This window comes from Amblyomma americanum, chromosome 5, assembly GCF_052857255.1.
Source record: "Amblyomma americanum isolate KBUSLIRL-KWMA chromosome 5, ASM5285725v1, whole genome shotgun sequence".
In the NCBI taxonomy this organism is placed as follows: Eukaryota; Metazoa; Arthropoda; class Arachnida; order Ixodida; family Ixodidae; genus Amblyomma; species Amblyomma americanum.
The window spans coordinates 65,898,948-66,146,346 of record NC_135501.1 but is presented as its reverse complement, the minus strand read 5'-3'; the positions used below and the strand labels follow the sequence as shown (position 1 = coordinate 66,146,346).

At 48.0% G+C, this 247,399-nt stretch overlaps 7 protein-coding genes and 3 pseudogenes across 8 annotated transcripts; 3 read left to right on the top strand and 7 right to left on the bottom strand.

The window, feature by feature from the left end:
* Positions 1–17,046: 17,046 nt before the first annotated feature.
* On the bottom strand, positions 17,047–45,910 carry LOC144133941 (phospholipid-transporting ATPase ABCA3-like; the record flags this gene model as incomplete). The annotated part of the gene is made up of 7 exons (XM_077666989.1): positions 45,713–45,910; positions 44,544–44,687; positions 38,035–38,152; positions 32,268–32,422; positions 28,299–28,454; positions 18,768–18,978; positions 17,047–17,144 (listed from the first exon to the last, which is right to left on the bottom strand). Coding segments are annotated over exons 1-7 (1,080 nt in total), but the record flags the coding sequence as incomplete, so codon positions are not given.
* Positions 45,911–47,535: 1,625 nt separating this feature from the next.
* On the bottom strand, positions 47,536–90,391 carry LOC144133940 (uncharacterized). Its single transcript, XM_077666988.1, has 7 exons — positions 90,320–90,391; positions 76,173–76,532; positions 71,158–71,373; positions 68,803–69,056; positions 52,158–52,398; positions 49,904–50,098; positions 47,536–47,603 (listed from the first exon to the last, which is right to left on the bottom strand). The coding sequence occupies exons 2-7, from the start codon at positions 76,462–76,464 to the stop codon at positions 47,536–47,538; spliced, it is 1,266 nt and encodes a 421-aa protein (XP_077523114.1). The 5' UTR covers positions 76,465–76,532; positions 90,320–90,391.
* Positions 90,392–105,214: 14,823 nt separating this feature from the next.
* On the top strand, positions 105,215–212,424 carry LOC144132510 (uncharacterized). 2 transcript variants are annotated; one of them, XM_077664971.1, is made up of 4 exons: positions 105,215–105,465; positions 108,611–109,414; positions 111,941–111,994; positions 212,219–212,424. In XM_077664971.1, exon 2 carries the CDS (start codon positions 109,070–109,072, stop codon positions 109,298–109,300), a length of 231 nt encoding a protein of 76 aa, XP_077521097.1. In that variant the 5' UTR covers positions 105,215–105,465; positions 108,611–109,069; the 3' UTR covers positions 109,301–109,414; positions 111,941–111,994; positions 212,219–212,424. The 2 variants fall into 2 exon arrangements, with proteins under 2 accessions (XP_077521097.1, XP_077521096.1); XM_077664970.1 differs by having other exon boundaries at positions 105,221–105,465.
* LOC144133939 (uncharacterized) lies at positions 114,043–114,846 on the bottom strand (annotated as a pseudogene).
* LOC144132505 (uncharacterized) lies at positions 123,721–125,719 on the bottom strand (annotated as a pseudogene).
* Positions 135,935–136,952, bottom strand: LOC144132507 (uncharacterized; annotated as a pseudogene).
* LOC144132501 (zinc finger protein 862-like) lies at positions 137,570–139,614 on the bottom strand. The gene has a single exon (XM_077664965.1). It carries the CDS (start codon positions 139,406–139,408, stop codon positions 137,705–137,707), a length of 1,704 nt encoding a protein of 567 aa, XP_077521091.1. The 5' UTR covers positions 139,409–139,614; the 3' UTR covers positions 137,570–137,704.
* LOC144132502 (uncharacterized) lies at positions 174,757–178,473 on the bottom strand. Its single transcript, XM_077664966.1, has 3 exons — positions 177,060–178,473; positions 175,734–175,994; positions 174,757–174,949 (listed from the first exon to the last, which is right to left on the bottom strand). Exons 1-3 carry the CDS (start codon positions 178,369–178,371, stop codon positions 174,879–174,881), a joined length of 1,644 nt encoding a protein of 547 aa, XP_077521092.1. The 5' UTR covers positions 178,372–178,473; the 3' UTR covers positions 174,757–174,878.
* LOC144132509 (uncharacterized) lies at positions 184,418–189,613 on the top strand. The gene is made up of 3 exons (XM_077664969.1): positions 184,418–187,836; positions 187,913–188,198; positions 188,601–189,613. Exons 1-3 carry the CDS (start codon positions 187,707–187,709, stop codon positions 188,629–188,631), a joined length of 447 nt encoding a protein of 148 aa, XP_077521095.1. The 5' UTR covers positions 184,418–187,706; the 3' UTR covers positions 188,632–189,613.
* Positions 212,425–217,993: 5,569 nt separating the features above from the next.
* Positions 217,994–218,773, top strand: LOC144133938 (uncharacterized). The gene is made up of 2 exons (XM_077666987.1): positions 217,994–218,139; positions 218,563–218,773. The coding sequence occupies exons 1-2, from the start codon at positions 217,994–217,996 to the stop codon at positions 218,771–218,773; spliced, it is 357 nt and encodes a 118-aa protein (XP_077523113.1).
* Positions 218,774–247,399: the final 28,626 nt, after the last annotated feature.

The following is a 247,399-nucleotide window of genomic DNA, read 5'->3' as shown; positions in this document are numbered from 1 at the left end:
ACCTCTACCATTTTGTCGTCCTCTTAGCCCGGCCATCTAACTGCGCGTCGGTTCTACACAATTCATCGGCGCTGGAAAGAAATCTCGCTGATGCTTGTGAGCCTTGCGACAGCCCAACGGAAAAGGAGACCCAGCGGACGTACCAGGCAATGGCCAGCCTCCCCTTGAAGTCCTTAGACACGCCCAGCTGAATGACCCCCTCCGCCTGGTCTCGCCCGGCCTTCTTGCCGACGAGCAGAAAGGAGGAGCCCACCGCGTAGCTCAGGTACTCCGGCGTGCTGCGACCACCCACCTCCAGCAGGTAGTCCGTGATGTCACGAACACGGTGCACCTGGAAACAGCACCCCCATGTTGGCTCTAAGTAAAGCGACAAGACCTCTCTGCGTCGCATACTGAGAAATGCTTAGCTCCAAGCTTCGCCCAATTAAGGCTCAAATGCTTACCTGCAAAGTCAAGCATGCTTGACAAGGCCGCATGGTCATCATCGCGTAACGAGAAAAATATAAGTAGTAAAACAGGCACTATACACAAGAACACTATGTCGCAACTGAATATACCTTTGCTAATAATATCTGGTCTATTGCTGCGGGCTGAGTTATGGATGCTCCTGAAGACATGCCAGGAGCGCTCGCGCGACTGAGGTGAGCAGTGCTCATGTCAGCCGTTTAGGCGGCTCTTCGGGGTTGCTGTACAACCGTGGCCTCCTCAGGACGGAGTGAGACCAGGGAGTTTTGGAGCGATAGCTACATTACGCTAGCACTTCAAGCCTTTAGTGTGGCACCCCTTGAACTGCGTGGCCGCTCTTGAGCTCCGTGGCGGCGCCGTGATGGACACTTGGGGCAGAGCAGCTGCCGACGGCGCGTTGCGCCTCCAAAACCGAGTGGGGGGGGAGTGGACAGGGGGAGAGGGGGGAAATAGTGAATACATGTCCAGGGACGAAGATGAAGGAACGCCCAGCGAAACGGAGCGGCGAAAGACTGATTTTGCAATTCGACTGAAAGAGTTCCACTCGGCCACATGTAGCTATCGCGTCACTTCAGGATTAACCAGAGCTAAACCACAGCCATTTTTGTTTGTTTCTTGCGACTCAGAGAAGTACCGTTGGCTCAAGCAGTACAAATGTTACATCAGACCTCTACTGGAACCCTACCAACTCAATACCTGGTGCTTATGCTTATGCTGCGTATAAGAAAATACTTACTGAACTGTGTTGGAACGGGGAATACCCCCTTCAGTGACGTCGTGTGGCTTTGGAGGCCACGCGTTCTTCCTTCGAGGCGGCAAGCAGCTCACATCGGTAACGATAAGAACGAATGATGGTTCATGAGGTTCATCTTCCAGAAACGACTCCTGCTAGAGGCAAGGCACATTGGAGGCCTTCGGATAATTTCGACCACCTGGGGTTCTTTAACGTGCGCTCTCATCGCGCAGTACACGGACCTCTAGCGTTTCGCCTCCTTCGAAATGCGACCGCTGCGGCCGGAATCGAACCCTCGTCTGTCATTCATCTTTAAGCAGCGCGAAACACAGGACAAGAGGAAGAAACACGAGACGACACGAGCGCTATTTCGTGTTTCTTCCTCTTGTCCTGTGTTTCGCGCTGCTTAAAGATGAATACATTCCAACTCGCCCAGTTTTCTGTTCTCGTTAACCTCGTCTGTCTGGTCAGCAGCTCAGCACCACAACCACTGAGCTACAGCGGCGGCCCAAGAACTAACGAGCAACAACCCAGCCCGCTTTTTAGGGGAACCACGATTCAGTGCAAAAAAAAAGACAGTGCAAACGTAATAACCCTAGACAAGAGTAGGCAGGACTAGTGACCTCGCAATTATTTCGTCCTGCGTTGCTCCCTTCAGTACGAACAAATGAAAACACGAGCAGCTCTTTATCTTGGCTTGATGGCGTTGTTAGAGAACACTGCCGTGGGCAGCTTCGATGGCAAAAGAATCGCACTCCCCATCAAAGGACCCCCTCCCCCCAATGGCTATGGCCGGTTCTCATGAGCCTGCTAGCGTGACAATGCAGGGAGTGGAAAATAAAAGGGAATAGTCCCCTCCCTCCACGGCCGGGAATATTCCCCTACCTGCCTTATCAGGCTAGCAGAATCAAGAGAATTAGCGGACGCCATTGGTTGGAAGAAGGTCCTTTCATGTAAAAAAGCAGCTTCGTTCTTGAGTTGTACCTGGCTATAGCTAGGTGGTAGCGCTTAAAATGTATGTGCAGGAATCGGTTTTGCAGGGGCCTTCTATAACAGCGCTTTCCCTGCGTTTCTTCTGCTTTCCGTCTATGCCTTTCGCGCTGTTTACACTTAACAAATTTATCAGCAACTTGTCCGTTTGGCCATGCAAAGATGGACTTCGGGTAATAGAGATACTGTTGGATATGCGGACGTGCCCCGGTCGAACAATACTTTTTTGTGCTTTATAGTGTTCCAACAGATGCTGTACGCACGAAGGTAAATAAGCGGCAATGAAGTGTTCCAATGAAGTACGACACCTGATGGTTTTACACTGCTACCACATTAGACAAAGTGAAGTGAAACTGGTAGACATCGGTTCGAGTATCTCGCATTTGTCTGCCACCTCCTTACACCTATTAGTCAATCACTACAAATGATATGGTGATGTAAACGAGATAATTCTTGGAAAAGTAGTGGCAGTGCATCGGTTTTTACGGGCGGCAGCTCTCACTATAGCAACCAGCGCTCCTCAGATAAAGTACATCGAAGTTTTGCCATCCTAATATGGGCTATCTCCGGGTAGTCCTGTGTTTCCGTTCATAAATACTGTCAAAAATAAAATATGAATGATTGCTGTTTTCAAGGGACGAAAGTGACTTTTCACCTAACGACCTATAGTAAGCATAATATGGGCACCCGCTCATAGTGGACTCACAGGGAACGAGATCGCCAACGAGGTCGCCCGAGGACTCACACACCGGGCCCTAGCGCAGGCAGACTATTCCCTGTCCAAAAAGCGAGACTTAACCACATATAGTGAAATTATAGAACACTACAGAATGGGGAGGAGAACTCTGCCTCCCTCCCATACATCTCTCACAAGGAAGGAAGAAGTAATTTGGCGAAAACTCCAGACGGGTACCTTCCCAAACCCTTATATCCTACACAAATGGCATCCTGAGGTGCACTCTCCGAAATGCAAAAACTGTGAAGGCATAGCGAGCCTAAATCAGATGCTGTGGGCTTGCCCAGCGCTAAATGGTCTACATGGAAACAGAGAGTCATGGGAATTCTCCCTCCATAGCCAGGAAGAACAAGTCCAAAAACAAGTCATTGGTCAAGCCCAGGCCGCCGCCGGAAGTCAACTGATTCCGGCTGACGTCTAGGGGGGAGGCAGACGGTGAAAGGGGGAGCTGCGTCTCACCCGATCACCCATACTCGCTGACGGGGGCAAATAAAGTGCTTTCTCTCTCTCTCCTCAAATTGGTTTTCCAAACAAAGCAACAACTTAATTCATAGCGAACAAAACATTTTGTTGAGTCACCAGGTAGCGAATGGTTGATAACGCCATATCTATAAAAAATGAAGTATACCGAAGCAAATATGCCAACCAACCATGACTGCGACCACATGATTTGTGGATATATACAGTGGGCGCAGTAGGGCAAAAACCTTTTGTGCGCCGCTAACGGCCGTAAGAGTAGCGAAGCCTGAGCGAGGACGTACGGGGACGTTCTTCTCCTCGATGTGCTGGCGGTAGTACTGCGACAGCAGCACCGAATCCTCGTCGGCCGACAGCAGGGCGTTGGTGCTGAAGTTGTACATGATCTGGATGTCGTACACGTACACGTCGGCCACGCTCTTTTCCTGGGCCACCCTGCGCAGTAGGCAAGTTTCAGGCGGTCCACTTTCCACGTCCATAAAGGGCGTCTGAGCATTGAAGAATTGGTTTGCTTTGGTTTGTTTTATGGGGGTTTAACGTCCCAAAGCGACTCAGTTTGAGGGACGTCGTAGTGAAGGGTTCAGAAATTTTGACCGGCTGGTGTTCTTTAACGTGCGCTGACATCGCGCAGTACACGGGCCTCTACAATTTTGCCTCCATCGAAATTCGACCGCCGCGGCGGGGATCGAACTTGCGCATTTCGGGTCGGCAACCGAGCGCCATAACCACTGAGCAACGGCGGCGGCTGCATTGAGCAATTGCGATAGCGGAAAATGCGACAGCGGAGGTGCTAGCAACCGTGAATGTTGACCGATACACTGACAGCAGTAGAAACTATTACCCGGTTGAAAAGTTCGTGGTATATAGAAGGATATGGAACAGTCGTTGTCCACTACATACCTAACCACTCTGGACAAGAACATTTTTGAAAGAAAAAGAGTTTATGAATGCAATTTTTTTTCATATACTGCAAGATATCTCTATAACAATCAATATATCCGCAGATATCCCTTCGACAGGCTAGCATTTCTTTTCGATTAACGTTTTTGCGGTCGCCAAGAGCATTCCTCATCGGTTTTCTATGGCAGTCTTAACTGCTGTATGCATGCGATTGGAAACGTTTAAGAGAAAGATACCTCTACACCTGGGAAGAATGGACCGTTGCCTTCAATATTTCCATAACAGTTCTTCACAATCTTCCAATATTCCAAATTTTTGCCCTAGAATCTTGGACATAATATTTCAGGAAATGGTAAAAAATTGTTACTGTATTTCTGTTGGTAATTACCAACTCCACACACAATCACCCATTTGCAGAACACATGAGCATATTGCCGCGAATCTTTACGCTGTTCGTTCCTTCTTGAAATCTGCCGCCACGCCACTTTATCGCTTTGTTGGCGACACAAGACGCGACTAGATTTACCTCGATTGATCACCGCCAGACAGAGCTGATTCTACGTTGTTCCGGAATGTTCTAGTAACTTTGCACGCTTTATCTCGAAAGTTCGCTATCAGGATAAAATTGAGCACGGCCAACAGCGGCGGTCATTCTGTTCGACGACCGCCGAGCACGCTTGTTTCTATGCCGCCGCCGAGTGATTCAGACCACTGTGGGCGCAAGGCAGCCCAATAAACAGTTTTTTTTTAAAAGAACTTTTGTCCGTATTCATTCCTCCTGACTGCCGTCAGCGCTACGTGACAATATAATAAGGAGGTAATTTTTCATTGCCATCTACAAAAGCGTAGCATACGGTTACAAAGGAAAGCTGTACAGCTTACCTCTGTAGCAGTATGGCTGAGCCGGGGTGCTTACTGCAAATCTTCTCCACCTTGGAGGATTCCCATAAACAGTGGACACACAACCTTATTTATACGTCGTGATTAAACACTGCGCACAACAAAATCAGATACATACGGTGGAAAAGAACAACAACACAGAAGCGCAGACTGGCAACTAAGTTAAGCTGTAGTCTGCGCATGTGTGCGCCGTCTTGTCTTCCTCCGTGGGTGCCTGGTTTTGTTGCGGGAGGCGTCTCATAATTTATATACACTAACTCAGGCGACCAACCACACTTTTTATGTCCTGACAGTATTGACAGCTCTCAAAAACAAGGAGGGGCCTCATTCACACAAATAAGGCGGGTGTAAAAATGACAGTCTCGGTGGAAAGTAATGGCACAACCACACTTTCCCTTGGCTTACACTATCGACTCGTGCTTCCAGCGGAGGCAATAAACAGTGCTTCAAATGAGCAATCGGCACCGTAATGACTGTGGTGTACCCTATACGCGGTCATATGCAGCGTAAACTGTCAAAGGTTACGAAAGAGTGCGTGTTTCTTATCGTAGGACAACCTGTGCCTACATCTCCTGGATTATGGCAGTCTTGATGACATAGGTAGCTTAAGAGGGTTCTCGCACAGCTTTTCTGCCTCTACCGCTCAATCACGTTTCACGTGGCACTAGCGTTAATACAGGACGTATTACGTCCTCCGCTATGGACGAGTGTGGCGCCGATGAATACTCTCAAGGTTCGGCAACTCGCAAGCATAAATACTCCCTAAAGCATAAGGTTGGACCGCCGTCGCAGTAGGTCAGTTGGTAGAGCACCGGGCACGAAATTTAATTTGCTTTATAATCAATTATCAAATAATTAACCTATAAACCTCCCATTGATGAACTCCACAAATTAAGGGGAAAAATTGACAGTGGCTTTGCTCTGGTTGAACCTGGAGTGACACGATAGCTACAGCTGGCTGCGTCGAACTTGCTCACTTGAATTGCAAAGTCAGTCTTTTGCCCTTCTGTTTCGCTGGGCGTTCCTTCATCTTCGTCCCACTTCACACGGCGCATGCGCACAGCTGTTCCAGCTCGGTTTCGCCGGTGCGCCGCGCCGCCGGCAGCAGCAGCTGCTCCGCACCACGCGGCTGGTCACGTGACCAACCAGGTGACGAACCACGTGATCAGCCACGGCGCCGCGCCACCGGCAGCTGCTCCGCACCACGTGACCAACCACTTGACAGCGTGGCGGCGCAGCCACAGGGTCACGGCGCTGCCACAGGGTGGCGGCGCCGCTACCGCCACGGCGCCGCCACGCTGAAGGCTCGAAATGCTACCGCAAGGTAGCTATCGCTGCAAAAGAAACATCCCCTATTATCCTTGCTTTCGGTGAATGTTGGCTTCCGTCATGTCATAACGAGCTCCTCTTTCCTCTTCCCTCATCTGTGCCTTCAGCTGTTATTGCAGCGATAGCTGTATTGCGGTAGCATTTCGAGCATTCAGCGTGGCGGCGCTGGCACCCTGTGGCTGCGCCGTCACGCTGTCACGTGGTTGGTCACGTGGGGGGAAGCTGCTGCCGGCGTGGCTCACGATCACGTGGTTCGTCCCGTGGTTGGTCATGTGACCAAGTTCCACTCGGCCAGCTGTAGCTATCGCGTCACTCCAGGTTTAACCAAAGCTAAACCACCGCCAATTTTTGCACTTGGAGGTCAAACCGTGGCGTTGAAAAGAGAGGAATAGATTCTGGACTAATAATAGAGTAGTTATTGGTGTATTTTCGACCAGCTTACTCCTCTTGACCTGCCTGCGCCACTGAGGTTTAGGAAGCGAGCACTTTAATATACACCACTTATGGGGTAGAGCTGAACTTGACGTGAAATCACTGGCTTGAAAATTTAGGCGGATTAGAATTTTACAGCTGCCGCTCAAAATTTCCATCTGACCTTTTCACACCAATTGTTGTATGGCCTAGGCGATTGGGCACGTGTGTCGGCCGTCTGAACACGAAATCGAATACGGATACGGATACTTAATACAAGCTACGACCGGACTCTGCATTGTAGTGAGACTATACACTCCCAGAAAAATGTCCTAGTGTTTTGCGAGCGGAATTTTAACTCTCGACCGCGCGAAGCCAGCCCTCTGTTCAACTGATGACTGACCACTCGGCCATGGAAGCGATCCTGCGGGTGGCGCGTCTGGCTGTGCACAATATATCGATTTTCCTAAATAAAAGCTTTTTTTTTGCATCATAACGAGCCAAATTTCGTACAAAATTATCAGCTTTTGAATGTTTGCCTATTCTAGATAAATAAAAAATGACTGATGCCAGCCAATTTTGACTCCTACCATAATATTTATGCCTGTTACCCTTTGGCTGCAATAGTCCCAGATCATTATTGGCGCCGCATACGGCAATAAGATTAGCGAAGTCTCAGCGAGGACCAGTCGCCGACAGGGACGCTCTTCTACTCTAAATGGTGGCGGTAGTACGGTCCACGTCCACACACATGAACCGTGGCCGGTCGCTTGACGGCCGCAGTGCTGCAAATAGCTGATGGGGTTGGATATTTCGAGAGGTAGGAAATCTGTGCAGAGTAGGAAATTCGATGGTGGCTAGACGCCGGAGTAGAGAAGCGCTCGACTGCACAGCAACGACTGCATTGTGGGAAAACGTAGCTTTCGCGCCAGAAAGAAAATAGAGAAGGTCAGCGAAGTTCAATTACATCGCATTCTGTTGTATGTTTTCACTCCAAGCGCTTCTTTGGTGGTGCATTCTCATCCTCTGTGCTGCCGTTTCAATCACGGATTAAAAAAAATAAAGATCAGTTGAAACTTCAAGCTGTATTGTCCAATTCACTATTGTGTTCCTTTTTCTCTGTTTATTATACTTTTGCAACCGTTCGCCATCACGAGCAGTTCAGACACTTTTCGAAAGCTAGAAAAGAGAGCTGGATGAAGGCCTCCATACACACACCTGACGAAAACGTGTTCAAATATCGAGGCCGACGGAATGTATAGCTCATCCTTAAATGTCCAACGAACCCACTCTGAGCAGACGGTCTTCAAATGTCATCGCTTTGACTGTGTAGGCTATCCTACATATTGCGCACAGGGTCGCCTCCTTTGCTTACTCTCAAGAAAGCCGACACGAAAGCTAACCTATCCGTAAGCTCTACACGAGCACATGTCCTTCGCAAAACAATAACTAAAACTCTCCTCATCCCACTAATGCTCTCCAACTTCAGAGAGCGTGACAGAGCTCACTATGCCAACTCTCCGGAGATCGGTGCAGATACGGAACACTCTCTTGACTCGTGTAAATCAGCCATTATCTCTCCTTATTTCCCTAAACCTCCCCCATGGTCCTGAAGTGCTTGGCTTCACTCGGGACCGGCAAATGGTCAAAGGGCCTAAACGGAGTAAGCGCTCTTCTTCACTGGACCTTAACGGTAGCCATGGAGGAAGGAAAACTCAGGAGAGGCCCTCGCTACAGTGTACTAGAATATACTTTGGGTAGTGGAAAGAGCGCGCGGCGCGGCCTACGAGGGAGCTGTTGCCATTTCTGTTAACCGCCGCGCGTGGCGCTGGCGTCTAGAAACCGAGGAGTTCGGCACCGCAGTAGCACGTGTAGGTGGCTGTCAATTAGGTTGTGCACGTGCGCTGTTTTTGCTTTTTTTTACATCGTTTGCGACATCTTATACGTTCCTGCTTTGCGTCGCACGCTCAAACAGTGGTTCGCATGCAGTCATGGAGAAGAAAACCAAAAGAGCGGAGACGCACTGCTACGCGCCAGGCTGTAAAACCGGGTACCCTGGATTCCGTGAGTTGAACGGACGGACGTTGTCGTTGTTTAAAGCCCCGAAAGACGAAGCCCTACGAAAACAGTGGGAGAGGAATTTGCACCGTAGCGACAAGCCGCTCTCGGAAACGTCGGCGGTGTGCGAAAGGCATTTCGAAGCGCCGTTCATGGTGCGGGATTATGTGCACAAAATCGACGGGAAAGAGGTGAGGATCCCTCGTGGCAAACCTGCGCTGACCGCTGATGCCGTACCAACCTTGCTGCCTGACTTGCCGGCCTACCTTTCAAAGCAAGTTCAACAAAAACGGCCAGAGAGAAAGCGTCCAGCTGCCTGTGCTGGGGCACCAGCCAAGAAAGTCCGCTTGTCGCGGCGTGACTTTCACGATTCCTGTCAACACGCCTCAAATGTGCCAAACGACAGCGTGAGTCCGAATGTGAACGAGCCTAGTGAGCCTACTTCATTTCAGAAAATCGCTGACAAACTCAGCCTTCCGAGCACATGGACAAGACTTAATGTGCCCGATTTTGATGCAGTTGTGTGCGCTACGACTACCGTGACCAGAGATCCATTTCTTGTCGCGCACGAGAAGCTGCTGGTGTTTACTGCAGACAACGAGAAACGGGTCTTCGCTCGCCCTTATTTTCATGGCAAAGAAGCGAAAGAAGTTGAAATCAAATCCATGGTAGAAGCTCGAGAACTTCTTCACCAAACAGCCATTGCCATTGTTTGCAAAGGAACGATGGACCGACAGCAGTACACCAATGACTACGCTGAACACCTTACAGACCGGCTGAAGGCTTCTGTGCTGCTCGTACAAGATAGTGTGTTCAGCAAGTCCTGTACAGGGGCTGTTACTGACAAAGGTAAGCAGCTAGATTTAGTTATCGAGATAATATAGGTTGCAGTGAAAGTACTCTTAATCAGCAAGGAAGATCGTTGTAAAAATAATGTATGTAATCGAAGTGAAGCGAAGCTTAATTTACCCCGAAATTATACATTTTTGCTGTTTGAGTAATAATGATCTTATTTTTGCTTTTAAGGTTTCTTTTAGCTAATGAACCTGTTAGTTACACCACCAAAGGCCTGTATTACCACTTATTTACGAAAAATAGATTGTTGCAAAGAGCATATTGTGCTAAGATTTTGCATGTAGCATCTTTCACATCATATGCTTTTAAATTACAGGTACTGCCTGTCTGGCATGTCGCTACCTCAGGAAAGGGCTCCAGGCAAGAAGATCTCGAGTAAAAATGCGGAAATCAGTGAAAAGAAACCTTCGAAATTTGCTCAAGTTTTCCCGGCAAAAGACAAAGCGCCTTCTGTCACGTCTGTGCACGCTGCGGCAGCATATTCTCAGAATGCAGGACCAGAACACTCGCATTACTGAAGAAGTTTTCAAAGCAAAAATAGAAAGTCTGCCACCTAAGCAAAAGCAAGCAGCCCATCACGTTTTGCAGCAGCCAAGCGTAAAAGCATGAAAGGTATGGTTTACTCAAACGAGTGGATGCTGGAATGCATCATTATGAAAATGAAGGGACCAAAGCTGTATGAACATATGCGCAAGCAGCAGATCCTTGTTCTACCATCAAAAGTCACCCTACGCAATTACACTAGGGAATACAGGTCAGGATTTGGATTCAGCAGGAAGGTTTTCTGCGTGCTAAAGGAGAAGACGAGCTCAATGGATGTCTTCAAGAAACACGGAGGACTGTTGGTCGACGAAATGAAACTTTCAGAGAACCTTTCTGTGATCCCTGGTGGCCATATTGATGGGTTCGTTGATTTGGGCGCTTTTACCCCAGACACTGACAAACACGAAGTGTGTGACCACGGGATGGTAATTGTCTTTGTGCCTTGTGTTGGCAGTTGGACACAAATTATTGCTGTGTTTGCTACACACAGCAATGTGAAAGGAAACCTGCTAGCAAAAATCATGACAGAGGCTGTAATCCTTGCTGAGCAAGCAGGCCTATTTGTTGATTTTATTAACAGCGATGGCGCTGCATGGAATAGGAGGATGTGGGCGCTCATGGGTGTCCGGGCAACTCCAACGTTCACTAGGAACAAGGTGCAGCATCCAGTGGATCCCAGCCGCTCCCTCCATTTTGTATCCGACTTCCCTCATCTGGTAAAATGCCTTAGGAATGGACTCCTGAAGTCGAGCTTCAACACCCCAGCAGGCGAGGTAATAGCAGCTTTCCATTTTGTTTTTTTCCTAAGGGCTCGGAGCAAGCAGCATTGAGCCATATGTGTAGTCATGTACAAACTGTTTCTTATGAAAAAAAATATATCTTTTATGTGTATTACAGGTGTCGCTTCGGCCTGTGCGAGAAGCCCTGAAGCTCGATGGGACTAATGTTACTCTTCAAGCTATGCCCGGGATCAGAAGTTTCCACGTCAACCCGAATAATTTTGAAAAAATGAGGGTCAGTTATGCATTTCAGCTGTTTGGTGATACTGTCCTCAATGGCCTCCGCCTATACAAGACCGAGCTTGAAGCAAGCGGGGGGAGCCTAGAGCCAGTGCTCACATTTTTTGGGTAAGTCCTTTTCTCAATGAACTTGTTTTCTAAGAATGCAAGCCATTTTTGGTCGACAGCAATGAAAAACAATACAGTGCTGTTTACTGTGAGAAGAAATTATTATCTAATGTTTTATCATACATTTGTACTGCAGAATGATTCGCGACTTGATAGAAATCATGACGTCCCGGTTCCCTGCCAAAGCCCTGCGGCCAGGATCTGTTGCTGAGGGCCAGTTGCTGTCTTTCCTGGCCTACCTCACAGAGTGGGAACTTCATGCTGGGGTACAAGGGGGCTTCCTGTCCGCATCTACAGCAGTGGGGCTTCGAGTCACTGTGTCTAGTGTTTTATCCATACTTGATTTTTGTCAAAACATGTCGGCTACAAGTATATAATGACATCAAAACTGAGTCAAGACCCTGTTGAAAACTTCTTTGGGATCGTAAGGCAATCATCCGGGTGCAACAGACATCCCACACCGCAACAGTTCCTAATAACTGTTAGCTGCCTCAGCTTCTACAGGCTAGCCAAATCTGTGTCAAATGGGAATGCGGAGAAAGGTGTACTGATGTCCCTCCTAAAGCCAGATGAAGTAGACCCTAGTAAGCCGAGCAAGCAGGACCTCATTGAAAGTTTGCTTCACGATGGCAACCTAACTGGTGCAGAGCAACACATAAAAGACCTCTGTAATGTTGTTCCAGATCATGGCCCATGCGTTGTTGCAAAGAGTGATGCAAGGCTAGTTTTTACATCTGTGGATATGTAGCAAGGAAGCTTGTTCGCAAAACAAACTGTGAAGAATGCCACACATTGCTCCTTACAAGCAAGGAGAGTGTAGAGTTGCTGGGCGCTGCTGACTACACGAGGTTGAAGGACAAAGGTGGTCTCCTGTACCCTCATGGCCGCCTGTTCCGGTTAATCTGTAAACTAGAAGACCTCTTTACTAGCTGCTTCAGTTTACATGAGCTTCATCATGACAGTGTCATGGACATTGTTAATTTGATAAAGCAAAAGCAGCAAGAGAGGGTTGGATGTGTTAATCATTCCGAGTCGCTGACAGTGCAAATGGTTGCCTTCTATGTGACCACACGCCTACACTTCTTTGTAAGGGCTCTTAATCGCGCCAGGTGCCAGAAACGTGAAACCGCTAACTACCTGAAGCTAAGTCGGTGCACATGAGCGTGTTTTCTTGTTTTTCAGGGAGCGTTATTTCGTTACTTTGCGCTTTCGTGTACACCTACTGCAATTGTACTGTATTGTGATTACATCTACTGCAGTTGTTTTGAACCTACGATTTTAAATAAACATTTAGTGTGTAAAAGTGTTTTTTCTTCAATTCTGACTTTATCTGCTGCAGTGCTAAATTGAAATATAGCTTCGTCCAGAGTGTTTGAAGAATAAGACAAAATCACAACAACAGAGCCTGTAGAATTCGGCGACCCCAGGCACTGGATACTGCAAAACGAAAAACGCGCAGAACACCTAGCATTGACCTTAAATCAGTAACATATAATAGCGGCAGTGAACATTGGCGCAATTCCGATGTTTCACTGCATTACTGGCGATGCTGTCTGCAACTGTCGCAAAGAGAACTGGAGTGTGAAGCGCTCAGAACGTGCTGTTTGTCTCTCGCAGGAGCTGCTCGTACTAACCCGCAAGTAAAATGACGCACACGTCACCGTTCGGAGCAAATTCTGACTGGTTACTGCAGTAAACACGAAGCTTCACGTATTTCGTGTCTTGCGCCGCCTGCTCAGCTGAGGTAATCTGACGAAAACTTAGCCCTGCTGAAGTCAAATTACTTCGATTAATTCGCTCATAAGCAAATAAGAACATTTGCATCAGGAGTAGTAGTATACATGTGGCAATAAAAAAAGAAAACTTCCGTGCTTGCTGCTGCCTGGCTACTGTCGGCCTCAGAATGCTGCTCGGTTAGGCGCCGCTAGCGCCACCTGGTAGAGTTAACATGAAGTGCCCCACGCGCTGACTGCCGCTCTTTCCACTACCCAAGTATTCTAGTACACTGTACCCTCGCTATCCGAGCTGCACGCCAGAAAGTTTTCCGGAAGTAACGCGCTCTCAGCAAGTCACGCGCTGAGTGTCTCTTGCCGTCGGTACAGCCATAGGTAACGCTGGGCGCAGTGCAGTCGTCTGCTAGCATTGTCTGCTGCGCAAGCGCAAGCGCGCTGAGACTGCGGTCAAGTGCGGGAGACGCAGCGGGGAGCTGGTTTAAAAAAATATGGCGTAACCGCCTCCTGAGGTGTTTCCTTCCACCATGGCTGTGGCCCAAGTTTTTTGTAGTGAGAGCTACACTGGGCTACCGGTCGAGCATTTCGCAGTGGCTGGGAAAGGTCAGTTGTGCGCATGCGCCGTTACCATGGCAACCGTAGAGGAGCAGCAGGCGCGGCGTGCGCTTCGCTTTCACTGCAGCCGCGCGCCCGCTCCACCGTCGGAGCCGCGCGCTTCGTCGCCGCCTCGCCGCACGCCGCTCTATCACGGGAACCGCCCGTCGCATGCGCAGTATTGCGTATAACAGGCGGAGATGTAATGGGCGGCTGTATCACAACGTTTGACATGAATGCAGAGACGGAGAATCCAGCCGCTGCTAAACGGCGGTATAGAGAAGAGAAGACTAACTCTTCCGATCCTGAGGTTGTCGCCTGGCACTTGGCTACTCAACAAAGAGAGAACGAGCGCAAGAAGGCGAAGAGGGCAGCGGAGACGCCCGAATAGAGAGAGGAACGGCTTGCCAAACGGAGATGCTGGACTGCCGAGCGTAATACACGGCGCATAGCCGCCGAGATGGAGTCTATATGTATCCCATTGCTAAACGTACAGCGACCACAACAAGCTCAGCCATGGAAACGTGCCTCTCGCTACGTATATCCTGGCATAGCCGAGCTAAGCCACTGCCATTTTTTCCTCCTCTCCTCCTCTTCTTACTGCAACAGCAGACAGCCCTCGCAGCGGGAGCGCATGGAGCTCAGGGTTTAGTAGAGGCGACGGAGTAAACGAACATTGTAGACTAGACCTCCGAAAAGCGCACAACGACTGGAGGAATCATTCAAACTTGGGCGCCCATATACCATATCTCGTCGCTGAGTGGGGGGAAAATATGGCGTTCCCCGCAACCGCCACTTACTTGCGGGCCTCTCGAGCTCCCTGCAGGGCTAGGAGGAACGCTGGCGCGATTATTCCAAGCAGGGGCAGGTACCACTGGCGACGCGTGTAATGGTAGCGCTTGCGCACCAGCGCCCGCACCGTCTGCAGCGTCGACTTGCGCCACACGCAGCCCTCGCACTGGGAGCGCAGGAAGTCGATGTTCACGGGGTCCGGGGTGCCCCCAGCCGCGACGCCACCCGTAGACTCTGCTTCCATCAGCTCGTCCGAGATTCTGCGACCAGAGAGGACAAAAGGCCAAATTCGGGTTCACCGAGCCAGCCGACAGTGGAGCAGTATTTGGCTAATTCATGTCGAGCGGTGCCTACGTTTCCGACTGATAAGCACAAGGTGGTCACGTGCGTACGAAAATTTGCGCGAACCACAGTTTTGGAGCGAAAAGCTACACTTCTGTCATGCAAAGCTGAAGGTCAAATGGCGCTTGGATTTGACCTCTGACGGAGGTTCAGCGCAGGTGTGGCTGTGACGTCATACCACGCGACTTGTCGCAGATGTTATCGGTCGTTCCGCTATTTAGATTGCCAAGTTGGCGTTGTTTATCAGATCCCCCTGACATGTGGCAAAACCTACATAGGACAGACGGGCCGATGTTTGAACGTGCGAATCCGAGAACACGAAAGATCAACTAAAAACCAGGAGCAACGTCATTTGCCCACGCATTGCTTAGAACATAAATGCAGGCCCCTGCTCCACCAAGTTAAGATCCTGCGCAAGTGCAGTAATGAAAAAGCACGTGAACTTCTTGAGTCATATTATATAAAAAAGAAGGGACAAGCATGCATCAGTGACACATCAGTCATACTTTACAATAGGGAGGCACGTTTTCTTTATAGTATGTTTAGGTGAGCCACACCTCGGGTTTTTTTTCTGATTTTGGGTTGTTCTTTTGTTACGCTGCTGATACCCTGATGCGCTGGTATAGTATGATATATAAGTGTTTTTTCTGGAATAAACCTCAGTTGTTAGTTTGCGCCTGTCCTGTCTTCTTACATGTGATTGTCTAGAAAGCGCAACCAATGTTTCCTATTGTTGACGGGGGGAGGCGTCACATAGAACCACCTTGTTTGGTGGCGTCCCTTCCGGTATGATGACCTCACTTCCTTCCAGCCAGTAGGCATTCTCTGGTTGGGTGACGCCACCACCGGACTGGTGATATAACATCCCTCCAGCAAATGCGATTTCTCCGCTCCATTTACGTCATTGATTACGTCACTTCCCGCCAGCCATTCAAGATTTTTTCGGACAACGCCGGACGGTCGCGCGGGCTTTCTGTTACAGTGTTATCGCATAAAACTCACGGACAGGAGGCGGAGACGAATGCAGCACAAACGCTGTTGGATTGAGAAAATTAGAAGACAACACGGACGAGTGCTGACTGGGAACCATTTTTTTAATCGAGAAAAACACGTTTTATGCACCAGAATCAATGGACAGTATGGAGCCTACAGCACTTGCGCACAACACTTTCAAGGGACACATCTAACTTCTCATCTGCCACAAGGTGAGCCCCTGTCAGAAACTGAACCATTCTCCCATCCCCCTTTTTTTTACCCACGTACTAATCATGAATTATCAAGCGAAACCTTTTTATCAACGAGCAGTAATGCTAGTTTACACGCTGTAGCTGCTTCTTTCGGACATATGTTTCCATAATTCCTCTTGTTGTTTTTCTCCATAAAAATTTAACTTCCAGTCTGCGCTCTTTATCGTGTTATACTTTTCTCGTCAGCCTTAAAGGGTTAGTTCCCATACATACAAGAGGACACTCTCTACCTTCAGTGTGAAAGCACTGCGGCTGTGGAACGGTAGGATGATGGTTCGAATCCCATCGTGCACAAAGATTTTTTTATCGAGTTGAAGAGCCTAACGGATGGACGAACGGACGCGAGCATGAGCCATTAAAGGCTTTCGCCTTAATAAACTGCACTTGAATATGGGACGGCGCCAGAGACAAGTCCAAGGGGCTGCTTCCGAGTAGTACTGAGCTACTTATAGCGATGGCGCCATATGCGTCAGCCATCATCCCCAGGCGGTGTCTTCATGGGAAGAAACAGGAGGAACGATATGGACGAGCCCCGCGAGAGCCATCTTGGTCGATGGACGTTGCACGTGCTCGCGTTGCTGTGTGTGTCTGGACCGGCACCGTGACCGATACTCGATGACAGAGTGACTCATAACAAGTGCGATACAATACAATGGACGGACCTGAGGTACACGTCCTCCATGGTGGTCACGGACACGGTCATCCGGGTGATGCCGAGCTTGACGCGGAAACGCTCGAGCACCTTGAACATGTCCACGAAGCCCTCGGACGAGGTGACGCCCAGGGACAGGCGCAGCGCCTCGGGCGTCTCCAACACCAGCTGCACGGTAGGCACGTACGTACGCACCACCATCACGATGCCCTGCACGTCGCAGCGCTTCAAGCGCTTGCTGATCTCCAGGTGGTAGCCCGTTCCTGCGGGGGGGAGGAAAAGAAGACTGCGCCATCGCACCACGTCCCGCGGGTGACATCCCGAGAACTGACGGCGTGAAAAGCGGAGGAGGTCTCAAAGGAAAAACAGAGCTAATGAATAGTTTATTGGACTAAATGAAAACTTAAAATTGTATGCATAAGACTCCCTTGTCAAGTAAAGTGGAAAGCCCTCATAAAAACACAAAGGAAATGAAAGTTATTCGCTACAGATTAAAGGCACCACGCTGCCTCTATCATAATGCGGCCGCCGTGGTGGCTCAGTGGTTATGGCGCTTGGCTGCTGACTTAAAAGACGGGGGTTCGATTCCAGCCGTGGCGGTAGAGTTTCGATAGAGACGAAAATATAGAGGCCCATATCAGTGCACATTAAAGAACCTCAGGGGGTCGAGATTTCCGGAGACCTTCACTACAGCGTCCCTCATAGCCTGAGCCGCTTTGGGACGTCAAACACTTAAAACTAAACCAGTATTTCACAATGTTGTTCTATGTTAAGCTTCTTTCTACACATACTGCTTTTCTGGGTATCTTGCCGGGTATCTTGTGTTAGTGAAACATTGGGTGGACGTAACTTCCTCCTTAACGGTACGACGTGATAGCTTTAATGACTCCCTCCAGTGTCCTCAGATCCTCTTTGCATTGTATTCCACAGACACGGACACTGCTTGACAAGACAGACAAGGTAGTAGTAGTAAGTGTTTAATCAAAAATATAATAAAAAGGAAGTTGAAAGATTTTTGTTCACCCCGGCATCTGCCATCACTGTATCGGCGGCACCTGAGCTTGGGCAGCGGAAATAAAGGATAGAAGGCAGTATGAAGAAGGGAAATGAAAGAGGTGAGGGGACAGCAAGAAAGGAACAGACAAGGTCTCCCTTCAACCAATTCGAACAAACGTGTCTCGGTCGCCTAGGGTTAGCGCGTCTGATACAGGATCCAAGGGGCACGGGATCGATTCCCATCTCAACCCGTTGTTATTCCAGTCCGATTACTTTAATTCACACTCTTAAACGTTATAATTGCGTTTGAGTGATGTTGCCATCTTATAATTCCAACTTATGTGATGCTTGAATTGCATTTCGATACTGCGACTCCAAGTGCGACGTCACTAGCTTTTCGACCAACCCGCATTTTCTCGCGCGCCTCCGTGTTTTCCGCTCAACAGGAGCCTTAACGTTATTGTGTTCATACTGTCCATCTTTCCTTTCCTGGTTATCGTAATCAGGTCAGCGTAAACGACATTGACACTTCCATCTACGATTGAAGTTGTGAGCAGGAAATGGTTCTCGACGAATCGCAAGTAGCAATGCAGCCGTCACAAACTAATACCTTGCTCGATTTCAGTACAATCGACGGCGTCTGACTCGAAAGCAAGGTGCTAGCCTTGAGTGTAAATCAGACGCAGTTACATTGCCATAAGACACCGTCAGTTGCGCTGGTGCTGAGAGCACACCAAGGAAATTGTGCAGCGTTACTGGGCGCCGAGTTTTCATACTCGCCCCCTCGCTCTAATCTCGCCCACAAGCGGAATAACGTAAATCTATTGTTTCAACTTGGCGCTATGCCCTCTTCTTCACATTCTACCCTCAATGGCCGGCAGCTGCCGTACCGAATCGGTGCTTGAGGAACTGGGAGGAGCCGCAGCAGCGGATGGCGCCGTCGGCGAGGATGGCGATGCGGTCCCCGACCACGTCGGCCTCCTCCATGTCGTGCGTCGTGAGCAGCATGGTGCACGAGCGGCGCATCTTCTGCAGCAGATCCCACACCTCGTGCCTGCTCATGGGGTCCATGCCCGCCGTTGGTTCGTCCAGGATCAGCACCTGCACCCCAGTTGGTCGTCGCTCTGGGACCAGTTCGCTGTCACGGCTCCTGGTGCTCAGCCCTTGACGCACAGGTAACATGTACTACCTGATTGGATGGCTACCTGACGCTGCCTTGCACTTCGCTGAGATCTATTTTCAATGTCGAAATCTCACCGGTACCACAGGTCGACACTCTCCATCTTAGCATTATGTGCCAGTTGCGCCGTTGCTTGGCAGCTCTAGGACAATACCCCTTGGGAAGCGTTTTAGTGGTATCGAGAGCAAATGGGATACGGTTCTTAGACCTAAGCAAGCTGGATTTCGACCCATTGGCAATTTAGGCGTGAAACGTGTCCGCGAGCAAATATTCCCGCATTCGCACAATATCACTATGTTGCGTGAATTTTGCCAGGTCATGGAACAAGTTTAGCCTCGATTGTTTCATTTAGTACTCAAGCTAATTCTTAACGTCAGGCATCTATGGTGTAAGCTTTGCTTATGCGTAAGCAGCTGTCCAACATGAAGCTTTTGAGCTCAGATCTTATTTTGCTCCAGGCGCATTCTCGACGCGCTGCTGAAGGACACTGGCCTCAGAGTGGTGCCAATGTTATTAACCAATGTTCCTGCCTCCTTGTGCTCGTAACAAAGAAAGTTTTGATGTTTGCTTGAACAGAAGGCTGATTTCGGAGAGGCACGTTACTGTGGCTGTTGTCCGCGATGGAGTCGTTTGAGCATCGGTTTTATGTACTTTATTTATAGGTACTACACCACCGTCACCAAACAAAAACAGAAATTTGCTTTACAAAACTTGAAACTAGCTATCTCCTCTCTGGGCTCTCGATTTTTTTGCGTTTTAAGATGCACTACCTACAAATATTTCAATTGCTTTTCACGCCAGCTTTTCGTCGCTTGTGTAGTAGGAATCTGTTCTGCGAGGGTGGCGAGCCTTCAACTGTACCTCTGTGCAACCCACAACTACCGCCAACAGCCGCTTGACTTGAGTCGCGAAAAAACAGAGACCACATTTTCAGCTGCTGATAGACTGATGCCAGAGAGCGTCTCCTTGCTTAGAAGCGTCTAACACGGCTGGTGCGCCTTCAAAGAGAGCGTGGATGCGTGTGCTACGAGATATGCTAGGATAGCGGCGCATTGAAAACGCAGCTTGTTTTTACCATGGCGTGTTCTCAGCCCTCCGTTCTCAGGGCTGTCTGCTACAACTCTGCGGTCGGCATTGAATCCTGGATAGCGGGAGCCTTATAGCTGTCAATTACACGTCTCTTAAGCGCCATGTAGCGATGACGACACGCGGAATATCAGAAGCCTAGACACGAGTTTCTAGTTAAAAAATAAATTCACCCAAACTTCTGCTGACAAAACAAAAGGGTTCGAAGGTAGGGATAGCGGCAAAAGCACCTGGAAGTCGTTTGTATCGAAGTTCTCGTCGATCACGCCTGGCTGCACTTAAACATGGCCCACAGCCCTCTACAAAACAGATGTGCATTGTTGAGAAGACACGAGCTAATTGCAGAATCGCATGGTAGCCTGACACATTGTTGAAGCACAATATATGACTGCTATCACCATGAAGCGAACGTAAATTGTTCAGAGTGGTCTCTATGGTCGTCGACGCCAGTCCATGACTTCAGCACGTGTTTGTTTTTTTCCGCCTACAGTACCGCTTCTTAGCACTGCAAAATTTAGAAGATCCTAAAGCATACAAAACCAATAGAATACAAAATATTAGCTCGTGCTAGAAACGCAGGTAGATATATATAGAGCATTGAAGCAACGTAAACACGGGATCAGCTTGTGGCAATTTCACCTGTCAAATCAGCACCTCGGGTTCTGAGCCAGCCGCGTTAGGAGAGTACGGGTTGATGATGATCGCTGGGGATTTTTTAACGTGAATCAGTTATCTCAATTCAGGGCGGTTTATCCTTCCGCCACTGTCGAAACGCGGCTGTCGCAGTAGGAAACCGAATCCGCAACGCGATGTTTACCCTCGCCGCTATATCAGCGGCCCGTAAGAGCGAATCTGTAAAGCATAGCGTTAGCGTTCAACTGTTCAATCTCAGTAAACCTGCCTTGCGTTTTTCTCTAAATCACACGAGTTCGCTCTAACCAGAATATTGTCTTTACTTATTTATATGCCAAGTGAAATGGCTAATTCTAGGATATACCATGAGGGGTGGTTCGAGAGCCATAATGTAGAACCGAAATTCAAGCCTCCAGTATCGGGTTAAAACTTTTGGGTGCGGTTTCGGTTCGTCTGCAGAGTTCCGGTTTCAAACGGTTAAAATGGCTTCGCGCGGTTTCGCTATATAAAGCAACGCAAATTTTCTGTCTTAATGTATTTGTTTTCTTCTTGAGGTTGCCAATAACGAAAATACAGAAATTCTTTTCACAACATGATGCAGAGCGGGCCCATTTCACGGCACACCGAGCGACAGAGGGACATTCGAAAAAGTTTGCAGTGATCACAGCGGGCACCACAACAAAGTGAAATTTCTATTGCTGACTCACAGTTTTGGCATTTCAAATTGTAATAATCGCGATGCGATGTAATATTTCCTCCCTCATGCAACATCACTAGCTGAAAAACGACTTCCCAAAACATTCGTATTCAGGATGACAACTTTATGAGGCAATTAAGGAGGATATGAAATACATGTTGAATCACTAAAATAGTTCAGTGCATATAGGCTGGGTCCAAAGCGCTACCGTCATTTCCCATACAAACCTGCTTCCGAGTCCTAGTAGGCAGCCTTCGTGACTGTCCAAATCTTAACTGCAGAGTCCTTTTCGTACATCGTACCGTAGGGAACTGTACAAAGCACTGAATGTTTTTTTTTTCTCAATTTTGATACATTTTTTAGCGGAAAACGAGGTACACTTTTTCTTGAGCGGAAGGGTATGTACCTGCGCTTATGTGCAAGCGCTTTTCACTAATGTGTATTTCTAAGTAATGACAGGCTAATACACAGCACGCGACCGGAGCAAGTGCTATAATTAAACCGTAAAAATGGTAGTTATAGGGTGTTGCACATCTCATCTAAAACGACTATATATTTCAGATAAATGGCATATCGAACTCTGGGAACAATATTCTGCAATCCCAGGGCTATGAAAGTTCACCTCCATATTCAGAGCGCTCCATCGAATTGATTGAAAGAAAACTAAAGGCTGCTGAACTGTATGAGCGTAGTCCTTTTGGGTCATGGTGCGAGAGTAACAGCTATCACACGCAGCAGAACTGTCAATATATAATGTTGAAGTGTGCTATGTATATAAAATATGCATTACAATGCGATTACAATGCAATTACAATGCAATTTGCTGATGTATGTATAATAGGCATTTCAGCTGACGATACTCAAATGTATACTCAAATCCATCAGATAGCGCATCGCTCAAATCAACTAATGGCGCAGTTTCTGCGAGGCCAAAGCCTGTTTCCTTGTGATCAATAATAAACAAACCATGAATAGATATTAAATTAATGACAGTTTCTGTAAGGCCCAAGACCGCTTCCTTGCGCTGAACAATAAATAAGCCAATAATAGCAATATACACGATCAGAAAGTTGCCCGGACGTCAGTGATACCAAAGAAAAAAAAATTTTCGAGGTTGGCCGAGCGGGCAGATTAACTAAATGAGCTCGACAAGTTCGTTCTCATAACGGAGTCACGCCTGCCACGAAAGAGCAATAATTAGACGCCATACCAAGCCACCTGTTTAAGCTAGAGAAAAGTCTTGCAAGCCCACGCCCGCTCTCTCTCCATGCTCCACATCCCCGGCCGGATTCCGTTGTGCTGAGCTGGCCTTTTTTTATTTTCACAGTTTTACAGGTGGACCGGTTAACCAGCTTCAGCAGCCATCATGCCTGGACAAGAATCACCCAAACGTCATTCCCACTTCACACCATCCTCCCCCTCACCGGGCCTTCCTCCTCGGAGGGATGACCCTATTTAAACCCCACTAATTAGGAATGCTTTTTCCAGAAGACAAGTCCACTTGTTGAAGCGTTGGCAAGCCCCCTGAGGGTTTCCCTCTCTTGTTCACTTTATGATTATCAAGAATCATCTGACCAACCACCCTATACCATAGGCGCCATTTCGATAGGCCTTGTTTTGCACTAGCCTCAGCTTGGCTTATGGCTGTGTTGATGATGGAGACCACGACTGAGGATGTGACAGATGGCATCCAATGGTGGCCAGCAATAGCTGATGCAAAGCACGGCGAGTGCAAGCTTGGAGCTCATTCGTGTCTCCATATTCCACGTGTTTAGTTTCGTCGGAAACAATTTAGTGCAATATGGGCTACCACAGAATGGCGTTTGTTTCACCTGCGCAAAATGACGTTTTCATGAGAGCAACCCCTCGGTCACGTGTTTTTCACAACGTTCATGCTCCCCTGAGGCAACTAGCGTTGTAGTTGATGCAGATTTGTTGCGCACTTGCGCGTAACGTGCACACACAAAACTACATGCCTGCACCTCAGCCTTGACGATCTACTGCGTCGTCGGCTCAGCGTATCAATAGTCCCGGTATGCATCTGCTGACTTGACATAGAGTCGCGGTTGCCAGCATAAAATTTAAGTGTGGCAAACACCAATTTCCCCAACATCAAACTGTAAAGCCCACTTCCCCATACAGCTTCCACACTAGTTCACATACCCAGGTGTATGGCATACAGGGGCAGGTTCTGTCCAGCTGAATAACGAGGCACTGGAATTCGCTAATCAACCTTTGTAGCCCATTAACTTGGTGCTGGCTTTGCTTTAGCGGCTGCCACTTACGCTGCCACTGAACTCAGTGACTCGGAAGGATACAAAAAGATATCTTCACATCGCCTTCCTGCAAGAACGCTGAAGAATCCGCACCTGCAACAACAATATGACAAACGCGATCGTGATGTCGCCGCCAGATAACATTGCTGTAGCCATGCTGAACCTTCAACTTGAACGAAAATGATGGTTACTCTGTACAAAAATGATGAGCCATTTTCTGGTTGTCCACTCCTCCGCTCTCGCGGTGGCCGCTGGAGTTTCGCTCTGCTACCTGCCAACACGCCACCTGACCCGCCACCTATCAGGTGGCGTGCTACGCCGACTACTCCCACGACGACGACGCGGAACGTAAGAACAGGCGTCACAGAGCTGCACTTTAAGCTTACTCGATATGCACACGCTCGCAAAATTTACGTAGTGATGTCCATGGACGCAAAGATGCCCTTGTTGGAGCATAATATAACAGCCTCAGCAGTTATATTTGCCACATCTTCAGGTGCTGACACATTCACGAGAACAACAACTTTGCATCTGACGCACGGATTCCTTTGCAACTTATCGCACGCCTACCATGCTCAATTCCTTGGAAGAAGGAACAATTCTCCCATGTTTTTTTCGAAATCAAGTTTTAAAAAACCCTTTGAGAACCTTGTTCACGCTTAGCAAAAACCGTTCTTATGCCTTGCCCTTGTTTAGTACGCCATCCGAATAGCAAATCACTCCGCGTATTGCAAACTGAAGGCTATATATAATAAACAATCTTCCAGACATATTAATCATCAGTAACTTCCGAAAATGTTCATCAGCTTGCAGTTAAATTCTCTTGTGATTAATATTTGAGTAACATTCACCCCGTCATGAATTGAGCAGAGCTCAATTACCCGCGCAACAGAAAGGGTTTGCAGTCATAAAACTTGTTCACTTTGTGAGTGTCAAGAAACCGTCGGCCTGCCCTCTCTCTGCCAAGGGTTTACAGCACTTTTGTATTAACCACAACCCAATGTGTCATCTTTCTTTGGAACAGCACAGTAGCACAGCTCGCTGTTTGTCGAGTGTACAATGAAACGCAGTGCCTCTAGCCCTGACAGCTCCCCTTCTAGAGCGCGGATGAGCCCGTAAGGCACTCCTAGGTTTGAGGAACTTGGGCTGATTTGCTTTTTAAAATCAGCTTTGCCTCTCCCCTTGAAATCTGCCCCAGTTAATACTTTAACACCTACTTGCACCTCTCCTAAATTTTTTTCAACTTGCCAGCAAGTTCTTGCTTTCCGAGGCTGTTGATTACAGCAACTGTCTTCCGGTCCACTCTTTTAACAACCCACGAGAAACCGATGGAAGGCTTGGTCCTTATAGTGGCCCACTTAAGCGTCGATCAATCTACATGCGTAAAGTTTCCATCAGTGCAAGTCAGAAAACGCAAGGTAATCTGACGTTAAGGCACAGTCAAAAGCTTTCCGTGAAACTGTTACTTTGAAGACACAGACACAACCATCACTGCGTCCGCCTCAATGGCCAAAGGATATCGTGACCTCCACCGTATGACCCGACATGTTCATTGCTCCATAGTCTTGACCTCAACGGCATCCGTCTAGAAGGTGAGTGAATTGAACTTCCTTCTGGTTGGTCGCGATGTTACTTCGCACGAGACGACAAACCTTGCCATTATCTCGCTTTTCGCTCGCTGGAAACGAACCGCTTCGCTTTGGGCACAAGCCTTTGCTCGCTGCTCATTGGGTCCACAGAGGAAGTACTCCGCTGCAGGCGGCTTATGCTTCGAGTTTTGTGTATGCAACTTCTGAACGTTTGCATCTTGAATGACAGAGCAAATGTGGATCTAGAAAGCATTCCTGATGGTAGCGTGAAAAGTTTTTAATGTAAGACTGGCCTTCGGCTTTAGAATCTTCAGAGGCTGGCGCTCAACGAAGACGACGACGAGAAGCGCCGAATGCTCCGAAGCTCGTGCGCCGAACGCTCGGTCCCTCGTGCGTGCTCTGGACTGAACGCTGCCGCTGGTCTGTGCCTGGACTGTATCGCTGGTTGTTCGTGACGCTGTGCTTTGCAAGACGTTCCTTATTACATTAAGAAATTCAACGAATTTTTTTTTTTTTGCAGACAGATGAACAAGTGTCTCAAATAGGATGTGTGTGTTCTGTTTTCTTGGGAAAAACAGTTTTCATAACCAATATTGCATTCTTTATACCCGGAGTTGACTGCCATGACCTCTCGCTTTCACGTCTGAGGTAGTGGATTAGATGCCATTTACGCACTGCGTAGCACAGCTTCCGATGGCCACCCGCGCGATGAGAGCATGCATCTTGTCCGAAAATGCAGACACGTTGTGCCAAAATTGGGCCTGAAACTGGTTCAGAACAGTTTCTGAACTATTCCTCCCATTCGTTCCGATTAGGATTCACACAATGACGCGAAAAGTATTCGTACAGCTCCGTTCTAGTTCCACGCGAAATATCGCCCTTGGTTCCGGTTTTGTTTGTTTCGGGTTCTCGTCATTGCACAAGTGCCCTTGAAAGGCACAGGGCATCCACTGTCAGCGCTCTCTTTGCAGTCGCAGTCGCAGTAGCTCCTCTGTATTGATTTAATTAGTAAGTAGCGTCCTACCGATGAAATGGATCTGATGTGGAAAGGGAATACAAGTGAAATGAGGCGCCTGCGTTCGTGTAGAGGTCAAGAAAGAGTCGCACAGGTTCCGCATTTAAAATCTTCCGCATGCTTTAATTTAAAGCGCATGAACGGCGTTCTAGCTAGTAAGTAGGCGTCCTTCACCTGTGCCCTGGGGCTCGAAAGAACCGCTTAGCACGCATGAACTAGGCTTATGTTCTATGTAAAAGGGCTTACTCCGACTGCTTGCACCCGCTCCACTGACAACAGCGCACTCTGAATCGTACATTTCTACGGATGTAGACGTTATATGCGGCTCTGCACATTCAAGGCTGCATCAGAGATGTTTCGCCAGCATAAAAATCAACAAAATGTCATTCACGGAGGCCCTGCGCTAAGCAGTCATTTAACCGTCTCTGTTACGAGGCCACAGTAGGTCGACAGAAGAAAATCCTTACGTGAGAAGGAGGTAAAAAATAAACATGCCCAGTATCAAAGCCTTCCACAGTACAGAAACAGCCATAAATTCCCGAAAATAAAATCACAACGCAGTGAAGGAAACTTAAGACATACATCACACTTCGAGTGCTTCAAGACCGTCAACAAACAACCGAAATAGCTTGTATCTCCTAGAGCTAATGATTACGGTCTGCAATGTCTCACATCACGTTGTGTTCCTAGCGACCATGCGTTGTAGCAGGTAAAAGTGTTTACGGGGTGGCCTCTTCATATATGGATCGGGACATGGATGTAAAAAGTCAAACATTACCAGTTGCACCTTCGCGGTGACCGTATGTTTTCCTCGGCTTCCTGTTTTTGCGTTCCTAGTTGCGCTGAACTCTGTTCGGCTATGAACCAAGTATTAACTGAACCCAATTATTATAACAGAACTATACTTCCGATCAGAATTAAATGCTCGAGGCAGCGTCTGTCGTGTCAGGTACGCCATCCAGGTCGTGACCGCCGGGGTTGAGCACGTGAAGGTTTATAACGTTTCGATGACATTCAGTAGATGAAAAAGTGTAAATGAAATTTTAATCACATGCGAAAGTAAGGGCTACAAGATGAAGACGAGAACACAGATGACCAAAATCTCACAGTTCAATCAAATATCGACATTTAGAAGAAAACACAAGAGAGAAAGTGCAGAATGAAACGAAACTGTCACAAAAAAAAAAAACACGATCGCAAAAAAAAGCGCTCGTACATAAACACAACGTTGTATGGCGCGCTCCTTCAATACTTTAACGGCAGTAAATGTGAGACAAATGATAATGAAATTTTCTTGCTGTTTGTATCCGTATACCCTCCCACCTAACGCAATCAAGGGCGCTGAGGATGAAGAGAGTAACGAACAAGTGCATTTAAAGTCTCCTAAACGCGTAGTATAAATTTACATATCAAACATTGAAAATACCGGATACTAAATATCTGACATCATGTTTGCGGCATCCATCGCGTTGTAATCGTCAGGATTCTATGGCGTAACGCAAGTGAGCCAGCCACCACACTACCTATGTATATTTTCAACAGAGAGCACTACGATAGGACACTAACATAACATTGGGTACTACCTATGTTGGGTCTTTTTAAGAGATGTGAACCCGCTATTACTGATTAGTCACTCTAATCATGACACTACCAGGAATGGAACATAATATGGAACATAATATGGAACATAACGTATAGAACATAATTGTTATGTGCTGCTCTAACGCTCTGCATTTCAAGTGACGATCTTACGACTCGCGGTGTATTAGTAATGTCTCATTGGTTTAGCGCGCAGAATCATTCGAATCAAACCCGAACAAGCGCGGACATCGCGGGAATTGGGCTGTTCTCGGTGGTATCATATTCCGTGTTATCGTCCCTGACAACCGCCGCCGTGGCTGCAGGCGTGGCGCCAGTAGCTCAGCTTAACAATGGGCGGCGGCACCTTTGGGTCGGCAATGATGGCGATGGCGAGCGCCAACTTCCTCCTGAGCGTCCCCGTGAGGAGCCGCGGGAAACTGTGCAGGTGCGAGCCCAGGTGGAGAGCTTTGAGTAGGAGCTCGATCTGCTCGGCGATGGCGTCCGGAGCAATGCGCTGCACCTGTGAAGACCACCCAGTCTGCTCAGCAAAGTAGAAGGAAGAAAGCGTCCTCGCCGCCAAATGTACAATCAGGTGGCCCTAAGAATGAAAAAAAATTGGTCATATTACTGGGAGTGTGATCACATGTTGCAGTGAATCTCGCATTTTATCACACGAAACCCTCTAACCTCTACTTACCCGCCTGTATTTTCTGACCGCCAGTAGCACTGTTTCTAGGGTTGTTAATTTTAAATGAACTCTTGACTTCCTGACTTCCACACCGTGACCTACTTTATAAGTTCGGTAACTAAGACATGCAATACGCGTCGTTAGGGATTATTGTTTGAAGAAGCACTAATATTGTTTGAAGAAACACGCCACGATAATAGGTAAGACTGCCCGCGGGATAAATATCGCGTGGGTCCTCCCATGTCACCGCCTCCTCCGAACTCTGCAGCCGCTAGATGACACTACATGTAGAAAATATGTTGTCACTAGACGTCTGCGCATTCTACTGTGAGTGAATGTCGTGAAATGGACGCCCACCTCACACAGCGTGAAAACATGAAATTCTGTGTGAAGCTTGGCAAGACAGTCACACATACGTATGAGCTCCTTCATGACGCTTACGGCGACGAGACATTACCGAGGGCGCGAGTTTTAGAGTGGCACATGAGGTTCCTTTCGGGAAGAACGTCGATGGAAGACGACACAAGGCATGGGCACCCTTCAACCTCACGGAATGAAAACAACGTGGTTCGGATAAGGGAAATCGTACAGCAAGACCGCACCATTACAGTCCGCATGCTATCCGATGCTCTCGCCATTATTAAGACAACATGACACCAAATTTTGCATGAGAACCTGGGGAAACGAAAGCTGAATGCCAGACTTGTGCCGCACTCCCTCACACGGGACCAGATGCACACGTGGGCATCAGTGAGCGCTGATTCACTCTCCGAGGCAGAGAAGGATGCTTCATTCGACGGCAGCATCATTGCTAAAGACGAAAAACGGTGTTTTCAATACGATCCTCAAACAAAGAGGCCGAGTGCCGAATGGTGCTCCACAATTTCTCCGGCTTCGAGAAAGGTGCGGCGACAGAAGACCAAAACGAAGACGATGCTGATAGTTTTTATTTCGATGCCAGAGGTGTCATACACCACGAGTTCGTCCCACAAGGGCAGACAATGAATCAGGAGTTTTATATCCGCGTGCTCCAACACATGCGTAATGCACTGTGATGCCGTCGCCCTAAATTATGGGAATCTGGATAGTGGAGCCTTCTCCACGATAACGCAAGGCCGCACACTGCTCTCAGCGTGACACAATTTCTCGCCAAGCACAGCATTACTGTACTTCCCCATCCGCCATTCTCGCCTGACCTCTCCCCATAAGGTTTTTTGCTATTTACTAGTGTGAAGAGAGCCCTAAAAGGTTACTGGATGAGGAGCGTGGAGACCATTCCAGACGCCACGAGAAAGGAGCTGACAGCCCTGCCAAAAAAAGCGCTTTCCAACTGTTTCCAAGACCTCAAGAAGCGTTGGAAGCTGTGTATAGACTGCAAGGGAGACTATTTCGAAGGGGTGCTGCACAAATGATTTCAATGTTAAACGCATTGTTTTTAATAGACTCAGTCTCGGAATTTTACGGATAAAGGGTGTAGTTATTTTGTACGACAATGGCACGCCAGACGCGTTTTTTTTTCCTACGCGAAATAAAATGCAATCTTGCCTTATAGGTGCAACGCATTTTGAGGTAAGATTGCTGCACCAGTTCGTTAGAAGGCTTCGAAGTTCTTATATGTATTGTACGACTCATCTACAAGAGATCAAGACAAGGAGCCGCAGTGACATGATTACTCGGTAAGAGATGGTTGCACAGGGAAATGCAGGTAATTCCAAGAGAAATACAACCAGAAATTCTGGACAAGCGTATTCTTCAACGCGAAGTTCTTTATGAGCGCACTTTTTTCATATATCGTAAGATTCTACTATAACAATCAATATATCAGCAGGTCTCCCCTCGGCAGGCTTGCATTTTTTTTGCTACTTGCGTGTTTGCCATCGCCACAAGCTTTCCCCATTGGATTTATATGGCAACCGTCTGCTATACGTGAGCGATGGACAAACCATATGATTTTGCTAAGCACCGCAAGAATTGACCGTTACCTTGTATATTTACTTAAAGGTGTCTTAAAATATTCCACAGTTGTATCCAAATAAAATTCATGTCAACGAATCTTGGACTTGAACGCAGCAGGGGATGGCATGGTATCAGGTTAGTAGAGAACTTTATATAATTTTAGGGTATAGAGTCTGAGATTGTCCTCTATTGCATGAGGGCACCTGACGCACATTTGAGAGTGGAGGCATTGCTCCTGAATTCAGCGAAACTGAATTTCTGATTAGAATTCTGATATGATTAACTGCTCACTTTGACTCATCGCGTTCATTTTTTTAAGCGGTAGCTCTACTCAATGCAAAACTCGAGTTTCAGTCCATGTGTCTGTATGAGCTTGAAATGCCCTTCGCACTTAAGAATTTCATAACAGCCATAGGTGAGGTGCCGAAGTGCATTTTGAGTATGGTCAATGTGATGTTTCCAAAATGTTGCCCACCCCACACCCCAATTTAGCCAGGACCCACCACACCCCCGAAACTTGACCTTCATAGATTTGGTTCAAAACCGACGTCCAGGTTAATTTTAATGTGCTCGATAGAAATGCAGCCTCAAATTGTGACTCGAACCACTCCCAAAATTTGGCGCACCCTTGAAATTTAACCTCCATTTTGTTGGACCAGTATCGATGCCCAAGCTCATCTGAATGCACTTGATACGATAGTAGTATCGAAATTTGACCCGGGCCACTCCCAAATTTGACCCACCCCCCAAAAATTGGTCTTTATCAGTGGGGACAAAAATCGTTGTCCAGGCTAGTTTTAATGTGCTCGATACGGCGGTAGTCTTGAAATTTGACCTAATCCGACTCAAAACACACACATAGCATCCGCAAGCAACAAGCCAAAAGGTAAGAAATAACCAAATCGTAGTAGATGCAGGTACAGCTAACGCTCGACCGTTCGGTGTTAACACTTAAACCGCTGCTACCTTTTTTAAAATATTTTTTCCTTCATTCCAACTAATTTGGCTTGCCATTAAGCTTTTCAACTCTTCTTTTTGTACGGTTTACTGTCCACCTAAGCTTTTTTGGTCGTTAGTATTTCACATGAGTTCGTAACAAAACTAGAAAGAGTTATAAGATTTGATTTGATTTTGGGGGCTTTAGCGTGCCAAAGCGACTCAGGCTGTGAGGGACGCCGTAGTGAAGGGCTTCAGAAATTTCGACCACCTGGGGTTCTTTCACGTGCACTAACATCGCACAGTACACGGGCCTCTAGGCCTCCATCGAAATTCGACCGCCGAGGCCGGGAACAACCCGCATGTTTCGGCTCCTCAGCCGAGTGCCATAACCACTGAGAAACGGCGGCGGCTTATAAGAGTTAAGCCCGTTATACATAGTGGCACGGGCAGGGTATAACGGGCTTAACTCTTATAACTCTTTCTAGTTTTGTTATGAACTCACGTGAAATATCAACGGCCCAAAAAGTTAGGTGGGCAGTAAATTCTACAAAAAGAAGACGATCTGGAAAGCTTCAGAATCGCTAGACCCACTTCCGATACTTGCATCAAAATATTGATTCCCCTTATGCAATTAAGCCACACGTAAGCCATTCCCTGTCGTAAGTCCATTTCTCTTCAGCCAACGTGACTACTTGCTGAAAGCAGCTTCCACGGAAAAGTTTCAGCTTCAGACGATTCGCCACTACTCACAATAGCGAAGAAATACAGGTGCTCGTAGACGGTCAGGTCTTCGTAGAGAATGTTGTTCTGCGGGCAGAGACGCACGTTCTCCAGGGCATCGTCGTGGTTCCTGATGAGGTCGAATCCTTGTATGATGGCCGTGCCGTAAGTGGGGCGCACGAAGCCTGCGTGTTCATTTCGGAGCCATGAAAGCACAGAACTATCCTCAGCAGAAGTGAACGAAGCTTAAAGGGACCTTGAAACCATTTTGATAGCCATATTCTAGTGCAACAGTTCTGTGCAGCTGCTCTTCTTGAGTATTCGAGTCAAATTTTGAAGCTCAGCGCGTAGCCTGTAGTTTAAAAATAACATTTAGAAACTGCTGCTCGCGACCGATTATAGGACGAAATTTCACTGTGCGTTCTTAGCCACCAATCCCCATCTGGCGTAGAGTGGGGAATCTGGGTGCCCCTTCTTATTGGGCGTGCCAAGGTGACGTGGGCGGGATGCGGCTCGACGGGGCGCAATCCCGTCCTGTTTTCTTTAGTTTTTGCCCCGGCGCGTCCGAATTTATGACGAAGGGGAGAGAGGAGCAGCATCGGTTTTAATCGCGGATATCTTTGGTGTATATGAAGTTAGCTTAAACATTGCTGCAGTACAGTTATGAGTGATGATATACCGATCGCTCGTGCGATTGCTCTGATTTCAGTAACTATCGTTTCACGGTCCCATTACCTTTAATAATGTACATGTGTGCCTCGAAAGGTGCCACTGGTGGAGGGCGCGAGATTACGTTTCACGAGTTGGGGTATTTTAAAACATTGCGAAACCTGTTCAAGGGCCTACTCGCATTTCGCACGCACCGCAATACGCGTGGTATAGCGTGGTAACGTCCTCCTCTTGAGCCGGCTACTACGGCAGGCAGATTCTTACCAATATGCGTGGATCATCACATAGGGTTGCAGTAATAGAAAACAGCTTTTTGAGCCATTGTTCTACAACATCGCCTGCTTTTAGGCAAACCTGGATTCCGTGGTCAAACATGTCACCGACTCCACAGCGCCTACTTCCTAGCTCACATGACAAAGCTAGTGCTTAGCGGGATGCCTGTTCGTCAAACGAATCAGTGCGATCATGATGATAATGATGAAGACAATGATCGTTTTACGCTTTTTAGAGGACAGTTACCGTTGTTCAGAGCTACACGAAAGTTCTTGGAAACATAGCGCAAAAAAAAACAAGGATGGCAACAGACAGGACTGGCTCTAATCCCGTCAATTGCGTTGTTCTAGTCTTTTTTGTGCTATGTTTCCAAGCATCTCAAACAAACTAGCTCAACCCAAGCTTTTTCTCTTGTGTACGACACCAAAAAAAGAAATTGCGGAATGATTAGGCACCTGATACGGCAGATCTGAGAAAAGAGCTTGATTTACCCTCGACTATTACTTGATGCTTGCACTAAAATAAATCCTTTTGTTCTAAGCCGAGGCTTCACACAGGTGAGGGTTACCCCACTAAGCTAAGGCAGTGAGGTGGGGAGGTGGCTGCTGTTTCTGGAGGGCGGCCATGGCTTTCTCACTGCGTTTTTCAATTTGATTTCTTCGCCGCTTTGTCGTTCTACCGCTAAGTGGACTTCTAGTGGGCGGTGGTCTTGTGATGGGCGAAGGTCGGTGGGTTAGTGGTGAGGGTGCTTCCGGAGGGTGAAGATGTGCGGGGCTGCGGTAAGACGGTGGATAGAGAGTGGTGGTTGTGGTTGAGCGGGCAACCCCTAGTTTGAGAGGTGCCGTTAAAGGTGGCCGGTGCATCTGATGGACGGAAGCTTCACTCTCGAGGCTATAGACAGACAGACGCCGCCTTTTTCTCACTGTGACACACGTACTACTTCCATGGTAATATAACAGCACAGAACCCACATGCACATAAGCAATCATCGCTCCACCATCTTCTGACACAGTTGTCGGCCGGTTTTCGTAGCAGCGATGGCGTTTGCGAATGGAATGAATAACGAAAAGGAAGCCGAGTGCCGTCCGTAAAGTGCTGTTTTTTGCAAGGTGTGTGGCAGGCCTGCTTCCTCAAGTACCGAGTACTCGATAGCTTCATGTGCAGTCCCACATGCCCTGCACTCCGCAGCTTCTGCGCTAAGCATGCTGTGGAGGCGGCGATGATAGGTCACAGTCCCTAGAGCTCTCGTACCCGCGGTGGGTTCGGCAGCGCACTACGTATGGCATGCCTTCACTGAGACATTTTCCTACAGATCGTGTTCTTGGCTCTTTTCTGTCTAAAACTTCCGGACGTTCTTCGACGTCAGGATTGTACCCTCCTTGCCGTGACAATGCCCGGCTTCTGTAGGAATACAGCGTACCTACCTCCATGGAGAAATCGCGGCGTCAGTTCGCCGCGCCATGCAAACCAGCGCTGCCCCCCCCCCCCCCCCCCCCGATGATCCTCTCCTCATAATGCATTCACTCGGTGAGGTGAGAGCGAAGGAGGATTGTCGTAGAAAAATTTGTGAGGGCGAGGGTGAGGGGTGGCAGATGTGATCAGGTGAAGGTGGGAAAGATGCACGGGTTGAGAGTGAGGGTGCGCCTCATAGTTCGCCCTTGCCCTGGCATTTCCTCATGTTTCCCGTCGGGCGCGCAGCCAAATCCAGAACATGCGTGGATGCGGGGACAACGACTCAAGGAAAACAACTAAACAAGAACTATAGTCTGAACGCGGGCTGCACGATCTACATGGCCCATTCACTCCACGCTGCGTACTATGACTAAACACGAAACGGAGGAGGGGATCAAAACCACAACGGAATTAACAGACGAAGAGGAAAAGCTTCAACGAGCGACGGAGGAAAGCACCTAGTTACCAAGCAGGCGGCACATCTTTGCCCGACAGGAAGCCAGCTCCAACGGAGGAGCCACGTAAGTAGCGCTGAGCGCTCTGATGCCCATAGTATATCACCGCTGAAAAGCTTCTCGACTATAGGCACAAAGTGCGGGAATTTGTATGGATCCGACGAACACAGCGCTTCTACGAAGAGGTGATTTTGGTGGACCAACCAACTAGGATCCGTTGTCGCGCATGAAAAGCAACGAGAACGAGGCAACTGACATGCGGGAAAAAAAAGACGCAGAGAAGAAGACGCATTCCAAACGAGGGCAGCTGGTAAAAATAAAGAGCACGGCAGAATGTGGTCGACGGAACCGGCCCGCCCATTTTGAGCATGTGCGCGAGCTGGCTGACGGTGTGCATATGGACTATTGACGAGTAGCGTCTAAGAAAGTCTGCTAATTTGTTCACAGAAGTCTGAAGTTATTGTAATTTTATTAGCCGTCAGCCTATTACATACAGTGCACTCAACAAAAAGTACGAAGATCGATACGCAGTTTCCGAACTCTTTGGTGTTCCCTTTGTACGGATTAACATGATACTCCTCACTGTCTTTCAGCAGAACTGTTGTGACCTGATCCTCACCAGCCGCTTTTCCACGTCTGCATTGATTTTAAGGCTTCCTTTACTTCATCTTTCGTTAGCGTCGGGTTGTCCAGTTCCTCCACATCCCGGCCACAGTCAATAGCGTCCTGATTATTTCGGCTACTGTGTAGGTCTGTGTACGGCTACTTTAACTATCTTATCCATAATTGGTAATGGCATTGCCCTCCTTGTTGATTTCTGTCTATGCCTAGTTTCCTCTTGACCGCTTTTAGGCTACGCTTAATCTTTCGAGCATGCTGGATTGTATTCATAATATACTTCCTTATGTCGGTTACATTACGCTTATTTAATAGCTTTGACACACCTGACAGTTATATCTACGAGGCTACAAGTGTTCATATTTCAGCATTCTTTAACCAGATCTTTCGTCTCCTGGCAGGGCTTTTTAGTATCCTGCCTAGCTAGCTACCCGACCTCCTATCTCAATGGCACACTAAGCAGTGATAATTGTGAGATTACGTTAATCGCTGCAACATTAAGGTGGTCGTACTCCGTTGAAGCGGAATATCTCTGCTGCAGCTTGATCCTAAATGGTTCGTGTGTGCGGTTTAACATCCCAAAGCGACTCAGGCTATGAGAGACGCCGTAGCGGAGGGCTCCGGAAAATTTCTACAACCTGGGGTTCTTTAAAGTGCGCTAACAACGCACAGTACACGGACCTCTAGAATTTTTCCGCCATCGAAATTCGACCGCCGCAGCCGGGATCGAACCCGCGTCTTTCGGGTCAGCAGCCGAGCGCCACAACCGGTGAGCCGCCGCTTGATCCCTTGAGCGGCTTGGCCCTAAATTACTGTATTTTCCCTCTTACGGCTAGCTCGATGTGCTTCTTCCATACTTATTCCATACCGGAAGGCGAGACGAGCACGCTAACCACTCCGCCACGCCAGCTCGATGGTTCGGAATGAACAAAGGCGCGTCTAGTGAATACGATGTTGTATTAGAAAAGTGTTTTAGAGACGTGTATTGTGGTGTATATTAGTAACTGGGAGCATGGAAATTACAGAAGTCGCAGTTAAGCGAGTAGCAAATTACGTTTCCGCTACTTTTACTCTTCGCTTGGCGCGCACGTAGCGCCATCAGGCGGCGCCCACTAAAACCCCTCTTTTATCCCCCTCCTCCTCGAAACTTACGCACCTGCCCCAACAAATTGCGCGCTAGGGCATCGCGTCTTGCTCGTCTCGTTCGGGCGCAGTGGGGCCGTGCGGGGACGCGGGAATCACGCTGTGATCGCCGAACAACGCAGCGAACATCCAAGGCGCGTGCACCACGAAGCTTGCGGTTTGCTGTCCGTTCATTCGGCGCGGAAGCTATGCTGGCGTTCGTGGCATCGGGTTTGTCGAGAACGATGTGCCGACGAACTACGACTGCCACTTAAGTCCCGCGCGTTTCGGCGGTATGAGGACTCCCAGGTATCTATGAATGTAGAGAATGCCCTTCTCCATATATGCGAATTAACCTATTACGCTATCGCGTCCTACCCTCAAGGCGGAGCTTGAGTGTCCCCTCCAAATTTTCTAAGCTCGACAGCGCGTTCTGCTTTCCTCGCTCTTTTGTGTTTTGTTTGTTTTCGATTTATTGATTGTTTTATTGAAAATATGTTATCTTGAAGTGGAAGGAACAAGGCTACTGAGGGGGGAATGGGCATAGCCGTTAGTCACATGTCGACGTCCGAGTCAATGTCTGTGGTACCGGATGATGTTAGCCTGTTATGTTCTATACAGCCTGTTATGTTCTATATATAAAAGCATGTTATGTTCTATACGGCAGCCCCTGCGGTTTTTGAGTTCATTTAGCGTCGTTCGGCTCTAACTTCAAGATGGCGGATAAAATCGCGACCAAGACCGTGAAATTTCAATGTACAAAACATTCAGACTCTTCCTTGTGCTTTGGGACGTTATAGTGCGCATTCACTTCAGCGTGGCTCATCCCCGCGCACAGCTTCCAGGCAAACAATTGCCTGCTACCTATGAGGTAATGGCGCGTTAGGCATTTAGAGTATTGCAAAATATAATAAGACATCATCTTTATCACTCGCGCAGTAGCACCAACCGTAGTGCAGAAAACTGGCATTGATCTCCAATGAACTTCGTCCGCCAATGGGCTTTTTCTCCGCAAGTTCATGCCACCCTGTATCTGCAGATTTAATTGTCTCGTATACCCTTCAAAGATTATAACAGTAGTTATAGCTTAATGCGGCATTCCGAAATGCCGCGGTATGAAATTTGTGCAGCAGCTTTTGACGCAGACTGAGATTGCGCTGCCTGAGTCGTAACACAGGGGACATCATTTCAGAAAAGTGGGTGCTCACCGGAGAGCAATCCGGAGACGGTAGATTTGCCGGCACCATTGTGTCCCAACAAAACCATGATCTGGCCGTAGTAGAGCCGCAGATTGAGGTGGTCTACGGCAAATTTTTTGCGGTACATCTGTGAGAGGCACAATCACATATTCGGTCAATTTCGCTCTTTTTTTGGTAACATTCAGGTCCATAGGACATTAATTACATAAGCGCAACACAAAGCATCACCACAACTGTCAGCATGATGTCGGAGAGTAATTAAAAAATTAAATACCTCACGAATTCACAGGCAATACGTAACTTGAGACGTGTAAGTAATGAAGGTGGCGGTACACATGTGCCTGCACACTCAGCAGGACGTTTAAGGTTTAAAGCAAGAAATTACGAGGTCAATTAATATGTGCTTTGAATAAGAAAGCATAGTTTTTTTACTTCCGTTTTTATTTTTAGCCGCCGCGGTGGCTCAGTGGTCATGATGCTCGGCTGCTGACCCTAAAGACGCGGGTGCGATCCCAGCCGCGGCGGCCGAAATTCGATCGTGGCGAAAATCTAGAGCCCCGTATACTCTGCAATGTCAGTGCACGTTAAAGAACCCCACGTGGTCGAAATTTCTGGAGCCCTTCACTACGGCGTCCCTCACAGCTGAGTTGCTTTGGGACGTTAAACTGCCATAAACCCATATACCCTTTCTGTTTTAACGCGACAGCGTTAAGGAACTCCTGTCGAAGAAAAGCCGGTGTCGTCTGCGTCTTTGGCCGTGAGCGAAAAATGGCGCGTCTCGGTGGACGCCTGAACCGCGCCGTAAGGGAAGGGATTTTCCTTCAACGGCGCAGTACGGATGTCCAGCGAGAACTGCGAGACAGGCGTCATTTCCTTTCCTTAAAACCATTTTTCATTTCAATTTCCTTTCCTTGCGGCCCGGTTCGTGTGTCCAGCGTGATATGCGAGACTTTCCTTTCCTTAAAAAAATTTATTTCCATTTTCCTTGCCTTACGACGCGGTTTGGTGGTCCACAGAGATATGTTTCCTTTCCTCAAACTGTCCGGGCAAAGGGCCGCACCGAAGGACGACGGCGTTCCGTGGATTCCTTGGCAATGCTGCAACATGCTGTCGCGTCCTGCTCTTAAGTGCGAAGCTTAAGCGTCCTCCAATTTTTTATTCATTTCTTGATGCTTTATCATTTCTAATGACCCACCTACTCATTAGCACACAGTCGTAAGGCAACGCATACACTACGTTCATCTTTGTTCGCCAGAAGCAACATGGTTTTGCGGCCTATGGGCTGCGTGCTCGCCTCGCAAGTTCTGCATACAATTCCACGCACCTTCGTAGAAAATTTTATTTTTCTTTGCCAAGGTGACGTCATCTGGCTCACGTTACGACATTTACTGTTTAACCGAGACCTGGTTAAAAGCTACGTCCAAAGTGAGGAATATTTACGACTGAGTTTAATGTTAAATAAATTAAATGGGACGGTATGCGTTCGATCCATCTCTTACAGGTGGCGCTGCGGCAATGCGCCATGGCGGACGAAGGGGCGATAGAGCTGTTGCTAAAGCATGCGTCTTTAAGAGAAAGCGTCTCCATCACGCTCTGGCAGCTTTCGCGGCCGTAGCAGCAGCAGTAAAGGCACTGCCACGGATTACAAAGTACTTACGTTTGAGTTTCGCAGGACTACTGGCTCGAAATAATTTGTTCATCGGTTCATGCAACAAATAAATTATTTGTTTATTTGAAATACCTTACAGGCGTGTAGGACATTGTATATGTGGGGCGTCAAATTTCAAGCAGTGCATTTGGAACAGAATCATCAGAAAACAGTGAAAGAAGTTCAATGCACATATAAAATACCCGAACACATGAAAAGAAAGCACAGAGTAGACCTAGCCAACTACGGGGAAATAAGAATAAACGCAATACAGATTAAAGTGTAACAACAACAAGAAAAATAAAATGCACGCAACTTGTGTTATTAATAATCAGTGCGTAACCAAACAAGTCGTGATGTATGGTGATGTATGTTCACGGTATGGTGAGCAAAATACTGCAATCAGATATGAAACAAACTAAAAGTAAAACGCAAGTACATGAACTGCATCAAAACGGCGGTTAAGCAAGAAAAAAGATATTAAAAAGATAGGGCTGAACGCATGTTAAATTTATTGTTTGTGGCGGTTCAACTTCCCAAAGCGACTTAAGCTATGAGAGACGCCCTAGTGAAGGGCCCTGGATATTTCGATCACCTGGGGTTCTTTAACGTGCACTGGCATCGCACAGTACACGATGCCTCTAGAATTTCGCCTCCATCGAAATTCGACCACCGCGGCCGGGATCGAAACCGTGTTTTCTGGTCAGCAGCCGAGCGCCATAACCACTAAGCCACAGCGGCGGCGCATGGCAACTGATGGCTTAGTGAAATGTGCGGTGAGTTGGTAATGGAATTCATGTGGATGAGACAGATAAGCGATGTTATCTGGTAAATCATTCCGCGATCTGATCGCTCGAAGAAGTGCCGATGAATTAGAAGTAGATCCATGTGAAGCTGAGGTGATTGTGCAATCTTTCAGATGTGCCAGATGGTTCATCGATGTCACGGCGTGTGGCTAAAGCGTATAGTGAAAGATCTGCTTTATTTATTTATTTATTTATTTATTTATTCAATACTGCCAGCCTTGGTACACTCCGGCAGGACGGGCAATACAGCGAGATACAAGGCATGGTAACATTTAGCACACAAATTAAAAGATAAACAAACCAAAGACAACACATGCATGATTCGAAAAAAATAGGCAAATTGAACACATTTTTTTTTCGCCTGAACTGCACATGCAACATTCAAAAGTCTTTATAAAAAATTTGGCAATGTTCTCAGTGCTTATTAGCCCACTCAAAGGAAGCTGGTTCCACTCAGTTATTGTTCGGGGAAAATAAGAATATTTGTACAAGTCTGTTCTGGCAAGATGAGGTGTTAAGGACTGGGCGTGATGTCTCGTTAATCACGTCACTAGTAGTTTTAAGTAAGGGTCCGGGCTCATTGATAACTTGTTATTTTTCAACAAAAAGAGATTTTCAACAAAAAGAGATATTTTAGTCGCAAAAGCTTTCTTCGAGTTTCCAGTGTCTATATGCCATTAACATTCATTAAAATTGTAGGGGAATCGATAGTGCGGAATTTAGAAAAAATAAAACGAACTGCTTTCCGCTGAATCATTTGTAATGCATGGATATTAGTTTTAGTGAAAGGATCCGACACTGTACATGCATATTCTAATTATGGTCTAATGATTGATGTATAAGCTAAAAGCTTAGTTGCGGAAGGGGCTCGTTTTAATTTATATGTAAGAAAACACAGTTTACGGCGCTTGAATGGTAGTTATGGTTTCTTGAAATGAATCGTGCAGTCCTCTTTTGGATGGATTCTAACATGGCGGCCGTGTTGTTATGATACAGACACCATATCAGGGAAGCAAATGCTGGCATGTATGCGCCACAGGAACTTGAGAGGTTGAATATGCATCACAATAGGCCCAGTCAAGTGTTGAAAGCACCGGAAGCCCAGACTTGGTGATTTTCTGTTTTGTAGCCTGTTCCTGTGTGGAAATGAGCTTTGTTTGGTGCTTGCTGGCGTTGCACAAAGCATAGTTGTGTGCAGCATACATTGGGCGCGTGTGCGGAGTAAAAGAAGCGGCAGTATACGTTACTGGTTGAAGAATTGGTCGAGCTTCATGGCAAAGCAAAAATTAGCGATCGCAATGCGTTTCCGTCCAGTGGTAGATATAAAAGGCACCGCGATCGAAGTGAGCCGTTGCTAGTTCCGTAGTAGTATTGGTAGTTATTCAGACACATTGCGCAACACAAACAAGAAAAAGAAATGCAAATGTGAAATTGTCGCGTTCACATCACGTTTTCGCAATCGAGGCGGGATTGAACAAAGAGGATTTTGTTCGCAATGCGAGTGGACTGAAGCTACATAAGAGCTGTACCAAACACTGCCACAAGACACAGTTTTAGTGGAACACGCAAAACTAAAGGAAGAGATTGCGTTTTTTTTCTGAAGTTGTTGGCAGTAGGATATTACCAATATACGTGTATCTTCCACATGAGCATACTTTTAAGCAGTACAGATTACCTTCGTGCAGTTTAGGCCGCCTAATATTTAACCCCTATCAATGCTATTCGCTATGACAGATCAATTGAACATGCAGAGTGCTGCGGCAGCTCGGCAGATAAATGAAGCTACACGCCTCACCAATCTCGGCTGCCGCGAGCCATCATAGCTGGAACAACCGAAATTTTTCCGCGTACGTCGATAAGTACGATCAGTCAGGAGGGCTGACATGGAATGTGGTTAGGATAATGAATTTTTATAGCGCAAGGGCAGCCTTGTCCAAAGAGCGCCATGGCACAAGGTATTTTTCTTTGCTCAAGGGTGGGTCCGACACCAATTTTCCGCGCACATCACGCCAGAAAAGCCTAGCACTAGGGCCGGGACAATCATGTACCGAGTGTATCGCCAGTGGGTACCCGGTGGCCCTGGGAATCGAACCCTGCACCTCTCGTATCGGATGCTCAAACCATTAGGCTACCGCTGCGGTCGACCTAGAATGTCAAGCGGAGTGTGCGTTTGGGTATGAATTTTGTTCCTGAAGGGAAAAACCTGCTAGTTGGGAAATTACCGCTGCTTCATCCATTTCAGTACTTACGAACTGTCTTCAACACGATTATGACAGGATCAGCTTCAAAAAATACGACAAACTCCATGTGGGTGATTTTAATATGTCCGGATTCGACTGGTGTTCCGGAAACTGCTACTCAAGCGTTGCAGCAGTGCCCAAAAACTAGAGATTTGCTCGAATTGGCTAACTTCGCAAAGCTGGAACAAAATAACTACCTATTGAATCCCAAAGGAAGCCCACTAGATTTAGCGTTGACCAACGTCGTGAAAGACGTTATTTCCGAGCCAGTGTTTTGACTTATCGCCGTTGATATCTGGCATCGCCCTTTCGAGGCTCTTCTGAATACTGGTCAGCTGTCATGCCCTATGATAAGAGCAAAAGCCACTATTTAAATCTTCACCGCTGTCTTGATGAGGTTGACTGCGCTAGCTTAGCGGTTTCTGAAGCTGCAGAAATCGTAACAAACGCTATGAAAACTGGAATGCTAAACTTTTGTACCAAAAAAGATGCTCAAACCGACTACCTATCCGCTCTCGTTCTCGAACGAACTTATGAAACACCTGTGTCGAAAGCTGCGTTATTACAGTCGATTTCGAACGATGCTACTGTAATTACGATAACAAAAACACACTGCATGTCAGAAGGAATGCAAGCGCCGCTACCACCGCGACCACACTGCTTACATACAGTCTATAGAAGAAAAGCTTTGGCATTCCCCTGAGGGGGTCAGGAAGTGCTCACGATAAGGCTAATTTAATCGGAAGAAATTCGAAGAAGGAATAGTTCTATGCGAAGGTCCTGATACAACCTACGACACCCAAGACGTATGTATGAGTTTGTTAAGCATTTCGCTTCAGTTTACGCAAGCGTTCCGACAATTGCAAATCCCTGCAATAACAACTGCTGTTCAAATCATTATTTACTGTACCTGCCCTTTATTCTTCCGACATAGCTGCAGATATTCGTGCACTATAAAAGTGTTGTGCCAGTACGCTCACGCCTGCCTTGACACATGTTTTAAACCTGTCTTTACGCACGAAAAACTTTTCAGCTCGCTGGAAGCTATCCAAACTATCAATACCCGTGCGGAAAAACAGGAGCCCTGACTAATGTGCACTACTATAGACTTATCTCGTTGTTTTCATCTCGCAGGTGATTTTCCAACGGTTTTTATTCCCCAACGTTCACCCTTACCTGAAAACTCGAATTAACTTCTAACAGCGTGGATTTTTTTCTCGGGCGTTGTGCCAAAACAAACCTTGCTCCTTTTTTTTTAAGGCGTAAGCCTAACTTGCCCGATTGAGCGAAAACCGGTGAGCCACTGTTCAGGCAGAACTGCTGTTTGCGGGCGTTTGAGGTATTAACTAAATAAAAGAAAAAATGCAGCGCAGTGAGCGACTCACCGTAGTTAATAAAACGGACACCATAACTTAATAACCTCTTTCTTTAAAAGCTTGCAATGACACCTTCATTTGCTGAATACAGGAACCCGAAAGTACTGCAGGTTGCTCCGAAAAAGTGAGGCCTGCACTAAGCTATTCGGCCTTTCACACTGTCGTTACCAGTTACTGCTTTGCACTCACAACCTTGAGCCGACAACGCGACTTTTGCGACAATAGTCATGATTAACACAGAGAGAGAGAGAGAGAAGTGGTAGAGGAAAGGCAGGGAGGTTAACCAGTAGATTTTTTAATAAACTTAGGGGTACGTGGAAAAGTATTAAAACCCAATTATTTCCTTCCTATCCCCCAAGGCGCTGAGCTTCTCGAAATCAAAAGCGGAACGGGGCCGGAATGCGCCATAGAAACGAGACCGCCACGGCCAGAACGGCAAAGTTCGCACCTTGCAGAGGTTGACTGTCTCCAGTACGAGGAGCAGGTGGCGCGGTTCTTCCTCGAAGTTCTCTCGGCCTTCCTCCTGGGAGTGGCTGCTCTCCTGGCTTCCCCCAGCCTTGATCTCCTCCTCGACCACGTTCCAGTAGCTCGCCTGCGGAGAGACGCAGAAACCGATGCCGTCTTTCTCGAGCATCACGCCTCGTCGTGAAGTTTGAGCGCTCACGTCAAGATCCAATTGCAGTTGTCACCGTGGGTAGGTTACAATGCAGTCAAAATACTTCACTGTACCGCGCAAAAGACCTAACTGTTTTCTAAGTGTGCAGTCTCGATATAAAGGCATGCTAGGAAAGATTCAATTCAATTCTTTATTTACCAGGACACTGGACGGTCTCCAGGGCTAAAAGTTGCTGCCTACAACTTGACTGGGCCCTGGAACCAGGACCTGGAGATGCTGCTCACTTGTCGACTCATCAGCACTGGTGGCGTTGGAGTCAAGTCTAACAATGCATGCCTCGAGGCATCAATAATGCGCAAGAATTTCGACACAAACAATTCGAAAGCTCTGATAAGACCGCCTGTGAGCAGTTGTAAGAATACATTTAATGACATCCGTGCACTACAGAAACAAGCTCTGTACAAGCACCTACGAGCATGAGGATGGAGACTACAAGCGAAAAATACGACAGCTAGCGATCTCAGGTTGTGGAGACATACATATATGTAGGGGAGTTCTCATTAGCTTGTGACTGTTAAGCGTATCGATGACTAGGTAATGTGCGTAACGTCATATAGCACTGGGTTTCCAGTCGGAGTGTTTGCTCAATTTTTACTAGGATACTCTGGTTTGTCTACTAGAAAAGAAATCTGGCAGCCTAAGGAACGAGACAGATTTTTATCTAGATAGAACTCTTGCGTAATATTTGTTTTGCTGTCTTCGTAGCATACTATTACATCAATCTCGTAGAGCAGTTTGGGTAACTCCGAAAAAGCCAGCCGAATATGAACGGAGCGCTTAGGCACGATTGGAAAACTTTTGGCACTCCAAACAGTTTAAGCAAAAAGAAAAGCTTTGCAGCCTGTCCACTTTGTGTTCGCCTTTAGAAGTAGCCTGCGACAGCAGCCCTGCAACTACTGGACGGCCGCCCGCATCCGACATCGGTCAACAACTGCTCTTACCATAAAAGGGAAGTGCAGAGGCAGGGGCACAACGTTGGTCCAGGGGAGCACCGCCTCCAGGTACCAGATGGCCACTGCGCAGACGCACGAGCTGGCGCCCATGGCCAACATGATGGTGAACGGCGTCACGTTGTCTCTGCCCAGCGCCTTTCGGTAGATGGCGGGCCAGCCGAAGGGCACGTCTGCGCAAGCGCGCATATGAGAACGTATACGTTTACCGGCCCGTCTACAGAAAGTGAGGAGTTTGTATGAGAGTCATATACATTATTATAACTGCCATACCGGTGACATATGACGCCCAAACCGAAAACAAGGCGAACAGAACGCTTGCATGCGGGCAAGTGAACTCTTGGCCGTCTTTTCAATTTATATATAACTTAAGATACTAACTACAATTCCCTATATATAGGCAACTGACTGCGGTATATTTAATCGCAGTGGGGCCTTTGCACTGAGGCATCTGACGGCAATACTGAGCGTAAAAACCACAGTACTAAAGGACGCTTGAGCTAGTAAACAATTACCAGCGCGCCTATTTAAAACCGATAGAAGGAGCAAACGCTAACAGTACAGGATAAAAGTACCTGAGACGCCCATAAAAAGAGCGGTGCTGAATGCAGTATTACCTTCTGCCGACACTGATGTCTGTTGCTAATCGCAAGTTTATGAGCGCCTTTCTTTTCGAGATTCGACTCATGTTTCTTTCATGGTGAATTCCAATCGCAGGCCCGGAGCGGTCTGCACGCTCTGTGACAGAGCGCCTGAATCCGGCGCAGAGCGCGCGACCTGAAATTGCGATTGGAGTACACTTGCTCTGACCAGAGCATGCAGGCCAGAGCATGTAGGGCGCCGTTAGCGCCGCTGAAAAAAAACGTCACGCAAACTTCCGGCCGGATCCGCCGATTTCGGCGGAGCAGTCCCGACTGCTCCACGGAGCAATCTCGGCGCGGCAACCGCTCCCTGTCTACGATTGGAAGACGCGATCCGTGCCTCAGATCTGCGTTTGGAATACAGTTGCTCCGAAAAGAGCAGGAAACGTTGCTCCAGAAGTGCTCCAACTCTGCGATTGGAAATCACCATAAGACTGTCACATATTTGTTAATAGGTAGTCCAGAGGCCAATTAAAAGCTACCTACAAACATTTACCACGCAAGAGAAACCAACTATGAACATTAAAATGGTTGGTAACTGAGCTGTTCGTTGGCACCTACTTCACGGTGGTTGCAACAGAATTAAAACGAATACAAAGAAAGGAACGAACAAATAGACGTGGACGAAACTGCAATTGTACTCCAACCGCCACAAAGGTGCAGTAGTACGTGGCGGTGGTGCCCAAATTAAAAAAAAGAAACGTGGCTTCGCACATGCTTACCAATGCCAAACCGCCGGCCATTTTTTTGTAGCGATAGGTACATTACGGTAGCATTTCGAGCTTTCGGCGTGGCGGCGCCGCCATCCCGTGGCTGCGTTGCCACGCTGTCACGTGGTTGGTCACGTGGTGCGGAGCAGCTGCCGGCGGTGAGGCGCCGTGGCTGATCACGTGGCCCTGGTTGGTCACGTGACCAGCCACGTGGTGCGGAGCAGCTGCTGCTGCCGGCGGCGCGGCGCTCCGGCGAAACCAAGCTGCCACAGCTGTGCGCATGTGCCGTGTCAAGTGGGACGAAAATGATGAAGGAACGCCCAGAGAAACGGAGCGGCGAAAGACTGACTTTGCAATTCAACTGAGCAAGTTCCACTTGGCCAGCTGTAGCTATCGCGCCAATCCGGGTTTAACCTGAGCTAAACCACCGCCAATTTTTCTTCTTTACTATGCGCTCATGCACTCACGAGCAGACATGCACGCCGTCAATACAGGAAGCAAGATGCGATAGCATGACCTTCCTGGTTTTCACTGCAATGGAAAGGCGGATATGCTTTGAAATATGATGGAAGCTATTTATTTATTTATTCGTTGATTTTTCAAACAAACTCAGAGCCCTCTGGGGGCATTACATGGGGGGGGGGGCATAAAGCAGAACACGAATCGTTCACACGCGCCCAAAGGAAAAACGTTGCACTCAAGTACAACTCAAGAGACATGTTTAGAAAGAAATATTCTTTAAAATGCACAATAAACAAACAAAAGATAAAGAACAGCGATTGTGGATGTGTCGTGTAACAAAGTAATTATGTCGCTGGAAGAATTAGGATTATAGATAAACTAGTAAAACTGAATGAAACAACGAAGGCTCGTATCATGGCGATCCTGGAGGGTAATTCATTTCAATCTTTTATTGATAAAGCTGAAGGTGATTTCTTGTACTTTTCCGTCCGGGCGAAGATAGCGTTAACTGTGCAGGCATGACCGATGCGCTGAGAGGCATGAGGTGATGCCAAGATCTGTGGCCTTAAAAGTGTGTCGATGGTTTACGCTTTGTCGTTAGAGGTGTTTTTCTTTTTCTTTTTCTAAGCGTCTAGTGAAGAGCCCACCACAAGTAAAGACGTCGCACAGCTTTTTACATACGTTTACAGGTGAACATTAGGCGCATACACTGTTAACTGCGGCCGACGCATGTGGTTACTGTAAATGCAAGCAGTCGAGTTGGAAGCCTAGAATTGCTGCCCAGACAAGCGCAGACACATGGCTGGAATATTTAGCTGCACACGCTGGTCAGAACTTAGTATCCGAAGAAGTAGAACAACGTGTCGAGAGAACTCGCGCTCTGTGTATTCCGTAAATTTAGTGCTCAGCAAGAGTCGCTATCTTCCACACTATAGGCAGTCTTGCTCCTTGCCGGATCAAGACTTTCCGGGCAATGCTCTGCTTTCTGGGGAAATCGTGCATGCCGGACAGGTTGCGACTTAACCGCAAGCACGTCCTTGGTCTTGGTCCTCGGTCTTTACTTTTACGTCCTCTCCTTTTTCATATATTATTGTCTTGGCCCATGTGAAATGTGACCAAGCAGAACTCCCTTCCGGTTGAAGTGACTGCTTTAGTTTCCTATCCTTCCCTCTTTCGTAGATATTGAGGAATCCGTCCAAGTAGAACAGATGCGCGGTGATGACATTTAGAATCGTGCCTTGTTCTGGACGACGCCGCTGGCAACTCTGAGAAGACTGTTGCAGGTAAGAATGTCCAGGAAAGATACAAAGGCTTCGTTTTTCTTCTTGTTGTGCCCTACGTGAATGGCAACTTGATATATATTCTTGAATAACGTTATCAGTGCAATTGTGACTCTCAATTAAAGCGTTTTTTATTTCCCCCCAAAAATATGTACAAAGAATATTCTATTCTGACTGAACAACTAGATAGTGAAGTCTTTTCAACGCCGCTCTCAGCTTACACCGCGTATCAGTTTCAATTCTGTTGTGAAATGGCCTTGAAAATGCAGCTGAAAAATCAAGATGTATATGTCTGCTAAAGAACTATGACCACTACTCAACAGCTGTCAGTTCGCATGGACTACTAACCTAATCCTGAGAATCAAGTGCACGAATTGGGCTTCGTCTTATCGCTTAAATGAAGTTATATTTATAACAACGAATCTCCTGTAAATGTCGTGAGGGCTGCCGCGGAAATCTTCGCAGAATGTCATGCTCGAAAGCAACCAAGTTTGGGTGGACAGAGTGTATCTGACTGGATCCAAGTGCTGACGAATATTTGGGCACCATTGATGTTCTATTTGTGGGCAGGCAATCCTGCTAGGTAGGCCAGACTAATAATAATAATTGGTTTTTTGGGAAAGGAAATGGCGCAGTATCTGTCTCATATATCGTTGGACACCTGAACCGCGCCGTAAGGGAAGGGATAAAGGAGGGAATGAAAGAAGAAAGGAAGAGAGAAGTGCCGTAGTAGAGGGCTCCGGAATAATTTCGACCACCTGGGGATCTTTAACGTGCACTGACATCGCACAGCACACGGGCGCCTTAGCGTTTTTCCTCCATAAAAACGCAGCCGCCGCGGTCGGGTTCGAACCCGGGAACTCCGGATCAGTAGTCGAGCGCCCTAACCACTGAGCCACCGCGGCGGGTAGGCCAGACTGTGCTCTTTCCATTGTTCGTTGCAGCCTGTAGCGCAGCGGAAGTGTTTCTTGAAACGGGACCATGAAGACACATGGACAAATAGCATACTGATTCAAGTGGAAAGGAAAGAAAAGGACTATGTACACGCTGTAAGCCTTAAGAGACGAAAGAGAAGAGGAGACCTCGTACCGTAGGACTCGTAGAACTCCACGATGCGGAAGAAGTAGTAGAGGCCGTGTATGGGCGCCACGGAGGTGGCGATCTTGGCGGCGCTCTTGGTGGCCACGTACGAAGACACCGTGCGCGCCGTCCAGTGCAGCGACAGGAACGGACCCAGCAGGGACACCGTCCACAGGATCAGGCCGCACGCCACACCCAGGCTCGCTGCACGCAGCGATATTAGAAAAAAAACTGAAAACTGAAGATTTCCACCAAATTGCTTGTCTGGTTGGGCTCGACAACTCATAATACACGTCTCCAACAAAAACGGTTTAATTTGAAAACCCAGCGTTTCGAAGCCGGATAGGCTATTTTTTTTTTTTCAGAGAGACTGGGGCTGTGGCTAGCGTATTTAAGTATACATGGCCGGGCAGCAAGGGGCCGAAAGCAGGAATTGAATGCGGCAATGTGAAGGGTGCCGGAGAAGGAGCCGAGCCGGCACGAAACGTCGGGTTTTCAAATTAAAAAAAGTTTTGTTTGGAGATGTGCCATAGTTTATTATACGCAGCGGTAACAACCGCATTATTCACGATTTGCATGTAGAGAAATAAATTACACTAATTAAGGGGTGCATCGTTATTCATAAAAACGCTAAAGGGACGTCTATCGGGTACGTACTGGTTTACTAAGCATCTTTCACGGTGCTCATTTCACAGATGTGTGCTTTATTCGCAAATGATTCATTTGGGCCCTACACAGGGTGTGTAGTGCGGAACGTTGAACATCTTTCATCCACAGGCCTGCGGTTGTAGTTGTTATTTTCCGCGAAATTCCAAAGTTTACGAATTTAATGACTATTTCACTTCAGCAATGCGTTTTAGGGCTTGTATCGCGATGAGTTTATGCACATTCACGTCCTAAACAAATCGGTAACGTTTTTGCATACGCACTACAAAGCTCACCTGAGATAACAACAAATATATTAAATGTACTTAGAAAAACAGTACACAGTATGCATGGCCTGAAGAAATAGTAGACAAAGAAGAATAACTTATGTTCGATAGAATAGAGGGTACTTAATGAACAATCGGTGGGAACGCATTTCTGCTGCAATTTCACCGAGTGGTACGCGTGTGTACAATCCGTTCTTACTACAAACGAAAACTAAGGAACAACAGTCATGGGGTATTTCGCCATGTGGTAAGTTGTGTGAGTGCAACACTGAAAGAAGAGTGCCTTGTTAACAGACAGTAAACCAAGGAAAATAACTGAACACACACGCTTTGTATTTCATACCTGCAGGACAAAGTTCTGGTTATGATCGGAAATGGGTGCCTCTTGGGTAATGATGAATAAAACTGGTATAGTAAAGCAGTATTGAAAAGGCTAATTTTCCCCCTAATAAGCAAGTGCAGTCCATGTCCAAAAGGAAAAGAAGTACGCTGTTAATAAGGTTAAGCTGTTCCTGCTTCCATACGGAAGCCTTGTTCACTTAGCGGAAAGCCAACGCGTAAGCAAATGCAGCATTTGAAAGAAAAATAAAAACGTCGAAATGGCTTTTGGACGTAACCAGCCATTAGTTACAGGCCACTTTTGTTGCGGAATGTAACTCACTTGTTAGTGAGCGATGACAACGTGTCATGTGACATTGCTACATGGCGGCGTCAGGGGTTGGAAACTTCTATATACACCATTGTCCAGCAAATACGGATGTCAGCTCCAATTCATCTCATAGCGGCCGAAATGAAGCCAACCTGAGCGTCGTATGGTCGTCATGACAGCAGTATCCAAAAGAAAACAAAAACATGAACACCGAGCGGGGCTCGAACCACCGCCGTCGAAAAAAGAGCAGCTGCCTATCTCGGTCGCTCCGACAATTCGGGCACGGCAGCAGCCTCATCGCGGTATGTGCGTGGGCAGGGATCGCGCCCTTAAGCATCAGTCCACCTCCAGCCGCCAGGTGCGCTGAAGTAGTTTTAACCGAAATTAACCAGAGTTTCTTACCCCTGGCGGCGTCATTGCATGCGGACGACAACCGCGAGAAAGGAATATGTGGGAGAGGAAGTCTGGCGATAACAGCTGTCGGTGTAACAGAACTCGTACTACTGAGCAGGTGAAAGGCAGGATCCTATTAAGAAGACAATAAAAAAACTTGACGTTGCGAAGCTCACGAGCAAAGGGAATTCCCCTTACAACTTCAAGCTAGTGGGGGAGGAGACAACACGCTGGCAAAGAAGGACCAGCGTGTCCGTGCGGCAGCATCACAGAGCACCATTGCTCTCACCGGTGTCGAAGAAGAGCGAGGTGAAGAGTCCGACGAGGATGTACCCCGAGTTGAAGAGCAGCATAGCCGAGAAGGCGATCATGGGGTTTGTGCGGAAGATGAAGGCCAGTCCACTGGGGCCGGTCACCTGCGTCATCATGGCCAGCACCAGCACGCTGCTCATGCTCCACGTGGTCATGGCGCACAGGTAGTGCACCACCCAGAACCAGGTGCGGGGAACGCCCATCCGACGCGTGTACAACTGCAAAGCCACCGAAGAGGACAATGGACACTGGGGTTACACAGCAGCCATCTACGGTTCAGTGTGGTGAATCAGTCAGAAATTCTGCCATTCGCAAGGCTCAGCTTAGCACTTTCTTGTTAGGAGTACTGATATGTTGTCCGTTGTTCCTTTGAGATTTCCAGTAATCATCTGCGTTGAAAGTAGTGTCTGAGAGGGAAGCAAACAACCCTACAACGGGTTGGGAAGTAGACGTGTTAAATTACTGCTTACAGCAGCGGAGGGAAAAGCTACAGAGTGCTTGCCAACGTTTCGACAAGAAGACAAGAAGTCTTGTCCAAACGAAGACAAGTCTTCTTGCCGAAATGTTCGAAAGCGCCCTAACGCTTTTTCCTCCCTTGTTCACTTTGCGAGTGTCAAGAAACCATCTGCCTGCCCTCTCTCTACCATGCTTATAGTAGGACGCAACTTTATTAAAAAAAAAGACAGCAACTGGTAACACTGGACCACGGTCCGCGGTGTCCTGTTTTAATCCCATGACCAATAACAACAATAAATAGAATTAGCTTCTAAATGTTTCACTGCGTTAAAAAAGCCAGAGGCACCAAAATTCTTGGGCTTATAATTTCGTCTGGTTTCTTCTTATTGAGGTAAAAAGAAAACAAGTTAACACGTTTCTTCTTTATGTAGCAAGAAAAGTTTTAACATCAGACTACTTTTTCATGGAGGAATTTTGTGCGGCGGTCCTGAATATGGGCAGACTTTCACTGCAAACTTGAATTGTATTCGACTGTAGAGTACCTGCTCCACAAGAACTTCTAGACTGTCTGCTCCAAAAGAATGATTGATTAGAAGGGCAAAGAGGTCGGCCAGAAAGATGAATATTTTTCCTGCTACTTTGCACAGGGAAATGGGAAGAGAAGAAAGAGTCGCGAAGGGTGACGATGTGCTCAGAAGAGAGATGGAAATATATACAGACACAATTGTTTTGTTGGCATAACAGTCGTGAGACGAGACCCCTGTCGCTCAAAAAGCGTGAAAACGCCCGCATTGCCTAGACAGCTTTCCAGCTGTCCTAACCAACACACTGCAGCAAGTCCTCCGAGAGTGGCCTGCTGTCTAACGCTTCAATAAAGCAGCCGGTGCAAGTCTTTCGCGTGCATACGGGCCACACCACTAGTACAGTCGTCCTAAATGCTGTCTAGAGACCCCAGCGGTGGCATAGTGCTTGAGCATCCGCCTCTTATGCGGGAGGTGCGGGGTTAGATCCCTAGCGCCGCCGGGTTCCCACCGGTGATACAATGGGTACAAGTTTTTATCTGCCTCGTGCTCGGCTTCTTAAAGGTGAAGTGCTTGGGAAATGGGTCTTTGACCCCACCTTGAGTAATCGAAAACACCTTGTGCCATGGCGCTCTTTGGCCACAGTTGCCCTTGCGCCATAAAAATCCATCATCATCATCTTAATGATTCTTATTAAAAAATCCCGCTGAAATTTTCGAAACGATAGAGAACAAATGTTCCGACCACCACTGACCAGAAGAAAGAATTGCTGAGCACTGCAGTCTGCTGAATTGGAGAAATGCGAAAGCATTTGCGTTCCAACGTTTTCTTTTTGCAAGTCATCGTTTTCATGTGACACTTATCACGTGACCCTTGGATGAAGTCTGCAACTTTTTGGAAGTCAATGTTGTCACGTGGCACTAATCATGTGACCTTATGTTGATGTCAGCAACTTTTTTTGTGTCATTAGGTTGTCTAAAATCACTACATATCCCCCAACACACTTCACCGTCTCACACCACGACGCGTTCATTTCATGCCTCGCTAACATGCTTGAATCAACGACCCTTCGCGGCGTACGCGTTGCGTGCCCGCCTCTTTATACAGAGGGCCTCGGTTCGAGCCACAACGCGTGCAAGTTTTTTTTCGAATGGTCATTCTCGTGCGGACACGCTCTGCCGACAGATCCGCGCCACTCATGTGACAAGAAATTCATTCGCATTAATAAAAATGGTTGTCTGCTTCGGATTCATGCAGTCCCTGCATATTGTAGTAGTAGGTCTCAGGTCCCTTCTCAGTACTGGTGGGTGGGTATTAGAACCTCCCCCCCCCCCCCCCCCCCCCCACCGACTTTAAGCACTGCTTAAGCGTAGCGCTAGGAGTGCCCCGGCGTGCTTTCAACATCCCTGTTTCACCTCCGCATTGCATCCCTCAATGCTATGAGGAAATTTAGCATTTTTCTCGGCTGCAAAGTTTTGAAAACTTTCTGAGGCAACGTATGCATACTCATTGCGTTCAGTAGAACAAAGTTAGTCAGTCAAAGATCGAGCAGTTGCTATTCCCTGGCTTTGGCTGTCCTTGTTGTCTTGGTGTGCTCAAAGAGTACATTGTGGGAGTTAAACTAGGCCACTGATATTCTCGGCAGTTTCCGAAAAGCTCTCCATCATTTTCACTTTATGCAAGAAGGCAATCAGCATGTATATTAAAAGGCATTCCATTTATAGCTTTTCTGCTTGAATGCACTGCATTCCTCACAACTGCGTCCCTGGATCAGATATTCCGGCTCTAGGGACCGTCCGGCAGTTATTTGTTATTAAAGCGAAGGCTTTACTAGGCTATGTCGGCGGGGATCGTGTCCGAAAAATGTGTCGGCAGCAGTTGTGGGCAACTCAGAAGAGGTAGCGTCAAACTATAGTGGTTGTAATCGAATTAGGATGATGTGAGGATGCCGCCCGAAAAAAATTTCGGAATCGAATCTATAGATAATTATTCAGAGCAAAAAATGTCTAAAAAAGAGTGGGCGGGCGAAAGCAAAATTGGCGCCAAATTTCAAAATGCCGAAAGTATGGGGCCACGTGACCGGAACTGTGGGCGGAACCAACGCGTGGCGCCAAATTTGAAAGTCTGAAATGAATACGGAGATGAAACGAGGAAAAATGTGCAGTTAATCCAAATTTAATCAATTGTAAGACTGGCCTTCGGCTTCGGAATTTTCAGAGGCTGGCGCTTAACGAAGAATACGGCGACAAGCGCCGAACGCTCCGTCCCTCGTACGTGCTCTGGACTGACCGCTGCCTCTGGTCTGTACGAGGACTGTACCGCTGGTTGTTCGCGACGCAGTGCTTTGCCAGACGTTCCTTATTGCAAGTGGTGGAGATGCCAACGATCCGCTCACCCTGGAGCTTGCAACCGCGCATTGCCTACCACCTCTGCAATGCCTGAGACCGTAACCCAAACAGCATCACCGCTTCCGTCGGCTGTCTTCTGGTCTGGCGCCGCGCGGCAGCATGATCTGGCCATCTTCAGCGGCATAGATGACACGGATGTGGAGGATTGGTTGGCCTGCTATGAGCGCGTAAGTGCATACAATAAGTGGGACGACAGCGTCAACCTTACCGATGTTATATTGTTTCGCCGTGGACTACATACCTTCATTCTGCGGCGTGGAGTCCTCTACAAGCGCAACTTTGACAGCAAAAAAGAGACGTTTCTGCTTGTTGTGCCATCCCAGTTACGCTCCGAAATCTTAAGCGCTTGTCATGATGAACCATCCGCCGGCCACTTGGGGGTTAGTCGCACACTGGCAAATATTCGGCTTAAGTATTACTGGCCCAATTTACTCCCATCCGTGCGTAGATACGTAACAACATGCCGGGATTGCCAACGGCGCAAATCTCCTCCTCTGAAGCCAGCCGGCTTTCTGCAGCCCATAGCATCAGCAAAGACCCCTTTTCAGCAAATTGGCATAGACCTCCTCGGCCCTTTTCCGAAGTCGACCAGAGGAAACCGGTGGATTGCGGTCGCGACAGATTATTTGACCCGATACGCTGAGACCACGTCACTTGCAAACGGTACTGCTGCTGAAGTCGCCGACTTCTTCGTCCACAACATCGTCCAGCGTCATGGCGCTCCTGCAGCTATCATTACTGGCCGTGGAGCTGCATTTACGGCCAGCTTCACTCAGGCTGTACTCAAGCTCACGCACACCAGCCATAGACGTACAACAGCCTACCACCCGCAGACAAATGGCTTGGTAGAACGCCTCAACAGGACCTTGACCGACATGCTTCCCATGTATATTGATATCGAGCACAAGACATGGGACGAAATTCTCCCATACGCAACATTCGCGTATAATACCGCGCAGCAAGAGACGACGCAGTTCACTCCGTTCGAATTAGTCTTCGGTCGACAGGTTACCACCCCCTTCGATGCTATGCTACCCGTGGACCCCCCTAACAGTGAGAGTGAACTTGTTGTCGACGTCGCCACCTATGTTCAGCGCGCGGAAGAAGCACGGCAACTGACCAGACACCGCATTCACCGTCAGCAGCAGATCGATGCTGACCGCTACAACCTTGGACGCCGCTACGTTACCTACCACCCAGGCGACTATGTGTGGGTTTGGACGCCCGTTCGTCGTCGCGGGCTGTCCGAAAAGTTACTGCGCCGCTACTTCGGCCCCTACCTTGTTGTCCGCCGCCTCAGCGACGTAACGTACGAAGTTGCACCAGCCTCGCCAGCTCGTTCATCGCACAACGGCAAGCGCAGCGACGTTGTGCATGTGGTGCGAATGAAGCCGTACTACGAGCGACCCCCCGAGTGACTTTCCGGCTGCATGTAGTCATATTCCGTGATGTCAGACTCGTGGTGTACCTCTTGAACACTTTTTCTCCCCGCTATTCGGTCTGACGGTAACACCGCATCGGGGCGATGCTCCTGAAGAGGGGGCAGTGACACGAGGATTGGAAGTAGAAGAAGAAAGAGATCGCAGCCTCTAGAAGTAGACGACGCTGGGTGCTGACGTGTTCTTGCTGGTGCTTGGCTTCGAGCTCAACTGTGGTGTCCTGGTGGTGCCTACGTGGTCATCTCTGGTGAGGCCGTTCTGTGTGGGGGATTTGGCCAGGTCTCAGGTTAGGTCTGTAGGCCAGGTTAATGTGCATTTGAGGGTGCGTTTGGCTCAGGTATGTCGCTGACCTCCCCGGGTGGAGGGACGGCAACCTGGTTTGCCAGCTTGCCCACCCAAAGCTTGCCGCTAGAAAATTTTCGTAAAAATGGAATTGACATCATCCCTGTGGCTCTCGTGCCGATCGGTGAGGGAACGATCAAGATGAAAAGCCCCAAGGTCCTTCAGCAGGAGCTAAGATCTCTCACTACCCACTACCTCCAGTTCTCTGAGGTGCGACCGTTCGGCCGGAGAGGCATTGTTTGCAGGTCCGCTGACATTGATTGTGTCACAGACCTGCTCCAGTGCAAAATATTTCAGTCCTTAGCGGTTAAAGCCTTCATCCCGGAACAGCTCGCATGTTCCAAAGGTATTGTTCGTGGCGTGGACCCAGCATCTTCCCCGCAGGATATACTGGAGGAGTTTCAGGATGCAGGTGTGGGGGTTCTTTCTGTCTACCGGTGCAGTAGAGAATTCAATGGTGTGCGTGTTGCGACAGAGTCAGTTATCACTACGTTTGCTGGTTCCTCCTGTCCTTCTGAACTCAAGGTTTGGCCGATAGTGTATCGTGTGGACCCTCTGCAGCCCCGTCCTCTTCAGTGCAACAACTGTTGGCGTTTCGGTCACAGTGGTAAAGCGTGTAAGTCGGCGACCCGCTGCCGGGTTTGTGGAGAAGGGCATTCAGATGACAGCTGCGCCTCTGATCAGCCCCAGTGTTGCCTATGCAAGGGCAACCACTCAGCTGATGATGTCAACTGCTCGAAACGAGCCGACGAACAAAGCCTGCTCGATATCATTCAAGCGAAACGATGTTCGAGAGCAGATGCTTATGCACTTCTGGATCGGAGGGATAATACATATGCCAGCCGTGCCCGAAGCTCTGTTGCTGATATACCGTCAAGTTTGACTACTTCAATAGTGTCCTCAGTAGAACAGGCTCTTTCTGTGGTGGTCGAGCGAATGCTGGGCAGTTTCACCGACGCTCTATCTCAACTTGTTGCTGACCAATCTCTGCCTACTGAATCACATGTTTCGGCGGCTACGCCGGCATCACTCCCGAGTACTGCTAGTAAGAGTCATTCCATGTCGCCTCCTACCGTGCCCCAAGTACCGCCTGCCAACAGCGCTCCTGACAGTGTCGCTCACGTAGATCCTTGTAGCATGGACGTTGAAATGCTCACCACTTCCCAGAAGCGTCGAGCTTCTTCCTCACCCTCGAAGTCAGCTGTTCCGCAAGTCAAAGCAAAGAAAGGACCCCCCAAATTAATTCCCCAGACTGATGTGCTGAAGGAGGCTGTTGATGCCTCTTTAACCAGTCGATAATCATGGCGGGTCTAAAAGTTATGCAGTGGAATTGTCGCTCCGTACTTTCTTCTTTACCGGATCTTGAATTACTTGTTCATAAACATAATCCAGATATTGTGATTTTACAAGAAACGTGGCTCTCTCCACTTAAATCATTCACATTTAAAAAATTTCGAGTTTTCAGGGTAGATCGCGTTAATGGCAGGGGTGGTGGGTTAATAACTATGATCTCTACGAAAATATGTCACCGGGCATCAATCTCGCAGACAGTTATGCGCCCTGACTGTGAGTTGTTGGCGGTTGAAATCTCCCTTCCACAGTGCGCCAAAGTCACTATTGCTAACGTCTACTTCCCAATCGGTGTTCACAGGACAGACTGTTTGGACACCTTACTGAGCGGCGCAAACAGCACAGTCATCGCAGGAGATTTTAATTCGCACCACAGTGCCTGGGATAGTCGCTCTGACTCCTGCGGCCAGCTTCTGTGGTCCTGGATGTCAATGAATGCAGTGCGCTGCTGTAATTCCGGAGCAGTAACCTTTATGCGTGGAGGATCCCGTTCGATCATAGATTTAACATTAGCATCTCGTGGGGTTGGCGTATCTGCATGGTCAACTGAAGAATCAGGTACATCTAGTGACCACTTTCCAATAACCTTTTCTATTATATCCTCGCCTATCAGAAAAGGTGGTGCAACCATGAAATTTCTAAACCACATTATGTACAAAAAATTGATATCTGCCTCACTCCCCTCCATAGTTAGCTCAGGTCGAGCACAAAGAGCTAAGCGGACAATTACCTTTCTGCAAGATGCTGCTGAGAGTTCTGTATTCTCGGTGTGCACTACTGCTCCTGCCAGACAGCCGTCTCCTTGGTGGACGGAGGAGTGTGAGAAAGCTTATCGTCGTAGAAAAGCAGCCTGGAAAAGCCTTTCCTATAATCAGAGCCCAGCTAATTGGATAAATTATAAGTTCTTCTCTGCATGTTTCAAAAGAACTGTTAAAAAGGCAAAGGAGGATTATAATCAAAATTTAAACACGTATCTCTCAAAACCCCAGAATAAGAAGGCTCTCTATAGATTCATGGCGCAGAATAACAGCTCTCCGGCCTCCAATCGCATAAGGTCAATGGTAATGTCTCCGCAGGAGGCTAAGCAAAACCTTGAACGCCTCGCGCAGGGGCTGGCCTTACGTTTCCAGGCACAGAAAGCAGAACCTTTGCACACTCTCACCCCCAGCTCGGACTATCCTGAGCTTGACGTGTCGGAGCTCCTGCAAATTGTTTCCTCGATGCACTCTGCTGCTCCGGGATCTGACGGGATTACTGTGGGCATGTTAAAGATTTTAGCGCACGACTTTCCAACTCACCTTCTAGATATTGTAAATGCGTCATTGGAAACCTCTTGGATTCCTCACAGTTGGAAAATTGCGAAAATAATTTTACTTTTAAAAAATGCAGACAATGGATTTCAATTAGACAATATTCGGCCGATTGCTTTAACCTCAAATTTATTAAAGCTAATAGAAAGAGTAGTACACAGTCGCCTCACAAAGCATGTTCATCACATTAACGGCCTCAGCCCCGCACAGATTGGCTTTCGTCGCGGTTGTTCCATATGGTCCGCGCATGTGGATCTCGAGAGCCGAATACGACTCTCAATGCGCCAGAGAGAAGTTTCGGCCTTGGTGACGCTTGACGTTGCGAAGGCCTATGACTGCGTGGAGCACACAGTCCTCATTAACAAGCTTGCTCAACTACAACCACCGCATTACCTCTACGCCTGGATTTGTGAATTTCTAAAAGATAGATTTTTCTTCTGTACAGACGGATCTTTTTGTTCTAATACCTATGGTCAATCAAGAGGTGTGCCGCAAGGCTCTGTTCTTTCTCCGCTGCTTTTCAACATATTAGTTCGGGACATCCCCATTCATCCTAACGTTACAGTTTATGTATACGCAGATGATATAGCTTTTTTCGCATCAGCAAATGATATTCATGTGCTCTACGGGTATTTGCAGGCATATCTGAATGCTCTTGAAGTCTGGTTGGACCAAATCAATTTATCACTTAATGTCAGCAAATGCGGCGTGCTGGTATTTCCACCCGACGCTCCTATGTACATCTCGCTAGCCTACCGCTCCACTCCAATTCCGCAGGTGGAGTCGGTTAAATACCTAGGTGTTACTTATGACCAAAATTTGGACTGGCGACACCATATTAAGAATAATGTTATTAAAGGGGAACGTGCACTGGGCCGTTTGACCCGAGTTGGCAATAAAAAGTTTGGCATGCGTCGTGACACGCTACTGTTGCTCTATAAGGCTTATATGAGACCGATTCTGGAATTTGGTTGCCCCTTGTTCTCTGGTAGCGCGAACTACAAGCTGCAGCCATTAGCCTTACTGGAAAGACGTGCCCTACGGCTATGCCTCGGGCTCCCAAAATCAGCTTCCAACGCTCTCCTTTATCTGGAAGCGCGTATCCCCAACCTCTATTCCCGCTTCCAACTTCTAACAGTGCGTACTTTCCTCAAGTCTTTTGACCCGGCCCCAGGCGTTAGTATTCCAATTTTTGTATCCCAACCACACCTTTTTTTGACTAATCACTGGCCACGTTATCAGCTTCCGCAAGTTAGGTTCACGCAGAATCTGTTAGCTCCGCTTCAGGTTGATCTGATCTCCTTGCAACGAGTTGCTGACACGCAGGCTGATCCCGTCTTCTATTACGACTTTATTTTCCCGTCCCATGCGAAGCATATGCCCGCCCATACCCTAAATGGTCTTCTTTCTGAACACCTACAGAATTTTCCACATCATACTGTTCTCTCCACTGATGCCTCCGGCAGCTGTGAGAAGGCGGCGATTGGCATATATTCGCAGGATCTAGATTGGAGCTACTCCGTTCGTATCCCTGATTATACTCCTATATTCTTCGCAGAGTTTTTGGCCATTGGTTTGGCTCTTCTCAAAATTCCCAGACATGTCGCACGGGTTCTTATTCTCACAGACTGCCTTTCAGTTATTGTCTCTCTCCAAAATTCGGAAAAATCTTTCTTGACTCGTTCACTTAGGTTTTTTGTTCCGAGCACAGTGCGCGAGATCCGTTTGGTCTGGGTACCTGGGCATTCAGGCGTCTATTTTAACGAGGTGGCTGATTTATTGGCAAGGTCAGCTCTCAGCGCACCTGTAATATATCCCGTCCCTCACCTCATTCTGTTAGCAGCTTCACGTTTCCAGCGGTTTCAACATATTTCAGCCACTTTGAGTGATCCGTTGCTGAATACCGTGGACTTTCAACACCTAAAGTACCCATGGAATATCCGGTGGTGTAAGTCAAGGCTTTGTGAAGTGTCCATGACGCTCCTGCGATGTAGAATACCTCACTTAAACTTGTACTTATGCAGGTGCGGGTTCGCTGCGACAAACCTTTGTGTATCATGTGGGCAAGTTGAATCAATCGATCATTTTCTCCTCTCTTGCCGGCGGTTCGCGGTTCAGAGAAAGCAATATCTGGAGGTTCCTCTTTCGAGACTAGGACTGCCTCTGTCTCTTACAGTTCTTCTATCGTTCGGTGCGAGTGCCAAGGGATTCCCGTTAAGCAGTGTATGCGGCTACCTTCACGATTACATAAGTGCAACTAATCGATTATCTTGTTAGCTATACACAAAATTCTTTCGCATGTCCAAAAAAGGCTAGATTGATTCTATTCCGGATGACTCATACCTCTTGAATTCATTTTATTTTTCCCAATTTTTTTTAATCTTGATTCAGTCTTCTGACGTTTCCTTCCCCGCGCAAATGCTTCATTGGCATTCTACCCTATACCTTGGCCAATCCCCCCCACGTGGGTATGTGCCATATTACTTGAGGAGAAGAAGAAGAAGAAGAAGTAGACGACGCTGAAGTGTAGGTCCGTTTCTCTGGTGCCCTCGTTCAGCTGCTGCAGTTCCTTTTCAGTGTAACAACTGTTACAATATTTTACTTGAGCGACGTAGCCAATCTCTGGTTTCGAAATTACGAGGCTGACATCTCCAGCTGGGCCGCTCTTAAAACCAGCCTGACAGAACTCTTTGGCCGTCCCGCATTGCGTACGCTTCGCGCCGAGCAACGCTTGCTAAGTCGGGCCCAGCAAACCGGTGAAAACTTCACCAGGTATATAGAAGATGTTGTTGACCTCTGCAAGCGTATCAACCCTTCTATTAGCGAGGCCGACAAGATCAGATGTATTATGAAAGACATTGAGGATGATGCCTTCCAGATGCTCGTCCCCAAGGATCCCCAGACTGTTTCCGGTGTCATCGACTACTGCCAAACTTCGATGAGCTGCGCAAACAGCGCCTTTCTACCCGGCGTGCAGGCTTTCAGGAGGCCACACTTTCCAGCTTGACTTTCCCGGCGGACGGTGTTCTAGACCAACCGTCACTCCTCCAGCGCATCCAGCAGTTTGTACGTGAGGAAGTCGCACGCCAGCTGTCTTTGTCTACCTGCCCGCCTCCGCCTGCGCCGTCGCTCAATCCCAGCCTACAGCGTGTAATCGAGGAGCAGGTTGCTGAAGTCCTGCCACCTCCTCCTCAGTCACCCCTGATCGCGGCTCCTCTGACGTACGCCGATGCCGCGGTGCGGTCGCGGCCCTCACCTGCTGCCCCTGTCTACAGGCCACCTAACCTACTGTTAGAACCGCAGCGATCTGCGACCCCACCTTATCGTCCGGTTGCCCGACCCCGTTCACAGCCGCAGCCACTCAACCCATGGCGCACATAATAAAACCGCCCTATTTGCTACGCCTGTGGCGTCGCTGGCCACGTGGCTCATTTGTATCGCCGTCGTGATCACTGTCCTTACGATTATAGGCGTAAGCCGACCAGGGACGTAGCCATGGGGGGGGGAGGCTTATGGGGCTTCAACTTACCCCCCCCCCCGACAAAAAAAATTGTTCTAGCTGTAACGCACCGCAGACCAAAACAACCACCGGCGCCGGAAGTCATTCTGGATTTTGTCACCTAATGCCTTTTTCAGACTAGAAAAGACGTTCTGCCGCAAACGGGCAATTACGGGCGTAAACGGGCAATTACGAAAATGTATGACTGTTCATACCGCAGAAACTTCTGCCGTTCATTGTAACAGTTAGCATCATGATTAAAATTACCATGAGAATACGAAAATTTTGAGGACATCAATAACCGATTTTGATTAATCTTGCTCATTGAAAGCCCTGCCCACGCGGTGTTTCCCAACCTACACACTGGGATATTGATTATTTCAACTTGCGGCATAATTTGTGGCTTTCGTTTGCCCTTCTCTTTCCTTTTTACCTACTTGCTTTTACCTTTTCTTTGAATCAAAGGAATACCCTTCTGTAATTATGGGCGCAGAATAATTGTCACTGTGCAGGCACTTAAAAAATACATACTTTCGTATTAATTTCTGCATTGTTCCTCTATTATTCTAACCATATGTTGCTGGCGCGACTTCAGCATGGCCAAAGTACATATGGCGAGTTCTGCTATCATAGTTTTGTTCTTGCCTGGATCGTCTGTCTTTCCGTGTGTAAAGTTTACTATCTGCGATTGCGCAAGATGTTTATTTGCCCTGTTTGATGCATCGCATACAGTGAATTTTGGTTAGATACGTAGATTTAATGGAGAAATACGTGTATTTAAATGTCTTATTGCGATATTTTGTGCATACATACAGTGACTGTTTCCAGTGACACTTCCTTGCCCTTTATCAAGTTGTATCTCCGCATTTCTAATACTCCATTATATCTTCGCACTTCTAATGTATATTTTGCAGAACTCCTCGGGTATACATGTGCTCGCTGTTGTAAATAAAATTTCGGTGCAATTACTTGCAATACGAGACCGGTGACAGCTGCTGCGGCGCTGTATATACACAAGAACGAAGGACAGCGCCATTGAGATTTTTCCCTCACCGTTGGATATGTATAAAAATCTAAAGGTTCTTGAACGACAAAGATTCATTAAAATATTTGTCCTCTGCTTGCTCATTTCATGTCCTTTACGTTTTTCACATCAGCGCCATGCGCTGCTTTGCTGGTTTCGGACGTCTGAACAGGATTACACGCAAGGACTTTTACCCTCTCCCCCGTATCGACGATGCCCTCGACTGCCTGCAGGGCTCTGAGTTCTTTTCTTCATTGGACTTGCGCTCCGGTTACTGGCAAGTGCCGATGGCGCGCCCTATCGCCCAAAAACTGCATTCGTCACACCCGACGGGATGTATGAATTTAATCATGCCCTTCGGCCTCTGCAATGCACACGCCACATTAGAGCGCATGGTGGACAACATACTTTGAGGGCTCAAATGGCACACATGTCTTTGCTATCTAGACGACGTTGCGATCTTTTCCCCGGACTTTTCGTCTCACCTCCAGCGCCTTGAGACCGTTCTTCGCTGCCTGGCCGACACTGACCTCCAACTCGATTTGAATTCCAACTCAAACTCCAACTCCTGACCACTCCACCAATTCTGCGTCACTTCGACCTTTGTTCTCCGACGGAACTCCACACCGATGCCAGCAGCGTCGGCCTCGGTGCAGTACTCGCTCAGCGCAAGCAAGGCTTTGACGAATACGTTGTCGCTTATGCTAGTCGGACACTCACAAAAGCTGAAGCCAACTATTCTGTCACCGAGGAGGAGTGTTTAGCCATCCTTTGGGCAATCGTCAAATTTCGCCCCTACCTGTACGGGCGCCCTTTTGACGTTGTCACCGATCACCACGCCCTCTGCTGGTTGTCCTCTTTGAAAGGTCCCTCTGGTCGACTGGCGCGCTGGGCTCTGTGACTCCAAGAGTACCACATTCGCGTTATCTATCGTTCCCGCCACAAACATGCCGATGCTGATGCCCTCTCACGTTCCCCTGTACCATCTGAGGCAGTGTCTTGTATATCCGCCCTGCCTTCTTTGACGTTTGAGTCCACTGATATGGCTTCCGAGCAACGCAAAGTCCGACGGATCACTTGCCTCTTAGATCTCTTATGTGGCCAATCGTCTCCACCTCCTTCCCGTGCTCTCCGTCGTCAGTACCACCATTTCGCCGTCCTAGACGAGCTTCTTTACCGCCGCAACTACCTTCTGGATGGTAGCAAGTGACTTCTTGTCATTCCGACCCATCTGCGCTCCTTCATTTGCTCTTCCTACCACTATGATATCCAGTGTGCCCATGCCGGGTTCTTGAAGACCTTAACCCGTCTACGACCGCGGCACTACTAGCGTGGGATGTCCCGTAATATTCGCCAGTTCGTTCAGTCCTGCCCCGCATGCCAGCGCCGAAAAAATCCCCCTCACCGATCCGCCGCTCCTATGCGGCCGCTGCCTTGCCCAGCGCATCCCTCCGAGCGTGTTGGCATTGACCTCTACAGCCCTCTTCCCAGCACATCAGCCGGGAACCGCTGGATCATCGTTGCCATCGACCACCTTACACGCTACTCTGAAACGTCGCCTTTACCATCCGCCACAGCACATGACATTGCATCATTTATCCTCCATAGCATCATTCTTCGCCATGGTGCTCCCAAAGAGTTGCTCAGTGATAGAGGTCCGGCCTTCCTTTCTGATGTTGTAGAAGCTCTCCTTCAGGAATGCAACATCGTTCACCGCACCACCTCCGCCTTCCATCCGCCGACAAATGGCATGGTTGAGTGTTTTAAACGCACCCTTGGCGACATGCTGGCCATGTATGTTGCTCCCGACTACTGCAATTGGGACCGCGTTCTCCCTTTTGTCACATACGCTTATAACTCCGCTTCTCAAGCCACCACCGGATTCTCTCCGCACTTTCTCCTGTACGGCCGTGAGCCTTCTTGCACCATGGACACCTTTCTACCTTGCCGCCCTGACGCTACCGAATTTAACACTCTTTCTCAAGCCGCAACTTGCCGACAGCTTGCCCGGTCTTTCACTTCTCACGCCCAGCGGCAACAGAAAAGCGCCCGTGATCCCCCTGCACTTCCCGCTTACCTTCCTGACTCTTTGATCTGACTCTTGGTACACTCCTCAGGTCCCGGCCCTTCCTCCAAACTTACTTGCAAGTACCAGGGACCCTACCGTATTCTTAAGCAGACATCCCATGTCAATTACCTCATTGAACCCTTACGCCATCCCCTGATCATCCTGGCCGAGGCCGCACCATTGTCCACACGACCCGCCTCAAACCATACTACGACCCCGCCGTCGTCACATCGCCCTACACCGCCAGGAATGGCGTCGTTTCGCCCGGGGGAAATCGTAAGACTGGCCTTCGGCTGCGGAATCTTCAGAGGCTGGCGCTTAACGAAGAACGACGATGACAAGCGCCGAACGCTCCGTCCCTCGTGCGTACTCTGGACTGACCGCTGCCTCTGGTCTGTACCAGGACTGTACCGCTGGTTGTTCGCGACGCAGTGCTTTGCCAGATGTTCCTTATTACACAATTATTAATGATTATAGAAGGTGTCAAGGGTGAAATAATGGTAAATAAGGTGAATTAATAGTGAATAAAGGTGAAGTAAATGTGGATTAGGGTGAATTAATGGGATTTAAATCTGAATGAATGATATAATAAGAAGAATTAAGAGAGAACTAAGGTGAAAAGTGAATTATGATTTAATTGCGAATGAAGCTACAATAATTGTGAATAAAGGGAATTAATGTGATTTATATGTGAATTAATGGTATGTTAAGATAAAATAAGGTGATTAGGTGAATGAAATGTGATTGAATTGTAAATGATTTGGAAATTAAGATGAATTAATTGTGGATAAAGTGGTTAATTAAGGAATCTTTTCATCTGCGTGGCGGAAATTATGAAAACTCTAAATGGTTGCCGGGATGAAACGAGGGTATAATCAGAGTTAATCGATGACCAATTGATCAAGAGAACGAAAAAACAACCATGGTGCTAAATTTGAAAGTCGACCTGTGTCGTGGAGATGTCAATGCTTTCGCATTCTTATAGTGCGGGTAGCCGTAGTGATCTCTATATTTTCCCACCTTGCTTCGTTTTCTTTGGACCGACTGTTTACCCCCAAGAGCATTACAGTGTTCCGTCCTAAGCCCATCTGCGTTAACAAGCCTACTGTCCTGCCTACCCGCAGGAACACACGCGGACACGGAACTATACTTCATCTCAAGTTTTTCGCAGCACTGCGAAAGGTAGAGGTTTCGTTTAATCGGGGCCAGAAAAGACAACAAGTAGTCCCTCGAATATCTTACATGCGTTGCAAGGCAGTAATTGAAAACGTAGTTCAGACTGACATTTTTAATGTACAGCGAACGTTTTATTCCTTGGTTAAATTAGCAGAAGAGGACCGCACGAGAACCCAGCACTGTGGAGACCTGCTAGGAAGTGGTGCGCCGCCATTCGTAGACGTGGCATCAGATGGCCAGTACTGCGCCTTCCTTCCCACGGATGGAGCCAACAGTCGCGGAGGAACACGCTTTGCAGCGCACGCCGTTCTGATTGAATGAAATCACTGTGCCCATTAATGCGGTCAAAACGACTTGTGAGATGAAGTGCGCAGCGTGCACACTCTAGGGCGTCGATTCGCTGAGCGGAATCCTTCACGTTGTGCCGATCCTGCCACACCCGGGCTAGATCGCCTAAATATGATTTCAGGAACCGACAGGTTGGACCCACCGAGGTGGCTCAGTAGTTAGGGCGTCGGCTACTGATCCGGAGCTCCCGGGTTTGAACCGCGGCGGTTGCATTTTTATAGAGGCGAAACGCTAAGGCGCCCGTTTGCAGTGCGTTGTCAGTGCACGTTAAAGATCCCCAGGTGGTCGAAATTATTCCGGAGCCGTCCACTACGGGACCTCTTTCTTCCTTTCTCCTTTCAATCCCTCCTTTGTCCCTTCCATTACGGCGTGGTTCAGGTGTCCGCCGATATGTGGGACAGATACTGCGCCATTTCCTTTCCCCAAAAAACCAATTTTTGTTTTTAACCGACAGGTTCCTAACGCGCTCTATTTCTAATTACTCTTCTGTGCACCACGCTTGTTTACACTTTAGCCCTTTCGCGCACTATGAGTTCTGTGCCCACTCGCTTTTCTTTACAGCCTCTTTCATCGAGCAGGCGTTCATATCTGCACCAAAAGTGAACGTTTCGCTTTTGTGGACCGTCGAGGAGCCACCCCAGGAAGACGTGTCGAGAGAACGGCAGCTCTGCGGGGACTCGCCTGCATTCCGCTCTGTCGCTCCTCGATGGCTCGCGCGATGACCATGCAGAAGGGCCAGGCGAAGGCGGCGCCAAAGCGCATGCCCACCAGGTACATGGTGTTGTCGGTGTCCTCGTGGTACGTCGGGTAGGGGAACTGGCGCAGCTTGACCGCCAGCTCCTCTTGGGTGCGGTTGGTGGCGCGACGCTGCCGCAGCACGTTGATGTGCGCCATGTCCACCGCCGCTTGCACGGCCGCCACGCGGACGGCCATTGCTGTCGGAAGAGACGCGCGCACCGCTGTTACACTGAACTAGAAATACCACTGTCATATGTTTGGCGCCTCTGGCTGGCAGAGCCTCACAGCACCTGACGCGATGCCTCTGTTACCAAAGTATTTATCTGTTTGTCGCCGAGTCGGATGCTTGCACCTACTCTGCACAACACACGACGTACTCAAACCCCAGTAGCTAATTTATTTCGTTCCGTTCTTGCCATATAGCATTCTGTAATAGCGCAAATGGCGGCTATAAGTGTATCTTCAATAACATCTCATCGCAGCATGTTGCGGTAAATAAGGTTCGCATGCCAGCTGCACAGCGCGTACGATCAGAAATGTTCCGGACAAAAGCGAATGTTCGAAAATTCGGCTCAAAACCCGCAGTCGCTGCCAGTGCCTGCAAAAGGCCTCACATTCTCCCTCCGTTTCAACCTGCGCGTTAGTCTTAGTGCGAGACCATGTCACGAATTAGTCTGTTTTCAAAAACTGCGCAACATGGCGGTGATGTTTCATCCGGGAAATTTTAACGCGATGGCGTTGAGGCTCTCATTCTGCAGAAAATCCGGCATCGACGTTGTGCGGGAAATATCAGGTGGCGCATCAGCCACTTCGGTCACGCGGCACTGTGACGTCATCACAGCCTGCCTATCGTGCCAGACTGTGAGCAAACAGCCCATCGTGGCAGGTGGCAGTTCAGTTAATGACTGGTCGCGAGAGGTACGTTTCTCGGGAGGAGCAGCATAGGTCTTACTAGCCCAACCAGTGGCGGTTTTTGAAACAGCCACCTGCCGGGGAAGTGGCGCATTGCTTAACCGCTGTACCACTGCGCCGGGAGTGGTGTGAGGACTCCTTGCGATCTGTGAATGCAAAGGAGAAATACAAAATGCGAACGTAGACAGAACCCGGGCGACAGATAAGGAGTACTTGAGCGGGAGGGAACGGTTTCGTATTCTATACGCTTAAGAGTTGGTTAATCATTATGTGATAGTGGAAGAAGGAACAAAACCCCTCCCTGCGAAATGATGCGCAAAGAAAACCCCTGGTCACTGAAAGGAACCATTAATATATACTATCGCATTACACCCTTAAGGCGTAGCGGCAGTGTCTCCTGAAGTTTTCCCATTATTTTGGGGAATTTTCGCGGTATATTCTGGCGAAAAGAAATTCATTGCTTTCTAGAGAAAATAAAGAGCCGAAACGTTGTCACTTTTTGCTTTGCAAATCGATGCAGGGAAAAAGAAGTGGATAGGCTTTGGGACTGTGCCCTAGTTACACGGCCGACTTAGCCGCGGTTCAGTTTATCTCAGTTAATACTAACCATAAGGAAATCTTCGGTAACGCAATGAAATATCACTACGAAACGGCGCTTATTCGTCGGCAGAAGTCCTTCTCATTTCAACTTCTCTGTGGTGGCTTAGCGTGATGCGTACTCGGTTACCAGCCTTCAGAGTACAATTTCTTTCATCCCTACTCGGCAGCGTCATTTGACGGACGCTTTTTCCCGAAGTGGCGTCTGTAATACCCATGCATTTGTGGGTATTTTAGGCCACTGAAAACTACTCGGTTAAGCCTCATTACCGCTAGCTGGACCAGACTTGTTTTAATCACGGGTGATGTTATCTGAGACACCACACGTTTATTTCCTTTATTTAGTTTCCGACCTCGCTTACGTAGTGGGGCTGCCGCGGCTCAGGAACACTATGTAAGAATGATTTTCGTTTGTTTAAATCTGCTTTCTGCTGATCATGTGACACTGGCCACGTGACACCTGTCAGAGTACGGCGCCAGAAATGTAGGCCAGCACGACTGAGAAAAAAAAAAGCCAGGTTACGCAACAGCACTTGGCGCTCATTATTGCCTTGGCGTCCCTCACGTTCTCAAGTGGCTTTTGCAGCGTTAGTGTCCAGGATTTGCGTTAACGTTAAATTTCGCATCGGTCTTAAACGGGCTGCCTTTAATAACGGCGGCACCTTGCAAGCTGGTGTGTCGTGTGCTCAGTTACCCTGTCCAGAGATATAAGATTTTTCATTTCTTGAGCAAAATGGTCCATTCCGGACGACTTTCGCCTTTTACCGCTAAGGACGATCGGTGACTCACGGTCTTCGCGCTGCGAGGGCCCGTTCTCCGTGGTCTCCTTGCGGTCCTTGGTGATCTCGTAGGCGCCGCTCGAGAAGACGATGGTGTACGACAGGTCATGGGGTATGTCTTCACCCAGCGACGTGGTTTCGAAGAATATCCCCAGGGCATTGGGCGTCACGTTTTTAGAGAAGAGAAGCCGCGTCATGGACACTTCATCCTGGCTCGGCTTCAAAGCTGCAGGTGAAGGGTAGAAAAGGCCTCTGAGCACATTTGCGGATTTGGTTAAACAGTTAGCGGAATCACCAAAGGTGGAGTAGATTTGTAGTGTATGCTAGTTTATGGGGTTTAACATCTCAAAGCAGCAAATCTGTAAAGGGCGCTGTAGTGGACGGCTGCGCATAATACCATCGCCTGGGGTTCTTTAACGTGCACTCACATCGCACAGTACACGAGCCATCAGCATTTATAACAATAATAATAATAATTTCTTTTTTGGGGGGGGAGGAAATGGCGCAGTATCTGTCTCATATATCGTTGGACACCTGAACCACGCCGTAAGGGAAGGGATAAAGGAGGGAATGAAAGAAGGAAGAAAGAGGTGCCGTAGTGAAGGGCTCCGGAATAATTTCGACCACCTGGGGATCTTTAACGTGCACTGACATCGCACAGCACACGGGCGCCTTAGCGTTTTTCCTCCATAAAAACGCAGCCGCCGCGGTCAGGTCGAACCCGGGAACTCCGGATCAGTAGCCGAGTGCCCTCACCACTGAGCCACCGCGGCGGGGCCATCATTTAACCATCAAAGAATGGAACGGCGCAACTAAACCGAAGAATCAAGGAAAGGGAAGCGAAACGCGATGCCGCCGTGGCCGGGATCGAACCCGCGTCTTTCCTGTCAACCGCCTAGCGCCATAACCACTGAGCCACCACGGCGAGGCGAGTACATTTGTAATAAGGGAGTAAATACTTTATCATCCGCCTAAGCGCACACACATGGCTACAATGAGCTACATGAATCCTCTATAGGAACAGCGTACTCAAAGAATAGTTCACATTGAGCGATTCCACTTAACGTCGAGCCAATACTGTTTCCACTTCGAGTCCGTCAATCATAGAACTTTAATGTCAATACCGGGAGCGATGGGTTCTGTGACCCCACCAGATGACCCTCAGTCAGCGCTGAAGGTGACCTCTCGGGCTCGTCCTGTGACACGAACTTGTACTTCCGGACTTGAGCTGGATGTCTCCCGCTCTTGTGAGCCTACAATTTTCTGGAGTTCTTCGGGCGGTGGGTTGGCGGTGCAGTCACAAAAGATGTGTTCCATCGTGGCTCTCTGCCACATTTCGAGCAACCGGGTTTGAATTCGTCTGGGTTGATGTGGTGCATTCTTACCGTGTTTGGGAGACTATTGGTTTGAAGTTGTCTCCATCTAACCTTTTGAACTCTGATGAGACTTTTGTGAGGTGGCGGTGGCGTCTGTCTTGCTAATTTAAAGTTTTGTTGTTGATCAATTCGCTACAGCATAACCGTATTTTAGCCCTTCCGGTTAAGTATGCTGGTAGGGCGACTACCCCGGCGAGGCGGTCGTCCCGGTTTCGAACCCAGGACCAGGACGAATTTTTCTTCAACTGCGAAGTTTATGTGGTGAATGCTAATGAGTAATTACTCCCTTATTACGTTTGTAGATTGTAACGAAAGAAAAGGTCCCTAAATGATGTGCCGTAGTGAAAGAAAAAAGTACAAGCAGGATAAGATCAAATGAACGAACAAGCGGCGCTGCACATCTGCATGTACAGTCGCTAGTAAAAAAAAGATTAACACAAGCGGTCAGTCACTGGAGCGAAGTAATCACCTCTCGCGATGCTGCGGTTCACGAAAACGCCAATAGCAAGAACGTAAAGCTTTTCCCAATCCTCAATCTTCCGGGAGGTTCGACAGAAAGCCGTCACATGCGAATATTTTTTTTTCTTTGCTAATCTTTTTTACTAGCAACTGTACCGCTATTTTGTTGGATGGATGGATGGATGGATGGATGGATGGATGGATGGATGGATGGATGGATGGATGGATGGATGGATGGATGGATGGATGGATGGATGGATGGATGGATGGGTGGGTGGGTGGGTGGATGGATGGGTGGGTGGGTGGATGGATGGATGGATGGATGGATGGATGGATGGATGGATGGATGGATGGATGGATGGATGGATGGATGGATGGATGGATGGATGGATGGGCGGTTGGGTGGATGGATGGATGGATGGATGGATGGATGGATGCATGGATGGATGGATGGATGGATGGATGGATGGATGGATGGATGGATGGATGGATGGATGGATGGATGGACGGACGGACGGACGGACGAAAGGAAGGAAGTAAGGAGCGTTCCCTTTGAAACGGGGTGATGGCAGTTGCCCCCAATGTCAGATTTTTTTCCCTTTATTATTGTTTAACTGTGTTGTAAGTTATCTAAATTCGTTGATATACGTCTTCCTACACTTATAAACTTATGCCAGCTCTGCTTTTGAGCCACCAATCTTCCAATCGCTTTTTGGTAATTTCCACCGCAGATTTATTTACATGACAATTGTTATCTAACCTTAGTGCCTCAGCAAGAGTGACTGTGCCTGCATCGACATCGGGATGGATACCATCACATTTTAGTATGAGGTGTTCTATTGTTTCTACAGATTTACCACACACAGCACATGTGTCATCTTCTTCGTTAAATTTCTTTTTATAGCTGCGCGTTCTAAGACACCCTGATCTAGCTTCAAAGAGTAGGGCACTGCCTCTTGAGTTATCCTAAAACGCTTCCTTCCTGATCTGCTGTTTCCGTTATCGATATAGTTCTACACTATGCTTCCTTTCCATTGAATTTATCCAATATTTACATTCCGCGTTTTTAACTTGTCGTTTAATGCTCTGTCTTTCTCCGGCATCGTGTCTGGCATACTTACTGGTCAGCTTACTAGTTCATTTGCGCCACTGTGAGTCAACTCTCTTCCTGTATAAGCATTTAAATACCTTAGCTGCCCACCTGTTATCGTCCAATTTCCTCAGGCGTTCTTCATATAGAATTTTACTCTGAGCTTCCCAGGCTTCGAACGATGCCCAGCCCATATCCCCCTGTACTGCCTCGTTTGTGGATTTCCCGTGGGCACCTAGTGCTAATCTTCCAACAGCTCTCTGATTTACTTCTAATCTCGACTGAACTTCTGCCCTTAAGCACAGAACCGCATTCTCAAAAGTAAGCCACGGCACCATTATTGCTTTCCAAATACCTCTCAGTACTGCATACCTGTTGTACCCCCACAATGTCCTATGTTTCATTATCCCGGCATCTCTTCGCCCTTTTGCTATGAGAGACTCATTAAGAGACAGCGCCACCTGGATACATTCTCTTCGGCCCCCAGGTGCACGCAGCATTTCTGGTTCCGACATACCACGGCAAAGGCGCAAACACGCGAAAAATTCTCTGTACACAGTTATTACTAAAAGAGTACGCACAAAAAGAGAGTGGGTGCATTCTTGCGCCACAAGAATACACCGCTTGAAAAATGTACTAGAACGTACGCAGACACGAGGTCAGCTAGCCATGGAGTGCGTATTAGGAGGGCATTACATGCGCCAAACACTGGCGACTTTTATCTGTCGTAGAAGGTTGCTTTTAGGCCTACTCTGCAGCCTACAGACGTGTCCAGTGAGCCGAAAAGAAAAGATATGTCAACTGGGGTGTTAATTTTTTTCTCAGCAGTGTGCGCGTTTTGTTGCCTCCGCCATTTGGTCTAAATATCCTGCTTATACGCAGATGATCGAGTGCATAGAGTAGTCATTGCACAATATAACTGAATACTGCTTGCACAAACTGCTCAGAAAATCGAACTCCAGGATATAGTCTCCCAGAACATCGCTGTATAAACTGTAAACGAGCTTCAGATCAACTGCTTTCACCACACTGCAAATTTCTATTCAGCGATCTTACCGGCTGTATCTTACCGGAACTCACCTATGGGGAAGAAACGTCGAGGCTAACGAAAAGGGTACAGCTTAAGTTAAGGACAACGCAGCAAGCGATGGACAGAAAAAGGATAGGTGTAACGTTAAAGGCCCGGAAGCGAGCAGAGTGGGTGAGGGAACAAACGATGGTTATTGATAGCCTAGTCAAAATCACGAAGAAATGGGCTTGGGCAGGGCGCGTGATGCGAAGGCAAGATAACCGCTGGTCCTCAAGGGTAACGGAGTGGATTCCAAGAGAAGGCAAGCGTAGCAGGGAGCGGCAGAAGGTTAGGTGGGCGGATGAGATTAAGAAGCTTATGGGGATACGGTGACCGCAGCTGGCAAAGGACGGTTGATTGGGGAGACATGGGAGAGGCCTTTTCCCTGCAGTGGGTATAGTCAGGCTGATGATGATGATGATTCAGCGATCAGTAAGGAAAGCACCAAAATACTGCTTGCGGACAAAATGCATGATTTAGGTAAGCCTATAGCCATTTCAGCCCGCAAAACTGGGGACACTGCAAACACAAAATTGTTCGTTCCGCAACGTAGCACAGATGCCTTGTCTGTTTAGGGCTGAGCAGTCTTACTGTTGTCTAAACCGCATCGACACTCACTCTTTAAAACTACCAACAATACAACGTACAGCATTAGCTGCTGTCTTTCAAGGCTAAAGGCCCCAATGGAACATTCCTGCGCAGGGAATATTGAAAATTGGCTCAAAATATAAACACCATGGCGTCACTGATTCGCGTCGTATACGAGACTTGTTGCGTTGCTTACAGTAAGATTTTATACACTGAAGAAGTCAATTCGTCATTAGCAACGCATTTCTCTAGGGGCAGTAACCAGGAGCTTTCTTCCTGTCCAACTGCGCTTCGAAGAAGAGCTGCGCGAATGCGGACGTGGCCTCATCGAATAACTCACTGCTGCTCATTTTGCAGGTCAACCGACGCCACCTTTCGAAGACCACACCATGTTCAACCACGCTGTGTTCAACCGCGATTAAAGCAGGCGCTTCCCAACTCACGGACTCCGGGCAGGCTCCTCTGGACGTCCGTGACGATGCGGCGCGAGTAGTTGTTCACAGGCCCGTAGTAGATGGTGTCCAACTGTATGTCCCCCAAGTCCGGCGTGTACACGGGGTATATGATGCTGCTGACCACGGCTTCGCTGCCCACCCGGCCTCGCTCGTGCTGGATCTTCAGAAAGGGCACGGACACCATGCACACCTCGAACACGAACGCCAGGGGGCGCACCCGGAGCCGCCGCAGGTACAGGTTCTTCCAGACCAGCACCGAGAACTGGAGGACGCGCTCCATGGCGACGATCTCAAGATGCCGGCAGCGAACTGATGTCGCGGGGTGCCTCCGCAGGGACGAGTGGAAAGCTGGATGAGTCGACAGAGTGGAAACCAGGCTTTGATTCAAGCACATTACGCCGTTATCGGCAGTCGGAAGACGATTCGGACAGATGGGAAAAAGTATGGGAAAAAGGTAAGGAGATACTATGTGCCAGAAATATTCAATGAACTTGGCGAAGAGTTTTTTTATTTCAAAACTAAACGTAAAATGACTAAATCTATAAGAAAATGGTGCTCATTCTTGCAGATAAATCACTGATGGCCTCTTACATGCTGTATTCTACTTTCCCTGTTTTTTCTTCACATTTTAGATTTATTTAGATATGGCACATTTCGAGCTCTTATGATGTCTTCTGTTCATTTTTGGTTGTCTTTTTTTAGTTGAATTCCTATTTGCTCAATATGTATACATATTCCTTTTCTTTCTTGCATAATATGCATGTACTGGGGTGCCTAATGTCATTGCTTTATGTGTAATTGTTTTGTACACATTCGGTTATTCACCTTACTGCCTGAACAACCAACAAGCACTCTGTGCTTAGGATGGCAGGAAAACTCATGTGCTAAACAAAGATGAATAAACATTGATTTGATTTGAGATGCACTGTTCGCACCTATGCCTCTTTGCTGTGAATACATTTGGCCCACCGGAATTGAAAACTCAAACAGCTTAGCATCCTTAATACGGCTTACTATCCTTATTACGGGCTCATGTAACCGCGATGGCAACGCGCGCCTTTTATTCTTTGCGACCTCTTCCAGGGTGAGACAAAGTGGAGTTAAAAGCGTACCGCGTATTGAAATTATAGTCTGGCTAGAAACCGCTTCAGGTGCAGCCCGCTGAGCACATGTGCAGCAAAATTCACTGTTTTCGCACGAAAAAAGCAAATTCGTAATTCACTCGCACTCAGCCCTTGGCACCAATGGAAGCCGTGCGCGCTACAACTATGAACCTTCCAAACACAGAAGGCTATATAACGTACAAGTAATTTTTAATGAACTCTGCATCTTGCTTGGTGAAGCCAGATGAAACTTCACAGCAATCTCCTAATCTTTATTTCCAATGAGGCCGTTGACAAATTAGAGTTACAGATTTTAGCAGTTTAAAAACCACCATACCAAGAACACGGCTTAAATTTTTCCAAAGGTCTGCTATTGATGACACTATAGATAATCTTAAAGAAACCACGTAACTGAAAGTTTTAACTGAAAGACGCAATATGTGCGCTCGTACTGCGCATGGACCCTGTTTTAGGGTACCGCGATATTGAATTTTTGTCTTGCAAGAAGTCGATCCATTGAGCTCCGCCAGTCCCAGAAAGCGTACATCTGAAGTGCTCACAGACATCATTCAGAAATGTGCAACTAAGAAAGGTGCAGCCGCTACCTCCCCAGTTATGTTGGTCGACTTACCATTCAGGGCTCCGGAATATTCAGCGATCCAATAAGTGTATAGATTTTTCAAGGCATTCAAAAAAGCGTAAAGATACCCGTGGCTATCTCCCGGCCACTTTCTCCCAGTTTCAGCACGACAGGCCGAAAGTGACAAGCATTGGCCACTGCATGGGCCACACTTTAACCGCACGTCCAAGGGACTTAAGCCATATACCAGCGCCGTCGGCCTCACAGCGGATGTCTTCTGTTGCAAATGGGTCGCAAGCCCCAAGGGTAGCGTTTGCCTGGCGGCCTGGAGCACAGCTGGAAACATCCGAAGGTCCTGGCAAAGGATGAGTCGACTGCCAACAGAACAACTTGTTTATTCTAGCATCGCAAAAGAGCAGCCGGTCAGGGCGACCACGTTACTCGACGGAAGAAATCGAAGTCTCTATTGGCGTCCGGGGCAGCTGCCTTTATACCCTCGGAGTCGAGGGCAAGAAGGAACGGCTCGGGATGAGGCGCACGAGACGGCGACGCACGGACATGTTGAAACGTGACGTGACGCGTCCGCCGGGCCGGCGCCGGTCAGACCTCCTCGCCTCCCAGTTGGGGAGCTCCTCTCCCCGGCTGCCGCGCTTTGACAAGCGTGGGCACCAACATGCACACACACACACGCACACACGAAGACACGTGGCATTGAAACCTGCCTGGACGCGCTTGGCGGGAGGCGTTGCGGCAGCACTGAACGGGCCCAAAATGACTGCCACTTTGAACGAAGCCCCGGCGTCCGTTGCATCCGCGCCGGCTATACCACGCGTCGTAGGCGAAACGTAACAGACCGCCCCGCCGGGAGAAGGAGATCCCGATGGTCAGGGGACTGCATCCGCTGTCCGGAGGGATGTCGCTCGATGATGCTCGTAATCGAAATCGGTCGTCCCTCGGCGTTGCTTGAGCGCAGCGCACAGAGAAGGCCTCGTTCTCAGGTTCAGGTTCACACAGGACACTGCAAAGTGACTTCGGGAGAGTTGCCATTTTTGTGCTCGTTCCCAGCAAGCGTTAGAACTACGCCGAAACGCAACCGCTCAGTCAGCAAGCACGAGACAACCCTCACTAAGCTCTGCCAGGCTCTTTCCCCTTTTATACTACTGCCTAGTTCCTTACAGTAGTCAAGCAGCACTCAGAACGCGTCCACAAATTGGAAAATTGCACTAGAAAGCACATCATCACTTTGAAACACTAACAAAAGCAATATGTTAAAAATCCTGCCTCAGGAAGAAAACATCAGTAACAAACAACTTTGAGGCGGATTCCTACGTTAGGGGCCTCGACTTAAGCCATCGGCGTTACCGTTGAGACTCCCCTTTTTGTAACGCACCTCAAAGGAATATTGTTGCAAAGCGAGGCTCCAGCGCAGGAGGCGGCCATTTTTGGGAGAGATGGTCTGCAGCCATTGGAGAGGGCAGCGATCCGTCTCAAGGATAAACCTCGAGCCGGCTAGGTAGCATGACAATTTCTGAACGGCCCACACGAGACACGCACTCTTTCTCGGTGGAGCTGTACGCCTGCTCACGACAGGTCAGCTTACGACTAGCATACAGGACGGGGTGTTCCACTTCTCCATTTTCCCGTTGGCACAGTACAACGCCCATGCCTCGCTCACTAGCATCGCTCTGAACAACGAACCATTTTGTGTAGTCTGGCGATCGTAGCACAGGCTGGCTTGTTAGGGCGCTCTTTAGGGCGCTAAAAGCTCTTTCCTTTGTCTCGCCCCAGACGACTGTTTGGGGCTCTGTTTTTCTTAGAGCATCCGTCAGGGGAGCCGCGATATCGGAGTACCTGGGGATGTACGTACCTCTGATAGTAGCCAGCGACACCTAAGAACGACCGAATGTCGGTCTTCGTGCGCGGTTGCGGGAAGTCTCGCACAGCGGCCACCTTTATTTCAGAGGGGCGGCGACGACCCTGTCCAATCACGTGACCGAGGTAGACAACCTCGGCCTGTGCTAATTGGCACTTGGGAGCCTTGACTGTCAAGCCCGCTTCGCGCAGGCGGGGTAGCACTGCCGCAAGTGTGCCATATGCTCGGACCAGGATGCGGAGAATATCGCTACGTCGTCTAAATACGGTAAAGCGAATTCTTCCTGTCCCCGCAACACTTCGTCCATGAGGCTTGAAAAGCAGTATGGCCCGTTCTTCCAACCAAAACTCAAAACTTTAGGACGCAATGTTCCCATTGGTGAAATGAACGCCGCATACTGATACGGGAATAAAAGAAGAGGCGGAGAGCGAGCGCGAGCGGCGAGCGCGCGGCTCTAGCACGAGGGAGATAGAACGAGAAAGCTTGGCCGCCGCCGGTCGTGCTTCGCCGGCTCTCCTCCGTACTGCTGCCATATTTCTCTGGGCGGGCCCGTGGCCACCCCGTGGCATCCCACACCGTAACATTTTGGTGGCAGCGGTGGGATCATGCCGCTCACCCGCTCCCAGAATCAAGCACCCGACGTGCCAGACGACAGGAGTCCACCGCCAGCCGATAGCGCCGACGACGCGGCGGCCGGCGCCGCTAGACCTAGGCGCTCGGAGAGGCTCGGCTCTTCGCAGCAGCCGGACGCCGGTGTTGAGCGCCTCCTGGATACAGTCACCCAACGGATGGACGCATGGGAGGCCCGTCTGACTGCCCAGGCTGGGGAGATGGAAGCTCTCCGGCGCGAACTCCGTCGCCTGGTGCCAGCCGAGCCGAGCACAGGTCAGGTGCCTTTGGGCGTCCCCGCCGCCGCTGTTTACGGCTCTGCCGTCGCTGGGCCTGCGGTCGTGGCCGCCAATGGCATGCTCGGCGCGGGTGCGTCCTCGCCGCAGTGTTCGTTGGACGTTGTGGAATTGCCCACATTTGACGGCACCATCTCGTGGGATGCTTACCGCATCCAGCTGGACGGTATTGCGGCGGCGAGAGGCTGGGACGAGCAAATGAAGGCATGGATGCTCGTTGCAAAACTGAGGGGCCGCGCCACCGAGCTGCTGCAGAACGTGCCGCCCGACCAGCTGGGCTCTTACACTGTTCTGGCGGGCCTCCTCACCGACCACTATGGTGCCTCAGGTCAACCCCGTGTGCAGTACCACCGCCTGCGAGCCCGCCGTCAAGAGCCCGGGGAGACGTACCAGGACCTCGCCGCCGCCATTGAGCGCATGGCTCTGCAGTCGCTGCCGGGAGCGCCTCAGAACGCCGTGGCCCTGGTCGGCACCGAGGCGTTTGTCGACGCCATCCGACTCCCCGAGGTGCAGCGCTTGGTCCGCTCTGGCCGTCCTGATTCCGTCCGCGCCGCCATGGCGCTCGCCATCGAGGCGGAATTGACTTTGCTGGCCACGCGGGGGTCGCCACCGTCTGCCGAGCGCAGCGTCCGGGTGCAGGCTCCTCGGTCCGCAGCCCCAACTGCGGCCTCTATCCGACGCCTGCGTAACGACGTCCGCATGACCTGCTTCCGCTGCGGCCTGCGGGGACACTACGCGAGGGACTGTGCCGGCCCTCCAACGTCGGGAAACGATTTGGCGGAACTCCGGGGGCACCGTTCCGCCGAATAAAGTCCGTCCCCACACTCCTTCGTTCTCCGCGTCCCCTCCTTTCGTCGGCTCCGATTACCACTGATGCTCCTTACGTGCTCGTCGACGTCGCCCTGCTTGACCGGCATGTAAAGGCCTTGGTTGACACTGGAGCGGCTGTCAATGTACTGCACAAATCGTTTGTTGCTAACGCGCACCACCTGCTTCTGCCAGCCGCCAAAACCCGGCTCTTAGCTTTTAACGGCACCCCTGTGGAGCAAGTCGGACGTGTCGTCGTCAACCTGACAGCACTCGGAAATACCATCTCCACCGAGTTTGTTGTCGCAGACAGCCCTATTTGGCCAGTGGTCCTCGGGTGCGGGTGGTGCCAGCAAGCCGGAGTCGTCCTTAATTTTACTAGAACCAAACCACGGGCGAGCCGAACTCTCTGTGGGCCGGGCTGGCTTAGCCGGGTTTCCAGCCTCGGTGTCGCCCTGTGGCAGTCCCTGGTGTCGGCGACCAAGCGTGCCTCAGCATCTCTGCGTGACCTCGCGACGAAGTGGCCGTGTCGAGTCAAGCCGTTCGACGTCACTACCGTGACTGTGGCGTCCGCCGTGACCCTGCCACCGGGTGCGGCAACGTGGGTGTATGCCAAGCTTGACAGTCCGGTCACAGCAGACGTGCTGTTCGAACCCATCCGGTGTTCAGCTCCAGCCCGTCAGATGACCTCCCCTCGAAGCCTTCTGCCTGTGCTCAAAGGAGAGGCCCACGCATTTATACTCAACATCAGCAGCGTACCTCTCGCGCTGACTCCCGGCACGCAATTGGGTACAGCCTCAGTTTTGGACCCCGGGTCACCAGTGGCGTCTCTGTAACCTGAAGCCCCGCCTCGCCACCCTCCAGCGCCGGCGATCCTATCATGGGAAGAATTTAACTTTGGACCCAGCCTGACCTGCGCGGAGCTCGCCTCTCTGAAGACCTTGCTGCTCGAGCATCGCAGTTGCCTTGCTCTCAGCGCCGGTGAACTCGGGTGCACTTCCTGGGCTCAACACCGGATCAACACCGAAAACCGCGGGCCCGTTCATCACCAACCTCGCCGTGTAGCGCCAGCCGAACGGAGAGTCATCCAGCAGCACGTGTGCGACATGCTTGACCAGGGAATCATTGCCCCTTCTTGTAGCCCTTGGTCCTCCCCTGTCGTCCTTGTGCGCAAGAAGGATGGAACACTCCGCTTCTGCGTTGACTATCGGAAGCTAAATGCTATTACTAATTGCGACGTGTACTCGCTGCCTCGCCTCGACGATGCGCTTGACCGCCTGAAGGGGGCCCGTTATTTTTCCACGCTAGATCTGCTCTCGGGCTACTGGCAGGTGCCTGTTCACCCCGATGACGCGGAAAAGACGGCTTTCGTGACTCCCGACGGCCTTTACCAGTTCAACCGTATGCCCTTCGGTCTCTCGAACGCTCCAGCCACCTTCCAGCGTCTCATGGACCGAGTCTTAGGCCATTTGAAGTGGACTATGGCGTTGGTCTACCTGGATGACGTAATTGTCTACGCGGCTACATTTGAAGAACACCAGAGACGCCTCAAACTCGTCCTCGAAGCCCTTACCTCTGCTGGGCTTCGCTTAAAACCAAAAAAATGTTTCTTCGGTTTCGCGGAGGTGACGTACTTGGGTCACGTTGTGAGCCGGCATGGCATCCGTCCCGACCCTGAAAAGCTAAAAGCGCTTACAGCTTACGAAGCTCCCACCACGGCCAAGGAGCTCAAAAGTTTCCTTGGATTTGCTTCGTATTTCCGTCGTTTCATTCCGGACTTTGCCAAGCGCAGCGCTCCATTGACCGCCCTGCTGAAGAAGAATGCACCGTGGAGTTGGACGCAGGCCCAACAGCTCGCGTTTCTTGACGTCAAGCACGCCCTCCTCGAGCCTCCTACATTGGCCCATTACGACGAATCGGCCCCCATCGTCCTCCACACGGATGCCAGCCAAGATGGGCTCGGCGCTGTCCTCCTGCAAGAAGACGAGTCTGGTGACCACAAAGTCCTAGCTTATGCCAGCCGCCAGCTTTCCGACGTTGAGCGCCGCCGCCACTCTTCAGAACTCGAGTGCCTCGCCGTTGTCTGAGCCGTCGAGAAGTTCCGTCCCTACCTGTACGGCCGTCACTTCACCATAGTCACGGACAATAGCGCTCTCACTTGGCTGCAGTCCGCCAAACATTTGAATGCCAAGATTGCACGCTGGTCCCTGCAACTTCAAGAGTACAGTTTCACAATAGTGCATCGGCGCGGCTCTGCCCATCAAGATGCCGATTTCCTTTCTCGCCACCCTTGTTCCGTGACGGCTTTGACGGACCTGAGGACTGCACAAACGCAAGATCCCGCCATTGCTGCCATAATCCACTCCCTTGGCACCGCCGCCGGCGCAGGCCTCCGCCAACTACGCCGGGTCTATCGAATGAAGGACGACCTCTTGTGTCATGTGAAGCGGCTCCGTGGTCGACCACCCGTCTGGTTGCCAGTTGTGCCGGCAACACTGCGGTCGCAAATCTTGCGCGGCTTACACGACGCTCCCACGGCTGGTCACCTTGGTCGCGGCAAGACCTACGCACGAGTGTCGGAGCGGTTTTGGTGGCCTAATATGTCCAGAGATGTCAAGGAACACGTGGCGTCCTGCCAGACATGCCAGTACAGAAAACCGTCCACAGGTGTAACCAAGCCACCCCCGCAGGCTTTTTCGCCACCAAGTTCACCTTTCGAGCTGGTTGGACTGGATCATTTGGGCCCGTTTCCGAAGACGCGTGCCGGCAACCGGTATGTTCTGGTTGCGATCGACTACTTCTCCAAGTGGGTCGAAGCACTGCCCGTTCCAGACACGTCGTCCGCTCATGCCGTCGCGTTTGTGGAACAGCATCTCGTTCTTCGGCACGGTGTTCCCCGGCGCCTCATCACGGACCGTGGGAGCTGCTTTATGTCCCATGAATTCGAGCGAGCCCTCCGCTCCTTCGGCATTGCGCATTCCACTACATCCGTCAATCATCCGCAGTGCAATGGCCTCGTGGAGCGTGTTAACCGTACCCTCACGGATATACTCGCATCCTACGTCGCTCCGTCCCACACAAACTGGGATCGTTTTGTTTCTGCTGCAGCTTTTGCAGTCAACACTGCAGCGCAAGAAACAACGCATGTGACGCCGTTCTCAGTCGTCTATGGCAGAACGCCCTCCATCCCTCTCGACGCGCAGTTGGGCCTTCCCCATCCCACTGCGTCACCAACTGAATCTGCTCAACGACTTCATTCCGCCCGCCTCGACGCCCAGCGCAACCTCCTCACGGCTCACGCGCGTGTGCAAGCGGCCAACGCGGCAGCACCACCACATCCCCCCTTCCGGCCCGGTGACTTGGTCCTCGTTCGCCGCACCATCCGTGCGACTGGCCGTGCCGCAAAGCTCTTGCCCCGATACCGCGGCCCTTACCGTGTCGTTGCCCGACTCGGCCCCGTGACATACCGCCTCGAAGACCTGCCAGAGCATCGACCATGCGGTGTGCACCACATTTTCCCAGAGCATGTTTCAAACATGAAGCGATATGTCTACGGCGCCTGCGGTGACTCCGACTTAGCTACCGGGTCCTCATCAGTGCCGTCGTCGCCTGCTGGCTCCATGCCTTCCCCACGCAATGCAGTCCCATAAACGGATCGCCGCTCAATATGCATAAAACTCCCTGAAGTTAGCCTAACCGGTGTGGGACCTTCTTCGGCGACTGCAGACACCTTCGCCCAGCTCACACACTTCGAATTCAATGAAGAGTGTGACCGCTTCCTATCTGCGAGCCCACATTGCATCGCCCCAGGAAACCCTGCATCAAAGCTCGGCCTGACTTCTCCGCCCCCTCCCCCCCCCCCCCCCCCCGGTGGAAAGGTGATACGGGAATAAAAGAAGAGGCGGAGAGCGAGCGCGAGCGGCGAGCGCGCGGCTCTAGCACGAGGGAGATAGAACGAGAAAGCTTGGCCGCCGCCGGTCGTGCTTCGCCGGTTCTCCTCCGTACTGCTGCTATATTTCTCTGGGCGGGCCCGTGGCCACCCCGTGGCATCCCACACCGTAACAATACCTACTAGCCTCTTCTGTAAGTGGAACCTGCCAATAACCCCTGACAAGATCTAGGGTGGAAATAAACTGAGCGCTACTAACTTCCTCAAGGCGCTCCTCGATGTTAGGGATCGGATAAATTTGATCCTTAGTGATGGAATTAAGCCTGCGGTAGTCGACGCAAGGACGAGGTTCCTTGCCCGGTACCTCAACTAAAATCAAAAAGGGAAGTATAATCGCTCTCACCCGCCACAATAACACCGAGCTGTAGCATTTTCTTTAAGTCAGCCTCCATAATATCGCGCTGGCGGGGTGACACCCGGTACGCCTTGGATCGTACTGCCTCTGGGGAGGTAAGTTCTATTTCATGAGTAAGGACAGAAGTCCTACCAGGCCTCTCAGAGAACTGACCTTGAAACTCTTGTAAGAGTTGGTGTAGTTCGGTTTTCTGCTCAGGCGACAGCGGTGCTTTACTGAGTAAGTCACTAATGACCTGATCGGTGTCTTCCCTGTTCGTCACTGAGCCTAGTCCCGGAAGCCTTCAGGAACGTTTACCATCATACACACCACTGCTTCCCGTTGTCTATAGGGTTTGAGCAGATTACAGTGGTAAACTTGCTGTGCTTTCCGTTTTCTTGGCAGACTCACCACGTAGTTAACGTCCGACAGTTTTTGAATAATCCGTGCTGGGCCCTCCCAGTGCACGTCGAGTTTGTTTTTTAGCGATGTGCGCAATATCATTACCTCATCGCCCACCTCAAAACGACGGGCCCTGGCTGTCCGATCATAATAAACCTTGGCCCTCTGCTGGGCCTTTGCCATTGCTTCACCTGACAACTCCTGTGCCCTTCTTTTTAAGCGTTCGAGGTGCGTAAGCACGTACTCGACCACGACTGGGTCGTCGCCCCTGCCTTCCCACGAATCTCGAAGCATGCGAAGCGGAGACCGCAGCGAGCGACCGTACACCAGCTCAGCTGGCGAAAACCCCGTAGCCGCATGCGGCGCGGTCCTTAATGCAAACATCACCCCAGGCAGACACAGCTCCTAATCACTTTGTTGTTCAAAACACAATGCTCTCAACACGCGCTTCATGACGGAATGGAGCTTCTCAACGGAATTCGACTGTGGGTGGTACACTGAGCTGTTTAACAGCTTTACCCCACACCTTTCGAGAAAGGCTGTCGTAAAAGCGCTAGTAAACACTGTGCCCTGATCTGACTGGATTTCCGCAGGAAACCCAACTCGCGCAAATATGGACAGTAGTGCATTGACTATCTCTACTGAGCTGAGTTCTTCAAGCGGCACTGCTGCAGGGAACTTTGTCGCTGGGCAGATCACAGTCAAAATGTGTCTGTACCCCGTGGCTGTTACCGGCAGAGGTCCCACTGTATCCATAACGAGCCGTCTAAAAGGCTCCGTAATGATAGGTACCAACTTCAACGGCGCCCTCGATTTGTCCCCTGGTTTGCCAACCCGCTGACAGGTGTCACATGTCTTCACAAAGTGTTCTGCGTCACGAAAACACCCTGGCCAATAGTACTCTTGCAAGAGACGGTCCTTAGTCTTCTTAACTCCTAGGTGTCCGGACCACGAACCGCCATGCGACAAGCGCAACAGATCCTGACGGTAGCACTGAGGCATGATCAGCTGATCGAACTCCACTTCCCTGCGGTCTAGATACTTCCGGTACAGGACCCTACCTCTTTCCACAAAACGAGCATTTTTCTTGGCGTTACCTTCCTTGACATTGCAGCGCATGTTTTCTAGGCTGCCATCCTTTTTTTGCTCGGCTATCAAAGCCGACCGGCTGACTTTTAGCAACCTATTAAGTCCATCTGACGTAGGCGCGATGAGCAAATCTGCAGATAGCTCTTCTAACTTTCCCGTGTCGGGCATTTCCTCTCCAGTACCTGGTGCCTTCAACGCTACAGGCTCAATTTTATTCAGTTCGGACGTGCTCTGAATATCAGCTTGCTGCGCCTCCGACCCTTTCTCATTGTTCGACAACGTCGGCCCCGCAACTACCGCCTTTGCAGCGAGCTCCCGAACTCTCGATCTGGTTAAGGCCTGAACGCTAGCCTCACCAAACAAAAGCCCCTTCTCGCGCAGGAGGTGATCGGACCTGTTCGAAAATAGGTACGGGTACTGGGGGGGGGGGGGGGGGGGGGGCAGCATAGATGACACTGCGGCCTCCGTCTCAATTGCTCCGAAAGGTCCTTCAATAAGCACTTTTGCTACGGGCAGACACACGCTATGAGCTTCCACGGCTTGCTTGATCCATGCGCACTCGCCCGTGAACGTATCGGGTTCTACGTAAGAGGGGTGAACTACATCCATTGTAGCTGCGGAATCACGAAGCACTCGGCACTCTTTCCCGTTGACGAGGAAGTCTCGCATGTAAGGCTCGAGAAGCTTCATGTTCTCGTCAGTGCTGCATAATGACAAAAACACGACTTTTGTTTTTGTTCCTGGACACTGCGCCGAAAAGTGACCCGGCTTCTGGCACGTATAACACACTCGCGCTTGCCTCGTCTCGAACCGCTTTCTGCGTTCGGCTTCGGCTGCCGCCGTCTCCTTACGTTCGGTCGGACTGCTTTCACTCGCATCCGCACTACGTGTGTCCCCCCTTGCTCTCATGGGTGTGAACTTCAGCCTCTCAGACTTGGAGCCCAATTCACCCTTTTGACCGTCCCTAGCTTCGCGAGCCCGACGCGTCACAAACTCCTCGGCTAGCTCGGCGGCTTTAGCCCCTGTACTAACGTCTGGCCTATCCAAGACCCAGTACCGCACGTTCTCAGGTAACCGACTGTAAAACTGTTCCAGCCCGAAACACTGCAGAATTTTCTCGTGGTCACCAAGCGCTTTCTCTTCTTTAAGCCACTCCTGCATGTTTGACATAAGCCTGTAGGCAAACTCTGTATATGACTCACTTCTGCCTTTTTCATTTTCCCGAAACTTCCGACGGAACGCCTCCGCTGACAGCCTGTACTTTTTTAGCAGACTCGATTTCACTTGGTCGAAATCCTCTGCCTCCTCTCTCTTCAAGCGAGCGACTACGTCGGCCGCCTCGCCGGGTAACAAAGTGAGCAAGCGCTGTGGCCACGTTTCCCGAGAGAACCCCTGCTTCTTGCACGTTCGCTCAAAGTTAACCAGGAACAAACCAATGTCCTCTCCAAGCTTAAACGGCCGCATCAGGTCAGTTATTTTGAACGATACTCGTTCTCCTGCACCGTGTGCGTGACTTTCATTACGAGCGCGTTCCATCTCTACCTCGAGACGCTTCATTTCCAAAGCGTGTTCACGGTCGCGCTCTTCTTTCTCTTTATCTTTTTGTTCTTTACGTTCGCGCTCGTCTTTCTCTTTTTGCTCTTTACGTTCGCGCTCGTCTTTCTCTTCTTGCTCTTTACGTTCGCGCTCGTCTTTCTCTTTTTGCTCCCTCTCCTCAATGGTCTCAAGGCATTCCGACAGCTCGTCATCCTCAGCCTCCAACTCAAGAATAGCCCTTAGCAGTTCTGGTTTTCTGAGTTTGTCTGAGACATCCAGACCAAACTCTCTTGCAAGCTCCAGCAATTTCGGTTTGCGCAACGACTTCAAATCCATGGCTGCTCCGAATGCTGCTTTCTCTACTGCCTACTATTGTCTTGCCGCAAACTAACCCGGGAGCAACGGCAACCACAATTACCAGCTCTGTTTCTGACACTAACAAAGCCTGGCAAAACTCAGAAGAAGAAAGTCCCGCACTCACCAAACCTCGCAGCCAAGAATTCAGCGCAGTCGTTCCGCTGCAGGCAACCAGTCATCACACAGGGCTCGTTGCACTGCTCCCGGATGGTCGTTGTGCTGCTCAGCATACAGTTGACCGCATATCTTCGCTGCTGGCCTCCGTTGTCGCGATCTCACCGCTGGCAACCAATTGTTGCAAATGGGTCGCAAGCCCCAAGGGTAGCGTTGGCCTGGCGGCCTGGGGCACAGCTGGAAACATCCGAAGGTCCTGGCAAAGGATGAGTCGACTGCCAACAGAACAACTTGTTTATTCTAGCATCGCAAAAGAGCAGCCGGTCAGGGCGACCACGTTACTCAACGGAAGAAATCGAAGTCTCTATTGGCGTCCAAGGCAGCTGCCTTTATACCCTCGGAGGCGAGGGCAAGAAGGAACGGCTCGGGATGAGGCGCACGAGACGGCGACGCACGGACATGTTGAAACGTGACGTGACGCGTCCGCCGGGCCGGCGCCGGTCAGACCTCCTCGCCTCCCAGTTGGGGAGCTCCTCTCCCCGGCTGCCGCGCTTTGACAAGCGTGGGCACCAACATGCACGCACACACACGCACACACGAAGACACGTAGCATTGAAACCTGCCTGGACGCGCTTGGCGGGAGGCGTTGCGGCAGCACTGAACGGGCCCAAAATGACCGCCACTTTGAACGAAGCCCCGGCGTCCGTTGCATCCGCGCCGGCTATACCGCGCGTCGTAGGCGAAACGTAACACTTCTTAAGTCTGCGAGACCTCTACTGCCCGCGCTATAGTCTACAGCCGTACCCGAGGCTTGTTTCTAAGCACTGCAGACGATTCATTCGCTACTACCTGTAATGAAAACCGAAATGCCGGGGGCTTCGATATATCAGCAAGGCTGCGCTTAAATAAGGGGCGCAGACCGATCTCAGCTCTGTAATCGCACTTCCCTCGCGCAGAGGAAAGCGAGCCGAGAACATTGGCTGATCTCATGGGCAACAGGCTGTGGCCCGAAAAAAGCCACAACTCGGTATACTGTGCCTGCGGAAAGGCAAGAGGTGAGGTTAAAAATGGGGAAAAGCGGCTTACAGTGGAGGCGCAGCAGGCGTGGGAAATATGAGACTTCGAGGCAGCCGTGTAGTACCTGCGCTTGCGAACACAAGCTCGTGAACTCTGCATGCGCGCCTGGTGCTTCGTCTTTCTTTACGTCAGCGCTGGTGCTGCGCAGAAAAAACCGTGTTTTTTTTACTACTGCAGTTAAAAGTTATTGTTGTTAGCTTTTCAAAAGATGGCGCATTACCCACACTGGGTGTCGGCCAAGAATCGGGAGGCAGCGGTTGCTGCTCACCTGTACATAAGCATTGAAGGGTCTGTTGGATGTATGGCTTTCAACCTCTTTCAGCGGTTCGAATCCTGCTTTGTATTTGCGCGAGAAACTGTGAGCCTTCTCTCATGAGTGTCGTATTGTGTTATTATCAGTTAGTTCAGGGCGGAGACCTCCACTACAGCACCTCTTTCTTTCTTCTTTCACTCCCTTCTTTATCCCTTCGGTAGGGAGCGGTTCGCCTGTCCATAGAGATATGTGATGCGTCATTTCCTTTCCTGAAAAACCATTTTTTTTTTAGTTCAGGGCGAGATTCTAGCCGGTTCACTTAGGACCCGCTGAGCCGGCTCAGGTCGGCACTAAACGTGTGTGTACAATATCGGATAAGGCCCAAGACTGGACACAGGCAGCTGTTGGAATTTATTCGCAGATTTCATTTACGCTACACACTTTCTTGGACTTTGTAACTGTAATTATTATTACTTTTGGCAGTGTCTCGCAAGTAGGGGAATAGAAAGAGTCATCGCAGCGCGGTAACTGTCTTTAAAGGTTTGTCATAGAGCAACCCATCTACGATCTCATCTTGGGAAACATTACGGGGCAAGAAGTGTCGAGGACCCCGATCCCGAGTGGAGGATGATCGACGTTTAAGAACAGCTAAAAGAGGAAAGCCCCTCGACAGCTCAGGCGGGCGATGGGGCAGTCAGTTCCTCGTCGGCCGTGGAGACAAGGGCTCAAGCGACAATCCGAGCAACGCAGCGTCCGCTCTCTTCTCCCGTTACGATGTGCCTGAGCGTTAACACCGGGCGAAATTGCAATTAGGCAAAGAGGAGACCCGAGCTTGAAGGCCTGCTTCGAAAGAGTCGGGGATAAAGTGAAAAGAAAGAGGAGTCGTACGTCTTTCGAATATCAATTGGTAAACGGTCTTCTGAGCAGGGAATGCATATTTAGCTCACGAAGTATGGCCCAACAGCTGGTTTTACCGAAACATATGAGAGAGACCGTGTTACGCTTAGGACATGACGCCATTATGGCCGGACGCCAGGGCGTTCAAAAAACGGTATCTAGGATCACCGAGGAGTTCTTCTGGCCATTTGTCTAGAGTGACGCTAAATGCTTTGTTCGCTCATGTGACGTGTGCCAGCTCACAGTGCCGAAGGGAAGGGTTGGTCCCGTACTTTTGGGCAAGATGCCAGCCATCGACCTACCGTTTCAAAGAGTGGCTATTGACATTGTGCCAGGAGAGAACAACATAATATTTTGCTTCCGAAAGTCAAAACTAATTATGGCAAACAGTCCGCTTTATTTTCAGCAATCACTGTCTGGAACCGCTACCCGCAATTATCAAATCATTCCGCACCGAAGCAAAATTTCATAAAAACTTGAAAAACTATGTACTGCATAATTGCCTTCAATTGCCACGCCAATGAAACCTGTTAGTATTGTGTACGACTTCTATTGCCTGAGTGCTTGTTCTATGCTCTCTTTTTGTGTTTGCAAAATGTGCTTTTAAAATTTAGCATGCCTAAACTGTTAGTTCAGATCTTAGTTTCCATTGCACCTGCTTTCCGCTATGTAATTGCTATCTGCCATATGTTTATCCTACTTCAAATATGCAATTAATTACAGGAGGTCCCTTTGACAGTTTCCACATTGGGACCTCCTTCTGTAATAATCAATTTATGTACATCTTACCTATGCATCCTTTTCAATAAAACTGTATAGCTTTCAATCTCTCCAGTTTCCACCAGAGGCAATAGATATGTGCTTACTCTGGTTAACGTGGCCACTCGTTATCCTGACGCTATTCCATTGAAGGCTATTGACAGTAGCCAAGTGGCGGAGGGTCTCATGGAAATGTTTTCGCGTTATGGGTTCCCGAGGGAAGTTTTGAGTGACCGGGGCTCGAACTTCACATCGGAACTAATGAAGGAGGTTAACCGCCTTTTGTCAGTGAGACACTTACTGACGACGTCTTACCGTCCCATGTGTAATGGGCTTGTAGAGCGGTTCAACGGCACTCTCAAAAATATGATCAAGAAAATGTGCCAGGAGAGACCTACTGATTGGGATAGATATCTCCCAGCTCTTTTGTTCGCTTACCGCGAAGTACCGCAAACGAGTCTTGGTTTCTCGCCCTTCGAGAGGTTGTATGTGAGAACCGTTAGAGGTCCACTTAAAATACTCAAGGAGCTATGGGCTAATAAGGAGATTTCATCATATCTCAAGACAACATACACATACGTTCTTGAGTTGCGGGACAAGTTGGAGGTAACATGCAGGCTGGCACATCAAGGCCTGGAAAGGGCGCGTGAACGCTATAAGGGATACTATGACAAAAAAGTTACTCACAGAAATCTGAATCCGGGCGACAGGGTTCTTATCCTGCTACCCACGGATCATAATAAGTTACTGATGCAGTGGAAGGGCCCTTACCTTGTGACGCAGAAGAAAAATGACATGGATTATGAGTTATTGATAAATAACACCACGAAGGTTTCCATGCAAACATGTTGAAAAAGTACGAAGAAAGAGTTCCCGTAAAGTGCACCCCACGGTAGCATGCCCGGTAGTGGCCGAGGAGACGGATGATGTTGTCGAGATGCCCACGTGCAGTGGGTAGAAAAATGCAGGAGGGGATGAGGTACAATGAAGACCAATATGAAGACACGATCGCAGCTCGACTCCAAATCAAGGAGGTGTTTTCGGATGTACGAGGCAAAATGAAGGTCATATGTTGCAAATGAAAGCTCTCTACAGATAGAGCAAACTGAACAGCTCTAGGTGTCTCTGTGGTGTATCTTGTTATTGTTGTTGTGCAGGTATCTCTGGAAGTATCTTTTTGTTGTTGTTGCTGTTGTTATGTGACTGTACAAGGTAGTGTGTTGCGGACATCAACATGTTATTAAGGACACCACACGGACAACGGCAGTCGTGTGTTAATGTTACGTAAGTGCAATTTGGTGTGCTGTGTTAGTGGTGTGCTTCTGGTGTGTGCGGGACATCTGCAGTGTGTTGTGTGCTGGGTCCAGAATCGCCACAGAAGATAGTCGGTCGGCTGGATGTCTTGAAGATGAGGATGACGTGAGCAGTTTTTCATGGAAAAACTCTTGAGAGAGGGGGCCCTTGTCACACATAATTTGGAGTCTAAAATAAACTTATGAACGAAAGAGCCTTGAAGAAGACGACGAGGTTGGCGATAAGGATGACGTAGATTAACCGAAGACTAAAGAAGATGAAGAAGAAGCATTCGGTGAGGTGGAAAGAGATGATCGGTGGAGAGAAGAAGAGGACGACGACAAGGCTTTCGTGGACTAACGCCAAGGCCATAAAAGGGCGAGGGAGTGCGAGGCACGGGGGGAAGAACAGAGAAGCGGAGGCTCCGGCGGGTCAGGGACGCTTCGGCTGGAAGAGAGCGACGCCGGCTACTGCTACGGTGAGCTCGCGTTCTACGGCTTCTCATCGTGGACTTCGTGCCGTTCCTGAGCCCGTTCCGGGGAGTTAACTGAGGACGCTACAACCTGCTACGGCCAGGGGTGTCTCCAGCTCTGTTGCCACCCATCTGGGTGCCCCCAACGCCAACAACACCGGCTTCACCTCCACGGGCGCTTGGACCGGGAGCTTATACAACGCAGCCAGCGACGCCGCCAGCAACGCCAGCCGCAGCACGTCGAACGCCATCTCGACGCCGGCTACTGAACCCATTTAACGCCACAGCCGCACCGAACCAACCATGAGCACAAACGCCGACCGCTAACAGTAGAACGCTAGTAGTAGACGCTGGCAGCAGTGTTTCCGGATCGTGTGTATTTATAGTATTTGTGTTTTGTGTTGGTTTATTATTTGGGTTTGTGCGCTAGTGTGTGTGTCACGTAGGGTGTATTAAATGTGCGTCTGTGTGGGTACAGTTGTCGCCTAGTCCATTATTTCGGTCCGAGTGCTCTCTGGGTAGATGCCTGACAGATTCGTTTTGTCGTTCCGTAAGTAAGCAGAACTGGAACCCTGTCTACGCAACTCAATATAGTGACACATCATACTGCAAATTCATTGACCTCTCCAAAGCGCTGTACGATACATATTTTCTATTACGTCCAAGAAGGAAACCGAAAAATGGTCGGAAGCCTTGGCTGACGCGAGAATTACTATAGATTCGATAAACATAAAAATGGCCTGTATGCAAAGTTTGTAAAAACAAAGATAGCATGAATTGTGTGAATTTAAAGCGTACCGAAATAAGCTTATAATACGTCTAGGCTACGTGCAGCAAAGAACGCCTATTTTGCATATATATTTTCTGATGAGAGCGTAAAACGTTCTGATGTACTTTGGCGAAAACTGAACTCACTAATGCATTCTGGCACTAAAGGAGTTATACCCGATAGACTTATACATGAAGGGAAACGGCTAAATGGCAGCCAATTAACTGGCGTCTTAAATAGTTTTTTCGTGCAGCAGGCCGATCACAGTGATTACTCCGGTGCAAACAATACATCCCATGCTGAACGCTTCCTCTGTCAGACTGCTACATGCCATTCACTGTTCTTTTCTCCGACGGACTGCCCAGAAGTATGCCTTTGTATCAATTCCATCAAAAATAGCAAATCCGAGGATGTACGTGGTGTGCAGGTACTTCCTGTGAAGCACGTTCTTCACATAATTTGTCCAGTCATTTCTTTTATATATAACTTGATTTTGTCCACGGGCGTATTTCCCCAAGCAATGCAGACTGCACGTGTGCATTGTTCCTATATTTACATCTGGAGATCGTAGTCTTTTCGTCAACTATCGCCCAATCTCGATACTACCAGTATTTTCTAAAGGCATGGAAAAAATACTACATACCAAAATTGTATCGTTTTTATGGCGTCATAATCTTCTTTTCGATTATCAACATGGTTACAGGAAGCATCGATCAACAGAAACAGCACTTTTAACGCAAAAATAATTTGTCATTGAAGCATTCACCAAGAAACATATGGTACTGGGCATCTATCCCGATTTTTCAAAGACATTTGACCTTGTCAGTCACACTATCCTCTTTCAAAATTGCACAGATACGGCGTTCATGGAACACTACATGCGCTTCTTACATCACACCTTAGCAAAAGGACACAATATGTCGAAATAAATAACATTAAATCTTCTTTGCAATCCGTTCATGCCGGCGTGCCACAGAGAAGCATATATACTCGGACCGCTACTCCTCCTTATTTATATTAATGATATGGCACACTGCACTCTGGATGTAAAGTTTAATTCCTATGCGGACGACACCACCATTTTCGTAACCGGGAGTACGCAAGCAGTTACCGGGATGGAACGCGACCGCGGCGGCTGCGTTTTTATGGAGGCGAAACGCAAAGGCGCCCGTGTGCTGTGCGATTTCAGTGCACGTTAAAGATCCCCAGGTGGTCGAAATTATTCCTAGCCCTCCACTACGTCACCTCTTTCTTCCTTTCTTCTTTCATTTCCTCCTTTATTCCTTCCCTTACGGCGCGGTTCAGGTGTCCAACGATATATGAGACAGATACTGCGCCACTTTCCTTTCCCCAAAACCAATTATTATTATTATTATTATTATTATTATTATTATTATTATTATTATTATTATTATTATTATTATTATTATTATTATTATTATTATTATTATTATTATTATTACGCAAGCAGATGTAGAGGAGAGAGCAAATATGGCGCTTCTGGACTTGGACGCTTGGGTCAAAGCAAACCACTTAAAAATCAACACAAGAAAAACAAAAGCAGTTCTATGCACTCCAAAAGGGAAGGAATTACCGGCTGCCATTAGCGGACGCTTGGGAACAGAAAAAGTTGAAATTGTGAACTCTGTGAAAGTACTCGGAGTGGTCTTTGCAAGGCACTTTACATGGAACGATCACATAGATCACTTACATTCAAAAGTTGCACCAGCAGTTGGCGCCATCGCGCGAACAAGATACTTGCTGTCTTCTAAAATAAAACTCCTGTTATATAACGTGCTTGTGCTACCGCTCTTACAGTACTGCAGCTTAGTCTGGTGCACCACAGGGGTAACCAACTCATCCAAATTACACTTGTTGCAGAAAAGACCATTACGTTATGTTGCGGGTGTGTCTGACTGTCATCCAACCAAAGGGCTTTTCTTGAAGTAGAATGTCCTCTCTGTGTTCTCCTTTTTTGATTACAAGATAATCGTAGCTTATAAATATTTCGTAAAATCTAATGTAAGTATTGTCGTAAACCTTGCATAATTAAAATAAAATATCCGAGACCGACAAACCCGACACAAAGAAAAATATCTTGTTTCAGTGCCTCGCACGTATTCATTCACTCAATAATTATGCTACACTGTGCCGAAACTACTGAATAAGTTGCATGCAACTGGATTCAACCCAGTTAATGAGTCAAATCGCAAATTGGTCTATTTTGCCGCGAACAACTGGTGTGAACGTAGTGTTGCTTTGTATTTAGAATGTTATGTTGATTTATTTCTCATTTTAAGACTTTTTAGGACGTGTCAATTTTCTCTTTTTGTGCGTTGATGTGTGTTTTATTTTCATACGGACAAAAGTAATAATATGAAACTCTTTGATGCATAAAATTGTGCACATTTTTTTCTAAACTGATCTTCCTAGCTGTTGCTCTGCCAATTATTGTAGGGGGCCAGGACCTTGTCAAGTCGTCTTTCACAGCTTTTAGTCCTGGCCCCTTTATTTTCGACGAAAAGAAAAATAAACGTGACGACTTGACTTAAAGCCGCTTTTGACGAGCTCAAGAACGCGTTGACTTCCAGGCCGTATTAAGAGCTCCAATTCTCAGTAAGCAGTTCGTGCTTCGCACAGATGCTTCCGAGGTCAGCATAAGCGCCGTTCTCTTGCAGGAGCATGATGGAATCCTCTACCCGGTATCATATGCGAGTCGACAGTTGTTACCTCGCGAATCTCGCTACTCAGCGATTGAACGCGAGTGTTTGGCGATAGTCTGGGCTGTTGAGAAATTCCACATTTTCTTGTACGGGACGTTCTTCATCATTCAGACTGACCACCAACACTTACAATATTTAACAAAGGCTAAGCACTCGAACAGCAGGGTACTGCGTTGGAGCCTTACATTACAAGAGTATACCTTTCGTGTAGAGTACATCAAGGGCGCCGAAAACGTAGGCGCCGATTGCATGAGTCGTATGTAAATTACCGGAGGGTTATGCCCAATGTAGAGTGCTATTATCCGGTGTGTTTGCAATGGTGACCTGAGTAAACACATGGGTGGGGTAGTGTTTGCGGGTTGTTATTCTTCTGTCGTTCTCCGGTCATGTGTTGTTCAGTGTGTACATGTTCACCTTTATGGTACAGATGTGTTTAAAGTTTGTGTCTGATGTTTTGTTTGGTTTTTATTTTCCCTTTTTCTAGATGTATAATGTAGGGCCCCATGTTCTCTCGGGGTGCGTCACTATGTGCCTCCATGTGTGACGGTGTAAAGTGCCTTCGGTGACTTCAACAGCGTGTAACCTGTCCGTTTACCACGTGAACATTAGTGTTGTGTGCACCAACAGCAATTTTTTCAATGCGGAAAAAACTTTTCGAAGTGGGGGGCATGTGAGGTGCACAAAAGATCCTCGGAGGATTCGTGAACGCAGTGCGTCCACAGTGGTGCGTCGGACAGCGGAGCGCTGCGTACCAGCCCAGCGTTGCGCGTGCGAAGGGTGCTTGCGAGGCGGCGGCGACAAAGAGCGTGGCGAGCACGAGGAGCGGAGAGCTGACGTGTCAGAAAACCGAGGTGTGAAGGAGACAGCGCAGCGGAGTTGGGTCCGTGCGGCCGTGAACCTCCCTTGGATCACCGACGTAAGCCTGCTGCGTTCTTTGCAAGTGTGGAATCAGCAGCCGATAGACTGAGGGCCCGTGCTGCCTAAAGGCACACTTGGATAGCGAGATTTAAGCCCCTGGCGTTTCGTGACGCCGTCGACGGGATTTGGCTACGATTCTCCTGCTGCTGCCAAGTTCTTCGGGCTCTTAATTGGCGGGAGACCACCGGCGTCTTCCTGTGTTCCTCTCGGCTCCTAATACCACCTGACTCCCTCCGTAGCTTCCTTCGACGCGTCGCACTACAATCACCCGCGTCTGCCCTATCTTCAAGGCATCCCCGCTTCACCTGGGACGTTCAGTACGTGGTGAACTCTTTCCTTTTATTCTGTAGTGTTGTACGCGTGTTGTGTGTGTATTTTTCGTGTCCGTTTCTTATGGCCCCTTTTCCTTTAAATTATAAATACGGCTTCGTTTTGTTTTCTTTGATCTCTTTGCTCTCTTGCTCAAATCTGCACGCGATAGCGTTCCCCTTCGGAAAGTCGGGGACGCGTTACCAATTCGCGACACTGATACGCATCTGGTGCAGTGTCTCACGTCTCTGTGGACGCTGATGCTGGAAGCGACGCAATCTCCGGTTGCGTCGTAGTACGTGCAAAATAAATTCTGCGCCCTTGGTCTATAAAATATATAAATTGTATATAAACAACGATTTCTTGCTTTCAGATGATGCTGAAGAACCGCCAGATAAGTTTGAATAAAGTTCAGATGTTTTGTATTCATTGTGCCCAAGGCACCGCCGGGCGTCCCGGTCTCTGAAGGAAAAGCACGGGCGCATGAACGCCGGAGAACCCTTGCGTCGCGTTCGACATTTTTTCCCGATGATTATCTTGTTCACAGCTTGTATTTCTCTCGTACAACCGTTCCTCAATTCAACTTTTAAACGTCATCACCAGAAATGACGCATTGGCCTCCAGAAGCAGTACTCAATATGGCGGTTGGCTTCCTCAATAGTCGGTTACGAAAATGGCAGCGGCCTCCCGGTCTCTCAATGGCCGGTCATGAAAATGGCGACAGCTTCCCGACTCCTCCAATGGCCAGCTCCAAAAGAACAGGGGCCTCCTGAATCGCTGCTAACAAAAACGCTGACCCAGTACAACGTACTTGCGGTTCTTCATTCCTTCCGCATTGAATACTGAACATGAAAGTTAGTGGCCTCCCGGTCATCGTGATTGCCGATTACAGAAAATTGCGGCCAACGCGGTCTTCCTCCCTCCTCGTCTGCGCAGCAACAGGTTGCACGCAGTGGCGGTAACTGCGTAAGTCCGCTAGGCTTAGCGACCTCCTCAACCGGCTTAACTCGAGGCGTCTCAAAACGTAACCTCGATCATTTTCACATGAATGCTCTTCATGCGTCTTAAAAACGCCGGTGATAGACGCACTCACTCGCTTTCCATAGCCCGAGTGCTCCTTACGAACGCGGCTCCTTGACAGCGGCCCGGTCCTCGATGGCGACGTAGAGGAAGGCAAGTGGACGCTGAAGTCCTCCGATGAAGGAGTTGAACTTGCCGCCGGAAATATATGCCGTGGACTGTTACCTGAATTATTTATACATCCAAGAGAATTGAAGACGTCGGGACGTCGTCACGTTACTTTTGAACTAACTCATGACAGCCAACTCACGCTAGACCAGCAGGCCTAACGAATCCCGTACTCGTCGCCAATGTGATGTCGGCCTGGACGGCCGCAAGAAGTGAGTCGAGACTCAGGAGGACATGACGAATGACGTTTTATGCTGCTGCTGCTGCTGATAGGAAGAAAGAAAAGGAAAGTGCACGGGCCGGCTTACTGGCTCAAGCCGAACCACGCTCGCTGCCGTGTGCTGAAAGCAGGAGAGTTAAAAGGATAGGAGAGCAAAGATAGAAAGAAAAGGCGCGCGCTATTATGCCCCGGGACGATCCCGGAGGCAGTGCAATACCGGGCCGACCTGTGCTAAAGTGCTTCAAGCTATCTTCTTTCACTCCCTCCTTTATACCTTCCCTTACGGCGCGGTTCAGGTGTCCAACGATATATGAGACAGATACTGCGCCATTTCCATTCCACCAAAAACCAATTATTATTATTTACTCTCCGCCATATTTCCGACGTTTTACTGACTGATGTTCTTGAAAGGAAGAAGGAAAAGGAAAGAGCACGGGCCTGCCTACTGGCTCAAGCCGAGCCACGCCAATGGCCACGCTCGCTGCCGCGTGCTGAAAGTTGGAGGAGTAAAGGATAGGAGGGAAAAGTGTGAAAGAAAAGACGCGCCGCACCAATATGCTCCGGGCCGATCCCGAAGGCAGTGCAATACCGGGCCCGTCCGACGTTTTATTCTTCTTCTGTTGTTGCCAGAAAAAATGAAAAGGAAAGTGTACAGGCCTGCCCACTGGCTCAAGCTGAGCCACAATCGCTACCACGTGCAGAAAGTAGGAGAGTTAAAATATAGGATAGAAAAGACGCGCTATAATGTCTTACGCCGATCCCGGAAGCAGTGCAATACTGGGCCAACCGGTGGCGTAATGGAGCAACCTTCAAGCACTCCGCCACATTTCCAAAAGTAAGTTCAATATGTTGGGTTCAAATGGGACCCGTATCAGATATTCTATAACCGAAAACGGCCTACGGGGATTCGAACCCATCATCGACGTTTTATTCACGGCGGGATGGGTTTTTATATATAACGATCACGTGATAATCCAAGCCACTAATTTAGTACAGATGCACATAACCAAAGCCAAATCCAATCCAAGTAGAACCAAACAAACTGAAACTCAGGACACAACCAAAACGCTCTAGACGCTTCGAAAAAAAAAGACGCCGTGCCGCAAAGGACAGATTTTTGAAAGTCGCCATGCAAAAGTGCACGCGTACTTAGCCTGGTGATCGTCAATAGTCCTGGCACTTTACCCATTATACGAGAATGGCTATATGATTTAGTCCCAGAACTGTTAGAAACACTCACGCCAAAGGCTGAAAGATAACTGACTTCTGCGAATTAGCAACTGAAAACTAAACATTTTGACAGATTTACCTGTCTGGTTGGGTTTGAAGACATAATAAACTGCACATCTCCAACCAAAAATGTTAACTTTAAACCAACGTTTCGAAGCCGACTCGGCTCCTTCATCAGGGGTGACTGAGGGCAGTAGCTAGCGTCTTTTAAGTATGGAGGGGAGGGAGGGGTGAAAAGAACGACAGCTGTGTCGCGCAAGGCGCGGGGGAGGGGTTTTAGGCTGTAGTCACGCTGGCGCACTGCAGGGAGGTGCTGAATGGCGACTTTTTTTCGTTGCGTTAAAGAGCGAAGTCCCTGGGCATATACTGGGGGCAGGTTTCCTTTTGTGCGGTTGATATTGTTCAGGGTGGTTTGGATATGCCAGGATTCCAGAAGGAGCCTCTTGTGGTAATTTGTTTCGGTTCCGAGAATGCGGGTCTCTTCAAAGTTTGAATTTTGGGAATGTGGCTGCAAAGCAGCCGCAAGTGCAGCCACACCATCAGCCTGCTAAGAAAGGCAGCGGAACAGGTGGGCCGCATGATCAACCGAGTCTCCCAGAAAAGACACGGAATGAGAGAGGAAGACACCCTCAAACTCGTCAACAGCCTCATCGTCAGCCGAGTCACGTACTCCCTGCCGTACCACGCAACCACCAAGGCGGAAAGAGAGCAAGCCGACACCATCCTCAGAAAGGCTTACAAGACAGCCCTCCACCTACCCAGAAACACGTCCAACGAGAAACTCCTGCAGTTGGGCGTCAACAACACCTTCAGCGAACTCGCGGAAGCGCTGCTGGGTGCACAGACCATAAGACTCGGAGGCACCCCCGCAGGACGGGCGCTCCTGAAAAGGCTGGGTCGGGACACGCGCGGACTAGTCGATAGATACGCGGAGGTTCCGGACCGCCTCAGAAAATCCTTTAACATAGCGCCTATGCCAAAGAACATGGACCCTAATCTCCACGCAAACCGACGCAAGGCTAGGGCAGAATACGTCGAACGAACGCTAGCCCCAAAAGACAACACTGTCTACACAGACGCTGCCGTTTATCCATGCGGAGCAGAACATGCAACCGCAATCGTGGTAGCAGACAACGAAGGAAACCTAGTGACGAGCGCCACGGCGAAAGTCGCTGGCGCAGCGGAGGCCGAGGAAATTGCCGTCGCGCTGGCGGCAGCAGAAGGCTATAGGACCGGCCGCCCCCTAAATATTCTAACAGATTCGAAAGAAACGTGCAAAAACTACACGAAGGGCAGAATTAGCAAAACGGCCCTCAGGATACTCAGCGGGGTAGCCTCTACCGAGTTAAACAAACCCAGACACAATCTGATTTGGATCCCAGGCCACGCGGGGGTAGAGGGAAACGAAAGGGCAGACAGCCTAGCTCGAGGCGAAGCAATCCGAGCAGGACAGTCTAACGCCCCGGAGTTCCATCTGCAAGCCTGCGAGGGGGGATACGCAGAACTTTTAAACTTGCACAGGGTGATCAGAATCAAATATCCACCACCACACAAAGCTCTGACAAAGGAGGAGGCCACCATCTGGCGTAGACTACAGACAAACACCTTCTCCAACCTACACATACTCAACAAAATGTTCCCATCACAATGCAGGGCCACCTGCCCGTGGTGCGGAGCCACACCCACACTTTATCACATTACTTGGGAGTGCGAACGCAACAAAGCATTCCACAAACACGAACACCCGAGTGCGGAGCAATGGGAGAGCCGTCTCACCAGCAGCGAGCTCACGGCCCAACGGGCCTTAGTGAGGCACGCGGGCGATGCAGCACGGCTCAGTGGAGCCCTGGAATAGGGGCCCACCCTTGTTGATGAGAAGACTTTGATCGCCAGCGCCAAGAGAGAAGAGAGAGAAATAACATTTATTAGCACCCGTCAAAAGGATGATGGGTATCCGAGGCGCCGCTCGGTCCTAGCCATGTCCTCCCCCTCAGCCGTCGACCGGGATCTCTTGGATCTCAGCAGCGGCAAGGGCGAGACGGATGACTTCAGGTTGTTTAGTTTCGTCCTCGTTGTGAAGCAGTGCCTCCCAGGACTCATCTGTTCGGTCAAGTTGTCCAAAGCTCGGACATGTCCATACCATATGGATCATGTCCGCTATGCCGTCGCAACGTTTGCACCTGGGGCTGAAAATCTCAGGGTGCCACTTGCTATAAAGCTGAGGGTTAGGGAATACTCCGGTTTGGAGCTTGCGCCACGCAACCTCTTCGCCAAGAACGAAGACGACGGAGCTTTCGAATCCGCGAATCTCTTGAATGGATCAATAAAAGTTTTCACTCACTCACTCACTCTATGGTCGGAGTCCTCGGAATGTTCGGCTACTGGATTGCGCTCTCTTGCGAATTTGCGGACGTCGTTTTTATGTTGCCGGATTCTTTCTTTGAAATTTTTGGTTCCGCCGATGTAGCTTGCGTCGATGTCGGCGCATGGAATTTGGTAGACAATGCCTTGGGCTCTTTCTCTCGGCGGCCGCGGTCTTTGGGAACAGGTAGGCAAAGCGCAACCGTGTTTGTGGGCTTGTGCGCAACCTGGAGACCCGATTATTTCAGGATTCGGGCGATGGTTTCGCTGACACCTCCGACATAAGGTAAAGTGACGTATTTTGGTGGTGGCGTTGGTCTTTGTGCGTTGATTTCTTGACGAATGTTGTGTTTTTGACGTCGAATGGTTTTTTGAATAAAGTCTTTTGGGTAGCCGTTCATGATGAGTTCTGTGAATATCGTGCGTTCTTTTTTTCTGAAGATCGACCGCCGAGAGAAAGAGCCCAAGGCATTGTCTACCAAATTCCATGCGCCGACTGCGACGCAAGCTACATCAGCGAAACCAAAAATTTCAAAGAAAGAATTCGGCAACATAAGAACGACGTCCGCAAATTCGCAAGAGAGCGCAATCCAGTAGCCGACATTACGAGGACTCCGACCATAGAATAAACTTTGAAGAGACCCGCATACTCGGAACCGAAACAAATGACCACAAGAGGCTCCTTCTGGAATCCTGGCATATCCAAACCACCCGGAACCATATCAACCGCACAAAAGGAAACCTGCCCCCAGTATATGCCCAGGGACTTCGCTCTTCAACGCAACGAAAAAAAGTCGCCATTCAGCACTTCCCTGCAGTGCGCCAGCGTGACAAACAGCCTAAAACCCCTCCCCCTCCCCCGCGTCTTGCGCGACACAGCTGTCGTTCTTTTCACCCCCCCCCCCCCCTCCCCTCCATACTTAAAAGACGCTAGCTACTGCCCTCTGTCACCCCTGATGAAGGAGCCGAGTCGGCTTCGAAACGTTGGTTTAAAGTTAACATTTTTGGTTGGAGATGTGCAGTTTATTATAAATTAGCAACTGCAACACCGAAACAAAAACTCATTGAAACAAGAACCGAATTTCGACCACCTGGGGATCTTTAACGTGCACTGACGTGTGCTGTGCGATTTCAGTGCACGTTAAAGATCCCCAGGTGGTCGAAATTATGCCGGAGCCCTCCACTACGGCACCTATTTCTCTTTCTTCTTTCACTCCCTCCTTCATCCCTTCCCTTACGGCGTGGTTCAGGTGTCCAACGATATATGAGACAATACTGCGCCATTTCCTTTCCCCCATAGAGCTACTACTACCGCTTTCCCCCAAAAAAACCAATTATTATTAAACAAAGCTCAAACCCGTAATAAATTAGGTTGAATTAAGCAACTTGTTTATAAAAAAAAAATATATAGACGCAATAACTAATATTATATTTATTTTTGGTCGTATAATACAGAAAATGTTAATTTTGCAGGTTTTTTTCTTTTCTGTCAAGAAAAGCGCTGCAGTCGGGGTAGTAGGTAGCTTGTAATTTAGCGATTTGGCTACGGTGTTTTATTCTTTTCTTAGTAGTGCGTTGTTTGTGCACGTGCAGGTGTATTGCGCGCGCCGAAGGTGGTGTCAAGGGAGTTGTGTAGTGGAGCTCATCTGGCCAGTGATGAACTGCATGGCAGCTGTCGCGCTGTCGCTCCGCGCTTGTCGCCGTCTTCTTCGCTGAGCGTGGACCCTGAAGTGTTGCTGATGCGCGCCAACACCTGCCCTCATGTAAGTGTTGACTTGTGCGGCGTGCTTGGTACCACTGCCAGCAGCACTGAAAGTGTCTTGAAAATCGCAAGAGCACGTCTTTGCTCCCTAGAATCTTGTTAGCCGAAATAAGTGGGGCAAGCGGAGTGCCATGAGGTTTGAAACGGATTGCTAGGTTGCGCTGTGACATTGCCGGGAACAGCCTTTGTAGAGCTGAGTGCTTAGGCATATTACATGGCATGGCACAACGCTGTCTTATTGCGGTAGATTGCATTCAGGGAACTGCACGCTTTTTCCACGTCCTACATATTGTCACGTAGTGGTGACGGCAGTCGAAGGAGCGATGAAGACAGACAAAAGGTCTTCTAAACTTTATTGGGCTGACTTGCGCCCACAATGGACTGAGTCACTCGGCGGCGGCGAAGCAACAAGTGTGCTCGGCGGTCGTCGAACATAATGCCCGCCGCTATCGGCCGTGCTCAATTTAAAGCTGATAGCGAACTTTCGAGATAAACCGTGCAAAGTTACTAGAACATTCCGGAACAACGTAGAATCAGCTCTGCCTGGCTGCGATCAATCGGGATAAATCTAGTCGCGTCTTGCGTCGCTAACAAAGCGATAAAGTGGTGTGGCGGCAGATTTGAAGAAGGAACAAACACTGCAAATATTCGCGGCAATATGACACAGACGAAAAAAAAAACTGCGAATTAGGGCTTTGCAAGGCAGAACAACGCTTCATGTCGACAGAAAAAAACACAGGCCGGCAGAATTTCTCATGCGACAGCTGGCTTTGTATTTGCTTATGTGTGTTTCTTTTAACTGTGCTTAAGTTCCGACTTTTATTTTGTCATGTGATTTCGTTTTGCCGGTGCCCAGCACCACCCTTTCTTTTAAAGAAGTTTGCGCAGTCTCAGATTTTGCAGTGCTTAGGTAGGAAGCTATCCTTCGCCTGATACTTTCACCACACATTACAAAGCCTGTCATAACACGTCGACCCATTTGTCTCGCGTATGAACTGGTCGCAGGAGAATGGGGTTGCTGAGGATTATAGGGACTGCATTAAACAGACCTCGTTTTCTGCCATTTCTCGCCTGCTTTTTGCTGATAATTGCGGAATACAGGCACTAAAGCATTTCTACTGAGTGAAGAGCTCTACTGAAAATACCTCGGCGTTGTGTACGCATTATGCACAGCTACTTGGAGAAACAAACCAAAATCGTTGGTGGCTTTCTTGCTGAAGTAACAGCAGAAACAGTGCAGGGGGCGTTGTTTCATGTCACGGTGAAAGGCAATCCTGTACTTGGACACAGTGCTGTCCAAAGCATAGGCATAAACGTTGCCTTTTCAACTTCACTAAGGCGCTCGTGCTAGTGCACCACATGCGTCGCTCATCTATGATATCAACTGCAGCAAAATTGTGGTGTCTGCCGTTGACTTAATGAGGTCCAGGTCGGCTCATCTCTGGAAAGACAAGCAAGAAGCACAGTGAAAACTTGCTCTTAATTCTTGCAAGTATCAGTGCTTCAGGAGTGAAGCTGAATGATGTGTGCCTGAGCTGCAGTTTGTGAAGCATGTTGTAAGCGTAGAAGGGCTGTTTCCACTGCCATCATAAGGTGCATGTTAATGTCAAACCACCTGTGCCTAACAACTTTAACAACCGTCTACTCTTTTGCAATACTTTTAAGGTACTGCACTTGTTTTGTAACACAATTGGCTCATGTTGTGGAACCACTGAGAAAATAATCCCTACGACTACAAAAGTGAGAGCTCCTTTGTTGCAGTGTTGTGCTGCTAATTTTAAGAATACTAAATCTGGTTTCCAGCCACAGATTTTATCGTGCTTGATCTTGAAAGACATGGGTGCTCCTGAACTGAGGGCACTCCACTATGCTGGTTACGACGAAAATGAGTGTTGGTGTCGCATGATGCCGTTCCTTGTTTACCTCGGTGTTGGAGCCTTTGAGTTTGGGTCAGAAATAGCCTTGCCTTCTCCAAAAGATGGTTGGGAATATTATGTAAGGTCTTTAGAAGGAAGGAGTCCTTAATCAGCCGTCCACCAAATGATGGGAACAGGGCAACAATCTAGCAAACATTCCAGCAAGTTTCATGACAGCTTGCTAGAACTTGCAGGGAAGAACAGAGAAGGTGAGGGTGAGCCTCATTGCTACGTATAAGGAAGCGGACAGTTTTCAAAGCCTAGTGGAAGCATAGTGCAATACCATTTTCAATCCTTTTCCTTGGTTTTAAAGTGATAGCTTTAAAGGTCCCGTTCTTCAAAAAATCCGGTGTCTGTGTTGTGAGCCATAAATCATTGGCATGGCTCTGGCAGGTGGTCCATAGAGAGCAACCTAGGAGGCAGGTGGACCACCTAGGTCATATGACCTTGTGGCGTCATCACAACCTGCCCACCGGATAGTGAGCAAATTGCCCACCGTGGGAGGGGGCAGGTAAATTAATAATTGGCCGCTCGGGAAGAGCAACCTGGGCTACACAAGGCCCACTGCTGCGAGCACCTGCCGTCGCAGGGATGTGCCGTTTCACTTAACCGCTGCACCACTGTATCAGGAGGGTATGTGTACTCCCAGGGATCTATGAATGTGTAGTAGAGAATGACCTTCTGCATATATGGGAATAACTCGTTATGCTATTGCATCACACCCTTAAGGTGGATCTTAAGTGTCCTCTCCTTACTTTTTCAAAGACTTCGGTCTCCTTGTTTGGTTAGGCCACTGTCGCACTACCCCGACACGACGCCGACCCGACAAAGACATCAAAGATCAGCCAACCCGTTTGGCAGACCTTGTCTGTGGCAGACCAAGCTGTCACACTAGGCCGGCTACGACACCAGCGTGGCCGACGCCCAGATGTCTTCGCAGTGTGACATGGTTTGAGACCGGCGACGCAGACAAAATCAGTCTGCCGACCAGGTCTTCGCGAGATCGGCCGTCAAGCAAAAACATTCTCGAAACAAACTCCTGCTTCCATACCAACCCTGCGGAGAATAAATTTTGGGTACATTTCGGCGTTCACAAAGCCTTTAAATTTTCATGACAGCCGCATTGGCATCACGTCAACATTGGTTTAACCAAGGAAGTAAGCTTTGTGGAAATATAGGAGTCAGCCCACAGTGTCCGCGGCCCTCACTTCCCATGTAACCACCATGCAGGCACCGTCGCAATTGTTGCTGGAGCGAGCACGGTGACCCTTGCACGAGCATCGGGCTGACCACCAGAGGCAACGGGCTCGCTGGCAATGGTCAGGGAGTATTTGCGACCAGCCGGTGCCACGGCCCCATGCAGGAGCCCAGCCGCGACCGCGGCAGCACGGAGGCCGCGGTACAGCGGAGCAGCACTCTGGCTGGCCGCAAGCGCCTGGCTCCCGCCACCCCGCAGATCATGCAGCTGGGCACTGAGGACTCGCTCCGGCTGAGACAGCTGGACCCCGTCGTCGGTCCGTCGCCACCTGGACCCATCAGGCCGGTGATGCGCCACCTCGCTCCTACGTGAGCGTGGTGCCGTGAAATCGGCAGCTGCAGGTGAAGGCGGGCCTGGTGCTGGAGCGGGTCCCCTGCATTTTCCGTGGCGGCACTGTTGAGGACCACCTGGCAGCACATCCAGCCGCCGTGATGCCACTGGAGCTGGCGGCCACGTACTGCCCGGAGTGCAGCGGCTTGGTCATCAACTGTCGCACACGCGTCACCTTCCGCTTCCACCGGCAGCACCTGGAGGGGAGCAACCTCGACGCCGAGGTGGTGCGGGCTCGGATGGCCCGGGACCCTGTGTTCACGGCCAGGGTGCTTCGGGTGGAGATTGCCCCGGAGCCCCACGAGCCCTGGTCGCACGAGCCGGGCCAGTGACCGAGCCTCCTGCTGCGACGCCATCCCCAGGAGCACCGCCCCCAGAGGACGACGAGATCGGGGACATGGCGATGGACTTTGGTCTTCTAGGGGATTTATAAGCGGCAAATAAAGGTAAAGACTTTAATGAGATCATCGCAGTTTGCAGTCTACCGTCCGCTGAACTCGGGGGACGTTCATTCTTTAGGAAGGAGGAGAGCGAGTTGCTTGAGCATGTCTGCGCGTGAGAACGTTGGGCGCCAGTTGTGGGGGTTCTTACTAGGCCGTTGAGCCTCCTTTGAGGTCTAGGTCATGAACTCCGAACTCCCGGTATCGCACGCCACGCGTGGCCGTTCTCACGGCGGCGCAGCGGAAATGCGAAATAAGCACAACACGGAACAGGACGCTTTGCCCGGGGCCAAACGTTTATTGGGTTCTCCCAAAATTGCTGGATGCTTGATCTGCGACTCTTGCCGTCTGAGCGTCCTCTCATCGTGACGGCTCGCTGTCGTCTCTATGGCCATGGCCGGTACCCGCCAATCTTGGCGCACTTGCCCGTTGTCACATTCGGCCAGTCAGCAACCGCTCTGGCGGTGCGCGCTTGCGAACGATTTGAGGAAGAAGGTGGCGCAGCGCTCTTGAGCACACCTTCTGGCTACTCGCCCGTGGGGAAGGAGGAAGTGTCCGCTTTCCTGCGTCTCCATGGTGCACCTCGCCGGCCAGGGAAGGGTACGGCACTCCGAAGCTCCCACAGCTTTAACCCTTCTTTAGGCAGGTTAAGCGTGCACTGGTCGTTTGAACCGATACCTCCGACACCTCGCACAAGAATGACTGCAGCAACTTTTTCTTCGCAACTGGAGACTGAGCTGATCTCCCTAATCGAAGAGCGTCGCCTGCTATGGGATGTAAAAGATCCTCATTACCACCGCCGCGACTTGAAAGAAGTAGCATATGCGGAGGTATGCGAGGCACTGGGAGGCCAATTCACCGGTACGTACGAAAACATACCATGTCGCGCAGACTTTCGGAGACTATATCTGATGCTGTGGTGTCTGTTTTTTTTTCTACACCCCATAATTTTAGCACTGCTTGTCTGGTTGATGTGGCGTCGTGACTTCCCGACCGTCAATTGCATTAACTATGTGACCGGGCGTCGTCTACCCGAGAAGTCAACAGCAGACACCAACTTTGTTTGACTGCCACGCTGTACCCATTGCTCACTTTTCTGACATTACTTTTTAGTTGTCCAAGTGCGCGCGCGGTTTGCGAATTTGTGAATGCAATTTATGCGTGATGCTAAAGATCAAAGCCCGCTCCGGCACAAGCCCAGACGACATATATCAGCCAAAGTGGGCTCACTACAGGAGCCTGATGTTCGCTAGCTCCTGCTCCACGCAGCCAAGTTTTTCAACACTCCACACGCAAGAAGAAGAGGAGGTATGTTGTATTTATTCCTTGATAGCTGGCGCGTATGCAGGGGGCATTTCTAAAGGTGTCTGCATTTTGAGTACAACCTCTGTTTTTTGAGCGCCCAGGAAAGTCGTATATACGTCATTGAATCTTGAAATAATGTTCAATGCTCTTTCTGATAAAGCATGTTTGAGGATGAAAACTGGCATGCTTTTTGAAATAAGTGGTGCATCATGCCTTTCATCAAGCTGGCCTGAAACAAATTGTTGTGGCCTACACAGATTACATGAACAGAGGTTTGCTGCAAGCCATATTGCATTATGTCTACACTGGTGTAAAGTCGTGCCCCATCAATACAACATTCTTTAACATGCGCGGCTGGAGTTATGAGCAATTTTTTAAAAACCCAACTTTTTGCATTCGTTTAACCTTGTTAAGGGAACTAACTCACTGCCCAGACGGTGGACAGGGTTCGAACCCGACCGTGGCGGCTGCATTTTTATGGAGGCTATGGCGCCCGTGTGCTGTACGATCTCACGTTAAAGATCCCCAGGTGGTCGAAATTATTCCGGAGCCCTCCAGCTACGACACCTCTTTCTTCCTTTGTTCTTTCACTCCCTCCTTTATCCCTTCTCTTACGTCCTCTTATGTCTTCCCTTATGTCCAATGATATATGAGACAGATACTGCGCCATTTCCTTTCCCCAGAAACCAATCTTGGGAATCTTGTCACATTAAAATTAATAGCACTGAGAACACAATATCAACTTCCCCAACCAAATATTTCCATTCTTGTATTTGAGTGCTGCACACCACCGCAAAGTACAATAGCTAGCATGATGGCTGTTCTGTGGTTTCATGCTTTCCAGTGTCATGGTGCCTGGCCGAAAGGCCCAATCATTTGTCATCTTGCATGAATTGTTGTTCTCTGCGCTGCTTTGTTACGTCAAAGACTCCTTTAGCAGCTCTTCGAACTGTATCTAAATATTTTAAAAGTAATGGCAACCACAATAACACACTTGGAACTTCCCAGCTTTTGACTAATGACCACTTCACTGCCTGCCCCTATGCACAGAAGCAGATATTGGACTAAGTCAGCAGCAGGGCCGTATAGAGTGAGCAACAGAATGTTGTGTAATTTAGACCACAGGTCCATCGCCAACCTTGCAACGTACATGCAGGACTGCTGGGAGAAGGGGACAACACCGCTGGAGTGGAAACTCACAAACCTCATTTTCATTTCCGATTTCAGGGAAGAAACCGGGCTTCGAGAGCCTCGGACCGATATCGCTCACCTCCTGCATGGGTAAGCTTATGGAGCATGTCATTCAGACGCGGCTAAATAAGTATACAGAGGACAATGGGCTGTACCCGGACACCATGATCGCTTTCAGACCAAAGCTGTCATCATGCGACATGACGCTGCAGCTCAAGGACCAAATTATAGACAAGCACACCCGAGACATGAGTGATCGTGGGGTTGGATGTGGCAAAGGCATTTGACTACGTGAGGCAAGTGTCGATCTTGGAGAATCTGAACTCACTTAAGAGGGTTCACCAGTGACAGGGTCCATAGGAAATACATGGGAACTTTCAGAAGCTGTATCGTGTCTAAAAATGGACAGATTTTCATGAGGTTTGTGGCAGCGTTTTCTTTTTTAGTGAGCAGAGGAAATGTTGCGGACATATTTTATTTTTTAAGTTTAATTTTTTTACAATTCAGAGGTAAATATCCAGTTAAATTGCACTTTTAGATATGTCGGTCTTTCATGTCATCTTGTGAAAAAACTAAGCCAGATATCAAAATTTCGTCCGCAACATTTCCTTCCTTTTTCTCTCTTGGTTGTTAAGCCGCAATTTTCATCCATATTGAGCCTAGTGTTTGCGTTTTACAGGCTCTGAAAGTTGTGTATGTATTTCCTGCGGGGATTTGAAATTCGCGCCATATGTAACCACTGTGACGTGGCTTCACCTGGCATCAGCATATTTTTGTCGCTACTACACTCTACCATCAACCTCTTGGTTGTCTGTGTTCGTGCGCGCAGGTTTTTACTCAGAACTTGGACGGACTTGAGCTCTTTCTTCCCTTTTTTCTTGCTTGGGCTGTTTTCTGAAAGGATTTCTGCTTTCCTTTCTTGCTCGAGCTTATGGTACCTGACGTTGAGCTGGCGCGCTGTTTTGACAAGCTGCACAGCGTTCCCTACCATGACAAAGCGATCGACCGGGGTTAGCAAGACGGCCCACGCCATTGAGGAATTGGACAAAGGGCCGCACCTGCACCATTCTATCACACAGTCATGGGTCGGGAGGAAACACCTGTTTGACCAGCGTTGCCAAACGCTTTAAGATAATCTGGCAACAATTGTACACCCAGTGCGTCGTTTGCTCTTTTGATTACCACTTGCTTATCACGTGCGCCATCGCGCCTCCTATACAGCGATGGCGGCCCCAATTTCGGAGGCTGCCACTGCTTGCTCGCTCGACGCTTGGTGTCGCTGCAGGTGAACCGATCTCGACTCCCTAAAATCAAGTTCATCTAAACACGCACTGGTCGAGTTGGGTGGACCTCGCTCAGCCCGACCCCCTACTCAACCAGACGTTATTGGTTCATGTAAACAGGGCTAACCAAGAACTCGCTTCCTGCCCTTTTAAGTTTTATCCAACTTTGACTTATTTCGTTGTGAAATTATAAGCAGTGAAGGAGGTGTGAAAGGAAGTAAATCTACTACAATTTATAATAAATATTGTCACGAGGCGGTGAAAATGCCATGAAAAAACAGACGAGCAGATTAACGTGGTACTGAAACAAGCTCTTTATTGGGCTGCTGCAGAATAGGCGTCTACACCCATACGCGGTCACTTGGCTTGTATTGTGCGTGGCGACGGCGGAGATTGTAGCGTCGGGCGTAGGTTCGCTCTTGGTGTGTAATGCGTAGCCGAGCGACTCGTAGAGCTCCCGCACGCTGCAAGCAGGCGGCGACGTCAAGGTTGTCCTCACTGGTGACGTTTGGCAGCATGGCGTCAAGCGTTGTCGTTGCTTCTTCGCCGTAAATGAGCCTAAAATGTGTCATATATGACTGGTCATCTCAACTGCGGTGTAGTAGACGAACATGACGTACGGAAGGAAGACATCCCAGATTCAGCGTCGGCGACCATGGCGAGCTTGTCTGCAGTGGTTTTGTTCAAGCGCTGCGTGAGGCCGCTCATCTGTGGATGAAACACAGTCGTCGTCTGATGGCATCTATACTGTAGCGCACGATGGCTTGTGTTAGCTCCACAGTGAACGCAGTTCGTGTGTGTCACGCAGGACACAGTGAAAGAAGGAAAATACGCGCTGTAGTCACAATGGGTGTCCTAGGTGGTTTCTTGGTTATCGCCGTTTTTCGACGTTTCCTTCAATGGTCGCTTGAGCGACCGAGTGCTTTGTGCTTCGGGAATTTAATCAGGCTCACGAATTGGAAGGCCACGGCTCCTCCTTGGGTCCACGAGCTCAGGCAGCAAGCAGTGCATATAAAATTTTTTGAGCCGCGGCAACATCTCATCCTCCCAAAACGATTGATTCCTGGATATCACCTCAGTGCTGATGCCTTTTTTGGTCCACAACACAAACAAGCACTTCCTACGGCGAGCAATATTCAACTGTCCTTGCACTTGATGCCAGTAATTACTGTTTGTCTTCAGCTGCAATCTCCCGTTCTTGTTTTCCTCACAGCACGTTATTTTTTTGGCGCGAACTCCTTCCAGTGGAGTAAGGTCCCTCGCCGAGTACGGACACTTGACTTCAACAAGAACGTCCTCCCTAATGAGTCCGTCCGGGGAAGCACCAAGAAAGGGGCTCTCCTTGTCAACAAACAGGCCGCACTCCTTCACCACGACGTTGCACTCATTCTCGATTTGCTTGAGTGCTAAGCACTCGTGGTCCTTTCCATACCGAATCGCTTCGGAAGTTATTTCTTTGTACAGGATGTCACCAACTGTCCGCCCACATCCCGTCGTTGGCTTCATTTTACAAATAGCACCAAACAACGATGCCATCAATCTTTTTTGCCTTTCTTGTTTCCACACAGTGGATCTACTCTGCTTTGACGTTGCTCGCTGCAGGTCTTCGATGTTGGTTGCTGATAGCGAGAGCGATTTCAGGAAGTTGTCGGAAGCAGATTAAAAAGCATCAGGCTCCATGTCTGGTACGCCGTAATCAGCATCGGCCCCAATATGTCGCTCTTTTTCTCGATGCTGGCAGCGTGGAGTGATTGATATCTTCTTTTTCGGTAGCTTTCGCTTCGAATCTCTCCTAGAAATTAATGCCTCCACAAATGATGCTGTGCATCCTCCAAGCTGCCCTCCCGATATCCTGCGCGTGATTTTTTCCTGGTATGTTCCTCGGCAGTTGAGCGATAAGGAGGCTGCAAAACACCTTGTCTCGTAAGATGCTTTCAAGGAATAGTTTATCCTCTTTCCACCTACAAATTTTGCCACAACGGAATTGTAATGCTCGGCAGCATTGTTATCGACGTCCATTATTAGGCTCGCCGCGTTTGCAACCACTCTGCTCATGGCAACACAAATTTCTTCAAAGATGCCTTTCTGAACTATTTCAGGAAATATATTTTCTTCTCCCGCTTCGCTTCCGGAACAGAAGTAATCAGCGCAGTTGGCGTGGTCTCCAAACACATGATTTGGGCCGTTCTTTATGTCATGAACAGGACGGTCTATTTTTTCAGAAAACGATGCATCTTCACTGCTTCTAACTTTTATTGCTGTTGCAACTCCATGCCGTAGGCGCACAGCTGCTTGGAGAATAGAGTCTTTTAATTTAGGAGGAATTTTTTCCAGCCGCTTCTTCTGAGCGATCTCTTATTTTTGCTGCATAGTTTCGAAGTAGGTGGTTCCTGCACTTAATTTTTTCAACCCGCTGGTTGCCATACGGTGCTGCTGAGACGATAGATCGGTAAGTGCTGGAATCACCATCAGCTATGAGCTTTGTATATTTGATGTCATGTAGCTCAACGCTTTTCTTGAAGCCTTCAACAACAATAGCTTGCTCCATGCTTGTTGAGCTTCCCTGCCAGTTCTTGTGGCACTGATGCTCTTTCGGGGTGGCACCTTGTGGAGTCCGACGACACATTGCGCATACCTTGTTTTTCACACCAAGGTACAGGACTTTTCCAGTTCTGTGACCAACGATGGCAGCCTGAAAGAGTAAGACCAATATTAGTCACGAAGTTGCCATACTGGCTGCACTGCTAATCGCTAGAACATATACCGTATTTACTCGATTCTAAGCACCCCCTTTCTTTCACGATCGCGATGCCCAAAGTGAGAGGGGGTGCTTAGATTCGAAAAATCTAGACCCCCCCCCCCGGGCCCCTCTTTTCGCGGCGAAATCTCGATGAAACGGGCGCGAGAAAAAACATTTTATTTAGGAAACATTCAAAAGAAAAATAGCTGCAGACAGTGAACGCACCGCTATCTGCTACTCGTCACTCTCACTGCCACTCGAGTCCGTCGCACCGCTCGAGCAGCCGCTCTCAGTATCCCAGAGCAGGTCGTCTTCTGTTCCGTCGAAGTTATTTGTAATGGAACACTTCTTAAATGATTTCACCACAACATCAACTTGCACCCGCTTCCACGCCTCCGAAATCCACCTTGCGATGGTTGACGGGGGTGCTTTCTGCAGCTTTCCCGTCGGCGTTTTCTTCCGGTCGGGGTTCCGCACCCATTCTTCATACTCCTGCCGAAGATTAGCTTTAAAGGGCTTGTTTACCGATACGTCGAGAGGTTGCAGCACTGGCGTCATGCCGCCTGGAATAACAACCAGGTCGCAATTGCTGTTTTGGAGCTTTGTTTTTACCTGGGGGGTGAGATGACCACGAAACGCGTCCAACAGAAGCATTGACCGTGTGCCTGCAGATGCGCCGAGCAATGCTCCCGGGCGCTGCTGCCACACGACTCGAATCCAGTCGGACATCAGTTCTGCTGTCATCCACCCTTTCTCTTGGGTTCGTACGATGACATCTTTAGGAAAAAGCTCATTCTTCTGCAGGCTTTTTCTTTTCAAGATGATATACGGCGGCAGTTTGTGGCCGTCGGCTGTTACGCATAGCATCACAGTGACACGTTGCTTCTCGTAACCTGTCGTCTTCACTTTTACTTCTCGGGCTCCTACTTCATTAACTGTGCACGCCCTCGGCATGTCAAAGTACACCGGCGTCTCGTCAGCGTTGCCGATCTGGCCGAGCTAGTAGCTGTGTTGCCTGCGGAGATTAATCACATACCGCTGAAAGGCAATAAGTTTTTCTTCGAAATCGGACGGCAGCTTCTGGCATATTGTTGTCCGACGCCTCAACGAAAATCCATTTCTTTTCATCATGCGCTCCACCCAGCCCCGGCTTGCACGAAACACCGTGCGGGGAATCTTCATTCGTGTTGCTATTTCCATCGCTCTGAGCTGAATTGCATCAGCAGTGACAGCGAAGCCTCTGCATCGCTCGCTGCGAACAAACTCGCAGACTTCTTCTTCAATTTGCGGATGTCGGCCCTTGCGCGGTCCCGTGAACTTCTTGCGTGTCGCGGCGCCTTTGAAAATCTGGTCCCGCTGTTTTCTCCACCTGATGACGCACGCCCGGTCCACGCCGAATTCCGCAGCGGCACTGTAGTTGCCATTATCTTCGGCAAACTCGATCACAGTTCGCTTGAACTTCAAGCTGTAGGCAGCCCTCTTTGCACTCATATCGACTTGCGTTAGGCACGTTAGGCGTTAGGGCTATCAAGCAACTGACACTAGACAAAGCAAGGCGCGCCCGCGATGCCCGCGAAACCTGCCGAGCGCCGCCGATACCAGGCCCATGTGACAACAGGCTGACAGACCCGACACTACTCAAAAATAAATAAATAAATAAATAAATAAATAAATAAATAAATAAATAAATAAATAATTACTACTACTGACAGAATTATCGCGGTTGCTTTCGGCTGGTTTTTGGTTATTTTTTGCGTTCTGTGCCGCCTCTGTCCTCGCTTCGGCGAGCGCGGCTGCGGCCTCGCCCGCTTATCTGTTTTTTCAGCAGCGTCCGCTCCGGCGGACCCATGACGCGCGTCTTATCTTTTCTCTTTATCTTTCCTCTGATCTTTTAACTCTCCTCTATCTGCACGTGGCCGCGGTGGTGGCTTGGCTCGAGCCAGTAGGCAGGCCCGTGCAATTTCCTTTTCATCCTTCTCTCAGTCACAACAACAACAACAACGCGCAGGCCGCGCCTCCTCGGGACTGCACAGGCTCGACGAAAGAGAGAGCAAGTGCACTTGGCGGCCTCGGCAACGCTCTCTTCCGCGCAAAAAGGGGGGTGCTTAGATTCGCATGCAAAGTTTTTCAGAAATTTTTTTCCGAAAATAGGGGGGGTGCTTAGAATCGCGAAAATACGGTAGGTATTGTCATGCTTGTGACTCAAGTGCTGCTTTGTAACTACCTCCAGGCAAATTGATGCCTTTCGATCACAGCGGTACACCCCGCTTTCATGCTTATTCTATAGTCTTTCTTCCTGCTTGTAGTGTGATGTAAATACTGTTTTTCACAAGATATTAATCACTGAACAACAGGAAAAAAATTATAATTATTAAAACTGTGCGTTTGCACGTATACAAGGACCAACTCACACACATAACATCGCTGACAGCATTTTTGTATTCACAGTTCTAATCACTGCACACTCTCTCTTTTCATTGACGCTAGCACTGAAACTAGTTTCAGTGCTTTGTTATGAAAGCGCGGGCCTTTTCCATATCTCTTCAATTAGCCGAAGGAGCAAGTGTAAAATATTTCAAGTACAAAATGCAGCATTTTTACCACTTTGGCAATTAAATAAATTTTTACACTCACCACGCCTGACGAAACGTCATATTTGTTCTTGTAGGATCTCTTTGACCACGCACCATCTGCGATGACTGCTATCGTGGGTGTACCGTCACTGGTAGGAGCTTCGTTTTCGAGAGCTGGCCGCTTTCTGGTGTTCGCAATCAGTGCACCTGCACGCTTATGCTTCCCGTACCTGAAATTCTTTGATGGCATTTTCCGCTGACTTGTTGCCTGCTGGTATTCAAGCCCTTTGAGACAAATCTACTGCTGTCAAGACAGGGATCAAAAGTATGGCGCATAAAAGTGCCACAAGATGATAACCGCCGTTAGAACAAGCCAAACACTCAAGCCTTGTTGGTGCTGAGAAGCGGAACATGGGTGTTTGGCGCTGGGAACGCTCGTACGAGACTAGGAAAAGTAAGCTACACGCTGTCACTGCACTCGAGGACATCCGTAGCTATACAGTGAAAGCTCGTTAATTCGGACTTCTAGGGACCGTAAATTATGTCCGAATTAACCGAATGTCCGAATTATCGAGTGGACAAGAAAAATAATAAATGCACGACTTTCATCAACATACCTTTACTGCGCAAAGTAATCGAGGATGCTTGTCTGCTTTCGCGCAGATTGCGCGGATACTATTTTCCTAAGTCCTTCCAGGTGCTTAGCGGCTCGCATGCTGTCTGCAGTGTCCCAACAAAATTCTTCCAGCACAGCGAGGGCCTCCACAGCTTCCTTCACAGTGCGAGAGGGCCGAGGCTGCTCCTCTTGCGGCTCCTCTTCCTCCGCAGAATCTTTGCTGTGCAGCACGTCCCTGACAATTTCTTCATCGATAAGAGAGCCTGCTGTTACAACGCTGTCATCAATGCCGACGTAATCAGCGAGTGTCACCGTATCCGGCAGAACTCCTCCGAAATCCTGGCAGTCATCTCCATTGTCGTCTAGCGACACTTTGGCCACTGCATCATCGCCAGGCTCACGCACAACGAAGCCACTGTGTCTGAAACAGTTAGGGACGACGTGCGCGGGCATGTTGTGCCAAACGTAGGCAAGAATGTTGACCGCGCTCAAAAGATTCACGTCGTACTGCTTGCCGGCTTCATGGCACAGGAGCATACGTTCCAGCACGCGCTTGCGGTATTTGGTCTTGACATAGTGAATTATGCCTTGGTCCATCGGTTGGAGGGCCGATGTTGTGTTCGGCGGCAAGAAAACAACTTCTATGTTGTCCAGTCCGGTGACACTGTTATGCGCACTGCAATTGTCCAGCACCATTAACACTTTGCGGTTCTTCGCGGAAAACTGTCGGTCTAACTTTTGCATCCAGCCTCGAAAGATTTCCGACGTCATCCAGGCCTTTCTGTTTGCTCGGTATTCCACCGGAAGAGCAGGCATGTTCTTAAAGCACCGTGGCTTTTGTGCCTTTCCAATGACGACAAGCGGCAAGCGCTCTGTCCCTGTCATGTTGGCAGCTAAAAGAATGGTGACACGTTCCTTGCTTCTTTTGCCACCAATGCACGGATCTCCTTTCATGGTCACAGTCTTGTCTGGCAAAGCCTTAAAGAAAAGTGCTGTTTCATCAGCATTAAATATATCATTTGGATCATAGGCGGCGATGTGTTCGAGCAGCTGAGCGTTCTTCCAGTTGTTGGCAACGTCTTCGTTGACAGCACCTCTTTCGCCGCACACAGTCTTAAAAACGAGGCCATATCGCTCTCTGAAGCGCGCACACCACCCTTCCGATGCTTTGAATGCATTGATATGCATCATGAGCGCAAACTTCTCGGCTTGCGCCATAATGAGGGGTCCACTCAATGGCAGGTTTGCATTACGCGAGTTGACCACCCACCGAAGCAAAGCCTCTTCCAACTCTGGATGAGCTGCTGTTTCGCAGACGCTTTCGTGATGCTCGGAACTTCTCGCTTTCGAACGCCTGAAGAATCTGCTCTTCATTTTTCACATACGTGCTCAAGGTACTTCTTTTCACGTTGTATTTCTTCATGGCTTCTTGTCGAGACAGCCCGTCCTTCAGGGCCCGCAAAATTTCCACTTTGGTAGCCAAGTCCTTGGCCTCGTACATCGGCCGTTTCGCCGGCGTTGCCTTTGGCGGAGAATGCGGTGACACGGGCGCACAACAGAAAAGCACCAATAAAGTTCAATAACTGAGCCGCGCTAAATCCAGCGGTCCTCAGCAAAGCAGCGTGCAAGGATGCAGCGCACCGACAGCAACATTGTGTGTGGGGACGGAGGAATACGCGGAATACGGAATAGCCGGCCGAAGTGCCGAAGGGGAGGTGTTCCCAAGGTGTGTCAAAAAATGACTCACACTTATCTGTTCTGGCTATGGGAAACCAGCATAGGCTGTATACCCCATCCTAGCTGTCACCTGTCATTGTAAGTGAATTTTCTCAGAAAAGATTCGAGGGAGCTTAGGGGGACCCAAACTCAAAAACGTATTTTTCGTTGTGTCAGCTGTGTGGTGGGTTACTGGAAAAACGTCCATTCTCTGACCACCACCCGTTGAGAGGGGTTATTCTTATTTCCAGCCTTGGCAGGATATACAAAGAAAGTTCTCGGCCCTGCGGTCAAGCGGGTGTCGCGGTAGAATTTACACACCTAGAGGGGAAATAGAAGTTCCCTCCTTTTTTGTGGTAGTTAAGTGCTGCCATCTATCGACCGATAAAGTTCAAATCTGAGTTGCCTCGTAGCTGGTGAGCCCTCTTAAGGGGGGAGACGGCTCTTGGAGGCAAAAAAAATCGCGAAAAAATCGATTTTTCAAAAATGGAATTTTCGAAATCTGCAGCTGTTTCTCTACCAGCCTGTGAATTTGCTAATCTCCAGAGCCAATATTTGAGCTGTAAAATGAGTAGGAAACTTGGATTGGAGCTCTCTCTCGGCAGATTTTTGCTCAATAACAACGCTTTTTCCGTGATATGCTATTATCGTTTCACTGCAGCGATCAGTGCCATCTTGGTCTCATTTGGAAGAGCTGCTTTTCGTTTTGAATTTCGTGCAGTTGCTCTCTTGTATGCTTATTGGATGAGGGAGAGAATGCCGCCAAAAAGCACTCTCGACGCGCGATGCTATTCGCTAGTCGGTGCACGTGACTGAAGGCTGCTATCTAAGTGGCTGAAGGGCCTCGTGTCGTCTGCTGGAAGCGTCCGTTGAGCGCAAACGGTCGCCATCTTGTCAAGGTGTGTTCGCTGGTGCGTCTCGCAACGATATCAATGCCGGCGCCATAGTTCGGCACGACTCACAGATACGGGAAAAAGAGGAAAAAGTCGCTTGTTAGCAACCTGAAGAAGAGTGCCACGGTCACCTCAAGCACCGCGGACACCGCAAGCGCCATGGATACGCCTCCGCCAGCGGATCGGGAGGTGCCGAACAAACTAGGTCTAACAGCGGCGCCGGTCGCGGAAGCCTCATCCGCCAGCGGTCGTATTCGTCATGATACCCTAATGCTGCAACCTTGTGAGATCGAAGAAAAAGGCAAGAAAGCTCAGAAGAAACTTCAGCAGACGGCATCAGCGGCAGCAACAGAGCGCAAGGCAGCATTCTTCAGTGGAATGGGAGACTCCGCAACTGCCCCACTCGGCGACACCTTCTCCATCGTCAGGTTGCGTTTAAGAACGAGATGCTGGCGTCAGTGAAGTGCAAAGTATGCAATGGCGACGTGACGACTGAAAAATCCAACAGAGTACGGCCTTGCTGCCAAACTGACCCTGACATGTGCGAACTGTGGCGACATTTCATCGCGATGGAGTTCGTCGCGTGTGGAGACCGACCAAACAGTGAGCCCGTTCGTGGTGAACATCCTCGCCGCGCGTGCGATGCAGTCAACGGGGAACCAGCGTGCCACGTTAAATGACATATTTTCGGTGATGAATATATCCCACTGCTGTCTGCATTCAAGAACTTGGCAGAAATACGTCAAGAAAAGTTGACGCCCGCGGTGAACCGTGCGGCTCAAATTGACTTCCGAATGTGCGCGATCAGTTTGAGAAGTTTACACGGAGTTGAATCTGCAGACAATCTGCAGCGCCCACTGAAAAAGCGCCATTTTAATCACTCTGGTCAGACTACATTCCAGGAGGCTATTAGGTGTCTGCTACTTCCAGTTTGTGAATAAATTTGAAGTACTTTGCCATAAACAGCACTTCGTTTGTTTTTGCTGTTTTTCTCAAAATGGAAATTTTGGACTCATAGCAAATCCTAATAGCATATCTCGGCGTGTATGGCAGATAGAACCACAATTCTTTTTTTAGCACGTAGCCATATGTGTAGACTAGGCAATGTTGGGAGCAGAATTTGTAATTATTGTTCAGAAATTTATTTGCTCTAGTTTTTGACTGCAAGTTAGGCTTTATTTGTACCTCGAGTTTCAATGACTTTAAAAGCTACTTATCATGGTAAAATTAAAAAACTGTTTCCAACATTTCATCCCTTTCTGTTTCTAGAACCTAACCAAGTGCAATTTATGAACTTTTATAATGCGCTTTTTCTCTTATTCTTATTAATGAGAGGGTGTTAATTAAGTGTATCTCAGGAACTAATCAGGCTATTATGAAACCAATGACATTTTTGGAATCGGCACGAAAATCTAGTCAAGGGTGTTTAATTTCATTAAATTTGGTACAGAAACAAAAATTTTTTCTTTGAGAGCAGTCTCCCTCCTTAATGTCGGGAAGAGAGTGTATAACTACATCAAGGACTTTCTTACAAACAGGAAAGCCACTCTCAAGCTAGGGGAAGACTCCATCGAAGACATTACACTGGGTAATAGGGGGACGCCGCAGGGTTCGGTATTATCCCCAACCCTCTTCAACATTGTGATGTTGAGACTCCCCGAACAGTTGGCGGAAATTTAGAATCTAAACCACACCATATACGCGGATGACTTAAGGGGAGAGGCTCCTCGAAACAGCTTTTTTTATTATTTGTACCAGAGACTTCAAAATTCAGCCAATTAGTTATTTATGCAGATTTCAAATAGGCAATTAGTTTTTGTGTAGCTGCTATAGTTCTCGAGGTATATTATACTGAATGACAAATGATAGCGATCTTTACGGGCACTTTTTTATGCACTAAACTTTCACAAAAGGTATTGTGCTATAGCTTATTTAGCTCTTTGTAGATCTTAGAGTGCCAATATCTACTCAAAAAACGTGTTCAATTATTGGAAGCAGGACAAAAAAATTTTGACACTTCAACCATTGTTTTTTTCAGTTCCCTGAAACAGCTTCGTACTATTGTAATTACTGACGACCGATAATGAAATTTCAAGTAGATATCGGCATTCTACATACCTTGAAGAATATGTATGCCAAATTTCGTTAGTATACACCAATTCAAAGAGTACAAAAGGCTTCCCGGAAGACACGAAAATATCAAAAAATTTCAAAATGAGAAAAATAGGTTTGAAAGTTTCGAAACATTCTATTCTTCAAAATGTAATTGTTTTCACATGACTCTTGGTCACACTCAAGAGCAGCTTTACAGAAAGCACACAAAGTTTCTGGAATGCTCCTGCGCTGTAGCTTGGCCCTTCCCGGCTCCTATGGTTGGTCTCCTCGGTGCGAGCCCTTTTCACTGCGCTCCGACGGTGCGCCCTTGCTTCTTTGGTTCGCTTCATGTTCACCTTCTTTATGCGCATGTAATCAGAATGGTCGTTGCGTGTGACCAGCTCTTCTGAGGGAAGTACCCCAATCTCTTGTAGGGCTTCTTCAAAGCCGGCATGGCCTTTATTACACCACAGCACGGCAATAGCCGTGGCTGTCTCCACAGATGTCCGGGAAGCAATTTTTTTTTTGGACACAGCAGCCATATCTTACTGTTGAGCGACTCCGCTGCGTTTTGCGTCTTGCCATGAAGGCACCGAGCCAGGAGCTTCTCATCGGTAAGGTGCTTGTATATAGGCATAATTGCCAAGCCCTGAGCTTTTGTCAACAGGGAAGTGTGGAGTGGTGTAGGCTCCCCTGTGCTTCAGCACGCCTATGTTTGCACCAGGAATCTGGTTCAGCAGGGCAAAATTTGTGGCTGCTGGCCCCATCACCTGAGCAACAATGAAAATAGGAGGCCCATATAGCAGTGTACACGCTGCGCACGCTGCCCTTGTTATTCGTTGTGGCTGTTTGGCAATATGTCTGCAGTTTTTGGATGGCTGTGACTTTTAGCTTTTGACCTTGTGGCAGTGGCGTTGTCATATTTCGCAGAGCAGTGCCTAGGCGTTTTGCAACGTGGTTGGTGCACTCTTCTTTTTCGATGACAGTGTCACCATACAGCTCAGCCCCACAGACGGCAGTATAGACTTTGCTGTCACCGTCACTCAAGAAACTTGTGAAGCGCAGTGGGGTCTCGGTATGACAACGTCCTCTGCCATATGCCACTGCTGCTTCAGGTTCCATTGCATGAGATGAACATTCGGTGTTTTTTTCGCATACAGGGCGATGAAAGGCTTGCCATAACTCATCATCATCACCCATGGGCTTGTGGATACTGCAAGCAAGACAGTAATTTGAAAGGACTTCAAAGTCCAAGCAAAGACCTGTGTCCAGGGACACAGCTGTGCCCACTCCGTTGTAGCTTTGATGGCCCCTTTTTTGCCATGTGCCATCAAACATGACTGGCACATCGCCGCCGCCAACGGCGTCCTTCGTCACCTTTCGTGCCTGTTCCAAGTTTTGGCGAACAGCTTTCATTGCAGCACCATGGAGATTCTTAGAAATAGCATGGAATGTCTTGTGATGCAGCGGTTTTGAAAGGCCGATGATTGCACAAAATCATGAAAGCTGGTCATATCCAGCACCTAAAGCACGCACTGCCAAAGTAGCCTTCATGTTTACGGCGAAACCGTCGCCCGAGCTCCCGCTGTCATAGCGAATGTTCGGCCGGGGTCACCGCACTCACCGGCCGAAAGGATCCGCTTCGACGTGTGCAAATTGAAAGGTCTGTGCAAAATGCAATTGACATCATTGAGGAGTACCTGAAACCCAAAGGACGTTCAGCCGAAAAGTCGGAAGCATTGTTCCTCATGCCCCCCGAAAATGACGGCTTCACCAAAAGCGCAAGGCAGACATCTGCTTGTATGTCAATGGCGGAGAGATCCCCGTGGTCGTCAGTATCCGCGTCCTCAGGCTTAGTTTTCAGGCAAACAGGAAGAATCACGAAACGCTTGCTAGGTTAGAAGCCAGCACAAATCAAACACGTCGTCTTATCAGACGAATAGCGAACAGGCACGCTGGGATGAAGGAGGCGAATCTCTTGAGACTTGCACAAGCCTTCGTAACCAGTTGGATAGGGTACGTGGCACGCTACTTTAATCTCAACACAGTGGAATGGAACAAGCTAGAAATTATTATCAGGAAAAGTCAAGGTGGCACTCGGGCTCCCCCCGAACACGTCTACCGACAGACTCGTGGAGCTGACTGAGGCTGCCGTTACTACGCAGCATGAAAGACTACTTGGATCTAAAACGGGGAGGAAAATTTTACACAGATTGGGCTACGAGCTCAAGCAGGAGCATGTGCACTCAAGAGACATACCGCGACAAATCAGGGACAAGATTAAAACCTCTCTGCTGCCCAGAAACATGCACTCTGCCTTTCACGAAGGCAGTCGTAAAGACAGAGCAGAGGCATTACAAACTAGGTACAGTGGAACCCCATTCATAAGTTTTTCACCAGGCCAGGGAAAAAAACGTAACAGCCGGGAAAACGCAACAGTGAGGAAAGCTCCGAAAATGAATGAAAAAAGTGCAGCTTCAACTATAGACAATTTATTTCCGCAGAGTGCGCTTAGGACTTAAAAAAGTCCCGAATGGTGGCTTGCCGTTTCTTTTGCTGGGTAGAAATTACTATGTTTCTCAATAGCCTGGAAGGCTGCATTGCTTTCAGCGTCGCTGTGAGGTGCTACGTACCTGCGGAGGAGGTCCAGAGCCGCGATGGCTTCTCCAAAGCTAGGATTTGGCAACTCCCTGCATCATGCGGCTCGTGCTCCTCGTCATCATTGCAGTCCGCGGCTTCACTCGCGACCGAGTTCTCAACGATGTCGGCGATGCTCTGACATTCTGACGTCACGACGGCAGCATCCACGGCGACGTAGTCGTCGTATGTGACTCCCATGGCACCCAGCGCATTCATTGTCTCAGCTAGCTCTTCACAAGAGGCAGCTAGCAACTCTTTAGCTTCCGTGGCAGCTTCCATCTCGCCGTCCACGCGAAAGCCACACCGCGCGAAGCAGTGCTGCGCAGTTGACGCACTCACTGCAGTTCACGCTGAAGCGACGTAGTGCATAGCGTCAAGCACTGAAATGGTCGCAGGCTGCTGTCCGCGATCAATATGCGCGAGCCAACGCTTGTCAATGCACTTTCTGTAAGAATGCTTCAAGTTTTTTGACGCCAGCATCCAACGGCTGCAAATGGCTTGTTATATTTGGTGGTAAAAACACAAGCTTTACCTTCCAAAGAAATGGCGGGTCTCTCGGGTGGGCAGCACAATTGTCCAGAAATAGGATGACACTCCTGCACTGGGCACCCATCTTGTTGTCAAAGTACCAAAGAAATTCTTCAAACAAAGAACATGTCATCCATGCACGACTGCTGCTTCGGTAGTGACATGGCAGCAGGCGAGTGTTTTTCAAGCACCGTGGGTTTCGATATTTGCCAATTACCCATGGCTTGAGCTTGTCTGAGCCATCCATGTTGCAGCAAAGGAGCACGGTTAGTCGTTCTTTGCTACATTTGCCTCCGTGGCATGCTTCTCCCTTCAGGCTTAATGACTTAGATGGCTGCACCCGAGAGATCAAGCCCGTTTCTTCGGCATTGTAAATGTTACGAGGCTCATACCCCTTAATTATTCCAGATAGGGTGGCCTTACAATCATCCACAGCTTCCATGTTAACACTCGCTGCTTCTCCGCTTACCGTCTTATAAGCAATGCCGTGCCCCTTCTGGAAACGGTCGATCCAGCCATTGGACGCCGCAAAGTCGGTGACACCCAGTTTGTTGGCTATGTCCATCGCCTTCTCGCACAAAATGCTGCCGTCGAAGTTGACAACGGCAGCGCGAGCTTGCTTGAACCAGGTAAGAAGGGCCCCGTCGAGGTTTCCATACTTGGCGCCACAAGCCTGCTTTGCTTTCTGGCCAAAGAGCGTGGAATTCTCCTCTATCTCGGCACGCTTCGAGACGATGCTGTTAAGCGTCGAGGGTGGGAGACCAAGTTCCTTGGCAATGTCGACTTCCGCGCTGGCTGCCTGTCGACTGTGTTTAATGCGTCCAGCTTTTCCCTCAAGGGAAAGCACCTTTTGCTTGCGCGACGCCATCTAAGCACAAGTTCGACGTTCACGAGGCTTAATGCACAATGATGATACCACGATAGAAGAGGAGTTGACCCGTCCAACAACCATGCGGTGACCGTAATCATAGTGATGATAGTGAGAGCATTTTTAACGAATGGCCACTTAGTGGCGGCCTCTCGAACTGGTGTGCGGCTTCTTGCAGCCAGTTCGATAGCCAAGCCCGGCCAAAACTCGTCAAAAGTCAAAATAGCGGTTGGAGCGCGTTGCCTACTTTAGCCCAGGTGAGTTCGGGGTGCTAGCTGCGACTTATCATGCGGGAACGTTTTCACAGCTACTACGTAACAGCGGGGTTCGTTATACATTGGATCCTATGGAAGCTGTGCCGGGACAGGATGAAAATGATGTAGCAGCCGGGAAAATGCCGCAGTGAGGAACGCAACAGCGGGGTTCTACTATATACAGGTCGACAGGACGTCTTATATACGGACGCTGCAGTATACTAAGAGCAAAGCGGCACACGCGCCTGTGGTAGCTAGGGAAGACTGAACCCTGGTGGCATGCTGCACAGTCCGTGGCATTGAGACCGTAGAAGCAGATGAGGTGCCCATAGCCTTGGCCATCAGCCAAGGGGGCTTAAGGGGGGGCACCCCTCTTAAAACTATTTTTCTTATTTCTTGATGGATATTCATAAAACTTACCTAGTTATGCATTTCAGTATGTTGATTTCAAATATGCACTCAGTTTTCCTATGAAACAAGTTCTCAAAATATTATGTAATCTTTGTTTGAAACTTGCAGGTAATTTAATTATGTAACAGTAAAGGCCACAGTGAAGTTTAGCATACAAGCATGCTCTAGAATGTCCACTGTGTGAAATAAGGTAATATGAATGTCTTAGACCCATTTGGACAAAAGATATGGCATATTAAACTTTACCTGGGAAAATTCAATATGGCGGCTCAGACAAATTGTATTGTTTTAAAATTATACTACAGTTAAAGCTCGATATAACGAAGTCGTAAAAATCGGCACTTTACTTCGTTATAATGAAATTTCGTTGCATCGAAATTTCGTACCTAGCATGCGGAAACATTACCAAATCACTTGCCAGTTGTAAGCACTCATCCTTTATTTTCTCTGAAAGTAATCAGTGACTTTCTTTTGCGTCTGCTTTGCAATCAGAGATGGCCTCACACTGCGTTCATAGGCCCACAAGGATTGCATTGCATCTTGCTGCCCAATCGAACTCGCGTGTTGCCGCAGAACATCAATTGCGTCAAGCACTTCGCGGCTGCTCGGGGCATCGTCGTCTTCAGCATCGATATCGCTGCCTGGGTCCTCCTGCATGCTTCCTAGCACATCCTGCACGATGGAGTCGTCGGTAACTTCGTCGGTGGCAACGACGCAAGAGTCTGCGTAGAGGAAGTCTTCCAGAGCGACACCGTCAGGAACGGCCCCGTCACTCTCCAGGCACCTCCATGCTTCTTCAAGGCCGGCTTGATCGCCTTCCTCGCCATCGAACGGAGCCCTTTCATTAGCCTCCGTGCGTGCTGTTATTGTCTTCGGAGGCACTCGCTGCTGCTGCCACGCCGTTCTCAAACCCGGTTTTCCGGAAGCAGTTCTTGATAATTTCCTTTGATGTCGCCTTCCACGATGCGGAAAACATCTCTAAGGCTTGAAAAATATCCACCTTAGTGGGGCGTTTTAAGCGGAGATTGAGCAGCAGCTTGTCGATCAACCGGCGACGATACGCACACTTCACGCTGTTGATGACTCCTTGGTCGAGCGGCTGAAGCAGCGACGTGCAGTTCGGTGGAAAAAACCGTAGCTCGACATTGGTAAGCTCTAAGTCGTCGACGTGATGGGCGGAACAATTGTCCACTAAGAGGCACACGCTGCGGCCGCCGTTCTTCATATCCTTGTCGAACGCCCGGAGCCAGTCACGGAAGATGTCGCGGGACATCCACGCTTTCGTGTTAGAAGTGTACTCCACTTCCAGCTTCCGAGCGTTTCTGAAGCACTGCTGCTTCTTGCTCTTGCCAATCACAAGCGGCACTCTCTTATCACTGCCATCCATGTTGGCGCACAGCAGAGCAGTTATGCGCAGTTTACTCTGTTTGCCACCATGGCAGCGATCACCTTTCAGTGCTAGCGTCCGATTCGGTAGCATCTGATAAAAAAATCCAGTTTCGTCCGCGTTGTAAACGTCCGATGGCTGGTATCGCGTCAGTATTGCTGGCATTTCCTTCTCCAGCCAACTAGCGGCTTCAGGCGCGTCAGCCGACGTTGACTCCCCGCACAGCAGCCGTCCGACGATCCCGTACCGGGCCTTAAAACGGTGGAGCCAACCACTGCTTGCCTTGAATGAATCCTTCTCGAGCAGGCAACCGAAATCCTTTGCTTTTTGCTGCAAAATTGCGCCACTTACCGGCACATTCTGCGCTCTGGCGTCCATGAACCAGGCGAACACAGCCTTATCTACGTCTTGATACGTAGCAGGCTTCAATCGCTTATGTTGGGCGCTCGTTCCACACTTCACTGAGCTGAGGATAGACTCCTTGGCTTTCAAAATTGTTGAAAGCATACTCATGGATATGCTGAATCGAGCCGCTACGTCCTTCTTCTTTTCGCCTTTCGAAACTGCGTCCAGAATCGCCTCTTTTTGCTCAAGCGAAAGGGCTTTCCGCTTGCCACTCATGGCGGCGACGCACGCGGGCATACACAAGGGCAACCAAAGCAACGCCTGCGATGTATCCAGCACGTGTGGTAGCAGCGAGTGAACAACGCGACAACGCGGACAAAGGAGTACGGCGGCGTCGGCGGCCGCGCAAGTGCGCAAGCAATCACATGGGTTGGCAGATCCAATGAGAGACGGGCGTGTAAGCTGACGTATGCACAGCAAAGAAGCCTGGGAGGAGTGGGGGGGGGGGGGGGGGGGGGAGTGCGCCGTCGCCGGCGCCCGGACGGGGGGAAGAGAGAGGGTTGCTCTCTCTCTCTCTCCCGCTTGCTGGGAGCGAATTCCACCAACACCACCTAGACTAGACAAGGCCCCTCCACGGAGGCCGTGACGTCACTCCAGTGGCCCGGCAGCCCCCCCTCAGCCGCTCCTTTCGGTCGCCACGCATTCGCGTTAGATATGTCTTGGGTGCTTGTTAGGATAAAAACCGGGGTGCGTTTTTTTTTTTTGTAGTAGAATATAGTGTTTGCGACTCCAAGGCATGCAACGCGAATATGTGAGGCTGCTTTTAGTCTTTACGACAGCATACTGAAACAGTGCCACAAATGCGTTTGTACAAATTGCTTTATTGGAAAGCATGGCTAGAACTGACCCTTTTCATTTCTTGCTTAATGTTTTCATCTTTCTCTCTGCAGCCTTCTTTTGTGCAGAGCTGTGAATCGTATCATTTTGTAGTCTACAAAAGTTGTTCAAAGCTACGTTCGTTGCAGCACGCACTACCTGTCGCACGAGAGTCTCTGTAGTGTGTCCATTTTCGCACGTTTCTGGATCAACATCTCCAATAATAGAGGCGGAAATGGAGCTGACAATGGCACGTTGGTTGTCTGATGCGAGGAAAGAATTTGCATTTTCTCCCGTGGTGAGTTTTTCCACAACAAGGGTTGTAATTAGCACCATATGCACAGTGCATGGTTGCGGGAACTTTAATCCTCCCCTTGATAAGTTGGCAATCATTTTCGTGGATTCAACTTCTATATCCCGATTCTCCAGAATGAGAACGCTGCGGCAAAATGTGCAAGACACCTTCTTGAGAGCTGAATGGGCACAGTATCCAGCGATGTAGGCGACGACTTCCATGTCGTGCTTCGGACTGGAAATTTCTTCATCAGAGACCAGCACGGAGAAGTTGTGTTGCGGAATTTCTTCCGTGTCGCTCGCGCTGTTGTTCTCTGGCTGCGGAAGCATCAGCAGCTTTTGTAGACGAATTTTCTTTTCTGATTCGAGAAGCTGTCGCACAGAAATGTGATACTGTGCACCAGCAAGCTGACGATATCGACCGAAGCGATCCTCAAGTGTGTCCGTCTGAAATTTGCCTAGGAGAACATACCTGAATTTCAGGTCTTCTAGGCAGTAACGCGACAACTCAACAAGAGAGTAGCAAGTTAGCCTCAAAGCAGTATGTGTTTCCTTCGTCATGCAGCCACTGGTCATGTTGACACGGCGCCAAGCGTCCAGCCAGTCTACCATGCCGTTCAGGAAAGTCAGCTGTTGATCCACCACCGTAGTCACAGGATTCTGCAGGGAGTCGTTCAGTCGGCGACCTTTGGAAGGGCTCTTTACGTTGACGACCTTCCACCAGTTCGTTATAATGTTGATGAAGAGGGCTGTTGAATTGGCGCTCATGAGTTGGAAGGCTTCGCCACGCATTTCAAGTGCGTTTGCGATAAACGGGTTCATGACGTTTAAAACCAACTTTACATTTTGTCTTTCCATAGGTGTTGGATTGACTGCTTTGGCATTTAGCTTGTAGCCGAACTTTAAGAGCGATGTCTTCTCCGATGAATAAAGCTGTCGCACGGCTTCAAACGATGCAGCTTTCATTCTGGGAGGTCCTACGGGCAGTTCTCCAGACAGGCTCATTTCAGGAAAATAGAAACATGTTCCTTCGTTTTTCTGGTTGATCCAATTATTCCTGACGCATTTGAGTATGTGCACAGGGTCGATGACAAAAAAAAGAGGACGGCTTTTATCGGCTGGGTGGGGATAAACAATGTTCACTTCATGGTTCCTTGAGAAAAGCGACATATTTTCCGATTGAGCGAGTTGTTATCAGTAACTACAGCTATGACTTTAAGGCCCATAGATTCCACCTCCAAAATTATCTTCTTGCAGTACTCATGTAGGATTTCGGAGTTCATTTTAGAAACGGGCAGAATGTGTATCACATCTTTGTTGGCTGACAGGAGCGACTGAACCATGAAAACATGGGCCGTTGTGGCTGCTTCTTGAGAATTGGCTGATGATCCTACTATGCTGCCTCCCTTGTAATCGAAGTACGGCTTGATGGGAATTTCATCAAGCATCAGCACTACAGTCTTTTCGTGCGGCTCCATGCACTTCACCCTTTCTTTGATGTAGGAAAGAAAGTGGGCTTGGTTTTGTTCCTGCATTGGATCGCCTCCATACTTGGAGCAAACGCGGCGCAGTGTTGAAGGATGGGGTAACGTCAACATCGACGCCGACCTCGCAAAGTTATAAGCGTGCGGGGAAATGGAGTGCAGGATGCTAGAAAACACTAAAGTTTCAGCACTGTATCGACGAATGGGGGCAGCGAGTGTGAGAGCAATCTGCTCGTTTAGAAAACGAAACAAGGCACTTTGTTCTTTGGTTGTATCGTTGTCTTCAGACAGTTCATTGAGCAAGGAGCCGATCTGCTGCAGCACTCTCGTTGTTTTTGACGCACTTGTAGCTTCTGGCGTCTCCGTCATGTGATTTTTTAGCTGCTCGAGCATTAAGGACAACGTACGGGTGTCACGCACTGCATCTGGCACTGAGCGTCCACAGGGTAATGAAATAAGCTTAATCATACCTGCTGACACTGAAACTGAGAGATCAGCAAACACTGTGACGGAAAACCTAACATGCGGTGCAGGATTATCCTCGATGCTGAGAAACATTACACAGCGATCATTGACGCTGACGGTCCAGAACTGACTATTGCAGACAGCAGAAAGTTTGCCCTTCAAGTCTTCAAGTGATGACACTGCATTTCTCTCCTCTTCTTCTCCTTTTGTGTCTATGGAGTTCTTGATTGCCTTGCTCAAGGCCTCGTCTTCCATTCGTGCTCTCTTAGAGGCTGGAGATTCGCGACGAGTACTGCTTGTGCTCAGGTACGCTGGACAGTTAGGGAAAATCGACGGTACGGCATCTGGCACTAGGTGCACCCTCTCGCTGTCAACTGTCACAGTTTTTCCCGACGCTGCATCGAAATGTGACAGCTTCGTGATGAGTTCACTCCCTTGGAAGTGAAGTTCGCAAACCTGCGCCACACGTGAAAACGACTGAATTATCATCGATACATGGACACACTATTCTATGAAACATCTGTTATGATGCAGTTTGACACTGTCCTGAATATTTCTGCTCGTTTACACCGCATTGTCCTTCCGGAAGCGCAATAAAACTGCGAACGTTTTGACCACAAACCATACTTAATTGCTTCAAGAGTTACTAAGCGAGAACGCGAGTCATGCGATGCACAATGTAATGAAGTAAATATCGTCTGCTCACCTTGGAGTGTATGCTGGGTGTGAAATCCTTGCGCAGAATGGCTCTAATCCAGGATTGCCTCTGACCTTCATTCTTGGGGAAAGATAAAACCCGCACTTTGGGCCCATTGTCGTAATTCCCGCGGCATCCCGGAACACAACACCGTCCCATGTCGCACAAAGTGAGGCGTTTGCTTTTGCTCAAAGCCACAGGATTGTTGCACGCAACACTTCCGCAACTATTCTGCACACAGACACACAAGCACGATCGCACACAAACGCAAAGATAGTAAAATAAGACACTTCACCAAAAACGAAAAGAGCGCAAAAAGAATGTCAGCGCAGTGCGACGCAGCACTGAACCTAACCAGAGGAAGCAAGGACAGGCGGGTGGCAAACACGTTCCGACTTGTCAAAAATTTTTGACTCGCCCCGTCCCCCCGTCGCGAGAGCGCCTGCCGGCAACAGGAGAATCGGACAACTAGCGTGACGTAGGCAGTCTGGAGAGGAGGACATGAACAGGCCTTGTCAAGTCAAGGTGGTGTTGATTCCACGCGCCCCATGAGGCCCATCCGCGTGGGTTACCCAAGTCACTCACGCTAGCACCGCTTTCCCCGCGGCCGTCATCGTCACGGCGACATTTTCCTTCCGGGTGAATTTTTTTAGGATACGCGACTTCGTTGTAATGAAATTGCAGCAATATTACTTCGTTATGTCGAGGCAAAATATACATGGTTTCCAATGGGGAATAAGTTGAATATGCCTTCTAACTTCGTTATATTGAGGATTTCGTTATATTGAAGTTCGTTATATCGAGGTTTAACTGTAATTGGCATTTGGTCTTGTTTTAGTCTTATCTCACTCTCTGTGAGTTTATCTTTCCACCAAAAAAAAAAAATTTTGAAGCTAGCCCACCTAGAACCAGAGATATCATCCCTGCACTATTAAAATGTGTCAAAATTGTAGTTTGAGAAAATGAGCAAAAACGTTTCCAACTATGTTTATGCAAAAGTAATCAGTTAAAATTCATACAAATGCACCAGGGGCATAATCTGGATGCATGACATCTTTGTGTCGCCTTTTTGCCATCTTCCTGATGCCCATAGCTGGCTCATGCTTATTGGTAGAGCTGGAGCGGCGGCGCAAGTCTTTCTCTTTTGCTCTCCTGGAGGCGGTGCTGCTGGCGTTCATGTCCAGCTCGTTCAAGATTGCAGTTGTGGTATATTCACTGCCAGTGTTGAAGCGGAGTACTGCTTCAGGGGAGAGGCTCCTCGAAAAAACTTTTTTTTTTAGTTATGAAGTTAGAGAGCTGAAATTTGCACAGCTGGCATAAATTGAGCTTCTGTTTATAAATATGTAATCAGTTCTTTGATACCTATAGAAGTTCAATTTTTATTCTCAGTGAAATGTATAATTAACTCCTTTTTTGTGCACAATTTTTATTAGTAATCATTATTACAGAGAATTTTAAAACATCCTGAGTAGTTCATTACAAGCCGCAGAATGTTGAAATCTAGGTGAAATTATATTTGTCTGCATCTTTTTCAGCCAAAAGAATTAATGAAAATTAGGGTGTCATTTTCTTTTGTACTTCAGTCTGTTGGTATGATGCTCTAATAAAAATATGGTGAGCCTAATTATATAAACTGGATTTCCACACTCTATGCACCCCAAGGAACATCTGTGCAAAATTTCATTGTGATCCAAGAAGTACAAGAGGAAAAAATTGTGTGCACAAACTTTAAAAATGGGCAAAAACACCAATTTGAGAAAAACTCAATTGAAAGTTCATTTGTATGTTGGAGGCCAAAATTTTGTCTCAAATCACATAAAACTTGGTGGCAATATAGTTCAACATGTTTGCCACTTGCCCACAGGATTAGAACTCTCGTGCAGCATATGTTTGGCCCTCACGGTTCTTGCGAACGGAGTCCCCAGTGTGTGCACGCTTCACCTGGCTGCGGCGATGAGACTTTGCTTCAGCAGTCAACTCTGCTCTGGTCACTTTCCAAGCTGAGTCTGACCAGCTGCTTAGAAGGGAGGATTCCCAGTTCTTATAGCACCTTTTCGAAGCTGGAGTGGCCCCTGTTGAACCACAGGACTGCAATGGCAGTGGCTGTCTCCACTGCAGTCCGTGATGCGAATCGGCCCTTTGGACACAGCGTCCAAATCTTGCTGTTGAAGGATTCAGCAGCGTTCTGAGTCTTCCCTCTCAAACAGCGGGTGAGCAGTTTCGAGTCTGTCAAGCATTTGTATATTGGCAGCACTGCTTTTCCTTGGGCTTTGGTTAGGAGGGGGGTGTGGTCCGGAGCTGGTTCTCCCAGAGCTTGGGCTCTCTTTTGCCTGCACCAAGACTCATTCCCATCAGGGCAAAACCTGTGGCTGCTTACACCATTGCTGGAGCACGAATGGAGGTAGGACGCCCAGATTTACAGCACATGCCTCTTACACTGCCCCAGTTGCTTGTTATTGCAATCTGATAATAGTTTTGCAATTTTTGGTTGGCCTTCTCACCAAGTTTCTGCCCTTGTGGCAGTGGTGTCTTCAACTTCCTTAGTGCAGTGCCAAGACATTTAGAAACGTGGTTTGTGCAGTCCTCTTTGATCACTGCCATCGGCTCATAAACCTGTGCGTCAGAAACTGCAGCATGTGCCTTGCTGTCACCATCACTAATAAATGTGGTGGACCGCATGTTGTAGGACTGCGTCCTGCTCCAGATGCGTAGTGCTGCTTCGGTTTGCATTGCATGCGATGAGCACTCAACATTTTTTTCACACAGGAGAATGAAAGGCCTTCCATACTTTATCCTCTTCGTCACCAAGTGCTTTGTGGCTGCTAGAGGTTTGGCAGTAGTTGGTCAGCACTTCGAAGTCTAGGCAAAGGCCAGTGTCCGCAAAAATGGCAGTGCCGACACCATTGTGGCTGTTGTGCCTGCACTTCTGCCAGGTCCCATCAAACATGACCGCAACGTCAGTCTGAGCAGTCTCCTATGCAGTTATCCGTCTTGCTTCTGCAAGATTAGCAGCAGTTGCTTTGGCGGCGGCGATGTGTATTTTCTTCGCTATGTTTTGGAATGTCTTATAGTGAAGTGGCTTTTGTAGGCCAAGAATGCCGCAAAACCTCTTCAGCTGATTGTGCCCGACGCCTATAGAACGCGCAGCGAGCACTGCTTCCACGTTGGTAGCGAAACTATCGCAGGGGCTTCCACTGCAGCGCTCTGCGTCGCTGCCTTCACGGCTGTCGGTATCAGTGCGTCGCGACGTATACACAGCAGAAATTGCTGCTGCCGGGCATGCTCCATTTGCACGCCTGAGCTCCAGGAAAGAAGCAAAGTTCCCCAATAGGCTCTATTTTCACAGATGGCTTCTTTTATGGATCGCCTGGCTTGGGAACTAAGGTGTACATGTTAATGAAGCACGACTCCATTGCTTCATGTCAGCACTACCTATGTGTCAAAACTGTATTGGAAATTTATGGAAAGTTTGCAAAATGTTCAGTTGAACACAGGGTTCTCCCCAGAAAATTTTGAGAGGTGGACATTTGAGGACCGGGGGGGGGGGGGGGTGTAATAAAGAATAATGACAACACAGCAGACGTCCAAGCACAGTCGCACTATGCAAGAGGCATTTATTTCTGCATATTTTGCATATTACACCTTCAGCCGCCGATTCTTCATCTTGGCCCACTTTTCCACTACTATATCGTATGGGTAGCTGTTGACTTCAGGCCCTTCACATGCGATACGAATCAGACAGTCCAACGACTTCTCTTTCGGGTGATTTCGCAGTTGAGTCTTAATAAGCTTCAAAGCTGAGAAGTCTCTCTTGCAGTCTACTGTGTGTGGTGGGAGCACAAGGTACGACCCAGCTATGTGCGCCATAAGTGGGAACAGCTCTTTCAGTTCATGTGCCACAAAAAGCAAGAAGTCTTCTGCTGGCATCTTTTGCACGTGCTCAGACACAAGCATGAAGTTTGCAAATGCAATCCACTCTGCAAGCATGTCCTGGGTATAGGACTTGCCAAGAGTGGGGCACAGCTTCTCCAGAGCATTGGCAATTTCAATGCCATTGCCACCCACCATCTGTTCGTAGTTGCTGCGGGCAAACACAGTAGAATAACTTGCCAGTATAGGGTGGTCTTGGAACCTGTCTTTGATATTTTCTACCAGCTTGTTAATAAATGTTGTTTTGGTGTTCCGCAGCCATTCCTCCGATTCTTCTGTGGCTGTCAGCTGTACGTCATGGCTAACACAAAAGTCATTCACCTTTGTTCGACTGTTGCCCTGTGCTTCCAGGGTCTTTATGCAAGATTCGATGAGATCTTGCACAATGCCCACGTGCAGTGTCGACTTCTGAAGTGCTTTTGAAAGCCTATCAATGGATGGGAGAAGCTCACACATCATCAGTAGGGTGCTGACAAACTTCACATTCATCACAAACTTGAGCAGTCCTGCTGCCTTGATGTCATTGCGTTCTTCTGCCTCCCTGGACAGGCTGACTATGATGGCCGAGAAATTACTGCGGATGGCTGCGCATGACTCTCCAACGCCTAGCCATCGGGTGGTAGATGGCTCAATGATCTTTCCTCCACCTTGGTGCTCCAGAATTTTTTGTACAGCACTCAGTCCAGCTGTTCGAACTGGGCTGAATGCATAAAAGTTGTACAATTGCTGCAACAGTTCTTTAAACTTGTTGACATATGGAACTGCTTTGGATGCCTGGCATGCTGCTAGGTTGAGCTTGTGTGCCGCACAGTGTATCCCTACAGCTTGAAAGCTCTGGGGTGCTGTTAGAGCCTTTTGCTTGTCAATTAACAACTTCACAGCTCCACCCTTCTTTCCTGTCATAACAGGTGCACCATCAGTTCCAATTCCGCGAAGGGTGTCAAAGAGCAGGCCCTTCTTGGCCATAAAACCTTCCACGGCACATGCAGTGTTGGTAGCATTGAGAGCTAATGCTCTTTCATCATTAAGATGTGGTTGGAGGATGTCCAGCACTGGCAGCACATCAATCATGGCCAAGAATTTCACTTTTAATTCCCCATTGAACATGTACCTGCAGTGGATGACAAGCTGCTCCAGTGTTGCGCAGTCGGTTGTTTCGTCGAACATAAGTGCATAATGCTCACTCTGCCGAAGTTCGTGCAGGATTTTGTCCTCAATAACATCTGAAAGGCAGGTTACCATCTCCTGAATAGACCTCTGGCTGCAGTACGTGGCGTTCTTTCCGGTTGTTATCTGTGCTTTCACATCAAGCCCAAGCAGCGAGAGCAGACCGAGAAGCGGCTCGAAGTTCGTAGTGTGCGGTATCCTGTGTTTGCACAGGTAATACATAGATGCGAATGCGTGCCTCATAGCGTCGCGAGAGACCGGCAACTGCAATTTCTCAAGCGGCGACACTGCTACTTTGCTGTGTGCTTCAAGGGCTATAGCGTCGCGGTGCGACTGGCACGCTTCGTGTTTACTAACACTTTCGAGCCGGATCCTTTTGCAAGGCTCTGTGTTCCACACTGGCTTCTCGAAAGGCCTCTTATTATATTTTATGCACAGCTTGCAAAACATCCCACCTTTGATGTTGTCATAGAAAAGCCAAGGACGGTCAATAATTAAAGATGCGTTGAATACCGATGCGTGCTTGCTGTCTTCGCCAGTATTTGGTACACTGCATGTTGCTTCAACGCCTGATGTTGAACTGCCATCATTATATGTATTTGATTTCTGCCTCTTCGACGTGGGCGATGTCGGGGGCTCAACAATGTCCACATCGGTTGCCATTGGCTGTGCATGTTGTTCTTCGGTACCGCCAATAACGTTTTCGGTCACTTTCGGAGAAAAAAACGACAGCACAGACGGCTGTCCAACTTTTCTCTTCGGACCCATCTTCAGCGCACGGCACAACTCCAAATACTTTGTTTGTTTCGTTCACATGTGAACGCTAAGGGCTAAGGACGCCTCGCTAGTGCTAGAACGCACAAAGCCAAGTCCGAATGCAGAGTGGTCAGTGGCGCCGCACTGTGGTGAAAAACGGAACGTTTTGAAAGTGTAAATGCGGAAGACAAATAGGCGCTGTGCTAATGCTAATATTGCACGAAAAGAAAAATGCAGCTGTCCAGAAACATAAACAATAATGAAATCAAGTAAAAGAAAGCCGCCGTAAGCATGAGCAGCACGATTGGCATCGGCGCGCGCGAAGGTCACATACCCGGACGTACCAGCGATTGCGGCTTTGGCCGCTTATCTGTTTTTTCAGCAGCGTCCGCTTCGGCGGGCGCGGTTGTTGCTGCGACGCGCGTCTTTTCTTTTCTTTTTTCTCTTTCCTCTTATCTTTTAATTCTTCTCTATCTGCACGCGGCAGCGGTGGTGGCTCGGCTCGAGCCAGTAGGCAGGCCCGTACAATTTTTTTTCCATCCTTCTCCCAGTCACAACAACAACAACCCGTGCCGCCAGCTGTACAGCCTGCGTCTCTAGTTTGTGAGCGTGTACGAACAGCACGCTTGTGTCCACTATAGTCCCTAAGGACCGTATGTCCACTAGAATGGACTTGTGGAAGCCGGCGCCTCGCGCTCGTAGCGTCCACATCAACAGAAAGTGGCCCCCGAGTCCCGACTGTAGCAAAATTTAAGCCCGAGAGGTGGATGGGTGGTTGGAGATGCGGGCGGTCGGACTGAGAGGTGGGCGGCAAAACCACTGCCGCCCACCGTGGGGAGAACACTGGTTGAACAGAACAAAATGTATGCCTTTTAGCATGATTTCTTGAAACAATCATCAGAACAGGCATTGCTCAGTATGAAAAAAAAAGACGAACATTCAACATACAGGAGTTTCTCTACGGCATTACATCCTTAACGAATGCGACCGCTTCCACTGTGACATTTTCACACGTGTCCAGTGACACGGCAGTAATCATGTCGTGTAGTTATTGAAGCCTTTGCACTGTGTTTTTCCTTCCCGTGCCTCATTAATGTTACCACAAGGTACCTCTTTGTTTATTGAAATTATGGCGTACCAGTCATACACACATTTCTTAAGATGCACTGATAAGGGTTCCACAGTGTAACAGCTATGGGACATTTCATTAAAAAGTACAAGGAGAACACTGTAAGGAGAGCAGCAGATGCTTTTTATATAATCAAGATTGAACTACTACTGTACACCTTAAAAATAAGATTACAGCAGAAAAAAAGAACACAACAAATATGAACATAACAGTGCATAAAGAAACTTACACCCTAAAAGAAATGCACAAACAAGGATAGTGAAGGAAACGACAGTTTAACAAAGCATACCCAGTCAGTATTCAAGAAATCTATGAACTGTAAAAAAAAAGCAATGAAATAAAGACATGAAGGTATGAGGTGCGACCAAATCCTTTATTGCTTTGCAAAAAATTTACCGTATAAACGCGTGTAAGGGCCGCACTTTTTTCCAGACTTGAGGGCCAATTTTCGGGATGCGGCCCATACGCGCAGTGTGCGAAAAAGAATTTTTAATAGTAAAAACGCAACAATCAGGGAATGAGCGGTATTTATTCTATGTTCAATCCTCACTCTCGAGAGTATTCCGACTCCGAGCTGGTACTGTGCTCTGGTGCACGCTCGTCCCACCAGTAGCGCAACATTTCCGCTGTCAACGCGTAGCCGTTCCGCGCTTCCATCACTGAGCAGATCAGCCTTTCTTCCAGTTCAGGAAACTTGCACGGCTTGCCTTGGAAAACGCGCTTTTTGCAGCTTGTGTTCCTCAGTGAGTCCTTTTGGTTGCACCATTGTTGGACGCACTTCTCGGCCACGTCGAATTCCCTGCCCGTCGCACGCTTGCTGTGTTCGACAGCAAACTTTCAGCCATGTAGCTATTAAGGTGCTTGCCTTATCGTGCTAAAACTGCAACGCTCGGCGACAGCACACGAAAGCCACAGCAACAGTGGACTACCACGCTACCACAACTCCCGTGCCTTTGGCAGCCGCAAAAGGGTGGAGCTGGTGATAATGATGCCAATATGGATAGCAGCAGCTTGCAACGGAGGAAAAAGCTCATGATGATGATAAGCCGCCGCTTCGGGCGCCATCCGTGGGCGGCACCTGAAAGCTCCTGTGCGCATGCGTTGCCTCCGCGATCAAGTGCCCCGTTGCTCGCAGCCGGAGCTGATCGCGGAGGCCACGGCGCGTGCATTTCAAAAGCTATTCCCGCTCAAGTCGTGAAAAGTTTGGGTGCAGCTCTTAGACGGATATTACTTTTGGTAATATTTCCTTGGGTGAAAACTGGGTGCTGCCCATACACGGGTGCGCCCCTTACAAGCGTTTATATGGTATTCACAAATGAGTGTTTCAACGCCCTTATCTAACAACAGATTGTGTCTTGCATTATGCTGCAGCTCACTTCAAAAAGGAAAGCCGTACTCTTGGTACTTTAAGATAGGTGGCAGAGAACCAGGCTACTCATAGTAAGAGCTTTCATCACAAAGGATTACAAATGGATACAAAAGACTGATGTCCATCAATTATTCACATAAAAAAGCAAGAAAAACTAGGCTGTCATGAAAGCAAAAATAGACTGCATCGTGGCTCAAGAGGGCTTCAGGTACAAACCTAGTGTAATTTAGGTCTGTGCATTTTGATTTTTATGTTGCTGTTGTTGCCCATCTGGAAATGGCACATAACCGTAGTGGGAGATTGGCGAGGGTTTGGTGCAGACCCAATGACTAATTCGGCCGGAACTAGGATGCACCATGCATAAATTTTGAATTAGGAGTCACTGTTTTGGAAGTTTTTGAAGTGGTAATAGTACTCGAGAAACAAATATGTTTGAAATAAATATTGGGAAAAGAAAACTGAATTTCAAAGAAAAATTAAGACCTAACACAAACACCTTCTGATTCCAATATACATATGGAGTAACTCGCACACCGGCTTTAGAACACGCCCTTTCACGGTTGCACCACTGGCTCAAAAGACTTGTCTGTGACATGACTTAAAGGGCCACTGCCCACCCTCCAGTCGAAAAATGTTTTCTGCCTCGGTAACTGTGTGGCATCATCCCAAGGACGCGCACCTGCAAATAATTTTTAAGATAAGATTTATTAATAGCGCGGTTACAGTCTTTGCAATAAACCTATTTTGCTGTGTTCCTCTTTTTTCCGTTCTCTTGGAGGTTTTTCACCGTCCTCCTTGGTCGTCTGGCCTCTGCAAGCGAAATTCGCCTTGCTTCTCCGTGTTTAGCAGGAGGCGTGGAGTACGTCACATATGTACATCATGGCCCCGCCATAACAACATTGCGGCATTTTCTCCGCAGCATGAATTACTGAACTGCAGACGAGCTAGCAGCAGTGCATGTACTGAGCGGCGAATTGTGCGAACAAAGGGAAGGCGGCAGAAACTGCGCAGCACACAGAACATTCGAAACGTGCATGGGCTCCGAGCACAAACTGGTTTGTGTACATGTGTGAAAACAAAAGGGGCGAGACAAAAGTGCACGAGTGTTGGACACAAAATGCGTGGACAAAATGCAGAGATATTGGGACAGCTTTGTTAAAGTGGGGCATTATATCTATGTCAGGTGGTCTTTCACACAGTGTGTTAGTTTACGAGTGCATTCAATGTATGTTTCAGATAATGTGCAAGATGAGTGTGAGTGTATTTTAATGCATAAGTATTGTATGGCTATGTTTGCGGTTTTGTGTCATCATGAGCTTGTCGTCATGATAACGTTCGAACGAATTGTGTTATAAGGTAAAGGATGGTTGCATTAGATAGAGCATCAAAAAATCTCGCAGGGAAAATTATGAGGGGCATGTGCGGTAATTAATTAGAATTACAGCCAAAAATGTCCAAAAATTGGGCGGGGACGCAGCAAAAGTTGCGCCAAATTTGAAAGAGAGGCAACGTGTTGAGTAAACAGAGGCAAAAAGGGCGGGGAGGCATCAATGCTTACGCAATCCTCCAATGCGGTTGCCGCAGTCATCTCATGATTTTTAGAGGGAGTTTAAGGGTGCAGTGGTTAAGCAGGTAGCAAAGTGCATTAACGTGAACATAAATCTGAAGAGAGCCGTGGACAACAGCCCTTAACGCGGTCACAGCGTACACTTACAAATTGAGAAATGTGCAACTGCCTGTGATGAAATGTTTGCTCTAAACAGACGCGCCCAAGTGGTGCTCAAGAGCACGTCGACTAAGCACGACAGCAGTGCAGGCAGGCGTCATGCCAGTGCCTCCTTTTTAACAACCAAGAACTAGGAAAAGATTGAGTGCGAACTACAGGATGGTTATGTGTAGGAAAATATACATTAAGCTCTTAACTGCATGTATATAGGAACATGTCCGCCTCAAATTATTTACCTCAGCATATCGCTAAACTAGAATACCTGAATAGCTGCTCTCAAACTTCGCATTACCGAATATCGTAATTGTCGGTCAATTTCTTTTGAAAAAAAGTTCAGACTGTTTCGCACTTCACGGACAGGAATACAGTCAAGCCTTGTTATTATGGGCAATTTGGTTGCTGAGCAAAACTGTTCATAGAGCGGCCGGTCCAGTGAATCGTGAAGGGAAAAAGTTCAGGAAAAAGAAAACAATTCTCTGGTTAAGATCTCCGGATCACCAAGTGCAGTAAAGTAATAGCCGTTACACTGAATTAAAGTGATGCAGTTTGAAGCACCTTAGTGGTCCATGAGACATGTCTCAGAGTGATAATACACCTCCTACTGTGGCTGCTTAGATCTCGCAAAGCACAGTGCACATCTGTACTCAGTCAGTTCACAGCTGCTAAAAGCGAATTTATATGCAGCGTATAAAGTAGACAGACGTCTTCACAGCCATTCATTGAATATGGCAGACACTAAGGCGTGTCAAGTGGACTTTTGGCACCCTAAAGCATGAAACCACAGAAGAGAAGCCATGACTAGAGACATTTGCCCTTTATCACTGCCATTCAATGAATGGTACCCTGCGGTCAAAATATTGGAAAGCTCCAGTTTGAACAGTCAACATTCTGCTACAGTGGTGGCTCGTTAATGTGGATACTGCAGTTTTATATTAATACAAAAATACATGACCTGCAATGGGCGCTATAATTCCCCCCCCGTCCATTGTCTGGACGAGCTTCCATATTGAAAAAGCTTGGTCCCCAGAAAAACTGCCCATAGTTTGAATCATCCACATTAACAGGGGTCGCATTAGTGGGGCACAACTGTACTCAACTTCTGCATTGGCAAAGCTCGCACAGCACTTTGAAAACTGGCACTGCTGATCTGATTGCAGAGTAACTGCTTGGCAGCGGCCCTCCTGTCAAGGCCTCGCAAAAGTAATAATGATGAAATAACTTTTTTGCACCCGTCAAGGAATCAGAGGGCGAAAAAGACGAGTCTTGACCGCCGTCATCTTCCTCCCCTTTCAGCAGGCTGGGATCCCTTGGGATTCAGCGGTGTCCAGGGCCAGACGGATGACTTCTTTTTGTTCTTCTTCTTTCTGGCTGGCCATTAAAGCCTCCCAGGACTCTATATTCCTGTCTGGTTCGTTGTGGCTAGGGCATGTCCACACCATGTGGATCATGTCTGCTATTTCATTACACTGTTTACACCTGGGGTCTTGGATCGCCGGATGCCATCTGCTTAGTGCGAGTGGGTTCGGAAGAACTCCCGCCTGTAACTTTCTCCATATGACCTCTTCCTTTTTGCTGAGGCCCTTGCATGCTCCAGGTAATGTCTGTCTTCCTAATCTGTAATGGTTAAGAATATCTTGGTACGTGTTCAGCTCCTCGCTCGTCTGAAGGGACTCTCTACTCTATGAGACCGCATTGGGGTCCCGGTGTGTGAGTCCTCGGGCCAATGCGTGCGCTGTCTCGTTTCCCCGGAGGCCCTCGTGGGCCGGAGTCCAAACAAGGTTAATTAGTTCTGCCGGTGTCGGGCCGGCTGTGAGAATTTTGACTGCTTCGACAGATACCCTGCCTGCGTTGTAGTTGCGGATAGCCGATTTGGAATCTGTTATAATCACCCTAACATTCCGTTGAGTTAAAGCCAGCAAAAAAAACAATGGCTACCTCCTCAGCCGCTGTTGCATCACTCTGTTGGGTGCTGCAGCACGAGACTCGGTCTCCGCCCTCCCTGGTCGCCAGGGCTACAAAACCCGTTCTGCCTTCATATTCCGCCGCGTCCGTGTAAACCACGTCCTGTCTATTGGCTAATTTTTTCTGCAGAGCTTTCGCTCTGTCCTTTCGCCTACCCTCATGGTGTACCGGATGCATATTCCTTGGGAGTGGTGGGATTCTGATTTTGTTCCTTATGTCTGTTGGGATATTCTCTGTGTGTTTGAGCCGCGCTCGAGGTTCGAAGCCTAGCTTTTCTAGTATTTTTAGCCCCGAATGGCTGCGTAGAAGTCGTTGTTGTTGCGCTACTCTGGTAGCCTCAATGAGCTCGTCTAGGGTGTTTGAAATCCCCATGTTCAGAATTTTCTGGGTGGATGTGTACGGGGGGAGGCCCAGAGCGGTTTTGACGCCTTTCCTAATTAGGATTTCAATCTTGTTTTTTTCTGCTTTGGCTAGCCGTAGGTATGGTGCCACGTATGTGATTCTGCTGATTACAAATGACTGAACTAGTCTTAAGAGGTTCGTCTCCTTCATTCCCGCGTGTTTATTTGCTATTCTTTTGAGTAGCCTACACGTCTGGCTTACACTCGATTCGAGTTTTCGTATCGTTTCGGTGTTCTTATCGTTTGTCTGTATCCTAAGACCCAGTACTCTAATCATCTCCACTGATGGTATTTTGTCCCCGTTTACCGTTAGCGTTATCCCATGTTCATGGGGCTTTGTTCGTCTCTTTTGTGGGCCGAGGAAGAGCGCTTCAGATTTCTCGGCAGAACATTTGAGTCCTACTTGTTTTAGGTACGACTCAATTTCCTCGATCGCTCTTTGGAGGGTACCTTCGATGTGCGCGTCACTGCCTCTGGTAACCCAGAGGGTGAGGTCGTCCGCGTATATTGTGTGGTTGAGCCCTTCTATATGCGTCAATTTCTGTGGTAAGCCAATCATTGCAATATTGAAGAGTGTCGGTGATAGGACCGAGCCTTGGGGAGTACCTTTGTTGCCCAGCCTTATGCCTTTCTCTTCCTTCCCTCCTAGGCTGTTCTGTTTGAAAGAAAGTCCTTCACGTAGTTGTATACCTTTCCCCCTACATTTAGAGTTTCTAAGCGTTCTAGTATGGCTGCGTGGTCAACGTTGTCAAAAGCTTTGGCCACGTCAAGGCCGACTATTACTCTGGTATCAGCTGTTTCGTTGTCTAGCACTTGTTCTTTAAGTTGAAGCATAACATCGCATGCAGAAAGATGTGTCCTGAATCCGATCATTGTGTCGGGGTAAAGCTTTTGTTCTTCTAGGAATCTGTTTAGCCTCGTTTGAATAACGTGCTCCATTAGCTTACCTACACATGAGGTAAGCGAAATGGGCCTCAGGTTTTCGAGACTTAGTTTCTTACCTTGTTTTGGAATAAGGACTAGGTTGGCCTCTTTCCACGAAGGTGGTATTCGGCCCTTGTCCCAACATTCCTGCATGTACGCTGTTAGGTTTCTAATTGATGCATCATCCAAATTCCTCAGCATGCGATTGCTGATTCTGTCTGGGCCTGCCGCAGTTTTAGTTCTGAGTCTGTTCAACTCCGCCCTAACCTCTCCGATGGTGATGGGCCCATCTAGAAGAGGATTCTCTGCGCCCTTGTACTCGGGGGAGGGGTGTGGGTGGTGTGCACCTCAAGTACCTGTCCCTCACTTCAGAGATTAGTTGATCGCTAGTGCCTTCGTATTTATATACGAGTTTCTGTAGTTGTTGTCGTGCCTCATACTTTGTCTTGTCCGGGTCTAAGAGATGTCTGAGCATTTTCCACGTGTTGGCTTTGCTGATTCTGCGGTCCATCTGCTCGCAGATACTACCCCAGTTTTGTCTGGTTAAGTTCAGCGCGTGCTCCTCAATATCTCTATTCTGTTTGGCTAGGAGCTTACGTATGTTTCTGTTCCCCTTGTTTTGAGCAAGGTTTTCTTCTAGCTCCCTTTTCTTGCGCCACAGGCCTATCATACGCCTGTCTACCTCCTCTTGCGTTTCGTCTGCTTCCACCTCTTCGGTGGCTTCTTTAACTGCTGCGAGAAGGTCTGTGCCCCAAGATTCTATGTCCCTGATTGCGTCTCGGGTAGGAAGGTTCGCCCTGAATAGATCCCAATTTACCGCTGCGACCTTTTTGGGTCTCGGTGTGGGCGGTCCGTCTTCTACCACAATCTCAATAATTTTGTGGTCGCTTCCTAGGTCCTCCCCCGTGTTACACCACCTTGCCGTGATTTGGCCTCCGGTGAGTGTTAAGTCAGGTGTAGTGTCCCTACTCACGCTATTGCCCTGTCTGGTTGGTTTGATGGGGTCAGTGATCAAGATGAGCTCATTGTGGAGAATGCTGTCCCAGAGTTCTCTGCCCTTGATTTGCGTATATTTGTATCCCCATGCGGGATGATATTCGTTAAAGTCCCCGACAATGACGATAGGGTTTTTGCCCGCTATCTGTTTCGTTTTTGCGAATAGCCTGTCGAAGCCGCAATCCTTTCTCTGTTTCGGAGAGCTGTATACGTTTAAGACGAATAGGCTTTTCTCTCTCCGCTTACGCGGTATCATTTCGATTAGAGTGTGATCTAATTGGACGTGCCCTGTCTCGTGCTGCAGCGCGGTAACGTTGCGTTTGACAAGGGTGGCAACCTGCGTGTTGTCCCCTCGGCCCGGGTACGATTTGTAACCGGGCAGCTTCGCGTTTTTCCCGCACTCTTGTAAAGCTATAATTTCCGGTTTGTCTCCGTTTGCAAGGAACGATTGTAAAACGGCCCGTTTACGCAGAAGGCCCCTACAGTTCCACTGTCAGATAGTATTATTGGTCTTTGGCCAAGGCATTTTTGGTTGCTTGGAATTCCGCGTATATCCATTGGTCCCTTTTCTCAAATTCCGCCGTGAGAGCAGCGTCTCGCTTTGCAAATTCTACTCTGATCGTTTCTGTGACTTGTTTCATGAATTGCATTAGTGTTCCGTTCAGTAGTTTCATGTCCTGTTGTTGTTTGTCGTTTAGTTGTTCGAATTTGGTCTCAAGATCCGACTCTTTGGTACGTTTCTTTTTTGAAGGGGGTTTTTCAACCTTCTCTGTCTCAACCTCTCTATCCTGCTCCACTTGCATAGGCGCCATTGCCTTTTCCTGTTGCGGTTTGTTTTGCTCGGGTTGTTTAGCTGTCGTTTCTAGCATTTTGATCCGCTCTTCTTGCTTCTTAATATAATCAGTTAAAGTCTTAATCTGATCTGCCTGCTGTTTAATAAGTTCTTTTAATTCTTTAACTGTCTCGGAGTCCTGGGAAACTTTAGCTGGCCAGCTCACCTTTGCAGCTTGCTCCTTGCGTGGCTGTTGCTGTCCGGTTTGTAGCCGGGGGAACGACTCTGACCGAAACCTCGTTCTGCTGCCGGATCTATCACGGGAGCGGCTGTTCCTTCGGTCTTCTTGCTTCGCTTCTTCAGCCTCCTGTTTGGCTTCCCATTGGCGTTTCTTGACAATATAAGGGGTGCGAAAGAGATTTTTGCACCTCTTGTCCCCGGTGTAGTGTTCTTTGCCACATAGTTGGCACTGCGGTGTACATTGGTGCCCCTCGGGGGGCGATGTCATGCCACAGCCGCGGCACTTGGTCACCTCACTGTCGCAGACGTCTGAGCGGTGGCCAAGTCCTCCGCACTTGTAACAGACCTCATAGCGTTTCTTGTATAGAAAGCACTTGAAAGTGATTCCGCTCAAGACTACTCTGCGTGGTACTTTCTCGTCTTCAAAGGTGATTAGGAAAGATTTAGTCTTCCCCATTCTTCGTGCATCTATGACTAGAGGGTTGAATCCGTTAATGTTCAGTCCTTCTAGTACATACTTGTGTGTGTATTCCATATCAATTCCATGGATGACTCCTCTGCCGCAACTCTCTGGTGCGTTCATGTAGGTGGTCACATCGCGTTCCTTGTCTCCGATCTTGACAGTTTCAAGTTTCTCCACCTTCCTCGCGTTTTCGTAGCTAGGCGAGTGGTAGGTAATCGTTCCTTGCTTGGCGTTTATAGCTAGTCTGTCCTTCAGTGCCTCCTCGTCCTTGATTCCGGCGTTCTCCCTGATGGCCGCCGCTATTCTCATCTCGGTGGTGCTCTTCAGCATTGTGAGTCCTTCTTTGGGACGCAGAACTACTTTCCATCCGGTCGCTGGAAGTCTCGGGAGGTCTGAGGCTATTGAACGTTCAGCGAGTTTCCGTCCCGCCAAAAGTAATAAACATTGTTGCAAAGTAGAGAAGACTGATATAACAAATGCAAATATTGAATGAGGCACTGCACATAATAGTACACAAGCGGGAATGATCTGTTGGGTTGACAGCAGTTGTTCATGTGGAGCCGAAACACTGAAGCAAAGGGCCATTCAGATATGCAATCATGACAAATCAGACACATGTGTGTTGCATAAATAGAAAAAGAAGCTATGAAACTGTTGCGTGACATCTATTGCAAGCCAGAAAATTATTGTAGGCACAGCATTTCTTGCTCTTTACCCTAATCACTTATAAAAGTAGGAGAGGACTATATGCAGCTACGATTACAGATATGCACAGGTTTCCACAGAGGTGAACAGGACATGCTGTTGGCCTCCTAGCCTTATTCACTCATGGTCTAAAACTGGAAGCGATCAGATGCATAACCTGTAGAGCCTGCTGGTGATGTTTGAAGAGGCGAGCTGTGATCGCACTTGCAAAAAAGTACAGTGCTTCATTTTCTGATGTCTGCCCCTGTGCATACTCTGACGATCAGTATTCCAAATACTTGGAGGCACATTAATAAACTGCTGCTTATATGATTGTGTTGTGTCAAGTCATCATTGGCGTATACAGTTATACAGGCTAGGTAGGCCTCGTGCGTTCCTCGCAGTGCAACAGCTTCAAGACAGGCAAACCAAGATTGCCACGAATTTCGCAAAGTAGGAGAAAGTGGTGTCTTGCCTGTTAGTACATCTTCCACATCAAGGCTCTCAGGTGGTGTATACAGCTGTCTGGACGCTCTCCTTGATCGAAGATAATTGTGCAACTGTGGCAAGCACAAGCTGCACTGCCTTGAGGGGCTTGTGTCTCATCGGCGCCCTGTATATTTGCCAGCGGCTGGCTAGAATGCTGAAAGCATTTTCAGAAGTGCACCTGGCACGAGATAGCCTGAAATGATTGGGTTCAAGAATGAGGACAAATGTACAAAAAAAAAACATTTCATACCTACTTCATCCGTTCATGACAGGGCAGTAATTGCTCCTATCAAAATACATTATCCAAAGGAACAGCGGAAGTATGGCTTACTGCATTACAAGATAGTCTGGATGCAAGAAAGTTGGTTACAATGCAAATTAAGGGGGGAGGAGAGTCTTAGAAAAAAACTTTTATTAATGAAGTCACAATTATGAAATCCTTGGGGAACATGTATTTTTGCGTGCTGATTCCAAATATGAAATTTAATTTCATGTGCAACAATTTCTTGAGCACTTATGCAATGTGTTATGTAACTTTTTGTGGAGAGCTTTCAAGAAATCCTGCTGCAGGGAACTTGCTAGATTGCATGCCATTGGTTTCTCTTGACATTAAGCTATGCAATAAAGCTAAAATTATCATCCTGCCTATTATAGATGTTGAGTTATAGAATTTTGAAGTTGTCACTTCACAAACGGGAAGACATTTTTCTTCCCGTTTGTGAAGTACGAAGTTCAAAACCCTGCAGCTCAACTTCTGTGATAGGCAGGATAATAATTTTACCCTTATTGCATAGCTTGTTGTCAAGACAAGCGGACGGCATACATTCTAGCAAGTTTCCTGCAGCAAAATTTTGTTAAAGCTCTCCACAAAAAGTTACACAGCATATTGCATCAAGTCCACAAAGACTTGTTGTACATAAAATTAAATTCCATATTTGGAATCAGCATGCAAAAATGCATGTTCTCTGAAGATTTCGTAATTGTGACTTCATTAATAAATTTTTTTTTCTAAGACCAGCATCCCCCCTTAATTAAGTAAGTTGTAAGGCCAGCACTCGCAAACTGCACCCGGAAAAATGGGGAATCAGCTGGATGAAAGCAAATTCCGTCATTGTGCAACCCGTACCCTGACCCTCATCATCCTCTGCCCGAGACCCAAACACAATTCCCACCCCAGGAAGGTACCTTTGCCGCGAGACTACTTTCCGAAATAATTTTATGCTTTCAAAAGAGAAAACTTATGTGACCAAAACAGATGCAGAAATGCATATTGCGTGCGATTTTACGCAGGCCGCACCTGTAGCTAAAAATCCTCTTCTCGTGCTGCAGCTCGGCAACTGGGTATGGCCGCATGAGGTATGTATGGCCTGAGGCCAAATCCCTCGTCTCCCACTATTGCATAGGGAGCAGTAGTACTAGAGTTGGGCGGCTGCTCAGGAGGGGGAAGGCATGTTGGGTGTGACTCGATTCTTAAACGCAGCTTTGCCTCGGTCCAGACCCCACTGTCATTTAGGCGTCCGTTTTTGCCAACGTCAGCAAAGATGAAGTTGAGGTCAGCATCCACAAGTGCCACGAGAACTATACTAAATGTTCCCTCATGATTTCTGTATGCAGCTCCACTCCCTGCTGGCAGCGTGATGACAACATGCTTGCCATCCAATGCCCCTACGCAATGTGGAACCTGCCACAGTTCTTGGAAACTTTGCGCAATTTGCAGCCATTTTTCGTGGCATGTCGGTGCCTGGAAAAGGGAAACAACCAAAAGTGCAATGTTGCGAGATGCTAAGCTCAACTATATATTAGTGGCGGCACACAATTTGAGTATAAAAATTAGTTTCAGACTCTCCATTACAACTTTTTTCAGTGTAGTCCATAATTAATACACATGCATTTTTTTTTACTGCTTGTCAAGGAACCTTTACAAAGCACTGTTTGCTGAAATGAACTTCTCTAGCGCCATACATTTTCGTTCAGCAGTATTTTGATTGAATGTGTACGTCTGCAGATTGTCTCCAGCATTACATGAATGACAACATTTTTAGCATTGGTTCCATCCTTGATATGTGTAAAGTGTTGAAAATTACAGTAAAGTGCACATACCTTCAGCACTCTTGGCTTCAGAACTCCGTAGATTGCTTGAGACACCTCAAATATGATTCCAGATATGGTGTTATGAGCCACATAAAATGAAAACTGTAGCGACATTTCGCTGTTTCCCAAAAGAGACAATGTGGGCATTAGTTTAATGTGGACAACTACCTTTTCTCCAGAAGGGGATTTTAATCTGTGGCATACACACACGACAAAATTATCTGCTAACCCAACTTGCAAAACACACCTGAAAGTGGTTAAAAAAAAAAACTTCCCAACTGCCCTTGCAAAGAAGTAGCATTCAATCACTCCACACCAGAGACAACGTTAGGTGCGAGGGCTGGCAGGTGCAGGTGCTGAGATGCCATTTAAAATGCAACCTGCAGAAAACGGCTAAAAAATGCGTGCAGCAGATGCTTTGAACACCAAAACTATGTTGTAGTGGGGAGTCCCGCTCAAACTATCCAATTCGTCTGCCTGGCTTGTTTCTATAAACACAATTTAGCCCGTTATTTTGTAGCTCCCGCCATGATATTCTGTAGTAGGCACTATAAATGCAGTCTATCACACCTTATACTGTTTTTTTCTTATTTGCCACGATCGCTTTCATTTTACTTTAACTCACTCAAAATACTTAATTAAAAAGGATTGGCTGGTTCACACTAATTGGCATTTATGACAGTAAAAAAAAAGGTGCTTAAAGGCACGTGATGATCACTGTGCGCACTTTATACAGGGAACTGAGATCTTGCTACTGATGCGCAAGAGCAAACCCTTGAGGAATTCAGACGTGACAGTACTTGAACGGCAGCGACCGAGCAGTATGCTGAAATCATGCCATTCAACTAAATTTCTTATGAGCTTAGGCATAAAACGCAAATGGTAATAAACGTTGCCTCCGCTGAGTTTGAAATTTGCCGGATGTCAGCGTGCGACGTCATGTTCGCTCATCTGTTGCAAGGTACCGGAGAGTAATGGCAAGCTGTTCTCCTGCCTGAACCGCTTCCCTGAAAGGTGTATCTTTTTTCATGATGTTGGGCCTTGCTTCATGAAGAAGCGCTTCAAAGGTGGCAGTATCCATCCTTATCCAGCGGCAATAATTCTCGCTGTCTTCAAGGGCCAGCTCCCGCATTACATTTTTATACGTGCCCTGCTGTTTCCTGCACTGCAGCCACAGAGACACCCAGGAAGTCTGCGGCTTCTTTGCTCCTCCTCCTTCAACAGCTGCAGTATTACTAAAGCTGCTGTAGCAACAGTAGCTGCCGATTCAGCTTCCATTTCTGGCTTCCAAGAGCTGAGACTGCCGAAGTGTCGGTGCCGAGCGGCGCGGAAGGGCGGGAGTGAGAGCAGAATTCCCCCGGGAAGCTCCATGTCACGTGTCACGTGACGAACTACCACTGCGGCGCGCCGGGATCGCGACAACGCGAGAAGACTGAGAATGAGAAGGCATGGTGTCGGCCTATGGTTTTCGATCGTTGTCTTGCTAGTGTGACACGAGTTTGCAGACCATCGGCCAACACCTGTTTTGTGAGCGGCAGGGAGCCGACGCTGACGGTCGGCCGACTATTCATGTCGGCGCAGTGTGACATAGACGCAGACATCCCGAAGACACGGTGTTAGCAGACCAAATAGGTGTCGGTCTTTGTCTTGGTATGTTGGCTTTGACCCCCCAGTGGTGACTCAATGGCTTTTGCGTTTGGCAGCCGATTCCAAATTGCACTTCGGGGACTGCATTTTAAATGGAGGCATAATGCAAAAGACGCCCATGTGGTATGCGATGTCCGTGCATATTAAAGAACCCCTGGTGGTGGTGGTCTGAATTATTCTGTAACCCTCCACTACTTGATCTTTCATCCCCATGTATCAGTTCAGTACATTAAACCCCACATGCTACCACTAGTTGGCTTTGAGAACATGCACAGTCCACAGTTCATTTGCTTCAGCTACTTTTATTCTTGTAGTTCACGTAGTTACCTTGTAGTTCACGTTAAGTAAAAAAAAAAAGCCAGATCTGTCAGCCATTTATTTAATGTCCTAAAAGAGCATTTATGCAGATGCTTTCCTGTGCCAAATAGCACCAAAGCTGTATGGTAGTAGCAAAGTTGAAAACATGCGTCAGTATTATCTTCAACTTTTGAAAAAAAAATGTACAATACCTGAAGAGCAGCGTATTGCAGCATAATACAGTCGAACACGGATATATCGAACTCGAAGGGGATCGCGGACGTTGACCTACCGATCGGAGCATTCAAGAATGACAACTATTTCCGCACACAGGACGCAACGTAATGCTTTATTTCCGTGAAAAAAAATCGTTTATGTTGGTCTGCTTCTTCACCTTGCAAATGAAATTAAAGACGCCAACCTCGATCTTATCGAGGCTCTTCAGGTGCGAAAGCCCGGTTCCTTCCATGTCGCCACAACAACGGCGAATCAAGCTGAACGCGGCCGCCACTTCAGCGCCGGAGTACGAGCGTGTAGCCGCCCCCTCGTCCGGACGATCTTCGTCGCCACTCGAGCTGTCGGCCTGGGTCCCTGCGACTGCAGCTACAATGTCCTCGTCGGCGAGGCTCGCAACAGCCTGAACATTGCTGTCAACGTTCACAAAATCGTCAGCCGACATTTCGGCTGGAACGGCAGCCGGGAAAAGGGACGACAACTCGCGAAACACGTCCATGCGCTCGTTGTCGCCGTCTTCGCAGGTTTCGGAAAGTTTGGCCGTCACGAGGCTTGCCTTCCGGAAGCAGTTGGCCACGGTATCCTGCTTCACGTCTCTCCAGGCGCCCGTCATCATTTGAATGGCGCCCAGCAGGTCAACCTTAAGCTCGGTGCCCATGCGAAGGTTCACCAAAAGCCTATCAATGAGTCGCCTCCTGTAGCCGACTTTGAACGACGTAATGTTCGCTGGCAGCAACTTGAGCGCGATGTTTTCGAGCTCGCAGGTGGTGTGATGGGCCGAGCAATTATTGACGAGAAGGCAAGCGTGACGCCCCGACTTGCCCAGTTTGGCGTCCCGCGCTTGCAGCCATTCTGTAAACAGCTGACGCGTCATTCACGCCTTCTTATTGAAGGCGTAGCGAACGGGGAGCTACTTACAGTTTTTGAAGCAGCGCGGTGCCCTTGCTTTGCCGATCACAAACGGCTGGAGCTTTTGAAAGCCATCCATGTTAGCAGCGAGCAGAACGCTCACGTGGACTTTGCTCATCTTGCCCCCGTGACACGTGCTGCCCCGGATGTCGAGCGTCTTGCTGGGCAGCATCTGCCAAAACAACCCGGTCTCGTCGGCGTTGAAGATTTCCGCGGGTGAAAACTTCGCGCAAATTTCCGGCCATTCCTTCGAAATCCACTGCTGGATATCCTGGCTGATGACGGCTCCGCTTTCCCCAGAAATGGTTTTGCCAACTATCTTATGGCGGTTCTTTTGTCATCACAGAGTGCAGCGGCAAACCATTTGGCTTTAGCCATTAGCATTGGGTCATCCACCGGAATGTTCTTAGCCCGCACCTCTAAAAACCACGCATAGAGAGCCTTTTCAACTTTTTCGTGGGCAGGAGCGCGCACACGACAAGCTCCCGACGTTCGTTGCTCCGCCGCTTTCGACTTTATGTCCGCCTTGTTTTTTAACAAAGTGCTTAGAGTGCTCCGAGGAATCCAGAAGTCGTCTGCCACCGTCGAACTTTTCTCGCCCACCTCAACACGCTGAATGGCTTTCAGCTTTGTCGCAAAGTCCAGGTTCTTGCGCTTCTTGACGCTGCTTGTGCTTGCTGCGGCCATTGCTTCTGCGTCAGCTCACCACGATCCAGTCACACGTGTCGTGAGACGCACGCAAAACAATAATGAACATGAAACACAAGAACGCGCACAAAACACAAGAATTCACGTGCGCAGCCTCCGCCAACAAAGCGCTCGCGATGGCCACCTCCGAGGGCAACAGCGACGTACGAAAGGCACGAGCTGTGGTTGGCTGAGCAAAACTTGTGAAAAAGCAACAAGAAAAAAAAAAGGCAAAAGGAGGAGGCCGCCGGCGCCTTCGTTCCTGGCTACCTTTTCCAAGCCGATCACTATGGTTACGCGGGGGAAGGATGAGAGACATTGGGAGAGAGAAAAAAACTGTTCCGCAAGTCGGAGAGCGTGCGCAGTGGGAGTACAGTCCGAGCCTCCCTCCTCCTCGCTCTCACATTTTCCGAGCCTTTCGGGGGAGGCGTGGAGCTCGCGGGTGCAGCAAGTGCCTAGATCGCGCGGCGTTCTATATATCCAATGGCGGGTAAAAATATCGTTCGATATAAACGTACCAATTTCTATACTTTTACACAGAATTTTCAAGGGGATAATTTACGAGTTCGATACAGACAATAATTCGATATATGTGGGTTCGATATATCTGTGTTTGACTGTATAGGGAGGCTGGATTATTGAAGAAATTCCATCAAAGCCATAGTGTTTTAGTGGTTGTGTAACCCAACACCTACAAAAGAATAAGTTCATGGAAGCTTTAGTGGCCGTGGAATGCTGAACTGATTTACTATTCATGTGCTTTGTGATTCAGTGAGATGGCTATGATGTGACTTAGTGTGCTCATTCATTGCCCAGCAAGAGGCACAGGAGGGGTTGCCATTGCACCAAACTGGTTGTCTGTACTATCTTGACATGAACTTGAAACATGACCAGGTGGGGCACTGGTTGTCCGGTCAAACTCAGCTGTGTGATATTCGTGGTTTCGGTGTGGTAATTGCTACACGCGGTGCTTAGAATGCAGCAGCCTGCCAAGGTACAGTTGTAAGCAAAAGTGGTATACTCCGCTCGACGCGTGGCGGAGCGAGCGAACACTGCATCGCAATGCCATCTACGGGCGACGTCTGAGGTCGAGACAGACGGTCAGGAACCCTTCTTAATCTGCAGGCATGTCGCCTGACTCGTTTGGTTGCAACGCCCTGCAGCACGCCGAAATGCCGAGCATCGGCGCTGTAAGAGCGATCCAGGTATCTTCCGCTTAGTTTTCTTTTTTGTCTTAATTGCAGACCAGAGGACATCGGCACTGGTGTTTCCTAGGCGGCGAACCGCTAAACGGTTCTTCATGAGGCCCCAAACATTCTCAATTGGATTGAGATCTGCACCCACTGGCGGCCATTCCAGAGTCTGGATGCAGAGTTCTTCCAGCAGGAAGGTAACCGAGCGCGCTCTGTGCACAGGGCTTCTGTCATGTTGCTTCTGTCATGTTTGTCTTGAAATGGTTCGTCCAGTAAATGAGGAAGCAGCTCATCACGTAGTATCGCTCGATATGCCTCGGCCACAAACCTCCCCCCAATGCGCACAATTGGACCCAAACCATCTTTAGTAACTTCGCCCCACACGTTGACTGCGCATTGTCCACTTGAAACGACGTCACATATCCACAGAGGCAGATACCTGTTATCACAATTAAAAGAAAGGAAGGCTATTAGCATGTGTAGAATGCTGTAGTAAAAAAAAGAATATGAAGCTCTGAACATTTTACAAAGCCCTGTTGAACCCCGTTGTAAACGTTGTAACCGTAATCTGTTTCAGTTGGATTGGCGAAAGTTTTCAGAAGTTTTCAGTACTGCTTGCGGATAAGAATCCACAGTTTCAGTAAATGTCCAAAATATTTATGGCGCGAGGCGTTTGCCAACACAAGAACAGGCTATTTTGAGTTGATACACATACCTCCTAAATATTCTCCTATGACAGACCTATCTGGCAGACATATAACGCAAAAATGCGGCTATTATAATTTGTAATTTATCAGAACTCTCTCAAATATCAAAAACAAAGGCAGCGATAGAAGATGCGACCTATGCATCTCAGGGTTACACAAGTTGAAAAATATTGGTATTGCGGCCACTTTTGACCATATCTTGTGCCTGCGTGCAGTTGTTACGATAACACAAAATATCATTGTACACCTGCAGCTGACGGGGCGCCACACACGTTGCTGCTGGCCCCATCTGCTTGAAAATGTGCATTCATCCCTGAAGACGACTTCTTTCCAATCCTGCGCAATCCAGTCTTTGACTGTCCGTGTGAACTCTAGTGCTTGACTCCTTTGTCTGTCAGTTAAACTTTTTTGTCGGTCAGTTTGTCTGTGCAGCTACGCAGCTGCTGAGCCCCGCCTTCGAATTGTAGAGCAGGACATGTTCAAATCTAGGGAGTCTCTAATATCTTTCGCGGAGCTGAAAGGATCCGCCACCGCAGCAGCGACAATCAGCCGGTCTGTCTCGTCGTCGCTACATCTGGGTCGTCCACACCGCTCCGCACCATTTAGTCGTCCTTGCTCGTCCCTGTAGGCCCTTATTATCCGGCCCACTGCCTTTCGACTTCTTCCTGTCAGGCGACAAATCATCTGCTGAGGTATTCCTTGAATGTTCATGTCGACAATGCGCCTCTGCTCGTTAACTGGAACAACCGGAGCCATTTTATTCTGTACAAAAACGAACTCGGAAGGGAGACTGATGCGCCGCTTTTATTGTTAAACTCATCCAGCCGAAAGGTCGAGCCAAGATTGTAATCATACAAGTTATTGCGGTCTGTCGAGAATGCTTTTCAAGATATCAGTTAAGTTCTACGATGGGCTAATCGGGCACAAAAATTTTGTGCAGTCATGGAGCGGCGTGCCAGCACACATCTATCGAAAGCGCAGCGAAAACAAAAAGAAAACTAAGCGAAAGATCCCTGGATCGCTATTGCAGCGGCGATGCTCGGCATTTCGCTGTGCTGCAGGTCGTTGCAACCAAGCTAGTCAGGCGACATGCCTGCAGATTAGGAAGGGTTCCTGATTGTCTGTCTTGACCACGGACGTTGCCTGTAGATGGCATTGCGATGCAGTTTTCGCTCGCTCTGCCATGCGCCGAGCGGAGTATACCACTTTTGCTCACGACTGTACATAGACGACCAACATAGACAACCGGGCATCTCTGCTTGAAGCTGCTGAGCATTACAGCGCCAGTCTATGCTGTTCTGAAAAGTGAGGCCCAAACAATGCCTTTTGTTCTCCTGTGGCATCTGTGATCAATGCAGAAACCTCGGCATGTTGGAGAACTTTGCAGCAGATGCTGTTACCGAAGCACGGGTGTCTTTGTACCTGACACCTCAACTCTTGAGTCCTCCTTGATTTTGAATTGCAGGCAAGTCCAAATGTGTGTTAAAATGTTGTTAATTAAAATTATTGCTTTGCAAAGCTCTGCTTCGCTCAAAATAGAATATGCTGCATCTGTCTTCCTTTCCGGCATCCAATCACTCCTTTCCAAATTGAAAGCGATCCAAACTATGCCTGTCGTTTCATACTTTATACAAACATACCAATTCTGAATATGCAGACAAGCTTATCCCTACTCTTTTTGTCATCACAGGTCAGTATCTTCATTGTGTCTATTTCATAAAATTTATCAGAACTATTGTTGCCCGAAAGAAGCGGGTTCGATCCTGGCCAAGGCGGACGAATTTCGATGGAGGCGAAATTCTGGAGGCCCATGTACTGTGCCATGTCAGTGCACGTTAAAGAACCCCAGGTGGTCGAAATTTCCGGAGCCCTTCACTACGGCGTCTCTCATAGCCTGAGTCACTTTGAGACGCCAAACCCCCTAAATCAAATCAAATTATAACCGTTGTTGCAAAGAAAAGCAGCTAACAAAATGAAATTCTGCATTTCAGTATGCGTTGAACACCATTGCAAACTCTGTATCCTGCGTGCTCACGCAAAATGTTTTCAAGATTCTTCCATACTCTGAAACTGTTTCAGCTGGAGTCTCCTTCCCAGTGACCCCCAGTAGCAGGCCAGGGTCACCTTACTTGTGACAACCGCTTCGCTTCCCATAGAGCTCAATGTATTGGCGCACTGCTTAATACGCGGCAACACATAACCGGGGACCGCGTATAGTGCGGTTTCTAGAAATCCTGGCGGCCCGTGGGTACCGGCGAGCACGATGAGCGTGCTTTCCAGATTGCGGGGAGGGGAACTGGCGAGGCGGAGGAGTGTTGTCAACGTGGTTCAAGGCAAGGCAGAAGGCAGGAGAAGATAGAAAAAAATTATGTCCCAAAGCAGGCGTTTTTCCTCTCACTCTCCGATGTGCCTCCATTAGGCACACTGATTGGACAAAACTTGAAATTACGTGATGGCATGTAAGACTGGAGCATGCTTGAGCGGCTGCGGTGAGAGCATGGCATGTCGTTGAAAGTACTGCTCGAGCATACCACGCACGCTTGCGGCAGCATCGCGTCATGCCTGAGCCCACAAGCGAGATTCTGTTGTTGCGTGTAGAAAAAAGTTGACAACGTAGGCAAATGAGCTGACATCGTGAGCAGTCTATCAGCCTTGGCTGTCTTCAGTTCTGATGGTATCTGTACCTCCGAATGCCATTAAACGGCAAGCTCTCGAACACATTAGTGTTAGCTCTCGGCACATTAGTGTTTAAACAATTTTCAGTGTAGGGCTCTTGCGACATTGCAAGAGATCTGATAAGCATGCGTGCTTATGCACAAAGAGCCAGCTTGCAACAATAACTGCGCCGTGAACAGTTCTAGTGTAGTGGTGAAAGCAGCTGATTACCTCCACACTTTCCTCATCAAGGCCTCTGTCATTGGTTGGCAGTGATCAGAGGAAAGAATGAAGCTGCCAGTAGAACGGCCATTGAATTCCTTTAGCACCTGTTGTGGTGCCACAACGGCTCATTTTCTTGTAAAGAAAGTTTTGTTGAATGCACGAAACTCTGCAGCATGAAAATATGAGTATGTGCAGCGTTGCTACCTTTATGGACAGCAAAAACATAAAAAGACAGGTTACCAGGCTACCCCCTGCATCTCCTGAGTAAGCTCGTTAGGACTTTTTAACTCGCCCTTTACTGCTCCCGTTAGTACTTGTGTAAGAAAAGCAATGCAAGCATGTTGTGCCATCTATGGAGAGGCCCCATAAATTCATATAACTTGTAGGGTAAATTTTAAACAACAGATGGAGCATATGTTTCTTCATCCGCGTTTCTTCGTTTTAGTCTCACCAGGTCAGTCATGGCGAAGCATGGTGCCACGTGCGGCCTCGCTTTGACGGACAAAGAAATTCAAGAACTGCTTATGAATTCGGACTCTGATGATAGTGACAACAAGGAAGCAGTTCACCTAAATGCCTTGTTGAGTGATGACAGCAATGAAGAGCCCCTGCCACTGAAAAATCTGCGTAAAAATAGGAAATCCGACAGGCGAGATTTCTGCTCGAAGAAGAAAGAGTTCAAGCCTCAGTAGCATGCTTTCAACCAATCTTATTCAGGAATTTGCAATGACATCAGTGGTAAGCATAAAATTGCCAGGAAACTAATATAAAAAATGCAGAGAATGTGCAGCATTGAATAAAAAACCCAGGAGTGAGAGTGTTAACACATTCGATGTGCAAATCTTAACACATAGGGCACTCTGAAATAGGTAGGATCTGTATCCTTTTACAGATTACAGATTGTTACTGATTTTCTTACATGTCAAGGAGTAGGTAAATTTTTAAAAAGAAGAAAATGCCACAGTTTTTAAATGGACGTTACGGCACGTGAAGTACACAATTATTGCCTGATGCGCTGGTTTAGTAACTGGTACGCGAGGTGCTCGTGTGGATTTTAACTTTAGTGAGCTTAATGAAGGCTGTCGATAGAGCAATTAATCAAACGCAGAGTAAATGGCGACATACGATCGCACAAGGACAAGAACAATGTCAGCTCATGAAAACAAATTCCATAAACGCTGTGTATCTTCCGTCGTTTACAACACGCTGGCATGGAGTCGCGACTGCGCACAAGGCGTAACTGCACCACTGCTAACAGCACAGCGTGCCTCTCTTGCACGTCAATGCTGTAACATCACACAAACTTCCGACAGAATTCATCGTTTCATTACTGGGAAATAAGAGTTCCACTCACCAATAGTGTTCAAGATTTTCAAGATTTTGTCGAACTTGCTTCGCAGGGTACAGACCGTCCCCTGGTGGCAGGCCCGAGTTCAGCGCTCCGACCATGACTCGATATATGCGTGCACTGTGCTTTTTGAGCGCAGAGCCATCAAATAATGATTCTCCCAGATGCGTATCGACGCCTCTGTTGTCGCTACAGACCAAATCACACGCTTTTGGGAGGATGTTTCGCTGGAAGTCAAGCTGCATGCATCGGACACGTTGGGCGCCAGATGTGGGGTTTGAATTGGGGAGATAAATACGTTCTCCCAACTCAGTCGCGGCTGACACGGTTCAAAGCCGCCCGGACCCCACCCCGGGATCGCGTACGCTATCGAGCGCTCGCCGACCACGGCGGGTCTTGCTCTGAGGGAACAAAGGAATGACACATTGGCTGACTTAAACAGGCATTGATTGCTACAGCAACAATAACGCCAGCTAGCAACAAGGTATGCTAATGAATCGAGGTCGTCCGACTCACCAGCAAGGTTCCGAGTGAATGTTCGCCCGCGCTAGGGCAAGGAATACTCCGAAGGCCGGACGGGACGAGTACGGGAGCCTGTCTCCCCGTCGCTTCCTCGCCCAGCCGGCGAAGAGCGGAGCTGCGAGCGACACGTCCGCTCGCGCCGACGATCCCAGCCGAAGCGCCCCATGACCCCGCGCGCGCGGTCTTCAGCAGTCTCTTGTGCAGCGACGCTGGCGCCCTCTCTTGCCAGTTAATGTAACTGACAAGGGAATGTGTTCATCCTCGGGGTGAGACTGCTGCTGCACGGTGCCTCGCGGGAAAGCAAACACAGGGGGCTGCAGGGCAGGTCCCCACAAGCTTCAGCCACAGCTGCCTTAATACTTAGCAGAGAAGCATGCAGCTTCTCGGGTGCCATTTCCCATATCATTGCATGCAGACTTTCGTTGCTGCTATGTGTCTTTCCTCTCTGACGCCTCTGAAGGACCTTTCGGTCTGACAAGCACTGACGTGGGGAGAGGAAGGTTGTAATGGTGTTTTGGGGAGGCAGGCCTTCGGCCTCTGCTGCATTGTGGCAACACCAGGAGTCTGGGCCGGTGATATGTCGCCATCACAGCCTTGTGCGCCTCTCTTTCCCCTGAATGTGACCTTATTGCCCAGCCGTAACATGAGGTCAGCCTTGTTATCAGATCACCAGTTGTTAACCTACCCTTACCACTGATTCTGTCAGGACTCTCTCTGTGTTTGGCAACCAGGTTGCGTAAAGCTCTGCCCATGTACTTTTGCACGTGGTTTATGCACTCTCCCTTGTTTATAGGAATGAAACCATACACCTTAGCTTCTTGCAGAGCTAAGAATATATGCTGTCACCATCTGACAGCAGGTTGTTTTGCTGGAGATATCTGGAACAGTATGAGGCCAGTCTCCACCTCCATATCTCCAGCTTTGTTTTCAGTATTTTTTCGGCAGGGCGGATTTTCTTTCCATGTCGAGTAGGCGGGGTCAACCTCTGTTGGCCCTCACTCACATGCGGCACAGAAATTTGAGAACATCACAAAGTCTAATGCAAGGCCTGAAAAAAGTTCAGTGACAGTGCCCACACTGATATGGGAAGAATGACTGCACGTCATCCATGTCCCGTCGCACGAGACCGCGATGTTGTCCGGATTTCCTAAGTTCAAATCTGCGTACAAGTTCCGAAAAAAGCTCGCACACTTGGCAGTCACTTTTTTGGCTGCATGCACCGCCGATGGCGTCAGCTTCTTTTTCATGTACTGCTGCCACGTCTTGGTGTGAAGGCTGCGATGCAATATATTCATGACTGAGAATATATCATTGAGAGCTGTCTGGTGATTGCCAGTGCTCTGCATAGCACACACAACAAGAATGTTCGCTGTGAACGGATTCACTTTTTTATCACCATTCACGTGCGGCGATCTCCACGGCGATGCTATGTCGCCGCACATCTTGCACACAAGAACAAGACTCACAGCGAGTCCATATTCGCACATGGATTTTTCCACTGCGACATCATCATCGCATGCTTTGCACTTGACATGTTGCAGAAGCGCATTCACCGATTCCAGGCTCACGATCAGGAACCTCTTATCGTCGGCTGGGGCAGCTGCGGCTTCACACATTTGAGAAAGCCCGATTTCCGGCTCATAGCACAAACAGGTGCGATCTCGCATAGTCTAGCGCATAAGAGTTTCTTACTATTACCTATGGTGACTTCCAAACACAGAGTTGGACCGCTTCGGGAGCAACGTTTTCTGCTCTTTTTGGACCAGCTGTATTACAAACGCAGATCAGAGCCACGGATCACGTTTTCCAATCGTAGACAGGGAGCGGTTGCCGAGCCGAGATTGCTCCGTGGAGCAGTCGGGACTGCTGCGCCGAAACCGGCAGAGTCGACCAGAAGTTTGCTTGACGTCTTTTTTTTTTTCAGTGGCGCTAGCAGCGCCCTTAATTTTTGGCGACCTGTCACCTCCGTGGAGCAAGCATCATATTGACCAGCGTTGGGGAGTGCCTCTTGAGTGCTACTGCCTTGGGTGCTTTCAGTGTCGTTTGGTTTAAATTTTTTGTAGATAATTCCATTGCTGTCTCTAATTTCTTCTGGGTCTAAGCTGTCATCAATCGATGTAATTTTCGCGAGCTTGTCCGCGGGAGGAACGTTGCAGGGAGAGTTTCCGGATTTTCTTTTCTGCTGGCTGGTCGCACTTTTTCTGTTTAGGATTGTTTTGTATCGGCTGCAGCACAGCTCTTCCGTCCGAATTATGCCGAATGTTTCTGAAATATTTTTTCGATGGCAGCAAACATTTTTTTTTTTTCTAAAATTTTTTCAGACGTCAGATCTGAGGGAAGTACTGCTCATAATAATCTAGCATCAGTCTTGTCTCGCTGGTTGTTCACTCGCAACCTTGAGATGGAACGAAAATTAGAAATGCTTGCATGAAAAACTGCAAAATGTGTGAGGCGTTGAAACAGGTAGAAGTGGAAACAGAGGGAGTATATGCGACGGTCCCTGGAAAACTGCAATCTAGTATAGGTCACTAAAAGGAAAAGAACAAACAAAACAAAAACGTGGACATCCACGCAAAGCAGAGGGTGCGACAAAGGCGTACCCTTGTAGTAAAAGTGCTCATGCTGCACCCTGGTCAGGAGTTTGCAGTTTCTTTCACAATTCCTGCACCCTTGTGCCTCTGCAAGAGGTTGTGCAAAGCTGCCCCCATACGCTTGTGCACATGGTTTATGCAATCCTCCTTGACTACTTCAATGTAGCCATAGATTTTATCATCCTGAAGGGCATTAAACGTGCGACTGTCCCCATCGCATAACATCGTTGTGTAGTGCATGTTGTGGCACTGTAGAGACCTCTCAAATAGAATTTTGCCTGCCTCTACCTCCATTTGGCCAGCCTTGCAGTTGGTGTTCTTTTGGCACTCATGGCGCGATCGCCAGAGTTCATAGTCGTCAGTGTTCGGCTTTGGGCCAATTTCGCAGCCCAGACAAAAGTTTGACAGTGACACATAATCGAGCACATAACCAGTGAAGAGTTCCACTACGGCACCGACGCCTATATGTGACGAGTGCCCGCGCGTCATCCATGTGCCGTCGTAACACACGGCAATGTTCGCCCTGTGCCCAAAACACAAGTCGTCATATACCTTTGCCACTGCCTGCGCGGCCTGTGCCATAGCTGCCGCGGCTGCTTGAGTAGCAGCAGGTTGCAGTGTGTTTTTCAAGTGCCGTTGAAATGTCTTGTTGTGCCTGCCACGCCGCGACAATCCCATCGCCGAAAAGATATCGTTCATTGCTGTCTGGGCGTTACCGGTCGACAGCATTGCTCGACTAGCAAGAATATTGAGCTCGAAAGGATTGCACTTGTTCTCACCGTCAACCCTCTGCGAGTTCTACTCCGCTGCAATCTCACCACAGTTGTCACATAGCACGATCAGTTTCACGGCGAGGCCTTAGCTATGGTCGCTGGTAATCAACCTCATGCATCCGCGACACGTTTTGCACCGCACGGCATCCAAGAGGACGTTCGCAATGCTGAGGTCAATTATTGCATAGGAGGCTGTTCCGTCTGTGTCTGATCCTGCGGACGCACCACTTGCATCGGCGAACAGCACGGTCTTTCGTGCCGTCGCCGGCGTCGATTCCAGTCGATCAAGTGTAGACTGCTCACGAGCATTCGCTTGAGTTATGTCACTGTTAGTGACAGGTACGGTGTCAATTCGTACGCGACTACAATCGGCACGAAGAACACCGCCGTTATCCAACGGAGACGGAGAAGTGTCGCTGCCCGCAATGTGACCGTCACGCAATCCCGTACCACTGGCGCTTGCTTGTTTCACAGTATGCAACAATGTCGCATCATTAACGCGTTTTTTTCCTTTTGCACGTTTTCGCCCGAACTTGTGCACAGAGCGGTACTTCGCGCCTCCTGGCATAATTCTCACGTTGCACTAGCGTGGTCGGCAGAAAGACAGAATGGCATTGCCGGGTGTCCACTTTCCATGGCTAGCTTGCCAGAACCAACCAGATGACGCCATTTTGATCATGTGCCTAAACTGGCCAATAGCAGCGCGCGCCGCTATTTATTTTTTCTTTCGTTTTTTTTGGCGAAGGTGGCATGTACAGGGTTGCTGCTCGAACGAAAAAATAAGCCGAAAGCCCACGCTTTCGAATGAGACCAAAATGGCCGCGGTAGAGCGCGTAGTTTCGATGCGCCGGGCGAACGAAATCAGGTGTCGTTTGTCCACAATTTAAAGGGCAGTGGGTGTGGTACTGCATTTTTAAATCGCTATAACTTCTTAATTAGAAGGGCTGTGGCACTTAATCCAGTGACGCCCCGGTCTTCACTTGGCGCTGCTTCTTCCATGGCGTATCACTGAAAAAGGTCAGCAGTGGATCCTGGCCGTCCTTGCACGTCCACACAGTGACGCTGCATTTCTTGGGTGCCAGCCTGATCTGGGACGGTGATGCCGCCCCGACGACCAGTGGTCCCGGACGCCCCTGTCGACGCAGACGAGTTTTTGGTTGACCCAGCTTCGCCGTCGCTCCACCATTTAGCCCGCCACTGACTTTCTGCAGTGGTGCCATGGCAGACTCGTTGAGACGATTGGTGTCAGCTTACTAGCTTACTCGACGCAGCAGCACGATATGTAGGCACCGCCAGACTGCGGCGACCTTCGGCGGAAACCCTAGCGGGAAAGGGTGCTGTCCCCACTCTGCGTTGCTTTTGATCTTGGGCAAGCACACATAACCACAGGCATGCACCGGCAGAGAAGTGGACATCGATCGGCGCCAACAACCCGCTCGTCAGAAGCGTCCTGAGGCGCCGCGGTAGAGGTCAAGGGACGCACTTTCACATTTCACACCGCCTTAACTTCCCCTCTACACAGGCCGCACAAAATCCATGCCGCGAGACACGGGCTGCTTAACGAGAAAACCACTCCAAGGATGGAGCGGGAATGAAGAAAAGTCATTCTGTAGCATCCAAACTAATCAAGATGGGAACATAATTTTTTCTGCAGCATGTGGTTGAATGTTTGCAGATACATAAAGCATAAAAAACGAGAATTTTTGCAAGAAAATTGATTCTTGGTTATCGTCTCCCACCTTAATTAAGCTTTTTTTCAGCGCTCGTGGTGTCCATTCTTCGTTGTGTTCCGTTCTTTTATTGCGCTGTTCAAATATGAATCAGTACCAACTCGCCCAGTTCGCAGCCTTAGTGAAGTTTTTGTACCTCAGCATGGCAGTGCAAAGTTGAAACAATATGACAAAATACAAAGGCAGCTCTATTGCATGCATGTCTCCATACAGCATACGTGCGAGACCTCGGCAGCTTGGATAAAGTGGACGTGCCAGATTCATTCTGGCCTTCCAGCCACCATCCCAGTCTCTTGCACCGCACATGGAGCTGGCTATCTGGGAGCTTTTTGTCCGGCCTTTACAGATATATAGGGAGGGTCCTACATTTGGCTGTGTTCAAATGTGATCCTAGCTGGGATGACAGGGCATTACTATGCCATATTACAGTGAGTCCAGAAAAACAATCACACCAATGTGGACATGTGCCTAGAATTTTTTAGCATGGGACTGTGGAGCAGAAAAAAAAGGGCAGTGCACAAAATGTTTAGCGTGAGGAATGGTGAACTGCTTCTGCTCTGCAAAAACCTCGTGAATAATGTAGCAGTCAAGCATGTCCTAGTGATGCAGTTAAAGCTGTGGACATGTGGGTGGTCACAAGCACGCAGTGACTAAAAAACAAAAATTTGCATGATGTGAGATAGAAAGATGTTGAGGTTTCTTATTCTTGTTCAGAAAGGCTACTACCATTTCAGCGTGAGATAACTGATTACAAAGTATATTAGTGTAACGCTGTTGTGACAGACTTAATGCAGGAGCCTTGGTGTGCCGTAAGCGGAACCTAGAAGGCTAAACCTAGGTGACAGTGTTCCACTGTACTCCCCTTATGGCCGCCAAGGTCAGAATGCGAAAATTTGACACCTTGTAAGAGGACTACAATTTGACATCAGATCTTCATTGCAGTTTGTGACAAACAGCATTTTACTCATTGCAGTAGTCGATTGAGTTTGGCATTTGTGGCACATTCTGCAACTGCTTTGACTCTTAATTGTTTGGCTACATTAAAACTCTTATCCATATTGGTAATGTCATTGCCATTTTTGTCTCTTGGTGTGCTTCTGATTATTGCCGACAACTAATTTTCTGTTGACTACACTTTTAGGCTGCATCTCTTCTTTAGAGCCTGCTTGATCCTCTCCATATTATAGCTACTTAACTTGTTTGTGCATATGCAGTGTGTGAAATAAAGGAGATTGCTGTTAAGGAACTGGAATAATGCTCAAATACAATATAACTGAATTAAAGCGACGACAGCATGTGACAGTGTTAATAACTGTACAGAGAGGTGTTCTGAAACAAAATGATCGAAATTAATTTTATTGGTTTATTTAGCAGCTTGAAGCCTCAAACAGACATTTAATCTCATCGTCGAGACATACGTGCTTATGCTGCATTTTTTTCCCACCGCTGTTCGGCCAGCTCGCTCCTACGGATTTGAAGGTCAAGTTCGTCCCACTGCTCTTTGCATTAATCTTCTGCTTGAATTGCTTTAATCTGGGCTGCTACCTCTGGAGCCAGCGTCTGCTTGACTGCAGCAACACGGAAGCCACCTGCCCTTGACTGAGTACAGTGAAAGCTCGTTAATTCGAATTCCACGGGGACGCTTAACGAGTTCGAATTAAGCCGAATTCGAAATAACGAAAGGCATGAAAAAAAACGCCAGAAACGAGACTGGGTTGCTAGAAAACACTTGCAACTCACTTTATTCATTGACGAAAGTAATCAGTGATCACTTTCTGCTTTTTTTCTTTGAAAGCAATGTTCATCACTTTGCTTTCCAAAGTGCAACATTGACGCAGAGCACCATCCTCGCCCTCCTCAAAACTGAAAAACAGGTGTGCGACACCGATCGCCTCCATCACTTGCGAAGCTGAAGGCCGCACTTCTTCGTCGTCTTTTTCGTCGTCATCGACGACAGGTTCTTCGCCCGTTACCTGCGCGATGATGTCCTCGTCGGTCAAAGCACCACACACCACTGCACTGTTGTCTACGTCGATGTAGTCGTCGAAGCTGACATCTTCCAGCGCATCACGCAAACCTGCGGGGATGATCCACTCCTGACTTGGCTCACAAGCTGCTTCCGTGCCTGGGCCCTCATCGGCCACACTGAAGCCACAGTGCCGGAAACAGTTAGAAACTGTTGCTGCCGTGACCTGATCCCAGGCACGCACCAACATATGCAAAGCTGTGAGCAGTGTCACAGAGTAGTCCGTGCCCGCGCACAAAACCAAGCGTTCCAACATGTGGCGCCTGTAAAATGACTTTACATTCTTAATGACGCCCTGGTCCATGGGTTGCAGAGCTGCAGTTGTGTTCGGCGGGAGAAAGGCCAGCTTAATAGTCTTCAGTTCCACATCAACCATGTGTGCGGAACAATTGTCCACAATAAAAAGAACCTTTCTTCCACTCAGTTCAAACTTGCGGTCGAGCTTGATCAGCCACTGTCTGAATATTTCCCGCGTCATCCACGCTTTATGATTAGCGGTGTATTCCACTGGCAGCGTCCGGATGTTCTTGAAGCAGCGAGGCTTCAGGGCCTTACCTACGACGAGCAGGGGCAGCTTCTCCGTCCCGGTCATGTTTGCTGCGACCAAGACGGTTACGCGCTCCTTGCTACGCTTCCCGCCTGCACAGCTGTCTCCCTTGTAAGTCATCGTCTTACTTGGTAGCAGCTTGTAGAAGAGCGCTGTTTCATCCGCATTGAATATACCATGCGGCGAATAGGCTTCCAGGTACTCCCGCAAAGCACCCATTTGCCACGTCGTGCATGTCTCGCTGTTGACATCTTTGCTTTCACCCGACAAAGCGCGAAACACGATGTTGTGCCTGTCCCGGAAGCGATGAAGCCAGCCTTCTGAGGCGTTGAAACCTTCGGTGTGGAGGCGAAGCGCGTAGTCTGCTGCATTCGTCATGACCATCGGGCCACTCACTGGAATGTCCTGGCTTCTCATCTCTCTTATCCAACTGACCATCGCGTGCTACAATTCCGGGTACTTCGCAGGCCGAAGTCTCTTGCGACTGCTGGCGAAAACTTCGTTTTCATAGGCATCCTCAATCGCTCTCTTGTTCTTGATATAAGTTGAGAGCGTGCTTTTAGGGATGCCATGCTTCTTCGCAATTTCCAATTTGCTTGCCTTCCCGGCATCCACTTCACGAAGGATTTCTACCTTCTCCTTGAGCGTTTTGGCGCTGTAGCCTTGGCCGCGAGAAGACATTGCGAACTCCGCAATGATCGAAGGAAACAGCTCTTAAGACTCGAGGCACGGATCGCACAGCAGCAGGACGATTCGGAGCGTCGAAGAAAATACTAGGCCTAGTGACACGACACAAAGGGCGACCCGGCACAAAGAGCAACCCACAAGGAAAAAGAACCTGTTGCTACTCGCGACACCTCGCTGCCCTCGCCCCCTCGCTCCGCTCATCCGGGACTGAGCTGATGGCGATGATAGTGGGTGAGCTGGATTGGAGCGTTCGCGCCACCTATCGTTACACAAAGAAAGCTTGTAGTGAAGTATGAAATATCACCACGCGGCGGCACGCAGTTCGAATTATCCATGGAGGAGCCGACGTGCGGACGAAATAACGATTTGGTTTACCCATAGACACCTATGGAGCGTGGCCGGACCGTAACGGTCAGTTCGAATTATCCAAAAGTTCGAATTAACGAGGTGCGAATTAACGAGCTTTCACTGTATTATTTAGGGCGCTAAATGTGCCGCACGGCATAAAACGCGATGCCATTAATGAACGTTATTACGTTAATAGGTTACAAAAAGGCATGGAGTCCAGTAAGGTGTAAAAAGTCACATAATGCTCGGGCATAAATGTTTTTCGTTATCCACAAGTTGATATCGGGAGTCATTGTTTGAGGGCAGGCGTGCCTCTTGCAGAACGCGAGCGTGCACCAGCGAAGTTCCTGGGCAAGTCCACAATAGGTGGTGAACAGTGGTGTTAGAAGCGGGTGTGTCGCAGTGAGGGCATTTTTCTGGCGCAGGAATCTTCTCACTTTGCCACTGGTGGCGAACTGCAGGCGTAACGGCCACTCCGACACGCAGCCGCCTCAGAGAGACCTCCTCCATCCGTGATAGGTTGGGAGGAAGGGGTTGGGTACACGGGGGAATAAGAGCACGTGTACGCCGCCTGAGGGAGGCTGAAGATGTTAAATGTGTCAGAAGTGGATCTGGTGGCAAAGAGGCAGGAGGTGTTTGCGGTACGTCCGCTAAACGAGATGACATGTCAGATGCGATGCTATCGACATCTGTGCGTGCTTTAAGCCAGTGTATGAGTATAGGGACCGGGCAAGATTTGCAAGCAGCATGTATGTCCTGGGAAACCCGAAGGGTACTAAGCACTTTCTTTAGGTACTTGAGAGTTTTTTGGGAATGAGTGAATAGGTGTACCTGGTTATAAGGAGGGTCATCAGGTAAAGCTGATATGGCATTTAAAATCGCTTGGAGCTCCAAGGGAAGAGGTGATGAATTTTCAGTACAGTAGGTCTGGTGGCTGTAGAGTTGAGGGTGTGTCGGGCTTATAAAAGCAGTTGATCCCCCCGTTGAGGTTATGGCGACATCTGTGTAAAGGATGCAGTCATCATGTTGGGTACAAAAAGTTGATGGTAATGGCGGAGAGGAGAACTCCGACTTCTTATGACAAGCTGGCTTGTTTGATGTAATGTGGCAGTAGTCCCATGGAACATTGGACGAAGAGAAACTTTCCGTGCTCTGTTGGTTTGTCGCTGGGTAATTAAATCTTCCAGTGTGTTGAGCTGCGCATACTCCTGCAGCAGACAAATAGGAGTTGCTCGGGGTAGGCGAGTAATGACTCGCATGGCTCTGTGGTTGAGTGCTTCGAGCGTAGACCACTGTCGTTCCGTAAGTTGTTGAAACTGAGCCTGGTATAGGAGGCGAGGTTGAAAGCACGAACAAGTCGACGAGCTGTATCGGAGTGGGCACCTCCAGAGCGATTGGCTATTCTCCGGATGAGGCCAAGTGTGTTTATAGCACTCTTGCGCATAGCTGATAACCAAGCCATGCCTTTGCCTGAAGAATGAACATGCAGGCCCAATACATTGGTATGTTCCACTTCAGGAAGAGGTGCGTTGTCAATAGTGAGCACGAATGGAGTGGCTTTGAAAATACGGCGGCCAGCTTTATTGCCCACATGAACGTAACACGATTTGGAGAGGTTGAGGGAGAGGCCAGTGTTGGAAAGAAAGTTGTGTAGAAGATTGAGGGCATTTTGAAGACTCTTGCTGCACCTGAGCTGATCGATTTGTAAACCAGAGTGATATCGTCTGCATATGCCAGAACTTGAACATTAGGAAGGGTGGAAAGACTGTGTATTAGAGGAATGAATGCGATGTTAAATAGAGCTGGGGCTAAAACCGAGCCCCGCGATTAGAAATGAAGCGGCCTCTAGGTTTACCATTAACACGGATAGTGTAGTAAAGTCAGCGCGAACCGCGCAACATCTCGAACAATGGTCGGCAGTGAACAACAACGTTTATTGCCCAGAACCGCGATTATATACCCTCTCGTACTGAGAGGGTTACAGAAGAGGGAGAGAAGCATGAACGATAGGAACTCAGGCCAATAGGGGGGCGTGCGGCTGCCTTCGCTGGTCAGCACAAACCAAACAATTACAACATTTCTCCTCCCTTAAAAGTGAAACCGCTGTACCGGTTTTCTTATTCTGGTCGATCGTCTGAGCGTGGGCTGCAGGGGGTCAGTCAATCCCGCCGGAACCACTGGACGCTCCGTGATTGCTGGAGATGGTACTTCACTCTGGTCGGCTGCTAGCGGCTGAGGGCTTTGTTCTTGTTCCGACCCAGTGGTACTGGGCGTATGCACAGGTGACAGATCCGCACTGGTCACCTGGTCAGGACCGCCTTCTAACTGCGCTCTTGCAGTGGCCTCTACAGACGCAGTCCCTGGCGTAAACTCTTGACGACGGCGGACTTGGTCGACGTGGCGCTGCACTGCTCCGGTTGGCGTGTTCACTGTTACCATTCTCGCCCCCGAAGTGGTCTGTACCCTTCCAGGCACCCATCTTTTGCCGGTGCCGTAATTTCGCACGTATACGCTGCTGCCTGGCGAGATGGTCCAGTCGTGAGCGTCCGACGACGAGTCCACAGCTCTGGGTGGGAGACATGTGTCTAGTCGGGAACGCAGCTGATAGCCGAGAAGCATCTCGGAAGGTGACCTTCCTTCTCTTTGGGCGGTCCGCCTGTAATTGAATAACAACCGCATGAGGTTATCTTCCAGCTGTCCGTCTCCCATTTTCCGCAACCCGTCCTTCACGGTCCGAACCGCTCTTTCTGCTGCTCCGTTAGATTGGGGATGGAAAGGCGCAGTGCGCAGGTGCACGATATTGTTTTTCGATATGAAAGTGGCGAATTCTTGACTTGTGAATTGTGTGCCATTATCGGACACGATTGTGCGTGGCACGCCAAACCGGCAAAACATGCTCCTTAAGCATCGGATTGTACTAGCTGTATTTGCGTGCTGCAAGGGTACTGCTTCAATCCACTTCGTGTGGGCATCAACCACTATTAGTATCATCTTGCCTGCTAACGGGCCTGCAAAATCGATGTGTATACGAGACCACCGGACCGCTGTCTTTGGCCAACTCACTGGTGGGGCTGCCGTAGGCATTGGCAGGCTTTGCACGCAGTTGCGGCACTGCGCAGACAAGTTTTGAATGTCCCTGTCCAGGCCTGGCCACCAAAATAATGACCGCGCGACTGATTTCATTGACGAGGAGCCCTGATGCGTTTCATGTAGCAGCTGCAGCATCCGTTCCCGCGCTTTCCGCGGTATCACCACTCTGTTGCCCCAGTAGATCAGACGGTGAGCCAACGATAGCTCCAGCTTACGATCAAAAAACGGCAACAAGTCTGGCGCCATTCCTTTAGTGGTTTGAGGCCATCCATGCAAAATGAAGTGCGTGACACTGGCTAACATCGGGTCCTTGGCCGTCAGCTCCTGCAATTCGTGCGTCGTCACTATACCTTCTTCCAGGGATTCCAATGAAAGGACATATTCCGGCGGTTCACCATCGGTCCCCGGTTCCATAGTCGGCGCTGGTAGCCTGCTGAGGGCATCTGCTGTCAGCAGCTGTTTCCCTGGCACGTACTGTAGCTTGTACTGGTAGCCACCCAAGAATAGCGCCCACCGTTGAATTCGCGCGGCAGCCATCGGTGGCGTCTGGCGGTCAGGTCTGAGCAGTCCCAGCAGTGGTTGATGGTCGGTCACCAGGGTAAACTGCCGACCTAGAAGATAGTCACGAAAGCGAGAAACGCCAAAGATGAGGGCTAGTGCTTCTCGCTCCAGCTGCGAGTAGTTTTGTTCTGCTTTTGTAAGTGTTCTGGAACGGAACCCAATTGGCCTGTGCTCATTTCCTATCGAATGAAACAGCACTGCGCCCACACCATACGGAGATGCGTCACACTCTAGTTTCAGCTCCTTGTTAGGATCAAAATGCACGAGAATTTGTGCATTTTTGAGGCTTTGTTTAGCTCGCTCGAACGCCAACTGCTGCGGCTGTAGCCACTCCCAACGGCTTCCTTTTTCCATGAGCCGATATAACGGGCTGAGCACAGTCGACATATTCGGCAGAAACCGTGCGTAGTACGTGAGCATACCAAGGAACGAACGTAGCTCGCTCACGTTACTCGGGCGCGGGGCTTGCATGATGGCGTCTACGTTCTTTTCCATAGGGTGTAGGCCTTGCCGATCGATACGATGCCCGAGGTAAGTCACTGAAGGCTGCCGGAACTTGCATTTGTCGGCCCTAAGCTTGACACCATGCTCTCGGAATCGTTCCAACACTTTCTTGAGCCGCGCTTCCTTGTCCCCCTTGCCTTCTGACACTAACACGTCGTCAAGGTAAGCTTGGACGCCTGGTAGCCCGCCGAGTACAGCGTCCATCTTCCTTTGAAATATAGCTGGGGCAGAAGCTATACCAAACGGGAGTCTGTTGTAACGAAAAAGTCCGCGATGTGTGTTAATGATACAAAGTCCGCGTGACGCTTCGTCAAGGGGCACTTGGTTGTACGCGTCCTTCAAATCCAAGGTGCTAAAGTATTCACCTCCATTTAAGTTTGCGAACATGTCCTCGATCACTGGAAGAGGGTAATGCTCGATATCACAGGCAGGGTTAAGCGTGACTTTGAAGTCTCCGCATATTCTTACGGTGCCATCTTTCTTCAAGACAACTACGATGGGCGTAGCCCATTCTGAATGTTGCACAGGAGATAAGACACCAAGGGACAATAACCGATCAATTTCACGAGAGACCTTATCACGGAAAGCGTAAGGAAGTGATCTGGCCTTACAGAATTTCGGTGTCGCTGTTTCCTTTAGTTTTAGGCTGGCTGGCGGTCCCTTGATGAGCCCCTGGTCTATCGAAAAAACATCCTTATACTCAGCGAGCAGTCTGTTCACCATGTGGTCACTCGGCGTGTTTCCTGTTGTCGAATCCGGCGCAGTGAGTTCTTCCATCGTAACACCCGTCTTGCCAAGTGCCGCAATCAGATCGCGGCCGCATAGACTCGGTCCTGAACAGTCAAGCACCACGAGTGGACAGGTTACAGACACGTTCTTGAATTGCACCGGAAGTTCAAGTTCGCCAAGCACCGGCAGTTGTCCCGCGTAACATGACAACTTCACATGCGGCGATTTCAAGCGTGGCCACTGCGCTCTGTGTCGGTCGTAAACGTTCCGTGATATGACGCACACCGGGGATCCTGTGTCCACTTCCATGTCTAGATCTATTTCCCCCCACCGAAATGTGCGGCGTAACGGTGGTTCCAGGCCGTTTTTCCTACCAGAAATTAGCGTCCAGATGTGTGCCTCATCCTTGTTCTCGTTTCTAGACGCGGTTTCAACTGTCAGTGTCTTGACACTCGCGGTTCGCCTAGCAGCATTTTCATCTGTTCTCGCCCTGTAGCATTTCTTCGCCAAATGACCACGTTGCCTGCAGCGGAAACACCGTGCGTTAGCCCAGCGGCAGGCGTTATCATCGTGCTTCGTGCTTCCACATCGTCCGCACTCTTGCGCTGCCCCGCTGGTATCTCGCGACGAAGAGCGATGACTGGCTTGCATTCTTAGCACCGTTGGTGGTGCTCCACTGATATCGTTTGCATCGTTCTCGGCTGTTTCTGCTGCTATTGCCAGCGCTTCGGCCTCCTCCAGCGTCAAGTCTTTCTTCGCCAGTAACTGCTTGCGTAGGTTAGTTGAGCGTACACCGCAAACAATTCTATCCCGCAGCATTCGGTCTAGCGCACTCCCAAAGTTGCAGCCGTCTGCTATGCGCCGTATTTCGACCAGAAATGCGCGCACTGCCTCACCCTCTTGCTGGCAACGGGTGAAAAATTTATAGCTCTCCGCTATCTCGTGACGCTTCGGGTCGTAGTAGCTGTTTAAAGCTGCGACTGCTTCATCATAGGTGAGGGAATTCGGTGTCCGGGGTGCAATCCGTCCCGCTAACACTTGCACCGTCTGCGTGCTGAGTGCTGCCACAAGCAAGGCTCGCTGCTGCTTTGAGTCAGTAATAGCATTGGCTTCAAAATATGCTTCTGCCCTTATAAGGTACGCTTTCCACTTATCTGACGTGTCGTCGAAGGTCGGGAGCTGCAGGCTGGTCATAGTTCTCGTCGGTGCTTCAAGTTGCGACAGGCTGTCGGCTTCAACTTTTACCGCATGGGTAGTTTCCGCACTCGTCGCCACTGTAGTAAAGTCAGCGCGAACCGCGCAACATCTCGAACAATGGTCGGCAGTGAACAACAACGTTTATTGCCCAGAACCGCGATTATATACCCTCTCGTACTGAGAGGGTTACAGAAGAGGGAGAGAAGCATGAACGATAGGAACTCAGGCCAATAGTGGGGCGTGCGGCTGCCTTCGCTGGTCAGCACAAACCAAACAATTACAACAGATAGCAAATGTCCTTTGTGAGAGGAAAGCATGAACTGCTCGACGTATCTGCAAGGGCATGCCAAGTGATGACATAGTGTTGAGAATGGCTTCGTGAAGAATGTTGTCGTAGGCCTTCGTGATATCTGTTGCCAGGACTGTGCGAACGAGACGGCTGTAAGGTGAACGACGTATCACGTCGTTGGCGAAGTGGTCAAGACCATCTTCAGCTCCGTATCGTGGTCGGGAACCAATTTGGGAAGACGAATATTTCTGATGATGGTCGAGCCACCAGGAGAGTCGAGTGGCAAGCAGTTTTTCATACAACTTGCAAATAGTTGGGGTAAGAGAAATCGGTCGTAGGGCCCCAAGAGTTGTGGGTAATTTGCCAGGCTTTGGTATTGGAACTACCACTGAATGTTTCCAATCTGGTGGCATCTCACTGGTTGTCCAGATTTCGTTAAAAATTCTGAGAAGTGAAGTCAATGCTTCACCGTCCAGATTCCAGAATAGGGCATAAGGTACACCGTCATGACCAGGTGCAGTGTTGGGGCGGATGCCTTCAATTGCAGCTATGGTGAACGGGCATGCTATCTTATCCTCTGGCTCAGGTTTGTAACTGACCAGAACAGGTGCAGGTGAACAGTCATAATTCGGAAAAAACTGAAGGGCAGCTTGCGAAGCAAATTCATCTGGAGAAAGACGAAGAGCAAGACGAATACTCTCGGCGTAGTCCTTGACGGATGGCTTGCGTTTCATGGAATGAAATACACGCCACAAGTGGCGATTGCCGACAGGAGTACTGAGTTGAGAACACCACTCTGTCCAGCGCTTGTGCAGAAGGCGTTTAGAATACCGACGGGCTTTAGCGGTGACTCTATGAAGTTCCGTTCGTGCATTCTGGTCTGAAGGATGCTGAGTGATGCACACGCCCAGCTGTTTGCGCCTTGCCCAGAGATTAAGGAGGTGAAAGTCAGGACACGCCGCATTATCTAGGTTGTTTCTATAGAACCAACTTCATAAATGCAGTTTTTGTTTGCAGTTTAGAGCGTGAGGGGGTGCCATGAAAAATAAAACTTTGATCAGGCATAGCAGCGTCATTCGGCGAGCATGGCCTCCACCTTGACGTGTGCCCCTCAAAAATGAAAGCCGATGCCAAGCACTTCGGCTGCTTCTAGTGCCGCTTTTCGGCACTATCGGCGCATCACTGCGAAGCGGTGCTCAGAGGTTTGCTAGACCGCTGGATTTTTTCTTGGTGTTTTTCGCAGCGGATGGGATCAGGACTTTGTGTGAGAACACGAATAAATACGCATGGATGAGAATTTTGGACAGACCGACATATGCTCGGCATGACGGGTCATGGGAGGAAGTCACGTCTTCGGAGATGCTAAAATTCATTGGGATCATCTTCTATATAGGAATTGTTGAAGTGCCACGACTGCATCTTTATTGGAACACTGGAAGTATCCACTTTGGCCTTCTCCCATGAAAGATCATGCCTAGAAACCGTTTTTTCCCTTTGGTCGCCTTCTTACACGTTGCAGACCCGGGTGATTCAGTGGCTGGAATATCTATTGGCAAGACCTGGAAAGTATCCTGGTTTTAGGAGCACATCAATCAAACATCAGCAGATTTTTTCCAGCCAAAACGTGGCCTTGCCATTGATGAACGAATGGTGAAATCCAAGGAATGATCAGGAATTAGGCAGTACGGTCGCGAGTAAAAATTATTAGCAAAGATCACTGGCGATCAGAATTGTGGAATCTCACCACGTGGCGCTGTGGTTCGCAGACCTGCCTATCGGGCCGTTTCCATGCTTGCAGCTTAGAGGGGGCCTGGTGTCGCACCTGCACCTTGCAGCAGTCCCCAACCCAACTGGCAATCTTCACTCACGACGTGCATGCTAACCTTTTGCCATAACCTGCAGACCAATGCATTATTTTTAGATTTTACTAAGTATTTGAGAAGGTACCTCACCAGCGTATATTACTAAAACTCACTCTTTTAAATTTATTTACACCCTAATATTATAGAATGGATTAAAGAATATCTAGCTAACCGCTCTCAATTCGTTTCTATAGCAACCACCGCTCAAGTGCTCTCCCTGTTAAATCTGGCATCCCTCACGGATCTGTGCATGACCCACTCTTGTTATTATATATATATATATATATATATATATATATATATATATATATATATATTGTTACGTACTCAGCAGGCACTGAGTGAGTCTGGGGTGTTTATTTAAGAGATTTAGCGACGGGGCGCAGAGCTCAAACCGATCAGACCTACCAGCTTCCTTTTTCTCTACGCTTCTGATCTCTCCTTCGTCGTCTACGCAAAGCACGTTACACTTCCCCCTCCGCAGACGAAGCCTCCCTCGGCGAGCTAAGGCAAAGCCACCTAGAATTGAAATTTTCAAGGCCTGCGCGCTCCTTCCGTGACGTCACATACCTTGCCCGACCCCGACGGAGTGCGCCTACTTACTTCCGCCCATTCACCTTAGAACCGAAGTGAAATGGGAGCGTCCAAGAATTTTAATGCACGCCCAGTGTTTAGTGGCAATTTCTCATAGCAACATGAAGTTCCATTCAAAGGCATGCGGTTGAAACCATTATTTAACGGTGCCATGCTGTCGTGCAAGCAACAAGAGAGTGGGCAACAGTAGCATTAAGGAAAAAGGTTTATTTTCCAAAACTAGCAATAGTAGCCCTTCCTGGTCATGAAACCCTGAGTTTCGCCCGGGTTGAGGCCCCTCGGGGCGCTGATAGCAATCAGCGTCCCATCCGTGCAGCCGACAACCTCGGGGATCCGGCCGTGCTCCAAGAAGCCGGCTACGGCTTGCTCCCTCTCGGCTGTAGTCGAAGGGAAGGACACCCATCGTTTGCGCTTGCCAACGCGGGTGATGGCCTCGGCCACAGCGTGAAGGCTGCGGCTGACCGAGGATTGCGGGAGACGAATGGTGACCTCGCTGCCGACATATCTGGAAGCTCCGTCGCAAAGAAGCGAAGCGCACTGAGAACTTTCGCTTCTGTCGTCAGCCCGGTTGACCCCTTCGTCCCAATCTCTCCTTCCAAATCAGCACACAGCCTGCGCGCGAGTGCCTTGGTCAGCCGAAAGTGTCGGCGAAAATCCTCTTCCGGCATGGCAAATGCGTCGTCCGGCTCTTCATGCTGCCTCCGTCGGTTGCGGCCGCAAAGTGCCGCAAAGAGGAACGGCGTCATGGGTGCCGCCATGTTTGTTGACAAGCCGGTTCGCGCTGAAACGAACCTTCCGTCCACGGTTCCCGTCTCAGCCGCCAAAACGGTTCCTTTCGGTTTCGTGGCCCCGCCCCGTGACGTAAATGGAAAACGCGGACCCTCCTCCGGAAGTCGCGCGTCACGTCGGACATGACGGTAGCCAGCCAATTAGGCGCGACGAAAGGAACCAGTTCCCGAACAGAACCGTCGCTGGATCTGGCCCCTGACTGCGGTCCGATATCAATTTCTACTGACCGGCTCAGCCCTGCCTGGTACTCATTCTGTCGGGCCTGTGCAGGTCCATTTGCCTTTGATGACGAAACTTCGCTCTTTAAAAAATAAAAATAAAAACAAGCACTAAACAAACATAGAGTAGGAGGTGAAAAAAGGACAATTTTCTGCACCTGGAAGACTCCAATAATCACTCGTGGCTCAATTTGTCAACACTGAGCGAATCTTGTGGCTATGAAAGCCATGTACAGAAGACATGACAGTGCTGCTATAATCACTGAGGAGAGCACATATAATCGCTATAACACGTGGTAATATGAAACACTGTGTCAATGGTTTTTTTAATAATGCCGGTTCTTTGGTAATGTTCAAGGACTGTGACTGCTGTCTGTACTTTTCTTCTTCAAGTTGTACCTTCTGTTCTTCAATGGCGAGCTGCTGCTTGGCTAGGGCAATTTTTTCTTTTTCAATGAAAAACTCGTGCTCCTCGCGCCTGGCCAGCTCTACTCCTAAAGCTTGCAGCCCTCGAATTCCTGCCAATACAAAAGGGAAACATTTTTGTCAGCAGTTGTGTGAATGTTCTTAACATATTCATGTACTCATAGTCATGTAAATCCACTCGTGCGACAAACTGCAAATCTCAGACACTTTGAAATTCAACTTTATTCCGTCGAGGCAGAAAGGGACTCGAACAAAAGTGAAAACATATCACTTGACGTGGTTCGAGCCCTCATTTACAAGGCATACAGCAGTTGCACATTTACATGTATAGCAGCATAGTCACGAGGACATACACACATAGAAAGTGAGTCAAGACTTACTTGTCTGAAAAGAAAAAATTGCATTTTACACAACAATAAGATATCCCCATCACATCAAGACCAGCAGAATACACCTGAGAAAAGAAAAACATCATTATACAATTATAGCGAGCATAACCATCACTCTTGTTGTGTAAAAAAATTCTTCATAGTTTGGGTGCTAACACTTCGGATATTAATATCATGTTTATGGAGGTAATTTAACAAAGTTGGAAGTGAATATTCGAGCATTTGACGGCTGATGGTTGTGCGTATGAATGGAATTTTCCAAATTTCAGGTGACCGCGATGTTGATCTACCTTCTCTTAAACTTAGTTTTGATATGGTTTGAATGAGGTCCTCATTGTTTTGGACATCCTGTTTATATCTTTTGGCTAAAATATAAGAGTAAAGCTGATGCACAGAAAGTACTTTGAATTGCGTAAACAGGCTTCTAGTGTGTGCATAAGGATCTGCCCCTGCGATAAGGCGAACTGCTTTTTTTTGTAGCATGTGAATCTGTTGTAAATTTGTAAATGTTGTGCTTCCCCATACCAGAAAACAATAGTTTACATGTGACTGAAACAATGCATTGAACAAAAGTAACTTAATTGGGGTCGGTAGAAAATATTTGAATTTCGCTAGTAAGCCGACACTTTTGGCAATTCGGGAAACAATATTGTTAACGTGAGTGTCCCATAACATGTGTTTATGAAAATGTACACCAAGTATTTTTATTGTATCCACGACTTCTATTGTTGTGTCACCGAAGGTTAAATTAATATGTTGCGCTGATGACTGCCTTGCAGTGAAGATAACGACTTTTGTTTTCTTGCTGTTAATCTGCAGCGAATTTGCGACACTCCAAGAATGTAAATAATTCAGAGAGTTCCTAATATACTTTTCCAGGGAGTCATAACTATTGCCTCGAAACAACAAAGTAGCGTCATCAGCACAGATTACAAATTTTGCTGCTGTAGGGATCCTTGTGATATTATTGATGTAGAAATTAAATAACAAGGGCCCCAGGATGCTCCCTTGAGGTACGCCTGCATTAATTGTTTTGTAGGTTGACATGTAGTTTCCGATTGTTACACATTGCTTCCGTTTTTGCATGTATGACGTTATTAGTTATAGTGCAGTTCCTCGTATGCCATACAATTCTAATTTTTTTAGTAGTGTTGTGTGGTGCAGGCAGTCGAATGCCTTCGAAAAATCAATATACAGGCCAGCAGCTATTTCTCTTTCTTCAAATGCTTTGAGGATTATTTCTTTTTGCGCTAAAAGAGCAGTCTCGGTAGAACGGCCTTTACGAAAGCCAAACTGAGAGGTACTGATAAGATTAAACTTATTGGCGAACTTTGTTATTCGGAGATGTATTATCTTTTCTAAGCCTTTTGAAAAAACTGGCAAAATAGAAATCGGGCGGTAGTTAGATAAAGAATTTTTGTCACCGGATTTAAACACAGCAATAACTTTAGATAACTGCATTCCGTCAGGGAAAACGCCTGTTGAGAGGGCAAGATTATATACGTGATTGAGTTGTGGTAAAATTAGGTCAAGAGCATATTTAACTGGGGTTATTTGAATATTATCTATGTCAGTGGCATGGCTGTTACTAAGTGAAACAAACACTGTGTAGATTTCACTTTCAGAAGTTGGATCTAAAAAAAGTGTGTTAGGGTTCCTGACTACAGCATTCGTCGCTAAAGGGCAAGAACTTGAGAGCGAGCAAGAATTCGAAACCACGTTTATGAAAAAATGGTTAAAGGCTTCAGCTAATTCTTTATCACGTAGTACATCATTGTTTATTGTTATTTCGGTGGGGCCTTTGTTTTGGGGAAAACGGTTTAACAGTTCATTTAGATTTTTCCATATTATTTGGGTATTTCTGTTGCTACCAGGTTCGAAAATATTGTACAGGTAATTACGTTTTGCATTTCTTAGCAGTGCGTTTGTTTTGTTCCTGTGTTGCTTAAATTTCTTCCAGTCATTTGGTTCACGGGTGGTCAGGAACTTTTTATATAGTTTTCCTTTCTTTTTTATCATTGCTAGGCACTCATTTGTAATCCAAGGCTTGCGAGACTTCGTAGCTTTCTTAATGAGACCCACCGGGAAAGACTGATAGTAGGCGAAAGTAAAGAGCTTCAGAAATTCGTTGTAGGCTTCATTTGCCAAGTTTAGTCGGTAAACAGGATTCACATCTCTTATGCATGAAAACAGTAAGTATGGAAGCGATCAAAGGTTGCTTGTTGCACTGTGCAAAGGAGTAAACAGGAGTTTTACAAATATTGTAGCTACAATCTGTAGCTAATTATTCAGATTTTTTTCAGCTTACATTCTTTGAGATTACCAAGTGCTTTTATTTGCCCTTTCTGCAGTATGTAAACATACAAAGCCTGGATAAATCTTTGTACTCTGCCATGTGCAACAATGTACAAGGAATGAGCCAAGCTGGAACTGCCAGAAATCCCTTTTTGTGTTCTTTGACTATAATTTATATTAAAGATTTAAATCATCCAGTTTAGACCCACTCTTTTGAAATGCACGTCTCTATACGAACACTGCATTCATATTCAAATCACTGCTCGTCACAAAAATTTTCGTGCAGAGTACCTAGGTAAGGTCACACAATAACATTTCGTAGCACTTTGTTGTATGAAAAAGAATGCATATGGCCTGGCAATTGCATACGCCTTGCTCATTACATCTGTACAAGCATCATGATGTCAAACGTGCCTGCTTTGTCTTTCAACATAAAAAGCACGTGTTGCCCTTGATCACTGTGCAGTATTCTTATATACTTTCACCTTTGGGCATATCTTGCACATGCTGCCGCTTCCGCTGTGGCTGCACTCTTGCTGGACATGCTCCAGGAACAGCACATTCATCAGTGTCAGAATGGCTGTCTGCTGCAGGAATCTGCTCAGTGTGGACACTGGGGTGTGCGGCGACAGTTGAGGCTCCTGCTTTGGGTGGCATAGTGACATGAGCTGGTGGGAAGCCGTTGACCCAGCGTCTACAGGAAAACAACACGAATATACAATTCTTCTGCAGTTATAAGGTGTCGACAAAAGCCACTAACAAATGCAACTTGCCGGAAGCAATGCATGGTTTGGTCCTGCCAGAGTGCATACATCTACTGGGATGGCCACAGTGTTCAGGGAATGAAAAAGAAGTAGGTGATTCAAATTAAAAAAGAAAGTTTTATTTTAGCGCCACGGTGCATGGAGAGCAACAACTGACACAGATTCAGCAACATTTGGCCTGCAGCCAACGCATGCACGGAAGTGTGCTCACTTGGCATTGCAGGTGCGCAAGCAGTATGCAGCATACTTTGCGAATGAAGGAAAAGTGCCCTGGCAGTGGAAATTACTGGAAATTGATGAACCCATTTGTGAAGAAGTGCAAGAATAGTGCCTCAATATTGTGGAACTATTTTTCTGGAAAAAGATGTCAGGCTTCAGAAGAAAAATTGCAATGTAATAATTTTTTCACTGTTTGCTGAAATTCATTTTCCAAAATACACCGACAACTCCCCGTTCTTCTTCACTGACAGCTTTATTCGTTGTCCACATAACGAGCTGCAAGTTGCAGAAGTTCCATCTCGAACTCTTCTCGCAGACGCTGTGGGCACCGTCTGTGTTTGTCTCCCATAAAAAGCCCGAACAGTTCTGATGCGTCGGCTCATTTGGAAGCTGATTCTCCCAAGATCCCTATTTCTTTTTCAAAAGCCTTATCATGGCCCCTTTTATTTTTTGTGGACCAGATGATGTGCTGCTGGCTGGTGATGGCATTGGTATGGGGCTGGAAGATCCAGTTCCATCTTCCTGTGTAGGGGTGGTGGAAAAGTCGGAAGCATCCAAATTGGCTTCAGTGTTATTGATGCTATGTCTTCCAGTCTGGAGACACTCGGTGCTTGTTTTGTCGAACAAGTCCATGTCTTTACGAGGTTCCCGTTCGTCCTGCATGGGTAATACACATTGCAAAAGCACACTATATTTCAACATTTGTGTAAAACTACCATGACTTGTAGCCCAGACATTTCACAACTTGTCATAAGCTGATTATGAATGAAATCAAACATGCAGGAAAATGAACCGCTAGCTATTGCCAACACTTGACACTATAATAAGCAAGATTAATTTAACTGCACACAGTACATTTGACAAGTATTTCTTACACACATATGACTTTGAGTAATGTGCTTGATTAAAAAAAAATACTCAGGATATTCCAGTGCGTAAAGGAGAAACAGCAGCTGATGAAAATGGGGCCACCGCACATTGACGACACTATCCGCGCCGGCGCCACTTTTTGTTGCAGTCACTTTGCGTTTTTTCATAAAAGTGTCTCGTAAAGATTTCCAGCGCTTCATTACTTGCGTCACTGTAGAGCAGTAACAATATCATATTCATGCCAATCAGATGTCAAGAAACAACACAGCTTGCAATGATCAAACTTTTTCTCACAAATAAACAGAAAGCGCCGTGGCACGCTCTGCCAGCGAGATAAGTACAAAAACGGCGGGTAAACATGCGAAGTTCACACGCTTGTTGAGGTGAATGAATGTACATAGAACAGGCAGGGCAACCACATCACGTGTGCACAGATTTGAGGTCTCCTCGATTTGGCTACACTTTCTACACTAGTGTAGGCAGTGCTACACTCGCGTACTCGATTTGTTAGTGTAGCCAGCGCCACCTGCACTTCGGCACTCGATTTGGCCAAGCGCTACACGAGTTCTTCTACACTTCTACACTACGAGTTCGGCGAGTGCAATTCGTGTAAAGCCATGGCCGTAGCAGACGTTTCCGCAGCCATGCTCGTCTTGATCGACGGCGTCGAGACACGGGCATATGCCTTGCTTGACGAGCACGGCACGCACATGGAAAACGATGATGGATTCCTTTATGAGACGGAAGGTGAGTACTGTTATTGGTTAAGCACGTGGGCTATGTTGCCGTTTGTGACGTGCTGCAAGTTATTTTACTTTCCTAGGCGGCCTTCGCATCAGTGTACTACGTGTGGAAGAACCTATTCGCAACACACCTCCACCGACGGTACCGGCTGTCGTTGAGGATGGCGGTCGGCTCGCGCCGTCGCCTCTTCGGCAGACCACGCCGCCGGTAGTCTGGCAGCCCACGCCGTCGCCAGGGCCGTCGTGTTATTCGCCACCACCGTCCGGCCACGGCGAACGCGATGCGTGGAACGACAGGAAATCAAGGTCCCTGATTACAAAATATAAGGAAGCCAAGGATAGCATTGGCAGAAAGGGTGGCTTTAGGTAAGTCGCAGCGTGTGAAATGCCGTAATGACACGTGCTTATGCGCCAGATAGCGCATATTTCTGATTTCTGCAACGCATCATTGGCGCACTTTGTGTCGTTAACCTTTCAGATTTTGTTGCTTAAGTTTAGAGCGCACAGTGTTTTCTCAGCCGTAAGCTATGGCTCGGCGTACTGGCAATGGATATGTTTACTATCTACTTCTAGAAGCACAACATTCATTGTTTTTAATTGTTCATTGTTATTAAAAGTTACACAAAAGCACACAGGTCCATAGCATAAGCTTGGAACGTGCTGTAACTGATGCTACATCTTTTAAGCTTGGAACATGCTGTATCTGATGCTATCTTTATGCAAAAACTTAACAGTAAGGTACTAACGCTTGGAAAAATCTTTTCTCAGGACAAAAAAAGGCTTTGTGAGAGAAGCTTAGAGACCAAATCAACCGTGAATTTGGCTGCCACCTGACACCACTGCAGGTGGAAAATAATTGGAAAACGATGGAGAGGGCGTACAAGAAATCGAAAGTTAAAAATGGCTCGTCCGGACATTCGCGAGCAGCCTGCTTGTACGAACGGTATGGACAGAAGACATTTCAGTTGTTTTTTCAAGTAGGTATCCTCAGAAGATGATCTTTGACGTATTTTTTTTTACAGGGAACTCTCCGAGGTGCTAGAAAGAGAGCACCACATTACCCCTGTGGCATTGCTTGCACCAGGAAGAATACACCAGGAAGTTTACAATTAAACACTTCATTTTTTCTCAGATGAAATATTTTAATATTGTGCCATCTTATTATGTTCACATAATGTTAATGGGCATGTTTTAGTTGTGGCTCTAATTTGCTTTCGCATGCTTGCATGCATATGTGTCTGTCGTGGAGGCCTGTACAGAGAAATCACCTTGACTAATTAATGAATGCTTAATATTCTACAATTCACATAAATAAGACCTTCTTGGATCTGCAATTAAGTTTTCACTTCTTTTTGTAGTGACCTCTCTGGCTCTTAAATACGCTATGTGTGATGCTCTGCTTGCAGGAATGGCGAGAAACCAAGCTACCCAACAGCAAATTTCTCTGCCACTCCTTTTGCATAGTTATAGCATGGAACGAACAATTTTGTTATGTTGAAATTAATGAAACATTATTAATTAAAGTAATAGGGAAGAAGAGAACATGTTGCCCAACAATGGGCCTGATGATGAAGAGGACGAGCCCCCTACGCCCTCCCGCAGCACCGAAGCAACACCAGCTAGGCGACATAGCCAGCAGGATAAAACCGCAATTGGCGGCCTCATAAAGGTGCTGCAAAAAGCGATGGTCGAGAAGAAGAAGCAGCGTGAGGAGAAAATGCATCTTCTAGAGCGCGTAATGAAAGCCGCTGAGGCGAAAAATAAATGAACATCGAGTTCAAGTTCGCATTGCTTCTATGTGCATTCTTTTTCGGTCAGCACTGGTGCTGGGCTATTAGCTTCCTTCGGCTTTCACAATGTCCTGCATTTGCGTCACTCTCGCTGGGCTTTTCATTATTACCAACATCATCATGAGTAGGCAGGTCTCCAAGGTCTGCAATGAAGTCCCTCTCAGAATTACACATGTTATAAAGTACACACGCTCCCATGACTATACAACACTGCATGATTGTCTTTGCGTCGACAAGGTATAATCGTCTCAAACGTTGCTTCAGGAGCCCGAAGGTGTTCTCAATGGCAACTCTCTGTTGGCTGTGAAACTTCTTGAATCTTTTCTTCCATGTTGGAAAGCTTGAGCTATTGTCCTTGTATGGCGTTAAAAGCCAAGGCAGAAGGGGATATGCGGAATCTCCGAGTATATAAGAGTCGCCGCATTTGGCCGCAGCTTCCTCAAAAAATGTGCTTTCCCGCAAAACTTGAGCATCGTGTGCTGAACCGGGGAATCCAATAAATACATCCAGAAACTTGTTTTTGTCGTTGCATACACATTGAAGTACTATCGAAAGAAATTTCTTCCCATTGATGTAAGATGCAGTTGATTCCTCAGGCTTCAGAATTTCGACATGACAGCCTTCGATACATCCGACGGTATTGCGGGGACCTTTCTCCCTGCTTTTCGACAGTAAGGCCGTTTTACTGCGGGCTATGTCAGCAGCGCTTGGCCAGCATATTACCTCTTCGCTGATTGAGTGCAGAAAATTTAGCACCCCTTGTGTGCACAGCACAACCGACGACTCGGATACGTCGAATCTTTCAGCAACTGAATACATACTTGTTTGAGCTCCAATGTAGCACAATGTAATCAAGCAACTTTTCTTTGCTGTGATCTGAGGACGAACCGAAACACATTTTGGATAATACGGTGATAGTTGAAACCACTTTCACAAGTCCTCAAGGTTTCACGTGAAAGACTAAACAGCTTCTTAAATTCAAAGTCGAAGTACTTTGTTGTCACCAGTTCGAAGTAGCCGTTCACTCGATGACGCTCAACCCGCGCCACTTTGCACAAGGCAACATAAAGGGTGGTGTTAAATTCGTCATCACTGTCCGAGTCAACGAGCTCCATTGCCGCTGCCACCAGATGCTCCATTTTCCACACCGCACAGGTTTACCACCACAAACAAAACGCTGCGCACATGTCAAATGCGTGGAGGAATGGCTGCAGCCACCGCAGCAGACGAAGGCTTGCACACTCCTGCACTTTCACACTCGATTTGGCCGCTACACTGAGAGCGCTAGTGTCTAGCTACACTTACACTTTCAGAACTAGCGCTACACTTGCACGGAACTTTTGTGAACCAGTGTAAAAAGTGTAGCCAAATCGAGGAGACCTCAGTACATACCGTCTACGCTGAGGGCAACTGCTATATCTCGCCAAGCCTGGTCACGCTTCATGTTGTTTTTATAGTTGCGGTCGCGTACGTCCCAGAGGACGCGACGCCTCTCCACTTCTGTTATTAGTGCCTCGTTGAATGTTGCTTTGTCCATTTTCGATGAACACGATGCGCGAACGAAATCACGATAGCACGTGTTTTCTTTGATGCACGCGTCAGTTCTGCAGAGAGAAAAAAAACTGCACCAAAGAGGTCCCGCCGAGATGCGCAGAGAGCAGGACCATCTCGTGGCAAAACCAAAAAACCCAGAATGCCAAGTGATCAAATTACACGTGACTTATCTGAACTCTGATTGGCGGACGCACTGCACGAGGCACTTTTCTACTCCGAGCAGCACGCGGCTGCACTATTTCGTGTCGGACCATACTGAGCACGCGTCAAAATGACGCGCATGTCCCACTATCCGCGTGTCAATCGCACCTGAAATAGCGCCATGCGGTTCCACCTTTACAGCGTCCTTGACGACCTCCTGCTCGATGCACTGTCTTTGGAGGAGATCGAGGACATTTATGCTCTGAATGCCCAAGAAGAGGAGGCACGGCAATCTCTGGGTGAATATGGATTTATTAGCCTGAAGAACATGCCAGGTCATACCTTTCACGATCCGTTTAGGTTTGAGAAGTACAATATGCATGATGATGCAGTGGTCGGCACGCAGCAGGTGCAGGTGCAAAAAGACAAGGTGCTATGCATGCTCCTACGGCATTTTGCCTACCCTGATAGGCGTCTAGGTCTGGAGGTCTTTTTCGGATGGCACGCATCAGTCATTTCAAGCATTATGGGCAAAGTAATGGCTCACATAGAGTGCTACTTTGCTCACTTCATCATGGACCTGACAATGTACCACAGGTTGTCCCTTTCAAGCCACTATGTATTCTCAGAGGTGAGGTGATGTTTCGTTTCTGGGGAAAGTGGGAAGTTCCTGACTGCAGTGTTTTTATGTTTCTTTTTTTATTAATGCAAAAGCATTATATGGTTATGTCATGTCAGCAAAAAGTGTCTTCAAATTTTGTCCGCAGGATTATGTCGTTCTGTGGAGGTAAATGTGTAAAAGTTAGATTGTTTTGGGTAGTGCATGGTAGATCTTGAATTGGGTAAAGCTTGGTTGATGAATTGCAATTAATAAAAATTGATTTAATGAAAAGAAATGCTGTTTGCAGCAGAATTTGTGTGACTGATTCGATGAAAAATGATGTAAATGCGTGAGAAAGCTTACAAAATATCAAATAAAAAGAAAAGTAAAATAAAACAAGTAAAAATAAAAACAAACTTAAAATAAAAATCGAGGGAGAAGGGAAAGTGTTTCAAATTTCCACTCTTGAACAGACTTGCGTTCAATCCTGCAAATTTTTTTCTCAGGCTGTCCATGCAGAAGGGGCCCCTCTAAAAAACTGTTGGGGTTTCATCAATGGGACGGCTTGACGCATCTCTCTGCCGTCAGTAGAGTAACAGGAGCACGTCTCGGGGCATAAAAGGTGCCATGTATTGAAATATTAGGCAGTCATGGCTGCTAATGGCATCATCTGCCAGCTGGATGGGTCGTTCCGTGGATGACGCCACGATGCTGGTTAGTGTTTTTCCAACTCTGCCTGAGTTTTCTTGTGCAAAATATAGTTGCCCGAGACAAGTTTATAATATTCACGACAGGACTGGCTGCATATGTTGGTTTTTGTGTCTGTGTGCAGCATGGCTGTGCTCTGGGAGGTTGGTTGCTAAAGGCAGTTGGAGGCTTTGAAGCAGCTGTGTAATTCCTTTGAATGCAACTGCTTGTATGCTAACCTCTGAATGTGTGATTACCCAAACACTGTCATCCGCCATAGCGGACAGTTGGTGTGCGAGCCCCTATTCATTGCCTGATGAATCAGCTGCTTAAGCATCATTACGGTCCGTTTTTCCCATTCATTATTTCTGTTATTCTCATTCAAAATGATGTCTTTAGCTATTTCAGTGTCGTTACAATCTGACATGGCCACATTGAATGACTAATATCATGGCTTCAATTTCATGGATCGTGGCTGTAAGGGTGTTGTACACGGTCGTCCATTTCTTCCTTGAACACCGCTCTGCGTGGCCAGTGCTCCGCGAAGCGCCTCTCGCGGGCGCCTGGGGAACTAGCGCGCAAGCACGGTGACAGCTGTAGGTGGTGCTTTCGCTGCCTCGTCTGCTTAAGCGCGGCTGCTCCGTCAAGGCACGCTTGCTTTGCGGTAAAGTTAACTTTGCTCTTGCAATGCGCACGAAAATTGAGAGTCCGGCGTGATTCCCGAGAGGTGCAGCAACTGCGCTTGGTTCTGTGCAGCACATGGTATATCGGTGCCAGTTGCTTTCGTGTTTTTTTTTCATGCGGTTACAAAAGTAAAGGCTGTCACAGGTAAAACTTGCTCCATGCCTGAGCCAAGTCTCCAATCTGTGGTGACACTTCCACAACTTAGTTGCCCAGCTGCTTCGTGCCAAGCAGTCAGGATATGCACGTGACTTGCACTATTTTCATCACCTCAAAGTTGGCCTCTGCCAAGTCACTGATCAATGCATGGTATTGTAGAGATTGATGGAAAGTGACTGTGAACGCTCTAGCAGGGCGCTGGCTGCAATGGCAAAAGTTGGGAAAAATTGAGAGAACAAAATAGACATGTTTTATTGGTCATGTGGACAAAAATGAGAAATTCTAAAGACAAAAAAGGGAAGGGACGGTTAGAACTAGACTTCTTGAATTAGATTAGGCAGTTAAGGAAGAATGGTCATGACGTTTAACAGCCGGGATGGAACGAAAGCAGATACCGTATTTACTCGCGTAATCCTCGCACTTTTTTTCCCTGAATCACACGGGCGCCTTAGCGTTTCGCCGCCATCGAAACACAGCCGCTGCGGTCGGGGAGGAGTGATTTTTGAAAATCGTTGCATCCTGATTTTATGGCACAGACCTAAAACAAAACGGTTACCAGGCTAGGCCTGTGCGCTCGCTTTTCCCTGAAATCAACGCGAAGTTTGGGGGTGCGATAATTATGCGGGGAAAATTTTCAAGCAAATTTTTCGTAGTGTTAAATGCAAAGATGAATGGGTGCAAGATCAGGATTGTCAGGTTCGCAATTGTAAATATAACGAAAACATTACTTTCAAGCGCAACTTACCTTCATTGTGAAAGTACAGGGTGAACGTAAGCTCAAGCTGCTAAAGCACTTTGTTTGCCATGCGCAACCTCCCAGTCACTACTCTCGTTGCGTACGTCCTGCAGGCAATTCTACTCTTCATCAGAGTCCGTGTCGACACTGAAATCGATGGTTTCTTCATTTTCCGATGCTTCGTCGTCCCACACCAGGTGGTCCTCGGTCGCATCTAGGGCGCTCGAAATTCCTGTTTTCTTGAAGCTTCTGGCCACCATGTTTACATAAATCATCCCCCATGCCTCTGATACCCAGCTGCACAGCAGCTCCACGGACGGTCTTTTGATCTTGCCGCCCGGCGTCAGAGCATGTTCACCTTCTGCCATCCATTCTGCGTACAGCCTCCGGACGTTATCTTTAAATGGCTTGTTCAAAGATACGTCAAGAGGCTGTAGCATTGATGTGAGGCCGCCGGGTATAACAGCCAGGTCTGTGCGCAGTTCCTTGAACTTCGCCCGAACCGACTCTTGAAGATGGCCCCGAAAGCTATAAAGCACGAGGAGCGATGGAAAAAGAAGTGCTCCCGGTCGCCGCCCCCACACAGTCCACCATAAGGTCTGCGGTCATCCACCCCTTTTCATGGATGCGCACGTGTATATCATGGGGGAGCTTTCCTTTCGGGAGGGTCTTCCGCTTGAAAATGACGTACGGTGGGAGCTTCCTCTCGTCCGCCGTCACGCCTAGTATGATCATGCACCTGTTTTTCGGCACCTGTAGTCCTGACGTGCACAGTCCGAGCACCTGTCTGTTCGACTGTCCTGCTGCTGGGCATGTCGAAATTCAGCGGAGTTTGGTCCGCGTTTCCTATCTGGGAGAGCAAGAAGTTTTTCTCCTGCCGGATCCTGATAACAAATCGATGGAAGTCCACTATTTTCTCTTCATAGGCTGCGGGCAGGCGCTGGCAAAGCGTCGTTCTCCTCCTGAGCGAGAGTCCATTGCGCCGCATAAATCGTGTGGCCCACCCGTTACTAGCGCGGAAGTCTTGCACTGGGATGCCCTCTTTTCTTGCGATTACGAGCGCCTGGTTCCGTATTAAATCAATCGACACAGCACACCCATCTGCTCGTCGAGCCTTGATATATTCCAGTAAAGAGGATTCGACGGCAGGAAATTTCCCAGTCTTCGGTCCACGGAAGGCCCGGCGCGTCTTACCAGTCGCCTTGAGTTCGTCGTGCTGCCGTCTCCAATACCGGACGCAAAACTCGTTGACGTCGAAGTGTCTGCTGGCGGCGCGGTTGCCATGTTCCAACGCATACTCAATAGCTGTTAGCTTAAAAGCAGCTGTGTAGCTTGCATAGCGTCCCATGGCGAAGCGGCACAAAGTGCACGGTGCAACACGCAAACAAGGCAAACGAGGCCTACGAGACACCGGAGAGCTGGAGACACCTTTGCAAAATGGCGTAGCGGTGGTGAGTGGATGAGCGGTAGCGGCGGTGGCAGCGGATGATAGCACAGTACCGCCGCCTAGTAGCACGCGCGTCCAACCATGGCAGTTAGTTGTGGCCGCAGTCAATAGATTGCGATTGCTACGACAAGCAGACGGCTCGTGGCAGTAATTTTGGGGGTGCGATGATTATGCGGGGAAAAAAAAATTTCCCAATTTTTGATAGGCAATGGGGGGGGTGCGAGCATTACGCGAGTGCGAGCATTATGCGAGTAAATACGGTACTCTTGCGATGACTTTGGCGCTGCTTCCAATCGTCTAGTTCTAAGTCGGTGGCATCTCCACCATCTTCAATCACCGCCCTCATCCTATCTGGAAGCAATTCGTAAAGTGCATCGCAGAGCTCAGTGTTCGCCCTGAGTTCCTCCCAGCGCTCTTGCATGGCAGACCAAAGGTTGTCTGACAAGCCGGGTAGGCTGCGAGAGCACAACGCTACTTTTATGTTTCCCCACAAGTTCTCGATAATGTTCCGGTCCGGAGATTGCGGTGGCCATTCCAGCACAGCAACTCCAGGCTCCTGCAGGAAAGGGGGAGCCAGCTTCGACGTGTGCACACAGAGAAACTTGCGTAACGAGCGGACACTCCCGTAGGGCCCTGTGGCCGAGCTGCTGCACTGTAGCCAGCGCCCCGAGCGGGTGGTCAGACCGCTAATTTTGTCCTCCGAGATTTTAGGCGCCTGCTTCAGGTCCGTTTCAGTTTCGGTTTCGATAAAAATGCTTTCGATTCTGATTTACCTTTGGCTATTAAAATATTCAACATCGTTTAAGTGGAGCACAAGTGCTTTAATATTTCATTTCTAAGCATGCCATACATATAGACGTAATAAACTCTCGGATCGCAGACTTTTACTAGAAATACCACCAAGCTTCTCTAAGAACCTACGCAAGCTGAATTAGTTCATACAGTGTGGAATAATGCATTCAGAGCTGTTCTTACTTTAAATTTGTGCCGTCATTGAGCCACCTCTTTCAGTTGCAAACAGAGAAGGGAGTGGTTTCACACAAAGAGTTTATTTTTTCTTGTTTACGATTTGAACTGTAGGGAAAAAAATACTGGATCACACACAATTTATAGAATACATCATAATACAAACAGCAACAAAAAAGTTATGGTAAAGCCAGCGGCACCATGTCACGAACAAAAAATATTGCACATTCGCTCTGAGTGTTTTTCATTCAAAACATCACCCGTGCGAACAACACAATAGGAGTTCTCAACAGCTAGACACAAGTAAGGGGATAAAAAGGCACGTATACGCAGCATTGAGTGATAGGTTCACAGGGTGTTCAGAAATACAAGCACAACATATTCAATACACATAGTAACATAACAGTCAGCTTGCACTTTTTGTAAAAGGTGATTATTGCGATTTATTGGTAAAGCTGTAGACACCACGCAAAAAAATCCACATTCGTGCTGCACGCTCTTGTTCTGAAACAAGAAAAATGTGGACAAATGGCAAATAACTGGAATGTAAACCGTCTCTTCGAGAAAGGCTGCAGTTGCCTTCCAGAGCAATAAAAAAATACAACTTTTTACAAGCATTTTCCTACATGTACAGAAATAGGTCCATATCTTTACTATACTCCGTCTCACAAGATGTTTGCAGCACTACAAAAGGTACAGCTCTCTCGTCCAATCAGGATGGCGCGCACTACATTAGTGTGTTCCTACGCGCCTGTGGCTCGATCCACCTGATGTCCAGGTGGCTTCTTTCTACCTCTATTTATAGTAGCACCGAGCCACAGGTGCTCTACCCCTCAGCGCTGCGCCTTTCCTCAAAATCCAACTTTGACCCGCCGCGGTGGCTCAGTGGTTAGGGCGCTCGACTACTGATCCGGAGTTCCCGGGTTCAAACCCGACCGCGGCGGCTGCGTTTTTATGGAGGAAAAACGCTAAGGCGCCCGTGTGCTGTGCGATGTCAGTGCACGTTAAAGATCCCCAGGTGGTCGAAATTATTCCGGAGCCCTCCACTACGGCACCTCTTCTTCCTTCCTTCTTTCACTCCCTCCTTTATCCCTTCCCCTACGGCGTGGTTCAGGTGTCCAACGATATATGAGACAGATACTGCGCCATTTCCTTTCCCCAAAAACCAATTATTTTCAGTTTTCTCTCGCTTCTTTCCCTCCTTTATCTCTTCCTTTACGATGCGGTTCGGGTGTCCACCGAGATATTGTCTTTCTTCTTTCCCTCCCTCCTTTATCCCTTCCTTTACTGCGCGGTTCGGGTGTCCACCGATATATGTGAGACAACCAGGGTACTGTTCTCATCAGTTCCTCTGTTGTCGCGTCGCAGTAAATTTCAGTAATCGTGTCGTGCATATAAATTTATTTACTCCAGCGTGCCGAGGCAGCCGAGTGTCGATGGTGGCGAAATGCAAAACAAGCCCATGTGCTGCGCGAGAGGCAACGCACGTTAAACGGGTTCGATCATCTCATCGTCCTCATAACAACTGAATTCAGCACTGCTGGTTGTGTCGTCCTCCAGGTTGACAACAATGGCCGGTCCCTGGTCAACAACATCGTCGATGATGTGGTCCAGTTTTCTCATCACATCTTCCTCACTGATAATATGCTGCACGTAATTCTTCCATTTCTCAACAGTCACTTGCGTGATGCCTTGCCAAACCAGAGGCTCGACGTCTTGGAGCTTAAACGTCTTGTTTTGGCTGGCCACGAAACCCTTGACGTCGCTCCAGACAAGCTCTATCGGGTTCAGTTGGCAGTGGTACGGTGGCAGGCGCACAACGAGATGGCCAGCAGCTTTAGCAATGCAGTCGACACGGTATTGCTCCCCACCTGTGTTCACATTGCTGACAAGCTGCATGAGCTCGGCCTTCACCATGCCGCTGCTCCACGCGACACCTTTTCCGGTAAGCTAAGCCTGTATGTCCTTTTTGAGGCTACTCATCCGCGGCACTTTATCCTGCTTCACAGAATGATATGGCGCGTTGTCCATCACTATAACGCTGCCGGGTGGTAGTAGTGGGAGAAGTCTCCTGGAGAACCAGTTTTCGTAGTGTTCCCCGTTCATTTCCTCGTGGTAATCGCCCGAGTTTTTCTTCGCTCGGAAAACTTCCGCTGCGCCTTCGACAAAACCTTGCTCACTACCGCAATGCGTCACAATAAGCCTGCCACCTTTGCCACTGGGGTTTTGTAGACCAGTCGACAGTCCGGATCGATGCGCTTGGTGTGCAGATTGGATGGTGCAGTCAGTCCACACTTGACTTCGCGTGTGGCCGGCGTTAACCCACGTTTCGTCGGTGAAGAAAATAGGCCTACCCTGGCGTCGCAGCTCCGCTATCTGGCGCAGGTACCGGCGGCGACACTGCACAATGTGCGTCGCTTCGATTAACATCGCATTCCGAGAGCGCTTCTTATATCGGAAGCCAAGTTTCTTCAACATCCTCTGCATTGTCGCTGCGGACATGGTCGGTAGCGTTTCGTCCTCTTCGAAATGCGCAACCACCTTCGCGATAGTTGGAATTTCCCCTCTCTGGAAAAAGGTGTGTACCACCCTTCGCAACACGCTCAGGTCAAAATCGTCCAGCTTCTTCGTCCGCTCGCGGCCTCTTCCGCCAGCACGCTTCTTCGGTGACAACACTCGGCCCGCGTTCATCGTCTCCTTTGTCCACTTGTAAAGCGTTCGCTCGCTCACCTGCGTGAGTTTTGCCGTCCTCTTGATGAGCGCATTTGTACTCCAACTGCCCCCGCACTCGACGCGAAGCGCTTCAAGAACATTTAAAGCCACCTGCTTCGCCTGCTTGGGGAAACGGCCCACTGTTGGTGTAGAGCACACAGGAGACACAACAGACTCGTCCGACGCCATGTTGGAAAGTGGTGACGCATCACTACCTCGCAGCAGGCCTCCGCAGAGCTGTGTCCGTACGGGCTTTGTCTGGTAATTTCACCAGTGGTTGAAACACTCCCTACCATTTAAATATACCTGTCCAAATCATGTTTTTAGTTCCAATGCTTATTGTTTTGATTAATAGTCATACACTCCTCAAATATTCGAGGGACTATTTTCTGCGTTTCTGCAGCCCTGATTGGACGAGAGAGCTCTACCTTCCGTAGTGCTGCAAACATCTTGTGAGACGAAGTATAATTATCGAACCTAGCAAAGGGAAGAAAAGATGTAATAAATGATCAGCGCAATAATTAACTTAGTGACGGATATATATGTAAGCGAACCCTGTGTTCTATTGGCAGCGATGGGAAACAATGAGACACCGGGCTTTAAATTTGTCCAGCTGTCTGCCAGACACTGATTAATAATAATAATAATTGGTTTTTGGTGGAAAGGAAATGGCACAGTATCTGTCTCATATATCGTTGGACACCTGAACCGCGCCGTAAGGGAAGGGATAAAGGAGGGAGTGAAAGAAGAGAGGATCAAATAGGCCCGTAGTGGAGGGCTCCGGAATAATTTCGACCACCTGGGGATCTTTAACGTGCACTGACATCGCACAGCACACGGGCGCCTTAGCGTTTTTCCTCCATAAAAACGCAGCCGCCGCGGTCGGGTTCGAACCCGGGAACTCCGGATCAGTAGTCGAGCGCCCTAACCACTGAGCCACCGCGGCGGGGGATTGCTTGAAGCAAATGCTGTCTAAGTTTCTATTGATGAAACGTACATGCCAGAAAAGGCGAATTCTATATATTTTGAGAAATGTACGTTTCAACCGCTGGGATTACATCGAGTGGGTCTTATGGTAATCATAAATCGTAGCTGGAAAAAGGCAATTCAAAGTTTCATTGGCCGGGCGAGTTTGTCAAGTGTTTAATGAACGACAAGCGCACACTGAAAATTACCTTCAGCGAGCTGACAATCCGAGTATCCTGTAGGCTGAACAGTAGGAATAGCCGTCTTCAGCGAAATCACCCACGGGTCCATGAAGTCGTTCATCTGCGGTGAAATGGTCCCCGCAGATGCGGTACATAGCGTATACAGCTGGGTCGGCGACTTTTCTAACAGGTCGCCCCTCTTGGCACACTCGATCCAAGCCTTCGACCTGAAATAATTGCAGCGCAGTATTACCTGTAATTATTCGCTTCACTGGCTGACTAGAACAAACATGTGCATAGTAGCTGGTTCTAGAGATTGGCCTTCCTCCTCGCACAATGCAGGACTTGAAGGACATACGCGAGCTTTGCAAACAAAATGTTACAGACCTGTGCCCTCGCAAACACTGAGTTCCCTACCCATCCAAGCCTGTGCTTGCCGCCGTAGAGTTACAGTTTGTGAATCCCAGTAGGCTGTACTGTTGCGAACTTGGTGCAGCGGAACGCCTAGGTACTCAAGAGGGCTACAGTTCCAGCATATACCACCGAACTGGCTTGGCCTAGTTCCCCAATGACCCAACCAAAAGCCTTTGGATTTCTCTAAATTAAGAGCCGCGCCTGATACATCGCAGAACTGTTTAGTCAAGTTTAGAGCCTCGAGTACACTCTTTTTGTCAGAACAAAAGAGGGCGACATCATCAGCTTAAGCTAAAACTTTAACTTCACATTGAGCCAGAGAGAAACCGCGGATAGCTGCGCTGTTAATTATACTGAGACAGAGGGGTTCCAGATATAGGGCAAACAACAATGGAGACAGTGGACATCCTTGACGAACAGATGCTTCTAGTGGTACTGGTTTCGTTAGCTCCTGATTAACAATAACCCTTGTATAGGAGTTCTTATAGCACAGCCTTATGCCTTTGAGCAAGACGTCACCAATATTTGCATACTCCAAGACCGCGAACAAGAAATCGTGCCGAACTTTTTCAAACGCCTTAGCCAAGTCAATTTGAATCAGAGCTACTTCGCCTATCTCATCTGATACTGTCTCTAATACTGAACGTGCAATATGGATATGTGTTTGAATACTGCGGCCTCTAATACCACAGACCTGATGCGGACCTATCAAGTCCATAATGATGAGCTGCAGACGACTGCTAAGAACCTTGGCAAAAATTTTGTAATCAACATTGCAAAGGGAAATTGGACGATATCCCTCAACAGTTTTCAACCGATTAGTATCTTTGCTTTTGGGAATTAATATTGTGTGCCCAGAATAAAAAGTGGGAGGCAGGACACCCACATCATAAGATGCTTTGAAAACTTCCATCAAAACAGGCACTAGGCAAGGCGAAAATGTTTTATAGAATTCGCTAGTAATACCATCTGGCCCAGGAGATTTCTGGCTCTGCAGGGCAGAAATGGCTGATTGAATTTCATCCAAAGTGATAGGTCCCTTCACTATAGCACACTTCTCATCATCAAGTCGAGGGAAGTTTCCGAGCAAGGAACTGTAATCGAAACCCTGACTTGGATCTTCGCAACTGCCAAACAGCTTCCGATAATAGTCGAAGAAAGCAGCAAGAATACCAGGCGCATCACTGTATGTGCAATCACCATACTGAATTTCCAATATTTCCTTCGCAAGAGCATTCTCTCTTTCATCACTCAGGGCCCGACGAGAAGGTTGCTCATCAAGAAACCTTCGGGACCTAGATCGTATCAAGGCCCCCTTATATCTGTCTGTCGCAAATTGTTGAAGCTGTGCTTTTACGTTATTAATCTCTTCGAGATAGGCACCCGGGCTTACCCTCTCTAGCTCATGTAGCTCCGTTAGGGTGCGCCCAAGCTCACGAAGGTGGTGTCTCTTCAGGAAAGCGATTCTTGCTGAGGCCTCAATTGCCAAGTTTTTGATCTCCTGTTTAAACAAGTCCCACTTTTGAAAAATGGAAAGATCACGGCGTGACCATACGTCCTTCAAACAAGTAGGTACAGCACGCTGAAAGATTTCGTCTGAGAGCAGACAGTTATTCATCTTCCACAACTCCCATCGAGGGTGAAGTACATGCCGAGTGTACTTTCCTATCTGAAGAGACACCATACAGTGGTCACACTACTTCCTTCCAACACGGAATCGGTTCTACTTCTCAAATATATATTTTCTTGATTTTTCTGTGCCTACACTAATATATGACGCCGGAGAGTGCGGAAAGGCGCCGAATCAGACGGATATGCCTCCCAAACACCCTCCAATGTCTCCAGAATAATATTCAAAATAATTGTGTACTTAACATCTTAACCACACATCAGTGACACAAGCAGCAACACCGCGCTCAAGGCATTCGCCTACCGCACTTAGGTCAACAAAGTGTGTGCCCTTTTGAATTTTTTGCATATCTTGCTAACGCCGGCTGTGTACACTGCAGTCGTGATTTTTTCTCCCAAATTCTCGAAATTCATATGGAAAACGCGACGGCTGAGGCCATATAGCTTGCGGCGATGCTAATCAGAATAAGCTGAAAATTGCGTATAAACCCTTCGCTTGGAAACGATCGAGTGAACTAGACCATCTGCACCACACATATCATTCTCTTAAGAGACATTCGTCATTGAAAATACGTGTTCCTGCCAAGCAGTTTATTCATTCCACTTAAAATGAGTGCGCTGCAGGCTGTCCCGTATTGCACGTGTGCTGTGCACGGAGTCTCACGGACAAAGAATGAATTTTCTTGATTACCAATTAGCGCGCGCACACGCGTATGTGTAATCGACCCATTTCCTATGGTTCGCGCCAGCCCGCATTGTTTACATATCGGGATTTGTGAGAGATTTTTAAAGAACTAACGTGCATATATATTATAGATCGATCTTTCGATCGATTTGCCTAAGATTTTTGTGTAAATCCAATAACTGCCCCAAGCAAATCCTCATGGATTATCACCCACAAATTTCGTGGGTGATAATAAATGCACTGGAATGGTGGAGAATTAGTGGCAAACAATGACCGATATCATTCTGCCTATTGAAGTGGCGTTGCCAATCCTGGAGAAATACTACACAACGAAGGGCCATTAATGGAAATGTAACAGAGTGGCACTGCCTATATAGGGAAAATAGTGACCATCCGGGGCCATTATTGGGAATGTAACTGAGTGGTAATGACAATATGGGGAAAATAATGGCCAAATGGGGCCATTATTGGGAATGTAACTGAGTGGCAAAGCCATTATGGGGGACATAAAGGCCAACTGGGGCCATTATTGGAAATGTAAGTTAGTGGCAATGCCCATATCGGGAAAATACTGCCCAGCTTGGGCCATTGCTGGCGATGTAACTAAGCGGCACTGCCAATATCGGGGACACATAGAACATGTGGGGCCATCATTGGAACTGTCGGAAAGAGGCATTGCCTATATTGGGGTAATAGTGGTGATGGTGGTCCTATGTAGGACCACCATTTGTCATCACAATCCCAATATTGGGCCAATGGCTTGTGCTGCTTGGGTTGTCTTGCCCCTATCATCTACATTATTGACATTGACAGACAATGCATCGAAGTGTGCCCACTGCTACTAGTAGCGCAGCAGTTTTTTCATGTGTGTTTATGCCCCTCATGCTTTCATGTATCCCCTTCATGGCTGCAGCATGTTTACTGTTTTGAGAACACATTTCTCACAATTGCAGGGATTTTGTGGCAGACCATGCCCTACGACAACCTGGTGAAACTTGTGCCGGGACAGAAATATGTGGTCCACGGGGACCCTGCATATCCTCTTCGCCCCCGAGCCGCCGCGGTGGTTCAGTGGTTATGGCACTCAGATACTGACCCGAAAGATGCAGGCTCGATCCCGGCCGCGGTGGTCTAATTTCGATGGAGGCAAAATTCTAGAGGCTTGTGTACTGTGCGTTTTCTCTCGGCTGCAAGAATTTGTATTATGGAACAGGCTAGTTTATTCAACGTTCTCAAGAGAAACTGCTCACATCTCATGAGGAAGTGAGAAATATGACCGTCTTACATGGGCAAAGTTGGCTCAGGTCTCAAGTCGCACCATTATTCGCCTGGTTACCAGTGCTTTGCGGCTCGAAATCAAAGCGCATGCTCAAGCTGTTTTTAAGTTTTATCCACGTTTTCTGTGCAGAAAAAATTCCCTCACTGTGGTGACTCCGCCTGTTTCGGAGGACAAAATTACGGCTGCAGCGCTTGAGCCTTCTGGAGTCGGAATTATGCTTCGTGCATTTTTCTGCACTTTTCATGTGTTTATTGTCTAGCAAAGGGATAACAGTATAGTTTAAGGAAGTATAGGTTTGTTCGTAAGTGCAGTTTATGGAACAGCTTAAGGTGGCTTAGAGTGGGTGGTGAAAACTAAGTGGATACGGGAGTAAGCCACGCTCAATAGTCACGACAAGACGAAAGGCAGCTGTGTCAAGCTGCTTTTTCGCTATGCGCGAAAGGCTGGCTTTTGGAGTTTACAAAAAGGATTTATGCTGTCCTCAGGGAACCATGGTGACAGTAATCAGTTGACCAAGCGGTGAGCCATCTGCACGCAGCTGAACACTAACGGTGAGCGCTCTTACTCCCCCTCCTTACTGCCACAAAAGGTTATCCAGGAAGCTAGCTTATTGTACTTCTTATAAGCGTAGCAATTGTCTATGCACTTAAGATAATAAAGAGGGTAAATTGGAACGAAAAATTTTATTTTTCGACAAACGAGTAGAACCCAGAACGCGCGTGTCTTGTCCTGCTGGTCACGTTAATTGGCCTTAAAATATGCTCAGCAAATTTATGAAGGTATCGTTGTACCACGTAATACAGGACTGGGCCCAGCTGTTTTTGGGCGTGATAAATGCTCAAAAAGAAGGCGTACAGTCTCTGCGTGCATGCAGCACATCACCTGATAAAGCTGGCATAACATCTTTTCAACTTGGTGTATATAAAGCATAACATCTTATACAAGTAAGCCTTTTCTTGCTGCCAACGAAGGGAGCATGAATATGCTCATTTGTCCTGCACTGGTTGTTGGTTTGCTTAAGCAAACATAGCTGTGTGCACAAGTATTCTCTGCAAGAAAGCTGGAATCTGTAATGTGCGGAATTTGTGCTCTTTATGTATCCTGGCATGAAAACAGTTCAGGGAAGATTTCTCTCTGGCCGCATTGATCTCACAGGCCATGAAGTAGCAAAAACAGACACAGGTTAGTTGCTCTATGGCTAAAAAGACAGCTGATGCACGTCACCAGTCATTTTTCTTTTGTTTTGCAGCAGTGTGGCACACACAGTCTCTTACAGGTTTACATCACACCACAAGTGAGCGAAAATCAGCGACTAAAAAAAGAAATATCCTTTCCTTTGCATGAGCATAAACCAGAAATGGATCTCTACTTGCAGATTGTGTAGGAGTGTTCACCAATGCTTCATGACAATATACTGTAACTCTCTAGTCAAGCATGTAAGATGCACATTAGAATAATTTTTCCCCATGAACAAAAGATGTAACTTGTATATATTGTACCCTCACAATATACATTATGCGATGCCTGAAAGGAATTACGCTGTGGCAAAGGATGTCAAGGATGAGTAGAGGTGTCTATTCATCTCGTGCTTTGTGGAAACATTTTTTTCTCTTTTAGTTTAAACTGCGTCTTGCTAATTGAACTGCATGAAAATATCTGACTCAATTTGCTGTTAATTTTTACTACTTTTACCATGGTTTAAAAAATGTTTGCTCGCACATCGCAAGATTAGATGCTTGGTTACATCACCAAAAATGTGACACCATAGCCAACTAAAGCTATGCGCCGCACTAAAACTTAACATGCGGCCCAAGCAGTCGGGTTGCTTTGTTGTTATTGTGTGCTGGTTTTAATGGCGCATAAGCAACTGAGACTATCATGCACCAAACAGAAAGTTAAAAGTCTGATGGGTGAATTATGGACTGCAATTTTTCTTTCCGGGAATCACTGATCTAACAGAAGGAACTTACTTTGGTATTTCCTTACTTGCCCCTGTAAATGTTCATTTTTTCCTTAAATCTTCAGTTTCCTTGTGCAGATCCACTTCGTGGGCTTCCTTTATAGAAGCTTGAAGGTTTTCATCTTGTTTCTTTTGGCAGTGTTGTTTCTAATGATATTAAAGAAGAAAACAATTTGTACACATCCTTGCAAACACTGCATAAATATACAGGTGCAAAAATTATAAAACGAGCTATACGGCTATTGTTCACGAACTCTGAAAGCCTTACGGCCCCTAGAGATTGCACAACAGACAATAATGTATATAGGAAAGTTTTATTTATAGAGCGATTTTCAACTGTTTTGGCGACACTGAACTTGGGTGCATAGAAGAAAGCAAAGAAAAATGCTTCACTGGCAGTAACAGTGCTGTCTGCCTCGAGCACCCTGTGGGACAGGCAGATTTTTTTTAATGCGTAAGCAATAATAGGCTCATGCCACAGAAGAACGTCTGCAGAAAGTGTGTCTGCCTGCAATCCAAAAACTGGCCTCCCTGGGCCCCTAAAATTGGACTTTGTCAGAATTTAGCAAAGATTGGTGTCCACCTGATTTAAGTATGGCCAACTCAGTGATGACTTTCAAATTGAGGCGGTCCACACAAAATCTGGCCCATGAGACACCTGAAATTTGACTTTGTCCGAAGTTGACCAAAATTATGGGTGCCCAACTTATTCTGAATATGGCCCACTTAGTGGTGACTCCCAAATTCAGGTCGGCCACCCTCAAAATTTGAAATGCTTCGCATTCTCTGGGCATGGGAGGCTATGTGCACCCTTGGAATTTTTTTATTATGTGGTCTTGACACCCATATAGCTTTCGTTACATGGCAACTTTCTTAACTGAGTGCATTCCTGACTTACATTTGAAGCATACTTCACATACACCACATGGCCAAGAAAGTAACCTGCTGTGTGTACTAGTATGTCTGTCATGTTTATCTTGAATACTTTTTTACTGCCTGCAAGGCAGTGTTTCCTCTGCTCCTGTCTCTCATGTCATGGTAGATGAAGTTGAATGCTATGAAAAGTACCAGTTTACGGCTGCTTTATGAAGCAAGAGATTAATTTTCTGCGCTTTTTCACCACACAACAAACACAGCACGTACATTTATTGCAAAGTGGCATGCACTGTTTTGAACCAGTAGCAAAAGACACCTTAGAGCTGCCGTTGACAAATGCAAAAAAATGCGAATGAAATTTAAATGATGTCTTGAAACTGGCCAATTACAAACACAATCAATGTTCTATATATCTCAAAGGCTTGCTATGTGCTGTGGTCTAAGAAAGCCGGGAAAATATACAGATCAGAAACAATATTTTTTATATATGCAGTACCGGTTAGTGCAGAGTCGATAATAGCAAAAAAAAATAATTGCAGCTGTCTATGCATGCACAGGCGGACGCGCTCACACGCATGCACGCGCATACACACACGTTCTAAGCTACAGGCGCTGTAATATTTAATATTTTCTACTAATATCTTTCAGCAATGCTAATGCAAGAACACTTTTCTGCAGTCCCTGCTCATAGTAGTACGAGGGCTCTTCATTAAAATCTGCCTTCTAGTTCATAATGTGCCTTATTTTACCTTGTTGAATATAAAAGGTGTCAATTCGAAAGCGTGGAATGTTTTTTTTTCAAAAGAACAGTTCATTTTTGACATTATCCCCACCAGCAATGATGCACGTGCATCGATAAACAAGTGTTTGTGCGCTGTCAGAGAATGAGCTTGCTGCTGGCTACACCAACTATGTATTGCATTAAAGGGAGACTGAAGCACTTTTTGCAAAAATTGGGCTTGCGGTGGCCCCTTAGAGTTTTTGACGCGCAAACTCGAATATCGAACTAAAATTTGGTAAAAACAAGCCCCAATTTTCGTTTTTAGCAGAAATACGCAGCCGGCGCCTCGGGGCACATCGCGGGTCGCGCCGCCGCCTCTGATTGGCCAAGAAGACGTGACGACATTTCGAGGACCAGCGAAGATGCCGATACGGCTCCAGTGCTGCGTAGGCTGCGTTGCGGGCTGATTGCAGCTCTTCGCAGTGTTGTAAAAGCGATTATAGGACACTTTTGACACTCACGTGAACATCGGGATGTCACTGTACCAGTTTCGCACACAAACGACGCAGTATCTGTTGCGGGGAGCGAAGAGCAGCCGGGATCGTCTACCAACGTTGGAAACTTGCTCTTGTACGTAGTACGTCATTTTTCGAAGTTGCATGTCGTTATTGGCAGAAGCTTGACGACTGTCCGATAACTTTCTCGCGATAAGCCACTTCGCACAATGCCTTTCGGAGTTCGAGGAAGATTCGGAAGATCGTGACGGTGCGCCTATAGTCCACAGAAATGACTAAACCAGAATGTGTTTGCTTTCGCTTGCCCTACGATGTGTTTTTGATCGTGCCGTGGCGTGGTGTGTGAAAAGACCCGCGACCACATTTTTCTCGCCTGGCAATAGCACAACGTACAAAGCGTTGCATGGAGTAGAAAGTATTATGTTGCTGCACAATTGATTGTGCGTGATCTGAGTGCGTTCGTCTGCTGCGATGTGATTCGCAATATTGCTTTGGTTACGCTGGAGAGCGGCAGTTATACCCGAAGCTTGATGCAACGGAAAGGCGACTTCGCTAGCTCACATGAACTGTGCCAAGACTTGCTGCCGTCGGTAGGGGCCTCCCTTTCGAAAGGAGCCGTCCACAGTGCTCTCGTAGTTGTGCATGCGCCGGCCGGCACCATTCGCGAAAAAATTTCCGGTACGTGTCTGATGCCGGTATGCGATTTTTTCGCATATAGGGTGGCACCCAGTTGTGCATAACTGTATTTTCGCTGTGGCTGCAATATTACTCGTTCATAACAGGTGTTTGTATGCATGCACAGAATGGAAGATGAGTACTTCTGCTGCATTTATTATCAAGTGCCAGAAATCGCTAGGAGAGACCTGCTCTGTGCGGCTACTGCGAAATTTATGATAGCCTGTGGTTTAACACTACAATTCTTGAAAAAAAAATGAACAGCAAATGCTCCACTAATGAGTGAGAAATTTGAATCAACCCTGGGGGAAATTTTAGCACTTTTCATTCACAGGTTATAGCGAAATGCACCGTACTTGCTGTTTGGCTCATCTGAAAACAAATGAGAAACAGTCTACGCTTTCTGCCAAGTTGTCTCCTGGATACAGTCTGAGAAAACCACCTTTTTTATGTGTTCCTGCAGAGAGAGGTTTCTACAGATGTGTGTGTTGTTTTCAGTGCTTGAGGTTATTGCAAAGTGAGAGCAAGAAAAAGTGCTTTTTGGAGTGAGGACTAATTTAAATTAGCTGAGTCTGCTGAGTTCTGGCAGGTTTTTTTGCAATCACTGTGCAGGAACCTTGCACTAGTGTGATTGACATGAAGAAACCACATGGCAAAAACCCAGAATTTTATTCCGCTTTGAAGCCAGGAAAAAGTATTTGTGGTCCTCTAAAAATGTTAATAAGGTGCATTAATTTGTGAAGATTGGCAGAACATCTCTTACTATTCAGCGAGGTCACACAAGATAATTGTGCTCCAATACCAACCTGCAAGATAAGACAGCAGGGATTACACGGGTTGTAACTTCAGTCAATGACCATTGCCATTGAGCAGTCATGTACAAGCTGGCCGAGCGTTGTTCTGCTATAGGTAGGAGGCGACAGCCTCCTGGCATCCAGCATTTCAGTGACTGCTTGTGATGATCCACTACGCCAGCAGCAACAAAACAGTTAGGCACATGTTGAACCAATATCAAGTTGCATTTTACTACACTGAATAGCTGTATTGTGGCATTTATTGCCGCCGGTGCCAAGCAAGTATGTCCGAGTTTGCAAAACTTCATTCCTATATTGGGAGTTGATGACGCTGCCCTAAAATTCTCGATCATATGAGGCTCTTCAGTATGACAGAAAAAATAAGGCAGTTAGGCTGAACTAACACCAACTTGAAAGATGCAGCTGCAGGGATTAAACAAATCGTAGCTTCTACAGCTGAGTGAGTTTGCAAGTCCACTTCAAATAAGATTTTACGTCAGTTAAATTATTTTTTTAAATCTTGGGCATAAATGCAAATATGAGGGCTCCGTGCAGTAATTATACGCTAGCAGCATATGGATGCATGCACAGTAGACACTTGTTCAGGGAACTGAAATAAGAAAGAAGGTCTGTTTGGCTTATCGAACGCTTAGAAGGGCAAGCTAAAGCAATAAACTCTAGTCGTGTCAGAATTGCTACTGCGACGTGTAAAATAAATTAGACACTGTGACAGAAAAAATAAAAACCATGTTGGAAGCCTGTTGGCAATGCAAAACCTACTTGTGTCAAGGACAAAAAATCACCTCTGAAGATCTGTAATTGGGGTGAAACTTTCCTTTGTAGTCTGCCCTGGCATCTAGCTGTCTCCCTAGTGTGGCTTTGGATTGAGGTAGTTGGTCTGTTTGCAGTTCATGCATGGTTAAATGGTTAGACATAGACATCCAACACTGGATACAATGATGGATGCAATATCGTTCAACTAAATTTTGTGAAAAATTGAGCTACGTATATAGTCTGGTGGAAAGTGCCGTAGTCGAGGGCCAACACACTGAACTCCTAGCTATAAATGTGCCTTGTGTCCATTTCTTCACCATCATTGCCCTTGCAATCAATAAGGCCCAAAAAATTGCAACATGTTTACCATAAAAATGCAGAGCAGAAAGGTGGCAAGAAAAAAAAGTTTTTTTTTTCTGCTTACCAAATGACTATTCCATGAAGCACACTAAGTAAAATGATTAAGTCTTCTTTCGTGCTAGCCTGCAAATTGTCGAGAAATGCTGAAGCATAACGCTTTTAAGATCACGCAGATACTGTCGTATAGCGTATGGTGTGTTCACCACAGTCTGTCGCTAGTAATATTTTCTAGAAGACAGCAATGGTTGCTAAATAAGTGGTAGTAGTGCATTGGTTCTTTCGTAATGGCAGATAACAAGTATGGGAGATTTCAATCTTAAAAAAATAAAATGAAGGGAGAGCCTCAGTCTAGCGACCAACGTTCCAACAAGAGGACTTGTCTTTGTCAGGTCAAGTGCGGTCATCATTGGCGGGGGTTATATAGGCCCTTCACTCTAAGGAGGATGGACTGGGGTTATGGTGGGGAGTGGAGTGAGGAGGGTTGGAAGATGGCACACTTGGTCTTCAAACAGCTGTTGTCTGGCCACGGAGGCTGTCACCTACAGGTAGGGGAGAAGCAGGTTAATAGCCATACTGACATGAAAAGAATGCAAAAACAGACCCCCCCTTTTCAAAAAATATGCAACAGAATCAAAATGAACGATGGCAATAAAACAGGAAGAGGTAAAAAAAGCTAAAGGAAAAAAAATGCCATAAAGGAAAAGATAGAGGCGATAAAGTGGCTATCAAGGTTGCATTTTTTTCCTTCATAATCTACGCAATCCCCAGCGTATAGTGCACAGTGGTCTACATACTTTCTAGTGGCTGCATGATTTTTCCTACTCTGCCTTCTTATGTTTAGTAATATCTGTTTTTATTTTTTTGACGAACCAAACATTTTGGTAACTAGTTTTCTCTAATTAAAGTATACGGTGCATGTCATCACATCCTTCGCTGTACATTTTTACCTGTCACAATGGCTATCAAGCCACATTCAGATTTGGGACATGCGGTAAACCCCGTACTACTTACCGGTATTTTCTCTGCAGATGGTAAGAAACTGATCATTGTTTGTTGAACCTTGACTTTCTTTTCTCGACCAGGTTCTCTTTTGGGGCCTTTGGAAAACTGCTGCTGAGTGGTGGACGAGATTCTGGGGCAGTTTTCCTCTCCTGAGGCTGCATGCTCTCAGCCATGGCCACAACCTTGTCAAGGAGGCGTTTGACGTAGCCTGTGTGAGCATTTCATCTTGTAGCTTGTGCAATATTCACTTTCTTCGTGACCAAATAAACTAGGTGGTGCAAGCTTACCATGAGTAGGTGACTCCTTTACTGGACAAGCTGTTGGGTCACCACCTGCTGCCTTTTTGGGTAACGCACACACCATCGAAGTGTGCCATCCTTTGTGCGTGCCTGACCACGTCCACTGTTCTCGTTGTAGTGAAGTACAGCAAGTTGGGTCCTGAAAAAGTTGCACAGGACAGTGTGAAAACGTGTTACCTTGTAACATATGTAAACAGTCCAACTGTAAAGATCATGTGACAAAAGAAAGTCACTGATGGGATTTGAGCACAACACCATGTTAGCAATTAGTGCTTGAAAGCACCATGAGCACGCGTGATGAAAATACTGAAGGAGCAAAGTACTACTTTTGAAGAGCTATGAGAACAAAGCATCGCCTCAGTTGCCGGGCGGATTGAAAATGAAAATGCAGTGCTTGCATGGTGAACACAGCCGAAACTCTAAATTTCCACAAAGTGTCGGCATGTAAAACCCCTTCTGATTCGGTCGACTGTGTTTTTAATTTCTGTTTATACGACATAAGAAATGATGCAGCTATTGACAATTTCAGTAAGTGTAATTTAAGATGGCCACCTGTTCATATAGTTGCGGCACGTGCCTACATGCCTTTCACTTTTTCTACAGATGCATGTCTAACATTTGTTTTGTTTAACACAATTGTTTTGTGATATGGATGGCTTCTGACTGTAAAAGTAGAGAATAGAAGACAACAGCTTACCTGGCCCTCATTCCCAAATACGAATAATGGTAGGTCTTTGGTGCAAAATGCACTAGAAGGCTATGAAAAGCCTCTAATCCATAGGTTTGATGTCTAGTAGATAGCCGCGGCATGTCTTGCAGAAGGGCCTTAGAATTTGCAATGTCTTGAAGCTTCTGGAAAGCCTTTGATTCTAAAAAGAAATGGCCATTATCATCTCTTTGTAAAGCTCTAAGTGTGCGGCTTGCTGTATGCTCTGCATCAACCAGTTAAAACGTGTTTCAGTGCACCTGTAAATAAACTTGTGTTCAGTAATGCACATCTTATAAGTTTCGATAGTTTTAATAAACATTGGTATTTGAGGTGCACTGTAATAAATGGTATGAAATAAACTGAAACAGCCATTATTTGCTTAGCTCATGAAGCTTTTCATTGAAATTCTGCTGCACTGCACAGGTAGCTGAAATCTTGGAATCCAGAGGAACCCTCTTGGAAAATCTTGGAACCCTCAACAACCATAGGTTGTCCAGCCTCTCCATTGCATTGCCTGCCATTTCCTCTTGATTTCTACTAAGATATCATTAACTCGTTTGTTTACTTACCCACTCTGCTCTCTTCATATCATAATGTTACACTTTTCACTTTCACAGCTTGCAACATTGTACTCAATCTAAGTTCAACCTTTTTTGCTAATTCTGTTTCTGCACCATAAGTGAGTACTGGTAAGATACAGCTGTTGTATAAGGAAAGAACAAAACGAAGCCCACTTTCTGTCCTACATCTGCGAAAGAGTGAAGTTCATGGAGTCGCACGAAAAGACAGTGACTCTAATGATTGATGAAATCAACATCAAGCCATACTTTGATTATAAAGGAGGCAGCATAGTAGGATCGTCAGCGAATTCACAAGAAGCAGCCACAACTGCCCACGTTTTCATGATACAGTCGCTCCTGTCAGCTAACAAGGACGTTATTCATATTCTTCCAGTGGCTAAAATGAACTCTGAAATCCTGCATGATTATTGCAAGAGGATAATATTAGAAATGGAATCATTGGGCCTTAAGGTGATAGCTGTAATCACCGACAACAACTCACTAAATCGAAAGATGATGTCGCTTTTCTCTGAGAACCGAGAAGTAAGCATTGTGTATCCCCACCCAGCCGACAAAAGCCGCCCCCTTTTTTATGTCGTTGACACTGTGCACGTACTTAAATGCATCCGGAACAATTGGATAAATCAGAAGAACCAAGGAACATGTTTATACTTTCCTGAAATGAGTCTTTCTGGAGTACTGCCCGATGGGCCTCCCAGAATGAAAGCTGCATCATTTGGTGCCGTGCGGCAGCTATATGCATTGGAAAAGACATCGCTTCTAAAGCTCGGCTACAAGTTAAATTCCTAAGCCGTTTATCCAACTCCCATGGAGAGACAGAATGTAAAGTTGGCGTTAGACGTCATTAACCCATTTGTCTCAAACGCACTTGAAATGCGGGGCGAGGCTCTGAAAATTATGAATTCCAGCTCAACAGCTCTCTTCATTAACATCATAGCAACATGGTGGAAAATAGTGAACGTAAAGATACCTTCCAAAGGTCGCCGTCTGAATGACCCCCTTCAATATCCAATCAGTTCAATCTCTGATCAACAGATAATATTCTTGAATGGTATCGTAGACTGGCTGGACGCTTGGCGCAGTGTTAATATGACCAGTGGCTGCATGACAAAAGAAACCCACTCTGCTTTGAGACTGACGTGCTACTCGCTTATTGAGCTTTCGCGGTACTGCCTAGAGGAACTAAAATTGAAGTATGTTCTGCTAGGAAAGTTCCAAACGGACACCCTTGAAGACCGTTTCGGTCGCTACCGGCAGCTTGCTGGGGCGCAGTACCATGTTTCTGTGCGGCAGCTTTTGGAGTCCGAAAAAAAAATTCGATTACAAAAGCTGCTGATGCTTCCCGAGCCAGACAACAACAGCGAGAGCGACGAAGAAATGCCACCGCACAACTTTTCAGTGTTGATTTCCGAGGAAGAAATCTCAAGCCCAAAGCATGACATGGAAGTTGTTACCTACATAGCTGGCTACTGTGCCTATGCAGCCCTAAAGAAACTTCCCTGTGCATTTTGCCGCAGCGCACTCATTCTGGAAGATATGAATATAGAAGTTGAATCTTGCAAAATGATTGCAAACCTCTCCAGAGGCGGGTTGAAGTTCCCACAGCCATGCACTGTGCACATGGTGCTGGTTACGACGCTTGTTGTTGAAAAGCTCACCACGGGCGAAAATGGAAACGCATTCCTTGCATCTAGCAACCAACATGCAATTGTTAGCTCCACTGCCATTTCATTTCTGCGAGATGTTGCCTTGGAAACCTGCGAGAATGGTCACACACCAGAGACACTCGTGCGGCATGTAGTGCGTGCCGCAACAAACGTTGCTTTGAACAACTTTTGCAGAATGCGAAATGATCAAATTCAAAGTGCCGCGCAAAAAAAAGCTGCGGACAGAAAAATGAAGACGTTAAGCAAGAAATGAAATAAGTCGCTTCCAACCCTTCCTGTCAATAAACCCATTTGTACAAATGCATTTGCGACTTTTTCAGAACGCTGTTAACAAGTCTAAAAAGCCGCCTTAGATCGTTGCGGTGCATGCCTCAATGGAGCGAAAAAAAAAATACCCGAGTGCATTAGTCAAACTCGCTAAATAATTACCGAATGCAAAAACCTTGCAACAGACGCGCACCTGGGTGTCATTCTAACAAGCAGCCACGACAGATTCAACGCGAACGACAAGCGACCGAAAGCAGCGGCCGGGGTGCCGGGGACCACTGGCGTGACGTCACGGTCCCCATGGAAGGGCCTTGAATAGTCCAGAGGGTGTTGCAAGGAGGCGGTTTTCCTCTCTGCTTTTCTCCTCTCCTGCGCTCCCGCTTGATAGTCTGTTTTTCGGTAGGTAATTTTAACACGTGAACTTGCCTGCAGTTTCCAGAATCGGCAAAAAATGGCAATCAGCTGCGGCAGCACTTTTCATTGTGGTGAGCAGAGCAGCTGATTCGCCAAGCTACATCATCTGGCCAACTGCAAGGCCCGCCTGTGCCCTATGTGGGCACTGCAGCGCAGTTAGCCAGATGGCACAACCTGCAAAATTGGCTGCTTCTCTTGTTTTGACGAAAAGTTGTGCCACAGCCGACTGCAGTTTTCAGCGAATTCTGGAAAATGCAGGTGTTAAAGTATAAGAAAATGTAGACTAAGTCAAGTTGCCTGCAGTCAGCGTTTGGGTCTAAACTGTCCAGTAGTTTGGGCAGGAGAATTTTTCACAGCCTGGACAAACATGGAACACCTGGCATAATGACGTGCACATGAAACCCGCAGTATAATTGTTAGCATATATACATGCTTACAAGAATTATTCTGAAATATTGAAAATCCTAGCTTCTCTAAATTCGACACAATTATATACGTCAAAACTAAGCATGAAGGCCATGCTGAATGTGTCAAAAAATTGAAGCTGGGCCACACGCTGCCAATATTGGATATGCTACGTATACGGTAGATAAAGGATAAATGTTTGGCTGCATAAGGTCCCTATGGCACCCAGATATGGCTCTGATCTGACCTTATATGTCATGATGATGCCCAGATATGGCCCTGATTTGGTTGTATAAGGTCGTAATGCGCCTAGATATGGCCGTGATCTGGCTGTATAAGGTTGTGACAATGCCAGATATGGCACTGATCTGGCCATATAAGATCGTGACGATGCCACATATGTTCTTGATCTGGCCATATAATGTCCCATTGCCATTCAGATATGGATTATATGTTGCCTGATATAGCCAGATCAGCCATATAAGGGAAACGTGCGCATATCTGGCCTGATTTCAGCCTGGATATATCCAGATATGGCTTTATTTGCTGCCTTATATATTTATATCTGGCCGTATATAAAGCATATCTGGACCAGATATGGAATTTCTGTAAGGGTGGGAACGCAGCGCACCCCGCCTCGCAATTCGAGCCCAGTACTAAGTCCTGGCCGTCGGGTTTTCTTGGAGCCATCGGGAGAAACAGACTCGCGCTAGCCGACGTCAGCAAGGCCAAGCGCCGGAATTCGGACTCTTGACCGAGGGATCGAGGACATCTGGGACCAACGCCACCGTGCCGTCCCAGTCACAACAAACCGACCCCACGATTTCGCCGAGGATCGTCTGTGTGCCTTTAACCCCAAGATCTGTCGCCCCGTTTTGTGGCGATGGCCTTGATGATATCGGTGCCGTAACTTGCACCATTTGACTGCTGGCTGCATTGGAACATTTGAAAGTAATAACAATAATATTTTGCAACATAAACAATAACTTTAAGGCATCTGGTGAAGACTCTATACCTTCTGCAGTTGTCATTTGGGAGGTTGCTGCAGATTGCCTGTGAACTGTGGGGGAAAAGAATTTGACAAATATGACAATGACAAATGTATAGCAGCAGCAAAAGGTACTATATTGCTCAACCGAGCCAGTGTAAAGAGATAGAAGTGTGGCCACGTGACGTTCAAGGTTCGCAAGCACGCACATGTGAACGCGACGTGGTGTTAAAGCACACCAATGAAATAAAATATTTATGGAAACTAAGGTCCCCAGTCAATGCAGCCGGCGCCTCCGGAAAATCACAGTCGGACTTCGAGGTGATCGACCTTGTAGGGCGCATCCTTTTTCGTTTCGGGCCGATCTCGCTGCCCGACAAATCGAATGTAAATTGAGCCCGATCCAACATTTTTCGGTCCTCATCATATGAACCTGAAAAAAGAGTCAGCCTGTCAACAGTGAACACCATATACAGAGAATTCTGTATGGCAGTAATTGCTGATCTTGAGCCCCACTGGCTCACGATGCCATGCGGAGAGCGGCTCACTGACCACATCAAGGAGTGCAGTGCCGTACTGGACTTTCCACAGGCAGTTGGGGCGTTGGACGGCTGTCATTTTCCAGTCTCGCCACCGAAGAAGGCAACAGACTATTATAACTACAAAGGATGGTAAGGTTTCCCAGTTTAAATCATTTTTATTTCTTTTCTTCGCGCGCTGACACTGACACGCCGTTTGCAGTGAACATATAATTATTAGTTAACGTCTGTTTAGCCAGTGCAGTAACTTTATCACTGCTTAAATGGTTTTTCACACATAAGATAGTGTCATTCAATGTTGCTTTATACTGCTGATGATAGCGCATCAGCAGTTTTCGCCCCTACTCTATACTATATATTTCAAGATTGCACAGCAGTGTTGTTGCAAAACAGACGAATTGTCTTTAGGCGCATGTTTTCTGAGCCAGGAAGCCACCTTGAGACCGCTTTGGTCACTGCACGCAGTGCAATATCTGCTGTTGACAGAAATGGGGCATTACAAATATTATTACAGCTGAACTATGACTGACTTATGTTATTGTTGTTACTTTGCAGGCATAGCATCATACTGCTGGCCGTTGTTGACCACAAGTACAAGTTCCGCTTTGTCAGGGTTGGCACACCCGGCCGCTGCCACGATGCATACGTATATAAGCAGTCCAACCTGGCAGAGTTTGTGGAAAGCCCGGAATTTCAGTCGCCTGTGGCAAACATCAGTGGTACACCAGTCGGCCACTCATACTTTGTGACCAGGCTTTCGCTGTGACATCACATCTAATCAAGCCATTTAGCCACAGGGCCCACCTGGATGATGAGATGAAGGAATTTAATTACCGGCTCTCAAAAGCGAGAAGAGTGGTAGAAAATGCCTTTGGGAGGATGAAGGCTCGATTTCGGCACTGCATGATGCGAATGGAAAGTGACCTGGACAATTCTGCTGATGTGATTCGCGCCTGCTGTGTGCTGAACAATATTTGTGAGGAGTTTAACGAGCCTGTCATGCCACAGTGGGTCTTCTCCATCAGAATGACCAACGCGCTGTATGAGCAGCCAGAGGACGTCATGGACACTGCAACCACAAGCGGAGTTTCAGCTCGAGCCTCTGTTGTCCGGTACTACAAGGAACAGGCACAACAGTAATGTAAATGCATTGCGTATTGTGCAATATGTTATATAGTCTGTTGTGCAGTGTTGTACTGTGTTCGTAAATTGTAAATTGTTGGGTGTAACATCCTGAAGCAACGCATGGGCTATTAAGGACACCATAATGGAGGGCTCTGGATTAATTTCGATAACATGGGCTTCTTTAATGTGCAGTGACAATGCACAGCTCACCTGTGCATTTTGCATTTTGCCTACTTCGAAACACAGCCGCTGCAGCCAACAGCCGCAAGGCTGGCCTGTCTGACTGCCTGTAGTAGACGTCATGGTACGCACCGGCCTCGTCAGTGGCTGACACTCAGGTTGCAGGCCTCGCAGGCGGCGGCTCGCTTTGTGGACGGGTGTTGTGTCCAAGCGTCGCTGATTAGCGTCAGAGTTGCCCTCGGGGTGAGAGCGTTCATGGAACGATACCCAGCGGCTCCACCAAAATGTCGCCGACAAACGTAGGGCGGCACGAAAGGGGGCTTTTTTAATCCGAAGGCCAGAAACCCAGCAGCGCGCGTTTGAACGGGAACGTCCTCTTCTTCGCTCCCATACGAGCCCAGTAATGCCGCTCGGCCGCATGGCGGCGCTCGCAGAATGTGAGCAGTGTGGCAGTATCAATGTATGAATGAAAAATTTCACGCATGATCACTATACATACTTTTATTGCTGCAGCTATTGGCGACTTTTTTTTTTGCTGTTCTTTCATTCTGACTTCTGTGATATGCATGCATGATGTATTGCCGGGATCCATCCTGTGTAGCACAACTGAAAAAATGAGGCTTCGCTTTTGAGGTACGAAACTTCGCTTTTAAAGATACCGCCAACTTTTTTCCATTTTTGCAAAAAATTGGTAAATTTAATTGTGTCCACTTCTGTGCTACGAAAAAGCGCTTTTACATGGACGTCATCGAGGAAGCAGTTCATAACGGTATATATAAATGGTAAATATGGTGGCTGTCGCAATTTGCGACGCTGCCAGCCACTACGCTGCTTCGTCGGCCGATTGTCATGATATCGCAGTTAATTCTCCCGCACCTCCCAGAGTCACATCGCAAGGGGCCGCCAGGTGCAAGAGGGTTAACCACGGATTAACAGGGTTAGTCGCGATGTCATATCAATCGTCTGAAGCGACTGTCTTGAGAGCCTCCTTTGAAGAACGTTTGCATCTGTCCTTTGGAACTGGGCTGTAATCATTTTAAGCAATAAATTTTTCTATTTCACCAGTATAATAGATGAGTTGCGTTATCGCAAGCAGCTTGCTTTTAAGATTCATCTTCTTCAAAATGCTATGAAAACGTGTAAAAAATTGACCGCCAATAGCAGGATCAAAGGATGTCAAGGGGTATAAATTGGAGGGGGAAGAAAAATAAAAAACAACTAAGTGTCCTGCCCAGGGCAGTACAAATACTACATTGAGACTGTGTTAAAAGAATGAAAACTAGAAGTGCCCCCCATTAGGACGGCCAATAAAAATCAAGAGAAACACCCCCACAAATACATTCAAAGAGAGAGAGAGAGGCGGGTGGGGGGGGGTGGCAAAGTCTTGCACAAGGTGCCGGGTGATGTAAGGCCGGCTCAGGACCCAGCCGCTATGCCCACATTTCAGCGTACGCGAAATGCAACAACGCTCCGGCTGTTCACCCCCGGGGGGTCGAATTAGTTCGAAGTGCTCCAGTGCGCTGTCCCTCATAGCCCGTAATGGAACTAATTTGTATTATTTCATTGTAGCTTTTCCCAGTTCCCAGGTTACTCTGCCTGCAGCAGCTTTGATTTTTGTGGTCACGTGAAAAACTAATACTGCACTGAACAATACTGTCGCTTACTTTGGAAGCAGCAGCGTTTGGTAAATCAAACCAAATGCAATTGTAATAGAGAGGTAGAGCGCAACAAAAATAACCAGACGCTAAAAAGGAATGTATACCAATAAAATAAGTCACGAATTACATTATACAGTTGGACAGCTTTTTTTGAATTTCGTACACGATCTCTTCAGAGGCAGACTGGAGGCGTCGATTCGATGGTTTCCTTGGGGATGTGAACTCGCGCAGACCGGCCTCGTTGAGATTCCTCTTAGGCTCCGGGGTACAATGCCATTTCGAGTACCCTTTCCAATGGATCAGGTATCCTTTGCGCTAAATGAAAGACAAATGGAGACATTTTGTCAATACTTTCGGAAACGATTTCATTTATCAGAAGATAGCGGGAGGGGGGGGGGGTGAAACCAAAATTAGGGAAACTGAAATTGAGTCTAACCCGCCGCGGTGGCTGTGGTTACGGCGCTCGACTACTGATCCGGAGTTCCCGTGTTCGAACCCGACCGCAGCGGCTGCGTTTTTATGGAGGAAAAACGCTAAGGCGCCCGTGTGCTGTGCGATGTCAGTGCACGTTAAAGATCCCCAGGTGGTCGAAATTATTCCGGAGCCTTCCACTACGGCACCTCTTCTTCCTTTCTTCTTTCACTCCCTCCTTTATCTCTTTCCTTACGGCGCGGTTCAGGTGTCCAACGATATATGAGACACATACTGCGCCATTTCCTTTAACCCCCAAAAACCAATTAATTAACAAAAACTGAGTCTCAGGATTTTATTTGTTGTGGTACTTATTAGGTTTATAAGATCCGCAAGCGCACGTGCACCTTATTACGAGGAAACTTGGCATGTTATCTCTATGAAATAAAAAAATGCTGCTGCTAATATGAAGGCGGCAGAGCGTCATCACGACAAACGCTAATAGAAATCGTCCTTGGCAATCGCGGGCACGTTCGAATGACACCTGAGTCGAATGACATTCGCAACTTGGAATAGCATTCGGACTCGACGGACTTCCGCGGCGCTACACGACACTTTCCAAACGCATTTCAAATTTCCTCAGCTCGTTTTCAGTGTACGATGACGACGGCGGCGGTGGTCACACTAGTGCGACAACGACACTATCACGGTCAACAGCAGCATATATGACTGTAGTGGGACAAGTTTTTTAGGCCAACGACACCGAAGAATCCGACCGGCGGACTGTCAGCCTTCATGTCCTCGGCAGGCCGGCGGCTGAGCGAAAACACGCTGATGAGGCGACGGTGTGAATATATTCGCTCTTCTACCTTATCCATATTGTTAATAAGCGAGAGGAACGGGTATATTTCTCATGTGCACACTCGAACGCTCACCAGCTATAAGCGCTTGCCAAATTAATTTTAATCGACGGCGACTCCCTTCCGCGACGACTGGGCCTAGCGAGTCCGCAGGGTTACGTCTTCGAATTCGGCGGTTGTGAAGAGCGAATTCACAAATTTGAGCGAACGAAAATGATCGACGAGTGTAGTTTTGACAACAGTGACCTCAAATCAACTATTGCTCACATCGCAGGGCGCGCATACGATGAACGGGAAGCGCCGGTGTGACCCAAACCGCCGAGCACTGCTTTACTTATCATACTTATGAATAAAGCAGTTTAAAGTAAACTACTGATTGCGTCGGACGAAGTCGGGACAATTAGCGACAAGCGCCGATCGTACACGATGTCAGTAGCCCAGCTGTCAAGTGTTTCTCAGGCGAGCGATCGTATCGGCGCTTCCTCCCACAGATTGTCGCACTGCCTTAACAAGCCACGGGTACAACCAGTACAAAAAAGATGAGATTATTTAATACAACTAAAGCGCAGAATGTGTTTTAAGTCATGCAAATGAGCGCTAGATGTTCGTACGCAGCGATGTAAACAATAGTATATGCGCGCAGGCGTCCTCATCGGCACACTGCTGGAGAAATTTCATGCTGACGCGGTAAATGTTCTTTGGTGCACTGTCATCTTCAAGCACTTACGTAGACAGAACACGAGGTATTTGCTAAGCAAAGAGCAGGAAAAAGAGAGCAGCAGGTATCAAAATGAGCAGCCACAGAGCTGAAAGCACTCGCGCGGCTGTGGGCGGGGCGAAGCGATGGCGGCGGCAACGCCTATTGGTCGGTTCGGGCTGCGTTCGCGTTTCGACGGCATTCCAAAATCTGGAATGTCTCCGCTGAGCTCCGTCGACTCGAATGTCATCCGAACCGAATGCCGTTGAGAAACTTCATGTAGCAGCGTAAGTTCGGCAGTCGAGTCGAATGACATCAGGGGCCCTATTCTCGACACGCATGGCCGCCGTTCGCCGCCATATTCTCTCTCTGATTGGCTCATTGGGCGATCACGTGCAAGTCACGAGTTTTAAATTTGTGGCGCGAAACCATCAGGCTTCGAAATAGCTTTCTGCCGTGACGTCAAAATGACGTTTACTTGAAGACTTATTTTTAGCACAGTTATTTTTTGTGCCGGGTTGGTAAATTTAAATGTCTGTGGAGGGGAAACGAAGCTACAGCTGGCATGGAAGTAAACACTTGACTCGTTTTAGCAATTTTGAGAAAAAAAAGTTCGTACTGTGAGGGTTGCTTCCTAGAATGTGATTGGCTGGAGGAATGTCACGTGATTCACGTGATACGCAAGCATAATTCAGTGATGTCAAAATGACGTTTAGTGACGCAAAGGAAATGCTGCCATTGCTGAAAAATGCCCCATTTGGCCGTCGTAATTTGGTACGGCCACGAGGTGGTTGAATTACGGTAAGAAGAAAATGGCGGATACAAGGCTGAGTTATACGTCTGACTCCGCAGTTTGGTACCAATTTATTTGAAGTGATGAAATATGGCAAGGTAAACCTTGTTTTGAATGTAGAAAACTTTGAAATGGCTTTTTAAGGGCACTTATATAGTAACTATTCGTTGGAAGGACCGACACAAAGAAGGTTAATTTTTTTAATCGTCTCAGGAGGTCTCTACGTACTTTTCTGCTTCAAACACTTTGCGGACGTTACTACGGCATCATCAATGCACCGTCTCTTCCACGACGACGAAGACGCGGAGGCAACGTGCGACGGTATGGGCCATCGTATTTGAGGCAACAACGACGACGTTCGGACTAGCTAGAAGTTCGCTAGAAAGAAGTTTGGACGATGGCTTTGTTTCCGGCATTACCCGTCGTATTGGACTGGCTAGGAGTGCTTTCGGACAGGCATTATCGTGAGCGTCGAGACGCTTTCGAGATGCCCGATGACTTGTTCAGGCAGCATTTTCGCCTGACAAAAGACTTGGTGAGGTGGCTGTGTGACGAGTTGCGGGAAGATCTGGAGAGGCAGCACGTCAACATGGCAACTGTGCTCACCGTGGAGCAGCAGGTGCTGTGTGCGCTCCGGTTTTATGCCACAGGCAGTTTTCAGGGCATGATTGCAAGCGACGAACACCTAGCGGTTAGTCAGCCGAGTGTGAGTCGCTGCATCCATGCAGTCACCGACGCGATTGTGAACTGCCTGGGACACGAGTGGATCTCCTTCCCATGCTCTCCGGCTGAACTGGCGACCGCACGCGAAGGCTTCGAGCTGCTGGACAGTAGATTCCCGGGATGTGTTGGCGCCATCGATGGGACACTTGTCTGCATAGCCGCACCATCTGACGAGGTCAACAGACCGGCTTACTTCTGCCGCAAGGGATACTATGCCTTGAACGTCATGGTGGTATGAACGACAACAATAAGCTTTGTAGCGGTGCTCTTTGGTGCATGACCTTTGGCCTCCTGTAACAAGAAACATGCCGTCGTCGGCACTCGTTTGCGGCGTGCTTACCTGCATGTTTTATTAGACTAAAGGGAGAACGGTCTGCTGGAGAAAGCGGGTTAACATTTGTGCCTGTAAAGGAAAGCAGAAAAAAATGGCACAATCGTGCCTTCGGAAAAAGAAACATACAATGAACGGAGCCTCCAAACTGCCTGGAGTGCAGCCTTTGTGATTTTCTGTATTTTGCTGCGTCTGAGTTCTTATATTCTGGCAACATGACACTCAAAGGTAGAAACAAAAAGAGGTAGTAGACTGGCACTTGCACACATAGCTCATTGCATGCATGTCCATGTATTTGTTCCTGTAAGCCCTGCAACTGCACATTACTGACAGAACAGTGTTCATTGCTGGAGTAGTGGGAGTTGCACAAACAAGGTGCTCGTGGACAAGGATTACACAGTATGACCTTGTTTGCACAGTTCATGCCACGTGCTATGTTATCTTCATTGTTTTATGACACTTTGTCTTGGGTGATGCAGGTGTTCCCACTTCACTGTGAGATTAGATTCTGAGTGCTCAGTCCAGTGAGTGTTGGAGCCCCTTTTTTCTCATCTGTGTCAAGTATCACAATCAATCACTTTGGTTTTATGGTTTCAGTATGCTGTCTGCTGTAGTGCAACATACTGTACCAGTGTGCAGTTGATAATGCAGTGGAGGAAAGTCAGTGTTTTGGCGCATGTCTTTGCTAGCAAAAACTATGGCATAAGCTAAAAAAAACTGCTAACAACAACACAGACGGCGGCTGAAGTTGTTAAATTGCAACACAAAATATACACCTACGCCACATCATAAATGTTACAATACGAAGACTGGTTCGCACTTGTAAATTGGGCGGGTAAAAGAATAAATATTTGTTCATGCTTCTTTACAGGTGTGTGATGCCCATCTTCGCATCAGGGCACTTGACGCTACATTCCCAGGGTCTGTGCATGATTCCTTCGTGTGGCGGACATCACCGGTGCATCATGCACTGTGCAACCACAATTTTCTGCAATCTGGGGAATATCTACTAGGTATGTGAATTCTGGCACAAGGGCGAAATAGTTGCACTGAACAAATGTAAATCCAGTCAGTAGATGTCAGACAACAGTTGCATGTAGCTGGTTAAGCATATCTACAGTGAACACACTGTTGAGGCAATTTGCTTTCAATTTAATGCAAATCCAGGGTTTCCACATGTCAGCAGTAGTGTCAACGAAGGTGTTGCATTAGTGAAACTCTTATCGGTAAGGAAATCGGAGGTCAGGAAGAGTTGAGGCTTTCCTTCAAGGTATTTATAACAACATACGTACATAATAACATTAATAACACAGGATGCAGACCTGCTTATTCCTGCACATCGAGTGAGTAAAAAATAAGATATTTGTTCATGTTCCTTCACGGGTGAGCAAGGCAATATACAGTAGTATCACAACTATGTAACAACATAAATATCACAACATGCAGATTTGCTTTTACTTGTAAACCGAGAGGGTGGAAAAATAAGGGATACTTCTTTATGCTGTAGCTCAGAAAATGTGAGGTCAGATATAGCTGAGGCTCTCCTTCAAAGCCGATATGTCTACAGGTACACGTCACCATTAGTATACAGCAAACTTACAGGCCGCCATATTGCCTGTATCATGGCTGATAACAATGATAGCAATAATTATTGTATCATAAATAGAGGCCTTTGTAATTAGGGGAGAAAAGTAATAAATGATGAAATAAATAATCGACTGAAAAATTCATGCACCCAAATTGCAGATGTTGCGCATTTTGAAAAATGTCAGTCTTCATTGGCCTGCAGGTGATGGCGCCTACCTGCTGCAGCCATGGTTGGTCACACCTATTCCAGGATGTCACGCTCCTGGCAGTCCTGCTGCCAGGTTCAACAGTGCACATTCATCGCTGAGGTCTGTTGTCGAGCGCACGATTGGTGTCCTGAAGAGCCGGTTCAGGTGTCTACAACTGTACCGCGCACTGCACTACGAACCGGCGACTGCAGCGAAGATTTTTGCAGCTTGTGCAGTGTTGCACAATGTGTGCATATATTCACGGCTGCCTCAACTTGCCCCCCCTGACAACGGTGACCCTGATAATGACAGACACCTCTGTGATGACAACGGTGCCTTTCCTGCTCTATAACAGGCAGGTAGATATAAGCGTGACCAGCTGCTGCAGACATTTTTGTGCCAGCCTCGCCTGTAGACACGTTTATGTGCAGCCAGCAGCTGCCTCGGCAGCACCAGCTGCCTCGCCTGCACCAGCCACCTCGCCAGCACCAGCCACCCTGCAAGCAATGATTGGCATTATTGCATACTTTGTTTCATACGGCAACAAGTATGTTGCACTGTTTATTTTTAAGTCAAAAGAGCTACAACTGGGGCTAGTTGGAAATGCATCCTTGAAGGTATTGGTGAGCGCTACGAAAACACGGAAAGGGACGAACACACAAGACAAGCGCTTTCTAACAACTGTTTATTATCTGAAGAAGCATGCCTATATACACATATTAACGTCATGTCATACCCAGAAGAAGGAAGAGCACACGTCGCTGATAAGAGCGATATGAAGGAAAAATATATAATAATAAAATGGGGTAGATGCCTGAAAAAGAGGCTCAGAGAGCACGAAAGATTACGCGAGCAAGTAGCGAAATCGGGAAACCTGGCACCACATTGCGCACACTGCAAATGCACCGTGATGCTAAACAACACCAGGGTAATAGGTCGGGCCAGAAACAGACGGTAACGCGAAATTATCGAAGCTTTCGCTATGCACGTTGCTCCAGATAACCAATGCATCAGCTCCCCTTCGGTGATGCTAGGGAGAACCGAATTAAACTACCTCAGGAATAGCAATCTTCGGCTGTTGTAAAGGCACGTGTTGTTATTTTTATTATTATATATTTTTCCTTCATATCGCTCTTATCAGCGACGTGTGCTCTTCCTTCTTCTGGGTATGACATGACGTTAATATGTGTATATAGGCATGCTTCTTCAGATAATAAACAGTTGTTAGAAAGCGCTTGTCTTGTGTCTTCGTCCCTTTCCGTATTTTCGTAGCGCTCACCAATACCTTCAACGTTATTTTTAAGCTTTTGTTTAAAGTGAAAACTCAGTTCCAGCTATTTATTTAATATATTCGTGCCGCAGCATGTGCTGTGTTTCATCAAACTGCATTGTGTCTGTGAGCACAGAACGCTGTCTTCGCAGTATTTCTTCCCTGAGGCACGAAGCCTCTGCTTACTTCTCATTGCATTGTCTGCATCAAGAGGATGTGCCCCCGCAAGGAATTCAGCTTCAGTGGTGTTGTACAAACGCAGTCTACAGTGTGCTGCTTCAAGCTGAGTGCTTGATGTGTGAAGTTATGTGTGGTGGTGCATTGTTGTGAAAAGCTGCTCCTGTGCACAGTGCTCTTTACAGTGGCATGTGCAGCATTTGGCGAAGTCCTGTCATAGTCGACATTGTGGCAGTGGTCGTCGTCGCCCTTGCACCTGCCATCATTGTAGTGTTAAAAGAGGTGGGCGTCGCCCACCATTGGAGCAAACTGTGGCCATCTGTGTGACCTTGTATCACACCTATCCTACACTCTGTGAAATGTGGGCTGTATGTTAATGCTATCTTCAGGACTTGTTTGTATGCTGTGCCGTGTACTGTCAGTATGTATGCAGCATGCTAAGAGAGCAGTCTGTGCGTTCACCATCCACCTGCAAAAGAACTTAACTTTTTCCCTGTCCTCAGTGCCTCCGGTATGGAGCCTGTGTCGTGTGTGTTGTGTTTTGGCTACCATTCATTGGCAACCACTTGAGCATTATGTTACCTCTCCGGGCATCAGCATCGCTGCAGGTCACAAGGTGCGCACAGTACACAAGATGCAAGGTGCCAACGGCATCTCCCTGAGAGTGCAATTTTATCCAGTAGAGAAGTGTTTGCGTAAGACAGGAGAGGAAATGTTCGCTGTGCTTTTATCTAGTCATGAACTTAGTATAACATTGAACTCTGACTGATGTGCTTCGCATGAGAATCGTAGTTTTTTACACATCCTTAATGAGCAACCTTACATCTCATTCCGGTTCCGCTTCACTGTCACGGGCAAGACACGTTATATCAGAGATGTAACGAGTTATAAAGAGTTGCCAGCCTGTGCTGCACAGTCGAATGGCATTACAGGTTCAGTATGACCTCAGAAAGACATGTATACACAATTACTTGTTCATTGAAGGAAATGATGTTAAGGGCATAAGTGTTTTTGATGAACACACGATGAACACAATGTCGTGAAAAGCAGTCATGGTGGCCCTTATATTCCATGCTGCATTTGCCACCTTTGCGTTGCTTCCAAACACTCTCATTGCAATTTTTGAGTGATTGTAGTGTCTTGGCTGCACTTACACGAACCTCACTTGCTGTATTGAGGCGTTGCCTACATTTTACTTGTATGTTAACGTGAAATTTTTTTGCTTCTGTTGATGACATGTGCCACCTGTGTATGGCACAGTAGTGTCACCATTAAGTTCGTGGTTATAACCTAAGGGCACATTTATACATTGCCAACACCTCTGGTACACATTGTACTGTAGATTGAGTTGCCACCTGACTGGCTTTATCAGCATGCATGATATAGCATCTTAATGTGCCACTGCTCCCTCCTTTTCTTTTTCCGCTTCAGACCATTCATTGTTATCCTTCGAGGACTGTCTCCTGTCACATATGCCAGCTATTATGTTTTTAACACCTTAAGCTGTGAAATTTGGTTTTTATAGAAAGGAAAGACAGAGTAACTATTCCACTTCCAGGAGGTCACCTCAACAGTGCTGTGGGCGAAGGGTTGGAGGAGGAAATGAAAGCAGGAAGAGAGATAAAGGCACAGTAGCAGAGGTCCCTGTATTAATTTTGACTGCCTAGGGCTCCTGATCATGCACTGACATTGCATAGCTCATGGGTTTCTTCGGCGTTTTGCCTCCATCGAAATGCGACCGCTGTGACAGGTATTTAACCTGCATCCTAGAACTGAGGAGCCAAAAATACCTCTCCGTACAGTAGCCTGCACGGCCTATCATGGCTTTTCTCACTACACTGCTCTGACTGCCAAGGTCGTGCTCTTTTCTGTTCCTCTTAACTCACCTTATGGATCGCCACCATTCTCACAGGGCGCCTGGTTGCGGCCCTGCAGTGTGCTGTTAATGTCACGCAGGGCCTGCACCAGCTGCTCGACGGCGTTGACCTGGCGGACCTGCAGGCTTTCAATCTTTTTTTTGCAAAGACAACAAGCGTTCTTTATCACCGTCCTGGGGGAAACACTGAACAAACATAGTCATTAATACTTTACCCCTTCCAGGTGGGCCCTGATGTGTGCCAGGTCTGTCGTCATCTGCCGGAGCTGCTGGTCCTGTATTGTGGCCAGGCGCCCTTGTTGTTCTATTAGGGCGGCAATCGCGTTGTGCCTTTGCTGTACACTGCCTGGGTGGTCTTGCTGGCGAGGTGGAAGTGCATGCGGCTGCCTGATTGAGCCACCTTGCTGGTGCGGTGCAGCTTGTATTGGTGGCGGTGTAGCTCGCGTACCCGGCTTGCCCTCGTTCTCTGCATATGTGTAATTTCAGTGTGTTTTCCTGTAGTGAAACCACAAGACACCTCTGCCTTGGAACATGCGTCACATTTCTGTTGCATTGTCTTATGCCTCACTTTACTGCACGAGCATTTTTTGGGTCGTACACCTTTTTTCATTTCAGGTACCATACATTGAAATGTGGCATCATGTGTACAACACAATTTGGCCATAAATGCATAAAACTAATGTTATGACTGCAAAAACAGAAATGTTTTACTGAAAAATACATGTTTGTTCAATGTAAATCAGCATATATATTAGCCAACTGACAGTGTGATAGTTATGATCACATTTCCTGTAACAATGCTTAAAAGCTATGTCTCACCATGCTTGCAACTAACTGTAACCTGCACCATGCTTAGAAATCTGTTGTCTACTGAAGTACATGACAAACCTTTTACTTAGCAATAGTCATGCTCATCCATGGCTTCTGGTGCCTGTGGCGCTGGGCTCGGTGCCTGCGGGTGCATAAGATGAATACTCACAGTTCATTCATACTTCAGCGGCAACACAAGCATTGGTTTCTTGTTATGGTTTCGACGCTGTGCCATGCTATATTTATTTTTGAATAAAAATGATTTTATATATTTACGATTCCAGCTTCATTCTTTTTGAGACATCTTTTGCTGTGGCATATTTTCAGAAGGATGTTACGAATTTACCTTGGTGATATGGGAACAAACGCTATGTCATTTTACGCACGGCCAGCATGCATGCTTGCGTCATTCTGTAATGCGCTTACAGAGTTGCCTTGCGATTTCAGCTCCTGCCTGATAGCAGCCACCACTTGCTGTGGAAAGGTGCTGACATATTTTTTTGCAAGTTGGAAAAATTCTTTCATAGTTACTCACCGGTGAAACTGCGGCTGCTGGTGCCATGCCGAATACGGCCGGGGACCTGCACCGCACGGAGCAGTCTTCGCCAACGATTGGCAAAATGCGGGCATCACTTGGGCTCAGCACTGCCTCTGGGGTCGGCAGCCCCCCGCCTGTAGTTCTGCATGAATAAAAGATATGGCTCTCATACCTAAAGAGCAAGTGAGGCGGGAGAGTTATAAGCATTCCGAGAGGCCCGACTATTTCTTGACAAAATCTAGGACAAAAAGCTTGCAGCCTAATATGCCAAATGTATAGGTTGCCCTGCTGGATTACACAGAGTAAGGTATTCCAATATGTCCAGTTTTGAACTGTGTGTCTCTTAACAGGTCTCGGGCTGAAAGTCATGTATCGCAGCACTGGTTCAGAAGCCGCCAGAGTGTGTGACGACGTTCGGTGCGTCTGCGTATGTTGCACTGGGTAAGCACAAGTGCACAGCAGTACACTGGCCTTTGTACAGGCGCTCCTAACTGGACGAGCGGGCAAAATTCGCAAGCACCGAAGAGCACACACGTGATAGTGAAAGTGTAACCGTGCCATGCCGCGCACCGAAAGCAGATTAGCTCACCTGTGCTCTGCACCGACTAGCGAGCCTGCAGTTCGCGCTTGCCTCACCTGCTGCTGCCAGAAGCGCTTCCAGCCTTCCGGCGAGCGCGTTGCCGGCCCCAGCCCATTCAGCTCGGCCGCGAGCTGCACCCACAGGCGCTGGCGTGTTTCTGCCGGCATCGCCTCGCTGGCCCCGCGGCCCAGACCGGCATGCTGCTCCATAAAACAGAGCATGGCTTCAAGTTGATCTGCGCTACAACGCGGTGTATAAACACCACGCTGCTTACTGTTGGCCACGCTCGCGCACGGAGGCTCCATGTTCGTCACTCGCACTCCGTAGCAGACGACTGCCAAAACAAACACTGCTCACGAGAGTTCAGTCGCAGACCCCCCCCCCCCCCCTTTTCAGTGTAGTAGCAAGTGTACAAAAATAAGAATTGAGTTGCATTTATTTCATTGCTCATTGTGAAATGCCTCTAGTTGTTGGATGAGCGTCATTTTTTAGCGCATCACGAAGCTGTCGAAATCATCGGCATTTTTGTCACCAGAACCACTCATATACAACGGTGCGATGCTGGGGCCATGGAGCAAAATTCGTTTCCAGCGGCCAAAGCGTTGCTTAATGTGCTTTTATCGTTTTTCGACCGTGGCACTTTGCAAGGCCCAGTTGCCAAGGACAAGCATTACTCTGCCAGTGAAAGTGCGCGCCATTCGCTGCATATGCGTGTTCTCACCGAGGCGGCTGTGTTCTGTGTGTACGCACCGTTTGATCCTGTTTACAGCTGGTGCACAGTGAGTGCTGTTTAAGACGGCCTCGCAGCAGAATAACCATAATGATGCTCCCGGAACGTCGTTCTTTTTCGCACTTGGCGCCAACAGTAGCAGACGCCATCGTTTGTGTTTATCCTTTTTTTGTTTTATTCTTCATATTTCGTAACCTCTTTCAGTGCATACGTAACCTGGCACCGCCTTGATGGTTACGTCATGCCTACGTCACAATTTGAACAAAATGGCGAAATGTCGAGAATAGGGCCCCAGGTTGGAAGGCATTCGAAGCGCCCGTGTAGCAGGGGTATAATAATAAATTCGGTATACCAAGGCCGGTGCGACTTACTAATATCAAATACTAAATTGAACAACTATTTTCCGGCACGCAATACTACGCGAAAATGTTGCGACCCATAACAGAAGCGCAACAAACATTTTTATACAACATTACAGAAAACGATATGTACATGAACTTGTACATTTTTGTGAATGATACGATGTTGTCTTGCTCGGGACTAGTCCGGTGCAAAGTGGAGCAAGTGCATTTGAATATGGGAATGCAGTTCGCACCTCGTTCCTAAACCGGGTGAAAACAGTCACAACTATTAGACTAAATGATGCGTGAGCAGAGTAAATATAAGTGACCCTTAATGTTGTTTTATTTCCTACCATATGCATACTGTCCTTAACAAGTCTGTGTTCGGCGATAGATGAATCATCCACACTTAAAGCAGATAATCTTATACAATGCGTAATTATTTTTTGTTCTTGCGTTGCCGTTATTTTAAATGGGGCGAGTTTTCCAGGGTACCTTTCTAACAATCTCTGAAAGACCATTACTTAGGTTTCAAACTTAGTGCTGCAGATGGAATAAATGCACTTTATTTTTCTGATGAAGTATATGGCTGCACATACCAAAATCAAACCACAGGTAATGACTAAATGTACCCAGCAGTGCGTTACAAATATAAAAAAAGGTTTTAATGTTACAATATTCAAACAAAAAAGTTAAAAACTTACCGTTTTCGCGATGACTCTCTCGACGGAGTGGTACATCAGCTGCTTATGGCAGAAAGGTGAGGCTGCAGATATATGAGACAGATACTGCGCCATTTCCTTTCCCTCCAAAACCAATTATTATTATTATTATTAGTTGCTGGGTGTGGACGAATGGTGTTCAGCATCTCGATGGTACTGTATAGTACGCCAGCGAACAACCTAGCATAAAAACAGTGTCAAGGATTCGGGATCACGTGCAAGGCTCACGTGCTTTCCCTTTTGTCCCAAGACACCTCCCGGAAACTAGACATCGCGAAAGAATTCCTTTTTTTTTTGGAATTTTGCTTTACCTTCCGACGAAACCGGTTGTCTAAACCAAAGCATTGTCACTTTCTTTTACAGCGGGGAGAGACCTATCCCTGGGGTAAACAGCGTGACGTCAAAGGGGAAAGGCCCGATGAGCAGAATCGTCAAGTTTTTCTTCTAAACTGGCTTTGCACGTGACGAGCACCTGCTACCCATCCATGTCAAAACGCGCTTTCCAGCCGCCTGAGTCGAAGCGACAAAGGCGGCTACGGGAAAAGCCAAATACCTATCAAGAGTGGCAGATCGGGCTAGTTGGTAATTTTCCATAATGCGATACAGCGCGAATAAAGACGGGGACGAAGCGAGACAAGACACCACAGCGCTGACTTCAACTGAATTTTTATTGCGGAAAGGGGATATTTATACAGGAAATGGAAGGGAACGCATGATGCCGCTACTGCTGGAATTGATACGCGGGATAAGATATTTAAAGGCGAAAAGAAGAGGCTGCAACAGCGCACAAGGATGACTGCTAATAACAAACAACAACGCAGTGCAAGTCAATGATGAACGATAAGACAAGGCACCGGCATTTTGCAACAAAAACAAGAGCCAAGTGCCTTAAACCTCAGTACAAGGCGAGGAATGAAACTAGGGAGCAAAAAGCAGGGCACTAACAATTTGCTAGGGGAAAATAAAGCAAAAAAAGGGTAAAAAAGATCTAGAACCGTGCGAGAGAGAATAAAATTGCAGGGCCAAAAGGGGCAAATAAGAGGCTGCTCATGACATGGCGGCAAACACACCTGAAAACTACTAAGAGCCAAAAGGTTCTAAAATCGCTGAAAATCAAAACCGAATGAAGAAATCACCTAGATGACATCTGGCTCAAATAATCTACTTCTCGTTTCGTCAGGGCGATCGAGGGAGAGCTGACACAGTCCTCTCCTAGTTTCAAGATGTGCAATGCCTCCATGATTTCGCGAGTGCTTTGATGGGCATTTTTATCTAGAACAGTGCAATCTTGAAACAACGGCTTGCAAGGGCGAGACGGACACTTCAAGCAATGCACTCCCAGGTTCCTCTTTGCTGTGTTGCTGACGTCATTAGAGTGCTCCATCAGTCGCTCATTAAGGCACCGACCAGTTTGGCCTATGTAAGCCCTGCCACAACTCAAAGGAATTTTATACACGACACCGACTTTGCAGGATACAAACGGTGAACGGTGTTTGACCGGGCAGGCTGGTTTACGCTCTGCAGGGGCGTTTACTCTGTGGCAGAGCTTGGAGAGCTTGTCGGGAGCCGAAAACACCACTCTAACATCAGCCCGCTGGCCTATTCTCTTCAACCGGTGAGACACCGCGTGCAGGTAAGGAATCACAACAACCTTGTTGTGCTTGTCTGGAACCGCCACTTCGCGTATTCCTCCCTTAAGCTTCTTCAGGAGGCCTTCTGCTACCGAGATGAGAAGTGTCTTAGGGTAGCCTGCTCTTTCCAGCCTAGAAGACTGTTTGTTAAAGCTGTCACCCATAGAGTGCAGACAAGATTTCTTTAGAGCATTAGTAAAACACAGGTTCGCGATGCCGCGCTTAACAATCTTAGAGTGGGCAGAATTATAAGGAAGCAGGGACTTGCCCCCTCTCGGCTCATACCGCCAGCATAAGTGTCTTTCTGTTAGAGAAAGCCTTAAATCAAGGAAGCGTAGGGACCCACTCTCAGGTGTCTCATGTGTCAACATGAGAGGTGACAGGCACTGCTCAAAGGAGGAGAGAACACTAGAAACAGTACATGGAAAGGAGCAAACATTGTCAGCAAGTAATACTAAGTAATCGTCTACAAATCTAAAAACTTTTGTGACAACTGAAGGGAGTCGTTCAGCGAGCAGTCGGTCATGATGGGCAAGGTAGATGTCACTGAGGATGGGAGCAATGCATGAGCCAATGCACACACCGCTTTTCTGAATGTAACTGCTCTCGCCCCATTTAACAAAAGTGGAATTAAGATAGACCGTCAACAATTCTAAGAAGCCACCTACCGACATACCGGAAGAATTTTGAAATGCAACCGAGCCAAACGCATCGATGCTACTTTCAACGCAAGACAAAAGCTTGTCATGTGGCAAAGAATAATAAAGATCTTTAATGTCAACCGAGAATGGCATGAGAGCTCTGCGGTTAGATTTCAGGAAGTCAAGAACTTTACTCGAGTCCTTCAGAAGGAAGGGATCGTCAAGTGCCAGAACCTTGAGCCTAGACTGAAGGAATTGCCCCAAAGCTTTCTGCCAAGTGCCATTCTCAGTGACAATTACCCTCAATGGGCAGTCTGCTTTATGCGTCTTCGCTGTGAAGAATATGTCCAGACTGGCCTTGCCAGCAGCATTTATGCTTGTAACAAGTTTTTCTAGATTTAAGCGGCTGCAGATTTGCTTAGCTTTTGATTTTATCCTTGACAAAGATACCTTTTCACGCCGCTCGAAGACTGATTCCAAAGCATCAACAGCTTTTGTGCCAAACATGTCTTTGGGCAGGACCAGGAAACCATCTTCTTTGTCAGCTGCTAATAACGAAAGATCATGGCTTCTTAAGTAAGAGACGACATGATTGAAGGGCCTAGTTTTGTCCTTCAATTTGTGGCGAGACAACACGTCAACTCCTTCAGACAGGCAGCTAGCGAAATCAGAGTCCTGAGCACGATGAGCCACTTGCCTGACCAAGCCCAGTAGATCCGGTGGCGACTTCTTGGGTTCCACGGCGAATTTCGGACCTAGGCTGAGAACACGAGCCACTTTGTCCGGGAGCACCACATCTCCAAGGGTGTGCACTCGATTGCTGTGACTTGAGCGCTGTTTCGGTGAGATGGCACGAAGGTAGCAAAGCTCATGTTGCCATAAGGCTTCAGCAGTTCTGTCAGCAAGCGCGGAAAGCTCACGCCACTTCATCCTGGCCCTTGGGAACCTGTCGAGGCGATGAAGCTGCAGGTACAGCGCTTCTCGGAAGAAGCGTGCTTGGCGCTGCCACTCTGACCGTAGGATCTTCATGATTCTTATGCCATGATGGAGCGAGGGCTGGAAACCTCCCAGGAGGGTCTTAATCACGCCAGGAAGCAGCTTGACACGGATGCAAAAGGCGAGAGAGCGGGCGCGACAGACAGCAGTAGCGAAGAGGGCAATGAGGCAGGAAGGTTCAGCAGAGAAACACATGAAAGGGCCCGAGGAACTAGAAATATAACTTGCAAGAGTGGCAGATCGGGCTAGTTGGTAATTTTCCATAATGATTAAGACCCTCCTGGGAGGTTTCCAGCCCTCGCTCCATCATGGCATAAGAATCATGAAGATCCTACGGTCAGAGTGGCAGCGCCAAGCACGCTTCTTCCGAGAAGCGCTGTACCTGCAGCTTCATCGCCTCGACAGGTTCCCAAGGGCCAGGATGAAGTGGCGTGAGCTTTCCGCGCTTGCTGACAGAACTGCTGAAGCCTTATGGCAACATGAGCTTTGCTACCTTCGTGCCATCTCACCGAAACAGCGCTCAAGTCACAGCAATCGAGTGCACACCCTTGGAGATGTGGTGCTCCCGGACAAAGTGGCTCGTGTTCTCAGCCTAGGTCCGAAATTCGCCGTGGAACCCAAGAAGTCGCCACCGGATCTACTGGGCTTGGTCAGGCAAGTGGCTCATCGTGCTCAGGACTCTGATTTCGCTAGCTGCCTGTCTGAAGGAGTTGACGTGTTGTCTCGCCACAAATTGAAGGACAAAACTAGGCCCTTCAATCATGTCGTCTCTTACTTAAGAAGCCATGATCTTTCGTTATTAGCAGCTGACAAAGAAGATGGTTTCCTGGTCCTGCCCAAAGACATGTTTGGCACAAAAGCTGTTGATGCTTTGGAATCAGTCTTCGAGCGGCGTGAAAAGGTATCTTTGTCAAGGATAAAATCAAAAGCTAAGCAAATCTGCAGCCGCTTAAATCTAGAAAAACTTGTTACAAGCATAAATGCTGCTGGCAAGGCCAGTCTGGACATATTCTTCACAGCGAAGACGCATAAAGCAGACTGCCCATTGAGGGTAATTGTCACTGAGAATGGCACTTGGCAGAAAGCTTTGGGGCAATTCCTTCAGTCTAGGCTCAAGGTTCTGGCACTTGACGATCCCTTCCTTCTGAAGGACTCGAGTAAAGTTCTTGACTTCCTGAAATCTAACCGCAGAGCTCTCATGCCATTCTCGGTTGACATTAAAGATCTTTATTATTCTTTGCCACATGACAAGCTTTTGTCTTGCGTTGAAAGTAGCATCGATGCGTTTGGCTCGGTTGCATTTCAAAATTCTTCCGGTATGTCGGTAGGTGGCTTCTTAGAATTGTTGACGGTCTATCTTAATTCCACTTTTGTTAAATGGGGCGAGAGCAGTTACATTCAGAAAAGCGGTGTGTGCATTGGCTCATGCATTGCTCCCATCCTCAGTGACATCTACCTTGCCCATCATGACCGACTGCTCGCTGAACGACTCCCTTCAGTTGTCACAAAAGTTTTTAGATTTGTAGACGATTACTTAGTATTACTTGCTGACAATGTTTGCTCCTTTCCATGTACTGTTTCTAGTGTTCTCTCCTCCTTTGAGCAGTGCCTGTCACCTCTCATGTTGACACATGAGACACCTGAGAGTGGGTCCCTACGCTTCCTTGATTTAAGGCTTTCTCTAACAGAAAGACACTTATGCTGGCGGTATGAGCCGAGAGGGGGCAAGTCCCTGCTTCCTTATAATTCTGCCCACTCTAAGATTGTTAAGCGCGGCATCGCGAACCTGTGTTTTACTAATGCTCTAAAGAAATCTTGTCTGCACTCTATGGGTGACAGCTTTAACAAACAGTCTTCTAGGCTGGAAAGAGCAGGCTACCCTAAGACACTTCTCATCTCGGTAGCAGAAGGCCTCCTGAAGAAGCTTAAGGGAGGAATACGCGAAGTGGCGGTTCCAGACAAGCACAACAAGGTTGTTGTGATTCCTTACCTGCACGCGGTGTCTCACCGGTTGAAGAGAATAGGCCAGCGGGCTGATGTTAGAGTGGTGTTTTCGGCTCCCGACAAGCTCTCCAAGCTCTGCCACAGAGTAAACGCCCCTGCAGAGCGTAAACCAGCCTGCCCGGTCAAACACCGTTCACCGTTTGTATCCTGCAAAGTCGGTGTCGTGTATAAAATTCCTTTGAGTTGTGGCAGGGCTTACATAGGCCAAACTGGTCGGTGCCTTAATGAGCGACTGATGGAGCACTCTAATGACGTCAGCAACACAGCAAAGAGGAACCTGGGAGTGCATTGCTTGAAGTGTCCGTCTCGCCCTTGCAAGCCGTTGTTTCAAGATTGCACTGTTCTAGATAAAAATGCCCATCAAAGCACTCGCGAAATCATGGAGGCATTGCACATCTTGAAACTAGGAGAGGACTGTGTCAGCTCTCCCTCGATCGCCCTGACGAAACGAGAAGTAGATTATTTGAGCCAGATGTCATCTAGGTGATTTCTTCATTCGGTTTTGATTTTCAGCGATTTTAGAACCTTTTGGCTCTTAGTAGTTTTCAGGTGTGTTTGCCGCCATGTCATGAGCAGCCTCTTATTTGCCCTTTTTGGCCCTGCAATTTTATTCTCTCTCGCACGGTTTTAGATCTTTTTTACCCTTTTTTTTTGGCTTTATTTTCCCCTAGCAAATTGTTAGTGCCCTGCTTTTTGCTCCCTAGTTTCATTCCTCGCCTTGTACTGAGGTTTAAGGCACTTGGCTCTTGTTTTTATTGCAAAATGCCGGTGCCTTGTCTTATCGTTCATCATTGACTTGCACTGCGTTGTTGTTTGTTATTAGCAGTCATCCTTGTGCGCTGTTGCAGCCTCTTCTTTTCGCCTTTAAATATCTTATCCCGCGTATCAATTCCAGCAGTAGCGGCATCATGCGTTCCCTTCCATTTCGTGTATAAATATCCCCTTTCCGCAATAAAAATTCAGTTGAAGTCAGCGCTGTGGTGTCTTGTCTCGCTTCGTCCCCGTCTTTATTCGCGCTGTATCGCATTATGGCAAATACCTATGTGTCCCCCTCATTCCCAGCCCATGTTCCTTCAGCTGGTTGCCGACGCCATTTATTATTCGCCATTTTTTTCTACTTTATTGCCGTGCTCTCTGTTTTCCTCTTTTTTTATTTTGGTGCGTTTCTGTCAGGAACTCTGTCAGGCGCGTCAGGCCTATACTAGTACTGTCGAATGTGGGCGAGTAATTCTCACTATCCAAGCGGCTTTGCCTCCCCAAATCTCTCGCGGCGCACAGAAGAAGGCAGCTGGTCGGCCCGACGATTAAGTATCGCTGTTTAGTCATTGCGGCGATAAACTCATCCCCATGGCATAAAGTGGAGATGTGCTACTACCGGCACATTTCGCGAGTGACTTTGGGAATTGGATCCTTTTAAAGACTTTGTATCATTAAAGCATTTTGAAGACTTGGTTAACTTTCGATGTTTACAGCCTTCAATTTATAGTTCATTAATAGTCTTTTAAATGAACTTTATCACGGACATAATGTCCGCCTTGGCGCACAATCCACCTGCACGGACCACGACGATGCATCTTTTACGGCTTTTAAAAGAAAAATCTGTATACATTAGAAAAAAAAAGCACGCGCTATTTGCTGCAGCCAACACGATATTAATGAACGTCCGTCACGTCTGCAGCTTGGCAGCGTTCATAACAAGGCAGAAAACAAAGAAAAAATTCAATATACACGCAAAAAATTTTGAAAAGAGTATGATACAAGCAAGAACGCGAATTCAGCTTCTCATAACGAGATGAAGGGTAAATGCTTACCCATGTATTCTCTCTAGTGAGGCTATCTGTTTAGTTATTTTTGTTAAAAGATTTCAAGTGTGAGTTAAGAACGAATTTTTCTCACACGCGAGACACTGTCCTAAAATCGGGTCGCAAACACTCACTGGTAGCAGTGCATTGACAAGGAATCACCGTTCGAAGTCTTTACTTTATTCTTATGGTGTCGCCACCGGCAACTAATACAGCAAACGGTTTCATCGCTTTTGCAGGAGCATAATAGTATGAATGAAAGCATGCAAATACTCAGAGAGTAGTTCTACCATCCTTCTGTTCCGCAACCAAGCGTGATAACGACTACGCTACTTCCTGCCAACTCATATGTAGTTCTGCTTGTCTAGGACGCTGGAGAGTGTTTGCAGAAGGGCCGAATCAGATGAATGCCTCCCAAATGCACTGCAGTGTCTCCAGCCTTTACGATTCACAAGCAATAGTGTACTTAATTAACATCTTAACCCCACATCAGTTACACAAGCAGCAACACCGCGCTAAAGGCTTTCGCCTCACCGCACTTTAGTTCAACAAAGTGCCCCCTGAATTTTTTTTTCTGGTTCTAACGTAATAATTGTTTGCAGCCTGAGACTGCGATGCAAATGTTACATTTGCGCAGGTAAGAAGCGTATTCTGTATAGCAACGTTCTGTCCATTTTCGGGAGGTTACGTTACTGCATGTCCCAATTTTATCCACAGATACCCTTCTGAAACTATGCTGCAAATGTACAAACTGCATGCAGTGGGAGACTGAGACAGGCAACCATAGAGGGATATAAAGTCGGAACCCGACGCATGGCGTTGCAGCGCTTCTAATATTTTCACAACACTGAAGTCAGTGTTCTGAATAATTGTCCGGCCCGATTACGATGTACAAGAGCTGTAGTACACAAAACATGGTGAGGACGGTTAGTTTTTTTTTTGCTTCGGGCTAGTCTGGTTTGGTTTATTGGGTTTTAACGTCCCAAAGCGACTCAGGCTATGAGGGACGCCGTAGTGAAGGACTCCGGAAATTTCGACCACCTGGGGTTCTTGAACGTGCACCGACATCGCACAGTACACATGCCTCTAGAATTTCGCCTCCATCGAAGCCGCGGCCGGGATCGAACCCGCGTCTTTCGGGCCAGCAGCCGAGCGCCATAACCACTTAGCCACCGCGCCGACCGGGATAATTTAACAAACAAGCGCAAACAATGGTACATGGATTTGTTTGATAAGTACGTAACAGAACCAAGAAACAATCCTACTCATTCTCTCTGCAGCTTGTTGGGAGAGCACTGGTGGTGGTTTCAATGTACATGCGGGATTACCCTTACTGTGGTCTGTCGGCAATTGCTCCATTGATTTAAACAATGTGTTTCTACCACTGTCCCGTAAAGCCATTGTTGGCCGCTCAATTCATGAACGCTGAGGGTACACCATGAGAGAGACGGTGTCCAAGAGAACGTTCAGTCTCCTCAGATTGCACAGGAGTGTCTCACTACGGTCACAAAAAAAAACCTGGAGTGCGCCGCTATTCGTGGTTTCACCAGTTGATGTTAGATACGCTAAGTTCTGGACACGAAGTCCTGTATTTATTTATTTATTTACTTATTTACCCAATACTGCAGACCTTCCTTGGGTGCAAGCAGGAAGGGCACAAAGATATAACATACAAGGGCAATAAGTCAGTAATAAAAGCATGCACAACAAATAAAACTGAAGAATATCTCTATACAGTAACTAAAATACATCATCAAAGGCCTTCAGAAAGTCAACAGCGGATATCACTCTCAGGGAGAGCATTGCAGTCAGTAACCTTCCTCGGAAAAAAAAAAGAAAATTTATAACCGTTACTTTTCGCGAAATATAGCGCTGAAGTATAGTCGTGCTGATGAGGAGTTCGACGTGTTTCTGAAAACTACATGGCATTACGCCGATAAAAGAGCTGGTTCACTGATCCGCCACAAAGGTAGGCGACAGCAATTACACAACCAAGACGGCATCTTGCAACTAACTCCCCAAATGATTGTTGAGATTAGCCTTTTGGACGCTTCTTTGCATTGGCCCAAAAAATTCTTCTACAAGTATCGACATCCCTGCATTCGGCGTCCTTGATTTTTTTTATTTTTATACATAATAATTTGGCTTCTAATCACGAGCCTAAATCCAGGAGTTCACTAAGGTGGCACTTTGGGCTAGTTATAATGCAGCGAAAAGATACGGCGCCGGCGAGACATGACACAATGTATCACTGCGTCCTGCTTCTGCTGGGATGTATCTCTTCTCTACCTTACAACTCGCCAAAAAGAACCACACGTTTTCACTCCACACAGCGTCCCTATCGAACGGCCTCAACAAGCCCTTCAGCCATCTTGCCTTTTCCGTCCCCTCTTTCTCTTCTAACTGGGCGCCTTTCTCAATATCCTGCTACTGAACATGCGTTCCTCAGGCGCAGCGAAGGCTTCACGCTGCATTGATGGTTTTTTTTCGCCCACAAAGCCCTACTTGCTCCTTCACCTCCTACAGTGTGGAATCCGAACAATGGTTAACCGCCCAACCCAACCCCGCAGCTGTGCGCCCTCCCGTTTGCCTGCGTGCGGCTATGCGAGGCAGGAAAGGGGAAAAGAAAAGAGAAAGAAGGAGTTCAGGATGATGTGGCCCGTGGTGGCAGTTTACTGAACTAAACGGCCATGTCCCTGAAAGCTGGGCTTGTTTAAGTAGCATGTTTACGAAGGTGCCTCGCCTTTCTGTAGCCTGCGCAGATTAATGGCTTCTTCAGTATTTTCTGTGGTGGGGTGGGTAGATTGTAAGATTCTCTCGTATACAGTAGTCTAAATAGATGGGTGTTAGGTCCTCTGCCCCGGATGTGCTGAGAGCCCGGTAGTTTGCGTATCCTCGGGCCGCTCTATCCGCATGTTGATTCCCTATCCGCATGTTGATTCCCTTCAAATCCCGGTACCCAAGTTATCGTTTGGGTAAATTCTGTGTGGTTCTTATTTTTAGTCAGGACATGGTGTGCGTTCTTACCAGTCTTTGGAAATTCCTACATCCTGTTCTGAAATCTGTTAAGATCATCAGTAGTGTAGGATGTTTGGAGTATGTGTGGAGTGCGTTTGGATAGTGTTTTTGGCAACAAGCAATATGGCAGCGCAAGCAGAAAGGGCTTTCAATATATAAAGTTTCGGCCACCTTGCGACTGCTGCTAACATGAACGTATGCCACCAGAGCCAGCAACCATGGTCCTGCTGGCAAGCTGCTAAGCTAGTCTGCATAGAGAAAACAGACTCGGCAGCACTTTATTTTTGTTGTTCCAGGCCAACTTGGGAAGGCCCCAGCTGTTGTCACAGAATCATTGCCATCGGAGGATGTCCAAGAATCTTGGCCATCATCCGCTTTAGCAGAAGAGGATGATGTGACAAAGATGTAGGAGAGGTTGCAGGCCCTGCGCAGCTGAAATGCTGCTAACTTGTAAACCAAATGTGGTGTGGTTAGCCTCATCGTCAGGTTGTAGTGGCAATGTTCCGCGTTTTTTGCTTGCTGGCAGTGCATTAAACCTAAACCTGTGCTGCTGCTTCAGTATACCCCTCCAGCAATGCAGGCAGACTAAAAGCAAACAGCAGCCTGCATGTGTACACCATTATTACATTTCGCCTACAATGATTGGATAAGTGTGGACTTCAATTTAAGCTGCGGGTAGCTGTCATACAAAGGATGCTATGCTGCTCACGTTCTCACGAGGTGCATTAGAAGCTGTTAAACATTAGTTTGAAGTGCGCATGTTGCACTGTAGTGTACTAAAATTGGGGGCTTCTATTGTTGCACTGTTTGTACAGTTAAAAATCATGAACAGACCAGACTTGCAGTGTAACAGCAACAGCACACAGTACTTGAGCAAGCAGCCATGGTGGACTGGTGTAAAGAGAAAAGTTACAGACCAGGGTTGACACTTCCCGAAATGGCAGCTGCGAGCAAAATGTGCAGCTCTTCTCTTGCTGCAACGTGTGGAATACATATTTATTATAGGCAGTCACAAGCTCTTTGCCCACTTGGTGCAGACTTTGTACAGCTAATTAAAATGCTTTCAATTCATGCTACGAGTTCAGTGTTGTGGTAAGCTGCATGTGCCATGCCACGGTAAACTACCTGCACAGAGATTAGGAAGACATTCGAAAGCACAGGCATGCTGTTTACTGGCAGTTCCAAAACTAAGTTTGCGCAAGATCCCGCTGAAGCATAAGCACACTGAAAAACATGGTTACAGCCATGAAAAATGTAAATGCACACAAGTTATGCAGACAAACATTTTATTGACTGGAGCATTTGTTCAAACTAGCTGCCCTCTTTTTTCCGTCCTTTTGGGCTCTTTCTGTGCTACAGTCTCTTGATTGCAACAGGCTCCCTTAAGAACCTGAAACTCAATTCAAGATGTAAACAAAAAAGGACTTTAGTACTGCATATGAGCACCAGTGTTAGAGAGCACACAATGCAATGCTGACTGCGTCACATCTCTTTAGGCCTACAGCTAGGGTACTTCATAACTGCAAGGGCCAAATTTTAATACGCATATTGTAGCGAAGGGAAAGTCGAAGCGCGATCACCGCGTGCCTGCGACGACGCTGCTGTTGGCAGACCTGCCTGTTTTTGTGCTCCTACTATCACATGTCGCCGCCCTATACGTCAAGGAAGCCGTGGCAATATTTTATTTCTAACATTGCAAGAATGACACCTTGTTCATAACCTACCGTTTGTTGTGTGATGCCCTACTCAATGGCATGTAAGCTTAGGGCTCCAAATTGCCCTTCCTGGCATCACCATCGGATGCCTGCAGAATAAAAGTAGGAAGTGAACTGTCAATGCATCTTTACTGCAATCTAGTACAAAGGAATGATTACAATTAGCATCCACATGAGCACAACTACAGACAAATCAATCCCCTTTTTGTAGGTATGTGTGAATAGTGAATTTTCAGTTCGAAGCGAACAGTTTGGAAAGCAAATATTAGATTAGATCTGAATAGCATACGCCGAAACACTGGGTGCACTGAATTCGCTAAAGCAACTGAAAAAAAAAACAAGTCCCGCAAGGGCACCTTGAGTCTCAATGTGATGGTGCTTGGCGCCACCACGGACTCTTAGCCCCCCTACCCAAGCTATCATCCGCACTGTGGCGATAGGTTGTAAGGTGAAGGGTAGAAACCTTGAACGGTAGTGGTCGGGACCATGGTCAAGCCCAGGCCGAAGGGCTCCCCGTCTGTTTACCAGGTGGGGGGCTCCGGGACCTTCCTGTGAATAGGACGGTGAACCACAGGCAACATTTAGGAACCGTCAGTATGTCCATAGCGCATGAGTGCCTCTTCTAAAGAAATCTGATCGGTCCCTTAAAATGAACCGCACCGATAAAACATTTACCAGTACCCGACCTGACGTTGACCACTTTCCTCACTGCTTAGTGGTAAACTCCTTGGTAAATAATGACCCCGTTGCAGCGATGTATGTTTTCGTTATAACTCGAACCCGTGAGAAACTGATTGGGAAAAAGTACAAAGCACAGAAACTCCCATCTGGTGACCTTCTTGTTGAAGTGTCCCAGAAAGATCACTCTGACATCCTTCTGAAGCAAAAGCAGTTTGCTCACCTCCTGGTGACCATTACTCCGCACCGGAATCTAAACACTATGCAAGGTGTCATATCAGAACGTGATCTGATCCAAGAAACAAGCTGACCTCCTGGAAGGCTTCCGAGATCAAGGTGTCACTGCCCTTCGTCGCATCACCATAAGGCGGAAAGATGAAGATGTGGTGACACCCCACACCTTCTTGACTTTTGAACGGTCCCGTCTTCCAGACGCTGTAAATGCAGAGTTCATCCACTGCAAATTCCGTCCATACATCCCCAACCCGAGAAGATCTCTCAATTGACAAAAGTATTTACACGGATGAAAAACGTGCCGGGGAAAACTGACATATGGAGTAAAGTATTTACCCGAGGGTAAATAACCCTAGAAAGTTTAAAGAACACATTGCTGATTGGAAGATGTTCCGGGAACTCTCAGCATTGCCCTATTCATCAAATACAGAAATTGGTATAGATGAATCTCAATCCCTGATCACACTGCATATAATAGACGCGGCACAGAAATCCATCCCACAGACATCAGGTAAAACAGAAAACAAACGAAGACCATGTTGGAATGCACAGTTCAAGAAAGCTCGTCAGGACCAAAATAATGCATGGTTGAAATTCTGCTGTCATCCTGCGATTCACAACTTGATAAACTTTAAGCGAGGTAAAGTAAATGGCAGGCATACTCGCCATATATCCAAATGGGAAAGTTGGCAGTCGTTTCTCCCCTCTGTAAATTCTTACACAGATACACATAAAGTGTACAGTAGACTTAAAGCACTTATAGGGCATAGTTCACATCTAATTCCTCTTGTTAGCACTGCTGGTGATGCATTGGAGCACCAAACAGATGAAATAGGCACACTTCGAAAACACTTTTAGCTCAGCACATCAACAGATTCCTTCTTGAGATACAAGCTAGCTGAGGAGCGCAAACCTGTTCACAATAATAAAAGGCTATCAGTAGAATAAAATACCCCATTCAGTTTACTAGAGTTGAAAGTTGCCTTAGGCACTTGTGGGAACTCAACAGGAACAGGTCCTGACAGGGTTACATATGGAATGCTCAGGCACTTGCATGAAGAAACCCTTGAAACTAT

Bases quoted from the DNA above. Each gene is read 5' to 3' on its own strand.
- LOC144133940 (XM_077666988.1), bottom strand. From the start codon at position 76,464: ATGGAGCGCGTCCTCCAGTTCTCGGTGCTGGTCTGGAAGAACCTGTAC. The intron at 52,399-68,802 runs GCGAGTCCCCGC...GTGGCTTTGCAG, and splicing joins AGCGACAGAGCGGAATGCAG to TTGTACACGCGTCGGATGGG. The intron at 50,099-52,157 runs GTGAGAGCAATG...CGCTGCGTGCAG, and splicing joins CTCGCTCTTCTTCGACACCG to CGAGCCTGGGTGTGGCGTGC.
- LOC144132501 (XM_077664965.1), bottom strand. From the start codon at position 139,408: ATGAGGCACGCATTCGCATCTATGTATTACCTGTGCAAACACAGGATA.
- LOC144132502 (XM_077664966.1), bottom strand. From the start codon at position 178,371: ATGACCAGCCTGCAGCTCCCGACCTTCGACGACACGTCAGATAAGTGG. The intron at 175,995-177,059 runs GTAAGGCCAGAT...ACTATCTTCTAG, and splicing joins AACAGCGACACCGAAATTCT to GTCGGCAGTTTACCCTGGTG. The intron at 174,950-175,733 runs GTATAGTGACGA...ATTCAATTACAG, and splicing joins ATTGGAATCCCTGGAAGAAG to GCGGACCGCCCAAAGAGAAG.
- LOC144132509 (XM_077664969.1), top strand. From the start codon at position 187,707: ATGGCCGTAGCAGACGTTTCCGCAGCCATGCTCGTCTTGATCGACGGC. The intron at 187,837-187,912 runs GTGAGTACTGTT...TTACTTTCCTAG, and splicing joins ATTCCTTTATGAGACGGAAG to GCGGCCTTCGCATCAGTGTA. The intron at 188,199-188,600 runs GTAAGTCGCAGC...ATCTTTTCTCAG, and splicing joins GGCAGAAAGGGTGGCTTTAG to GACAAAAAAAGGCTTTGTGA.
- LOC144133938 (XM_077666987.1), top strand. From the start codon at position 217,994: ATGCCATGCGGAGAGCGGCTCACTGACCACATCAAGGAGTGCAGTGCC. The intron at 218,140-218,562 runs GTAAGGTTTCCC...GTTACTTTGCAG, and splicing joins TATTATAACTACAAAGGATG to GCATAGCATCATACTGCTGG.